The following is a 288358-nucleotide window of genomic DNA, read 5'->3' on the forward strand; positions in this document are numbered from 1 at the left end:
ACTCTGCAGGATCACCGGACCTTATCTATCCCCTAAATCCGGACGGATCTGCAATAATTACCCTAAATTCAGAGACTTTAATTTCATTCAAGGTCCGCAACAATTGTCAGTCATTGAGATATATAGAGACTGTTTGCCTGAGACTGTTATTGTTCATTGGATGTACCGCAATCATCTAAGTAAAGTTCTTCAAGTTAAAGTTCAACTACTTTGTGGATCTTCAGTCATTTTATTACATGCACCTATCGTTACTGGGAAGGGCGGCGATAGGCCGGAGAATTACCTCAGCATACTAGCCCTCATAGATAGATAGATATGAGATAGATAGATATGAGATAGATAGATAGATAGACATGATATGAGATAGATATGAGATAGATAGATATGAGATTGATAGATAGATATGAGATAGATAGATATGAGATAGATAGACATGAGATAGATAGATAGATAGATAGATAGATATGAGATAGATATGGGATAGATAGATAGACATGAGATAGATATGAGATAGATAGATATGAGATAGATATGGGATAGATAGATACGACCTGCAGTTAATCCCAGCGTCTAAGTGAGTAGGGGCCCGAGTAGGGGGAGATAGATAAATATATAGATAGAAGGCTGGGTTCACGTCACGTTTTTCCCCATATGGGACCGCATACGGCTAAGGGAGCTAAAAACTTGCACTCCCGTATCCCTGCCGTATACCGCCCGTATGTAATTCATTTCAATGAGCTGACCGAAGTGAACCGGTCGGCTCATTTTTCCCCGTATGTGGTTTTCTACCGGACCTAAAACCGTGGTTGACTACAGTTTTAGGTCAGGTAGAAAAAAGCATATGGTGAAAAATGAGCCGACCAGTTCACTTCGGTTAGCTCATTGAAATTAATTATATGCGGGCGGCATACGGCAGGGATACGGGAGCGCACGTTTTTAGCTCTCCCAGCCGTATGCGCTCCCGTATAGGGAAAAAAGTGATGTGAACCCAGCCTTAGAAAGATAGATAAATAATTAGTTAAATAGATATGAGATAGATAGATAGATAGATAGATATGAGAGACAGACAGACAGATAGATATATAGATAAAGGTCTCTGACTGTGTGGGCATGCTGTGAGTTGTAGTTTTACACAGGCTGGAGGCACCCTGGTTGAAAAACAATGAGATGGAGGTAAATGGACACTATCTCATTGTTTCTTAATCAGTTTCCCTCAGCTGTTGCAAAACTACAACTGCCAGCATGCCCAGTCAGCTAAAGGCATGCTGGGAGTTGTAGTTCTACAGTTTTGCAACAGCTGGAGGCACCCCGGTAGAGAAACAATAAGATGGAGGTAAATCAACACTATCTCATTGTTTCTTAACCAGGGTTCCTCAGCTGTTGCATGAGATAGTGTATTTTTTTTCTCCCACTCATCCCAACCTGCACCCCCAACACCCCTCCCCAGAAAGTTACTTAACTTTGATGAATGGGACCCAGCTGCAGGCATTGAAAGTCTTCCTCTTCCAAGATATGAGCTGTGGTGGGGTCTGTGGTGGGGTAAGGGGAAACACAAACCATGTGCTCCTGCCCCACCAATAGTGCGCCCCCTGCGTTGATTTTACAGGGCCCGCATGCGTAGATGTACAGAAGAAATGTCGCTGGTAGCAACAGGCCCTCTCTATGGCTCAGGCAGCGCCCGGACAGGAGTCTGCTCCTGGGCTGCTTTACCAGCGGTCTCCTGCTTCAGTGCTTGGCTGCTGCAGGGGGTGCAGCTGGGGTCCGGGCCCTCTGTCAGCCCGGGCCCCTTACTGCTGTACTGGCTGTACCCCCCTTGATGGCTGCCCTGCTCCCAGCATGCGCGAACAGCAAACAGCTTATCCGCCCCAATTCCGCTTCCTCTTTTGAGGATTTTATGCTGAATTGGTGTGGAATCCAAGTGAAAATTCTGCAGAAGTGTGAATAGGAGTGTGGATTGCTTATCAACCATAAGGTGATTTTAGTACGTACCTGGCAGACAGTAATGGACATGCTTAGGAAGGATCTGCGCTTGTTTTGAGGCTAAATGGCTATGTTGTGAGATCACCATAACACTGTGGCTAGTTTTTGTGAACTGATATTTCCTGTTTGACTTTTCTTTTTTTGACTACAAATCTGACAATTCCATTTTCCTCTCTCCCACACATCAGCCATCCCACCCATAAACATAAATGAGCTGCATCCATTCAAAAACACCTGTGGTTTTTCAATCAGGGTGCCTCCAGCTGTTGCATTAGTTGCAGATTGGTCCCTCCGCCAATTGAAGCAGACAGGCTCCCTGTCATCAGCTGACTAGGATTGTGGAGGAAAAAAGGAGGCCCTTAGGTCCGGCACTGCTTGGTCCACAGAGGTTCAGTGGAAGTCGTGGTGAAGGTTAAAAAGTAGTTTATTTAAAATTAATAAATAAAACTATTTTCCAAATGCATGCAAGCAATGACGCGTTTCGGGATTAGCATATCCCTTCTTCAGATTGCAAATGTATAGAAGATGATAAACATGAACCTTTAAATAAGCAGTGAAAAAAGCGCCAAATCAATGTTCAAGGTTAGGGGGCGTATGTTCACCCCGGAACTGAATCGGGAAACATTACCATTACAGAGCGTATAACGCATTAAAATACATTAGAGTACAAAGAAACTATAAATATGCAGATTATGACAAAGGGTGTATATACACATATGTGCTAAAATATATGCTAAAATATGCTTCTTGGAGTGTATGTAGCATCTGTCTTGTTGGGAAATGGTCCTGAAAAGAGGCTTGAGGCGCAGGGCAGTGTATCCCATAGGGAGGCTTGGATTGCGTCAAACAGATACGGTATCAGATTTTGTCAGTGTAAGATTTAAATAAATGGATGAAAACTATGTTTAGTTAGAAAATAGTGATGAAAAAGGGCATGAATTCACGTGACAAGTTTAAAAACAAATCTATATTTAAAAGAGGGGTTTCTATTCTATTATTTGCCTAAAATACATAAGAATGCAACCAACCCCCCAGGACGCCCCATCATTTCAGGTGTAAATTCTCTTACCTCCAACCTTTCCCAGTATGTAGACATCCTATTACAGCCCCTTGTCACCACCTCACCTGCTTATCTCTGCGACACCGCCGACTTTATAAATTCCATAATCAATATCCCCTGGAAAGACTCCTATTGTTTTCTAACAATGGATATAACATCTTTGTACACAATAATAGATCACGACCAAGGCATACAGGCTGTATCTTTTTTCCTAGACTCAGATCCCACAATGCCAACTGTACAAAAATGTTTCATTTTAAATAGTATTAAATTCATACTTCATCACAATTACTTCTCATTTAATAACCGTATTTATAAACAGAAACAAGGCACAGCGATGGGCACGCGTTTCACACCCAGTCTGGCAAATCTTTTTATGAGTCATTTTGAACAGCAGTCTGTCTATACACACCCTTTATTCCATCATTGCATCATTTACAGAAGGTTCATTGATGATATATTCATCATCTGGGATACTGATCTTAACTCTCTAAACACATTTATTCTGGATCTGAACAATAACACTCGGAATCTCCATTTTACCCACAATATCTACCCTAATAACGCAGAATTCCTGGATGTCATTGTCTTTCATAACCCGGATAACTCCATCAATACCAAAACATACTTCAAATCAGTTGATAGCAACAGCTACTTGGATTACAGTAGTTCTCACTTTCACAAATGGTTAAATAATATCCCGTATGGTCAATACAAACGGATAAGGAGAAATTGTACACAACTGTCAGATTACACCTCGCAAAGCAAAATTCTAACCAAGAGATTTAAATCTAAAGGCTACCCAACATCTTTGATTTCAAATAGTTATCAAAAAGCAAGAGCTCTAGATCAACAGACCTGTCTACTACCTTCAGAAATAAAAAACACTTCCCGAGAAAACACCAGTTTCACCTGTAATTTCATCACTACCTTCACAAGTGATCACAAAAATATCAATAAGATTTAAAAAAAACATTGGAATACCCTCAAACTAGACCTGTATTTAAAGGATATCATTACACCCAACCCACACGTTACTTATCGGATAAACAAATCCCTAAAAAATATCTTAGCCCCCAGTCACCTAAAAAATCTGAAAATTACAACTTCTATATTCCCGTCTATGCCCCCGGTAACAGGTAGCTACCGTTGTAATACTGCAAGATGCAAATGCTGCCAATCTATCAACCATGCTAAAAAAAAACATTTAAATCCAATATAACCCAGGAGACATTCAACATTAAAACTTTCATGAATTGCAATACGTCATTCATTATCTACTTGTTGGAATGTTCCTGTTCCCTCCAATACATAGGACGCACCATTCAAGCTCTGCGCTGCCGACTAAATAAACATAGATCAAATGTAACAAATGGATACAGTCTCCACAGTGTGTCAAGGCATGCTGCGGTGGTGCATGACTGCGGCTTTTCAGATTTCCAGATTACACCAATAGAACACATTACAGAAGACACTAATCAAAGATTCACGAGTCTACGCCGCCGGGAAAATTACTGGATATTCCGCTTACAAACTTTACAACCGTCAGGTCTCAATGAGTATATTGAACATGTAACCTAAGTTGGAGGAAGACTACATTGTCTCTCTGAGCCTCTGTCATTATATTTATCTATTCTCCTTCCTCAATAGCTGTCATTATCCCGACCTACAATCCGATTGGTCAATCCCAACATACCACTCACCTTAATTCTACGTATCACACCTAATCCACTCCAGATTGGTCGCTATTCAGCAGGTGACCTCTGTGTATATCCCCGTCAAGAGCTTACGCTGTACTGCCAGCTGATTGGCTACTAATATTTAGCCACACCCTCCTTTCGCCTTATTGGCTGTTCACGCATCAAAACCCCTCTTTTAAATATAGATTTGTTTTTAAACTTGTCACGTGAATTCATGCCCTTTTTCATCACTATTTTCTAACTAAACATAGTTTTCATCCATTTATTTAAATCTTACACTGACAAAATCTGATACCGTATCTGTTTGACGCACTCCAAGCCTCCCTATGGTATACACTACTGTCACGATTCGGCTAGCTGGATGTGGATCCTCTGTGTCAGCGAGGGATTGGCGTGGACCGTGTCGGTGGACCGGTTCTAAGATGCTATTGGTATTCACCAGAGCCCGCCGCAAAGCGGGATGGTCTTGCTGCGGCGGTAGCAACCAGGTCGTATCCACCGGCAACGGCTCAACCTCGCTGACTGCTGAGAAGGCGTGGGACAGAAGGACTAGGCAGAGGCAAGGTCAGACGTAGCAGAAGGTCGGGGCAGGCGGCAAGGTTCGTAGTCAATGTGGATAGCAGAAGATCTGGAACACAGGCTTTGGACAACACTAATCGCTTTCACTGGCACAAGGCAACAAGATCCGGCAGGGAAGTGCAGGGGAAGTGAGGTAATATAGCCAGGGAGCAGGTGGAAGCTAATTAGGCTGATTGGGCCAGGCACCAATCATTGGTGCACTGGCCCTTTAAATCTTAGAGAGCTGGCGCGCGCGCCCTAAGGAGCGGAGCCGCGCGCGCCAGGACATGACAGCCGGGGGCCGGGGCAGGTGAGTGACTTGGGATGTGATACGCGAGGGGGCGCGTCCCGCTATGCGAATCGCATCCCCGCCGGCAGTGTCAGTGCAGCGCTCCCGGTCAGCGGGTCTGACCGGGGCGCTGCAGAGAGAGGAACGCCGCGAGCGCTCCGGGGAGGAGCAGGGACCCAGAGCGCTCGGCGTAACAGTACCCCCCCCTTAGGTCTCCCCCTTTTTTTGTCCGGCAATTGCTTCACGTGGGACGAGAACACTGGGAGCGATCGTAAGGTTTCTCCATCAAAGGCAGGCAGTTCAGCAAGAGTGGGAATGGGGAGGGAGGGCAGAGGGTGAAGCTTGGCACGGGGCAGAGTGTTACCAGGACGGGGACTATGAGGAGGCAAACCATAGTCCTGATAGGCTTTGGGGAGACCACGTGTAGGAGGAGGCACTGAGGTTTGCCTGACGGGACTGGGAGGAGACGTGAGGCATTTCTTGCGGCAAGCAGGGCCCCAATTCTTGATCTCCCCGGTGGTCCAGTCAAGGGTGGGAGAATGATGCTGGAGCCATGGCAGACCGAGGAGGACTTCAGAGGTACAGTTGGGAAGGACGAACAATTCAATCTTTTCGTGATGGGGTCCAATGCACATTAAGAGGGGTTCTGTGCGGTAACGCACAGTACAGTCCAACTTCACTCCGTTGACCAAAGAAATGTAGAGCAGCTTGACGAGACGGGTCACCGGGATGCAGAACTTATTCACCAAAGAGTCCAGAATAAAATTTCCAGAAGCACCAGAGTCCATGCAGGCCACGGCTGAGAGGGAGGAGTTGGCAGAAGGAGAAATCCGCACGGGCACAGTGAGACGTGGAGAAGCAGACTTCGTACCAAGGGACGCCACACCCACGTGAGCTGGGTGCGTGCGTGCGTTTCCCAGACGTGGAGGACGAATAGGGCAATCCACCAAGAAATGTTCGGTACTAGCGCAGTACAGACAAAGATTTTTTTCCCTACGGCGAGACCTCTCTTCCTGGGTAAGGTAAGACCAATCCACTTGCATAGCCTCCTCGGCGGGAGGCACAGGGGTAGATTGCAAAGGATACTGTGGGAGAGGTGCCCAGAGATCAAGGTCTTTTTCCTGGTGGAGTTCCTGGTGTCTCTCAGAAAAACGCATGTCAATGCGGGTGGCCAAATGGATAAGTTCTTGCAGGTTGGCAGGAATCTCTCGTGCGGCCAGCACATCCTTGATGTTACTGGATAGGCCTTTTTTAAAGGTCGCGCAGAGAGCCTCGTTATTCCAAGATAATTCGGAAGCAAGAGTACGAAATTGGATGGCGTACTCGCCTACTGAAGAATTACCCTGGACCAGGTTCAGCAGGGCAGTCTCGGAAGAAGAAGCTCGGGCTGGTTCCTCGAAGACACTACGGACTTCAGCGAAGAAGGACTGGACTGTGCCTGTGGCAGGATCATTACGGTCCCAGAGAGGTGTGGCCCAAGACAAGGCCTTTCCAGAAAGACTCACTACGAACGCCACCTTAGACCGTTCTGTGGGAAATTGGTCCGACAACATCTCCATTTGTAGGAAACATTGAGACAGAAAGCCACGGCAGAGTCTAGAGTCCCCATCAAATTTGTCCGGCAGGGACAAGCGGAGGCTAGGAGTGGCCAGTCGCTGCAGAGAAGGTGCAGGAGCTGGCGGAGGAGATGGTTGCTGCTGTAACAGTGGCAGAAGTTGCTGTAACGTGGCGGTCAACTGCGACAGCTGCTGTCCTTGTTGGGCAATTTGCTGCGATTGCTGAGCGACCACCGTGGATAGGTCAGCAAGACTTGGCAGCGGCACCTCAGCGGGATCCATGGCCGGATCTACTGTCACGATTCGGTTAGCTGGATGTGGATCCTCTGTGTCAGCGAGGGATTGGCGTGGACCGTGTCGGTGGACCGGTTCTAAGATGCTACTGGTATTCACCAGAGCCCGCCGCAAAGCGGGATGGTCTTGCTGCGGCGGTAGCAACCAGGTCGTATCCACCGGCAACGGCTCAACCTCGCTGACTGCTGAGAAGGCGTGGGACAGAAGGACTAGGCAGAGGTAAAATGAATAAAAGACGCCCAAAATTTGTAACGCAATTTCTCCTGAGTACAGAAATACCCAATATGTGGACGCAAAATGCTCTGCGGGCGCACAACATGACTCAGGAGTGAGAGTGCACTCTGAACATTTGAGGCCTAAATTGTTGATTTGCACAGGGGTGGCTGATTTTATAGCGGTTTTGACATAAACGCAAAAAAATAAATACCCACATGTGACCACATTTTGGAAACTACACCCCTGACGGAATGTAACAAGGGGTATAGTGAGCCTTAACACCCCACAGGTGTTTGACGACTTTTCGTTAAAGTTGGATGGGAAAATGAAAAAAAAAAAATTCTCTAAAATGCTGTAGTTCCCTATATTTTTCATTTTCACAAGGGAAAATGTGTAACCCCTTTTCTTCTGAGTAAGAACATACCCCATATGTGGATGTAAAGTGCACTACAGGCGAACTACAATGCTCAGAAGAGAAGGTGCGCCATTGGGCTTTTGGAGAGAAAATTTGTTCAGAATTAAGTTTACAAAGCCCCCATGGTGCCAGAACAATGGACCCCCCCCACATGTGACCCCATTTTGAAAACTCCACCCCTCACGGAATGTAATAAGGGGTACAGTGAGCATTTACATTTAAATTCTGTGAGGGGTGTAGTTTCCATAATGGGTTCACATGTGGGGTGGTCCACTGTTCTGGCACCATGTGTGCTTTGCAAACGCACATGGCCCCTGACTTCCATTCCAAACAAATTCTCTCTCCAAAAGCTCAATGGCCCTCCTTCTCTTCTGAGCATTGTAGTGCACCAGCAGAGCCCTTGATGTCCACACATGGGGTATTTCCATATTCAAAAGAAATGGGGTTACAAATGTTGGGGGGCATTTTCTCCTAATACCTCTTGTAAAAATGTAAAATTTTTTGGGGAAAAAACAGCATTTTAGAGAAAAAAAAACATTTCATTTACACATTCGACTTTAACGAAAAGTCGTCAAACACCTGTGGGGTGTTAACTGTACCACTTGTTACATTCCTTGAGGGGTGTAGTTTCCAAAATTGTATGCCGTGTGGGATTTTTTTATTTTTTTTTTTGCTGTTCTGGCACCATAGGGGCTTCCTAAATGTGACATGCCCCTCAAAAACTATTTCAACAAAATTCACTCTCTAAAATCCCATTGTAGCTCATTCCATTCTGAGCCCTCTACTGCGCTGGCAGAACACTTTACATCCACATATGAGGTATTTCCTTACTCGAGAGAAATTGGGTTACAAATTTTGGAGGATTTCTCTCCTTTTAAAAAAATGGCTCTACAAGAACATGCGAGTGTTAAAAATTAAGATTTTGAATTTTCTCCTTCACATTGCTGCTATTCTTGTGAAACACCTAAAGGGTTAACAAACTATCTGAATGTCATTTTGAAAACTTTTAGGGGTTCAGTTTCTATAATAGGGTCATTCGTGGGGTATTTCTCACAGAAAGGCCCCTTAAATCTGCTTCAAACTTAACTGGTCCCTGAAAAAATCTGACTGAATTTTTCCTGAAAATTTTGAAAATTGCTGCTATACTTTGAAGCCCTCTAATGTCTTCAAAAAGTAAAAACATGTCAACTTTATGATGCCAACATCAAGTAGACATATTGCATATGTGAATCAATATATAATTTATTTGGAATGTCTATTTTCCTTACAAGCAGAAAGTTTCAAAGTTAGAAAAAAATGCTAAATTTGCTACATTTTCATGACATTTTGGGATTTTTCACCAAGAGAGGATGCAAGTAATGACAACATTTTACCAGTATGTTAAAGGGGTACTCCGGTGGAAAACTTTTATTTTTAAATGAACTGGTGCCAGAAAGTTAAACAGATTTGTAAATTACTTCTATTAAAAAATGTCAATCCTTTTAGTTCTTTTTAGCAGCTGTATGGTACAGAGGACATTCTTTTCTTTTTGAATTTCTTTTTTGTGTTGTCCACAGTGCTCTCTGCTAATACCTCTGTCCTTGTCAGGAACTGTCCGAACCAGCATAGGTTTGCTATGGGAATTTTCACCTGCTCTGGACAGTTTCTGATACGGGCATCAGGTGTCATCAGAGAGCACTGTGGACAACACAAAAAAGAAATTTAAAAAAATAAAGATTTTCCTCTGTAGCAAACAGCTGCTAAAAAGTACTAAAAGGATTAAGATTTTTTAATAGAAGTCATTTGCAAATCTATCTAACTTTCTGGCACCAGTTCATAAAAAAAAAAAAAAAAGTTTTCCACCTGAGTACCCCTTTAAAGTAGAATATGGAATAAGGCTTGAATTCCACTGAAGATTTTTTTGCAAAAACGCAGAAAAAATGCCAATTTTCCCGCACTGCGTTTTTTCAGCGGAAAAACACAGTGTCCAGATGTTAGCTGCAAGTCGATGGTAAACTGCAAAATGCCGGATCCACTTGGCGTTTTTTTTAATCCTTATGGCATTTTTCAGCAACTTTGGACTCATAAGCTAGTTTTTCAAAATGCCCAACAAAACCTAGTTTGGCATTTTGTGCACAGAAATCGTGGCGTTTTCGTCCCATAGAAGTCTACGGGAGAGCAAAAACGCCAAGAAAAACGCCATGTTGGTTTTAACTTTGGCGTTTTTGATGGCGGTTTTTATTCTTTTTTGGACTTTAGCGATCCAAAAAAGTGATGGAGATACCTTTTTTTATAAAAATTTCGTAGGGTACCATTAAAAAAAATAATCAAAAAGATACAGTAGTGATGGAAAAAATTGTATTTTACTAAATCTATCTTTTTTTATAACAAAATTTTTATTAATTTTTAAACAGGGATCAATTTATGTGTGCTGGCAGGGTACTAAAAATGTAGCCGACAATAATAAATATGTAGTGTGTGTGTTTTTCATTTAAAAAAAATAAAATTTAATTTTTGTCGCTCGTGCGTTTTACTCTGCAATGCTGGACACAGTTCAGACTGGGGGGGGGGGGGGGGTACTTTAGGCATTCAGGCGTACACCAGTATTCTGTTCGTAGGATGCCAAAAGTTGTGGTAGAGTGTGTGATGCAGGGCAGATGGGATTACCCTAGGGTCAGATGGCATTAACCCCTTGTGTTCATGATGACAGGGCATGGTTTATCCTCAATACCACCCGAAAGTATACTGCTGAATCCTGGGCTAGGCATGGGGGCAATAATGACTCCGACGCCAATTTACGGAACAATGGTAGCTTTACTGAGTTAGGTGAAATAGTCTATACAGCTTAGCCAGGCCTAAGGAGGTGACCAGTGACTTCAGAGACCTTAGGGCTTGCTGGGACTTGCAGTGGACTGGGCCAAATTTGATGCAGGCCACGCTGACTGAAGACAGGATAAGGGGATAAGATGTCAGATCGCGGGGTCCCGCCGCTGGGAACCCCCGGGATCTCGGCTGCTGCACCCCACTGTCATTACTGCACAGAGCAAACGGTGACGTCACGGCTCTGCCCCCTCGTGATGTCACGGCCCGGCCCCCTGGTGACATCAAAGCCCACCCCCTCAATACAAGTCTATGGGAGGGGACGCCCCCTCCCATAGACTTGCATTAAGGGGGTGGGCCGTGACGTCACGAGGGGCGGGGCCATAATGTCACGATACTCCGGCCCCTGTATCGGCCATCATTACACACAGAGCGAGTTTGCTCTGTGCAGTAATGACAGCAGGGTGCTGTAGCCAAGATCCTGGCGGGACCTCCACGATCTGACATCTTATCCACAAGATGTCCTGGGGCGGAGTACCCCTCTAACTGGAAATCAAGAGAGCGTGCTAGCTCCTCCCAGGGTTTATATGGGGAGACTAGGAGGGGTCCCATAGGTCACTGTGGTGTCCCGGTACAGGACTTGGTCCTGTCCTTTTGTCTAAAGTCCCCTCAGCCAGAGCCCCTCCATGACAATAGGGCTCTCCTTTAGGGCTAACCCCTAGTCGCCTCATATAAATGGTATTTAATGTATTTATATGTATATTTAATATGTTATATAGGAATACCTCTGTATAGGACCTTAGTTGTCATGTGCCTTCACTCCTTGGGGACGGAGCCCATTATAACCCTAAGGACGGGAGCATTTTTTTCAATTCTGACCACTGTCACTTTAAGTATTAATAACTCTGGGATGCTTTTAATTTTCATTCTGATTCCGAGACTGTTTTTTCATGACATATTCTACTTTGTGTTAGTGGTAAATTTTTGTCGATACTTGCATCATTTCTTTGTGAAAAATTCCAAAATTTGATGAAAAAATAGAAAATTTTGCATTTTTCTAACTTTGAAGCTCTCTGCTTGTAAGGAAAATGAATATTCCAAATAAATTATATACTAATTCACAAATACAATATGTCTACTTTATGTTTCCATCATAAAGTTTACATGTTTTTACTTTTGGAAGACATCAGAGGGCTTCAAAGTTCAGAAGCAATTTTCCAATTTTTCACAAAATGTTCAAAATCAGAATTTTTCAGGGACCAGTTCCCTTTTGAAGTGGATTTGAAGGGCCTTATATTAGAAATACCCCACAAATGACCCATTATAAAAACTGCACCCCTCAAAGTATTCAAAATGACATTCAGTCAGCATTTTAACCCTTTAGGTGTTTCACAGGAATAGCAGCAAAGTGAAGGAGAAAATTTGAAATCTTCATTTTTTACACTCGCATGTTCTTGTAGACCCAGTTTTTGAAATTTTACAAGGGGTAATAGGAGAAAAAGCCCCCCAAAATTTGTAACCTAATTTCTCTCGAGTAAGGAAATACCTCATATGTCTATGTCAAGTGTTCAGCGGGCGCAGTAGAGGGCTCAGAAGGGAAGGAGCGACAATGGGATTTTGGAGAGTGAATTTTGCTGAAATGGTTTTTGGGGGCATGTCACATTTAGGAAGCCCCTGTGGTGCCAGAACAGCAGAAAACCCCACATGGCATACCATTTTGGAAACTACACCCCTCAATGCACGTAACAAGGGGTCCAGTGAGCATTAACACCCCACAGGTGTTTGACGACTTTTCCTTAAATTCGGATGTGTAAATGAAAAAAAAAATTTCACTAAAGGGCAGTTTTTCCCCCCAAATTTAACATTTCTGCAAAGGGTAATGGGAGAAAAATCCCCCCAAAATTTGTAACGCAATTTCTCCCGAGTACGGAGATACCCCATGTGTGGCCCAAAACTGTTGCCTTGAAATACGACAGGGCTCTGAAGTGAGAGAGCGCCATGCGCATTTGAGGCCTAAATTAGGAATTTGCAATACGGGTGGACCCGGTTACAAGGACGGGACTTGTCTCCACCAAAACCCTAAAGCAGTGTTTCCCAAACAGGGTGCCTCCAGCTGTTTCAAGACTCCCAGCCTGCCAGGACAGTCTATGGCTGTCCAGCAACACTGGGAGTTGTGGTTTTGCAACAGCTGGAGGCGCCGTTTAGGAAACACTGCCGTATGAGACGTTTTTCATTTTTATTGGGGGGGGGGGGGGTGGCGATGTGTAAGGGGGTGTATGTGTAGTGTTTTACTTTTTATTATTTGTTAGTGTAGTGTAGTGTTTTTAGGGTACATTCACACAGGCAGGGGTTCACAGTAAGTTTCCTTGAAGGAAACCCACTGTAAACCCGCCCATGTGAATGTACCCTGTACATTTACATGGGGGGTGGGGGCGCCCCAAACCTTCAGCTGTGGCAAAATGACAACTCCCAGACAGACCGTACATGCTGGGAGTTGTAGTTTTACAACAGCTGTAGGCACACTGGTGGGGAACCAGTGAGTTAGAAAACAGACTCTAGCTCAGTGATTCCAACCCATGTGCCTCCAGCCGTTGCAAGACTACAACTCCCAGAATGTACGGTCTGTCAGTGCACTCTGGGAGTTGTAGTTTTGCAACAGCTGGAGGCACACGGGTTGGAATCACTGAGTTAGGAAACAGACTTTAGCTCAGTGTTTTCCAACCAGTGTGCCTACAGCTGTTTTAAAACTACAATTCCCAGCACGGCCAGACAGTCAGGGCATGCTAGGAGTTGTAGTTATGCAACAACTGGGGAAGAACAGTTTGGAGACCGCTAAGTAGTGGTCTCCAAACTGTAGCCCTCCAGATGTTGCAAAACTACAACTCCAACCATGCCTAGACTGTCCAGGCATGCTGGGAGTTGTAGTTCTGCAACATCTGAAGGGCCAGATATTGCAGAACTACACGCCCAGCATCCCTGGCTGTTTGGCCATGCTGGGAATTGTAGTTTTGCAACATCTGGAGGGCTACAGTTTGGAGACCACCATATAGTGGTCTCCAAACTGTGCCACTTCAGATGTTGCAAAACTACAACTCCCAGCATGCCCAGACAGTCAGTGCATGCTGAAAGTTGTAGTTTTGCAACATCTGGAGGACCACAGTTTAGAGACCACTACACAGTGGTCTCCAAACTGTGACCCTCCAGATGTTGCAAAACTACAACTCCCAGCATGCCCAGACAGCCTTTGGCTGTCTGGGCATGCTGGGAGTTGTAGTTTTGCAGCTTTTAGAAGGCCACAGTGAAGATCACTTATCGCGATTTTCACTGCAGCCTTCTCCGCCGCACTTTCCGGACGCCGCTCCTCCTGCTACAGCCGCTGGTTCCCGATGCCGCCTCCGCTCGCCACCCGTGTTCCCCCCGCTCTGCACCGACTTCGATCGGTGGGCAGAGCGGGGGGAAATGAACTCTAACCCCCCGCCCCCCTCCTGCCATTGGTGGTCAGTCTGACCGACCAATGGCAGGGGATAGGAGGGGGTGGCAATACTGCCACCTCGCTCCTATGCTTTAGGCTGGTCGGAGCTGTCTCTGACAGCTCCGATCACGCTTATTTTGCTGGGAGATTGGGTCACCAGTGACCTGATTTGCCCGGATCGCGGCAAATCGCAAGTCTGAATTGACCTGTGATTTGCTGCGATCGCCGACATCGGGGGGTCTCAGGACCCCCCTAGGCATTGCCACGGGATGCCTGCTGATAGATATCAGCATGCATCCCGGTCCGATCACCGCCCGGCAAGCGGCAGTGATCGGAAATACGGAGGGCGTATGGATACTTCCTCAGTCCTTAAGTGACGGGACACGAGGGCGTATGCATACGCCCTCCGTCCCCAAGGAGTTAAATTAATTGTATTATGGTTTAAGGACCTTTGGGTCATGTGATACCCAGAGTTCACTGGGTCAGGAATGACAGGTTATCCTGACCAATGAGTTTTGTCCCACCCCCTTAATATATAAGGGGCTGCTGCCACTAGATTTGCTCTCTTTGCACTCTCTTAGTTCCGGATTATCAGAGAAGCACATCTCAGCACAAATCATCAATTCAAGCTATGGCAAAAGCCTAAGAATCCGCAGCCACTAAACGTGAGTTATTCAAAGCTCAAATCACTGAATTCTGTGTGACTACTAGAAGCTCAAATCTCCTAAAAATAGTAGCACAGTGGCTAGCAAACAAAGCCCATTGATCCCGGAGTCCCAGCAAACCTGTGAGGAACCTGTACCACGGTTCTCTCTCTCAAAGACTGTTCTGTTACATGCCGTTGTCAGGATCCGGATAGGTATGCAGCGAGGACACTGGTGGTGGATCCTCTGTGTCAGTGGGGTGATGACGTGGGCCGTACCAGCGGAACGGAGTCTAAGGGGTTACTGGTTTTCACCAGAGCCCGCCGCAAAGCGGGATGGACTTGCAGCGGCAGGTAACCCCCAGGTTGTTCCGCTCGATAGCAACTCAACCCCAGCTGACAGCTGAGACAGGCGCGGTACAGAAGGACAAGGCAAGAGCAAGGTCGGACGTAGCAGAAGGTCAGGGCAGGCAGCAAGGGTCGTAGTCAGGGGCAACAGCAGAAGGTCTGGAACACAGGCTTGGGAACACAGAAAACGCTTTCACTGGGCACTAGGCAACAAGATTCGGCGACGTCAGGAAGGGGAGGTGGGTTTTTATAAGGAGGGCACAGGTGCAGGTACTGATTGGGCCAGGCACCAATCAATGGCGCACTGGCCCTTTAAATCTCAGAGAGCCGGCGCGCGCGCGCCCTAGGGAGCGGGGCCGCGCACGCCGGGACTGAGCAGACGGAGGACGGGGCAGGTGAGGAAATTGGGATGCGAGCCGCGGGCGGGCGTGTCCCGCTACACAGGTCGCATGCCCGCCGGTGACACTAGTGCAGCGCTCCCGCTCAGCGGGTCTGACCGGGGCGCTGCACGGAGGTGAACGCCGCGAGCGCTCCGGGGAGGAGCAGGGACCCGGAGCGCTCGGCGTAACAGTACCCCCCCCCCCTTTGGTCTCCCCCTCTTTTTGGAGCCTAGGAACCTGTGGATGAGCTCCTTGTCGAGGATATTATCCTCGGGTTCCCAAGATCTCTCTTCAGGGCCACAATTCTCCCAGTCTACGAGAATTTTTTTTTTTTTTACCTCTGACTACCTTGGAGGCGAGGATTTCCTTTACAGTGAAGACATCAGAGGAGCCAGAGACAGGAGCAGGAGCGGTGACCTTGGGGGAAAAGCGGTTAAGAACGAGAGGTTTGAGAAGTGAAACATGAAAGGAGTTAGGGATACGAAGAGAAGGAGGGAGAAGAAGTTTGTAGGAGACAGGATTGATTTGACTCTTGATTTTAAATGGTCCAAGGTAACGTGGGCCCAGCTTGTAGCTGGGAACGCGAAAGCGGATATACTTGGCAGAGAGCCACACTTTGTCCACAGGAGCGAAGACAGGAGGAGTTCTTCTCTTCTTATCAGCATGTCTCTTCATAAGAGACTAGGCCAGTAGGAGCGACTTTTGAGTCTCCTTCCAGATAACAGAGAAGTCCCGGGTAACTTCATCTACAGCAGGCAGTCCAGAAGAAGTGGGAATGGGGAGGGGGGGCAGAGGGTGACGGCCGTACACCACAAAGAACGGGGATTTGGCAGAGGATTCCGAATTTTTGAAATTGTACGAGAATTCAGCCCAGGGTAGAAGGTCGACCCAATCGTCTTGGCGGGAGGAGACAAAATGTTGCAAATAGTCACCAAGAATCTGGTTTACTCTTTCCACTTGTCCATTGGATTGGGGGTGATAGGAGGACAAGAAATTTTATTTGATTTTTAATTGGTTACAGAGAGCTCTCCAAAATTTTGACACAAATTGAACGCCTGTATCCGAGACGATATGCGTGGGTAGCCCGTGAAGGTGAAAAATATGCAGAAAAAAATTGCTTCGCCAATTGTGGCGCAGAAGGAAGACCTGGAAGTGGAATGAAGTGTGCCATTTTGGAGAAACGATCAACGACCACCCAGATGACGGTGTTGCCATGGGATAAAGGCAGATCCGTAAAATCCATGGCAATTTGGGACCATGGCTGCTCGGGAACGGGTAAAGGAAGGAGGAGTCCAGCAGGCTTCTGGCGAGGGGTTTTATCCCGGGCGCAAACAGTACAGGCTCGAATGAAATCAGTGACGTCACCCTCTAGCGTAGGCCACCAATACAAACGAGAAATAAGCTGGATGGACTTCTTAATGCCAGCATGGCCAGCAAGGTGAGAGGAATGTCCCCATTTGAGGATCTTGAGGCGCTGGCGTGGAGGGACACAGGTCTTTCCAGGAGGAGTTTTTCCTAGTGAAGCTGGAGCAGAGGAGACCAGGCACTCAGGAGGTACGATATGCTGCAGAGGGACTTCAGATTCGGTGGCATCAGAGGAACGTGAAAGGGCGTCAGCCCTGACGTTTTTGTCTGCAGGACGAAATTGTATCTCGAAGTTAAAGCGGGCAAAAAACAACGACCATCTAGCCTGGCGAGTATTCAGACGCTGAGCAGACTGGAGGTACGAGAGATTCTTGTGGTCAGTGTAAATGACAATGGGGTGTTTGGAACCCTCCAATAGATGCCTCCATTCTTCGAGTGCTAACTTGATGGCTAGAAGTTCACGATCTCCAATGGAATAATTTTTTATAATCTGCCGGAGAGAAAGTTTTAGAGAAGAAACCACAAGTAATGTTACGTCCGGTAGAGACAGGCGGAGGCTGGGAGCGGCCACTCGCTGCAGAGGAGATGCAGGAGCTGGCGGAGGAGATGATTGCTGAAGCTGTGGCAGAAGTTGTTGCAGCATGACGGTCAGTTGGGTCAGCTGCTGTCCTTGTTGCGCGATCTGTTGGGATTGCTGGGCAACCACCGTGGTAAGGTCAGCGACACTAGGCAGCGGGACCTCAGCAGGATCCATGGCCGGATCTACTGTCAGGATCCGGATAGGTATGCAGCGAGGACACTGGTGGTGGATCCTCTGTGTCAGTGGGGTGATGACGTGGGCCGTACCAGGGGAACGGAGTCTAAGGGGTTACTGGTTTTCACCAGAGCCCGCCGCAAAGCGGGATGGACTTGCGGACTTGCAGCGGCAGGTAACCCCCAGGTCGTTCTGCCCGATAGCGACTCAACCCCAGCTGACAGCTGAGACAGGCGCGGTACAGAAGGACAAGGCAAGAGCAAGGTCGGATGTAGCAGAAGGTCATGGCAGGCAGCAAGGGTCGTAGTCAGGGGCAACAGCAGAAGGTCTGGAACACAGGCTTGGGAACACAGAAAACGCTTTCACTGGGCACTAGGCAACAAGATCCGGCAGGGGAAGTGGGAAGTGGGTTTTTATAAGGAGGGCACAGGAGCAGGTACTGATTGGGCCAGGCGCCAATCAATGGCGCACTGGCCCTTTAAATCTCAGAGAGCCGGCGCGCGCGCCCTAGGGAGTGGGGCCGCGCGTGCCGGGACTGAGCAGACGGAGGACGGGGCAGGTGAGGAGATTGGAATGCGACCGGGTCGCATCCCCGCCGGTGACACTAGTGCAGCGCTCCCGGTCAGCGGGTCTGACCGGGGCGCTGCACGGAGGTGAACGCCGCGAGCGTGGGGCTGGGACCCGGAGCGCTCGGCATAACAGCCGTTGCATAAAATATACAGTAAAGTTACTTCAAGTTTACTTCATTAAATCTGCTGTGGACATTCCGTTATTTCTCCCTGCCGTTTGTGGGACGGTTGGCGGTAGGACCATTAAATTGAGGAAACCGCACCCTAGCGTCACGTCATTTATGGGTTAACACCTATATACCCTACACTATCATCGCAACACCCCAGTCACCATTGCTCTTCCTCCTGCTCACCACATCACCCTAAGGTCACATGGTCACTGATACCTCACTAGGATACAATCACATGACACTGGTTAATCACATGTCAACAGTTCTTAAAGCGTACCTGTCAGATAACCCAAAAAAACAAAACTGTTATAATTTGCTCAGTATCTCATCCTGATGATGTATATATCATTTTTATGTATCTATGACTTATAGTTGTTACGCCGAGCGCTCCGGGTCCCCGCTCCTCCCCGGAGCGCTCGCAACATCCTCGCTACTGCAGCGCCCCGGTCAGATCTACTGACCGGGTGCGCTGCGATACCGCCCCCAGCCGGGATGCGATTCGCGATGCGGGTGGCGCCCGCTCGCGATGCGCACCCCGGCTCCCGTACCTGACTCGCTCTCCGTCGGTCCTGTCCCGGCGCGCGCGGCCCCGCTCCCTAGGGCGCGCGCGCGCCGGGTCTCTGCGATTTAAAGGGCCACTGCGCCACTGATTGGCGCAGTTGGTCTAATTAGTGTGTTCACCTGTGCACTCCCTATGTATACCTCACTTCCCCTGCACTCCCTCGCCGGATCTTGTTGCCTTTGTGCCAGTGAAAGCGTTTCCCTGTGTGTTCCTAGCCTGTGTTCCAGACCTCCTGCCGTTGCCCCTGACTACGATCCTTGCTGCCTGCCCCGACCTTCTGCTACGTCCGACCTTGCTCTTGTCTACTCCCTTGTACCGCGCCTATCTTCAGCAGTCAGAGAGGTTGAGCCGTTGCTAGTAGATACGACCTGGTTACTACCGCCGCTGCAAGACCATCCCGCTTTGCGGCGGGCTCTGGTGAATACCAGTAGTAACTTAGAACCGGTCCACTAGCACGGTCCACGCCAATCCCTCTCTGGCACAGAGGATCCACCTCCTGCCAGCCGAACCGTGACAGTAGATCCGGCCATGGATCCCGCTGAAGTTCCACTGCCAGTTGTCGCCGACCTCACCACGGTGGTCGCCCAGCAGTCGCAACAGATAGCGCAACAAGGCCACCAGCTGTCTCAACTGACCGTGATGCTACAGCAGCTACTACCACAGCTTCAGCAATCATCTCCTCCGCCAGCTCCTGCACCTCCTCCGCAGCGAGTGGCCGCTTCCGGCCTACGACTATCCTTGCCGGATAAATTTGATGGGGACTCTAAGTTTTGCCGTGGCTTTCTTTCGCAATGTTCCCTGCACTTGGAGATGATGTCGGACCAGTTTCCTACTGAAAGGTCTAAGGTGGCTTTCGTAGTCAGCCTTCTGTCTGGGAAAGCTCTGTCATGGGCCACACCGCTCTGGGACCGCAATGACCCCGTCACTGCCTCTGTACACTCCTTCTTCTCGGAAATTCGAAGTGTCTTTGAGGAACCTGCCCGAGCCTCTTCTGCTGAGACTGCCCTGCTGAACCTGGTCCAGGGTAATTCTTCTGTTGGCGAGTACGCCATCCAATTCCGTACTCTTGCTTCCGAATTATCCTGGAATAATGAGGCCCTCTGCGCGACCTTTAAAAAAGGCCTATCCAGCAACATTAAAGATGTTCTGGCCGCACGAGAAATTCCTGCTAACCTGCATGAACTCATTCATCTAGCCACTCGCATTGACATGCGTTTTTCCGAAAGGCGTCAGGAGCTCCGCCAGGATATGGACTTTGTTCGCACGAGGCGTTTTTTCTCCCCGGCTCCTCTCTCCTCTGGTCCTCTGCAATCCGTTCCTGTGCCTCCCGCCGTGGAGGCTATGCAAGTTGACCGGTCTCGCTTGACACCTGAAGAGAGGACACGACGCCGCATGGAGAATCTTTGCCTGTACTGTGCCGGTACCGAACACTTCCTGAAGGATTGTCCTATCCGTCCTCCCCGCCTGGAAAGACGTACGCTGACTCCGCACAAAGGTGAGACAGTTCTTGATGTCAACTCTGCTTCTCCACGCCTTACTGTGCCTGTGCGGATATCTGCCTCTACCTTCTCCTTCTCTACTATGGCCTTCTTGGATTCTGGATCTGCAGGAAATTTTATTTTGGCCTCTCTCATCAACAGGTTCAACATCCCGGTGACCAGTCTCGCCAGACCCCTCTACATCAATTGTGTTAACAATGAAAGATTGGACTGTACCGTGCGTTACCGCACGGAGCCCCTCCTAATGTGCATCGGACCTCATCACGAAAAAATTGAGTTTTTGGTCCTCTCCAATTGCACTTCCGAAATTCTCCTTGGACTACCGTGGCTTCAACGCCATTCCCCAACCCTTGATTGGTCCACAGGAGAGATCAAGAGCTGGGGTACTTCTTGTTTCAAGGACTGTCTTAAACCGGTTCCCAGTACTCCCTGCCGTGACCCTGTGGGTCCCCCTGTAACCGGTCTCCCTAAGGCTTATATGGACTATGCTGACGTATTTTGCAAAAAACAAGTTGAGACTCTACCTCCTCACAGGCCTTATGACTGTCCTATTGACCTCCTCCTGGGCACTACTCCACCCCGGGGCAGAATTTATCCTCTGTCCGCCCCAGAGACTCTTGCTATGTCTGAATACATCCAGGAAAATTTATAAAAGGGGTTTATCCGCAAATCCTCCTCTCCTGCCGGAGCTGGATTTTTCTTTGTGTCCAAAAAAGATGGCTCCCTACGTCCTTGCATTGATTACCGCGGACTTAATAAAATCACGGTAAAGAACCGCTACCCCCTACCTCTTATCTCAGAACTCTTTGATCGCCTTCAAGGTGCCCACATCTTTACCAAACTGGACTTAAGAGGTGCTTATAATCTCATCCGCATCAGGGAGGGGGACGAATGGAAAACTGCATTTAACACCAGAGATGGACACTTTGAGTATCTAGTCATGCCCTTTGGCCTGTGCAACGCCCCTGCCGTCTTCCAAGACTTTGTTAATGACATTTTTCGTGATCTCTTATATTCCTGTGTTGTTGTGTATCTGGACGATATTCTGATTTTTTCTGCCAACTTAGAAGAACATCGCCAGCATGTCCGCATGGTTCTTCAGAGACTTCGAGACAATCAACTTTATGCCAAAATGGAGAAATGTCTGTTTGAATGTCAATCTCTTCCTTTCCTAGGATACTTGGTCTCTGGCCAGGGACTACAAATGGACCCAGATAAACTCTCTGCCGTCTTAGATTGGCCACGCCCCTCCGGACTCCGTGCTATCCAACGTTTTTTGGGGTTCGCCAATTATTACAGACAATTTATTCCACATTTTTCCACTATTGTGGCTCCTATCGTGGCTTTAACCAAGAAGAATGCCAATCCTAAATCCTGGTCTCCCCAAGCGGAAGACGCATTTAAACGGCTCAAGTCTGCCTTTTCTTCTGCTCTCGTGCTCTCCAGACCTGACCCATCTAAACCCTTCCTATTGGAGGTTGATGCCTCCTCAGTGGGAGCTGGAGCGGTCCTTCTACAAAAAAATTCTTCCGGGCATGCTGTTACTTGTGGTTTTTTTTCTAGGACCTTCTCTCCGGCGGAGAGGAACTACTCCATCGGGGATCGAGAACTACTGGCCATTAAATTGGCACTTGAGGAATGGAGGCATCTGCTGGAGGGATCAAAATTTCCAGTTATCATTTACACCGATCACAAGAATCTCTCCTATCTCCAGTCTGCCCAACGGCTGAATCCTCGCCAGGCCAGGTGGTCGTTGTTCTTTGCCCGTTTTAACTTTGAAATTCATTTTCGCCCTGCCGACAAGAACATTAGGGCCGATGCTCTCTCTCGTTCCTCGGATGCCTCGGAAGTAGAGGTCTCTCCGCAACACATCATTCCTCCTGACTGTCTGATCTCCACTTCTCCAGTCTCCATCAGGCAAACTCCTCCAGGGAAGACCTTCGTTTCTCCACGCCAACGTCTCGGGATTCTCAAATGGGGTCACTCCTCCCACCTCGCAGGCCATGCGGGCATCAAAAAGTCCTTGCAACTCATCTCTCGTTTCTATTGGTGGCCGACTCTGGAGACGGATGTTGTTGATTTTGTGCGGGCCTGTACTGTCTGTGCCCGGGATAAGACTCCTCGCCAGAAGCCTGCTGGTCTCCTTCATCCTCTGCCTGTCCCCGAACAGCCTTGGTCTCTGATTGGTATGGACTTTATTACAGACTTACCCCCATCCCGTGGCAACACTGTTGTTTGGGTGGTCGTTGATCGATTTTCCAAGATGGCACATTTTATTCCTCTTCCTGGTCTTCCTTCAGTGCCTCAGTTGGCAAAACAATTTTTTGTACACATTTTTCGTCTTCACGGTTTGCCCACGCAGATCGTCTCGGATAGAGGCGTCCAATTCGTGTCAAAATTCTGGAGGGCTCTCTGTAAACAACTCAAGATTAAATTAAACTTCTCTTCTGCTTATCATCCTCAATCCAATGGGCAAGTAGAAAGAATTAACCAGGTCCTGGGTGACTATTTACGGCATTTTGTTTCCTCCCGCCAGGATGACTGGGCAGATCTTCTACCATGGGCCGAATTCTCGTACAACTTCAGAGTCTCTGAATCTTCTGCTAAATCCCCATTTTTCGTGGTGTACGGCCGTCACCCTCTTCCCCCCCTCCCTACTCCCTTGCCCTCTGGTTTGCCCGCTGTGGATGAAGTGACTCGTGATCTTTCCACCATATGGAAAGAGACCCAAAATTCTCTTTTACAGGCTTCATCTCGCATGAAAAAGTTTGCCGATAAGAAAAGAAGAGCTTCCCCCATTTTTGCTCCCGGAGACAAGGTATGGCTCTCCGCTAAATATGTCCGCTTCCGTGTCCCCAGTTACAAACTGGGACCACGCTATCTTGGTCCTTTCAAAATCTTGTGCCAAATTAATCCTGTCTCTTACAAACTTCTTCTTCCTCCTTCTCTTCGTATTCCCAATGCCTTTCATGTCTCTCTCCTTAAACCACTCATCATCAACCGTTTCTCTCCTAAACTTGTTTCTCCCACTCCTGTTTCCGGTTCTTCTGACATCTTCTCCGTGAAGGAGATACTGGCCTCCAAGACGGTCAGAGGGAAAAAGATTTTTTTGGTTGATTGGGAGGGCTGTGGTCCTGAAGAGAGATCCTGGGAACCTGAGGACAACATCCTAGACAAAAGTCTGGTCCTCAGGTTCTCAGGCTCCAAGAAGAGGGGGAGACCCAAGGGGGGGGTACTGTTACGCCGAGCGCTCCGGGTCCCCGCTCCTCCCTGGAGCGCTCGCAACATCCTCGCTACTGCAGCACCCCGGTCAGATCTACTGACCGGGTGCGCTGCGATACCGCCCCCAGCCGGGATGCGATTCGCGATGCGGGTGGCGCCCGCTCGCGATGCGCACCCCGGCTCCCGTACCTGACTCGCTCTCCGTCGGTCCTGTCCCGGCGCGCGCGGCCCCGCTCCCTAGGGCGCGCGCGCGCCGGGTCTCTGCGATTTAAAGGGCCACTGCGCCACTGATTGGCGCAGTTGGTCTAATTAGTGTGTTCACCTGTGCACTCCCTATGTATACCTCACTTCCCCTGCACTCCCTCGCCGGATCTTGTTGCCATTGTGCCAGTGAAAGCGTTTCCCTGTGTGTTCCTAGCCTGTGTTCCAGACCTCCTGCCGTTGCCCCTGACTACGATCCTTGCTGCCTGCCCCGACCTTCTGCTACGTCCGACCTTGCTCTTGTCTACTCCCTTGTACCGCGCCTATCTTCAGCAGTCAGAGAGGTTGAGCTGTTGCTAGTAGATACGACCTGGTTACTACCGCCGCTGCAAGACCATCCCGCTTTGCGGCGGGCTCTGGTGAATACCAGTAGTAACTTAGAACCGGTCCACTAGCACGGTCCACGCCAATCCCTCTCTGGCACAGAGGATCCACCTCCTGCCAGCCGAACCGTGACAATAGTTCTTTCAGAATTAACTTTATTTCTGAATTACCTTTATGTTGTCGACCAGAAGCAGGGGGGCGGGTCCCTTTCTGAGCATCTGTAACCCTTTCCTTTCTGGTTTTAGTCTATATACACACTGTGTGCTTACAGCTTTTGCAAAACTACAGCTCCCAGCATGCCCACACATCCTTTTAGTTGTAGTTTTGCAACAGCTGGAGGCATATGATTGGTAAAACTCAGATTTACAGCAGTATTGCTGCAGGCTGTGTTCCTCCTACCGTTGCAAAACTACAACTCCCAGCATGCCCACACATCATTTGGCTGTGCAGGCATGCTGGGAGTTGTAGTTTTGCAACAGCTGGAGGCATATGATTGTACTCCCCCTGTATTACATACACACACACACACACTGACTTAATTTATTCATACACATGCACATTACCTAGAAAACAAAGATAGATTTACACACCTACATATCCACACACACATATATACATGCAGGGACACTTACTTAAAAAAAAAATCCTCTGTTCAGTCCCCATCTTCATTCACCAGCTTCTTTCATCATCTGCTCACAGGCAGCAGTGTACTCCCAACCCTTCCCCCTTCTCGTCACACGAGGAGACTGTGAAGTAAACACAAACAGTAAAGAAGCCAATCACAGCAGCTTTATATCTGCTGACCTCAATCATGAAGTGGATCCATGACGTAGGTGATGACGAGTGGACACAGCCAGGCTGGTATGTAACCCAGGAGGCAGGGAGGCAGTTTTTGACTGGCTTTTTCAGTATGAAATACTGAAAAAAAATTGGTTTTGCATGCTTTACCACATATCAAAAGTTTTTATATCTGACAGTGCCCATTTAAAGACATAACACTTTTATATACAATACCAATACACAGCATAAAGATAACTATACAAGGGGAATGTTACGCCGAGCGCTCCGGGTCCCTGCTCCTCCCCGAAGCGCTCGCGGCGTTTCTCTCCCTGCAGCGCCCCGGTCAGACCCGCTGACCGGGAGCGCTGCACTGACATGGCCGGCGGGGATGCGATTTGCATAGCGGGACGCGCCCGCTCGCGAATCGCATCCCAGGTCACTTACCTGTCCCGGTCCCCGGCTCTGGCGCGCGCGGCTCCGCTCTCTAGGGCGCGCGCGCGCCAGCGCTCTGAGATTTAAAGGGCCAGTGCACCAATGATGGTGCCTGGCCCAATCACCTTGATTAGCTTGCACCTGTTCCTTGCCCTACTTATACCTCACTTCCCCTGCACTCCCCTGCCAGATCTTGTTGCCTTAGTGCCTTGAGAAAGCTATTACTGTGTTTACCCATACTGTGTTCCTGACCTCCTGCTATTGCTATATTGACTACGAACCTTGCCGCCTGCCCCGACCTTCTGCTACGTCTGACCTTGTCTCTGCCTAGTCCTTCTGTCCCACGCCTTCTCAGCAGTCAGCGAGGTTGAGCCGTTGCTAGTGGATACGACCTGGTTGCTATCGCCGTAGCAAGACCATCCCGCTTTGCGGCGGGCTCTGGTGAATACCAGTAGCATCTTAGAACCGGTCCACCGGCACGGTCCACGCCAATCCCTCGCTGACACAGAGGATCCACAACCAGCTAGCCGAATCGTGACAGTAGATCCGGCCATGGATCCCGCTGACGTGCCGCTGCCAAGTATAGCTGATATATCCACGCTGGTCGCCCAGCAATCCCGACTGATCGCCCAACAAGAAAACCAGTTGTCGTACTTGACCACCATGACACAGCAACTTCAGTCACAGCTTCAGCAACTTCAGCCACAGCTACAGCAACTTCAGTCACAGCTACAGCAGCTGCAACAGCAACAACCATCTCCTCCGCCGGCTCCTGCACCTCCTCCGCAGCGAGCGGCCGCTCCTAACCTCCGCTTGTCCCTGCTGGACAAATTTGATGGGGACTCTAGACTCTGCCGTGGTTTTCTGTCACAATGTTCCCTACATTTGGAGATGTTGTCGGACCAATTTCCTACAGAACGGTCGAAGGTGGCTTTCGTGGTCAGTCTCCTGTCTGGGAAGGCTTTGTCTTGGGCCACACCGCTCTGGGACTGTGATGACCCTGTCACCGCCTCTGTACACTCCTTCTTCTCTGAGGTTCGCAGTGTCTTCGAGGAACCAGCCCGAGCTTCTTCTGCCGAGACTGCCCTGCTCAACCTGGTCCAGGGTAATTCTTCAGTAGGCGAGTATGCCATCCGATTTCGTACTCTCGCTTCCGAATTATCTTGGAACAACGAGGCTCTCTGCGCGACCTTTAAAAAAGGCCTATCCAGTAACATCAAAGATGTTCTGGCCGCACGAGAGATTCCTGCCAACCTGCATGAACTTATCCATTTGGCCACCTGCATTGACATGCGTTTTTCGGAAAGACACCAGGAACTCCGCCAGGAAAAAGACCTTAATCCCTGGGCACCTCTCTCTCGGTATCCCTTGCAATCTACCCCTGTGCCTCCCGCCGAGGAGCCTATGCAAGTAGATCGGTCTCGCCTGACTATTGAAGAGAGGTCTCGCCGTAGGGCTAAAAATCTATGTCTGTACTGCGCTAGTACCGAACATTTCTTGGTGAATTGCCCTATTCGTCCTCCACGTCTGGAAAATGCACGCACGCAACCTGCTCATGTGGGCCTGGCGTCTCTGGGTACAGAGTCTGCTTCTCCATCTCTCTCTGTGCCCGTACGGATTTCTCCTTCTGCCAACTCCTCCTTCTCTGCTGTGGCCGTCTTGGACTCTGGTTCTTCTGGAAATTTTATTCTGGCTTCTTTGCTTGATACGTACTGCATCCCGGTGACCCGTCTCATCAAGCCGCTCTATATTTCTTCGGTCAACGGGGTCAAGCTGCACTGCACTGTGCGTTATCGCACAGTGCCCCTGCTTATGAACATTGGACCGCATCTCGAGGAAATTGAATTTTTGGTTTTGCCCGGATGTACCTCTGAAATCCTCCTCGGTCTGCCATGGCTCCAGCACCATTCTCCCACCCTTGACTGGACCACCGGGGAGATCAAGAATTGGGGTCCTGCTTGCCGCAAGGAGTGCCTCACGTCTGCTCCCAGCCCCGTCTGTCGGTCCTCAGTGTCTCCTCCTGTGCCTGGTCTCCCCAAGGCCTATCAGGACTGTGCCGTGCCCCCTCATAGTCCCCGTCCTGGTGACACTCTGCCCCGTGTCAAGCCTCACCCTCTGCCCCCCCTCCCCATTCCCACTCCTTCTGGACTGTCTGCCATGCATGGGCATACCCAGGACTTCACTGTCCCCCGGAGGGAGACTCTACAGTCGCTCCCGATGTCCTCGTCCTCTGTGGAGCGACATCCCGACAAAAAGAGGGGGAGACCTCTTCCCCGAAGCGCTCGCGGCGTTTCTCTCCCTGCAGCGCCCCGGTCAGACCCGCTGACCGGGAGCGCTGCACTGACATGGCCGGCGGGGATGCGATTCGCATAGCGGGACGCGCCCGCCCGCGAATCGCATCCCAGGTCACTTACCTGTCCCGGTCCCCGGCTGTCATGCTCTGGCGCGCGCGGCTCCGCTCTCTAGGGCGCGCGCGCGCCAGCGCTCTGAGGTTTAAAGGGCCAGTGCACCAATGATGGTGCCTGGCCCAATCACCTTGATTAGCTTGCACCTGTTCCTTGCCCTACTTATACCTCACTTCCCCTGCACTCCCCTGCCGGATCTTGTTGCCTTAGTGCCTTGAGAAAGCTATTACTGTGTTTACCCATACTGTGTTCCTGACCTCCTGCTATTGCTATATTGACTACGAACCTTGCCGCCTGCCCCGACCTTCTGCTACGTCTGACCTTGCCTCTGCCTAGTCCTTCTGTCCCACGCCTTCTCAGCAGTGAGCGAGGTTGAGCCGTTGCTAGTGGATACGATCTGGTTGCTATCGCCGAAGCAAGACCATCCCGCTTTAGCATCTTAGAACCGGTCCACCGGCACGGTCCACGCCAATCCCTCGCTGACACAGAGGATCCACAACCAGCTAGCCAAATTGTGACAGGGAACAGGTGCAGGGGGCCACCACACTCTCATAGACTTTACATTCACCCTGGACCAGTCAGTCATCCGTTACTGAATAAAAGGAAAACAAATCCCCTATACCCGGATTTTTAATATTTCCAAGTCATTAAAATACTCTTCTGCTGATCTCTACCTGGGGAAGTTGTGTGACAACCAATATGGCCCTTGGCAGCTGTCTCCTAGTTTTCCAAGACTCCTGCACACAAATGAATTATATTGTATTAATTATGATTTGTCAGGAGTTTGGGAAAGCTGGGTGACAAGTGATAAATGACCTATTGGTAGCTGCACATCTTTGCCTTTTTTCACATTGTGCTACTTGAGCAATTTACCATGTGTGCCAGGAAAACTCCCAGTGCATGCATCACGTAAATCTCTAGGTTAACATTCCCCAGACCAAGGCCAAAGAGTGTCCCTTTCTATTTTAATTTGTCCCCCTTCTCATTAGACTTAGATTTAACAAATCTAATTTTATACTTGCTCATCCCCAGAAGTACCATACCCTCTTGAATTGTGTCTTCCCTGCAGTCCCTGGTAATGTCACCTGGTACCGCAGGCCATACATACATACTTCTCTGCTATTTCAGCATAGCAGACCTGTTTCCCTCTGCAGTGAGACAAGCATGCCCTGATTTTACTGCTTAAAGGGGTACTCCAGCACTAAGACATCTTATCCCCTATCCGTGATCGTGATTCATCAGACACGGAGGCTGTTGATCCTGTGGATAGGGGATAAAATGTCTTAGGGCTGGAGTATCCATTTAAGCTGGTGATAATGTGTTCTGAAGTGCTGGACCACTGAAAAAGACAGGCTGCTCACTGCGTAAGGTAAGCTCCATAGACTTTCTATAGAGCTCACCTCCTGCAATGAGAAGAGAGACAGAGAGAAAGAAGCTTTGAGCTGAGTGCTTCTCCTCACTCCTTTTAGTTATTAGTGCGAGTTTCAGCACCCAGTGCCAGACTGATCAAAACTTTTGTCATGCCTCGATAACATGTCAGAAGTTTATTTTTTTTATGACATTGACACTTTAAAAGCTTTCAACTTTAAATAAAGCAAAAGCTAATTGTTGTCTACCAAACAAAAGCTATGATACAGTGCAACATAGGTACTGGTAGGGGGCGGACGGCCCACAGGCTAAGGCTATATGGAGCCCAAAAATCCTGATGGTGCCTCTGCCTTCTTCCACTTACATGTAAACGTGTCCTGATGATATTCTTGTGGCATATGAAAAAGTGATTGACAGGGTGATGAGCCAATGTCCCTTTGCCTTTGCTCTGTCAAACTTAAAACTGAGTGCTGCATTTAACTATAAGTGTACCATAAGTCAGTATTTCCCAACCAGGGTGCCTCCAGCTGTTGCAAAACTACAACTGTCCGGGCATGCTGGGAGTTTTGCGACAGCTTGAGGCACCCTGGTTGGGAAATACTGACTTATGGTACACTTATAGTTAAATGCAGCACTCAGTTTTAAGTTTGACAGAGCAAAGGCAAAGGGACATTGGCTCATCACCCTGTCAATCACTTTTTCATATGCACGCTGCCAAAAAAGGGGCAGATATATTCCTCTGTGCTCCAGCATATATGAGTGATGTCATTGTGCACCTGCAGAATGGAGGAGGAAGAGGAGAGGCCATGCAGTGGACGGCACATAGATGGTTTTCTTTTCTAAAGAAGAAGTCGAGTGGTAACAAATATATCCCCTACCCCTGTATGTGAGATACAACCACTGGGACCCCCCCCCCCCCTTACAGGGGCATCTATCTATAGAGACACCTACCTACAGGGGGGAAACAACCAACTCGGGGCACCTACTAAATGGGACAAACTACCTGAGGAAACCTGTCTACCTTTCTGGAGTCCCCTTACTACCTAATAAGGGGGTGGGGTGACCTATCTACTCTTCTCAATCCTACTTATCTACTCATAGTTTGGGGCACTATAGGTGCTGTAAAAGTGCGGAGCCTAAAATGTTTATCTGGTTTTGTAGAGATGAGCTGTGGCTGGAAGAAATCATCATAATACTGGAGAAGAAAAAGTAAAGTAAACGACTCCAATTAAGACATCACCTGTGAGTAATCAGATGTAACTGCACTGTAATCACTTATATTGTCTAGTAATGATAGCGGTTGTTGTCAGTCTGTCACCTGAGTATTAGAGGTCCTCCTAAACTCAGTTAACAGCCTGTCAACATTATTCCTGTTAAAGAGATATGGTGACTTGGGATGAGGGGTGAACTTGGGTGTTTCAGGGTAGTGTTGCTGGGTATAGGATTAACCCTTGATTGTCGTGATGCCAGGGTGCGGGTTTCCTCAATATATATAAATGTCCTACCGCCACCCGTCCCAGGAACGATAGGGAGGAATAAAGGCTTGTCCACAGCCGGAATTGTATTGAACTAGAAACAACTTTACTGCAGCTTTTATGCAGGATGCAATTAACAAACGTCTTTACAATAGGACCAGAATTTAGGCTCCTCACAGGTTGGCTGGGACCTTGTAGGGAATAAGCTTTGAATCCTTGTTTTACGCTGTTCCACTGAATTTAGGGGTATGTTTTAGGTCCAGTGGTCTTGTAGGATTTTAGGATGGAGTTGGATAAACTTTCGGTCCAGTATGCAGCTGAAATTGGTAGGCTTCAGGCCTAATTTGCTTGTAGAATTACACAGAGCTCCGCTTGCTGTCATATCCTGGAGGAAAGAGAGCGATCATTGGATACAGCATCCTTATATCTCAAGGGGCAGGTTCAAAGCTTATTGGTTCCCCAAACCTGTCAGTCCTAGTACAAAGGATTGTGGATATAACATGCGACCTAGTCACATGACCCGAAGATCCTTAACCTCAAATATAACACAAATATCACTGATCACGTGACCTAAGGTCCTGTACATTACTTACACTACATTATACCATATTAAATATATACAATTTTAAGAATACTATGAGGCGACTAGGGGTTATCCCATCAGGAGAGCCCTATCAGCACGAGGAACTCTGACTATGGGGACTTACAACAAAAGGTACGGGACCGAGTCCAGTACCGGGACACCACAGAGATATTCCCACAATTTGAAATGGTCCCCTATTCCCACGGTTCCCTATTCCCCTATGGCCATGGTGCCACACCTTGCCCACTGTGCCACACTTTGTATGCCCCTCTTTACTCTCAGCAATAGTTGGAAGGTATGCCTACTTTTTTTTTCTTGTACTATACATACATTATACATAGTGATAATTTTCTTCTCAAATAGGTTTCACTGTACAAAAAGGCTGTCAGAGTACCTGCCATCAAATCATATTTTCTAAACTAACTCAGATTATATTCTCTAACTACTCCTAACACCGCTCCTGCCCTTAAAAATGTTTTCCCAACTTTAAAAAGCTCTGTATCATACCTTTCTCCTTGCTCCCATTGGGGGAGAATTATCAAAACCAGTGTAGAGGAAGAGTGGTGCAGTTGCCCATGGCAACCAATCAGATTGCTTCTTTCATTTTCCATAGGTCTCTTTAAAAATAAAAGAAGCAATCTGATTGGTCGCCATGGGCAACTACACCACTCTTCCTCTGCACAATTTTTGATAAATCTCCCCCACTGTGTGAGCTCCCGGCAGGAGAAAGTGAGCTTTCCCCAGCAGGTGGGACGTCACTGAAGCCTGTGAGAGCTGTGCCTCACCATGCCCGGCACCCACTTCCTGAGTTTGGTCTCCTGCCAGGCCGGAAGGAGACCAAACTAACTGTTTGACTTGTGGCAGGGAACTAAACAGAGCCACCTAGCGGCTGTTTTTTCAATCACATTAAAAACATATAAAGGTTAAGAATTTTGACAGCAAGTAAATAGCAAAGTGTCTTAATAAGTTTAGTTTGGTGACAGGTACAAACAAACTTTAACTCACCTTCCTGCGTTCCCCCGTAGCGCCGCTACAGTTGTTTGGTCCTCCGGTCCGGTCTTCATCTTCTCTGTGTACGGATCATCACACTGCACTCAGCCTATCACCGGTTGGAGAGATGTCCTACCTCAGCCGATGATAGGCTGACCGCAGTGAGATGATCCGTGCACATGGAAGAAGATAGAAGACCGGACCGGAGGACCGAACCGCTGTAGCGGCGCTACAGGGGAAAGGAGGAAGGCGAGTCAAAGTTTGTTTTCTTTTTTTTTTTTTGGGCAGCCGAGGCACAACGGACTCAAGATACTTTTCTGTAGACTACTCCTTTAAAGGGGTACTCCACTGGAAAACACTTTTCTTTTAATGAACTGGTGCAAGAAAGTTAAACAGATTTGTAAATTACTTCTATTAAAAAATATTAATCCTTCCATCATTTATCAGATGTTGTATGTTCCACAGGAAGTTCTTTTCACTTTGAATTTCCTTTGTGTCTTACCACAGTGCTCTCTGCTGACACCTCTGTCCATTTTAGTAACTGTCCAGAGTAGAAGCAAATCCCCATAGCAAACCTCTCCTGCTCTGGACAGTTCCTAAAATGTACAGAGGTGTCAGCAGAGAGCACTGTGGTCAGACAGAAAGGAAATTCAAAAAGAAAAGAACTTCCTTCGGAGCATATAGCAGCTGATAAGTACTGGAAGGATTTAGATTTTTAAATAGAAGTAATATACAAATCGGTATAACTTTCTGGCACCAGTTGATAAAAAAAAAAAAAAAAAAATTAAATGTTTTCCAGAGGAGTATTCCTTTAACCCCTTAAGGACTCAGCCCATTTTGGCCTTAAGGACTCAGACAATTTAATTTTTACGTTTTCATTTTTTCCTCCTCGCCTTCTAAAAATCATAACTCTTTTATATTTTCATCCACAGACTAGTATGAGGGCTTGTTTTTTGCGCGACCAGTTGTCCTTTGTAATGACATCACTCATTATATCATAAAATGTATGGCGCAACCAAAAAACACTATTTTTGTGGGGAAATTAAAACGAAAAACGCAATTTTGCTAATTTTGGAAGGTTTTGTTTTCACGCCGTACAATTTATGGTAAAAATGACGTGTGTTCTTTATTCTGAGGGTCAATACGATTGAAATGATACCCATTATTATATACTTTTATATTATTGTTGCGCTTAAAAAAAATCACAAACTTTTTAACCAAATTAGTACGTTTATAATCCCTTTATTTTGATGACCTATAACTTTTTTATTTTTCCGTATAAGGGGCAGTATGGGGGCTCATTTTTTGCGCCATGATCTGTACTTTTTTTTGATACCACATTTGTATATAAAAAACTTTTAATACATTTTTTATAATTTTTTTTTTAATAAAATGTATTAAAAAAGTAGGAATTTTGGACTTTTTAAATTTTTTTTCGTTCACGCCGTTTACCGTACGGGATCATTAACATTTTATTTTAATAGTTCGGACATTTACGCACGCGGCGATACCAAATATGTCTATAAAAAATGTTTTTTACGCTTTTTGGGGGTAAAATAGGAAAAAACGGACGTTTTACTTTTTTATTGGGGGAGGGGATTTTTCACTTTTTTTTTACTTTTACATTTTTTTACATTTTTTTTTACACTTGAATAGTCCCCATAGGGGACTATTCATAGCAATACCATGATTGCTAATACTGATCTGTTCTATGTATAGGACATAGAACAGATCAGTATTATCGGTCATCTCCTGCTCTGGTCTGCTCGATCACAGACCAGAGCAGGAGACGCCGGGAGCCGCACGGAGGAAGGTGAGGGGACCTCCGTGCGGCGTTATGAATGATCGGATCCCCGCAGCAGCGCTGCGGGCGATCCGATCGTTCATTTTAATCGCGAACTCCCGCAGATGCCGGGATCTGTATTGATCCCGGCACCTGAGGGGTTAATGGCGGACGCCCGCGAGATCGCGGGCGTCGGCCATTGCCGGCGGGTCCCTGGCTGCGATCAGCAGCCGGGATCAGCCGCGCATGACACGGGCATCGCTCCGATGCCCGCGGTTATGCTTAGGACGTAAATGTACGTCCTGGTGCGTTAAGTACCACCTCACCAGGACGTACATTTACGTCCTGCGTCCTTAAGGGGTTAAAGGGGTACTCCGGTGGAATTTTTTTTTTTAAATCAACTGGTGCCAGAAATTTAACCCCTTAAGGACCAGGCACGTTCTCATACGTCCCTGCACCCTGGGTCTTAAAGGGGTAGTCCAGTGGTGAAAAACTTATCCCCTATCCTAAGGATAGGGGATAAGTTTGAGATCGCAGGGGTCCGATCGCTGGGGCCTCCTGCGATCTCTCTGTACGGGGCCCCGGCTCTCCGCCGAGATAGCGGGTGTCGACCCCCGCACGAAGCGGCGGCCGACACGCCCCCTCAATACATCTCTATGGCAGAGCCGGAGATTGCCGAAGGCAGCGCTTCGGCTCTGCCATAGAGTTGTATTGAGGGGGCGTGTCGGCCGCCGCCTCGTGCGGAGGTCGACACGCCCCCTTCCAGCGGGCTGTCGGGGCTCCGTTCAGGAGATCGCAGGGGGCCCCAGCGGTCGGACCCCCCGCGATCTGCAACTTATCCCCTATCCTTATGATAGGGGATAAGTTGCTCACCACTGAATCACCACTGGACTACTCCTTTAAGGACCAGGCACGTACTCATACGTCCTGGCGAATTTCTCATCCCTCGAACCGCAAACCGGATGTCTGCTGAAATCTTTTGGCAGGCGTCCGAGGCAAACGGCGATCGCAGAAAATCGCATGTCAATTCAGACATGCGATTTTCTGCTATTCTGGGCTGATCGGGTCTCTGGTGACCCGATCACCTTGAAAAAAGTGATGATCTGACCTGTCAGTGACAGCCCAGATCATCTTGCAGGGTAGGAGTGAGGTCGCAGTGATGCGATCTCCTCCTATCCCCTGCCATTGGTCAGAACTGATTCTGACAAATGGCAGCGCAGGGCAGTGGGTTACCATGGCAACCCCCTGTTCTGACCACCCCTGGATGTTGAGGGGAACACGGGGAGAAGATGGAGGTAGGTACCTGGAGGAGAAGATGCCTGGGAACAGGTGATCATCGCTGGAGACTGCTGGATCCTGGCTCAGGTAGGGAAGCGTTGTAGGGGGGGGGGGGGGTGTTAATGAAAGTGAAAGTAAAATGATCTTTACTGTGGCAACCACTAGGAAGGCCAAACTGCAACTCCCAGCATGCCCAGACAGCCCAAGGTTGTCTGGGCATGTTGGGAGTTGTAGTTTTGCAACATCTGGAGGGTCACAGTTTGGGGACCACTGTTACAGTGGTGCCCAAAATGTACCCTCCAGATGTTGCCAAACTACAACTCTCAGCATGCCTAGACTGCCCAGGCATGCTGGGAGTTGTAGTTCTGTAACATCTGTCCCTTCAGATTTTGCAATTTTCATGACATTTTTGAAAATTGCTGCTCTACTTTGAAGCCCTCAAATTTTTTCAAAATGTAAAAATATGTCCATTTTATGATGCCAACATAAAGTAGACATATTATATTTGTGAATAAAAATAAAATTTATTTGGAATATCCATTTTCCTTACAAGCAGAGAGCTTCAAATTTAGAAAAATGCTAAATTTTCATGAAATCTTGGGATTTTTCACCAAAAAAGGATGCAAGTAACGACGAAAATTTACCACCAAAATAAAGTAGAATATGTCACGAAAAAACAATCTCAGAATCAGAATATTCAGTAAAAGCGTTTTAGAGTTATTAATTCTTAAAGTGACAGTGGTCAGATGTGCCAAAAAACGCTCTGGTCCTACAGTGAAAATTGGCTTGGTCCTTAACCCCTTAAGGACAATGGACGTACTCCTACGCCCCCGTTTCCGAGTCCTTAAGGACCGAGGACGTAGGAGTACGTCCTGTCCTTTCCCGGCCCCCTGCCGCTAGCCGGAGGGGAGCCAGTGCCCGATGCCTGCTGAAATCGTCATTTGCCCCCCCATGTCGGCGATGGCCGCAGATCGCTGGACAATTCAGTCCAGCGATCTGCGGCGATTCCGGGTCAATCGGGTCTCCAGTGACCCGGTGACCCGGAATTACTGGCTGATTGGGGCCGTCTCTGACGGCCCCGAACAGCCAGAGCCTGCAGGGGTGAGGTGGCACTGGTGCCACCTCACGATCGCCCTGATTCGTCGGCCGAATTACCGGCCGACCAATCAGGGCGCCTGCTGCGGGTGTCACTCCCGCACCCGCTCCGCCCCTCTTCCGGAGGACGTGAGCGGGTGCGGGACGTGCACCCCTGGTGCTGGGGACCCCGATCCCCGGCGTTAATGTTGGGATCGGGGCCCCAGGAGCGACGACGGCGGCGGCGGCGGGACTGACCTGTATGGCGATCAAGCAGCAGCAGGAGGTGAGTGACAGCCTCCTGCTGTTGCTTAGCAACAGCTCCCAGCATGCAAAAAGGGCATGCTGGGAGCTGTAGTTATGCAACAGGAGGAGGCAGACCACCACAACTCCCAGCATGCACTTATGGGCATGCTGGGACTTATGGTTTTACATCAGCTGGAGGCACATTCTTTCTATGGAAAAGTGTACCTTCAGCTGTTGTGTAACTACAACTCCCAGCTTGCACAATCAGCTAAAGTGCATGCTGGGAGTTGTAGTGGTGCATCTGCTGGTTGCATAACTACAACTCCCAGCATGCCCGTTGGCTGTCGGTGACTGCTGAGAGTTGTAGTTTTGCAACAGCTGAAGGCACACTGAGTTAAGTAGCAAACCAGTGTGTCTCCAGCTGTTGCATAACTACAATCCCCAGCATCCCCAGCCAAAGTAGTATGCCTCCGGCTGTTGCATAACTACAACACCCAGCATGCCCTTCCGCTGTCCGTACATGCTGGGGGTTGTAGCTTTTGAAACAGCTGAAGGCACACTGGTTGCAAAACACTGAGTTTGTTGTCAAACTCGGTGTTTCACAACCTGTGTGTCTCCAGCTGTTGCAAAACTACAACTCCCAGCATGCACTGATAGACCGTACATGCTGGGAGTTGTAGTTTTGCAACAGCTGGATGTTCCCCCCCCCCCCCCCCCCCCCCCCAATGTGAATGTACAGGGTACACTCACATGGGCGGAGGATTACAGTAAGTATCCGGCTGCAAGTTTGAGCTGAGGCAAATTTTCTGCCGCTGCTCAAACTGCCAGCGAGAAACTACTGTGAACCCCCCGCCCGTGCGACTGTACCCTAAAAACACTACACTACACTAACACACAATAAAATAAAAAGTAAAAAACACTACATATACACATACCCCTACACAGCCCCCCTCCCCTCCCCAATAAAAATGAAAAACGTCTGGTATGCCACTGTTTCCAAAACGGAGCCTCCAGCTGTTGCAAAACAACTACTCCCAGTATTACCAGATAGCCACTGACTGTCCAGGCATGCTGGGACTTTTACAGCAGCTGGAGGCACCCTATTTGGGAATCACTGGCGTAGAATACCCCTATGTCCACCCCTATGCAATCCCTAATTTAGGCCTCAAATGCGCATGGCGCTCTCACTTTGGAGCCCTGTCGTATTTCAAGGCAACAGTTTAGGGTCACATATGGGGTATCGCCGTACTCGGGAGAAATTGTGTTACAAATTATGGGGGGTATTTTCTGCTATTACCCTTTTTAAAAATCAAAAATTTTTGGGAAACCAACATTTTAGGTAAAAATTTTTTTTTTTTTTTTTTTACATATGCAAAAGTTGTGAATCACCTGTGGGGTATTAAGGTTCACATTACCCCTTGTTACGTTCCCCGAGGGGTCTAGTTTCCAAAATGGTATGCCATGTGTTTTTTTTTTTGCTGTCCTGGCACCATAGGGGCTTCCTAAATGCAGCATGCCCCCAGAGCAAAATTTGCTTTCAAAAAGCCAAATGTGACTCCTTCTCTTCTGAGACCTGTAGTGCGCCAGCAGAGCACTTCTCACCCCCATATGGGGTGTTTTCTGAATCGGGAGAAATTGGGCTTCAAATTTTGGGGGGTATTTTCTGCTATTACCCTTTTTAAAAATGTAAAAATTTTGGAAACCAAGCATTTTAGGTAAAATTTTTTATTTTTTTTTAACATATGCAAAAGTCGTGAAACACCTGTAGGGTATTAAGGTTCACTTTACCCCTTTTTACGTTCCTCGAGGGGTCTGGTTTCCAAAATGGTATGCCATGTGGTTTTTTTTTGCGATTCTGGCACCATAGGGGTTTCCTAAATGCGGCATGCCCCCAGAGCAAAATTTGCTTTCAAAAAGCCAAATGTGACTCCTTCTCTTCTGAGACCTGTAGTGCGCCAGCAGAGCACTTATCACCCCCATATGGGGTGTTTTCTGAATCGGGAGAAATTGGGCTTCAAATTTTGGGGGGTATTTTCTGCTATTATCCTTTTTAAAAAATGTAACATTTTTGGGAAACCAAGCATTTTAGGTAAAACATTTTTTTTTTTTTTTTACATATGCAAAAGTCGTGAATCACTTGTGGGGTATTAAGGTTTACTTTACCCCTTGTTACGTTCCCTGAGGGGTCTAGTTTCCAAAATGGTATGCCATGTGTTTTTTTTTTGCTGTCCTGGCACCATAGGGGCTTCCTAAAGGTGACATGCCCCCCAAAAACCATTTGACGCTCCTTCCCTTCTGAGCCCTCTACTGCGCCCGCCGAACAATTAACATAGACATATGAGGTATGTGCTTACTCGAGAGAAATTGGGTTTCAAATACAAGTAAAAATTTTCTCCTTTTTACCCCTTGCAAAAATTCAAAAATTTGGTCTACAAGAACATGCGAGTGTAAAAAATGAAGATTGTGAATTTTCTCCTTCACTTTTCTGCTATTCCTGTGAAACACCTAAAGGGTTAATACACTTATTGAATGTCATTTTGAATACTTTGGGGGGTGTAGTTTTTATAATGGGGTCATTTATGGGGTATTTCTAATATGAAGACCCTTCAAATCCACTTCAAACCTGAACTGGTCCATGAAAAATAGCGAGTTTGAAAATTTTGTGAAAAATTTCCAAATTGCTGCTGAACTTTGAAGCCCTCTGGTGTCTTCCAAAAGTAAAAACTCATCAATTTTATGATGCAAACATAAAGTAGACATATTGTATATGTGAACCCAAAAATGTTTTATTTTGAATATCCATTTTCCTTACAAGCAGAGAGCTTCAAAGTTAGAAAAATTCAAAATTTTCATTTTTTTCATCAAATTTTGGGATTTTTCACCAAGAAAGGATGCAAGTTACCATAAAATTTTACCACTAAGTTAAAGTAGAATATGTCACAAAAAAACAATCTCGGAATCACAATGATAACTAAAAGCATTCCAGAGTTATTAATGTTTAAAGTGACAGTGGTCAGAATTGCAAAAAACGCTCCGGTCCTTAAGGTATAAAATGGCCTGGTCCTTAAGGGGTTAAAGGGGTAGTCCAGTGGTGAAAAACTTATCCCTTATCCTAAGGATAGGGGATAAGTTTGAGATCGCGGGGGGTCCGACCGCTGGGGCCCCCTGCGATCTCTCTGTACGGGGCCCCGGCTCTCCGCCGAGATAGCGGGTGTCGACCCCCGCACGAGGCGGCGGCCGACACGCCCCCTCAATACATCTCTATGGCAGAGCAGAAGATTGCCGAAGGCAGCGCTTCGGCTCTGCCATAGAGTTGTATTGAGGGGGCGTGTCGGCTGCCGCCTCGTGCGGAGGTCGACACGCCCCCTTCCCGCGGGCTGTCGGGGCTCCGTACAGGAGATCGCAGGGGGCCCCAGCGGTCGGACCCCCCGCGATCTGCAACTTATCCCCTATCCTTAGGATAGGGGATAAGTTGCTCACCACTGAATCACCACTGGACTACTCCTTTAAGGGGTTAAACAGATTTGTAAATTACTTAAATGTAAAAATCTTAATCCTTCCTATACTTATCAGCTGCTGTATACTACAGAGGAAGTTGTGTAGTTCTTTCCAGTCTGACCACAGTGCTCTCTGCTGACACCTCTGTCCATGTCAGGAACTGTCCAGAGCAGGATAGGTTTGCTATGGGGATGTGCTCCTACTCTGGACAGTTCCTGACATGGACAGAGGTGTCAGCAGAGAGCACTGTGGTCAGACAGAAAGGGGGGGGGGGGAAACATCCTCTGTAGTATACAGCAGATGAAAAGTACTGGAAGGATTAAGATTTTTAAATAGTAGTAATTTACACATCTGTTTAACTTTCTGGCACCAGTTGATTTAAAAAAAAAAAAAAAAAGAAAAGTTTTCCACCGGAGTCCCCCTTTAACCCCTTAAGGACGCAGGACGTAAATGTACGTCCTGGTGAGGTGGTACTTAACGCACCAGGACGTACATTTACGTCCTAAGCATAACCGCGGGCATCGGAGCGATGCCCGTGTCATGCGCGGCTGATCCCGGCTGCTGATCGCAGCCAGGGACCCGCCGGCAATGGCCGACGCCCGCGATCTCGCGGGCGTCCGCCATTAACCCCTCAGGTGCCGGGATCAATACAGATCCCGGCATCTGCGGCAGTTCGCGATTAAAATGAACGATCGGATCGCCCGCAGCGCTGCTGCGGGGATCCGATCATTCATAACGCCGCACGGAGGTCCCCTCTCCTTCCTCCGTGCGGCTCCCGGCGTCTCCTGCTCTGGTCTGTGATCGAGCAGACCAGAGCAGAAGATGACCGATAATACTGATCTGTTCTATGTCCTATACATAGAACAGATCAGTATTAGCAATCATGGTATTGCTATGAATAGTCCCCTATGGGGACTATTCAAGTGTAAAAAAAAATGTAAAAAAATGTAAAAGTAAAAGTAAAAAAAAAAAGAAAAATCCCCTCCCCCAATAAAAAAGTAAAACGTCCGTTTTTTCCTATTTTACCCCCAAAAAGCGTAAAAAACATTTTTTATAGACATATTTGGTATCGCCGCGTGCGTAAATGTCCGAACTATTAAAATAAAATGTTAATGATCCCGTACGGTGAACGGCGTGAACGAAAAAAAATTAAAAAAGTCCAAAATTCCTACTTTTTTAATTCATTTTATTAAAAAAAAAATTATAAAAAATGTATTAAAAGTTTTTTATATACAAATGTGGTATCAAAAAAAAGTACAGATCATGGCGCAAAAAATGAGCCCCCATACCGCCGCTTATACGGAAAAATAAAAAAGTTATAGGTCATCAAAATAAAGGGATTATAAACGTACTAATTTGGTTAAAAAGTTTGTGATTTTTTTTAAGCGCAACAATAATATAAAAGTATATAATAATGGGTATCATTTTAATCGTATTGACCCTCAGAATAAAGAACACACGTCATTTTTACCATAAATTGTACGGCGTGAAAACAAAACCTTCCAAAATTAGCAAAATTGCGTTTTTCGTTTTAATTTCCCCACAAAAATAGTGTTTTTTGGTTGCGCCATACATTTTATGATATAATGAGTGATGTCATTACAAAGGACAACTGGTCGCGCAAAAAACAAGTCCTCATACTAGTCTGTGGATGAAAATATAAAAGAGTTATGATTTTTAGAAGGCGAGGAGGAAAAAATGAAAACGTAAAAATTAAATTGTCTGAGTCCTTAAGGCCAAAATGGGCTGAGTCCTTAAGGGGTTAAGTGTGTGTGAAGTAAAAAAGGTGTGGGGGAGGGTTAAAACATAGCATCCATTCATATTGCAGCTCTCATTTTGTCATGTAGTTTTTGATAACAGAGTTGTAATCTGATTGGTCACTATTAGTAATGCCCTTTCCCTTGTAAGAATTGTGATTACAGGTTTATGTATAATTACAGCCGCCATCATCTCGTAGACTTCGATTGACATATTGCTATAATTGGTCTGCAGAAAAATGGCTACTAGAAAGCTACACATCATATAGGGAGCCGGGCGCACGGAAGTGACGTCATATTGCCGGAAACGCAGAATTTGGACGTGAGTCGGGGGAGTACAGGGCGCAGGCGCGGAGTCACAGCTGTGGGGCCGCTCGGCGGGTTGTCTCTCTGGTAGGTTAGGGGTACATTCTCGGTTGAACCTGTTATGAGGTGAATGGTGTTTGTTGTATTCGGGTGAGAGCGGAGCCGAGGAGGATGTGTCGGGTGCAGTGGGCGTTATGCCCGGTAGTAGATATAAGATTATATGGCGGGTGTCAGCAGCTTCCTATAGACATGCACATAGCTGGTGTTATCTGTGCTGTCCTCTATCCCCATTATACAGTTCTCATTGGGAGGCTTGGAGCAGGGTATGTGATACATGAGTCATCTCTGAGGGTCCAGCCTGGGGAGAATGGGGTCTTATGTGAATGATGTGCTAGTCTGCTTGTGTGCTGCAGCTATCTTTTATAGTCTACTGCAGTGGTCTTCAACCTGTGGACCTGTTATGAGGTGAATGGTGTTTGTTGTATTCGGGTGAGAGCGGAGCCGAGGAGGATGTGTCGGGTGCAGTGGGCGTTATGCCCGGTAGTAGATATAAGATTATATGGCGGGTGTCAGCAGCTTCCTATAGACATGCACATAGCTGGTGTTATCTGCGCTGTCCTCTATCCCCATTATACAGTTCTCATTGGGAGGCTTGGAGCAGGGTATGTGATACATGAGTGATCTCTGAGGGTCCAGCCTGGGGAGAATGGGGTCTTATGTGAATGATGTGCTAGTCTGCTTGTGTGCTGCAGCTATCTTTTATAGTCTACTGCAGTGGTCTTCAACCTGTGGACCTGTTATGAGGTGAATGGTGTTTGTTGTATTCGGGTGAGAGCGGAGCCGAGGAGGATGTGTCGGGTGCAGTGGGCGTTATGCCCGGTAGTAGATATAAGATTATATGGCGGGTGTCAGCAGCTTCCTATAGACATGCACATAGCTGGTGTTATCTGCGCTGTCCTCTATCCCCATTATACAGTTCTCATTGGGAGGCTTGGAGCAGGGTATGTGATACATGAGTGATCTCTGAGGGTCCAGCCTGGGGAGAATGGGGTCTTATGTGAATGATGTGCTAGTCTGCTTGTGTGCTGCAGCTATCTTTTATAGTCTACTGCAGTGGTCTTCAACCTGTGGACCTGTAGTTTCAAAGCTACAACTCCCAGCATGCCCGGACAGCCGATGGCTGTCCGGGCATGCAGGGAGTTGTAGTTTTGCAACATCTGGAGGTCCGCAGGTTGAAGACCACTGGTCTACTGGACTGAGCGGGGTTGGGGGGCACCTGTGACAATTGTCATGCTGTCTGAACTAGGGATCGACCGATTATCGGTATGGCCGATAATCACGATTTTGGCCATTATCTGTATCGGCAGTTACCTTGCCGATAATGCGCCCCCCCCCCCCCCCCCGACCGACCCACCGCACCGCGTCGCACCCCCCACCGCATTGCCCCCATAGCCTCCCCCATCCCTGGTTTTATGATTACCTGTTCCCGGATCCCACGCTACTTCTTGCTCCTGCTGCGTCCTGCGTTACGCTGTGCGCAATGACAAGTGACGTGCGCGACGTGACGTCACCTTCAGTGCGCACAGTGACAATTCAGGAGGACGCCACCGGAGCCAGATGTGGAGTGGACCCCGGGAACAGGTAATTATAAAACGGGGGATGGGGGAGGCAATGGGGGTCGGTCACAGTGCGGCGGGTTGGGGGGGCGGTCATGGGTGCGGTGGCGGTGATAGGTCTCAGGGCCCCGGACAGGCAGGGGGAGAGAAGCGGGTGGCGGCGGCGGCCTATAGCACCGCAAAAGCCACTGCAGTGGATTGATTTAAAGCGCCCGCTTTAAATCAGTGATCTGCAGCGGTGTCGCGGGGGGATAAATAGCCGATAACTTATACCGGAATATTGGTATAAGTTATCGGCCCTAACCTCCACCGATTATCGGTATCGGCCCTAAAAAAACGATATTGGTCGATCCCTAGTCTGAACATCTCCCTGCCTCACCAGCTTTGATAGATTCTTCCTGTTTGCATAGAGAAAGAGATTCATCATCAATCAGTGCAGGTGAGGCGATAGCCACGGTGGCCGCACTGATCAACTATGGATCAGGATCTCTGAAAGTGATGACAAGTTCCTTTTTAAAAGCATTACTGTCATCTGTAAAAGCTTTTGAAATGTCAGACGTATGTCAAAAGTTTTATTCAGCCAGGGTCTGGGTGTTCAGAACTTCACCGTTTGCTTAATGGTCTATTCACACGTACAGTATTCTGTGCAGATTTGATGCGCAGGAGTTTCTGCTTCAGATTTCAATGTAAACTGATTAGACACTGCTTGGAATCCTGCGCTTCAAATCCGCGCAGAATACTGTACGTGTGAATAGACCCTAAAGGAGAAGGAACCGATGAGCACATCTCTTCCTGTCCTGCTGAAAGTCTTTAGCACGTCTATGGGGCCTTTAGCACTTCTATGCAGACTGTCTCCCACGATGAGATAGAGATCTCTTAGTTGAGAACTAATCTGTCTGTTCTAGCTATCTGAGGGGTCTCAACACTTCTCAAAAGTTTTGATCAATTGGGGAAATGTCTGACATTTCCATAGTTTGTACAGATGGTTGTAATACTTTAAATGTGCCAACATAGCTGAGTTTTGTATAAGTTTAGATCCATAGCTGTTTTGCAATGTAAATGGTCATTTTTTCCTAGTTATAAAAAGTTTGTAAGTAGGGAATATATAGTTTTAATATTGGGTTATAGTTGATTTTTTTTTTTTGATCATCTAAATTTAATGGCATGTGGGATCATATTTGTTACTATTGAACAGTTTCTTATTTTTACTGTATTATTTTTCCTTTCCAGATAGAAAATATACTCCTCCTATACTAAGCAGAATTCAGATCAGAATTTGTTCATCTGGGTTTGGTGAAGAATGGCAGCAGATAAAGCAGGGGGTAAGTTGGTGCTCTTTTAAAGTGTACTTGTCATATCACCAATAAAATGGTTCTGTGTTACTTATTAGTTTTCATGTGTCTGCCTTCTGTATTTGGATCACACATTCCTCTGTTCTGCTGCCCACTCATTCTGACATCCACTTCTTGGGAAGGGGCTTGTCTGAGGCAAGCACTGAGCTTGTACTCACTGACCAGGCATTCACTTCCTCCTTGAGTGTGCAGTGCTGAGTCTCTTCATCCAATCATCCTCCTCTCTATTTTCAGACAGGAGTCTGATAGGACAGGAGTGAGCACAGAGGTGTGCTAGTCCCACCCTCACTTGTTGGACTTTGTTCATGTCTGTGCTTTAGCTTGGGCCAAGATGATGATGCTGCTGCCGAAGAGGACCATGTTTCTGGATTGTATGGGTACCTCTAGTGGTCTTTTTATATAAGCCATGATTTCTATATAAAGGAGAGCTTTTTTAATGAAATGTATTTGGTTAATGTTTTGCCAAGATGTACAACTCATACATTTTTTTGGATTCTGACAGTGCCCATTTAGGGTGTATTCCCATGTACCGTATCCTGCAAATATTTAATGCTGCAGATTTCAGCACTTTAGATTTCTGCAGCTTCAAATGTGTGAATAGTTGTCTTAAGAGGACCAACAGGAGTTCACATAGCATTTTATAAAAAGTCCTGAGCCTGTTCTCTTCTGTCAAGTTGCAGATGACAAAAACACTAAGAAACCAGTTGTCACTGAAACTTCTTTAGGTGTCACTTAACCCCTTAAGGACACATGACGTACTGGAACGTCATGTGTCCACTCCCGATCTATAACGCCGTGGGTCGGGCCCGGCCTCTAACAACGTCCGGGACCCGTGGCTAATAGCGCGCGGCATTGATCGCGGTGCCGCGCGCTATTAACCCTTTAGACGTGGCGTTCAAAGTTTAAAGTGAAAGTGTAACCATGCCGGTTAGCTCAGTGGGCTGTTCGGGATAGCCGCGGTGAAATCGCGGCATCCCGAACAGATTACAGGACAGCAGGAGGGTCCCTACCTGCCTCCTCGCTGTCCAATCACCGAATGACTGCTCAGTGCCTGAGATCCAGGCATGAGCAGTCAAGCATCAGAATCATCGATCACTGGTTTCCTATGAGAAACTAGTGATCAATGTAAAAGATCAGTGTGTGCAGTGTTATAGGTCCCTATGGGACCTATAACACTGCCAAAAAAAAATGAGAAAAAACAAAGTGAATAAAGATAATTTAACCCCTTCCCTATTAAAAGTTTGAATCACCCCCCCTTTTCCCATAAAAAAAAAAACTGTGTAAATAAACATATATGGTATCGCCGCGTGCGGAAATGTCCGAATTATAAAAATATATTGTTAATTAAACCGCACGGTCAATGGCGTACGCGCAAAAAAATTCCAAAGTCCAAAATAGTGCATTTTTGCCCACTTTTTATATCATGAAAAAATTATCAATAAGTCCTATCAATGCAAAAATGGTACCGTTAAAAACTTCAGATCACGGCGCAAAAAATGAGCCCTCATACTGCCCCATACGCGGGAAAAATAAAAAAATTTTAGGGTTCAGAAGATGACAATTTTAAACGTATTCATTTTCCTGCTTGAAGTTATGATTTTTTCCAGAAGTACGACAAAATCAAACCTATATAAGTAGGGTATCATTTTAACCGTATGGACCTACAGAATAAAAATAAGGTGTCATTTTTACCGAAAAATGTACTACGTAGAAACGGAAGCCCCCAAAAGTTACAAAACGGCATTTTTTTTTTTTCAATTTTGTCTCACAGTGATTTTTTTTTCCGTTTCACTGTAGATTTTTGGGCAAAATGACTAATGTCATTACAAAGTAGAATTGGTAGCGCAAAAAATATGCAATCATATGGATTTTTAGGTGCAAAATTGAGTTATGATTTTTTAAAGGCAAGGAGCAAAAAACGAAAATGCAAAAAACGGAAAACCCCCCAGTCCTTTAAGGGGTTAAAGGGGTATTCCAGGCAAATACTTCTTATCCCCTATGCAAAGGATAGGGGGATAAGATGTCTCATCGGGGGGGGGGGGGGGGGGGGGGAGGCGCTTCTGCTGGGACCCCCACATTCTATGCAGGGCTGCTTCTCCAGTCTCGAAATCTTCTGTTTTTCCGGGACCGGAGATGTGACTCCATTCCCCTCCATTAATTTCCGAGACTGGAGAAGCAGCCCTGCATAGAATTCAGGTGCTGCATGGATGTCACTGGGAGTCCCAGCGGCAGGCCCTCCGCGATCAGACATCTTATCCCCTATCTTTTGGATAGGGGATATGATGTATTTGGCCGGAATACCCCTTTAATTATTATTAAAAACATTTTTTTTTAAAGCCATTCGGTTAGGTACGGGCACTGTGTAGCCAGATAAAAACCCAGTTTATGGAATGGATTTTATTCCATTCTATGCGGGGCTGCTTATTTGTTTACTTTTTTTTCCCTAATCTATGATTTACTTGATGTTTTTTTTTTTTTGTGGGACAATGTTAAAGTAATGTCCATAATGTTAACTTTTTTCCTGGTAGAAACTGAAAAATATGCTTGCCATGGTTGTAACTAGGTGTTTTTTTTTTTATCCTCTTTAGAACAGGGCACAGAAAAAAATGAGGCTTCTGCCAACTGTTCAGGCATCTCTGATCAAGAAAAAGAGCTGTCCAGGTGTTCTTTCCAGGCATTCATGGTAATGTGTTTCTTGTGTTTCTGTTGAATGCGAGCTGCATTTATTAGTTATTTTAGTGCATGGGCTTCTTAAAGAAAATCTGTCATCATTATAACCCACACTTACCTGTCATACAGGCTTGTAATGCGGGTCATACTGATCAAAATGATACTAACGGCGCCCTGACACGTCCAGCTGTTTCTCCGTAATTGCTCATTTTCTGTATATTCAAATCAGGCCCTTGGGGCATGGGCGGAGCTACAACCCGAGCTCTGGGCACTCTGATGTAATCTTCAGCGGGCAGGCGCTCTGCCTGGCTCATGCATGTCCATAATCCACCTCCCTGCTAGTGTGACAGTGTTACTGTACAGCACATGCGCTGCTTCCTGGGTACACCCGAAAGTGGCAAATGCAAAGTACAGTTACAGGGCCACGCTAGCAGGGGAGGGGGATTTATAAATATGCATGAGCCGTTGAAGATTACATCAGTGCCCGGAGCTCGGGTTGTAGCTCTGCCCTGTAGAAACTACAGATTTGCATGGTCTGCATGGCAGCCAGAGTGGACATGTTGGAGTTTGCTCCCATACCACTTCATGTGCTCCTGGTCACAGCTCTGTCATCATGCCTGCTACTAGCTACCTGGTGGGCTTGCTGGACTCCTTCCTTATTTTGGAATGAATACTGCTGGGATCTGCTTATTGAACTGCTCTGCCTACCTGCAGCCTGTGCCAAGGAACGGAGTGCCTGTCCTGAGGACGACATGCTCATTGTGCCCAGTGATCCATCTTGTTACTGATTTTGGTTCTTTGTCTGGCTTGCTTATTAACTGGGATGAATCAGTTATCTCTTCTTTTTATGATTTGTGCTATCCCCTTACGGTTCAAGAAAAAATGGGACTGATATGGGTGGCTTGTTCTTAAATAACTGGGAAACCCTTTGCAAGGCTATCTGGTTGTAGCAACTGTTCAAACTTCATAAAGTGTATAGAACCTTGTCTTACTACATAGGCTTGGCTTGTGCTTCAGTTGGGGGGGGGGGGGGTGATGCTACTCTACTGCATATGGTCTGGAATTGCCCTCTTCTCTTTTCCTTTTGGTGGGAAGATGTGCAGAATCTATGACATGAATTTACCTTTCATCTAAATGCTGTATCTTGGGCCTTACAAGTAGTAGCGAGGAACCAGTTGAACTCGAGGTAGGAGTCCTAAGACTCCTGTATTTGGTGAGGAAACAGATTGCTCAGTTCTTGCTCTTTTCCACTCCCATTAATGAATTCTTTACCTATGTATTGCTTGTCGTTCCCCTTGAAAGGGGGTTTGCATAAAGTCTCATAAATTAACCTCTGTATGGCACCCATGGTATAAAGAATGCTGCATGGGAGGATCCGTCACAAGGTGTGCTATTTCTCTAACTTAACCTGAGCTGCTGTTGGGGGGGATCTCTCAGCTACAGTTGTTTCTTCTTTCCGGACAGAACTTCTTTCAAAGTCTCCTTCTTCTTATGGACTGAGTAGAGCTGATATAGGGTATCATTTTATTGTGTGCCTTTCTACTTGTTTGGGAAGTACATGTATTGTCTACTGGCGTTTTTACTTTTTCTGCTTGGCAGGTAGATTTGTGAGTTTTAGGTAGTAGGTTACTGTTTTTCCGATAACTACTCTAGGCCCTCTGTAGATCCCATGGGCTCTTTATACGTCACAGTCATGAATGATTTTGCCTGTGTATAAAATATGTGGGGTTATCTTTTTTGGTTTTTATTCTTTTGTAAAGGACTATTATAATTTTTATTTTTGCATACCAGGCAGGAAACTATGAAGCTTGTCTTCAGCATCTTGGTGAACTAAAAGAAATTAACAAGGATGATTACAAAATAATGCTGAATATGGCAGTCACTGAGTTTTATAAAAATAACCAGACTACAACAGACAACTTTAAACAGACACTAAACCAGCTAAGAAATGAGGTAAGCTTTTCCTTGTTATGCGAAGTACGTGCCTATTATTTCAGATTTTACTTTCTCTCAAAATGTTAATTTTATGATTGGTTCCATTACATACATAGAAGGGACTTTAGTTCAGTGTAAAGTAAACATTAAAAAGGACCTGTGGACTTTCCAGGCCTGTCTAAGTTAAAAAAAATAAATAAATTAAAAAAAAAACTTTCCCTATTTTTGGAGCAACTTTGTACTGGTCATGTATGAATTATTAGACACTTGGGTGTTTCTATTCCCTTTAGAAAATATTGAAGGAATGTCATAACTTAATTAAAAATAAATGATTAAGTGCTCTATAATTGTTACTTTACAAGGAATGCAAGTTATTATCGAAAAATGGTGAGCGAACAGGTGTTTTTCCAGGGGAGCTTAGGTGAGCATATGAGGTTGGGAGTTTGAGATCCTCTTTAGGGCAGCCTGCTTCCAGGAATCTCACATTATTGCTATCATGCATTTTTTATATTTGCCGATGTTGGCTTATAGGAACTAAAGCGTTCACAAACTCCTACATAACTTTATACTTAATTCACCTGGTCCAGAATCTGTACTCTGGTCTGCCCTGGTCCCTCTTGCCCTGATGATGCGCTCTGCTGATAAACAAATGGCGCCCATAGGGGTGAGTAAACAGAAGGACCAGCGATGGATCTTGCAAGGTTTGACCTATTTTGTTGTTTTACACAGCACAGTAAAGCATACCTGTCAGATCCCACAAAGAAATGTTACTCAGTACCTAATCCTGACCATCTACATCAAATTTTTATTCCTCTATCACCTATATTTATTATAAATATACCCCTTTTCATTAGCTCAGTGGTAGAAATTCTCAGGGGAAGGGAGGAAGCAGGTCCCTCCCTTGTGGTGGTAGGTGATTGGTGTTTATGCTCATGCAGCCTTGTCCATAACTGATGGACAAGCCTGATGCTGCTGCAGGACTGGTTAGTGTCCCAGTAGGTATGAGGACCCCTAGTGGTGGGATTTTAATAGACTTTCTTTTTTTTTTTTTTTTTTTTTATATTCAAAATTATTTACAAATGGTCTTCTTTCATTTTCGTTAAAAATATAGTTTTTGGATCTGACACTGCCCATTTAAGTTTATAATAAAAATAAATCGTCCCTTCTAAAGCAGAATTCTCTAATATTCTCAGTGCTGATTGCTAAGTCGTTGTTGTAAACTTTACATATAGGTCCATTCAGCTGTGGATGAGATGGACAGCTTAGATGATGTAGAAAACAGCATGCTTTATTACAACCAGGCTGTCATCCTGTATTATCTACGTCAGCACATGGAAGCCATTGCCATTGGAGAAAAACTTTATCAGTTCATTGAGCCCTTCGGTAAGTGCACCACTCCAGTAGACACCTTCCATTAAAGTTTGTAGATTGTTTATAGATTTGCTCCTTTCTTTTGTTGGTGTTTTATGTTCTAATGATCTTTTAAATGGTGATAAAAACGAATACTAAATTATTTCTATAAGGCTGGTTCGCACAGTTTATTCAGTTTATGGTATGAGGAGAGAATGTAAATTCTCCAGAAAATCTCACCTGTTTAACCCAACAAGGAGTGCAGCCCCTGATGTGAAGATCAGATGGGAGAGGTAGGCCCCAATCACATGGATGGAAAAATTCCGGTTGGACATTCTACAGGCAGCATTGTTATTGCTGATAACACGTTTCAAAGGCTTATTCAAATGAACACCTGTAACTTTAAAAGTAGTAATAAATGCTTAATGGCCACTGTCAGATGATAAAAAAAAAAAAAAAAAAAAAAAAAAAAAGTTGTACATCTTGGCAAAACAGTAACCTTTCTAATATCTCTAGTACTCCTCAATGTTCTCTCCTGTCCTATCAGACAATAGAGAACACAGAGGAGTGCTGGCCCACTCACTTACTGGACTGTGCCCGTGCCTGTGCTTCAGCTTGGACAAAGCCATCATTTTATAATCAATGATTTCTATAAATAGTAAATAACATTTTCTATGAAGTATATAAGAAAGGTTAATGTTTAGCTAAGATGTACAACATATAACATTTTTTTTTAATCTGACAGTGGCCAATTAAATAAATACTGTAGAAAAAACAAAATTACTACTTTTAAAGTTACTGAAAGGTTTGAATAAACCTTTGAAACTTATCAACAATAACAATGCTGCCTGTAGAATGTCCAAGTGGCATTTTTCTACCTCTCCCATCTGATCTTTACATCAGGAGCGGCACTTCTTGTTAAAACAGATGGGATTTTCTGGAGAACTTTCTCTTCTCATATAGTCTGACATTTTCCTGTATAAGTACAGTAAAGAAGGCGGCCTTGGCCTTCTACTCATCCTCCTCCACCTGGCCTTCTTAAAGTCTGTTTTTGTAGCCATCCTAGTTGAACGCTTATAGGAAAAATGAAAACCTATTATGCTGTGATCACTGTTACCAAGATGCTCCCTCCACCTCTACGCCGATACTATGTCTAGCCTATTGTTTAGTAGAAGGTCCAGAAGTGACCCCCCCCCTCCTTTGTTGGGTCCTTCACTAGTTGGAAAGGGTGACTGTCCTTTATTGCCAAAATGTTACTTGGCATGACCTGCATAATAATGACTTCACTCTTATTTGCTGTCCATCTACTTGTCTTTTTAGCAGGTTTTCTGTTGCTTCCATTATACTGGGTGACTTATAACAAACCCACTTGGTAATTTATTGTTTTTGTTTTCTTCCGCCTCTAGAGACTCCACATAATTTATTTTCCTCCATGTCTTCGTGCAGAATGGGCCTAAAACAGGATTTTACTTATAAACAAATCCCTCCCCATGACCCTGTAAATTAACTGCAGTCATACTAGATCCTACTTTCATTCCTACAGTTTTCCTGAATAAAGGTGTAATTTCGCTCTATTAATGTAATCACTTAATATATGATTGTTACATACACACATAAGTTGCAACACCTTGGTGCGTTATTTTTTTTTTTGTATTTTTTGTATTTTTTTTTGGTCAATGTATGAGTTTATTTTTATTATGTCTGTTTTTTTCATCTTTTTAACCACTAATATGACCACAAAAAATGCCCAGAATGGTGCCAAAGCTCTAAGGGATAATGGCCTAGATTTATCAAACTGTGTGAGAGAAAAAATTGAGTAATTTTCTCACAGCAACCAATCACAGCTCAGCTTTCACTTTACCAGAGCTCGTTAGCTGAGCGGTGATTGGTTGCTGTGGAAAATCTCTCCACTTTTTTTTTTCTCTCCCTTTGAACAATCCCAGACCCCCCCCCCCCCCCCATATGCACCATGGAAACAAGGTGAAGACTCAAACTAATTTAAAGGAATGGCATCCAGTCAGCACTTTTTCTATACTGTAATCGCAGGCAGTACCTATTAAGTATTTTTAAATAGAGGTTATGTACAAATCTGTATAACTTTCTACTTTCTAAAGTCAGTTGATCTGAAAACACTACCCCCCCCCCCCCTCATGGTGTATAGTCAAGCTTCTTTATTTAGAAAACTTTGTTTTTTCCTCGTCTTTTTTTTTTTTTTAGAAGAGAAATTTGCACATGCTGTGTGCTTTCTTCTGGTTGACATATACCTTCTAACTTATCAAACTGAGAAAGCCTTACATCTTTTGGTGGTTCTAGAAAAAATGATCCTGCAAGGCAGCAACAATAATAAAAATGGTAAAAACAATGAGGTAAGTCATTAAGGATATAAAATTCTGCACAATCATATAATAGGTGGGGGTATAACGTGTTGTGTTTTTTATTTGCTTTTGTTTTTTTTTTGTAGACCAACAATAATAGCAATAACAAAGAAGCCCTAAACACAAAGACTGAAGGAGGTGTTCAGTTAGAAGCTGCAAAGTCCAAAATTCATCAGGTATAAACTGTCCCCCTTCTTTAAATGAACCACAACCCTGTGGTCAAATCACAAAATGTGACATTGGGTGTGCAACAATTGGGGTCGCTGCAGGCATTGTCTGAACAGTAGCTGAGGCTGGACGCTGCTGCAGCTACTGGTTTACTGAGCAGGCTGTGTATGGGCTAATACCAAACGCAAAAAAGCATTGTGCAGCAGGACCAGCTCCAGAATAACTGCAGTGGCATATGGAGCAAAAAAAGTATATATATTTTTTTCCGTATATGCAAAACAAGTTTTATTAACCCCTTAAGGACTCAGCGTTTTTCAGTAATTGCCTTTGTTTTTTCTTCCTTTTTAAAAAGCATAACCCTTTCAATTTTCTACAAAAAATCTTATAATGGCTTATTTTTTGCGCCACCAATTCTACTTTCTAATGACATCAGTCATTTTACCCAACAATCAACGGCGAAACCAAAAAATAAATCATTGTGCGTCAAAAATGAAAAAATGCCATTTTGTAAATTTTGGGGGCATCCTTTTCTACGCAGTGCATTTTTCAGTAAAATTGACACCTTTATTCTGTAGGTCCATACGATTAATATGATACCCTACTTATATAGGTTTGACTTTTGTCTTCTGGAAAAAATCATAACTACATGCACGACAATTAATACCTTTACAAATGTGGTGGTGAGGCGATCCAATGCTGAGGTAGCCTGAGGGCTTACCTCTCCTTCCATGCCGGTTGCTGTACTGTGAACGATAAAGCCTGTCAGGACCAGGCTTTATTAATCGAGTGCAGGGCACACAGATCAATGTGGTTCTATGAAACCACATTGATCTGTATGAGGAATCTAATGATTCCTCCTAAAAGTCCCCTAAGGAGACTAAAAATGTGTTTAAAAAAAAGTTGAATAAAAAGTAAAAAAAAAAAAAAACTCACATTAACCCCTTCCTTATTAAAAGTTTAAATCGCCCTCCTTTTCCCAAATTCCATATAACAAAATATTTAACCATAATAAAAATAAACATGTCGTATAGCGCGTGCGTAAATGTCAAAACTAAAAAAATATATCGTTAATTGAACCGCATGGTCAATGGCATACGCGGAAAAAAATCTCAAGTCCAAAATAGCATATTTTTTGTCACTTTTTAGATCATGAAAAAATTAAGAGCGATTTTAAAGTCTGATTAATGCAAAAATGGTACCGCTAAAAGCTTCAGATCACGGTGCAAAAAATGAGCCCTGTACACAGAAAAATAAAGTTATAGGGATCAGAAGATGACCATTTTAAACGTATAAATTTTCCTGCATGTAGTTATGATTTTTTTTTCCAGACGGAAGACAAAATCAAACCTATATAAGTTGGGTATCATTTTAATCGTATGGACCTACAGAATAAAGAATGTAATTTTTTACAGAAAAATTTGCTGCGTAGAAACGGAAGCCCCCAAAATGTACAAAGTGGTTTTTTTTCTTCAATTATGTTGCACAATGAATTTATTTATTTTTTGTTTCGCCGTAGATTTTTGGGTAAAATTACTGATGTCATTACAAAGTAGAATTGGTGGCACAAAATATATGCAATCGTATGGATTTTTAGGTGCAAAATTGAAAGGGTTATAATTTTTAAAAGGTAAGGAGGAAAAATGAGTGCAAAAAACGGAAAAAACACTCGGTCCTTAAGGGGTTAATGGGAAAAGGGGGGTGATTCAGACTTTCATTAGGGAAGGGGTTAAATCCCATTTATTAACACTTTATTTTCCCTTTTTTTTTTTTTTTGCAATGTTATAGGGGACTATAACATTGCACACACTGATTTCCTACACTGATCACGTGTGACCCCGCATTATATCGCGGGAGCCGGCACAGGACGTAAATATATGTCCTGCATCATTAAGGAGTTAAACAAGACGGATGGAAAAAGGATTTTTATTATATTTTTTTTTTGTGTGCCAAAAGTAAAATGGATAGTAGAAGTGTCTCGGGTTGGTTGACTATTTCAACTCTCAAAATGGCTTCAATTTGAGTCACCACTGAGGTCCAGAAGAAATGGAGGGGAGGGCATGTCCACTTTATGTGGGACATACCGTATTTTTCGCCGTATAAGACGCACTTTTTCTTCCCCAAAACTGGGGGGCAAAAGTTGGTGCGTCTTATACGGCGAATACCTGCGGCCATCAACGGCCGGGACCCACGTGTAATACAGGACATCACCGTATTAACCCTTCAGACGCGGCGATCAAACTGACTGCCGCGTCTGAAGCAAGAATAACACTAACCTGGCTGTTCAGTCGGGTTGTTCGGGACCGCCGCGGTGAAATTGCAGTGTCCCGAACAGCTTACAGGACACCGGGAGGGAACTTGCCTGCCTCCTCGGTGTCTGCTCCATGCCGGGATCCCCTGCATGGCCGGCGCGCTCCTTCGACGTTATCACGTCGTCGCGCACGCCGTCCCGTCATCCAATAGAAGCGGTGTGCGTAGCGACGTGATGATGGCGACGAAGAGCGTGGATCCTGGGGAAGAAGACGTCTAGAGCCTCGGGGACACCACGGGGACGCGGCAACAGCGATGGAGCGACATCCAGGGCAGCAGGGTGCGTCTTATATGCCGGTGCGTCCTATAGGGCGAAAAATACGGTAGTTCCCCATGTCTCCCTCCAATGCCAGTACAGATCAGGTGCAGAAGGGTTCATCTTAAGGTATAGCCCCCCCCCCCCCCGGCTGAGCAAAGTCAGAATAGCTGTAAGGCTAGGTTTCTACACAAGTCTTTTTTGGCAAAAACAGCCACTGCAGTCAGAAGTGGATCCAGTAGGAATGAAAAGTTATTTTATATTTTCCACTCCTTTTAGAATACACGTCTGGCTTTGGCTTGCAAACTGCAGTGGCAGTTTAAAAAAAAAAAAAAAAAGCCAGAAAAAAAACCTGTGTGGAAACCTAGCCTAACTTTCATAACATGAACATATAAGCTGTTATTTAACAGAAAAGACTGGTCACTGCTTTTACGGTATATTGTTTTTAAAAATTATTCGTTCTGTTCTTTCAGCACAAAGTAAGGGCATACATTCAAATGAAGTCTTTGAAAGCTTGCAAAAGGGAGATAAAGTCTGTCATGAACACGTCTGGAAATGTAAGTATACTCCATGGTAGCAATGTCCACTTCATGGTATTAAAAGTAAAGTAAGTGAATGTGATCCAGTGCCCTGGAAAATGGGTTAAAAGATAAACTGATGGGGGATTTTTCACAACTTTGCCCTCTTGAAAGTCTATATAAAAAAGAAACCCTTTAACTTGCCTCTGGTGTGCTGCTTCTATCCCCGGCTGCACTCTTCTGCTCAGAAATTGTGATGCCTGTGCCTGGAGTGTCACACTGCCCTTCAGCCATTTACTGGCAATGTCCCTACTTGCTAACTAAAAGTTTTTGTTAAACTTTCAAGTGGGCAAAGTTGTGGGGAAAAACCTTCCCATTGGATAACCCCTTTAACCCCTTAAGGACCGGAGGTTTTTCCGTTTTTGCATTTTCGTTTTTTGCTCCTTGCCTTTAAAAAATCATAACTCTTTCAAATTTACACCTAAAAATCCATATGATGGCTTATTTTTTGCGCCACCAATTCTACTTTGTAATGACGTCAGTCATTTTGCCCAAAAATCTATGGTGAAGCGGGAAAAAAAAACATTGTGCGACAAAATTAAAAAAAAAACGCTGTTTTGTAACTTTTGGGGGCTTCCATTTCTACGTAGTACATTTTTCAGTAAAAATGACACCTGATATGTATTCTGTAGGTCCATACGATTAAAATGATACCCTACTTATATAGGTTTGATTTTGTCGGACTTCTGGAAAAAATCATAACTACATGCAGGAAAATTAATACGTTTAAAATTGTCATCTTCTGACCCCTATAACTTTTTTATTTTTCCGTGTATGGGGCGGTATGAGGGCTCATTTTTTGCGCCGTGATCTGAAGTTTTTAACGGTACCATTTTTGCATTGATAGGACTTATTGATCGCTTTTTATTCATTTTTTCATGATATAAAAAGTGACCAAAAATGCACTATTTTGGACTTTGGAATTTTTTTGCGCGCACGCCATTGACCGTGCGGTTTAATTAACGATATATTTTTATAATTCGGACATTTCCGCACGCGGCGATACCATTTATGTTTATTTTTATTTTTATTTACACTGTGTTTTTTCTTTTATGGGAAAAGGGGGGTGATTCAAACTTTTAATAGGGAAGGGGTTAAATGATGTTTATTCACTTTTTTTTTGCACTTTTTTTTTGCAGTGTTATAGCTCCCATAGGGACCTATAACACTGCACACACTGATCTTTTACATTGATCACTGGTTTCTCATAAGAAACCAGTGATCGATGATTCTGCCGCATGACTGCTCATGCCTGGATCTCAGGCACTGAGCAGTCATTCGGCGATCGGACAGCGAGGAGGCAGGTAGGGGCCCTCCCGCTGTCCTGTCAGCTGTTCGGGATGCCGCGATTTCACCGCGGCTATCCCGAACAGCCCACTGAGCTAGCCGGCATGCTTTCGGTTTCACTTTAGACGCGGCGTTCAACTTTGAACGCCGCGTCTAAAGGGTTAATAGCGCGCGGCACAGCGATCAATGCCGCGCGCTATTAGCCACGGGTCCCGGCCGTTGTTAGAGGCCGGGCCCGACCCGCTATGACGCGGGGCCACGCCGTGGCCCCGCGTTATAGATCGGGAGTGGACACATGACGTTCCAGTACGTCATGTGTCCTTAAGGGGTTAACCTCCTGAGCGGTAATCCCGAGCGTGACTCGGGGTTAATTTTCCCTGCCAGGATCGGTAACCCCGAGTCACGCTCGGGGTAGAATTGCAGAGTTCCCGGCCGGGCTGCACGATATATCGCAAAAGCAATGCGATATAGCGATGCGGCCCCCGGGAAAACATGCGATTATCTGCTCTGGTCGGCTCCCGTTGCGGGGGCCGGCCAGAGCAGGTAAAGAAAAATACTAAAAGTCAGTGTTTCCCTACCAGGGGGCCTCCAGCTGTTGCAAAACTACAACTCTCAGCATGCCCGAACAGCCAAAGGCTGTCCGGGCATGCTGGAAGTAGTAGTTTCACAACAGCTGGAGGCACCCTGTTAGAAAAACACTGAGCTAAATGTAAAAGGAAAAAGTAGTAAAATAAAAAAAACTTTTGCTCACCTAGTCCCTGAAGATGTCGTTCCCCTCCGTGCGCTCTGGTCCCTGCTCTATTCATCTTACAGGACCTTTCACTTTTCAGCCAATCACAGGCCACAGTGGTGTAAAGCCAGTGATTGAAGGTGACATGGGGGGGGAAGAATGTGACAAGGGGGGGGGGGGGAATGTGACAAGGGGAGGGGGAATGTGACAGGGGAGGGGGGGGATGTGACAGGGGGAGGGGAATGTAACATGAAGAGGGAGAATGTGACAAGGGGGGAAGAATGTGACAAGGAGGGGGGAGAATGTGACGGGGGGATGTGACAAGGGAGGGGGAATGTGATGGGGGAGATGTGAAATGGGCGGTGGGGAGATGTGAAATTCAGTGCAAAAAATTGTACCGCTTTTGGTACAAATTTCCAGAAAGAATCATACCGCCAGGGAGGTTAAAGTACCTGTCATGAAAGAAACTTTTGATATGTTGTCCACTAATGTATTCCAAATAACTTTGTAATTGCATGTGTTTAACCCCTTAAGGATGCAGGGTTTTTCTGTTTTTTGTATTTTCATTTTTTCCTCATCATTCTAAAAATCATAACGCTTTAAATTTTGCACATAAAATTTTTCACTGTGTTAAAGTAGAATATGTCACAAAAAAACAATCTCTGGATCAAAACAATCGGTAAAAGCATCCCAGAGTTAATGCTTAACCCCTTAACAACCAAGGACATATATTTACGTCCTTGACCGGCACCCGCGATATAACGCGGGGTCACGCGGTGATCCCACATCATATCGGGTCAGTCCCGGCATGTCGGGACCTGAGGCTAATAGCGCGCGGCAGCGATCACGGTGCCGCACGCTATTAACCCTTTAGACGCGGCGTTCAAAGCTGAAGCTTTAAAGTGAAAGCTGCACGGCTGCTCAGTTGGGCTGATCGGGACCACCGCAGTGAAAATGCGGTGTCCCGATCAGCTAGGACACAAGCGGAGGTCCTCATACCTCCGGCGTGTCCCTTCGGCGATTGATTTGCTCCAAGCCTGAGATGCAGGCTTGAGAAATCGACCGCCGATAACACTGATCAATTCAAAGCTATGGCTTTGCAGTGAACGGGGTATAAGATCAGTGTGCTCCCTATGGGAGCTATAACATTGCAAAAATAAGTGTAAAAAAAAAAAAAAAGTTAATAAATGTCATTTAACCTTTTCCCTAATAAAAGTTTGAATCACCCCCCTTTTCCCATAAAAAAAATTTAAATAAAAATAAATCTAAACATATGTGGTATCGCTGCGTGCATAAATGTCCGAACTATAAAAATATATCCTTAATTAGACCGCACTGTCAATGGCGTATGCGCAATAAACTTCTGAAGTCCAAAATAACGTACAGTATTTTTGGTCACTTTTTATATCTTGAAAAAATGAATAAAACGATCAAAAAGTCCGATCAATCCAAAAAATGGTACAGCTAAAAACTTCAGATCACGGCGCAAATAATTAGCCCTCATTCCGCCCCATAAGCGGTAAAATAAAAGTTATACGTGTCAGAAGATGACAATTTTAAACGTATACATTTTTCTGCATGTAGTTATGATTTTTTACAGAAGTACGACAAAATCAAACCTACATAATTAGTAGGGATGTAAGAAAAAAATCGATTTGTACGATTAGCGCGATTTTTTCACTTGGCGATACTGAATTGATTCAAAATATTTTTTAATCGATTGTTTTAGGGATGTGGAATTTGTATCTCCAGACGCCCGGAACAGCATGTCCCGGGCATCAGGAGATAAAAGTTTGACATTTGTGGAGCCGGGCAGGCCGGATCTCAAGCGGCGGCGCTCTGGGTGTATTAAAGGAGTAGTCCGGCGCGCACTTTTCTCATTTTATCCCGTCCTGGCTGCAAAATAAAAGAAAACACACTTTCTCTTACCTGCCAACGAGCCCCTGTAGCTCCGGTACACTCCGGTACAGGTGTTCGGTCCCCGGGCTGTATTCTTCTTACTTCCTGTTAGCCCGGCACGTCACACGGAGCTTCAGCCTATCACCGGCCGCAGCGATGTCCCGCCTCTGCTGGTGATAGGCTGAAGATCCGTGTGACATGCCGGGCTAACAGGAAGTAAGAAGAATACAGCCCGAGGACCGAACACCTGTACCGGAGCTACGGGGGCTCGTTGGCAGGTAAGAGAAAGTGTGTTTTCTTTTATTTTGCAGCCCGGACGGGATAAAATGAGAAAAGTGCGTGTTGGACTACTAGATCGCCACTGTCAAAGCTGACAGCGGCGTCTAAAGGGATCTGTGAATGCTCCCTGGTGGGCGATATATCGCGATGTATCGTCGCCTAGACGGTATCGCGATATATCGGGATATATCGAATCGCCACACTGGTATCGCGATTCGAATCGTATCGCCAAATTCTTGGCGATTCACAACCCTAATAATTAGGGTATCATTTTAATCATATGGACCGACATAATAAAGAGAAGGTGTAATTTTTACTGAAAAATGTACTGCGTAGAAATGGAAGCCCACAAAATTTACAAAATGGCATTTTTCTTCAATTTCGTTGCACAATGATTTTTTGGGCCGTAGAATTTTGGGTAAAATGACTGATGTCACTTCAAAGTAGAATTGGTGGTGCAAAAAATAAGCCATCATATGGATTTTTAGGTGCAAAATTTTAAGGGTTATGATTTTTAAAAGGTGAGGAGGAAAAATGAAAGTGCAATAACTGAAAAACCCGTGGTCCTTAAGGGGTTAAAATGACAGTGGTCAGAATTGCAAAAAAGGGCTCATTCCGTAAGGTGAAAAAGGGCTCAGTCCTTAAGGGGTTAACAAAATAATTTTATTTATTTATTTTTTTTCCTTCTTCTCCTATACCTGGATAACCTTTTTAACCCCAAAAACCCTCATCCCCCCCTCTTCATCATTCCCTACTGTTGCTGCTGTTGATTCTTGAGAGTTATCTGGGAGCCATACTTATGTGAGAAATGGGGGAGATGATGGTACAAGTACTGATGCAAATGTCCAGTATCGGCACAAATACCAATCACAAATTTTTATTATTAATTAAAAACCTGGATGTGTGTTTTGTCCCCCACAAACACACTCAGACACACACACTTTTTCTTACAAGGTCAATCATTTTAAATGCTTTTATTTAGCAGCTTGTTCTGAATGTATTTATTTGATCTTATTTATAGTCTGCCCCCTCACTGTTCTTAAAAAGTAATTTTGAGTACCTCCGAGGCAACTATCGGAAAGCTGTGAAATTACTGAACTCTTCCAATATCTCTGAACATCCAGGATTCATGAAGACCGGTAAGTTTTTCTGACTACATTAGTCCTCATTATAATAATTGTCTTTCTTGCACTAGGCAATTAATTAAAGCTCTGCTTTCATTTTTGGAGGTCAGTTTTGTAAGTCACGCTGTGATTGGTTGCAATGGGATAGGTTTTCTTTTAGACAGTACCTAATTATGGCTAACTTAAAGTGGCATTCACATCCTAAGCATAAGCATTTGACTTATCCACTGTATACGCTAGAAATGCTTGATAGATGTAGGTCCCACCTTTGAGAACCTCACCTATTGTAAGAAGAAAGTTTTAGTTACCACAGTTGCTTCTTTCTCCCTAATTCTCATCACAAATGATGTAGACACATTCCTGCAAGTTGACTTTTTTAATTATATTTTTTATTTTACATCAGTAACAAATATGCATATACAATATAAAACAATCTACTTTTCTCGAGCGCTTCATTGGGGGACACAGGACCATGGGTATATGCTGCTTGCCACTAGGAGGCTGACAAAAGAAACAAAAAAAACAAAAGAAGGCTGGCTCCTCCCGGCAGGATATACCCGCCTCCTGGCTCTGAGCAACTCCGTTTTAGCTTAGTGTCAGAGGAAGCAGTTTCAGGGTCTAATTAGATCTTCTCTCCCTTTTTAATTTTATCTAGCGTGCGTGGGGTGACAGGAGCGTGCGGCTGACTGCCCCCCCCATATGCGAGCTAGGGGCACGGTGCATTGATGGATGGGGTGGCACTAGCTGGTCAAAGGCAGGTGGCACTAGCTGGTCAAAGACTTCAGAGGTAAGTATGGAGGTCCCCTTTTTGGTAAGTATATCCCCCCCCCTCCTCCCTCCTTATCTTTACTTGGCAGGGCAAGGGGTCTCTAAGGGTCTTTTCCCATGGCCAGGGGTTAATGGGGTTGCTGGGGTCAATGGTCAGTCAGGGGTTAATAGCGGGAAGTTGCCTGTGACTTCGGGAGTTAACACTCCCCTATCTTCCACAAGCTAGAGATGCCTGGGGCCCTTTTCACTTCCCCTCCGCTGCGGCCATGTTATTTACACTATAGTACTCACGGCCGCAGCTTCTCTCTATGGGGGCCGCCTCCTGACAAGGAACTGCGGGCAGCGTGTGCCTTCAGCGTGCGCTGCTCTTACCTCCCTGCTTTCTCTCTGCAGTGTCCCTGGCTCGGGCGGCGCAGGCACACGCCACCCGGCCTTTGTGTGGGCAGTCTTTGTCTTCAGCAGGTCCGGAGCTGCGGGCATGTTGCTAATTTAGCCCACGGCTCCGCCCACTTCCTGGAGCAGCGCGGCATTCTCCCTGGCCCTCCTCCTGATCCTCCAGCCAGTCTTCTCACAGCGCGCGCTCCGTCCTCCTATCTCCTGTGAGCGCGCGCGATGGAGCCGTACTTCTGGGTCCCCATATGATGTGTCTTTGCGTGCTCAGTGGGGCTCAGTGGCTCCTCCCCTCTCCCTCTCACCTCAGCGTGGACGTGCCTTGCTCCTGATCTGCTCAGCTGCTCGTCTCCTCTCCCTGCTGGCCCACTGCGGTTCCTCCAACTGTTTCCAGGACCCACTCCGGACACAGTACCCTGGGTGAGCTCGCTCCTTGTCTGTACTGTCTCTGGTTGTCTGACTTATTAGTGCTTTCCTAATGTCCTCCGGAATCGAAAACTGGGAGGCCGACTTCTTAAGTCGCGCCACCACGGATCCGGGCGAATGGTCCCTCCACCCGGAGGTCTTCGATCAGATCTGTCGCCGGTGGGGAACGTCGGACGTGGATCTGTTAACGTCCCTCACTTCGTGTCCAGGTCTCGAGATCCCCTGGGACTTGCAGTGGACGCCCTGGTGGTCCCCTGGACCCCTTTCGCCCTCCCCTACCTCTTTCCACCTCTTCCGCTTCTTCCCCAGGTCGTCCGGAAGCTCAAGGCAGAGGGGGTCTCAGCAATTCTAGTGGCTCTGGACTGGCCCTGTCGCGTGTGGTACGCAGACGTGGTCAGCCTCATGGCAGACGTTCTCTTCAGTCTTCCAGACTGTCCTGACCTTCTCTTCCAAGGGCCCCTCTGCCACCCCAATTCACTTCCGCTGCCTTTGACAGCGTGGCAGTTGAAACCGCGGTTTTGAGGGCTCGGGGGTTTTCCTCCCGAGTTATCCAGACTATGCTCGGTGCCCGTAAGCCCTCGTCCGCCAGGATTTACCATTGTACCTGGCTGGCGTATTTCCGCTGGTGTGAGGCCTGTTCACTTTCTCCCACCTCCTTCTCTCTGCCGAATCTCCTGTCCTTCTTACAATCGGGACTGGAGACACACCTTTTTGGTCGGTTTTCCCTTTTCTGGGTGTTGTGTTCGACTTTTTTTTTTTCTGGGTTGGCTCTCCTTCTGCTTTGGGACTAAAACTGAGTTGCTCAGAGCCAGTAGGCGGGTATATCCTGCTGGGAAGAGCCAGCCTTCTTTTGTTATTTGTCTAGTGGCAAGCAGCATATACCCATGGTCCTGTGTCCCCCAATAGAAGTTCCGAGAGAGAGAATTTACTGTAAGTCCAAAATTCTACTTTTTATCCATGAAACCTCTCTAAACCACCCTCACCCCCTGTGTGCTAAAAAAAAAATTAAAAATCCATATTGTGGTAATTGATCATTTTGTTGACCATAAACCCCAGAATTTTTCATAAAGGTTTATTATTTTCTTTGATCTTCCTACTCTAAATTTCTAATACTTTTTTAATTCTATTGGCTGAGGTCAATCATTGTTTTACATTAGGAGCTCTTGGATCAAACCAGAGTAGTAAAATCAACTGCTTTTCAAGAATGACCAACCAAGTTATTTAGAAGGCCCCAATCATTTACTTCTCCCAAAATTGCCAATCTTATTGTCAATTTTATACTTGTTTGGAATTTACTTTTTAATACCTCTTGCCAAAAATCCACGCTTTCTCAATCTGCTCCATTGGGGGACACAGACCGTGGTATATGCTGCTGTCACTAGGAGGCTTGACACTATGTTAAAGGGGTATACCAGGCCAAAACTTTTTTTCATATATCAACTGGCTCCGGAAAGTTAAACAGATTTGTAAATGACTTCTATTAAAAAATCTTAATCCTTCCAATAGTTATTAGCTTCTGAAGTTGAGTTTTCTGTCTAACTGCTCTCTGATGACTGAGCTGTGCAGTTCCTATGGGGATATTCTCCCATCATGCACAGCTCCCGGGACGTGACCTCATCATTGAGCAGTTAGACAGAAAACTTCAGAATTTAATAACTATTGGAAGGATTAAGATTTTTTTAATAGAAGTAATTTACAAATCTGTTTAACTTTTCGGAGCCAGTTGATATATATAAAAAAAAGGTTTTGCCTGTAATACCCCTTTAATAAGAAAGTCTACCCCTCCCAGCAGGGTATACCCGCCTACAGGCACCTGGGCTAACCAGTTTTAGCTTAGTGTCTGTATGAGGCAGATGCTGGTCTGGAGTTCAGTTAGTGAAGCTTAGTTAGAATTTCTCTCCCTTTTTTTTCTTTTTTAGGTGGTTCTCAGGACTCGGTGTTCAGTTTTCCCATTTGCGAAGAAGGGGCACAGACATCGAGTCATGTACTGTCAACCCCTTCTCGCCAACGGTAAGTGACTGGGGTTGTACCTCTTGGGTCCGGGTCACCCTAACTGCCTGCTCGTCTCGCTGTCTTAGCCCGGCATGCAGGTGACTAAATGCTGACTGAAGACTTCATTAGGTAAGTTTCTGCAGACAAGATGAGTATTCTCCCCTTTTTCCTTGCAGGTATCCCAGATTGTGCACCTCTGGAGTCCCCCTAATTGGAGCCCACTTCTTTATTCCCTTGGATACTGCCTGCTCGCTATCCTGACATTTGGGGGGTGTTTTCTGTGGTGTGGACTGTTTGCGGGGCTTAGCTCTGCCCACTCTCGGCTAACGGGATTTGCAACCTAAGCGCCGATGCTCGTGAATACAGGCTGATTCTTTCCACCAAGCAGCGCAATGCGCGCACGGCAGGCCCTGTTTAAGCCAATTAGAGGCAACTTGTCTCTGGGCTGCCCCTCTTTCATTGCCCAGTTTCTCCTCTCCCTCATGGTTCTCCTCTCTGCAGCAGACGGGAGTTCACCTCACAGCTGTTGCGTCTATGCAGGGGGACACAGATTATGGGTGAGACTGTTCCAACTTATTTTTCTGCATAATTGTGTCTGAACCCAGAACTGTTCCTCCCTCTAGTCAGGTGCCAGGGGCTTTGGTCACTTATTATACCTGTGTGGGTTGCAAATCTAAAATCCCAAGTTCGGCTGAACCTACTTGTCCTGCCTGCCCCACTACAACCCCCCAACCCTCTTGGTATAGATACCCAGGAACCTCCACCAGACCCCGTGGGCTCTGCTCCCCCTCTGGAATGGGTGTCTTCCCTCTCCCAAGCTCTTTCTGACTTGGCAGGGGTCTCCCGCTCTGTGATGACTGCGTTGGAGGAGTCCTCCTTTCGCCAACCCTCTAGGGAGACTTGCTCACCCTCTCCACATTTTAGGCGCTCTCGCAAGCGTCATAAGGGTCAGTCCTCCGACTCCTCCCCAGAGTCCACTAGCAGGCATCGGCGCTCTCCTCGAAGATATCGCCCCTCTGCTCCTGCTCTCCGTCAGCGCCCCCCCTTCCTGGGGCCATTCTCCTTGTCGCAGCTCTCTGTCTCGAGATCTGCATACCAGGTCAGCTTCGCCTTCATCCAAGACTGCCTCCACCAGCTCCCTCTCTCCTCGGGACCTGGAAGATGAGGCTTTAGGTTTTGCCTCTGACTCAGAAGACTGAACTGATAAGGCCAGCAAGGTGGACATCTTGGTCTCGGCCGTGCGGGGCACCTTTCACCTACAGGACCCAGGAACTTTGGACGCAGTTCCAGAAGTTTCCTTTCATTGCTCTCGTCCCGCACCTAAGGCTTTCAGCTCTCATGCTGAATTAGACGCATTGCTGGAGAATGCCTGGAAACATCATGACAAGTGTTTCCAGGGCACTAAGAAGATTCAGACTCCGTTCCCCTTTGCCAAGGACCTCGTTGCAAAATTAACATCTCCACCAACTGTGGATCCACCTGTCTTCCGCCTGTCAAAGGCAACTACTCTGCCCCTGGCAGACGCTGCTTCCTTCAAAGACCCGTCGGACAAACGAATTGAAAATCTGGCAAAATTTGCATTTGAAGCGTCAGGATCTTCCTTACTTTCTGCCTTTGCTTCTGCCTGGGTGTCGAAGGCCGTTACAATCTGGGCTTCTCAACTCCGCCAAGGCATTCTATCTGGGTCTCCTGCTGAGGACCTGACTGATTTGGCCCTCCAGCTCTCTAATGCTGGAGACTATTTGTGCTCTGCTTCGATGCAGTCCGTCCGTTTGTATGGCCTTCACCACAGGTAATCTAGTAGCTCTTCGTCGTTCCATGTGGCCCAAGGCATGGGACGCTGATGCCGCTTCTAAGAAGTTTTTTTACAGAACTTCCTTTTACGGGTTCTAGACTGTTCGGTAGGCGCCTGGATGAGATTATCTCAGAGGCGACGGGAGGCAAGAGTTCCTTATTGCCTCAGAATAAATCTCGCACCACTAGCTTCCGTCGAAAGTAGACCTCCTTTCGTACGTATGCCTCCAATAAAGGTTCCAAACACAGGACAAGAGGACTCCTTCCTTCAAGGCCTGTCCCTGCTGGAAGTTGGATAACCATTTCTGGCCAAAGCAGGCACCTGTAAACCTACCTCCGCCTAAAGGGACGCCCCCACCTGTGGATTTTTCTCGTGTGGGAGGGCGCCTTTTACTCTTCCGAGACATCTGGATTGTGTCAGGTGCAGGACTCCTGGGTCCAAGATGTCATTTCCAACGGCAACCGGATCGAGTTTGCTTCCTTTCCAAAGGATCGCTTTGTTTGGGCCCAGTTCAATTATCGTCCTCTTCAACTGTCTCTCTCCTGTCCCGGTGGGACAGGTCTCCATTGTCCCTCGATCGCAGGATCATTATTCCACCCAAGTCTCGCCAGTACCTTCTCTGGTGGCTTCAAACACCTCTTTGTTTGGGGCGGTCCTTTCTGCCACTTCGCTGGCAGGTCGTGACGACTGATGCCAGTCTCAGAGGTTGGGGGGGGAGTTTTATGGGATCGGACAGTCCAGGGCCTCTGAAGCCCTTCTCCACATCAACATCTTGGAATTGAGGGCAGTCTATCTTTGTCTGCGCCATTGGGAGTGCCTTCTTCTGGGCCTTCCTGTTTGTGTCGGACAACTACACGGCGGTGGCATATATCGCCAGGGAGGCACGTGCAGCTCTGAGGTGATGGCTGAGGTCTCAAAGATTCTTCTTTGGGCAGAACTCAGGGTTCCGTCCAGCTCGGCGATTCACATACCGGGAGTAGACAGTTGGGAAGCAGACATTCTCAGTCAATCCTTGGCCGAACACGGCGATTGGTCCCTTCATCCAGAGATATTCGCGATCTGCAACCTCTGGGGCACTCCGGACGTATACCTGTTCGTGTCTTGCCACAACCGGAAAGTTCCTTACTTTGTGTTGAAGTCCCGGGATCCCCTGGCCCTAGCCACGGACGCCCTGGTGGTCACCTGGTCCAACTTTGGCCTCCCCTATCTCTTCCCTCCTCTTCCCTCCTCTTCCCCTTCTTCCCAGGGTACTGAGGAAACTTAAAGCAGAAGGCGTCCTGCCATTCTCGTGGCCCCAGACTGGCCCAGACGGGCATGGTACGTGGACGTGGTTTGTCTAGTGGACGACTTTCCACTGCGCCTCCCTCTCCGTCCGGACCTTCTTTCTCAGGGTTCTCTTTGCCACCCCAATTTACAGTCGCTGCATTTGACGGTGCGGCGGTTGAGACCGCGGTTTTAAGAGCCAGAGGATTCTCTGCCCAAGTTGTTCGCACTATGATCAGGGCAAGTAAGACCTGTAATGCGAAGATTTACCACCGTACTTGGTGGTCTTATTTTGGTTGGTGTGAGTCTCACTCCTTTTCTCCAGTCGTGTTTTCTCTCCCGCGACTTCTTTCCTTTTTACAGTCTAGGTTGGAACAACATTTGGCCCTTAGTTCCCTTAAAGGACACATTTCGGCTCTTTCCGTTCTTTTTCAAGTCCTCTGGCATCTGATCCTCATATCCGGAACCTTCCTCCAGGGGGTAGCTTACGTGGCTCCGCCTTACAGATCACCCACTCCTCCTTGGGATCTGAACTAGGTTCTTGGTGCCCTACAGGGCACCCCTTTTGAACCTCTCCTTTCCCCTTTGTCTCCTTTCCTGGAAAGTGACCTTCCTTATTACGGTCACTTCCATTAGGAGGGTTTAGGAGCTGTCGGCTCTCTCCTGCCGTTCTCCCTACCTGATCATCCACCAGGACAAAGTTGTTTTTTGTCCGGTGCCATCCTTTTTGCCTAAGGTTGTTTCTGCCTTTCATCGCAATGAGGACATTGTCCTCCCTTCTTTTTGTCTGGCTCCTCATCCTAGAGAACGCTTGCTCCACACGCTGGATGTGGTTCGGCCTGTTCGGACCTACCTCTCAGTTACTTCCTCTTTTCGGCAGAGTGACTACCTCTTTATTCTCACAGAGGGTCATCATAAGGGACTACCTGCTTCGAAGGACAACATTTCTTGGTGGATCCCGTTTGCAGTTTCGGAAGCTTACCGCTGCAAGGGAAAGACCTCACCCTTCAGGGTCATGGCTCATTCCACTCGCTCTGTCTGGGCCTCCTGGGCTCTCTGTAACAAGGCTTCGGCCTCGCAAGTTTGTAAGGCGGCCACCTGGTCTTCTTTGCGTACTTTTACAAAATTCTACCAGGTTCATACCTTTGCATCTGCTGATGCTAGTCTGGGTCGCAAGGTGTTGCAGGCGGCAGTGGTCCAGCCTTCCACCTGGCTGGGTCTCTTTGCCCACCCTAGGGACTGCTTTGGTATGTCCAACGGTCTGTGTCCCCCAAAGGAGATTTTTATGCTTACCGTAAAATCTTTCTCAGGGGATCCATTGGGGGACACAGCACCCACCCTTTTCTTCTGGTGATTCCTGGTTTTTTGGTTACCTGTCCGAGGGTGTTTTCAGTTAATTTTTATTCTGCGGTTTCCTTGGACAGTTTTTTTTTATTTTTTTTTATTTATTTATTTTTTGTCTTCTGTCCTTTCGGTTCTCTCCTACTGCTCTGGGACTAAAACTGGTTAGCTCAGGTGCCTGTAGGCGGGTATACCCTGCTGGGAGGGGCCCACTTTCTTATTACCATAGTGTCAGGCCTCCTAGTGACAGCAGCATATACCACGGTCTGTGACCCCCAATGGATCCTCCGAGAGAGAGATTTTACGGTAAGCATAAAAATCTCCTTTTCTTGCACCTCCAGTGGTCATCCACATATAGTTAAATTTTATCACTAGTTCCATTCAGCCTAAACACCTGTATCTCCCCTAGACCTTCTAATTTCTTTTGCCAGTGCTTCTGTTTATAACACAAACAATTACTGGGAAAGAGGAGAACCCTGCCAGGTGCCCCTAGATAAAGGAAAAGGGGACATACAACCTACCGTTGATAACAATACTTGCATTTGGGTTTTTATACAAAAGTTGTATCCGTTTGACAACCCCCCCCAAATGTCTCCAAAATTTTTGCAAAGTGATTTATAACATTTGGAGCTGATCTCTAGAACCAATTTAGGAGGTATCCAGATCTGTTAGTTTACTTTCAAATTAAGTCAATCTTTTATTAACTTAAAATGCCATATAGGCTTTTCTACACCCTAAGGCTAAGTTTCCAATTGTTTTTTTTTTTTTTCTGGCAGTTTTTGGAAAACTGCCACTGCAGTCAGAAGTGGATCCATAAGGGAAAAGTGAAAGTCCTTCTATTATATGTCCTATTCCTTTTGAATACATTTCTGGCTTTGGCACAAAAACTGCAGTGGCAGATCTCCAAAAACTGCCAGAAAAAAACCAAGTGGAAACTTAGCCCAAGAGCTATTTTCATGATCCTAGGCTGGATCCCTTTCAAGGGCAATTAATTCATGTGCATTTCTTGCCTTGTAGGGTCAAGTTATCACCATAGACCCGCAATTGGTACCCAAAAGGCCCCCAGTCTTTGACACAAAAGCAAACTTTTTTTTTTTATGTGTGTAAGAGCAATTTTCAAGAAATAAATAATCTTTATTAAGAGATATAGGTATGTAGGTGTATGTACTATTTGCTTCCCTGACCATATTTATGGACATTTATCAACGGGTTTAGTCAGGTTTTCTTTACTATAATTGTCGCAAAATTGTCGCAACTGCGACTACACGCTTTTTCATGCGACATTTTGACTGGAAAGCGAGAAAAGCAAGTTTTCCTAAAATTTACTATGTAGTAATAATTTTTAAAATGGACTACGGCTAGTCAGGTATTTATTAACTGCGACAGTCGCAACTGCGCAAAAAAAGTCGCAACAGCGTTAAAAATTTACTAAATTTACTCCAGCTCAAACATGGAGCAGAAAAAGCTACTACCAAAGTAAAAAAGGAAAAATTGCTTACGTGAAAGAAAATTATCAACAGGCTGAAAGCAGTTGATAAATACGTCACACATAAGCAAAAAAAAGGTAAGGGAAAAATTACTAAAAAAAGGAATACATAAGCAAACATTGATAAATGTCCCTCATTGTGATTACTGATTCTGTGTAACAGCATAGTTAGGAAGAAGACAGCAGTGTTTGATCATTTTGTTTCTTTCGTTGTTTCTATTACCTTTCTGTGAGGATCAATATCAACTTATCTTCTAGAGTAATGCTAGAGTAATTCCTCAACAAATACCTTTTAGCTATTTACTTTGTTAAAAGCAACATTTCCACATTGATTTCCATTCTTTGCTCACAGAAGAATAACTCTGCAAATTCCAGTGCTTCCGGAGGTCCCTGCAGCTGTGTGCTGCTTCTGTGCTGTGAATAAAACGTCTGAAAGAATTTTAGTATCAGGCTCAAAAAATATGGGAATCATATACTTACAAATTTCTTATTACATAGCCAGGCTTAATAAAAAAATGAAAGTAAATATCAATAGAAATCATTTGTATACGCGTCTTGTTCTAGGAGTATGCGGTACTAATCCTAAACCTTATTTGTATGGCAATAAAATGTTGGTGTGTAATTAGCCCAAGTTAATTGCTGGATAATTTCATAAGCCAATTTTTAGCCCAACAGTAACCATAAATAGTGCCAACTAATGTTTTACTTGAAAAGTCACACCCTTAGGCCATATTCACACTCAAAGATGTGTGGATTCCACACCTAAAATCCTGACTGTTTTCTCTATTGTTTCATCAGAAATAGTATTTTCCCTGCACAGCTCCACTTTAGACAAACTGTTGTGTTGAAACTATGCATGGGGTAGTACAATCCAAGCCTCCTTGGATTTCTACCATGCGCATTCTGTGCTAAGACCTCTTTAGGGAAATGATTTTTGCTCTTACTCAGTCAAGTTGCCACCAATTTTCGCTTTATTATGTGCCTTAGAGTTCTGCTGTAGCTTAAAGGGGTACACCAGTGAAATAACCCCATAGCCCATCCTTTCCCTCTCATCCCTCCTATGATAAGTCATATTCTTTTTAGAGCTGAGAACTGGGAGGTGTGTGCAGCCTCAGCCAGTCAGAAACTGAATCTCTCTGTTGCTCAGTGCAGGAGGGTGGAGGCTTGCAGAGCAGAGCTGCAACGATTGTTGGGAGATGTAAGCAAGGGGAAAGAAAAATGGCAAAGAATATAATATTTCCATAAAAGACAACGGGGCACAGGAGCCATGCATATCGTAGTGTAGTGGCTTTGAAGTTTTTAAAAAAAAATTTCTATCTATATAATTTTCCCTGGAGTACCCCATTAATTTGACAATCCATGGCAACCCATTGCCTACTATCAGTTGCAAGACATAGTTACATAGTATGGTTGAAAAAAGACATACGTCCATCAAGTCCAACCAGGGAATTGAAGTGAAGGGTGTAAGGGGATAAGGGAAAGGGATGTAGTTTTATAATTCTGCATAAGCATTAATGTTATTTTGTTCCAGGAATGTATCTAACCCTGTTTTAAAACTGTTAATTCCTGCTGTGACCAGTTCCTGAGGTAGACCGTTCCATAAATTCAGTCCTCACGGTAAAGAAGGCGTGTCGCCCCTTTAGACTAAACCTTTTCTTCTCCAGACGGAGGAAGTGCCCCCTCGGTCTTTGGGGGGGTTTAACCTGGAACAGTTTTTCTCCATATTTTTTGTATGGGCCATTTATATACTTATGTTTATCATATCCCCCCCTTAAACGTCTCTTCTCAAGACTAAACAATTTTAACTCCTTTAATCGCTCCTCATAGCTAAGATGTTCCATGCCCCATATTAGTTTAGTCGGGTGTCTGCACCCTTTCCAACTCCGCAGTGTCCCTTTTATGAACAGGTGAGGCCGTACCAATGCTTTATAAAGGGGGAGTATTATGTCCCTGTCCCTTGAATCCATGCCTCTTTTTATACATGACAATATCCTGCCGGCTTTGGACGCAGCAGCCTGACATTGAATGCTATTCTGTAGTCTGTGATCTACAAGTACACCCAGATCCTTCTCTACCAGTGACTCTGCCCCAATATCGCGCACACCCCTACCCTTTAATTCCCTGGTTGAACTTGATGGACATATGTCTTTTTTCGACCGTACTAACTATGTAACTATGTAACTATGACTCTGCCAGTTTAATCCCACCTAAGACATACGATGCATGCATGTTATTAGTACCCAGATGCATAACTTTACATTTATCCACATTGAACCTCATTTGCCAAGTGGATGCCCAGACACTTAGTCTATCCAAGTCATCTTGTAACCTATACACATCCTGTATAGACTGTACCGTGCTACAAAGTTTGGTGTCATCTGCAAAGATAGAAACAGAGCTGTTAATACCATCCTCTATATCATTGATAAATAAATTAAACAGCGGTCCCAGTACTGAACCTTGGGGTACACCGCTAATTACCGGGGACCAATCAGAGTACGAATCATTGACCACCACTCTCTGGGTACGATCCATGAGCCAGTGTTCAATCCAGTTACAAACTAAAGTTTCCAAGCCCAAAGACCTTAACTTACCTGTCAGACGTCTATGAGGGACAGTATCAAACGTTTTGGCAAAATCCAGAAACACTATATACACAGCCATTCCTCTGTCAAGGCTTCTACTCACCTCTTCATAAAAGCAAATTAGATTGGTTTGACAACTTCTATCCTTAGTAAACCCATGCTGGCTATCACTTATAATACTATTATCCCCTATGTATTCCTGTATGTAATCCCTTATAAGTCCTTCAAACAATTTACCCACAATGCACGTTAGACTTACCGGTCTATAATTGCCTGGCGAAGACCTAGAGCCCTTCTTGAAGATTGGTACCACATTAGCCTTGCGCCAGTCCCTTGGCACAATACCAGACACCAGAGAATTTCTAAATATCATGAACAAGGGTACAGATATTACTGAACTTGCCTCTCTAAGAACACTTGGGTGTAGTCCATCCGGCCCTGGAGATTTGCTCACATTTAGTTTACTTAACTTACCTTATACCATCTCTACATTAAGCCAGTTCAGTACATTACATGATGTGTTACCAGCACTGACCTGGCCAATGTCGGCTCCTTTTTCCACAGTGTATACAGAACTAAAGAACCCATTCAGTAGCTCCGCCTTCTCTTGATCGCCCGTGACAACCTCCCCATTATCATTATTAAGGGGTCCTACATGCTCTGTCCTTTTTTTTTTGTATTTATATATATCAAAAAATATTTAGGATTAGTTTTGCTTTCTTTGGCCACCTGTCAATCATTTTGAATTTTTGCTGTTTTTATTACATTTTTAGATTCATAGGGTTTCTCTCATGTAATTTCCAGAAAAACAATTAATTTTTTACAATATTTATGTACCTTCTGTTGGAGGCAACCATTCATAAGTGCTGCGTTCATTATGCAGAAATGTCTCCATATATTGTAGTAAACCAGGTTGGGATGAAGTTATTACTGTATACTGATTTCCATCACACTGTATTAGTATGTGCCGTTGCAATACTCATTTTGAGTATTTCTGTTTTTAGGGGAATGTGTTCGCTGCATGTTTTGGAACAACCTTGGGTGCATTCATTTTGCTATGGGAAAGCACAATTTAGGACTTTTCTACTTCAAAAAAGCCATCCAGGAAAATGATAATGCTTGTGCACAGTTAACATCAACCACAGATCAAGGTAATCTTTCATGTTGTCTACGTGTAACATTTTTGCAGGTATATATCTGTGTTCTCATTAGGCTTTACTATATTTACCTGGTATAGTGAGGAAAAAGGGTGTGTGTATATGTATGTTTAGAGGGGTGTGGAAATTTTTAAAGAAAAACTGCTTGTCCACAGGACTAAAACAAAGTAAAATCTACTTGTACCTCATGACGATCCACTTGTCCTGGCCAATTTTCGCTTTTACCCTCTCGTTTTTTCATCCTTGCCCTATAATAGCCGTAACGAACTACCGTATATACTCGAGTATAAGCCGAGTTTATAACCCCCCTCGGCTTATACTCTCCACCCGCAGTGGTCTTCAACCTGCGGACCTCCAGAGGTTTCAAAACTACAACTCCCAGCAAGCCCGGGCAGCCATCGGCTGTCCGGGGTTGCTGGGAGTTGGTTTTGAAACCTCCGGAGGTCCGCAGGTTGAAGACCACTGCGGCCTTCGACATCATCCAGCCCCCTCTCACCCCCTTTAGTTCTGTACAGTACTCACCTCCACTCGGCGCTGGTCCAGTGCTGGAGGACTGTCCGGAGAGGAGGTGGTCCAGTGGGATAGTGGTTCCGGGCTGCTATCTTCACCGGGGAGGCCTCTTCTAAGCGCTTCGGGCCCGGCCCCAGAATAGTCACGTTGCCTTGACAACGACGCAGAGGTACGTTCATTGCCAACGTTGTCAAGGCAACGCCTCTATTCTGGGCCTGAAGCGCGGAGAAGAGGCGCCCCCGGTGAAGATAGCAGCCCGGAACCACTATCCCACTGTACCACCTCCTCTCCGGACAGTCCTGCAGCACCGGACCAGCGCCGAGCAGAGGTGAGTACTGTACAGAACTAAAGGGGGGTGAGAGGGGGCTGGATGATGTCGAAGGCCGCAGTGGTCTTCAACCTGTGGACCTCCGGAGGTTTCAAAACTACAACTCCCAGCAAGCCCGGACAGCCGATGGCTGCCCGGGCTTGCTGGGAGTGGTAGTTTTGAAACCTCTGGAGGTCCGCAGGTTGAAGACCACTGAGGGCGGATGATGACAAGAGGATGATGAAGGGGGGGTGTGGGATGATGACAAGAGGATGATGAAGGGGGGGTGTGGGATGATAAGGGGATGATGACAAGGGGATGATGACAAGGGGATGATGAAGGGGGGATGTGTGGGATGATGACAAGGGGATGATGACAGGTGATGATGATGAGGGTCTGGATGATGACAGGCGGTGATGATGATGAGGATGTTAATGACGGGTCTGGATGATGACAGGGGGGGATGATGTATTTCCCACCCTAGGCTTATACTCGAGTCAATAACTTTCCCTGGGATTTTGGGTTGAAATTAGGGGTCTCGGCTTATACTCGGTTCGGCTTATACTCGAGTATATACGGTACTATAATAAAAAAAAAAATCCCCATAACATTTGTTCCGAAACAAAAACATAAAAAATGAAGTGAAATTGAAAGAGTAAAAGATCATTTTGCACATTTGTTGGTTTTCTTTTCTATGCCATTTACCTTGTGGTCAAGCTAACATGTTATTTTGATACTTTAGGTCACCTGATTACAGCAATACAAGATTTGTGTAGTTTCTGTCATGTATTACTAATTAAAAAAAAAAAAATTCTTAACTTTTTAAAAATAGTTATTGCCATTTTTTGACCCCTATAGCTTTCAACTATTTTTTTTTTTACATACGAGGCTGTATGAGGGCAAATTTTTGTGCCATAATCCGTTTTTTTGTATCGGTACCATTTTGGTATTGATCTGACTTTTTAAACGCTATTAATTTTTTTTTAATGGGATATTATAAAAATTGCAATTCTGTGGCTTGGTATTCTTTATTTTTTTTTTTACATTTACTGTACGGGATGCATAATGTTGTTTTAATAGTTGGGGCAATTACGCACACAGTGATACCAAATATGTTTTATTTTTATTATGTTTACATATTTTTATATAGGAAAAGGGGGTGATTTGAACTTTAAATATGGAAGGGGTTAATGTGTGTCTTTTAAACTTTTATGAAAACATTTTTTTTACACTCTTAGTCCATTAGGGGACTTTTAGGAATAATCATAAGATTCCCCATACAGATCAATAGAGTTCTGCTGAACTCCATTGATCTGTGTGCTCTGCAATCCATTGATAGAGCTTGACTGGGCTAGGCTCTATCAATGACAGAAAAACAGACACCAAGGAAGCAGAGGTAAGCCCTCTGGCTACCTCTATAGTGGCTCACCCCCCCCCCCCCCCCTCTCCAATCGTGCTGCGGGGATGGGGTGGCAATCTAGCCCACCAGGAAGCATTCACATCTCCCTTTTAGACGCTGCTGTTAACTTTTACAGCAGTGATGTAAAGGGTTAATAGCCAGCCGCAGCGATTGCCGCATGCTGGCTATTAACGGCGGCCCCCAGCTACTGAAAACACCCTTCTGAGCGCCGCCGTGCTTGTCAGGAGCTTTCAGGTCTGGCCCTGCTTGCCCGAAGAAGGGCTAAGGAACTGAAAAGTTAACCTGTCTGGAACTCAATGTCCCGGAGTAGGGCGATAGGAATTGTGTGTGTATATAGTATATATATATATATATATATATATATATATATATATATATATATATATATATATATATATATATATATATATATATATATATATATATATATTATATATTATATATATATATTATATATTATATATTATATATATATAACTCTAAAAGGGATAAGTATTTTCCTCAGGGAGAGGCACCGCTTCTGGTGTAAAACGGAGATTCAAAAAGGCCATTAGCACTCCGCGGGCTTTCTGGGTAAGAAGTATGCAAAGTTTCTCATCACACCACCATATAAGGTAGCGTGCCCTCTGATTTATGCCAAGTCAGAGTTCTCCACAGAAGGGAAGTGGACCCATCTGCAGACAGCTGTTAGGGGTGCTTGCCCCTCGTCAGTACAGAGCACTGTGTTCTGGCTTAAGTGGTGCCTCTCCCTCAGAAAATACTTGTCCCTTTTAGCTAGTCGCTACAGGTCTCTCGTCCTCAGCCAAGCCAGAACACCCTGCTCTGTACTGACGAGGAGCAAGCATCCCTAACAGCTGTCTGCAGATGGGTCCTCTTCCCTTCTGGGCAGAATTCTGACTTGGCATAAATCAGAGGGCACGCTACCTTATATGGTGGTGTGATGAGAAACTTTGCATAATATAAATATATATAATTATATGTATAAATTATTATAATTTTTTTATGCAGTTAATTGCTGTAAATAACTAGTCAATGAAAATTACATACAGGACACAGATAACTTTTAATGGAGTAGTACGGCCTAGACTTTTTTTTTATTCTGTCCTACCCGGGCTGCAAAAAAGGCATAACAAACTTTCACTTACCTCCATATGTTGCCCCGGTGCTCCACAACAGCTGATCGGTCGGCCGGGCTGTTTACTTCCTTTAGCCCGGTACATCACACGGCGCTTCAGCCTATCGCCGGCCGCAGCGATGTCCCGCCATGGCCAGTGATAGGCTGAAGCGCCGTGTGACGTATCGGGCTAAAGGAAGTAGTAAGTAAACGGCCAACAGATCAGCTGTTGTGGAGCTCCGGGGCAACATATGGAGGTAAGTGAAAGTTTGTTTTGTCTTTTTTTGCAGTCCAGGCAGGACGGAATAGAAAAAGTCTGCACCGGACATCTCCTTTAAATCTAAATCTTAAAGGGGTTTATCCTTTTTGCATGAGTTACTGATTGCATGAGGTCTGAACTCTGGGGAACCCCCCCCCCCGCAATCTCCTGGATCAGCGTCCCGTCACTTCTGTACAGCAAGAGCGTGTCTCCAAGGGTTGGGGCCAAAGCCTGCTAGGGAGAAGTTGTGGACCCTGCATATGAATACTTTTCTTATGTCTTTTAAGCTTCTGCTGTCCTATCTAGTGGCAAGAAAATCGTGACCTGTCTACATAAGTTTGTCATATATGTAGCTATTTCTCTTGTTTTGTTTTACAGGGAAGAAATTTTCGGGCAGACCGATGTGTACGCTGTTGACGAACAAGCGTTATGAGCTGCTGTACAACTGTGGCATTCAGCTTCTGCACATTGGGAGACCGTTGGCAGCTTTTGAATGTTTGATAGAAGCCGTTCAAGTGTACCACTCCAACCCCCGACTCTGGCTGAGATTAGCAGAGTGCTGCATAGCTGCTAACAAAGGGGTAAGTAAACAAGGTGTTTTTGTTTTTTTTTGTTCTGTTTTTTTTTTTTAAGCTAAGGCTCCTTTCACACTGAGCATTCATCCGTTATTAAATATCTGCTTTCTGTATAAAAACGGATATATAATAATGGATTAAATAACGGGTGGTAATGGCTGAATAATGTCCATCAAAACAACGGGCATATTTATCCGTTAAGACCCGTTATAACATCCCCCATGTATGGCCGTTTTAACACCTCTGCCTACAGACTCCCACAGCCGGGACTACTACTACTCCCATCATGGAACAGACTTGTTTCCATGATGGGAGTAGTAGTTCCCCGGCTGTATGAGTCTGCTGGTGGCTGGGGAGGCTACATTAGTGTTTGTACTACAACCCCCATCATGGAACATACTCTTTTCCATGATGGGAGTTGTAGTAAAGGGGCTGAGGGATTGATCTCACCGGGTCTCACTTCTGAGACCCAATGCGATTAGAAGTTATTTAACAGGGGAGCGGGCGGCATGCTACGCTCCCCTGCGATGTACGATGTATTTAATTTCATAGTTAAATTCTCCTCCGGGAGCCCTGAATGGCTGGTACTGAGGAGCCATTCAGGGCTCCCGGCAAGGTTTTTAAATAGAAGCGCTGCGGTGAGGAAGGATATATAGAATAACTATCGTAACCCCTGGCAGCGCTATGAATGACAAGTATTCTACAGCAGTGCATCTGGCCGGCACGATGCTCTGCTGAAAGAATAGTTTTCATAGCGCTGCGATGGCATATGATTATATAAGCGCTGTGGGCACCAGACATTTGGCTATATGTCTGACCCCTGCAGAGCGTCTATATGCAGATGCCGCTACAGCGCTATGAATGACAAATATTCTTTCAGCAGTACATCACACCGGCCAGATGTGCTGCTGTAGAATACTTTTCATTCATAGCGCTACCATGTCTAAATGCGCTGCAGGGGGCAAGATATATAGAAGCGCTGTGGGGCCCAGATATATTAACCCCCTAGTGATTCTGTATATATTTTCCCATCTTTTCCCATTTTATTTGAAAACCCTGCTGGGAGCCCTGGATGGCTCCTCAGTATTCAGGGCTCCCGGCAGGGAGTTTAAAAATAAAAGTAAATACATGGTACATCGCAGGGGAGTGGAGCATGCTGCCCGCTACCCTGTTTAATAACTTCTAATGCTATCGGGTCTCAGAAGTGATGCCCGGTGCGATCAATCACTTAGTCCCTGTACTACAACCCCCATCATGGAACAACCACTAATGTTGCCTCCCCAGCCACCGGCAGACTCCCGCAGCCGGGGAACTACTACCCCCATCATTGAAACAAGTCAGTTCCATGATGGGAGTAGTAGTAGTCCCTCGGATAATCAAAAAAATCCCATAGACATAATGGGATTTTATAACGGACGTTTAACATCCGTTTTTAAAGCTTTTCTAATGGACATTTATGACGTTTCTTTTAACTGATGAATTTTATAGTGTGAAAAGGGCCTAACACTTCCTTTCATATTTATCTTGGTTGGTTGTTCAGAATACCTTTTGCCATTTAACCCCTTAAGGACCATGGGTTTTTCTGTTTTTGCACTTTAGTTTTTTCCTCCTCACCTTTTAAAAATCATAACCCTTTCAATTTAGCACCTAAAAATCCATGATTGCTTATTTTTTGCGCCACCAATTCTACTTTGCAGTGACATCAGTCATTTTACCCAAAAATCTATGGCGAAACAGAAAAAAAAATCATTGTGCGGCGAAATTGAAGAAAAAAACTCAATTTTGTAACTTTTGCGGGCTTCCGTTTCTACGCAGTACATTTTTCGGTAAAAATGACACCTTTTCTTTATTCTGTAAGTACATACGATTAAAATGATACCCTACTTATATAGGTTTGATTTTGTTTTCTGCATGTTAACTACATGCAAAAAAATGTATACGTTTAAAATTGTCATCTTCTGACCCCTATAACTTTTTTATTTTTCCGCATGAGGTATGAGGGCTAATTTTTGCGCCGTGATCGGAAGTTTTTAGAGGTACCATTTTTGTATTGATCGGACTTTTTGAGCGCTTTTTTATTCATTTTTTCATTATATAAAAAGCGTCCAAAAATACATTATTTTGGACATTGGAATTTTTTTGCGCCTACGCCATTGACCGTGCTGTTTAATTAATGATATATTTTTATAGTTTGAACATTTACTCACGCGACGATACCACATATGTTTATATTTTTATTTACATGGTGGGTTTTTTATGGGAAAAGGGGGGTGATTTGAACTTTTATTAAGGAAAGGGTTAAATCACATTTATTTAAAAAAAAAAAAATGTTTTACACTTTTTATTTTTGCAGTGTTATAGCTCCCATAGGGACCTATAACACTGCACACACTGATTGCCAGCACTGTTCACTGCAAAGCCATAGCTTTGCAATGATCAGTGTTATTGGCGGTCGATTGCTCAAGCCTGAATCTCAGGCTTACAGCAATCAATCGCCGAGGGGACACGCCGGAGGCAGGTAAGTGGACCTCCGCTCGTCTCCCAGCTGATCGGGACACTGCTTTTTCACTGCGGTGGTCCCGATCAGCATCTAAAGGGTTAATAGCGTGCGGCACCGCGATCACTGCCGCGTGCTATTAGCCCCGGGTCCCGGCATCAGATACATGCCAAGACCGACCCGATATGACGCGGGGTCACCGCGTGACCCCGCGTTATATCGCAGGAGCCAGCCAAGGACTTAAATATACGTCCTTGGTCGTTAAAGTCCAAAAATGCTGTTTTTTTTTTTTTTGTCACATATTATTCCCAAAAAATTAATACAAAATGATATAAAAGTTTTATATATGCAAATGTGCTATCAATAAAAAGTACAGATGACGGCGCCAAAAATGAGCCCTCATACCGCCCTATATACGGAAAAATGAAAAAGTTATAGGTGGTCAAAATAGGGGGATTTTTAGATTACTGATTTTGTACAAAAAGTTGGAGATTTTTTTTTTTTTTTTAAGCAGTACAAAAATATAAAAGTAGCTAGCCATGGGTATCATTTTAATAGTATTGACCTACAGAATAAAGAATACGTTGTTTTTTACCGTAAATTGTACAGTGTGAAAACGAACCCCTCAAAAATGTGCAGAATTGTGGTTTTCATAAAAATTTCCTCCCTAAAAAAATATATGAAGTGAATTTGAGGGGTCTTCATATTAGAAATACCCCATAAATTACCCCATTATAAAAACTACACCCCCAAAGTATTTAAAATTACAATCAGAAAGTGTGTTAACCCTATAGGTGTTTCATAGGAATAGCAGCAAAATGAAGGAGAAAATTCTAAATCTTCATTTATTTTTTTTACACTCGCATGTTCTTGTAGACTCAATTTTTGAAATTTTACAAGGGGTAAAGGAGAAAATTACCCCCAAAATGTGTAACCCAATTTCTCTTGAGTAAGGAAATACCTCATATGGGGATGTACTCTGTGGGTGCACTACAAGGCTCAGAAGGGAAGGAGCGACAATGGGATTTTGGAGTGTGAGTTTTTCTGAAATGGTTTTTGGGGGGCATGTCACATTTAGGAAATCCCTATGGTGCCAGAACAGCAAAAAAAAATGGCATACTATTTGGGAAACTACACCCCTCAAGGAACGTAACAAGGGGTCCAGTGAGCTTTAACACCCCACAGGTGTTTGACGACTTTTCGTTAAAGTCGGATGTGTAAATGACTTTTTTTTTTTTTCACTAAAATGCTGGTTTTCTCCCAAATTTTACATTTTTGCAAGGGGTTATAGGAGAAAATGGCACCCAAAATTTGTAACCCAATCTCTTCTGAGTATGGAAATACCCCATGTGTGGACATCAAGTGCACTGCTGGTGCACTACAATGCTCAGAATAGGAGGAGTCACATTTGGCTTTTTGAAAGCAAATTTTACTGAAATTTTTTTGGGGGGCATGTCGTATTTAGGAGGCCCCTATGGTGCCAGAACAGCAAAAAACCCACATGGCATACTATTTTGGAAACTACACCCCTCAAGGAACCTAACAAGGGGTACAATGAGCCTTAACACCCCACAGGTGTTTGACAAATTTCCGCTAAAGTTGGACGTGAAAATGAAAAATTAGATTTTTTTTCACAAAAATGCTGGTTACCCCAAATTTTTCATTTTCACAAGGGGTAATAGGAGAAAAAGCCTCCCAAAATGTGTAACCCCATTTCTTCTGAGTATGGAAATACCCCTTATGTGGATGTAAATTGCTGTGCGGGCGAACTAAATACTCAGAAGAGAAGGAGCGCAATTGAGCGTTTGGTGAGAGAATTTGGTTGGAATAGAAGTCGGGGGCCATGTGCGTTTACAAAGCCCCCCGTGGTGCCAGAACAGTTGACCCCCCCACATGTAACCCCATTTTGGAAACTACACCCCTCACAGAATTTAATAAGGGGTGCAGTGAGTATTTACACCCCACTGGCGTTTGACAGATCTTTGGAACAGTGGGCTGTGCAATTGAAAAATGTAATTTCTCATTTTCACGGACCACTGTTCCAAAAATCTGTCAGACACCTGTTGGGCGTAAATACTCATTGTACCCCTAATTACATTACGGGAGGGGTGTAGTTTCCAAAATGGGGTCACGTGGGGGGGGGTGTCCACTGTTCTGGCACTATGGGGGCTTTGTAAACACACATGGCCTTCAATTTCGGACACATTCTCTCTCCAAAATCCCAGTGGCGCTCCTTCTCTTCTGAGCATTGTAGTGCGCCAGCAGAGCACTTTACATCCCCATATGGGGTATGTTCTCAAATTTTGGGAGGCTTTTCTTTCCTATTCTCCCTTGTGAAAATGAAAAATGTAGGGTAACACCAGCATTTTAGTGGACATTTTTTATTTTTTTTCATTTTCACATCCAACTTTAACGAAAATTTGTTGAACACCTGTAGGGTGTTAAGGCTCACTATACCCCTTGTTACGTTCCGTGAGGGGTGTAGTTTCCAAAATGGGGTCACACGTGGGAATTTATTGTTTTGCGTTTGTCAGAACCGCTGTAAAATCTGCCACCCATGTGAAAATCACCAATTTAGACCTCAAATGTACATAGTGCGCTCCCAATCCTGAGCCACGTTGTGTGTCCGCGGAACATTTTACACCCACATATGGGGGATTTCCGTATTCAGGGGAAATTGCGTTACAAATTTTGGGGGTCTGTTTTTCCTTTTACCGCTTGTGAAAATGAAAAGTATGGGGCAACACCAGCATGTTCGTGTAAAAAAAAACAAAAACATTTTTACACTAACAGGCTGGTGTAGCCACCAACTTTACCTTTTCATAAGGGGGAAAAGGAGAAAAAGCCTCCCAGAATTTGTAATGCAATTTCTCCCGAGTACGGAGATACCCCATATGTGGTCCTAAACTGTTTCCTTGAAATACGTCAGGGCTCCAAAGCGATAGCGCGCCATTCGCATTTGAGGCCTAAATTGGGGGTTTGAATCTGCCACAAAAATACCCCATGGCAGTGTTTCCCAAACAGGGTGTCTCCAGCTGTTGCAAAACTCCCAGCATGCCTGGACAGTCAGTAGCTGTCCGGCAATACTGGGAGTTGTTGTTTTTCAACAGCTGGAGGCTTTGTTTCGGAAACAGTGCCGTACAAGATGTTTTTTATTTTTTTTTTATGGGGGGGGGTGCTGTGTAGCGGTATGTGTATATGTAGTGTTTTTTACTTTTTTATTTTGTGTAATGTACAATCGGCATGCATTGACAGTTGATGGGCATGCTGAGAGTTGTAGTTTTGCAGCAGCTGGAGGAACACTGCTGCAACTCCCAGCATGCCCTTTGGTAGTCTTCATAGAAAAAAAAATGTGCCTCCAGCTGTTTCATAACTACAACCCCAAGCATGCACAGACTACCATGGGGCATGCTGGGAGTTGTAGCAGTGTGCCTCCAGCTGTTGCAAAACTACAACTCCCAGCATGCCCTTTGGCTATGCATGCTGCGAGTTGTTGCTAAGCAATAGTAGGAGGTGAACAGGCCTCGCCTCCTGTTATATTCTGCCGCCGGGACCGCCGTGCTGTATCCTGCAGCCGGTTACGATCCTGCTGCTCCTGTCTCCGCCACTGCACACGAGGGGACCCCTGCCCGACCAGGGGAAGGAAGGTAGACCCCCGCTGGCGCCGATCTCCGCTCCATTCGCCATCCCAGGCAGGTCCGTGATTGGTCGGTCGGTCGTTCAGACCGATCAATCACGTGATCGTGAGGCAGCACCGGTGCCCCCTCACTCCTGCTGGGTAAGGGTGAATGGGGCTGTCTCGGACAGCCCCATTCACTCTTTTTTTTTTTTTACTTTTTTTTTTTTTTTACCGAGTCACCTGAGACCCGATTGACCTGGAATAGCGGCAAATCGTCGGTCTGAATTGACGCTTGATTTGCCGCGATCGCAGACATGGGGGGGGGGGTCTCGGGACCTCCCTGGGCGATTTGCTGGGATGGCTGCTGATAGATATCAGCAGTCATCCCATTCCGATCACCGCCTCCAGAGATGCGGTGGTCAAGGAAAACTGCGCAGCGCCATACATTTACGGTGGTCGTCCTTAAGGGGTTCCAGTGGAAAACTTTTTATTTTATTTTTTTTAAATCAATTGGTGCTATAACGTTAAACAGATTTGTAAATTACTTCTATTAAAAAATCTTTACCCTTACAGTACTTATTAGCACCTGTATGCTACAGAGGAAATTATTTTTCTTTTTGAATTTCTTTTTTTGTCATATCCACAGTGCTCTCTGCTGACACCTGATGCCCGTATCGGGAGCTATCCAGAGCAGGAGAAAATCCCCATTGCAAACCTATGCTGCTCTGAACAGTTCCTGACACGGACAGAGGTGTCAGCAGAGAGCACTGTGGACAATACAAAAAAGAAATTCAAAAATAAAATAATTTCCTCTGTAGCATACAGCTGCTAATAAGTACTGAAAGGATTGAGATTTTTAAATAGAAGTCATTTACAAATCTGTTTCTTTCTGGCACCTGTTCATTAAAAAAAAAAAAAAGTTTTCCACCGGAGTACCCCTTTAACTGTCTGGGCAGGATGGGAGTTGTAGTTTTGAAACTGCTTGAGAACTCCTATTTTCTTTTTAAGTTACAGATAAAACAATTGAAGATACAGATTATGTTGGAGAATTGGAGAAAACATTTTTGATTTCTTTCTAATATAAAATGGTTACTGAGTGGTCTGGGGGAAATAAATAAATATTATTATGATTATTTTTAGCTTAAAGCCATGTGATAGACTGCATTTGTTACTAAGCCAGGGCTTAGCATTTGCCCATAAATCAACTGGCACTAACCCCTTATTACCCCAGTTACCATCGGCACCAGGGTATTGTTGGTCTGTCAAAAATGATGGTTGGAGACTGGCAGTAGCAAGCTGGAAGTATTAGACTGGGGAGGGCCAAAATAAATGGTGCTTCCCACACTGATGGTACCACACTGTTTGTTTTATTTTTTTGTCTGTTTAAACGATCAAGGAACCTCCTATTTTCAAGCAGTAGCAGTGTGGTACCATCAAGGTGGCAAGTGCTGTTTATTTTATCCCTCCCCAGCCTAATACTACCAGCTTGCAACCACCCCTGTCTTGAACTATAATTTTTGACCATCCAGAACTGTCAGTACTCGGATTGCCGGTGGGCAACAGGAGTGCTCCTATCACACTGTATATGAAAACATTTTTTTTTTTTTATAAGGGTCAAAATGGAATACTTATATTGTTCACATTTTTTTGTAATACCATAATAGACAAGCATGCAGATATTGGTATTGTTTTGATTGTATTGTACTATAGAATAAAGTTTTACTTTAAAGTGTACAGTGTAAACGTCCAGTCTGCGACTGACTCAATGACTGACAGTACCTGTATTACTGTGCATGCACAGACTGCTGCCAATCACAGAATGGGATCAGTCACTGGACTTCTCCATCTAGAATTAGCAGGGATATCACTGACAAGTTATACTGAATCAGCTCCTAAACCTGGTGCTGGCAGATTGATTCATCAATGTGACAAACTTCTCTATTCATATACACTGCTCAAAAAAAATAATGGGAACACTAAGATAACACATCCTAGATCTGAATGAATGAATTAAATACTTTCGTCTTTATTAAATACTTTATTAAATACTTTTGTTGAATGTGCTGATAACAAAATCACACAAAAATTATCAATGGAAATCAAATTTATCAACTCAAAATCAAAGTGGAAAACCACACTACAGGTTGATCCACCTTTGATGTAATGTCCTTAAAACAAGTCAAAATGAGGCTCAGTAGTGTGTGTGGCCTCCGCCTGCCCGTATCACCTCCCTACAACGCCTGAGCATTCTCCTAATGAGTTGGCGGATGGTCTCCTGAGAAATGTCCTCACAGTCCTGGTCTAAAGCATCCGCTAACTCCTGGACTGTCTGTGGTGCAATGTGTCGTTGGTGGATGGAGCAAGACATGATGTCCCAGATGTGCTCAATCGGATTCAGGCCTGGGAAAAAGGCGGGCCAGTCCATAGCATCAATGCCTTTCTCTTGCAGGAACTGCTGACACACTCCAGCCACATGAGGTCTAGCATTGTCTTGCATTAGGAGGAACCCAGGGCCAACCGCACCAGCATATAGTCTCACAAGGGGTCTGAGGATCTCGTCTCGGTACCTAATGGCAGTCAGGCTACCTCTGGCAAGCACATGGAGAGCTCTGCGGCCCCCCAAAGAAATGCCACCCCACACAATTACTGACCCACTGCCAAACTGGTCATGCTGAAGGATGTTGCAGGCAGCAGAACGTTCTCCATGGTGTCTCCAGACTCTGTCACATGTGCTCAGTGTGAACCTGCTTTCATCTGTGAAGAGCACAGGGAGCCAGTGGCGAATTTGCCAATCTTGGTGTTCTCTGGCAAATGCCAAACGTCCTGCACAGTGTTGGGCTGTAAGCACAACCCCCCCTTGTGGAAGTTGGCCCCTCATGGAGTCTGTTTCTGACCGTTTGAGTGGACACATTTGTGGCCTTCTGGAGGTCATTTTGCAGGGCTTTGGCAGTGCCTGTCCTGCTCCTCCTTGCACAAAGGTGAAGGTAGTGGTCCTGCTGCTGGGTTGTTGCCCTCCTAAGGCCTCCATGTCTACTTGTGTACTGGCCTGTCTCCTGGTAGTGCCTCCATGCTCTGGACACTATGCTGACACACAGCAAACCTTCTTGCCACAGCTTGCATTGATGTGCCATCCTGGATGAGCTGCACTATCGTAGACTCCGTCTACCACTACAGTGAAAGCACCGCCAGCATTCAAAAGTGACCAAAACATCAGTCAGGAAGCATAGGAATTGAGAAGTGGTCTGTGGTCAGCACCTGAAGAACCACTCCTTTATTGGGGGTGTCCGGCTATTTGCCTATAATTTCCACCTGTTGTCTGTTCCGTTTGCACAACAGCATGTGAAATTGATTGTCAATCAGTGTTGCTTCCTGAGTGGACAGTGTGATTTCACAGAAGTGTGATTGATTTGGAGTAACATTGTGTTGTTTAACCCCTTAAGGACAAGGCCAATTTTCACTGTAGGACCAGAGCGTTTTTTGCACATCTGACCACTTTCTCTTTAAGCATTAATAACTCTGGGATGCTTTTACCTTTCATTCTGATTCTGAGATTATTTTTTGTTACATATTCTACTTTGTTAGTGGTAAAATGTTGTCGATACTTGCATCATTTCTTGGTTAAACATTCCAAAACTTGATGAAAAAATTGAAAATTTAGCTTTTTCTAACTTTTAAGCTTTCTGCTTGTAAGGAACATAGACATTCCAAATAAATTATATTCTTATTCACATATACAATATGTCTACTTTATGTTTGTATCATAAAGTTGACATGTTTTTACTTTTGGAAGACATTAGAGGGCTTCAAAGTTCAGCAGCAATTTTCCAATTTTTCACAATTTTCTAAATCTGAATTTTTCATGGACCAGTTCAGGTTAGAAGTAGATTTGAAGGGCCTTCCTATTAGAAATACCCATGAATTACCCCCATTATAAAAACTGCACCCTCATATTATTCAAAATGACATTCAGTAAGTGTGTTAACCCTTTAGGTGTTTCCCAAGAATAACAGCAAAATAAAGGTGAAAATTCTAAATCTTCATTTTTTACACTCGCATATTCTTGTAGACCCAGTTTTTGAATTTTTACAAGAGGTAAAAGGAGACAAATCCTCTCAAAATTTGTAACCCAATTTCTCTCGAGTAAGGAAATACATCATATGTGTATGTCAAGTATTCGGCGAGCGCTGTAAAGGGCTCAGTAGGGAAGGAGTGACAATGGGATTTTGGAGAGTGAATTTTTCTGAAATGGTTTTTGGGGGGCATGTCACATTTAGGAAGCCCCTATGCAGGGCCGGACTGGGGATAAAAAACAGCCCTGGAAAAATTGTCATACCAGCCCCACAGCATTGCGTCACTGTAGCAGTCACTGGCTGCAGGGAAGGGACAGGGAAGCCTGGCATTTGATTTGCCATGCCTCTATAAGAGAACTATGTTGTGGGTGCGCCCTGAAGTCAAAGGGGTGCAGCCTCAACATACAAGATAGTAATGTGGTATTAAAGGTGTACTCCGGCGCTTAGACATCTTATCCCCCATACAAAGGATAGGGGATAAGATGCCTGATCGCCGGGGTCCCGCCGCTGGGGACCCCTGTGATCTTGCACGCAGCACCCCAGTTATAATCCGTCCCAGGAGCATGTTCGCTCTGGGTCTGATTACCGGCGACCACGGGGCCGGCGGCGTGTGACGTCACGCCTCCGCCCCTGTGTGATGTCACGCTCCGCCCATCAATGCAAGCCTATCACGCCCCCTCCCATAGGCTTGCATTGAGGGGGCGGGGCGTGATGTCACATGGGGCGGAGCCTTGATGTCACAACACTCTGGCCCCGTGATCGACAGTAATCAGACCCGTAGCGAACACGCTCCGGGGACTGATTTTTAATGGGGTGCGGCGTGCAAGATCACAGGGGTCCCCAGCGGCGGGACCTCCGTGATCAAGCATGTCTAAGCGCCGGAGTACCCCTTTAACTCTATGTAAAATCCACTTGGGAAAAACAGTAAAAATAAATAAATAAAAGCAACCCTCTCTTTTTTGCACTTGAGCTACCGCCAGAATCACGGAACTCAGTTCCCAGTGTCCAGCACTACTAGGTCAGGTTATGTGATCTCACACAGTTACTCATTCAATTACGGGCCGAAGCAATGTCCAGCCTCAGGCGCTGATTGGATGGCTGGCCATGTCATGTCACATAACCGAAAGTGGCAGATACCAGAAACAGAATTCCGTCATTTCAGTGGCAGTGTGAAAGCAAGGAATTTTAGAAAGGGTTTTTGTTTTTTTTACTGTTCCCCCTTCCGTAGTAGATATTACATAGGGTTAAAATACCGTGGGAAGCATAACACTGGTGCAGGCATTGCGATTCCGGGACACAAATTACACAGAGACATAGTTTGAAAATGCTACAAGAATACAGGTAAATAGTCACAGGGGCAGGTCCTGGCGGTTGTTCCCTGCCCAGCCGGCTTGATTGACAGGTCTCACTTGTCTCTAGCAGTGTATACGGAGACCCTGGAAGACAGTGGTCAGCACTACAAAGTCCAACACTACATCTTTTCCCGACTTTGCAGGTTAGAAACTAAGATTACTTTGAACGACCGAGTGTCTTAGTGTAATTCACAGTGACCTGGGATCGTGATGCCTGCTGTTTGGGCAACATAAAACTGATAACAGGTTCCCCTTAACTGTAGTTAAATATAAAAAATATAGTTATTTAGAAATAATGAATAAACAACTTAAATTGCAAAAAAAAAAAAAAAACAACCAACCAAAGTGCCCCTCCCTTACAAAGTAGTAAGGTCTCCTCTTCCCATAACCTGCCCCCTACCCCACATTACAGGTCCCCCCCGTCTCCAGCCCCCAACATCACAGGTCCCCAGGTCTCCAGCCCCCAACATTGCAGGTCCCCCCCCCCCCGTCTCCAGCCCCCAACATCAAAGGCATCCCCTCTTTAGCCCCCAACATCACAGGTATCCCCTTTCCAGCTCCCCATATCACAGGTCCCACATAACTGGTCTCCCCTCTCCACCAGCACCCACAAACATTACAGCCCCCACATCACAGGTCCCCCCTTTGCAGACCCCCAACATCACAGTCCCCCCCCCTTTGCAACCCTTCACATCACAGGTCCCCCTTTTGCAGCCCCTCACATCACGGGGCCCCCTTTTGCAGCCCCTCACATCACAGGTCCTCCTTTGCAGCCACTATCATCACAGGTCCCCCACCCCCATTTGCAGCCCCCCACATCACAGGTCCCCTTCTGCAGTGCCCCCCCACACACACATCAAAGGTCCCCCTCTTACCAAACCCCCCCCCCCACACACACACACCACAGAACAGGGCTCCCACCCTTTCCCTTACACAGTAATAACATTCGGTTCCCTTTCCTCTCACCAGTATTGTAGATCTTCCCCCGAGCAGCTGCAGTCACTGTGGGGACAGGAGGAGGGGCCAGGAGAAGTGAGGAGGCAGAGAGTAGAAGGGAGTGTACAGTCTGTACAGCTCCCAGTACAGACTCTGTAGCCTTAGACCTCCGGACCTCCGCTCACTGTGTCAGCTGTCAGGAGCCTCAGACCTGTGTGTGATGCTGCAGCTGCGGAGCAAACAGGTCCTGACACTGCTGACAGACTGACACAGTGACTTGTCGGGACTCAGGCAGCCTGCGCTCCAGCCACTGCCGGCCCACAGGGCTGTGGCCTACCGGGAATATTCCCGCTATCCCGGTAAGCCAGTCCGGCCCTGCCCCTATGGTGCCAGAACAGCAGAAAAACCCCCACATGGCATACCATTTTGGAAACTACACCCCCCAAGGCACGTAACAAGGGGTCCATTGAGCCTTAACACCCCACAGTTGTTTGACGACTTATCGTTAAAGTCGGATGTGTAAATGAAGAAAAAATTTTCCCCAAAGTTCCCATTTTTATAAAGGGTAATGGGATAAACTGCCCCCCAAAATTTGTAACCCCATGTTGGGACGTTAAATGCTCTGCTGGCGAACTACAATGCTCAGAAGAGGAGTCACATTTGGCTTTTTGAAAGCAAATTTAGCTGAAATGGTTTTTGGGGGGCATGTCGCATTTAGGAAGCCCTTATGGTGCCAGAACAGCAAAAAAAAAAAAAAAATGGCATACTATTTTGGAAACTACACCCCTCAAGGAACGTAACAAGGGGTACAGTGACCCTTAACACCTCACAGGTATTTTACGACTTTTTGTTAAATTTGGATGTGTAAATGAAAAAAAAAAAATTCCACAAATGTAAAATTTTTACAAGGGGTAATAGAAGAAATGGGGTTACAAATTTTGGGGGCAATTTTCTCCTGAGTATGGAAATACCCCATGTGTGCATGTCAAGTACTCTGCTGACGCACTACAATGCTCAGAAGAGGAGGAGCACCGAATGGAAGTCAGGGGCCACGTGCGTTTACAAAGGCCCCCCCCCCACCCCACATGTGACCCCATTTTGGAAACTATACCCCTCACATAATTTAATAAGGGGTGCAGTGAGTATTTACACTCCACTGGCGTTTGACAGATCTTTGGAACAGTGGGCTGAGCAAATTAAAAATTACATTTTTCATTTTCACGGCCCACTGTTCCAAAAATCTGTCAGACACCTTTACACCCCACAGATGTTTGACGACTTTTCGTAAAACATTTTTTAAACTCGTTTTATTGAAGTTGGAATAAATACAAAGCAGCTCCATGCAAAATAATCAGATGACAGGATAACAGTAGCTGAAAATTAGTCATTACAATAGAATAGTGATGATACATCAGTCATTATAGAGCAACTGAGGTCAATGAATGCTTGACCCTAAAACAATAACAGAACAGAACACATTCCCACTAGGTGAAGAACGACCTTGCCGAGACACCCCAGCAAGTAAAAAAAGGGAAAGTGCTGCCTTCCGACAACAGAGCCACAAAGATACAGAAAGAGAAGGTTAGGGGGAAAAGGGAAGAGAGATACCACAAAAAAAAGACAAGGGTGTAGAATCAGAAGGGAGACCCCAAGGCACCAGAGGACATCAGGGAGGTGAATGCTGAGGGAGAATACCTGGTAAGCGGGGACGCACACCAAACACCCCACACCTTTTGGAATTTGTCCGGGCATTTCCTATTTTTAAACACCAATTGTTCATATGGGAGAATGGCATTGACTAATTTCTACCATTGCGTGAGAGAGGGCGGGCGGGGATGTATCCAGCGCAGAGCAATAGCTTTCCTAGCCATGAATAAGCCTGATGTTGCCAAGACTCTTCGGGTAATAAAGCAAAGAGGCATATCAGGGGGTCTAGCGGGATAGGAATAGAAATTAGTGAAGATAGGAAATCAGTAATGGCTTGCCAGTAAGTCTGAAGGAATGGACATTGCCATATCATATGCCAGAAATCGGCTCTAGGGGAATGATATCTGTGGCAGGCATCGGAAGGCACCCGCCCCATCCGAAAGAGCCTCACCGGAGTGAGATAGCAATGATGGATAATATATAGCTGAATTAATTTGTTGTTAGCCACCGGAGAGACCGTTAAAAGGGAGGACAGAATCTCCGACCAATCTTCTGAACTGAGAGAGGGGACGTGTGCCATCCAATAAGCCTCTGCCGAGTCGTCCATGTTAGCAAGTTTCGACCTAGTAAGATGGGTGTACTGAATAGAGATTAAGCCTCGCAGTCCTTGGGAACATAAGATCCCTATAAATGGGTAAGCAGAAATAGGGGTTCTTGGGGAGGGAAATTGAGCAGTCAAAGCGTGGCAGAGCTGAAGGTATCTAGAAAATGCCATTCAGGAGACCCCAAAGTCAGTCTGAACTTGTGTGAAAGATTTCAATACGTCATCTTGAAACATGTCTCCCAATTGGGCAACCCCATGAGCCAGCCAGAAAGGGGGATCTAAATCGTCCGTAAGGTGCAGGAAGTGACCGACTGCGATTGGCGCCATATCTGGCGCAATATCTGTAGAACCAGTTTGTGAAGGTGGAGGAGGTTATGGACTCGAGGGGGGGGGGACCACTCAAGAAATACACGCAGAGAAGTTAGATCCAGAAAAAAGGCTAAGTGATTCTCAGCATTCGGCAGGGGATCTGAGGAGACCCAATGTCGAAGGTACCGGAGCTGACCCGCCAGATAGTACAGTTTAAAATCCGGGAGTGCGCCCCCCCCAGGTCTTTGGGGCGTTGCAAGGTGGAGAGTTTGTTTGGATCTTCTAGGTCCCCAGATAAATGTAGGGAGGAGGGAGTCCAGGGATTTAAATAAAGACATCGGGACTGGATTAGAGGAATGTTCCAGAAGATAAAGAAGTTTGGGCAAAACTATAATTTTAACCAGATTAATCCTACCAGGGACTGTCAAGGGAAGGGCCCCCCACACTCGAAATTTAGCCTTAACATAGGGTAGGAGAGGTAGCACGTTAGATTGAAGATCTAGGGAGGAGTCCCTATGAATGACAATACCCACATATTTATAGTGGGAAACGGCAAAGCCACAGAGAGTAGAGGGTCCAGGTCGCAGCTGCAGAGGCAAATAGACGGATTTTGCCCAATTAATTCGTAGACTTAAAAATTCCCCAAATCTTTCAAAGATGGAAATAGCACGAGGGAGTGTCTCAAGGGGTCGGGACATAAATAGAATCAGGTCCTCTATATATAGACAGAGACGGTCTTCCCTCCCGCCAATATTAATACCTGAGTATATGGGGTCCTGCCTAAGGAGAAGGGCCAGGGGCTCCACCACCACCGCGAAAAGGAGCGGCGACAGAGGGCATCCCTGGTGCGTTCCCCTGCCCAATGTAAATACAGCATTAACAACTACTCGGGCCTGGGGGGGAAGAATACAGAATAGAGAATAAAGACCCATTTAATAAAACTGGGACCAAAGCCAGAGCGAGCAAAAACCTCCCTAAGAGCCCCATTCTACAGAACCAAAAGCCTTGGCCGCGTCAAGGGAGGCCAAGGCCCAACTTGGACTGCGACCTGAACCCTCCTGATATTGTCGGAAGTGGACTTGCTGGGCATAAAGCCCGATTGGTCTGCATGAATAATAGAGAGGATGGCCTTATTTAAACGATTAGCACCACTTTCGTAAGTATTTTATGATCAACATTAACCAAGGATATGGGTCTGTAGGAGCTACATTCCAGAGGGTCCTTATCTGGTTTAAAGGAGTACTCCGGCGCGCGCTTTTTTCCTTTTATCCCGTCCGGGCTGCAAAATAAAAGAAAACACACTTTCTCTTACCTGCCAACGAGCCCCCGGAGCTCCGGTACAGGTGTTCGGTCCCCGGGCTGTATTCTTCTTACTTCCTGTTAGCCCGGCACGTCACACGGAGCTTCAGCCTATTACCGGCCGCAGCGATGTCCCGCCTCGGCCGATGATGGGCTGAAGCTCCGTGTGACGTGCCGGGCTAACAGGAAGTAAGAAGAATACAGCCCGGGGACCGAACACCTGTACCGGAGCTCCGGGGGCTCGTTGGCAGATAAGAGAAAGTGTGTTTTCTTTTATTTTGCAGCCCGGACGGGATAAAAGGAAAAAAGTGCGTGCCGGAGTACTCCTTTAAGGAGAAGGACTATATTAGCGTCATCCATGGTAGGCAGGATGCAGCCGGCCACAAAAGATGCATCATACATAGACTTCAAAGGACCCCGTAGGAGGTCAGCATACCGTACATAAACTTCCACAGGAAGGCCATCAGGGCCAGGCGCCTGGCATGTCTTGCATTTCTGAAAGGGCCTCGGAGATCTCCTCCACCGTAAGTCCAACAGGGAGACAGTCTCGGGAAAGCACAGGAAACTGAATGGAATCCAGGTAAGCGGATAGATCCCCATCAGAGTAGTACGTCTGGGAAGAATAAAGGGAAGTATAAAATTGAGCAAAATGCTGAGCAATAAGCACGTTGTCTACCACTATTTGACCAGTCTCCGAGGCTTTCCTACGAATTGGAGGTGTGGCCTGGTTTTGTTTGACCAAGTGCGCTAACAATTTACTAGACTGGTTGCCATGCTCAAAATTTGCTTAGAAAATAACTATTTACAGTTCATTTTTTCATTAAGGAGAAGCATGTACTGTCTACCAGTGGTAAGCCAGGCATGGTTATTAGATTCAGTCGGATCGGCAACATAGGCAGCCTCCAGATCTAGGCAAGTGCGGGCCAGCTCTGTCTCCCTAATAAACGACTCCCTCTTGATGTAAGAAATAGTAGATTTCAAGCAACCTCTCAGATAAGCCCATATGGTGTCCCATACAAGAATAGCATCACCAGAAGGTCGGTTGACCTGAAGGAATGTTTGGATTTGGTTGTGGATCCGATCATGAGGGCCAATCAGCTTCAGCCAGAAAGGGTGCACCTTCCATCTCCAAACATAGGACTCTTGAGACAGCGAAAGCTCCAACAACAAAGGGGAGTGATCAAAGATTGTGCGGGCCCCAAAAGATGTTAGACACCAGGGAGAAAAAAAAGGGGATAACAACAAATTAGATCAATGCGAGATAGAGCATTACACCCAATAGAATAACACAAGAACAATCTTAGACGGGGGAATTTACATCTAAAAATATCTAGCCAACCCACTTCAGACAGAAAAGAGGATGAGGCGTCTGAGACAGTGGAGGTGGCACATGAAAACGGTCTAGGTCAGGGTCCAGGGCCCCAAATAGATCACTCTAGCGTGGGGGGGAACTTCGCTGCAAAGGTAACTGAGATGTAGCACCTCCAGTGTGGCCGCATGGGGATTGTTAATACCTAGTAAGACAAAAGGAGTGTTGTTAATAAAAGTATGAACAAATTACATAGCGACCCAGAGAGTCCACACGTAATTGATCCACCTCCCACCTCAATGACCTGTGAACAAGCAAGGAAACCCCCCTTGAGTAGGTGGAATTTCATGCATGACTATCCCATTGAACCCACGGATTTCTAAACACCCCCAGATTAGCAGGCATCATGTGGGTCTCTTGGAAACATTCAATGTGTGGATTATATCTACGAACATGAGAAAGAAACAGCGCCCTCTTTTTAGAGGAGCCCATCCCCCTAATGTTCCACGACAAAAAACGTAGATCAGCCATCGAAAAAAAGGGTTGCAGAAGTCTCAGGAGTCTGAGCATATACCAGGGAAGCAGCAGTCACTGGGTCATTTATCAGCAAAGCGTCCCGGTCAAAGGGGAAGGCACATGAAACGGGAATCACTGGGGAATGTGAAAAAACAGGTAAACTAAAAACTAAACAGAAACGTCCATAGTCAAAAACCAGGAGGTGAGATAGGACCATTGCAGCTCTAGGCCATATGGGGAGCCCGTGCAAAGGTAGTGGGGAGATGCCCCACTATGGGCCCATTTGAAAAAATTGTCAGGAGCAAAACTTCCAGGGTCGGGGGCACACAGCCCCAGGATAACTGGCTTCCCAGGGGGTAGGCTAGGGAAGAGCAATGGGTAAAGGAGGGGGGGGGGGGAATGTGAAAGGAGGGAGGGAAGGGGATACTCATCAGGAGCAGAGTCATGCGGCCATGAAGGGCAGGACAGGCAACATCCGCAGGAGAGTTCAGCGATGAGGGGATCCTATGATGTTGCACCCAATCAGCAGCTTCTCCGGGTTCACTGAAGAAAATGGTGTGTTCTCCGTCAACCACTCGAAGTCTGGCTGGGTAAACCATGGAATAGGCAATTCCCAGGTCTTGCAGATTTCTCTTAACTTCCACAAAAGTAGCTCTACGATGTTTTAGATCTTCAGAGAAGTCTGGGAATATGTAGACTTTGGCATTGTCGTAAAGGAGGTCAGGGGCCCTCCGAGCCAAACGAAGGACGAGGTCTCGATCATTGCAGTTCAAGATGCGGGCCAGCAAGGGCCGTGGAGGGGCCCCAGGAGGAGGCTGTTTTGCAGGGACGCGATGCGCCCGCTCCTCTGTAAAGGCAATAGAAAATGGGGCATCAGAGAAGGAGTCCTTAAGCCACTGTTCCACAAAGGGTCCCGGGAGCAAACCCCTCCGATCTCTCAGGCATGCCGATTTATACGTATGTTATTCCTTCTCAGTCTATTTTCTAGGTCATCAGCCTTTTGCCTACTGAGCTCCAGCTGAGAGGTGAGGTCAGATATGGAGGCTGGGACAAGAGCAATAGTGTCCTCAATGGCCGAGATCCTTTCCTTTGTGTGAGTGTCCCTCTCCCTCAGCGCCTTCATGTCTTGCCTTAGTAACCCAACATCCACCTTTACCTCCTCTATCTTGCCGGTGAGGGTGGTCTGGCAGGCGGTCATAGCAGCAAGCAACTGTGCAGAAACATCGCTGAGACTCTGTTCAATGACCCGTCTCACCTGCATCTCGTGCGGCCGGGTCCCGGTAAAACTTTTAGCTTCTCCGCAGGCGCACCGCCCTTGTTGCAGTTTGGATCATGTTTGGGCGGCATCCCCTGGATATGAGAGCAGGTCTGGTTCGAGGGGGATTGTAGTCCAGGATACAATCAGGTTTGAGGACCGTCATAGCGGTAGCTCGCACAGTGACAGGTGAGCTGCTGTTACCGTGAATGGTGGTCAGCATAAGGACATCTGACCAACAGCAGATTTTCACAAGTAACGGCCCTACTCATCCCTAGGGATTGGTGGGAGATTTGTCGGGAGGCCTCTTTGATTTTTCTGCACAGTGCCACAAGCGGCAGTGGATCTGGCAGAAAGGGTCTTGAAAAGAGGGATGCGTGTATAAAAGTTATACACGTAGGGGTGGTAACCTTTATCCAGCAGTAAGTACATCAGTTCCCAAACAATTTTCAATGTGGGAATCCTTCCCTTCATACACTCTTAATCTGTAAATATACCCTGAGGTGCTCTCACAGAGCTTGTATACTTTCAAGCCATACCTTGCCCTTTTACTGGGAATGTACTGGCAAAAATGGAGTCTACCTTTTGAAACTAGTAAGGGACTCGTCAATGGCCACCTGCTTTTGGGGGACATAGGCCTCTGCAAATTTATTACTGAAATTATGTAAGTCCGGCCTAATTTTGAAAAGGCGGTCATATGTGGGATCATTTTGGGATGGGCACGTTGCATTATCAACATAATGCAAACATTTGAGGACAGCCTCAAAGTGTGCCCGTGACATGGCCATACTGTAGATTGGGGTGTTATACAGAACATTCCCACTCCAGTATTGCCTAATGGTCGGCTTTTTGATTAGGCCCAAAATGTCCTCATCTCGGCTGCATTGATGGGGGTCCATCTATGGGGCCTAGCCGAAAAAGATTTGGGGTGCTGGGCCATAAACTGTTCATACAAGTTTCTTTGAGCCACCATCAAATTGACAAAGTCCTCACTGACAAAAAATGTAAAAAAGTTCATTTCAGTGAGGCCTGTGGTGTTGATTTGGATTCCTGGTCGGTCAGCAAACCCAGGAATCAGTGGCGCATAATTGTCCGGAACTGGGGTCCAGATGGATCACCTATAGAGGGGACAGGGAACATTGTTTGGGGGACAGGGCTTACTAGTTTGGGGGGCTCTACTGACTATGCCCTGTGGCAGACACGCTGCCACTTTCTAGGGGGCTCCTAAGCAGTAGATGATGAGGAAGAGGAAAAAAGGAGGAAGCTGGGATCTTCCTCTTCCCCATAACTGACTGATTCGGTATCGGAGGCAAGCATGGCGTATGCCTCCTCTACCGAAAACATTCTGCTGCCCATTTCATTTTTTGTGGGGGATGTAAGGATGGGGACAGGGGTTGTAAGTGTCTGTAAGTGTAGTGTTTTACGTACTTGTGAGAAGTGTAGTGTAGTGATTTTTGTAACTGTAAAAAGCATAAACGCTTAACATAAAAGCGCAAGGGGTACGGTCCGACCACACATTACAGAACATCGACTGATGGCACGGACCGCAAACACCCTGTCCAAAAAAAAAACAACCGACCAAGCACAGCGCTTGAAGGAGTGGCAACCCTGCCACCTCCCTCCTTCACTGCATGATGATTGGTGCGTTCTCAGACAGCACCATTTATCATTTATTCTGGCGTCACTGGGGGGCCAAAAACAAGCGGAATTGCTGTGATTAGACTGCAAGAAGTTCAGCCCAATCGCAGCGATCGCCATTACAGGAGGGGGTTAAATCCCCCTTGGGCAATGTGGAAAGGTGGCTGCTGTTAGCGGGAGACGTGGTGAAAAACAGACAGGACGTAAATGTATGTCCTGGTGCGGAAAGAACTGCCGCACCAGGACGTACATTTACGTCCGTAGTCGTTAAGGGGTTAAACATGTCCTTAATGTTATATTAGCCACTTGACCTCTGTCAAGCTGGTGAACGAAATTTTAATGACAAAAATGAAGAATGGAATAGTCATAACTACACAATTCCATATTCCTGTAAAAGACAGATGCCATAATAATCTATGGGTGATAGAGGCTATAGTGAATGCCATACAGTTGCATTTGTTTAGCATATACATGGAGACATTTTCATGGTGTTTACACCAGAGGCAAAGAAAATGACATTGGAACAGTGTGTAATGTGTGATTTAATGCTGTAGGATGATTATATTTTTTACTGTACGTTGTGATCAATAGAACCATTATCTGTTATTTTTTTTTCTTTTAGACACCTGAACAGGAAACGAAAGGTCTTCCAAGCAAGAAAGGCATAGTACAGTCTGTAGTGGGCCAGGGTTACCATCGAAAAATAGTCCTTGCTTCACAATCCGTTCAGAATCTCTTATATAAGTAAGAATTTTTTCCCCCTAGTTTATAAGTTAAACCTTTTATTACTTATTCTTTTAAATAAAACATAAGTTGTAGTGATTTCTGAGTAGTTATAAAATGTAAAAGAAACAATCTTAGGATATTGTGTTTTATTGTTGTTGATTTGTTTCACACACTTTAGAGAACATGGGAAAGAGATCCTCACGAAATAGTTCTGACTACACTAAAACAAATACTAATCCAACCAGTCTGTGTGGCGGTCATTTTCAACATGATGAAATGACATAAGTGTTCTGGCCACATTAGCAATAACCTAACATAGCACCACCATGGGTTTATACAGAATTGGTCCTGTCAGACTAATTTTGATCAGCTTCTATGAGGAGCTCTGTTATAGATCGGAGTGAAGCTTCGAATGTTGTATATCTGAACTTTGCTATTATATTCTTTAATATTTGAAGACTCTATTATGACTGGTGCTTGGCTAATGTACCAATATATAAAAAGGGGTCAAAAAGGGATCCTGGAAACTATAGGCCTGTAATATCTGTTGTGGGTAAGATTTTCTCTGAGATGCTATTCTGTAATATCTTAACAAAAATAACCTTATAACACAGCACCTACATGGGTTTATGAAGGGTCAATCCTGTCAGACGTATCTCATCAGTTTCTATGAGGAAGTCAGTTATAGATTGGATCAGGGTGAAGCTGTGGATGTTATATATCTGCACTTTTCTAAGGCATTTGATACTGTGCCCCACGAAAGGTTAGTACATAAAATGAGGATGCTGGAACTAGGGGCGGATATATGTAAATGGCTTAGCAACTGGCTCAGTGATAGGAAGCAGAGGGTGGGGATCAATGGAACTTACTCTGGTTGGGTGACAGTTACTAGTGGGGGGTACCACAGGGGTCAGTTCTTGGTCCACTTCTTTTCAGTATGTTTATTAATGACCTTGTGGAGGCATTACAGAGTAGAATTTCAATATTTGCAAATGACCCTAAACTGGGTACAGTGATCACCACAGAGGAGTATAACATATAATAGAGGGATCTGGGGAATCTGTAGACTTGGGCACAGATTTGCCAAATTAAGTTTAATGGCCAAAAAACATGTACAATTATCTGCTAAATAATAATAAAACCTGAAGAAAAACTTCTACTGAAAAGGACTTTGAGGGTGGTGGGGGGGACTGGTGGACAGTAAACTCAAATTTAGTAAGCATTGCCAGGCAGCTGCTGTCATGGGATGTAAATATAAATCACTAGTCAGACCACATATGGAGTATTGTGCTAAATTTTGGCACCTTTATATAAGCAGGACATGGCTGAACTGGAGAGGGTGCAGAGGAGGGCGACCAAGGTAAATAATGGTATGGGAGGATTACAGGACCATGACAGGTTATCAAGCTTGGGGTTATTTAGTTTGGAGAAAATACATTTTGGGGGTGATTTGATCAGAATGTAAAAATATATGAACGGACAATACAGAGAGCTTTAAAGTGATCTTGTTATACCTCGGCTGGTAACCATGACAAGAGGGATCCTCTACATCTTGAGGAAAGACTGTTTCACCATCACAGGGAGAGATTCTTTTCTGTAAGAGCAGTGAGACTATGAAACTCACTGCCACATAATGTCGTGATGTCCGACTCAAACAAGTTGTGACTTTCAAAGCAATGCAAGAGCAATAAATATTTATTAAAAAAATGTTTTAATTTAAGGGTGAAACCCAACTTTAAATGGGCACTGTCAGATACTAAATCTTTACATTTTGTACATCTTGGCAAAACATTAACCTTTCGATTATACTTCATAAGGAGTTCTAGCCCTCCCTCCATTAAGTGAGGATGGGTTAGTACTCCTCTGTGCGCTCTCTCCTGTCTGAGAGCACTCCTCTGTGCTCTCTCCTGTCCTACCAGGCAGGAGAGAGCACAGAAGAGTGTTAGCCCACCCTCACTTACTGGACTGACTTCAACTTGGATAAACCCATGATTTCTGTAAAAAGGAAATACACTTTTTTTTTATTATACTTTATAAGAAAACTTTGTTTTGCCAAAATGTACTACTAGTAAGTTTTTGTATCAGCCCATTTAATTTCAATATTCTTTCTTTTAAATTATAGGTAATGTTTTCTGACTAGACCAGTTTAAAGGGAACATGTCACTGGTTTAGTCCCACTCTAACCAACACAAACAAGTTTTACTTCCAAGATAAAGTTCCCTGACTTGATTCTGGGAAAGTTGAGAGCAAGAGAGAGAAAAAGCTTTTTTAAATCGCCCACGCTGTATCTAAATCAGGACCAAGTAGTCCCTGGGGCAACTAGTCACTGCACCCTGTGCTGTAAGCAAACACGTTTTCCCATAATCATACTTAACGAGAGGAGTTATCTATACTTCTAGGTCTGCACAAGACTTGCCCGACATGGCAAACAAGCATAATTATGCCTAAATAGATGTGAATATAGGCCGAATAGGTGCATTAACAGCCTGGGCTCTGTGACTAGTTCTGAATTCCGGTCCTGATTTACATAAAATGGGGGAGATTTTTAAAGCTGCTTTTCTCCACTTTACCAGAATAAAGCCAGGATATGAAAACATGATCGGGAACATGCCTTTTGGAGTAAAGTGTGTCGACTGATGACTTTTTCCAAACTATTTCTCAAAGTGGACCAATTAATGTTGTATATAAGAAAATTGAAAATCTTTCATGCTAAATATTGCTACAAACCTAATAAAAATGTATTTGTTAAAATTTATGTATTTTTTTTCTTCTATATGTCAGTGATGGGGAATCTTCTGCCATTCCAGTAGCCAGTATGGAGTTTGCAGCTATTTGCTTAAGAAATGCTTTGCTTTTGTTGCCTGAGGACCAGCAGGATGGTAGTAAAGAAAATGGGGCAAAGAATAGCAGTCAGATAGGCAATCAAGACTCCAGTGGGGAGAGCTCTGAGGCATGCAGGTAAGTAGTTTGAACATTTGTCTTTAGGCAGTCTTAAAGGGGTACTCTGGCCCTAAGACAGCTTATCCCCTATCCAAAGGATAGGGGATAAAATGTCTGACCGCAGGGGTCCTGCCGCTGGGGACCCCCGCAATCTTGCATTCGGCAACCCCCTCTTTGAGCTGCACGCCGTGCTGCCAGCTCACAAACTGTCGAGTGCCGACCCCGCTATGCAAGTCTGTGAGGGGGCGTGATTTTGTTTGATTTTGTTTATGATCTTTCCCTAACAGTTGGTTTACAAAATAGTTTTCATAGACAAATTTAACATGTGATAACAGCTGGTGACTTGAAGGGCTACTCCAGGGGAGTATACATGTAAATAAATCACTACACTACGTGGATATGTTCCCTGTTTCTAATCCTGCCTGATATGCATGGTTCCTGTGGCCCCTGTAGTCTTCTGCTTGATATTCTTTACCATCCTTGCCCCATAGATACATTTCCCAGGAATCATTGCAGCTCTACTCTGCCTTTCAGCTCACTGAGAAAAGTACATTCTGGATGGTCACATTTATTTTAATTTTATTAGCAAGTAAAAGATTTTTTAGTAGGATCTCCAGTACCATCACCAATGAACACAGTCTTCCTTCATTCTGCTAATCTTGGGAGGTCCCAGAATTTGTATTATCAACAAACACAAATTTACAGTCTATCTTGACAGTAGGCCATTATTGTCGCCTGGAAATCCTCAAAGTGTTATCCGAAGGTTACATGTTAGGGGAGAGAGGAGAACTAGTTGATCAGCGGCAGAACGCACACTGGACCGTTCACCTCCACTTTTTGAATTAGTGGGGGTACCAGAGGACTGAACCCCTACTGATTGTTATCCTCTATTCACAAGATGGGAAATAACTAGCTAATCTTGGGATAACTTCTTTTAAATAGCAAACTGTAAACCCATAAGAAACCCTAAAAGCCTTGCATTCTGTGTTTCAGCAATAAAAACCACGAAAGTGATAAATTTCTTCCTGCTCCACCTTCCTCACCACTGAAACGGCAGGAACTTGAAAATCTAAGGTATTAAATTCTAATTTTGATTAATTCCACCTATGTAAATTAACTAAAAAAATTATCTTTTTTCTGATCTTATAGCGATGTTCCAGGAATTTCTGTAAAGGGAAAATCTGTTCTGTTGGACTTAGTGGGATTGCTCCTGCTACAAATGCATAGATATCTGCAAGCCCCATACAGAATAATGGGACAATTACAGAAATTTCTACCACAATTGTGCCATATGTGAATAGCTACCTTTTGGACGAAGGCTAAGGTTAAAAAGAGATCTGCAGGGATTCTTCAGTAAAATTCTCTTGTTACATGTGAACTTTTGCAGCAGATTTATTGCATACTTCATCCCTATACATTGAACGTATAAAAACAATAATGAAAATGCACAGAATAACTGCAGCATAAAATTCTGAACCGCTTTTTTTTTTTTTTATCCTGCCCTTTTACTTCTATAGTACTGGTATTTGTTGTGGATGTGTGGTGTAGAGTTCACAATCCAAATGTGCTTAATCTCATTTTAGTCAGTGCCATTTAATTTTAGGAATAGTTTTTGAATTTATTTGGCTGCAAACACAGATCATGGTTCCAGAGACAAAGATGTTGTCAGAATAAGCTAAAGGTTTCAATCAATTGTTAAATGACATAACCATACAACTAAAATTCAAGTAGAGTTTGTTTCTATGTAAATGAAACTTTCTCACTAATATACATTTAATTACTCAACCTTTTTCAAGTACTTTTCTTGCTGTCCGCAAAGGGTTATGAGCCTGTTGTCATATGATTTGTCACTGTTAAGCTTAGAGTACATTGTCAGTGATATATTGTACATAGCAAATCAATTGTTGCTATTGTACATAAAAACATTTTGAAAATGGTAATTGAAAGACAGTAAAGCAGGTCCACTCTGCATTTTTTTCAGGTGTATTTTGATGCAGAATACTTTAGTATTCTGCAACAACATGCAGGTGTTTTTTACCTACAAATGGCGTCCCATTAATTCTCTTTTGGAATAATGCTATCTCTTGCATGTGGTTTAAGAACATTTTCAGTATGTGTTAAAAGAAATACCCCTCTAATGCTTTCATTGAAATCATTGAGAGCTCTAAAATGCCACTTTTACCACTTATAAAATACTCCTTTTAATTATTATTATTAAAGGTTAAAAAAGGCTTGCAAATAAAGTTGTGTTACAAAAGTGTTTCTGCCTTTGGAAATATGTATTTTTCTGCTTCTATGTTATACATAGAAGAATGATAATGATAGGCATGGGGGAATCAGACGGGGAAATGTTGTGGCACGGGCTGATAAAGGGGAAGTAATGATGTGGCACTGTGGGGTCAGACTGAGGAACAGGGGGAAGGATGTGGCAAATTGGGAGTGGGGTGCAGAGCTTCCAAGTCATTCATAAAAAAAAAATAAAAGGAAAATCTGAGTTAAAAAAAAAAAATTAAGATGAGGGTGCATGTTAAACGCCAATAAATATGGTATACAGTTATGTAAATTACTTCTATTTAAAAAATCTTAAGCCTTCCAGTACTTAGCTGCTGTATGCTCCAACAGAAGTTGTGTAGTTCTCTACAGTCTGACCACATTGCTCCTGACACTGACAGAGTTGACAGCACTTTAATCACACTAGAAGAAACCTACACAACTTCCTCTGGCATATACAGAAGCTTATAAGTACTGGAAGGCTCAAGATTTTTCCTTTATAAATTTACACATCTGTGTAACTTTCTGGCACCAGTTGATTGGAAAACATTTTTTCCCCCCTCCAGAGTACCCCTTTTAACCCCCTTAATGACATTGGACGTAAATGTGCTTCCTGGTACTTAACGCACCAGGACATACATTTACGTATAGTACATGATGGGAGCACCAAAGAGGTGCTTGCATCATGCACGATGGGTCCCTGTCGTATTTCAAGGAAACAGTTTAGGGCCACATATGGGGTATTTCCGTACTCGGGAGAAATTGCACTACAAATTTGGGGGGCTTTTTATCCTTTTACCCCGTTATGAAAAGGAAAAGTTGGGGTCTATACCAGCCTGTTATAATAAATTTTTTTATTTTTTACACTAACATGCTGGTGTTGCCCCATACTTTTTATTTTCACAAGCAGTAAAAGGAAAAAAGACCTCCAAATTTGTAACACAATTTCTCCTGAGTACGGAAATACCCCGTAAAATGTTCTACGGACGCACAAAAAGGCTCGGGAGTGAGAGTGCACTATGTACATTTGAGGTCTAAATAGGTGATTTGCACAGGGGTGGCTGATTTTACAGCGGTTCTGACATAAACGCAAAAAAAAAATACCCACATGTGACCCCATTTTGGAAACTACACCCCTCACGGAATGTAATAAGGGGTACAGTGAGCATTTACGCCCCACAGGTGTCCGACAGATTTTTGGAACAGTGATCCGTGAAAATTAAAAATTTAATTTTCCATTTGCACAGCCCACTGTTCCAAAGATCTGTCAAACGCCAGTGGGGTGTAAATGCTCACTGCACCACTTATTAAATTCTGTGAGGGGTGTAGTTTCCAAAATAGGGTCACATGTGGGGGGGTCCACTGTTCTGGCACCATGGGGCTTTGTAAATGCACATGGCCCCTGACTACCGTTCCAAACAAATTGTCTTTCCAAAAGCTCAATGGCGCTCTTCCTCTTCTGAGCATTGTAGTTCGCCCGTAGTGCACTTCAGGCCAACTTATGGGTTACCTCCATGGGGTTACAAATTTTGGGGGGTATTTTCTGCTATTAACCCTTGCAAAAATGTGAAATTTGGGAGGAAACACACATTTTAGTGAAAAAAAAATATTTTTTTACATATGCAAAAGTCGTGAAACACCTGTGGGGTATTAAGGCTCACTTAATTCCTTGTTACGTTCCTCAAGGGGTCTAGTTTCCAAAATGGTATGGCATATGTGTGTTTTTTTTTTTTATTTTTTATTTTTTATTTTTTTTTTTTGCTGTTCTGGCACCATAGGGGCTTTCTAAATGCAACATGCCCCACAAAAACCATTTCTGAAAAACGTACTCTCCAAAATCCCCTTGTCGCTCCTTTGCTTCTGAGCCCTCTACTGCGCCCGCCGAACAATTTACATAGACATATGAGGTATGTCCTTACTCGAGAGAAATTGGGCTACAAATATAAGTATAAATTTTCTCCTTTTATCCCTTGTAAAAATTAAAAAATTGGGTTTACAAGAACATGCGAGTGTAAAAAAATGAAGATTGAGAATTTTCTCCTTCACTTTGCTGCTATTCCTGTGAAACACCTAAAGGGTTAAAATGCTGACTGAATGTCATTTTGAATACTTTGGGGGGTGCAGTTTTTATAATGGGGTCATTTGTGGGGTATTTCTAATATGAAGACCCTTCAAATCCACTTCAAACCTGAACTGGTCCCTGAAAAATAGGGAGTTTGAAAATTTTGTGAAAAATTGGAAAATTGCTGCTGAACTTTGAAGCCCTCTGATGTCTTCCAAAAGTAAAAACGCGTCAATTTTATGATTCAAACATAAAGTAGACATATTGGAAATGTGAATAGAAAATTTTTTTTTTTTTTGGGAATATCCATTTTCCTTACAAGCAGAGAGCTTCAAAGTTAGACAAATGCTAAATTTTCAAATTTTTCATCAAATTTTGGGATTTTTCACCAAGAAAGGATGCAAGATACCACAAAATTTTACCACTATATTAAAGTAGAATATGTCACAAAAAAAGAATCTCGGAATCAGAATGATGACTAAAAGCATTCCAGAGTTATTAATGTTTAAAGTGACAGTGGTCAGATGTGCAAAAAACGCTCTGGTCCTAAGGTGTAAAATGGCCTGGTCCTTAAGGGGTTAAACAGATTTGTAAATCACTTCTATTAAAAAAATCTTAATCCTTCCAGTACTTTTTAAGGGCTGTATACTAAAGAGAAATGCAAAAAAGAAATTCATTTCCTGTGATGTCCTTACCACAGTGCTCTCTGCTGTCCATTTTAGGAACTGTCCAGAGCAGCATATGTTTGCTATGGGGATTTTCTTCTGTTCTTGACAGTTCCTAAAATGGACAGCAGAGGTCAGCAGAGAGCACTGTGGTCAGGACATCACAGGAAATGAATTTCTTTTTTTGTATTTCTCTAGCATACAGCCCCTAAAAAGTACTGGAATGATTAAGATTTGTTTTAATAGAAGTGATTTACAAATCTGTTTAAACTTTCTGGCACCGTTTCCACGGGAATACCCTTTTAAGGGGTTAAGCCGAAGTGACTTTGTGCACTGCTGTACTGCTGTCCAGTGTGCATGAGGATTTTTTTCACCATGGATCTCACTTTACAGTTATCAAGTCTTTGAAACTCCGCTTACTTTAGTTAATACAAGTTTAATGACAATTGCATAGTTTGTTAGGATAATTTTACCGTGATAATATTAATAGTAGAACACCTAAAGAGTAACAAACCCAAATATCAATTAAATGGTTTTGTTCAACGTCAACCAGTTGTCACCTCATGTATTTCTGTACTTTCCAGTAGCGTAGCTGTTAAGACTACAATTGTCACATCGGGTTACATTCACACTGTGCTATTCTTGTGGTCCTATATTTGCGAGTACAAAATGTTTTAAAAAGCTTTCAGTCCCTTCTTTTTTTTTTAAGTTGTGGCCTTAAAGGAGTACTCTAGTGCAGAGTATTCCTGCTCTGTCCTGCCGGGGCTGCAAAATGAATGAAAATGAATCATCACTCACCTCATGGGTTCCCACGGAGCGCCACTACAGCTGATCGGTCCTCTAGTCCATCTCCTTCATACTTCCTGGTGTAATGAAGCGTCACATGGCGCTCAGTCTATCGCCGGCCGACGCGATGTTCTGCCTCGGCCGGGGATAGGCTGAGCGCCATGTGACTCTTCGTTACACCCGGAAGTATGAAGGAGATGGACCGGAGGACCGGTCAGCTGTAGTGGTGCTCCGCAGGAACCCAGGGAGGTGAGAGATGGTTCATTTTCATTTATTTTGCAGCCCAGACAGGACGGAGCAGGAATACTCTGCACTAGAGTACTCCTTTAACCCCTTGACAACATGGTACAGGCCACAGTCTGGCTGTTTAAAGCTGGGCACGCAGCCAGAACATACTGCTAATGTTGGACACTGGCAAAATCCTTTATCATTAACCTCTTTTAGATGCCACAATCAAAGTTGATTTTGGCATCTACATTATTAAAATCTAGCTTTCAGCTTGCTGAGTGGGGTGATCTGAACCTCTAGATTGGTCAGGGTTGATGGAAAGCGATGTGGAGAAAAGTACAGAGATATTCTTACTAAAAACCTCATCCAGAGAGCTCTGGACCTCAGACTGGGTTTAAGTTTCACCTGCCAACAAGACATGAAGCACACAGCCAAAACATGGAGTGGCTCAGGGACAGCCCGAGCCCTGGTTCGAACCCAGTTGAATGTCTCATGAACACGTGTAATTGCCTGCCAACAAATAGTCCCCATCTAACTAGACAGAGCTTGGGAGGATGTATGGAGAAGAATGGCAGAAAATCATTAAATCCATTCCCAGAAAGGTGAGGGCTGTAATTACTGCCAAAGGTGCCAAGTACTAAGTAAAAGGTCTGAAAATGTCAATGCTACAGTTTTTTCCTTATTTAATAAAGTTGCAAATATTTGTTTTTAAATTGTTTACATTCTCATAATGGGGGTATTAAGTGCATATTGATTGGGGTGAACCTTTAACATTATTTTGCAGCTTTGGGTTAAGGGTCTGAATACTTTCTAAATGCACGTTATTTGTATCATAGAAAGGTCCCTGCTCATAGCCATACAGAATACGTGACGTGCTTGTAACAGCGCTGTAGCAGTGAGATTTGTTTTTAGTAGAGGCTACTTCATATGCACATTAAGATGCCTTAGATTTAGCGGTGTGTTCCTCCGACCTCTATCAATGTATCATTACAGTATGATGCCTGTGGATTTGTCTGTTAATCATTCGTACCTTTGTGTCTGTACTGTGCAGCCAGTAGCTGTGGGGGCCCTAGTGTAGGGGCAAGGAAATATTCCCACATGGACTGTCCCCGCCTCAGTAGCTGCCAGAGCTGTTCCATTTCTCTTGGGCAACGGTTCAATAAGTCTTTGCATCACCTGGCTGCACTTTGAGATTCCATACGTTTTAAAGTGTGAGAACAAGCAAGTCTTGTTTGAATAGGTCATGACCAAGTGATCTGATCATGGCAGCCATGGGGCGATGAAGGGGGGAATACAAGTCTATTTTGTTTGCAAGTGGAAGTTCAGTGTAATCCCTTTCTTGCCTGGGAGGCCTGTAGTGCGCAGCAGATTTAAGCAGTAAGCTGTAGGCTTCTGTTGGGGAAATTGCACTTTTAAGAATAGAAATTCTCTTCCATGGTTTTGAGGAGAGCACACTGCTTTGTCTGGAAGTCCAAATCTACTTACAAAACCTTTGCATATCCAGATGTTTTAAATCCAGGAAGCCAATTTAAAAAATATGTAAAGTCATGTTTTCATCTATAAAGCATACTTCATGTTAAGTTAAATCTGTCAGATGGTTACATATACTATGACAACAACACTAGGTAGGGGTTAAAAGTCCCTTCACTGTCCTACCTTTTTAGATCTGTAAACCTCTCATTGTGTGCGGGGCATTTATTGATATATGGAAATCAACAATAGTGGGGCCGATCACCTTGAGCATCCAGCACTTCATCCCCTATAGGTGCTTGTCTCTTCCACCTACATTTGTGATTGACAGCCTGTGTTGTCCAGAATTTATTTTTTTCCTATAATGTAGGTCGCTCTGGTAACGACTCTTCCGCCTGGGCCTTCCTGCATTTTGTATGTGTTACACATTGACTTTAATGGGATCTTTATAAATCTGTAGGCAGTGTTCTCCCCCTTGTGGCTGCTGGAAACAGCCAGAGTTGTAACTACAGCTTTGTGAAGAGAAGCATAGGATTGATAGCTTTTATTATAAATGTCAGCAGCACAAGTTCTTCCAACAGGGAATTTTCCAAACCTCTTATCCTAAGCTTGTTCAGTGTTATTTCATCCCTCCCAGGCATTTGCCAAGCAGCAGCCTGGGTGTCATTCATACTTCATTGCTCAGATCTTCCAATACTGCTTTGGTTTAGGGTGATCTTGTAGTTATTGATCTCGGAGTAAATATCAAGGTCTTGGTGACAACCACACAAATGTTGTAAGGAATATAACCTGTATGTAACCCCAGACCTATTCATGAGAACAGTGTTGTGGTCTCAATGTGAGAAGTTGTGGATCCTGGCTACTGTGTGATCATGGGTGTGTTTTGCTCTGTCTCCCGGACCACAGTCTAATGTAATCTAGCAGCACTACGTAAAACACCCTGTATTTTCTCTCCGGCATGTCAGCAGGAGTAGAGCTGCTGAACACTGGAAGTGTTTTCCCTTTTTGATGCCTCAAGTGGAATTTATTTCTTCTTTTCTGATCCTTCCTGCAGTAATTCTTCTTACCCTCTGTAGATTAAGAAAATAGGATAGTCAGTAGAAATCTACATGAACAACCTCTTTAAATTCAGATTCAAATCAGTAGTTACAATACATTTTCCAACTAGTCACGGGCTTTTTATTTACCCTCCTCCCTAGCATGTTCCCGGAAGCAGCATTGCTCCCTTTTTCCTCTAACATGGAATTAAATTTATTTGCATCATCAAACACATGCCGTCTCTGCTGTATGCTTTCCCTTTCCTCACTGGCTCATAAATTTTCAGTGACTGGCATTTCCCAGCATTTTCCACATGGGTAGTTCTAATTTAAAACTCCAGTTTACATGTAATAAACTTCAATTTTATTCGGTGATGCAAACCTTCTGGTTTATGCCCTTCACTCTTCCCCACTATTTCTGCTTGTTTTGTTCTAGTTGGGAAACTTCTTATACCAAATGTTGTCAGCTATGGTTAAAGCGTGATTAAAAGAATGGTTCTGATTTTAACATTCTTATTGTTAAAATATCAACCAGATTTTCATACAGCCCCAACCTTGTTACATGCACATACTGTCTAGTCTAAGGTTATGCTGTGTAAGAATTTATCGTATGTTCGCTCAAACAGATTTTGCTGCAGATTTTCTGCAGAGGATTTTGCTACCCATTGACGAGAGGGAGAGTTGTTGTGGGTGATGATCATAAAAATGCCATAGTCTAGTAAAGGCTTCTGTATATGTATCTGTCTTATATATACACCACCATACAACTGTAAATGCTAACAAGCAACCGAGCTATGCATTACGTAGTTAGGAATGTGTTCTTTTTATAGGGGGGCTAGTTATGATTTTTTATTTTTAGGTAGAGATGACATTCCAAAACCATTAATGTTTATCACCAGTGAGTGTCTTTACTCACACACTCACACTTTAGTCTGTGTTGGGAACTGTCCAGTGCAAAGCCCCTAGAACAAACCTCTTCTGCTATAGACTGTTTCTGACATGGAGAGAAGTGGCAGCAGAGAGCATCAGATTGAAAAGAACAAGTTCAAAGCAATAAGGAGGTTTGCCCTTTTTTCTTTAAGAGGTAATTTACAAATCTTTGTCATCAGTCTGGAATGCCCATTATAATGGTGTAAATTATGTCTGGGTAATAGGTTCTAAGACACTTATTTAGACAAGATTTAATAAAAATTGAAATTGTTGGCATTTCAAGTGTATGTGATTGTATAGGGAAATCTATGTATAGGGCTGTAATCCCCTGTTCTGTTATGTGGTGGTGTTTTTTTTTTTTTTTTTAAACTTGGTCATCTAAAATAAAGGGGCTTTTGAACTTCATTCAGTTAATGTGTCCGAGACCCAGCGGGAGTGAGGTTGCACGGGTGCCGCCTCACGATCAGGTTACTGATTGGTCGGAACGACCGACCAATCACGAACCTGCTGGGAGGTGATCGGGATGGCGATCGGGGCGGAGATCGGTGCCGGCGGGGGTCTCATACCTTGCCCTGGTCCAGCGGGGGTCTCATACCTTGCCCTGGTCCGGCGGGGGTCCCCTCAGTATCAGTGCCGGCGACAGGAGCAGCAGGATACAGCAGGAGGTGAGGCCTGTTCACCTCCTACTGTTGCTTAGCAACAACTCCCAGCATGCAGAGCCAAAAGGCATGCTGGGAGTTGTAGTTTTGCAACAGCTGGCGTTCCAACTACAACTCCCAGCATGCCCTTTGGTAGTCTGTGCATGCTGGGGGGTTGTAGTTTTGCAACAACTGGAGGCACATTTTTTCTATGAAAAAGCGTGCATTCACTGTTGCATAACTACAACTCCCAGCATGCACAGACTACCAAAGGGCATGCTGGGAGTTGTAGCAGTGTGCCTCCAGCTGTTGCAAAACTACAACTCTCAGCATGCCCTTTGACTGTCAATTCATGCTGATTGTTGCAGTTTTGCAACAGCTGGAAACACATTGTTTGTGAAACCAAGTTTGTTACCTAACTCAGTGTTTTGCAACCAGTTTTCCTCCAGCTGTTGCAAAAATACAACTCCCAGCATGCACTGAGAGACTGTACATGCTGGGAGTTGTAGTTTTGCAACAGCTGGAGGTTCAGATCCCCAATTTAGGCTTCAAATGTTCGTGGCGCTCTCTTGCTTCGGAGCCCTATCGTATTTCAAGGAGTTTAACAGTTTAGGGCCACATATGGGGTATCTCCGTACTCGTGAGAAATTGTTACAATTTTTTTTTGGGGGGGGCTTTTTCTCCTTTTACCCCTTCTGAAAAAATACATTTTTACACTAATATGCTGGTGTTCCCCCATACTTTAAATTTTCACAGGCGGTAAAAGAAAAAAAAAAGACCCCCAAAATTTGTAACGCATTTTCTCCTGAAAACGGAAATACCCCATATGTGGGCATAAAATGTTCTGCGGACGCACAATAAGGCTCAGGAGTGAGAGATCACTATGTACATCTGAGGTCTAAATTTGGTGATTTGCACAGGGGTGGCTGATTTTACAGCGGTTCTGACATAAACGCAAAACAATAAATACCCACATGTGACCACATTTTGGAAACTACACCCCTCACAGAATGTAACAAGGGGTATAGTGAGCCTTAACACCCCACAGGTGTATGACAAATTTTCGTTAAAGTTGGATGTGAAAATAAGAAAAAAAATATTTTTTATTAATATTAAAATGCTGGCGTTACCCTACATTTTTCATTTTCACAAGGGAGTATAGGAAAAAAGCCTCCCAAAATTTGTAGCCCCATTTCTTCTGAGTAAGAACATACCCCATATGTGGATGTAAAGTGCTCTGCGGGTGCACTACAATGCTCAGAAGAGGAGGGCCATTGGGATTTTTGAGAGAGAATGTGTCTGAAATTGAAGGCCATGTGTGTTTACAAAGCCCCCATAGTGCCAGAACAGTGGACCCCCCCCCCACATGTGACCCCATTTTGGAAACTACACCCCTCATTTAATGTAATTAGGGGTACAGTGAGCATTTACACCCCACAGGTGTCTGACAGATTTTTGGAACAGTGGTCCATGAAAGTGAAAAATTAAATTTTCCGTTTACACAGCCCACTGTTCCAAAGATCTGTCAAACGCCAGTGGGGTGTAAATGTTCACTGCACCCCTTATTCAATTCTGTGGGGGGTGTAGTTTTCAAAATGGGGTCACATGGGGGGGGTCCACTGTTCAGGCACCACGGGGGGGCATTGTAAACGCACATGGCCCCGGACTCCTATTCCAACCAAATTCTCTCACCAAACGCCCAATGTCGCTCCTTCTCTTCTGAGCATTGTAGTTCGCCCACAGAGCACTTTACATCCACATATGGGGTATTTCCATATTCAGAAGAAATGGGGTTACACATTTTTGGAGGCTTTTTCTCCAATTACCCCTTGTGAAAATAAAAAATTTGGGGTAACATCAGCATTTTAGTGAAAAGAAATCTAATTTTTCATTTTCCTGTCCAACTTTAGCGGAAATTTGTTAAACACCTGTGGGGTGTTAAGACTCATTGTACCCCTTGTTACATTCCTTGAGGGGTGTAGTTTCCAAAATAGTATGCCATGTGGGTTTTTTCGCTGTTCTGGCACCATAGGGGCTTCTTAAATGCGACATGCCCCCCAAAAACCATTTCAGCAAAATATGCTTTCCAAAAGCCAAATGTGACTTCTTCTCTTCTGAGCATTGTAGTACGCCAGCAGAGCACTTGACGTCCACACATGGGGTATTTCCATACTCAGAAGAGATGGGGTTACAAATGTTGGGTGGCATTTTCTCCTATAACCCCTTGCAAAAATTTAAAATTTGGGGGAAGCCAGCATTTTAGTGAAAAAAAATAAAAAAAAATTATTTACACACCCGACTTTAACGAAAAGTCATCAAACACCTGTGGGGTGTTAAGGCTCACTGGACCCCTTGTTACATTCCCTGAGGGGTATAGTTTCCAAAATAGTATGCCATGTTTTTTTTTTTTTTTTTTTTTTTGCTGTTCTGGCACCATAGGGGCTTCCTAAATGGGACATGCCCCCCAAAAACCATTTCAGGAAAAAACTTACTCTCCAAAATCCCATTGTCTCTCCTTCCCTTCTGAGACTTGTAGTGCACCCACAGAGCACTTGACATCCACCTAAGAGGTATTTCCTTACTTGAGAAAAATTGGGTTACAAATTTTGGGGGGCTTTTTCTCCTTTTTATCCCTTGTAAAATTTCAAAAACTGGGTCTACAAGAACATGCGAGTGTAAAAAATTAAGATTTAGAATTTTCTCCATTTTGCTGCTATTCCTATCAAACACCTAAAGGGTTAAACTTTTCAAGATGGGTGGTGACCAAGTCGACCATTTTGAATCCAACTTTTGTTTTTTCAATAGGAAGAGGGTCATGTGACACATCAAACTTATTGGGAATTTCGCAAGAAAAACTATGATGTGCTTGGTTTTAACATAATTTTATTCTTTCATGTGTTATTTACAAGTTTCTGACCACTTATAAAATGTGTTCAATGTGCTGCCCATTGTGTTGGATTGTCAATGCAACCCTCTTCTCCCACTCTTCACACACTGAGAGCAACACCGCAGGAGAAATGCTAGCACAGGCTTCCAGTATCCGTAGTTTCAGGCGCTGCACATCTCGTATCTTCACAGCATAGACAATTGCCTTCAGATGACCCCAAAGATAAGTCTAAGGGGGTCAGATGGGGAGACCCACGACGACCAATCCACTTTCCAGGAAACTTCATCACCATAATGTCGTAGTGCACCATCTTGCTGGAAAAACTCAGGGAACGTGCCAGCTTCAGTGCATAAAGAGGGAAACGCATCATCATGTAGCAATTTCGCATATCCAGTGGCCTTGAGGTTGCCATTGATGAAGAATGGCCCCACTATCTTTGTACCCCATATATCACACCATAACATCATTTTTTGTGTTCCAACAGTCTTGGATCTATCCAATGTGGGTTAGTGTCAGACCAATAGCGGTGGTTTTGTTTGTTAACTTCACCATTCATATAAAAGTTTGCCTCATCACTGAACAAAATCTTCTGCGTAAACTGAGGGTCCTGTTCCAATTTTTGTTTTGCCCATTCTGCAGCACCTGAAACTACGGATACTGGAAGCCTGTGCTAGCATTTCTCCTGCGGTGTTGCTATCAGTGTGTGAAGAGTGGGAGAAGAGGGTTGCATTGACAATCCAACACTATGGACAGCACATTGATCACATTTTATAAGTGGTCAGAAACTTGTAAATAACTCATGAAAGAATAAAATTACGTTAAAACCAAGTACATCATTGTTTTTCTTGTGAAATTCCCAATAAGTTTGATGTGTCACATGACTCTCTTCCTATTGAAAAAACAAAAGTTGGATTCAAAATGGCCGACTTAAAAATGGCCGCTATGGTCACCACCCATCTTGAAACGTTTCCCCCCCTCACATATACTAATGTGCCACAAACAGGAAGTTAATATCACCAACCATTCCCATTTTATTAAGGTGTATCCATATAAATGACCCACCCTGTATGGCTATTTTTATAAAGCTTTTGTGCTAGCCTCTGTGACTTAAATATTATTCACCTATATTTTTTATGAGAAGTTTCTTTTTCAGGACTGGTAATAAAAAGAACGAAGTCGCAGGCAGTTAAGGAAGAGCAAGGTTTAGGATTAAGCAATTTGTCAATGTTGCTTGTGCTTGGGCTTTTTCTGCTCCAGAAATCTGTCAAACTTGGTTAGGCAAACACTTAACTGATCTGACATTTCATCCTGGAAATGCTGTTACTTAGAATTAACACCAATATCCCTCAGACACGTGTCTTCATTCTCCCAGAAGGCGTTGTCTGTATATCTGTGTGGTCTGAGAAGAGCATATCAAACCAAATATTTTTAGAGCATTGTGTGGTTTAAACAATGTGTGGTAAAACTTGATTTTGACCAGAAAGTTTTTTTTATACTTGTTATATAGTTACCAGAGCTATATTGTATACTTTTTGGATTATACGATCTCTTATCAGTATCATGACTGACTGACTGAATGAATATTTGAATTAGAAAGTGATAGGGTCTATTTTGTAGGGGCCACATTGTTATTTTTAAAGAATGCTGTTATTTACAATGGTGTATGATTCTGGTATTGGTAAGAAGTGTGTACAGGATAACTCTACATCTGTAGTATTAACCTGCAGTTGTGTTGTATAGTAAGCAGGTAGTGTTGCCGCAATCTTTTCCTTCACAGCTCCTGGCAGAACTGGAATGAACTTGCTTCATTACTGAAAAGCTTTTGTGTGTGTTTTCAGATTGGATTTGACATCTGGGAAGAGACACAACCCTACTTGCACGAATGGGCTTCAGGACCTGTTTTAGAGCATAATTAAAGTGTGTGTGCCTCCTGGGAATAGAGGAATAAAGACGCCCCAGGCTTTGCCATGAAATATATGACTTACTGCTAGACCAAGAGTGGGCTTGACAGTTACCAGAAGGTTGCAGCTGTAATAGCCCACCTACCTTCAGGAGAGTCATGTTCTGTGTTCTCACGACTCTCCTGGTCCGCTCCACATGAAGCCTACAAAACCTGATCCCTTCAGCTTCCTAAAAGTCACCTCCACAGCCTCATATTTCAATGTGAAGCCTTAATTCTTTTCTTGCTATAAAGAGAAGTGCCTACTCGGAGGGAATAAAAAAATCAACTTGCGTAGTTGTATGCCCAACTTTTTTTTTTTTTTTTTTAAACCTATAAAGTAGAAACTTGCATCTACACATAAGGGGCTTTCACCCATTGAAAAACATCCTGGTAATTCATGCAATTGGTATTTTCATTTTTTTTTATTTGCTTAAATGTATAAGCATGGTATGTTACTTCTGGTCGGCAAAAAGAAATACCAAGGATGGCTCTTTAAGGTGTAACTTCTTTCTAATATCATTACATTCAAACCTGGTAAAGGATAACGGCCCAGATTTATCAAACTGTGTGGTTGATAAAATCTGGGCCATTAATGAAAATCCCTCAATTTTTCTCTCTTAATCACAGCTCAGGTAAAGTGAAAGCTGAGATGTGATTGGTCGCTGTGGAAAAATCGCTCTATTTTTTTTCTCTAACACGGTTTGATAAATCTGGGCCAATGTTTGAAAAGGAATAAGATATTCACAAGAGTGGTCTGGTGCCTCTATGCATGAACACACACTTCTCACATCCACTGTACTGTTGTACTGAAAATCTGAAGAATTGTGCAACGCTTGGATTTACATTAATTGACAATTTAAAAACCTGGCCAAACAGAATACTTTCTAAGTATAGGTTCACACATGCAGATTTTCTGCAGCTTATTTTCCCATTAATTCCCATTGATCAGAAAATCAGATGCAGAAAATCTATGGCAAAATATAGATGTGTGAACGTATCCTAAGGGTACATTCACCCATACAGGATCTGCTGCAGATATCAATATGACAAAATTACTGAACGCAGTAGCAAATCCTGTAAGTGTGAATGTACCACAGAAGATAAGGTGGTCTTACATTAAAAATCCCTACCAATCAGGCATGGACGAAGTATTTAATCTGTTCAGAAGCCATTAGAATACACATTTTCTAATTTTCCTTTCCTTAAAAGAAATTCTGAAAACCGCATAGATGACCTGTTACATATGTAAATGTTGCACTATAGTCTTTGTGCTCTTTTAAATTTTCACTACTTCACCTATGTTCACTATGACTATATTTTAACTAATTTGATGTTCCAAATGGGCTTAGCAATTGTCAATGCGAGACAAAATATTGAAATATTGTCTTTTTTTGTTATGAAGTTAAGCCTTTTTGACCAACCTTGAAAAGATTTGAGATGCTTTTTTGCCATATTTTAATAATTTCATTTTATCGTTTGTTTTCATCAGGTGCATGAAGGAAAAATGCTTTTTGGGTGTGATTTAGCACTCTAAATAAAAAGGCCTCACATAAAATAGAATCAGCATTTTAAATTAATCACAGTCCTTCAATTAGTACTGGGTGCAGTAAATGAAGGGCTGGCTGTTGGCGAGTCCAGTGCAGAAGTCACTGGCTTAACTTAATATGCTCATATCCTGTTGTGTGATTGTTTGAAGGAGGTAAATGTGTGGCTCGGATTTCCGTGCAGGAATGTTTTCTGTGTGATCCAGGAAGAGGACGTGGTAAATCTCAGGTCTTATCACCTTGGGCTCTGCACAAGGCATTTGTTTCTCACATGTTCCTAAGTCAGCAGTGTGCTTACAAAACAATTTATTTATTAGGTGCCAACATACGCCACAGCAGAGCATTGTGGGAGCAACAGACAAGCATGCAGAGTGTATGAATGTACAATGTGGAGTTTTTGCGGTGGGAATGAAAAATAAATGCACATAGAAGTAGCATTTTATGTTAGAGGGAAGTGTAATCATGTACATAGGTTGTTAGTGGTGACTAATCTTCCACAAAATATGTAGGGTTTCCAGCTTACTGGTGGACCTTTCAAATGTTTAGTTTCCTTTGGGAAGGGAGGATGCTCGAGTTGGTTACACCTCGGCTTCCTGCATCACAGTGGGAGACCACAAATTGACATTAGTTATAATTGGTAGTGAGTTACTAAACTATCAATGAATGTGTCGCTGGATTTCCAATATTACTTCTTCATATGTATGAGACTCTATTTACCTCCTGCTATAAACATATGACTGTTTTGTAATATGAACAATCTTGGGTTCTACTGATCTGCCTTCGCTAGATTATGGCATTCTCCTACATCCACCATGTCCTCCCCACAAACAATTGCTTCATCTCCAAAAAATATAATATATATATAATGTTATACAATCAGCAGGGTTGTGAGTCAGTGCTGTTTTTATTGTATTAAAGGGTTACTCCGCTCCCCAGCGTCCGGAACATTGAGTTCCTGAATGCTGTTTGCGGGCTTCCGTGTTCACGCCCGCCCCCTTTTGACGTCACACCCCGTCATGTGACATCACATCCCGCTCCCTCAGTGCAAATCTATTGGAGGGGGCATGATTGCCGTCGCACCCCTTCCCATAGACTTTCATTGAGGGGGCAGGCCGTGACGTCACAAGGGGGCAGACATGAGCAAGGAAGCCCGCACACAGCGTTGAGGAACTCAATGTTCCGGACGCTGGGGAGTGGAGTAACCCTTTAAGCTAAGTGGCTTTAGGATGGGTTTAGACACAAGTGTGCACATCTATAACACATACAGAAAACTTTTCCAAAAACAAATACGGGTTCACCTGGTTAAAAACAATTAATAACAGACCTAATTTCTTTCAAAGATCGCTCCCTGTCTGTCTCCACTTGGGTGTGGTATTACAACTTGGCTACATTCACTTCAATGGAATTGAGCTACAGAACCACACCCAAACGGGAGGCAGACAGACGGAGCGGTCTTTGGAAGAAAATCTGTTTCGATTCCTGGATAACCCCTTTACTGTTATATTGTAATGGATTGGACATTTCTGCATGTAGCGATACCAAATATATGTAATTTTTTTGTTTTGATTTCTTTAAAACAATGGGAAAAGGTTTTAAATTTTTAAGGCCCTCTAGGGGATTGTTTGATTGCTTATATAGATCAACAGACTGATCTGTTAAATCACTGAGCATAAGACTTTTCCAAGCAGATTCATCATGGTGGACCCAGAGGACTTTTGGTAGGTTTCAGAGCTACCAATCAGGTGTAATATCCATTTATTTGTTTTTGTATTTTTCTGTTTGTGTGTATTCACACACTTGTTTGTTCAGAGCAGTTTGCTATTCTACCTGGGGAATAGTTTAATGTTCTGAACGAATGAGAACTGGGGTTGAGTTATTTAGCCAGAGTTCTCCTGCATTCTGGTGCTGGTTATGAAGTGCAATACTATGATGTCTGTTAGTTTAATGCCACTATGTCTGTCTGTGCAATATTCTGTCTATGTCTACTTGAGAATTTACCTTGTATTTATCTTGTCTTTTTATCTGGGTTTTTAGCCATGGTTATATAGCATGCTCCTTGTATTTTAGTCTGTTACATTAGACCGGTTTTAGAATTGTTTGTTCGTTCTGCTCTGTGTTCACACTCTGTCTGAGTCTAGCTGGTACCCTGAGCTCTGTATGTTATATTCTTCGGTATTCTGGAGTCTATTCAGACTCATCTGGTTCTGGTCTAGTGTTTCATGTATTATATTTCCGTTTCCTACTGGGTCAGCATTTTGTCCACACGGTGAAGTGTGTCCACTGGCCAGTAGCCTATTTGGCTTTATTATTAATGGCTACTCCTATAGTGGAGTGGGGAGTCCAGTTTGTATGTTCTGTCTCTGTGTGAACAGTCCTATATTTATATCCTGTTTGGTTGATCTGATCTTTGTCCTTTGTACTTGTACCTGTTTGTGAACCATGTTTTATGTTACCTGTTCAGTTTAGGGTTTTGGCTCTCAGTTCTTCTGTTTATCCCCTTCATCTCCTGGATTCTGCTGTATACTTATATCATGCCTAGTCTTGTTCATTTTATCATGTTTGCTGTTTATCTGATATCCGGTTTATGAACTGTTTGTTACTTCACTATATTCTGCTATGTTTGCCTGTTTATATTTTGCCCAGTTACTATTTGTATTCTGTCTGATATATCTGGTTGTCTTTCAGTTTTCGGTTTCTGTTCTGGTCTGTGACAGACTATGTATATTATGTGTTTTTGTGCCACTGTACTTTAGCGCAGGAAGGGACCGGCGCCCAGTTTTCAATCCATAGTTTGGGATGGATGGGCAAGTACGCAGGGAGAGATGTTTTAGTCAGTTTAGGGCTCACTCTCACCCCCCCCCCAGTTATTCCATGACATCCGGGCTCTGGAATGACTGGCACCTGTCAGACAAGCATCTTATACGTTCCCCTCAACATACTTTAATCTATTACCACTCCTGGTTTCTGACATATTTGTACATAATAATAACAATTTATAATAAAGTTATACACAGATTAGTCCACAGTATTGTAGTGCTAAAATGGCCTGAGAGACCCTAAAATGTCTAAGTGAAAACTTAAAGCTAGATGCACTTTTTGTTTCTCATGGGAAAATTTTCTGTGGGAAGAGAAAAGTAAACTTTATGTGGTCTTGTTAACTTGAACAACTTGTGTGATTCTGGTTAGTCATACTAAAACCTGAACGCCTTTTTGTTTTATTCCCACATGTTCAATAAATCAAAACCGCTCATGTGAATGAGCTGCTAGTTATTGCCTAGCATGTGTTAATTCTTTTTATTTTATTTGTTTTTTAAATATCAAGTTCATTAAAGCCTGCAGCATCTAAAACAACCCAGCTTTACTTACTGCAGCAAAAGAATGTAACCAGCAATCACACATGACTATTGAACACTGTGATCACTCTTTAGTTACTGATCCTTTGCTTTACATTCTGCAACTCTTTTAGTCAGGTAATGATATCTTGTTACTGTCTGGTAGAAGGTTTGTTCTTCAGGACTTAAAGCGTACCTATCACAGTGCCAAAAAAGTGATATGTTACTCAGTACCTAATCCTGATCATGTGCACACAATTTGTATGTGTCTAGGACCTATATAACGCTAACAAATAGCATTTATATGTTGCTCACCTGCTTATTCCTCTTGCCTTATAAAGGGGGCGTGTCTGTCTCTCTCCCTCACTGTGGATGACTCATCTTTTCTGAGTCTGGGAGCAGCCTGGCAATCTGCAAATCATTGCACAGCAGTTTTTATGCATACATTTTGTATATGTTCCTAGTAAAGCTGGATGCTAATCAACATAGCTCTCATTATGTGTGTAATTCAGCTTTCGCAGACTCCTGAATGTCAGATCAGCATTTTTGTCATCCAGGAGTCAGAGAAAGCTTTGGCTGTTCAAGCATGCTGGGAGTTGTAGTTTTGCAAGAGTTGGAGCTGCAGTGTTTGTAAATCACTGTGTTAGAGCAGTGTTACCTTTTACCTGTTGCAAAACTACAACTCCCAGAACATGCCCACACATCCTTTTTATGTAGTTTTGCAAGAGCTGGAGGCACACAGCTAGAGAATACACAGCTCTAAAACAAAGTTTTACAAAGATTGTATCCCCAGCTGTTGCAAAACTTCAACTCCCATCATGGGAGTTGTAGCTTAGGAACATCTGAAGGCTGTAGTGGTACAATGGTGATCTCCTATACAGAATACCAACACACTTTACGGCCGGTATCATGTATGCTGCAAAATACAGATTAGTCTGTCTGCATAAAGATAGATGACCCCCCTAGTGGCGGCTATTTTCATAAAAAATTTTTTGTATATTGAAAAAAGTCATCTTATCAGTAGTACTACAAAATATAAAACGTTTTTCATAATGACGGTGCCTCTTTAAAGCTGACCGCCTACAATGCATTGTGTTTATAAATAAATGCCCTTTTTTTAAAAACTGCCCACACCTTTAAAATCTTGTGGTCATTTCTAAAAATTGATGTAATTCACTCCTCTGGCCCCGATAAGCCGATCCATACCTACAGCACATCGTTATAATACATGCCCTTCTTACGGATTCAGGGATCTGTCAGATGGAAATAAAACGCCTCATAACTCTGGAACTAAGTGGGGGGAAACAACATAAAGTATGTGTTCATTCCTTCCAAACAATATCTACATACCACACTACATAGCATTTTTAGAAATAACTACATGTTCCCTATAAATGGTACCGGTCATTTGTATAAATTTTTTTTACGGTATATTAGATTAGCCTATTTAAAATACCTTTCTAATATACTAAAGAAAATGTTGTAACTTTGTGCTAAATTAACCCCTAAAAGTTTGGCCCCCAGGGTTCCTCATTCTGGTTCTGATTGCAGTCCTACTTGCAAATTGTCTCCTGCAGCAGCCTGGCAGAGACAAAAGTCAGGAAATGCAGGTGGGACCTCAGCTTAGCACAGTGTATAGAGTCGAAAATTTCAGCCATCTTTTTACCTTTGAGCTGAGCTAGACTGTAGAGTCATGATGCCTTCAGTGCATAGTGCTGAATATTTCACCTCCATTTTAAAGCTGCTGGGCAGAGCTGTCACTTTAGAGTTCAAAGCTAAGAGCTGAGCCAGAGTGAGGGAGGAAGCTTTCCCCAGCAGAGCTTCAAATTACCTCATGCCTGCTGGGCAACGCCTCTTTCCAGTACGTGGAGCTCTGTTAGACTGAGCAGAAAATACAGAACAATATCAAGGTAGAAAACTATGAAATAAAAATAAAAGCAGCGGCTGGTTTCTCATGATGGGAGAAGTGAACTGGGAGATTATAACATTTTTCAAGCACATGACAGGTACTTTTTAAATTTGGAGATTAAATCCTTGAATTAGGGGCCGTAAATTAATGCTCCCTTCTGCAAATTTCTCTGTGCTGTGAGTCAGAGCTTCCCATCAAGTGCAACAACCTTTGTCCTAGCGTATAATATTTTTTAGCAGAGTGTAACAGGGAAGACTGTAACCCATTCCAGGATTTAGGCACTGAATTTGAAATGAAAGTAATTGAGACAAACGACTACAGTGCAGCACAATAGTTATTTGTCTGAAGAACATTACAGGTAGGCTTTTTGGACAAGATAAGTGCACATTTGACCATTACTTTTTGTGTTTGTTTTTTCCTTTTGCATACTAGACATCTGCTATTTCTACTACCAACACCACTATGCAATCTCATCTTTGTAAGAATATTTAAACTGTTAAATTTATGCCAATACACAACAGCAAGTATGAACAAACAGCAACATTGTTAGGCCATTTCCAGCAGCTTGTAATACAATTGCGTTTGAGCCCATATCTTAGCCTGACTGCAGCCGCCCCTGTGCAAATCACCAATTTAGACCTCAAATGTACATGGTGCGCTCACTCCAGAGCCCTGTTGTGTGCCCTCAGAGCATTTTACTTTCACATATGGGGTATTTCCGTACTCAGGAGAAATTGCGTTAAATATTTTGGAGGGTCTTTTTTCCTTTTACTGCTTGGGAAAATTAAAAGTATGGGGCAACACCAGCATGTTAGTGTAAAAAAATAATTTTTCTTTAAACTAACATGCTAGTGTAGACCCCAACTTTACCTTTTCTTAAGGAGAAAAAGCCCCCCCCCCAAAAAAATTTGTAACACAATTCCTCCTGAGTACGGTAATACCCCATATGTGGCCCTAAACTGTTGCCTTGAAATACGACAGGGCTCCAAAGCGAGAGAGCCCCATGCGCATTTGAGGCCTAAATTGGGGATTTGCATCCGCCACAAAAATACCATACGGCAGTGCTTCCCAAACAGGGTGTCTCCAGTTGTTGCAAAACTCCCAGCATGTCTTGACAGTCAGTGGCTGTCCGGCAATACTGGGAGTTGTTGTCTTTCAACAGCTGGAGTCTTCGTTTTGGAAACCGTTCCATACAAGACATACTTTATTTTTTTTATTGGGGGGGGGGGGGGGAGAGACTGTGTTGGGGTATGTGTATATGTAGTGTTTTTTACCTTTTTATTTTGTGTAGTGTTTTTAGGGTACATTCACACGCGTGGGGGGTTTACAGTGAGTTTCTCGCTAGGAGTTTGAGCTGCCGTGGAAAGTTTGCCGCATCTCAAAATTGCAACAGAAAACTCTGTGTAAACCCGCCCGTGTGAATGTACCCTGTACATTCACATGGATGGATGGGTGGAGAATGGCAAACCTCCAGCTGTTGAAAACTACAACTCCCAGCATGCAATGACAGACCATACATTCTGGGAGTTGTAGTTATGCAACAGCTGGAGGCACACTGGTTGTGAAACACTGAGTTAGGACACAACCTCATCGGTCCACAGAACTTGTTTCCAAAATGCATCAGGCTTGTCTATTGTTCATTTGCAAAGTTCAAATGCTGATTTTTGTGGGGAGGATTTAGAAGAGGTTTTCTTCTGATGACTTTTCCATGAAGACCATATCTGTACAAGTATCTCTTTATTGTGGAATAGTGTACCACAACTCCAGTGTCTGCCAGATCTTTCTGGAGGGATTGTGCAGTCAAACGTGGGTTTTGAATAGTTTTTCTCACAATCCTGCGAGCTGTTCTGTCTGATATTTTTCTTGGTCTGCCAGATCTTGCTTTAACTTCCACTGTTCCTGATGACTGCCATTTCTTAATTACATTCCGAACAGAGGATGTTGACATCTGAAAACATTTTGCTATCTTCTCATAGCCTTCTCCAGCTTTGTGAGGGTCAACTATTTTCAGTTTCAGATTTCTAGACAACTGCTTAAAAGAACCCATGGTGCTGATTGTTTGGGCAAGGTCAGATGAGTCTGGGCATTTTAAAACCTTTTGAGATTGACATCACCTGGTCTTCCCAGATGATGATTGAGAACAAACCATGACACTGGCAGGTCTCAGCTTTGCAAAGGGGGCAGTGCATGCTATAAATTCTGCAGGGTGCCCAAACTTTTGCAGATACCATTTTTTTGTTTTCTGTTATTTTGAAAGTGTAAATGATGGAAATAAAATCTAACTTTTGTTGACATATTATAAGAATGTCTTATCTGTAATTTGATGCTTTTTGGAGATTTCTCAATCTCTTCTTGGCTTCTGTATGCACATTAATAAAAATTTTTAACTGGGTTGCCCAAACTTTTGATCCCCACTGTAAAAGCATTCCGGAGTTAAGGACCAGAGCGTTTTTTGCAAATCTGACCACTGTCACTTTAAGCATTTGGGTGCGTTTACACTGAGTAATTCAAGAGGAATTTACTTGAATAATTCCTCTTGAATTCTCGGCTCCAAATTAATTCACAATTAATTCCGCTGTCCTGTTCACACTGCGGAAATTCTGCTAGCGGAATTCAGATGCTGAATTCCATTCTGCTTGAAGAAAAAGCATGTTCATTCTTCAACCTGTACACCTGCTCTGATCTGTCGGGTTTTCCTCAGCTCAAATCCACCACATTGTGTGTGTAAACCTTAGTAAATATGTTGTTGTTGTCCAGGTAACTATGTCATCCAGTGTGAAGTTGTCTCTCCATATCTCATGTCAGATCAGACAGGAGAGTACTTGTGGACAACCCCTTTTAAAGCTTCCTTTACTTTGTAAAGGAATACATCCTCTTTAGATCTCCCCACAGATGAGCGTATTTCCAGCGCATTTTGTGGTCTGTATTACGGATGTAAGTACCAGTCTGACCACAAGTCTTATGATCTGACCTGACTACTATCAGTTCAGGGCATCAGACCTTTGACCCGGCAGGGACAACAAAATGTGCTTGAAATAAGCTTGTTTTTTGGGGAGCCTAAGGAGAAGATATGTTCTAACAGTCATTTAGTTTTAGGTAATATTGCAAACATACATACATTTTTACTTGCTTGTGCAATCATTTCTTAACCTCTTTCTCAACCATTTGTTTTGTGGAATGCTTATTTCAGTTGACTTTTTAGAGTGTTTTTTTTTTTTTCCCTCCACAGGTGTTCTGTACTTGCCTGTAGTTCCTATGTTGCTTTGGCTTTAGGTGATAACCTTATGTCCCTAAACCATGCAGAAAAACTCCTTCAGCAGCCCAGATTGTCTGGATCTTTAAAGTAAGTGTGCGCCCTGTGATCTTTTGAAGCATTTTTCTTTTTAAAATTTACATACTGTACCTTCCTAATAACCCAAAGTGTACATACACTGCTCAAAAAAATAAAGGGAACAAACACTAAGAGAACACATCCCAGATCTGAATGAATGAAGTAATCGTATGAAATACTTTTGTCTTTACATAGTTGAATGTGCTGACAACAAAATCACACAAAAATAATCAATGGAAATCAAATATATCAACCCATGGAGGTCTGGATATGGAGTCACACTCAACATCAAAGTGGAAAACCACACTGCAGGCTGATCTAACTTTGATGTAATGTCCTTAAAACAAGTCAAAATGAGGCTCAGTAGTGTGTGTGGACTCCACGTGCCTGTATGACCTCCCTACAATGCCTGGGCATGCTCCTGATGAGGTGGTGGATGGTCTCCTGAGGGATGTCCTCCCAGACCTGGACTAAAGCATCCGCCAACTCCTGGACAATCTGTGGTGCAACGTGGCGTTGGTGGATGATCTCCCAGATGTGCTCAATCGAATTCAGGTCTGGGGGAACAGGCAGGCCAGTGCATAGCATCAATGCCTTTCTCTTGCAGGAACTGCTGACACACTCCAGCCACATGAGGTCTATTATTGTCTTGCATTAGGTGGAACCCAGGGCCAACCGCACCAGCATATGGTCTCACAAGGGGTCTGAGGATCTCATCTCAGTACCTAATGGCAGTCAGACTACCTCTGGCAAGCACATGGAGGGCTGTGCGGCCCCCCAAAGAAATTACACCCCGCACCATTACTGACCCACAGCCAAAACCGGTCATGCTAGAAGATGTTGCAGGCAGCAGAATGTTCTCCACGGCATCTTTAGACTCTGTCACGTGCTCAGTGTGAACCTGCTATCATCTGTGAAGAGCAGAGGGAGCCAGTGGCGAATTTGTCAATCTAGGTGTTCTCTGGCAAATGCCAAACGTCGTGCACGGTGTTAAGCTGTAAGCACAACCCCCACCTGTGGACATCGGGCCCTCATACCACCCTCATGGAGTCTGTTTCTGACCATTTGAGTGGACACATGCACATTTGTGGCCTGCTGGAGGTCATTTTGCAGCACTCTGGCAGTGCTCCTTCTGCGCTTCCTTGCACAAAGGCAGAGGTAATGGTCCTGCTGCTAGGTTGTTGCCCTCCTACTTCCTCTTCCTCGTCTCCTGATATACTGGCCTGTCTTCTGGTAGCACCTCCATGCTCTGGACACTATGCTGACAGGCACATCAAACCTGCTTGCCACAGCTCGCATTGATATGACTCTGTGACTAAGCGTGAAAGCTTGAAACGCGTCAGGGTTTTTATCATGTAAATGCAAGTTTCACAATAAAGAAATACCCTGCTTTTCACTTCAACCTGTATGCTGGACGTTCTTCTTGTATATTGCTCTGCATTGAAGCTGGAGGCAAGACTGGCGGGTCCGGGCATAGGTGTGAAGCCTGATCAGGGTGAGCTGTCACTACGGTTTTCAGCTCGCGTTTATGTGCCATTCTGGATGAGCTGCTTACTACGGAATCCCAATGGGCAAATCAGGCAGAAGTTTTCCTTGCTTACAACAATGATCCCTTACTTTGTCATGCTGTATACTGTTCATCAGCCATGCAATAAGATTTCCCTTTGTAATATGCAGCACAGCTAAAGGAGGAGGCTATAGCTGATTGTAACAGGTTAATCTGCTAGAGAAGGATACAGCTACATGTAAGGGGTTAGAGTATTTTTTTCCTTTTTTAAAGATAATTTTTTAGCATATTTTAATTTCAATTTATATAATTTCATACCCTATTTTGTAGACCCTATTCTGTACCTTACCATGCAGTGAAAAGTATAGATATTCAACCAAATAGTCAAACCCCTATATTTCAGGAATGGGTGGGTACAGCAAAAAAAAAAAAATAGAGAGATTTTTTTTTTTTTTTTAAACAGGTTTTAGCACTGTCATGTTTTTACTAGCCTCCTCCTTCAGTGCAGTTATACACAGGAATATTTTCATTGCGCAGATATCCCTTCTGTTTACATGCAGTGCACATAGAGTTGTACCCCACACACATGCATCGGACTGCTTTTTTTTCGTAAAAATATAGGAGAATAGTCAATAGGAAAATGCAAAATGTTTTTTCACTCCTCTTTGGCGTTTTCCTGTTCCTTGGTAGTTTTTCAAAATCGCAGCATGTTGAGACTATGGTGTTTCCCCCCCCCCCCCCCTGAAATCGTGGCATTTTTCTCCCATAGAAGTCAGGTGGTTTTTATTCTTTTTTTGGACTTTTTTTTTTTTAGCCATCCAAAAAAGTGATGGAAATACCTTTTTTTTAATATTAAATTTAATAGGGAATAATTAAAAAATATTACTGCTATTCCTGTGAAACACTTAAAGGATTAACAAACTTTCTGAATGTAATTTTGAATACTTTGAGGGGTGCAGTTTTCATAATGGGGTCCATCATAGGGGATTTCCAACATAAAGACCCTCAAATTAACTTCTAAAGTAACTGGTCCCTGAAAAAGTCAGATTTTGAAATTTTCGTGAAAAATCGCAAAATTGCTGTTATACTTTGAAGCCCTCTGATGTCTTCAAAAAGTTAAAACATGTCAACTTTATGATGCAAACATAAAGTTAACATATTGTATATGTGAATCAATATGTAATTTATTTGACATGTCCCTTTTTCCTTACAGGCAAAAAGCCACAAATTTAGAAAAATGCTAAATATTCAAATTTTTCCTGACATTTTTGAATTTTTCACCAATAAATGATGCAAGTTTCAACGAAAATTTACCACGAACATAAAGTAGAATATGTCACAAAAAAACAATCTCGGAATCAAATTTTATAAGTAAAAGCATCCCAGAGTTATTAATGCATAAAGCGATAGGTCAGATTTGAAAAATAAATGCTCCCGTCCAGAGGGTCATAATGGTCTCCGTCCCCAAGGGGTTAAATAATACTTGCATTCTCCGTGAGAAAAATTTTGAGCATGTGCTTTCATAACTTGCATTGTGCCATTCCTTTGTTATTCATTCTAGAAATGTATAATTAGACAATTGGGTGTTACCATTCCCCTCCTTTTTTTTCTCCCCATCCATTTGTTCATAGATTTCTAGCAAGAACAGCAAAGAGACTTAATTGTACAGTTAAAGAAAATACAGTAAAAGATGAAATATGCATATGTGTCTCACACTATACATTTTGAACTTAACTACCTGGCTTCTACCTACTAATGAAAGCATTAACATGGAGTACATCCCCTTTTGAAACGCAAACAAAAACACAAACTACATAGTTATAGTGTACATGCAGGTAACAAGCTGTGACGAAGATTATTTTAAAGCATATCCCTGTTTATAGAGCCTAAGGTTATAGGCCAATATTCCCCAATTAATATACTTATGATATTAAAACATATAGGGGTGTGTATAAAGATGAAGGGAAGGGAATAAAAGATGATCCTCAGACCAGATACTTAAATTCAGACCCAAATAAGATGCCAAAATAAATTCAAGAGCCCAACCAGATAGACTTAACCTTTTTAGTGACTACTAAATAATACTCCTTTTATATGGGAGCTTTCACTGCATACAGAGAAAGCTGAGGAACCAATTCCATATGTGGCAGGTGCGGAGTGTATAGTACAGCTGACACTCTCCTTTAACTGCGGGGATCAGCCTTCAGTCCAATCCTGAGACACTGCAGTAATTAGTACCTGTGGCAGGTAAAGGGCAATTTTGACAGGTAGCACCCCTGTCAGGGTCCCAATCTGCACCCCTTAGTATCGGTTACTAAGGCAGTTGGAACCATCTGCCATAGACAGGCTGTAAAGTGGTCCCTCAACATACGATGATAATTCGTTCCAAACGAGCCATCGTTTGTCGAATCCATCGTATGTTGAGGGATTCGTGCAATGTAAAGTATAGGAAGCTGTACTCACCTGTCCCCGCCGCTCGAGATGGTGTCCCCGGGCCTCCGCTGGGCTCTCCGCTGTCTTCTCCGGTCCTCCGCTGTCTTCTCCGGTCCTCCGCTGTCTTCTCCGGTCCTCCGCTGTCTTCTCCGGTCCTCCGCTGTCTTCTCGGGTCCTCCGCTGTCTTCTCGGGTCCTCCGCTGTCTTCTCGGGTCCTCCGCTGTCTTCTCGGGTCCTCCGCTGTCTTCTCGGGTCCTCCGCTGTCTTCTCGGGTCCTCCGCTGTCTTCTCGGGTCCTCCGCTGTCTTCTCCGGTCCTCTGCTGTCTTCTCCGGTCCTCTGCTTTCTTCCGCAAGGCCTTACTGGGCCTGCTTAGCGACGTCATTACACCGCTGCGTACGCCATTCCTATTGGATGACGTGCGCAGCAGCGTATTGACGTCATCGGAGAGGGCCGAGAAGACACCGGAAGACCAGTGCTGGACCCGGAGGGCACCCCGGAGCATCGTGGAGGGGTAAGTAGTACTTACCGCACCACACAGGGAACATTAAGCTGCTATCCGGCAGCAGCTTAAGCATTTGGCGCTGCCGGATAGCACTTAATGCGATGGCCCCGACATAAAAAAGCATCGTATGTCGATTTCTCTGATGCCTCTGAGAAGCCATCGTATGTCGATTTCATCATATGTCTGAGCCATCGTAGGTCGGGGGGGGTCACTGTACTAGTAAAGTGCTGATCTCAAATTTCAACACGTGTCCATTGGTGTGTGTAACGGCAACACGGCATTGGTGTATGTAAGCAAGCAAATGATTGCTAATTAAAAGTTAAATGTTATTCTAATCGCCACTCCCTTTTTCCATTTGTTTAAAAATAACATGTTTAATATTGCTGCAAGCGGCATTGTCGCAAAGGTTTAATGTTATTTATTCAGTGAATGGCATAAACAAAAGTAAATAAAAAAAAAAGTTTTAATCAAATTAGCATGATCAAAAAGACACAGTACAGATAAAAACTAAACAAACACACACACAAAAAATTAGCCCTCACACAGTCTCCTAGAGACTGTGTGAGGGCTAATCTTCCACCCCTCATTCAGACTGATTTCTTTCTGCCTTCCTATTTCTCAAAGGTCCATCGCCTCCTAGTTGGCAAAAAAAAAAGTTTAGCTGCAATTTACAAAGTCATGTTTTACTGTGATTTTGCTCAACTAGTGTCAAGTAACGGAAATGTCAAGTAACGGAAGCTATTATTTTAAAAAAGGCCTTGCATGCAAGAGAGGTGAGTTACTGAAATAGTTAAAGAAATCACAGGGATGGGTGTGTAAAGAGCTGGCTTAGCGTGTCCCTTAAGGGTCCATTCACACGAACAGGATTCTGCACAGATTTGATGCGCAGGATTTCAAGCTGTGTTCAGTCATTCAGTTTACATTGAAAACTGCAGCAGAAAATCCTGCGCATCAAATCTGCACAGAATACTGTACGTGTGAATAAAGTGTAAAGTTATGAACCATAACAGCTCCATTGGGGGACACAGTCTTTGGGTATATGCTGTTGTTGCTAGGAGACTTGACACTATGGAAACCAAAAAGGTCTGCTCCTCCCAGCAGGATATACCCGCCTACAGAGCCCTGAGGTAATCAGTTTTTAGCTTAGTGTCTGCAGGAGACAGATGCTGGTCCGGGGTTTGCCAGACCTGGTCAAACATTTTTTTATTTTCCAGATTAGGGACAGATCCTGTTTTTAGGTGGGGACTCAGGAACATAGCGTTCACTGTTGCATCGTGGATGTACTGTCAACCCCCTCTCACGAACGGTCAGCACCTGGGGTTTTACCTCATGGGTCCGGGTCCCCCACTTTTCCCTGCTCATGTCGCTGTTACAGCCCGGCATGATGCAGGTGACTAAAAGCTGACTGAAGACTTCATTGGGTAAGTTCTTCTGAATGAGGTGAGTATTTTCCCCCACTTTTCTTACAGGTTTTAGGGACTTTCAACCTCTGGAGACCCCCTGTTTTGGGCACACTCCTTTATTATTGCCTAAGGATGTGGGGACCTTTTTCAATGAGGTGGGTCTTTTAACCCACCTTTTTTCTTACTGTCCCGAGGTCCTACCACAGGAACTGGTCTGGGGCCAAGGGTTTTTTGTCAGTGGTGTAGGACAACGCTTAAAGGGGTTGTGCGCTGCCCTGCAGTTCGGAGCTCCGCTCACAGCGTCCAGAAGTTCATTACTCCGAACGTTGTGTGCGGGCTTCCGTGTTCGCAGCCGCCGGGCATGACGTCTCGCCCGCCCCCTTCGTGATGTCACGCCCCCTTCCCATAGACTTTGGTAGAGGGGGCGGGCGAGACATCAGGAAGGGGCGGGGCGTGACGTCACGCCCGGCGGCTGCGAACACGGAAGCCCGCACACAGCGTTCGGAGTAATGAACTTCCGGACGCTGTGAGCGGAGGTCCGAACTGCAGGGCAGTGCACAACCCCTTTAAACACTTGCAGTTCTTTTTCCTCAGCAGCCGTGGCTGCCGACTTCTCCCTTCCCCGCTCTCACATATGCATCGGCTTCGGCTCCGGCCGCATCATGTGTCAATGCGTCCAGAGCACAGTTTCTCCTCACTTTTGTTTACCCGCTCTCTTCCCCTTGTGCTCGCATTTGCGAGGGGGGTTCAGAGCGGGCACCATTATCACCGGTCATGTTATTATCTTTGCGCCGGGCGTTTGCGGTCTCTCTCTCTCTTTCTCTGGTAAGCGCCTAGATGAAATTATCTCAGAGGTGACCGGGGGTAAAAGTTCCTTCCTACCTCAGAATAAGGCTCGCAGGACTGCTTCCCGTCGCAAGTCAATCTCCTTTCGGATCTTTGGTGCCAATATGGGGGCAAGGCAGGTGCCTTTGCGGGACAAGAAGGCTCCTTCCTTCCAAAACTGTCCCTCCTCGAAATTGGACAGCCGTTTTGCAGCCAAAACGGGCACCCACAAACCTACTTATACCTGAAGGGACGCCCCCATCCGCACATTTTTCTCGAGTGGGAGGTCGTCTGTTACTCTTCCTGGATGTCTGGGCCGCACGTGTTCAATCCAATGGTTACCGGATCGAGCTTGCCTCCCTTCCAAGGGATCGCTTTTTTCGGTCCCTGGTCCCCCTCTCTAGTGAAGACTTTTCGAGGCACACTACAGTCCCTTCTCATCCAGGGAGTAATTGTCCTGGTTCCGCCCTGGGAGCGTTTTCGAGGTTTTTACTCCAACCTCTTTGTGGTCTCCAAGAAAGGGGTTCTGTACGACCAATCTTGGATCTGAAGCGCCCCAACTGGCATCTTCTCCTTCGCCATTTCTACATGGGGCCTCTCCGTTCGGTCGTGGCGACCATGGATCGAGGGGAGTTTCTTTCTTCAGTGGACATCAGGGATGCCTACCTCCACATTCCGATTTTCCCAGGACACCAGCGGTACCTCCGCTTTGCTATCCCAGCAGGCCATTTTCAGTTTGTTGCTCTCCCCTTTGGCCTGGCCACTGCTCCGAGGGTCTTGACCAAGGTCCTGGCGCTGGTGATTGGCCTTCTACGGACCAGAGGTGTCTCAGTGATTCCTTACTTGGACAAGCTCCTGATCAAGGCTCCGACCAGGGCCGACAATCTACAGGGTGGGCCATACACCTTCATAAAATGGGAATCGTTGTTGATATTAACTTCCTGTTTGTGGCACATTAGTATATGTGAGGGGGAAACTTTTCAAGATGGGTGGTTACCATGGCGGCCATTTTGAATCCAACTTTTGTTTTTTCAATAGGAAGAGTGTCATGTGACACATAAAACTTATTGGAAATTTCACAAGCAAAACAATGATGTGCATGGTTTTAACGTAACTTTATTCTTTTGTGAGTTATTTACGAGTTTCTGACCACTTATAAAATGTGTTCAATGTGCTGCCCATTGTGTTTGATTGTCAATGCAACCCTCTTCTCCCACTCTTCACACACTGATAGCAACACCGCAGGAGAAATGCTAGCACAGGCTTCCAGTATCTGTAGTTTCAGGTGCTGCAGAATGGGCAAAACAAAAATTGGAACAGGACCCTTAGTTTACGCAGAAGATTTTGTTCAGTGATGAGGCAAACTTTTATGTGAATAGTGAAGTTAAACAAACAAAACCACCGCTATTGGTCTGACACTAACCCACATTGGATAGATCCCTCCGAGACTGTTGGAACACAAAAATGATGGTATGGTGTGGTATATGGGGTACAATGATTGTGGGGCCATTCTTCATCAATGGCAACCTCAAGGCCACTGGATATGTGAAATTGCTACATGATTATGTGTTTCCCTCTTTATGCACTGAAGCTGGCATGTTCCCTGAGTTTTTCCAGCAAAATGGTGAACCACCACATTATGGGTGTCAGGTCCGAGCATTCCTAGATGATCAGTTTCCTGGAAAGTGGATTGGTCATCGTGGGCCAGTTGAATGGCCCCCAAGGTCTCCAGATCTGACCCCCTTAGACTTTATCTTTGGGGTCATCTGAAAGCAATTGTCTATGCTGTGAAGATACGAGATGTGCAGCACCTGAAACTACGGATACTGGAAGCTAGCATTTCTCCTGCGGTGTTGCTATCAGAGTGTGAAGAGTGGGAGAAAAGGGTGGCATTGACAATCCAACACAATGGGCAGCACATTGAACACATTTTATAAGTGGTCAGAAACTTGTAAATAACTCATGAAAGAATAAAGTTACGTTAACACCAAGCACAACATTGTTTTTCTTGTGAACTTCCCAATAAGTTTGATGTGTCACATGACCCTCTTCCTATTGAAAAAACAAAAGTTGGATTCAAAATGGCCAACTTCAAAATGGCTGCCATGGTCACCACCCATCTTGAAAAGTTCCCCCCTCACATTTACTAATGTGCCACAAACAGGAAGTTAATATCACCAACCATTTCCATTTTATTAAGGTGTATCCATATAAATGTCCCTCCCTGTAGAGTCTCACCCTTCAGGCCTTGTCTCGTTTCAGCTGGATGGTCAATCTGGACAAGTCAAACCTCTCTCCCTCCCAGTCTGATATTTCTGGGACACCAGTTTGACATGACTTCTGCCTGGATTCGGCTACCGCCAGACAAGTGGCTGACTCTCCTGTCGGGGGTTCGGACACTTCGATACCCCACCCTGGTTTCCAATTGCTTTTGCATGGATGTCCTGGGTCGGATTGTCGCCGCCATGTAGGCCGTTCCATTCGCTCAATTTAATTTCCGACCCCTTCAACTGGCGTTTCTATCCCGGTGGGACAGGTCTTTCTTGTCTCTCGATCGCAGGATTGTCCTTCCTCGGAAGTATCGCCGGTCCCTTCTGTGGTGGCTTCGCTCCCCCCTACTTCTTCAGGGGACCCCCGAGCTCTGGCCGTGGATACTATGGTGATTCTTTGGTCGGGCTTCACCCTACCCTATCTGTTCCCTCCTCTTCCTCTCCTTCCCAGGGTCCTGAGGAAGCTCAAAGCAGAAGGTGTCTCCGCCATTCTCGTTGCTCCGGACTGGCCTCGGAGGGCGTGGTACACCGATGTCGTCTGGCTTCTGGACGACGTTCCTACACCTTCCGCTTCGTCCAGACCTCTCTCCGGTTCCCCTGTGCCACCCCAATTTACTGTCGCTGCATTTGATGGCGTGGCGGTTGAGACCGCGGTTCTAAGGGCCCAAGGTTTCTCAACCCAGGTGATTAGCACCATGCTCAGGGTGCGCAAGCCCTCCTCCATGAAGATTTACCACCGTACCTGACGGTCTTATTTTTGTTGATGTGAATCTGTATTTTTCTTCAGTTGTGTTCTACCTGCACTGACTCCTTTCCTTTTTGCAGTCAGGGCTGGAACAACGATTCCCTCTCAGCTCCCTGAAGGGTCAGGTTTCGGTCCTTTCTATTCTCTTCCAACGCCCTCTGGTATCCGATTCTCATGTTTGGACTTTTCTTCAGGGAGTGGCCCACATTGCAATTCCATTGCGTTCCTTATTGCAATTACCTCTATTAGATGGGTTTCAGAGTTGGCGGCTCTCTCCTGACGCTCTCCCTTTCTAATCATCCTCCAGGACAAGGTTGTTTTTCGTCCAGTTCCATCTTTTTTACCCAAGGTGGTTAGTCTTCCACCTCAATGAGGACATAGTCCTCCCATCCTTTTGCCCCGCTCCATCTCATCCCAAGGAGCGTTTGCTCCATAAACTGGATGTGGTGCAGGCTGTACGAACCTACCTCTCTCACGTCTTCCTTTCCTCAATGTGACTCCTTTTTTGTTCTTACGGATGGTCGCCGTAAAGGTCAACCTGCTTCAAAGGACACCATTTCACGGTGGATCAGGTCTGCCATTTCGGAAGTTTACCGTTGTAAAGGAAAGCACCCTCCCTTCCAGGTTTCAGCTCATTCCACGCGTTCTGTCGGAGCTTCGTGGGCTCTCCGTAACAGGGCTTAGGCCTCACACGTCTTTAAGGCTGCTACCTGGTCGTCCTTGCACACTTTTACAACATGCTACCAGGTTCATACTTTTGCATCCGCTGATGCTGGTCTGGGCCGTAAGGTGTTGCATGCGGCGGTGGTCCAGCCTGCCCTTTAACTGTATTCTTTTGCCCATCCTAAGGATGGCTTTGGTACGTCCCAAGGTCTGTGTCCCCCAATGGAGCCGATAGAGAAAAGGAGATTTTTTGTTCTTGCCATAAAATCCTTTTCTCGGAGGATCCATTGGGGGACATAGCTCCCGCCCTTTCTTTTTGTGTTCCTGGTTTGGTTACCTGTCAGAGGGTGCGTTCAGTTATTTTTTGTTCTGTGGTTACCTCAGACTGGTCTTGGTTTTCTGCCTTTCGGTGCTCTCCTACTGCTCTCGGATTAAACTGATTACCTCAGGCTCTGTAAGCAGGTATATCCTGCTGGGAGGAGCCGACTTTTTGGTTTCCATACTGTCAAGTCTCCTAGCAACAACAGCATATACCCAAGGTCTGTGTCCCCCAATGGATCCTCCGAGAAAAGGATTTTACGGTAAGAACGAAAAATCTCCTTATTCGGCCACCACTAACCAATGCTCACAGAGACGGCTGCTTTGGGCAGAAAAATACATGAACACTAATTTCCAAACAGCCCTGTTCACTGATGAGTGCAGTGCAACCCTGGATGGTCCAGCTCAATGGATGGTTGGTGGATGGCCACGCTGTTCCAACAAGGCTGCGATGTCAGCAAGCCGTGGTGTAGTCATTTTTTGGGACGGAATCATGGAAAGAGAGCTGGTCGGCCCCTTTAGGGTCCCGAAGGAGTAAAGATGACCTCTGCAGAGGATGTGGAGTTTCTGACTTACCACTTTCTTCCTTGGTACAGAAGGAAGAACTATGCTTTCCGTAATAAAATTATCTTTATGCATGACAATGCACCATCTCATGCTGCAAAGAATACCTCTGCATCAATGGCTGAAATGGGGATAAAAGGAGAGAAAGTCATGGTATGGCCTCCATCCTCCCCTGACCTACATTCTATTGAGAACCTTTGGAGCATCCTCAAGCAAAAGATCTATGATGGTGTTAGGCAGTTTACATCCAAACAGCAGCTCTGGAAGGCTATTCTGACATCTTGCAAACAAATTCAAGCAGAAACTGTCCAAAAACTCACAAGTTCAGTGGATGAAAGACTTGTAAAGCTGCTATCAAATAAGGAGTCCTATGTTAAAATGTAACGGGATCTGTTAAAATGTTTAAAAAGTTTAAAATGTTGTTAAGTTTCATTGAAATAGCTTTTGATTTCAGTATATATGCTGCAAACACAACAAATGACAATTTTCAGTTCTTTACAACCTATAAAGTGTTTTGAAACTTACTGTGCGTAATGATTTGGAACAGTGCATTGTAAGTTTGTTAAAATAAAAATACTGTTATTAGGTTTGTTTAATAAAATTTGAATTGTACTCTTAATAGTTGATAACATAAGAATTATGCTGACTGTTATTTACATTAGTTATTTAGGTAAATTAGAAAAATATAATTTACATGATTTGGAACAGGGCGTATGTGGTGATTTTGTGATAAATTTGTGGTGCACAAAACAAACCCTCATATGGGTCTGTAGGTGGAAAATTGAAAGTGTTATGGCTATTAGGTGAGGAGAAAAAAAAAGCTCCTTTAATGTTTCATTTGGGATTAAGTTATAAGAAGGGAAGAGCCAGATGATATAAAAATTAAAGATAAATCCAGGCGTGGTGGATTTGTATTGCAAATTCTATTTGGGACAAAGTACAAAATCTGCAGCTTGCTTAGAATTGTGCTGAAAGCTAGCATTTTCACAGCAGATTCCCCTTTTTTTATTTATTGTGGATCTGCAGGTTATTCACTTCAGAATCCACAGTGGATATTAGCCACTGTTTCTAGATGTTTACCCCTAGGGTCAGACAACAGATTTTTCTTCAGAAGAGGTAACAAATGTAAAAAAGAATCTGCTACAGAAATTAAAGGTAGACTCTTACATTAATGCCACAGTTTACAGTGCTTAATGGGGCAGATCTGCATGTGGTTACCCTTCATAGTATGTTTGTCCTGCACAGCATATTTGATAACCACACTATATTATCTATGTCATGGATTCCCATTGAAAACTATGCCATGTGAACACAACAGTTAATCTTTCTACGTCTTAAGAATAAATACAGACAGCTCCTTTTATATTAGAACTATTGCTCTTATAGGCACCTTAGTATACTTTGAAAGTAGTAGCAGTCAGAGTTCTGTGGAAAATATTACATAAAAAATGTAAAACTTGTAAAACCCTTGACTTACCGTATATACTCGAGTATAGGCCGAGTTTTTCAGCACGATTTTTCGTGCTGAAAACACCCCCCTCGGCTTATACTCGAGTGAACTCCCCCACCCGCAGTGGTCTTCAACCTGCGGACCTCCAGAGGTTTCAAAACTACAACTCCCAGCAAGCCCGGGCAGCCATCGGCTGTCCGGGCTTGCTGGGAGTTGTAGTTTTGAAACCTCCGGAGGTCCGCAGGTTGAAGACCACTGCGGCCTTCAACATCATCCAGCCCCCTCTCACCCCCCTTTAGTTCTGAGTACTCACCTCCGCTCGGCGCTGGTCCGGTCCTGCAGGGCTGTCCGGTGAGGAGGTGGTCCGGTGAGGAGGTGGTCCGGGCTGCTATCTTCACCGGGGAGGCCTCTTCTAAGCGCTTCGGGCCCGGCCTCAGAATAGTCACGTTGCCTTGACAACGACGCAGATACGTCGTTGTCAAGGCAACGGCTCTATTCCGGGCCGGAAGCGCGGAGAAGAGGCGCCCCCGGTGAAGATAGCAGCCCGGACCACCTCCTCACCGGACCACCTCCTTACCGGACAGCCCTGCAGGACCGGACCAGCGCCGAGCGGAGGTGAGTACTCAGAACTAAAGGGGGTGAGAGGGGGCTGGATGATGTTGAAGGCCGCAGTGGTCTTCAACCTGCGGACCTCCGGAGGTTTCAAAACTACAACTCCCAGCAAGCCCGGACAGCCGATGGCTGCCCGGGCTTGCTGGGAGTTGTAGTTTTGAAACCTCTGGAGGTCCGCATGTTGAAGGCCGCAGTGGTCTTCAACCTGCGGACCTCCGGAGGTTTCAAAACTACAACTCCCAGCAAGCCCGGACAGCCGATGGCTGCCCGGGCTTGCTGGGAGTTGTAGTTTTGAAACCTCTGGAGGTCCGCAGGTTGAAGGCCGCAGTGGTCTTCAACCTGCGGACCTCCGGAGGTTTCAAAACTACAACTCCCAGCAAGCCCGGACAGCCGATGGCTGCCCGGGCTTGCTGGGAGTTGTAGTTTTGAAACCTCTGGAGGTCCGCAGGTTGAAGACCACTGAGGGCGAATGATGAGAAGAGGATGATGAAGGGGGGGGGGTGTGGGGATGATGAAGGGGGGTGGGGATGATTACAAGGGGATGATGAAGGGGGGATGTGTGGGATGATAAGGGGATGTGTGGGATGATGACAAGGGGATGATGAAGGGGGGATGTGTGGGATGATGACAAGGGGATGATGAAGGGGGGATGTGTGGGATGATGACAAGGGGATGATGAAGGGGGGATGTGTGGGATAAGGGGATGTGTGGGATGATGACAAGGGGATGATGAAGGGGGGATGTGTGGGATAAGGGGATGTGTGGGATGATGACAAGGGGATGATGAAGGGGGGATGTGTGGGATGATGACAAGGGGATGATGAAGGGGGGATGTGTGGGATGATAAGGGGATGTGTGGGATGATGACAAGGGGATGATGAAGGGGGGATGTGTGGGATGATGACAAGGGGATGATGAAGGGGGGATGTGTGGGATGATAAGGGGATGATGAGGATGTTAATGACGGGTCTGGATGATGACAGGGGGGGATGAGGTATTTCCCACCCTAGGCTTATACTCGAGTCAATAACTTTTCCTGGGATTTTGGGTTGAAATTAGGGGTCTCGGCTTATACTCGGGTCGGCTTATACTCGAGTATATACGGTAGTCTAATGCAAACCTCCCATGTGAAACCTGAGAGAAGAATCTTTAGATGTGATAATCATATGTCCTAACCAGAAGCCATATGGTGAATGAACTTTTGAATGGATGGCTTACAGAGCATGCTAGACACATACCCAGCTCAATTTTTTTTTTTTTTTTTTAAGTAGGCAAAGCTGCCTCACTACTAGTGTCAAAACCTTGAATTTTACTATGATTGTATGGAGGAGGAGAATTGTGGATGAGACATTCCAAAAATGTAATTCTATGGATACATTGAATGTTCTATTTATGCCTGATAGAAATATATCATTTCAACACTAAAGGAGTTAACCCCTTAAAGACGCAGCCCTTTTTCGCAATTCTGACCACCGTCACTTAAAGCATTAATAACTCTGGGATGCTTTTACCGATTATTCTAATTCTGAGATTGTTTTTTCGTGACATATTCAACTTTATTTAAGTGGTAAATTTTCGTCGTAACTTGCATCCTTTTTTGGTGAAAAATCCCAAAATTTCATGAAAATTTAGAAAATTTGGCATTTTTCTAACTTTGAAGTTATATTGATTCACAAATACAATATGTCTACTTTATGTTGGCATCATAAAATGGACATATTTTTACTTTTTGAAAAAATTAGAGGGCTTCTTCAAAGTATAGCAGCAATTTTCAAAATTTTCATGAAAATTGCAAAATCTGAAGTGACAGATGTTACAGAACTACAACTCCCAGCATGCCTGGGCAGTCTAGGCATGCTGAGAGTTGTAGTTTGGCAACATCTGGAGGGCTACCGTTTGGGCACCACTGTAATAGTAGTCTCCAAACTGTGACCCTCCAGATGTTGCAAAACTACAACTCCCAGCATGCCCAGACAGCCTTTGGCAGAAGGGCAGCAGTAAAGATCGCTGGTCCCCACGCATCTTCTCCTCCAGGTACCGGCCTCCATCTTCTCCCCCCCCCCCCCGTTCTGCCCGACATCCAGGGGTGGGCAGAGCGGTGGGTTTCCATGGCAACCCCCTGTTGTGCGCTGCCATTGGTCAGAATTCATTTCTGACCAATGGCAGGGGATAGGAGGAGATCTCAGCACTGCGACCTCTCTCCTATCCCTCAGGATGATCGGGGCTGTCACTGACCGCTCCGATCATCCCTATTTTCCGGGCGATCGGGTCACCAGAGACCCGATCAGCCCGGAATAGCAGAAAATCGCATGTCTGAATTAACAGCAGGCATCCCGGTCTGGTCCCAAACCAGCTAGCAGCGGGGACCGGAATTCCCACGGGAGTTTGCATACACCCTACATCCTTAAGGACTCTGGATGCAGGGTGTATGCATACACCCCACGTCCTGAACAGGTTAAAGGCCAACACACTGGAAATATTTGCTGCATACAGTTGGGCAAAAAAGGATTTTGTCAGCCACCAATTGTGCAAGTTTTCCCACTTAAAAAGATGAGAGGCCTGTAATTTTCATCATAGGTATACCTCAACTATGAGAGACCTAATGAGGAAAAAAATCCATAAAATCAGTCTGATTTTTTTAAAAAAATTATTTGCAAATTATGGTGGAAAAGAAGTATTTGCCAAGAAAAGGTACCGGTATATAAAGTATTGAGATGAACTTTTGTTAATGACCAATGAGGTCAAACGTTTTCTGTTAGCCTTCACAAGGTTTTCACTGTTGCTGGTATTTTGGCCCATTCCTCCATGCAGATCTCCCCTAGAGCAGTGATGTTTTGGGGCTGTTGCTGGGTAACATGGACTTTCAACTCCCTCCAAAGAATTTCTATGGGGTTGAGAGCTGTAGACTGGCTAGGCAACTCCAGGACCTTGAAATGCTTCTTACGAAGCCACTACTTTGTTTCCCGGGTGGTGTGTTTGGGATCATTGTCATGCTGAAAGAGCCAGCCAAGTTTCATCTTCAATGCCCTTGCTGATGGAAGGAGGTTTTCACTCAAAATCTTACGATATATGGCCATATTCATTCTTTCCTTTACACGGATCAATCGTCCTAATCCCTTAGCAGAAAAACAGCCCCAAAGCATGTTTCCACCCTCATGCTTCACAGTAGGTATGGTGTTCTGTGGATGCAACTCAGCATTCTTGGTCCTCCAAATAAGACGAGTTGAGTTTTTACAAAAAAGTTCTACTTTGGTTTTATCTGACTATATGACATTCTCCCAATACTCTTCTGGATCATCCAAATGGGCTCTAGCAAACTTCAGAAGGGCCCAGACATGTACTGGCTTAAGCAGGGGGACACATCTGGTACTGCATGATTTGAGTCCCTGGGGGCGTAGGGTGTTACTGATGGTAGCCTTTGATACTTTGGTCCAAGCTCTCTGCAGGTCATTCACTAGGTCCCCCTGTGTGGTTCTGGGATTTTTGATCACCGTACTTGTGATCATTTTGACACCACAGGGTGAGATCTTGCGTGGAGCCCCAGATCGAGGGAGATTATCAATGGTCTTGTATGTCTTCCATTTTCTAATAATTGCTCCCACAGTTGATTTCTTCACATCAAGCTGCTTGCCTATTGCAGATTCAGTCTTCCCAGCCTCGTTTTTTTTTTTCATTTTTTTTTTTTCATTGTGTCCTTCGACAGCTCTGTGATCATGGCCATAGTGGAGTTTGGAGTGTGACTGTTTGATGTTGTGAACAGGTGTCTTTTATACTGATAAGTTCAAACAGGTGCCATTTATACAGGTTAAAGAAGAACTTACAGGTCTGTGAGAGCCAGAAATCTTGCTTGTTTGTAGGTGACCAAATACTTATTTTTAACCATAATTTGCAAATAAATTCGTTAAAAATCAGACAGTGATTTTATCGATTTTTTTTTTCTTCTTCTCATTAAATCTCTCACAGTTGAGGTTTACCTATGATGAAAATTATAGGCCTCTCTCCTCTTTTTAAGTGCACAATTGGTGGCTGACTAAATACTTTTTTGCCCCACTGTACATAATAAGATTGTAAAGTTTTGTTACTAGTTTTAGTGCCAGTCTGATATTTATTCTTTGTTTTACCACTTTTCATGGCAGGTTCTTGGGGCATTTGTATGCCGCTGAAGCACTTATCTCTCTGGACAGGATCTCTGATGCTATCACTCATTTGAACCCGGAGAATGTCACAGATGTGTCCCTTGGGATTTCTTCGAATGAACAGGAGCAAGGTTAATGAAACCACACTTGACTAAAATAATGCTTTTATGTGCATCTCTGATGGAGGCAGTAATGCACACATGTGCTCATGTACACATACATTTCCAAGCCCACTGCTTCATAATTTATTTGCACAGTATGTTCAGACAGGCCGTGAATACTTAATGCAGTGACTCATTTATTTGTGGCATAACCTTTTCCATGGCTCTGCAGAGTAATTAGCCCCTTTGCATGACATAGAAGCATAAAGTACAATATCATACTATACTGCGGAGGAAGCATAACCCACAGCGGCTGCTAACTTTACCTATGATTATCATTTACTCAACAGCAACAATTTTAAAGAGGTTTTATTCTCCTACTTTATGGGTAGCCAGAGCTCTTAGCTTTTAATTTTAATTTTATTTTATTTTTTTTAACCGTCAAAAATATTTTAATCGGACAAGAAAACTGTAAGAGTTCTTGAGAATTAATTAAAAGCATCATTGTCCTCTTTTCTCTGAGTAAACTGTATTTTAAGCATTGACAAGTTTAAATGGGGTTTCCAAGATTTTTTGTGTGTGCTAAAGTCTAGAATCCGCCTTAAAAAAATAAGTGAACTTTAAATCCACTGTCACTCCATGATGCTTGTGCATGTTACCAGGGAGAGAATTCCTCATTACAGCCAGCCATCACTCATTACTCTGACATACTGAGTACCTAGTTATGGTGGAAGGGAGCTCCTTCCCGCTGGGCTTCATTTGCAGGTCTCTATCTGTATATATAGAGTCAAGTGGTGCAGGTAGAAGCCAGCTGGGACTGCTCCCAATAATTTGGAGCCACTTTCTTCGCTTTTTTTAAATTTATGATTTCTCTGAACTCCTAACAAGAGCTGTTGTGCTGCCCATAACATTAAATGTAATCTGAGTTTTAATACTACCTGGATTTTGATAGTTTTCTTTGTGTGATGTTTCCTCAGGGTACTCCAGTTTTTTTTTCTGTGCTCTAGTAAACAAGTTTCATAAAAGCCAGTGAAAATTTAGTGTAGCATGATGCAGAAATGCTTTGTGTATTCACTGTACATATCTATAGTGTTTTAGGTGTAAATTATGGGCAGCAAATTAGTAACATTTTGTACCTTCAAAATATGACATGGGTTATTTCCAAACATGCCTTTCAATGACTCAATAAAAACAGTTTTTTGTTTTTTATAAATAGTTGGTTATAATGCCCAACTTCTTACTGGACCCTTACAAAATGTTTTGTTTCATCTGCAGCATCTGATAAAGGAGAAAATGAACCTATGGAATCTGGTAAGAATTTTTGGTTAGATTTACTAAACTTATTCACTAATATGTGGACAATGGCATAGTCTGTTCGAGTAAATACCAACAATTTGGGAATTCAAAAGGTATACAGGTATATGAATATAGAAAGAAAGAAAATCCATTAACACACTGACAAATGCATGAAACATTTAATCACTATAGAATGACCCATGAGGTCAAAATTGAAAAGATGGTCTCTTTAGAATGTGTAAGAATCACTTACTGAAAAATAAAACTGAATAATTATAACCATCTAGTCTTATGAAGATGGAGCTTGTGCGCAGTCCTCTATTGAAGACTGAGGGAGTTACAGGAGATATTATATTGTGTGCAGCAGGCCGAATGTAATAAACTTGTCTGTGCGTTCTTGAAGGAAACGGAGCTGATAAATAATTAAAAAAGAATCTCTGGTCTTTGGAAACATCATTTGTACAGTTTTTTTTTTATCCCTTCTACCATGTAACAAGAATGGACTGACTCTTGTAATGTGTGCTTATGCCAAGTATACTTGTTATGCTGACTGAACAGCATGATGGCTTAGTGGTGTGCGCTCTTGGGTTTACATGTGAACAAGAATATCATATGAATTGAGTTTGTATGTGTGTTTCTAAAATGGGTAAATTGGGGACAGTAGCTGGTTTGAATTGCTACAATGTTAGTACAGTGCTGTGGAATATGTCAGTGCTATCTAACTCGCCACCAATCTTTGTAACCTTTATTCTATACTGATCAATATATTGCATTTCTTTGTTTTAGTGGGAAAGCAAATGCCCCAGTGCTATCCAAGTTCAGTCACTTCCGCTAGAACCATGATGCTGTTTAACCTCGGCAGTGCTTACTGTTTACGTAGTGAATATGATAAAGCGAGAAAATGTCTTCACCAGGTAATACATTTTACTGATAAATAGTAAATGTGGTCTGTACTGTGGCTATTAAAGAATCTCCTTTATGTTGTTAAATTATAGATCTTTTTCATACTGTAAAGAAACTGTACACAAAGTAATGGTGTATGGATTACTGTAGACTTTAGGAGCCAGTTATACCATTATAGCCATCAGCACAGTTTATTTTTTAATTTAAAAAGTTGTTTTTTTTAGGACAGAATAATGAAAATAATTAAAACATCAGGGAGAAATATGTATGCGAGCAAACTAATATCATGTCAATACCAATTGTATAATGAGCAATAAGGGGGGAAAAAAAACAACAAACACATGCGATAGGCTGGCCACATGGTAAGGCACAAATGGAAAGCAAACAAGTGGCTAGGCCACTCCAAAAGATTATCATTAAATATCCATGTAAAAAATAAAATGACCATACAGGAAAAGGACACAACCAAGCAAAAAGAATAATCATGAAGACCATAAGATGGAAAAAGAGTAAGGGAGAACTGGAAGGGAAAGCAAGCAGAAAGAGAGAGAGAGAGAGAGAGAGACCATGAAGAACCCTGTCACATGGGCTGGTGCTAAAAGGAAATGGGAAAAGAGTGCCAAGTGGCTTGTGATGACCTCCATAAAACCCAAAAAGACAAAGGGATGAGAAAGTAAAAAAAATATCAAGTCAATTAGACTTTTGCCCTCCTCAGAGCTATAAGACAGCCAGGGTGCCAGGTAGTGCTATGGCAATCCACGTTATTGGGGCTGACCGAAAGCAAGTCATTGGAATTTGATTCGTGGATCGCCCTCCAATTCCACTGAGTGGTGCCATGAGTGTCACAAAGCTCCCCTAATGCTTTATATGTCATGATCAATGATCACAGCATTAATGCTTCACATCAGTACCGTTGCTGAAGTCTGCCATTAGCGGCAGGTCTGTGACTGCTGAGCGCACCCCAGGACCCGCAATTCCATGCACGGACTCCTGCGCTTGATTCCTAAACCGTACAAGCATCAGGACGTAAATGTACTTCCTGGTGCGCAAAGTACCAGGCAGCCAGGGAATACATTTACACCCTGTGTCCTCTAGGGGTTAAAGACACAACCCCATCTCCAACTTCCATATCAGCAGATGTTTAATCCTCCTCATCACTATTCAAATTCAACATTTAACAGTAACTCAACTTCTGGCGCTAAATGAAAAGGTCACTTGGGAAGATAGTCAAAATCATTAACCCCTTAACGACCAAGGACGGAAATGTACGCCCTGGAGCGATGATCGGGTCATGTGCAGCACGTCTCGGCTGCTAATAGCAGCCAGTGACCCACCGGTAATGGCAGACATCTGCCCATAACCTCTCAGATGCTGTGATCAATACAGATCACGGCATCTGCGGCAGCCCGGCTACATTTTATGCTGATCTGATCGCCAGCTGACGGAGGTCCCCTCACCTGCCTCCACCGCCATCCCGGCTTCTTCTGCTCTGGTCTGAGATCGAGCAGACCAGAGCAGAAGATCGCCGACAACACTGATCCGTGCTATGCATAGCACTGAACAGTATTGGCAATCAAATGATTGCTATAAATAGTCCCCTATGTGGACATAAAAAGTGTAAAAAAAAATTTTTTAAAAATCCCCTCTCCCAATAAATATGTAAAATGCCCCTTTTCCCAATTTTATCCCCAAATAGTGTAAACTAAAAACACACATTTGATATCGCTGTGTGCATAAATATCTGAACTATGAAAATATAATGTTAATGATCCTGTACAGTGAACGTAAAAAAAAAAATTGTGCTTTTGTCACATTTTATTAAAATATTTTTTTAATAAAAGTTTTATGTACATAAATGTGATATCAATAAGATCACAGTGCAAAAAATGAACCCTCATACCGCCGCTTATACGGAAAAATGAAAAAGTTATAGGTCGTCAAAATAGAGGGATTTTAAACGTACTAATTTGGTTAAAAAGTTTGCTATATTTTTTTAAGCACAACAATAATAGAAAAGTATGTCATCATAGGTATCATTTTAATCTTATTGACCCACAGAATAAGGAACACGTCATTTTTACCATAAATTGTACGTTGTGAAAACGAAGCCTTCCAAAACTTGCAAAAAATGCAGTTTTCTTTTTAATATTCCTACACAAATAGTATTTTTTTTTCTTTTGGTTGCGCCATACATTTTAAGGTAAAATGAGTGATGTCATTACAAAGGACAACTGGTTGTGCAAAAAAAACAAGCCCTCATAGTTAGGATTTTTAGAAGGCGCAAAGGAAAAAATTCAAATGCTAAAATAAAATTGGTCTGGTCCTTAAGGTCAAAATGTCCTTGGTTCATAACCCCTTAACGACCAAGGACGTATATTTACGTCCTTGGCCGGCTCCCGCGATATAACGCGGTGACCCCGCGTCATATCGGGTCGGTCCCGGCATGTATCTGATGCCGGGACCCGGGGCTAATAGCGCGCGGCAGCGATCGTGGTGCCGCACGCTTTTAACCCTTTAGACGCGGCGTTCAAAGTTGAACGCCGCGTCTAAAACGAAAGTGAAAGCTGCCCGGCTGCTCAGCGGGGCTGATCGGGACTACCGCAGTGAAAATGCGGTCTCCCGATCAGCTGGGACAAGAGCGGAGGTCCTCTTACCTGCCTCCGGCGTGTCCCCTCGGCGATTGATTGTTCCAAGTCTGAGATTCAGACGACCGCCGATAACGATGATCATTGCAAAGCTATGGCTTTGCAGTGAACAGTGCTGGCAATCAGTGTGTGCAGTGTTATAGGTCCCTATGGGAGCTATAACACTGCAAAAAAAAAAAGGGTAAAAAAAAGTTAATGAATGTGATTTAACCCTTTCCTTAATAAAAGTTCAAATCACCCCCCTTTTTCCATAAAAAAAAAAAACATGTAAATAAATATAAACATATGTGGTATCGCCGCGTGTGTAAATGTCCGAACTATAAAAATATATCATTAATTAAACCGCACGGTCAATGGCGTACGCGCAAAAAAATTCCAAAATAACGTATTTTTGGTAGCTTTTTATATCATGAATAAAAAACGATCAAAAAGTCCAATCAATACAAAAATGGTACATCTAAAAACTGCGGAAAAATAAAAAAGTTTTATATTGGTCAGAAGATGACAATTTTAAACGTTTAAATTTTTCTGCATGTAGTTATGATTTTTTACAGAAGTACAACAAAATCAAACCTATATAAGTAGGGTATCATTTTAATCGTATGGACCTACAGAATAAAGATAAGGTGTCATTTTTACCGAAAAGGTACTGGATAGAAACGGAAGCCCCCAAAAGTTACAAAATGGCGTTTTTTCTTCAATTTCGTTGCACAATGATCTTTTTTTCCATTTCGCTGTAGATTTTTGGGTAAAATGACTGATGTCACTGCAAAGTAGAATTGATGGCGCAAAAAATAAGCCATCAAATGGATTTTTAGGTGCAAAATTGAAAGGGTTATGATTTTTAAAATGTGAGGAGGAAAAAACGAAAGTGCAAAAATGGAAAAACCTGTGGTCCTTAAGGGTTTAAAGGGTTAAATCCCTTCCTTCCGATAAGGCCCCAGGCTCGGATAGGTTTGCAAATTCAGATCAGAAAACCTTCTTTAGTGACAATTAGTCTCCTTACCATTACACCATGGGGGCACATTTCCAAATGAAAGCTTGTAAGCATAGTTACTCTCCCCAGACCTGGCAAAAAAAACAGAACAACCCCAGGACTTTTACCAATGGTCCTCTTTTGGATTAATTACTTCTTACCAATCGATTAGGCAGGTGTGTCTATTTTTTTTTAGTTTTTAAAATCTCTGGAGCTGCTGGCTCAGGCTCTATTTCTAAAAATTTTGGAATTCATATAGGTGATAAAACTCGCGTAATTTCACTTTATGCAGGCAACGTAATCCTTTCCCTGACTGAGCCACTACACACCATGGCTGCCCTCATGGAGCCAACCCAAAAAATAAAAGTGCATTTTTATTAAAAAGCTTAGTGTACGCTGATCACATACTTAATTACAATATCTTTATACTCTTCCATTCCTGAGATATGTGGGTTTATAGTTTGTCTATAAAAATAAGGGGAGGTGGTAAGAACAATAAATTAGTTAGGGTTTTGTTACAAGTCACCAAGTGTAATAGAAGCATTTGAAAACCTACTAAGTCAAAGGGCTGGGACAGCAAAGAAGGGTGAAGTCATTATTATGGGGGACTTTAAAGGGGAAGTCCAGTACTTTAAATTTTACCCTTCCACAGAATAGGGGATAAATGCATGAAGCGGTGATCAACACGCCCCTTCCATGTATATGGATCAGCACAAGCTCTTTTTATCTCTGGCTCTCCTTTAGAAATACATGAAGGGGGCTTGTCGACCAAGCAAGAGAAAAGCATGTGTTCCAGAAACAAAGCTTCGGAACATCGGGCCGCAGAAGATCATGGGGGTCCCAGTGGTCAGACTCCTTGCGATCAGACAATTATCCCCTATCCCAACGCGTTTCGAGAGGGCATTCCTCTCCTTCAGGGACCTGACATAGGAATCCCCTCTCAAAACGCGTTGTCCTGAGCACCCAGCTATCTGTGTAACTGCTATTACCTATGTATAATCTATACTTTGGTGAATAAAACGTTATCACAGCATAATCTGTGAGAACTGCTTTCTGTGCCCTGGTGAAGCGCCGAACCGCAAGTTTGACTTGGGACCATTCCCACCAGGGATACTCGCAAACCTGCCTCCAGCTAATAGATAAAGATTGCCATAAAAAGTAACAAGAACCCAAAAATGTTCATGACCTACATTAATATTAGAAAAACTTAAAACTGAAAATGTTGGACCCCAAGAGGTAATATGGGTATAATGATGGACAAGGCTAAGGAAAAGGCCAATCTACTAAATGCCGCCTTCTTTAATGTTTGTAAAAAAAAAAAAAAAAAATAAGCTGATGACATGAGAAGTGATAAATCTCACCAGTTTAACCCAACTAGAAATGTAGCGCTACCTTAACATGTAAACACACAAACCATGAGACCCAGATATGCCCCAAATAAGATTATCAAGCTTGGGGTTATTTCATTTTGAGAAAAGACATCTTTGAGGCGATTTGATAACAATGTACAAATACGTAACAAATACAAGTAGATAGTTCTATAATCTAGGTAAAAAAAAAAAATCTGCAACATATTTCTAGAAAAATATACTATTACAAGTTATGGATACTAAAGATATGAGAAAAGCACATTGATCCAGGGATTTATTCTGATCCTATTAGAGTTGGGTCACACATACTCAGTTTAACTGCAGTCTCCTGAAAGTAATTGCAGTTGGTCTCCCCTGCACATGCAAGAAAGAGGGATTGGGGAAAATATATGCTCTGTTTTTTGGCAACAGCATGGTCACAGTTTAGATCATAAAGTGATCAGATCCATGGGGGAGAAGAACAGTAGAGGGATGTACCAACTTTGCTTTGTGGGACAACCCCTTAAATTTTAATAATGGGAGTAAATATCAGGACATATGCAGAATTTATATGGTATGGATGCCCCTCACAAGTGCCTGTACAAATTAAATTTAAAAGTAGTTGTGCTTTAATTATGAATAATTTTTTACTGAAATCACAAATTTGAAGTCTCTTAGGTAGACTCTGTAAGTCTTATATCTCTACAGAACACAGTCAATCCAGTTATCTTCATCTTGTGTGCACATAGTAATAAACCAGGAAGGATATATGGGATTGTATAATGGTTTTCTACTAGCCTTTTAGAAAAGGCAAAATGTGTTAACTTGAACCCACTAGTGTTGGCAATTAGAGAGAGATGAGCGAAGTTACAGTACTTTGATTCTGCATGAACCTCGCAGCTCGGCGGTTGCTGACTTTAGCTTGCATAAATTAATTCAGCTTTCAGGTGCTCCGGTGGGCTGGAAAAGGTGGATACAGTCCTAGGAGAGTCTCCTAGAACTGTATCCACCTTTACCAGCCCACCGGAGCACCTGATAGCTGAATTAATTTATGCAGGCTAAAGTCAGCAACCGCCGAGCTGCGAGGTTCGTGCAGAATCAAAGTACTGTAACTTCGCTCATCTCTATTGGCAATACTACAAAGCTTGGGTAATGTACCGGACCACACCATGGACCATGGCTTCTTGCCTTCCATGTTTCTGAATTGATTATTATGAACATAGGTTGAGCCCTTGGATGGAAAGAGAGATTCAGGTTCATGATTTATTGTCAGTGGGCCATCTTCAACGATTTCAATCCCTTAGAATCACTTACTCTTTTCCATTAGAGAGTATTTTATAAATTCAAATCAGACCTTTCTCTCCAGAACTTTTTTACATTCTTGTCCAGCGATATGAAAGGCCATAAACCGTTATATGGCTCTTTACATAATTTGGATTCCTTCAATAAATTAAATAAACCTTACATAGAGAGTTTACATGTGCTGCACATGTAGAGTCATCTGTAAAACTATGCCAAGATGATATTATGCTGTGGACGTGTGAGCCTGCAGCTCTCCTCCTTAGCACGCTCCCAGTACCTATTTCAGGTCTAGGGATTCAATACCTTAACAGACCCAGGAGGCTCAGGTGACCCTTTTAGCTAAAGAAGGAAAAAATCTTGAGGAGTGCGGCAGTTATTGGCCGATCTCCCTTCTAAATCTAGACCTTAAAATTTGGGCAAAAATGCTCTTTACACGTAAGAAGAAATTTCTTCCACATTTAATAGGAGGTGAGCAGTCTGGATTTGTACCTGGAAGAGAGGGACTGCTAACTGGCATCCATGAAGCTCATGTGAGTAAACAACCCGTTGTCCTTTTTGGTGTTGACGCCGAGAAGGCGTTTGATAGGGTTAGCTGGCCCTTCATGAGATCAGTATTACTGAAGTTTCACTTCCCTGCTGCTTTTGTCGATGCCATTTTCTCACTGTATTCTAGTCCCTCGGCAGCATTACTAGTGATTGAGGTAGTTTCCCCACCATTTCTCATCAGCAACGGTACACGGCAGGGCTGCCCTTTGTCACCAATACTCTTTGTTTTGGTGATGGAAACCTTGCTCCAGAAAGTACGCCAAATGGCCAGGATTAACCCCTTAAGCACCAAGCCCATTTTGACCTTAAGGACCAGGCCAATTTTATTTGTGCATTTTTGTTTTTTTCTCCTCTTCTTCTAAAAATCATAACTCTTTTTTTTTTTTTTTTTTATATTTTCATCCACAGACTAGTATGAGGGCTTGTTTTTTGCGTGACCAGTTGTCCGTTGTAATGCCATCACTCACTTTACCATAAAATGTATGGCGCAACCAAAAAAACACTATTTCTTTAAAAAGAAAACCGCAATTTTGCAAATTCTGGAAGGTTTCGTTTTCACGCTGTACAATTTACGGTAAAAATGACATATTTTCTTTATTCTGTGGGTCAGTACAATTAAAATGATACCCATGATTATATACTTTTCTATTGTTGTGCTTAAAAAAAAAATCGCAAACTTAAAAAAAAAATCTAATTAGTATGTTTAAAATCCTTATATTTTGATGACCAATAACTATTTCACTTTTCCGTATATAAGCGGCGGTATAAGGGCTAATTTTTTGCGCCATGACCTGTACCTTTTATTGATACCACATATGTTTATAAAACTTTTATGAATTTTTTTTTTTTAAAGAAAATTTGACAAGCAGTAATTTTGCGCTTTTTTTATTTTTACGTTCGCGCCATTCACCGTATGGGATCAATAACATTATATTTTAATAGTTCGGACATTTACGCACGTGGCAATACAGAATATGTATTATTTTTTTTACACTTTATAGGGTAAAAATGGGGAAAAAAGGACATTTTTTTTTTTTTATTGGGGGAGGGGATTGTTCACATTTTTTTTAACTTTCATTTTTACACTTTATTAGTCCCCATAGGGAACTATCTATAGCAATCGTTTGATTGCTAATACTGTTCAGTGCTATACATAGGGCACAGCACTGATCAGTATTATCGGTGATGGTCTGCTCGATCTCAGACCAGAGCAGAAGACCCCGGGAGACGGTGGGAGCAAGGTGAGGGGACCTTCAGCAGCCATGCTGTATGATCGGATCGCCGCGGCATCTCTGTGGGCGATCCGATCATCCATTTAAAGTACCGCACTGCCGCAGATGCCATGATTACGGCATCTGAGGGGGTAATGGCGGACATCCGTGCGGTCGCGGATGTCCGCCATTACCAGCGGGTCCCTGGCTGCTGATAGCAGCCGGGACCTGCCGCGCATGACACGAGTATCAGTCCAGTGCTCGCAGTCCTGTCTGCGTGTAAATGTACGTCATGGTGCGTTAAGTACCACGTCACCATGACGTACATTTACGTGCATTGTCGTTAAGGGGTTAAAGGCCAACCCTTGTCTTTGAAGACTATCTCCTCTTCCTATTAAGCGATCCAATAGAGAGCCTGCCCTTTTTTTTATTCATCAACTGGCTCCAGAAAGTTAAACAGATTTTTAAATTACTTCTATTAACAAATCTTAATCCTTTCAGTATTTATGAGACAGAAAAGAACAACCTTTACTTTAGAAGCTAAGTGTTCTCTGATGACACGTGTCTCGGGAACCGCCCAGTTTAGAAGAGGTTTGCTATCAGGATTTGCTTCTAATCTGGGCGGTTCCCGAGGCACGTGTCATCAGAGAGCACTTAGAAAAGAACAACCTTAACTTTAGAAGCTCATAAGTACTGAAAGGATTAAGATTTTTTTAATAGAAGTAATTTGCAAATCTGTTTTACTTTCTGGAGCCATTTGAAATATATAAAAAAAAAAAAGTTTTTTCCTGGATAACCCCTTTAACCCCTTAAGGACTCAGCCCATTTTGGCCTTAAGGACTCAGACAATTAAATTTTTACGTTTTCATTTTTTCCTCCTCGCCTTCTAAAAATCATAACTCTTTTATATTTTCATCCACAGACTAGTATGAGGGCTTGTTTTTTGCGTGACCAGTTGTCCTTTGTAATGACATCACTCATTATATCATAAAATGTATGGCGCAACCAAAAAACACTATTTTTGTGGGGAAATTAAAACGAAAAACGCAATTTTGCTAATTTTGGAAGGTTTCGTTTTCACGCCGTACAATTTATGGTAAAAATGACGTGTGTTCTTTATTCTGAGGGTCAATACGATTAAAATGATACCCATTATTACATACTTTTCTATTATTGTTGTGCTTAAAAAAAATCACAAACTTTTTAACCAAATTAGTACATTTATAATCCCTTTATTTTGATGACCTCTAACTTTTTTATTTTTCCGTATAAGCGGCGGTATGGGGGCTCATTTTTTGCGCCATGATCTGTACTTTTTTTTTATACCACATTTGCATATAAAAAACTTTTAATACATTTTTTATAATTTTTTTTTAAATAAAATTTATTAAAAAAGTAGGAATTTTGGACATTTTTTTTTTTTTTTTTCGTTCACGCCGTTCACCGTACGGGATCATTAACATTTTATTTTAATAGTTCGGACATTTACGCATGCGGCGATACCAAATATGTCTATAAAAAATGTTTTTTAAGCTTTTTGGGGGTAAAATAGGAAAAAACTGACGTTTAACTTTTTTTATTGGGGGAGGGGATTTTTCACTTTTTTTTTACTTTTACATTTTTTTACATTTTTTTTTACACTTGAATAGTCCCCATAGGGGACTATTCATAGCAATACCATGATTGCTAATACTGATCTGTTCTATGTATAGGACATAGAACAGATCAGTATTATCGGTCATCTTCTGCTCTGGTCTGCTCGATCACAGACCAGAGCAGGAGACGCCGGGAGCCGGACGGAGGAAGGAGAGAGGACCTCCGTGCGGCGTTATGAATGATCGGATCCCCGCAGCAGTGCTGCGGGCGATCCGATCATTCATTTAAATCGCGCACTGCCGCAGATGCCGGGATCTGTGTTGATCCCGGCACCTGAGGGGTTAATGGCGGGCGTCGGCCATTGCCGGCGGGTCCCTGGCTGCGATCAGCAGCCGGAATCAGCCACGCATGACACGGGCATCGCTCCAATGCCCGGGGTTATGCACAGGACGTAAATGTACGTCCTGGTGCGTTAAGTACCACCTCGCCAGGACGTACATTTACGTCCTGCGTCCTTAAGGGGTTAAAGTACCTTGGGGTTAACACACCTAATTCCATTCCTAAAGTATATGATGCGAATTTCAAACCTTTATTAAGACATAAAGCAGATACTAACAGACTGAGCTCCCTCTGATCTCCTGGTTTGGAAGGAAGAATGTGGGCAACTGTTATGTGCTTCCAAAGATCCTATATAAGATGTGGATGCTCCCCATAGCACTCCCACTAACATATCTGGAGGACAAGTAGGCCTAGGCTAGCCCATAACCTATTGGCTTAGACACTCACTGGAGGGGGAGGGGGATAGGTCTCCCTGATGGGAGAAACATATATAATGCCATTCATCTACAAAGATAGCTGGATCTGACGGGACGCCTAGCCCCACCTGATGGTACCGCACAAGTCACAAAAGGTACACAACCTGGGAGCTCTTTAAGAGACATTTGGTTGCCACCGCGCACAAGATGATATAGGCCGGATTCTAAGCACCTTTTATTTCAGGGCATCCTTCCTACCTGGATGGAGCTCTCCCCTTTCCTTGCCCCTTCTGTCTCCCCTCTTCTCCATGTTAACTTGATACCTGCAGCTGTGGGCAGTTTTTCTCCCACTTTTCAGATGATGTGGGATAGATTGTGGAATTTCACTGTAGCCGAACTAATTAAGGATGGAGTGACGCCAACATCGGAGACATTAAAGACTTTGATTTACATGCACAAAATAGAATCTTTGCAGGGGTAGCACTTTGTTCACTGCGGTTCAGTGTTCCGGGATACATACGTTCTGCTACGGAAACTGACAAATTTTGAAGAAATTATTGTCACCACACAGCCTAAACAGCAGAAACTATTTTCTTGTCTCTCATTTGTTACTTCTGTTCACAGACAAACTCCACCACACTACATAGCCTTGTGGGCAAAGGAGTTAGGTAGACCCTTCTCCGATGCTGACATTCCATTAATACGACATTCACATGGGTTCTCACGTTGTGTTGGACTTCAGGAATTACATTATAAGGTGGTCTCACGCTGGTATAAAACTCCAGAGTTTCTGTACACGCACAAATTGTCTCCATTGAACCTTTGTTGGAGATGTGCAGCACATGTGGGTACTCTCCTGCATATCTGGTGGACATTCCCTATTATAGCTTCCTTTTGGAAGGAAGTTAGTACTACGATTGACTCTATAATGAAAAAGAGGATTGTTCTTGTTCCGGAAGCAGTGTTGCTTGGTCTCCCATCCTCGGGATACTCTGAGTAAACAGTCTCTGGTTGCCCATTGATTGGCAGCTGCAAAAACCTTATTTCCCTCTTGGAGGGAATGGCTTTCTAGAGTTCACCAGGTATGCAGATTTGAGGAGATGTCTCAAAGGGCAATGAGATCTCATGACAAGTTTAAAGAAATATGGCGACCTTGGTTGACGTACTCACTCAGGGGCAAATAGTACGTCGACCTTATAGTATATTTAATAAATGAGTGTCTTATACTCCCTTCACCCCCACCCCCCCCTTATCCCCCTAACTCCTGATTCGCATTTGTTTTGCTGTATCTATGCAGATAATTATCAAATATCTGTCCCATTTGTAATACCTGTATGATACCTACCTCCGTTAGCAGCAGGCTGTGACTGCCTAAAAAATGATATGCCCCTTAGAGAATGGCTGTTGCGTATTCTAGGTCTATCAATAAATGCTGGAGAAATTGTGCTCATTGTTCCATATTCTCTGGTCGTGCCCACAGGTACAACCTTGTTGCAGGGATGTGGAAATCCTATAGCCCGACGCCCGGGGCAAGTAGTTTTGGGCGCCGGGCAGGTGAATTGTTCATAGATTTAGCCCTGTATCGGGCTAGCAGGGAGAGACAGACTTCCCCCTTATTTTTCTTTAATGTCGGTGTGAGGCGCAGGAGACGATGGAAGGCTACACCTCACTCCGGCCTCAGAGTGTATGGAGGGGGCGGCGGCCTCCAGCTGACTGCAGAGCTCCCTTATCTCTCCTCCCAGAGGATGGAGGACACAGCTCAGAAGACACAGCAGGGTGAGAGAAAGGATGTAGACAGCTCCGTGCACAGCTCCATCCCCCGCACTCAGCTCTACCCCTCCCCCCCTGCTCTGTCTCCACAGGGCCTAATCCACCACGGGGAGGTTGCTAGTTTGCACGGGAAAACACAGAGCAGGGGAGGTGAGGGGGAGGACGGAAATATCACCTCACACCGGCCGGGACTACAGCTCTGATGTCCACTCATGGCGGCTCAGGTGAGGAGACCAAGAATACAGGCGGCGGCAGGAAGGGTGGTTGTATATGTATGGTGTGAGTGTATGTGTGATGTGTGTATGTAATATATGATGGGGGGGCAGCGGCAGGTGTTTGTATGATGTGTGCATATGTATGGTGTATATCAGTGTTTCCCAACCAGGGTGCCTCCAGCTGTTGCAAAACTACAACTCCCAGCATGCCTTGGGCATGCTGGGAGTTGTAGTTTTGCAATAGCTGGAGGCACCCTGGTTGGGAAACACTGGTGGATATGTATGGTGTGAGTGTATGTGTGTATGATGTCTATGTGTGATGTGTATGTAATGTATGATGTGTGTATGATGTCTAAGTGTGATGTGTATGTATGTGATGTATGATGTGGGGGGGCAGCGGTGGGTGTATGTATGATGTGTGTATATGTATGGTGTATATGTATGGTGTGAGTGTATGTGTGTATGTAATGTATGATGTGGGGGGGGCAGTGGCGGGGGGTGTATGTATGATATGGGGACAGTGGCTGATGCATGTATGATATGTGTATGCATGAATGTTTTGTATAGGAGCGGACTGTCACGTCGGGCATTAGGGCAGTTGTGCCATCTAATTTTATTTATTTTTAGTGGCACCCGCACTAAATTGCACCCCCAGAATCCCGCCCCCTTCATACTCGCCCACCAACCAAGAGCCCCACGGATGCACACAAACACGCCCGAACCAAAACTACAACTCCCAGCATGTTGAACCATAACCTAAACTGTAGAACTATAAAGTGCAACATGCTGGGAGTTGTAGTTTTGGTTCGGGTCAGCTGCAGAGCTATAGGCTGCATCAGGGCATGCTGGGTGTTGTAGTTACTAACTGCAATTCCCAGTATTCCTTGACACATCCTATGGCTCTGCAGCTGACACAAACCAAAACTACAACTCCCAGCATGTTACACAATAACCTTAACTGTCCTACTATACAGTTCAACATGCTGCAACACCCACAGAACCATAGGCTGTATCAGGGCATGCTGGGTGTTGTAGTTATCTAGTAACTAAATGCAACTTCCAGCATTTTCTGACACAAAATGCAGCACACAAACTGGAGAAGCAGAACCCCCCCCCCCCCCCAGTAACACAAGTCCCTATTGAGACTGAAAAATAGTGATTAAAATATTTTAAAAAGTGCGTATATATGTGAATAAGCCCCTTTCCTAATAAGTTTCCAATTTTCTTTAAAGAAAAATAATGTACAAAAATAAACATAAGTGGTATCGCTGCATGTGGAAATATCCAGACTATTAAATTATAATGTTAATTAAACCGTACGGTGAACGGTGTAAATGTAAATAATAGTCCAGAATTGCTAATTTTTGGTCACTTCATATGAGAAATTTTTTATAAGGTGATCAAAAAGTTACATCTAGACTTTTCTGGGTTTGTCTCAGGCGTAAGAGGAGCTACAGCTCTCCCTCCGCTAATACCCTGTCATGCTGCGATCACCTATTAAACCATTAGATCACCGCTGTCAGCAGTGTCTAAAGGGATCTTATATCTATCCCTGGTGGTCTAGTGGGGGGGGGGGGGGTAGGATCAGACTATTTTGGTTGAAATTATTTCATCAACCAGGACAAGTGGATTTTCTTGAGTGACAAGTAGATTGTGTTCCGCTTTAGTCCCTTGGACAAGTAGTTTTTTTTTTAATTTCCACACCCCTGTTGTTGTATTTATCACAGTCCTTCCCACAAGTCATATTTGGATGCCACATTGTGTGCTGTTGTTTGTTGGGACTGAGAGGGTCCCCTTTCAAATTCAGAGATTTAGCATGTTTAGATACTGGAAGTCACCTGCAGTCCTTCCTAGCCAAGAAGTGAATTCCGCCATAAATTCCATTCATATGTAAAAATATACAGCATATATGAGAAATTTCCCATTTAAATGGCACCTTTTGGACAACTTCATAGTGACTGCTAAAAACCTCTATAGTTATCTCTACCCTCAGCAGGCTTTGTAACCATAAGTTACTGTACATGTTTGATAAGCTCATAGGTGTGGTGCACCTTATTCAGTACCACATTGATACTGTTAGACCACTTGTTGTGCATTGTTTTACATGTACCTGACAATTGTGTACCATCTGTTATTGAAACTGTACATGTGCGTCTGTAATATAAAAAGGTTCTTTTATGCCATGTTTTTAATAGGTTTTCCAAATAATCCCAAGTGCTGAGGGCTAAAACACCTTGCCCTCCTATCCCAGTGCCTGCTTGATTGATAAACAGTGCTTGGCTTCTAGTGCTGAGCCCTGTTTCCTGTGCTGTGTATACAAATGGAGCTCATGCACACTGCCTTGCTTTCAGTTGACTGTCAATCTGGGAGGGGGAAGTGAAGAGGCATTTCAGCCTTTTTGATACTTGCCAACAGAAAATAAAAACTTTTTTCTTTGTTATGTACGAACAGACATATATATATATATATATATATATATATATATATATATATATATATATATATATATATATGAAAGGTACCATGTGTCTCCTTGTCTTAAATGGGCACTCTCATTAAAACAAATTTTTGCTATTGCACTCCTTATGGTAAACAAAAAAATCATTCTAATGTACTTTGCTTAAAAAATGAAGTTTTCTATGTTTTATTTGTGTTCAAAAAAGCTGCCACTAGGTGTCCCCCCCTACTTGTCCAGAGCACATTTCCCCCCATCTCCTGCATAGACTTTGGACTCCTGCTGGCCTGGCAGAAGTCCAAAACAGGAAATGCTGAGGGGGGGGGGGGTGCAGCCTTATCCAATCATAGCTCATCTCAGACACTGAACTGCTATGGGCTGTGTGTAGCAGAGTGAGGGAGGAAGTTCTCCCCTGTATGGCTTCAGATGAAGTCACGTCTCAGTCTCATAGTGTTCTATCTTGATATTGCTCTGTATTTTCTGCTCAGTTTCACAGAATGGGAGGGGGGGGAGTGCCCCTTCCCATTCTGTGAAACTGAGCAGAAAATACAGAGCAATATCAAGATAGAAAACTAACAAATAATAAAAAATAAAGGCAGGGGGTGGTTTATCATGATGGGGCAGTGAACTAGGAGGATTATAAAATTTAAAAAGATCATGAGAGGTACTCTTTAACAGCTATCTGACAGTGTCAGCAGTTCGGGATTGTGAATTGCAGCTTACAGATTCTCTTTTAAAGTGCATTGGAATCCATTGTATGTTTTCTCTTATGTGCCTTGTAATTATACATGCAAATTAAAGATCAGCATTTAATAAAGTATAACTGCACATACTCCTGATTTATCTGCCCTCTGTACACTGGTTACACAAGAGGAGTTGTGTTTTGTGTGTGCTATAGTGGTGGCTGATTATTTCACCCATCCAAGGCTAAGTGCTGGGAAGGAATAATGAAGACAGTATCTGATGGTGTTTAGCCCACAGGGAGTCATCATAGCAATTAGAACTAAAAGTAGTAGTATTACATTTCAAGATGAGCCTTGCCTGGGATCATCTTTCAGCCGTACATGAATTATAAGAAAGTAAGCTCACTAGATACATCCAATAAATGCTTTGATGTTTTTCTTACCATGACTTTTTTCCATTTTCAAGGCTGCATCCATGATCCATCCCAAAGAAATACCACCAGAGGCTATACTGCTGGCAGTCTATCTAGAACTACAGAATGGTAACTTTATATATTTTTTAAAAATTGTAATTCCATTAATCAAGCATTCTGTATTCTTAAAGTGTACCTGTCACTAGCAAAAACGTTTTATATAATGTAGAAAATAACATGTATATGACACGCCCCCGGCTCACACAGCAGGATGATTGACATGCCAGGAGCCTGCACAGAGCCCCGCTTGTACCACCCACACTTACTGTATTTAGTCTCCTCACAGACATACCCAGGAAATAGCTGCAGGGACATTTTTTCACCCAAAAAATGTAATACAAATATACATATAAGGGTAATATCTACATTGTATGAAATGTTTTTGCTAACGACAGGTGCACTTTTTAGTGAAAACGAGTTTCCACCACAGAACTGCTAAGGGTATGTTCACACGTAAATTATTTTCTGTGTGTTTTATGGCTATGACGAATATTTTCATAATGTATTAGTTGGCTAGTTCGATTAATAGACTGATCAGATAAAAATAACCACAGTGGCGAAGATAATTTGTGCATTAGATTAGAAGGGAGTTAATGAGGGGAGGGGATCGGACTGGAGATCTTTTGTGTGTTTTAGGTAAGGGATGCATTTTGTGTTGAGAGTTTGGATGCTGGATGCTGAGCTTTGCTGAGAGATTTTTATTACATTTAAATACAAATAAGAATAATTTTAAATATAACTTTCTTTTTTTTCTTTATTTTTCCTTTAAAGGGCTATACCCTCTCCCTGTTTCTTACCTGTGGCTAGATAGGAGGGGCAGCACATTTCCTGGTAGCACATCCTACATGCAGCCCATTTAGAGAAGAGAAGGCCGGCACACATAATCTTCTGCTTCCTGCATGTTCTCTCTGCAGCTATTGCGAATCTGCCCTTTAGCCTAGAGCTTGACAACCGGGGACTCAAGATAGCTGCAGAAAGGAGTTGCAGGAAGCAGAAGATGGTGTGTGGCACCACCTCTTCACCAAACAGGCTGAGGACCAAAGTTGCATATATACATAGGGAGAGATATTTCAAAACCTATGTAGAGAAAAAGGGGTGTAGTTGCCTATGGCAAACTGTCAGATTGCTGAAGCACCACTTTTCCTCTATACTGGTTTTGAGAAGTCTCCCCCATAGTGATAATAGCTAAGTGTATGTGAAATTGGCTGACCAACTAATTGACCAACCGATTAATCGATTGTGAAAATAGTTGACAACTATTTTCATAATCGATTAGTTGCCAATTAACCCCTTAAGAACGCAGGCCTTTTTTTGCAAATCTGACCACTGTCACTTTAAGAGTTAATAACTCTGGGATGCTTTTACTTTTCATTCTGATTCAGAGATTTTTTCATGACATATTCTACTTCATGTTAGTGATAAAATTTTGTCGATACTTGCATCATTTCTTGGTGAAAATTCCAAAATTTGATGAAAAATTTGATAATTTTCCTTTTTTTTTTACTTTGAAACTCTCTGCTTATAAGGAAAATGGACATCCCAAATAAATATATATTGATTCACATATACAATATGTCTACTTTATGTTGGCATCATAAAGTTGACATGTTTTTACTTTTGGAAGACATCAGAGGGCTTCAAAGTATAGCAGCAATTTTTCACAAAATTTTCAAAATCTGAATTTTTCAGGGACCAGTCCTGTTTTGAAGTGGATTTGAGGGGCCTTCATATTAGAAATACCCCACAAATGACCCCATTATAAAAGCTGCACCCCTCAAAGTATTCAAAATGACATTCAGTAAGTGTGTTAACCCTTTAGGAGTTTCATAGGAATAGCAGCAAAGTGAAGGAGAAAATTCAAAATCTTCATTTTTTTACACTCGCATGTTCTTGTAGACCCAGGGGTAAAAGGAGAAAAATCTCCCTAAAATTTGTAACCCAATTTCTCTAGAGTAAGGAAATATCTCATATGTGGATGTGAAGTGCTCTGTGGGCACACTAGAGGGCTCAGAAGGGAAGGAGTGACAGTGAGATTTTGGAGAGTGAGTTTTTCTGAAATGGTTTTGGGGGGGGAATGTCACATTTAGGAAGCCCCTATGGTGCCAGAACAGCAAGAAAAACCCCACTTGGCATACAGTTTTGGAAACTACACCCCTCAGGGAATGTAACAAGGGGTCCAGTAAGCCTTAACACCCCACAGGTGTTTGACGACTTTTCGTTAAAGTTGGACGTGTAAATTAATAATTTTTTTTTCTTTAAAATGCTGTTTTAATAGGAGAAAATGTCCCCAAAATTTGTAACCCCATCCCTTCTGAGTATGGAAATACCCCATGTGTGGACATCAAGTGCACTGCGGGCACACTACAATGCTCAGAAGAGAAGGAGTCACATTTGGCTTTTGGAAAGCAAATTTTGCTTAAATGGTTTTTGGGGGCATGTCACATTTAGGAAGCCCCTATGTTGCCAGAACAGCAAAAAAAAACACATGGCATACTATTTTGGAAACTACACCCCTCAAGGAACGTAACTAGGGGTACAGTGAGCCTTAACACCCCAGAGGTGTTTGACGACTTTTAGTTAAATTTGGATGTGTAAATTAAATGGGGGTTTTTTTCACTAAAATGCAGTTTTTCCCCCCAAATTTTACATTTCTACAAGGGTAATAGAAGAAATGGGATTACAAATTTAGGGGGGCATTTTCTCCTGAGTATGGAAATACCCCATGTGTGGACGTAAAGTGCTCTACTGGCACACTACAATGCTCAGAAGAGAAGGAGCGCCATTGAGATTATGGAGAGAGAATTTGGTTGGAATAGAAGTCGGGGGCCTTGTGCATTTACAAAGCCCCCCGTGGTGCCAGAACAGTGGACCCCACCACATGTGGCCCCATTTTGGAAACTACACCCCCCGCAGAATTTAATAAGGGGTGCAGTGAGCATTTACGCCCCACAGGTGTCTGACAGATTTTTAGAACAGTGGTCCGACACCTGTGGGGCGTAAATGCTCACTGCACCCCTTAATACATTCCGTGAAGGGTGTAGTTTCCAAAATGGGGTCACATTGTTCTGGCACTATGGGGGCTTTGTAAACGCATGTGGCCTTTAATTCCGGACAAATTTTCTCTTCAAAATCCCAATGGCGCTCCCTCTCTTCAGAGCATTGTAGTTCGCCCGCAGAACACATTTTAGTAAAAAAAAAATTTTTTTTTTCATTTTCCCATCCAACTTTAACGAAAATTCTTCAAACACCTGTGGGGTGTTAAGGCACCTTGTTACGTTCCGTGAGGGGTGTAGTTTCCAAAATTGGGTCACATGTGGGTATTTTTTTGCGTTTGTCAGAACCGCTGTAAAATCAGCCACCCCTGTGCAAATCACCAATTTAGGCCTCAAATGTATATGGTGCACTCTCACTCCTGAGCCTTGTTGTATAGAGAATTTTACGCCCACATATGGGGTATTTCCGTACTCAGGAGAAATTGCGTTACAAATTTTGGGGGTCTTTTTTTCCTTTTTACCTCTTGTGAAAATAAAAAGTAACCTGCATGCTAGTGTTAAAAAAAAAAAAAAAAAATGTTTACACTAACTGGTTGATGTAGACCCCAACTTTTCCTTTTCATAATGGGTAAAAGGAGAAAAGGCCCCCCAAAATTTGTAACTCAATTTCTCTCAAGTACAGAAATACCCCATATGTGGCCCTAAACTGTTTCCTTGAAATTCACTTCGGAGCCCTGTTGTGAGTGCGCCATGCGCATTTGAGGACTAAAATAGGGATTGCATCGGGGTGGACATAGGGATATTCTACACCAGTGATTCCCCGACAGGGTGCCTCCAGCTGTTGCTAAACTCCCAGCAGGCCCGGACAGTCAGTGGCTGTCCGGAAATGCTGGGAGTTGTTGTTTTGCAACAGCTGGAGGCTCCGTTTTGGAAACACTGCCGTACGATGTTTTATTTTTATTGGGAGGGGGGGGCAGTGTAAGGGGGTGTATATGTAGTGTTTTACCCTTTATTATGTGTTAGTGTAGTGTTTTTTTGGTACATTCGCACTGGCGCAGGTTTACAGTGAGTTTCCCACAAGAAGTTTGCACTGCGGCAGAAAATTTGCCGCAGCTCAAACATGAAGCAGGAAACTTACTGAAAACCTGCCCGTGTGAATGTACCCTGTACATTCACATGGGGGGGGGGGGGGGGGGGGGCAAACCTCCAGCTGTTGCAAAACTACTTTTTTGCAACAGCTGGGGGCACACTGGTTGGAAAACCTTCAGTTAGGTTCTGTTACCTAACTCAGTATTTTCCAACCAGGGTGCCTCCAGCTGTTGCAAAACTACAACTCCCAGCATGTACTGATTGCCAAAGAGCATGCTGGGAAATGTAGTTGCATACCTCCAGCTGTTGCATAACTATAACTCCCAACATGCCGAGACAGCTGTTTGCTGTTTGGGCATGCTGGGATTTGCAGTTTTGCAACCTCTGGAGGGCTACAGTTTAGAGACCACTGCACAGTGATCTCAAAACTGTGGCCCTCCAGATGTTGCAAAACTACAAATCCCAGCATGCCCAAGCAGCGAACTGCTGTGTGGGAATACTGGGACTGTGTGTGCGTGCTGGGTAGTTTTGCAAGATCTGGAGGGCCACAGTTTGGAGATCACTGTGCAGTGGTGTCTAAACTGGAGCCCTCCAGATGATGAAAAACTGCAAATCCCAGCATGCCCAGACGACTGTCTGGGCATGCTGGGAGTAGTTTTGCAACATCTGGGGGGGGGGGGGGGGGCTACAGTTTGGAGACCACTGTATAGGGGGGGCAGGTCTCAGGACCCACCTGGGCATATGCACGGGATGCCTGCTGATAGATATCAACAGTCATCCCGGTCCTGTCCCCGACCTACTAGCGGCAGGGACCAGAATTCCCCCTGGCGTATCCATACGCCCTCCATCCTTAAGGACTCGGGATGCAGGGCGTATGCATACGCCCTTCGTCCTGAAGAGGTTAATCAATTAGTTGTTTCAGCACTAGTGGGTTTCCCGCAGCTAAATTTCACCCGCAGATTTCCGCAGCTAAAAATCCGCAAGCGGATTATGTTGCTACCCATTGAAGACACTGTTAGCGGTATGACTGTAGAGCTGGGCAGTATGAACTAATATGTGTTTCACAGTATTTTTGTAACTTGTGTGGCGGTTCCACGGTATATAATGGTATTCCCCCCCCCATAATTAATTGGTGGGGGGGAGGGTAGCGGCAGAACAGCGCTCTCGGGTCATATATTAGTTCCCCGATGTGGGGACAGCGCAGCGCTGGGTTGATAATTCATTCCCGAGGGGAGGGGCCCAACCGGTATTGTGGTATGGGAAAAATTCATATTGTGCAGGACTAAAATTTGGGTATTCGGTATGAACCTGTATACCGCCCAGCACTACATGACTGTGCTGACAAGTTATTGCTATCAGACGGACATCACTAAGTGTAAACAAAGGATGCTGTTCATAGACTGTCTGGCAGTGCTATTTTAATATATATCTGGTGGCAGTAACAGTGACTAAGATGGTAGTGCCAGAATGTAATTTATTTTTTTCCATACTGTCTAAGAACTAGGGAGATTGTGCTCATGACCGCACCCCTGGAGTAAGTGAGGGATGATGTCATGAGCTTCTGGAAAACAGGTTATCGGTAAGTAAGCCATCTATCGCACACTGGGAGAGTGAACACTGTGTAGTGTATGATGCCAACATTTGTCTGTCTTGGGATTTGATAAGAGAATTCAGAAACATTGGGTACTTTATACTGCTGAAAGCTTGGGAAACACTGAGCCAGGCAATAAAAAATAGAGAAAAAATATAGAATTTTAGTTTCAGTTGACTGAATTGGACTTTTGAAACATGCTTACCACTCCTGTGTCTCTTCTAGGCAATACTCAGCTGGCATTGCAGATAATCAAAAGAAACCAACTTCTGCCATCTGTTAAAATGATGTCTGAACTGCGAAAGAAGCCATTATTCCAGCCCATCCATCAGCCAATGCAACCAATTCAGATGCCTGCATTTACCACCATTCAAAGGAAATGATGTATGCCTTTCATAGGACTGTCAAATGCTCATCAATAAATGGCTTATTGGACTTTTTCTGGCATATCTTGGCATTATTTTTAGCAACAAGAATTGAGCGCAAAGGATTTGATCCTTTTGAGCCAAAAAGTTCCTTAATCTACAATGTTTTTCCATGTTTAATGAATATTCTCATCGTGGCAATAAAAACCTTGCACAAGATGTATTCACAAGGAAAGTGGTTTCTAGGAGCTAAACATAAGACCAGAATATCTTTACCTGTAAATGCTGTGACTAGGAATGGGTAAATTCATTAAACTCAATTTAGTACGGTCCAGGCTCCAGGGCATTTAAAATGGTGGATCCACATGTGAGGGCATGGGGCAAAGGCAATCATAACTTTCAATTTTGCACCTAAAAATCCATGTGATGGCTTATTTTTTGCTCCACCAATTCTACTTTGTAATGACATAAGTCATTTTACCCAAAAATCTATGGCGAAATGGGGAAAAAAATCATTGTACAACAAAATTGAAGAAAAAAACACCATTTTGTAACTTTTGGGGGCTTCCGTTTCTACACAGTACATTTTTCGGTTAAATTGACACCTTCTCTTTATTCTGTAAGTCCATACGATTAATATGATACCCTACTTATATAGGTTTGATTTTGTCGTACTTCTGAAACAAATCATAACTTAAAAATCATAGCGTATAGGGCGGTATGAGGATTCCTTTTGCATCTTGATCTGAAGTTTTTAACGGTACCATTTTTTGTATTGATCAGACTTTTTGATAGCTTTTTGTTCAATTTTTCATGATATAAAAAGTGGCCAAAAATGCGCTATTTTGGACTTTGGAATTTTTTTGCGTGTACGCAATTGACCCTACGGTTAAATTAACAATATATTTTTATAATTCGGACATTTCCGCATGCGGCAATACCACATGTTTAATTTTATTTTTATTTACACAGGTTTTTTTTTATGGGAAAAGGGGGGGGGGGGTGATACAAACTTTTATTAGGGAAGGGGTTAAATGATCTTTATTCACTTTTTTTTATTTTTTTTTTTTATTTTTTATTTTTGCAATGTTATAGCCCCTATATAATTGGCAACCATCTTGCGGCCAATCACTTCAGCCTTTTATTGCAGAGAGAGGGACAGAGCTCTTTTTCAGCTTACAAAAGTCACACAAAAAGCATTAGCACCTAAGCAGATTTTTGTGCGACTTATGGCTGTAAGCAAAAAGCTACAAAGGAGCCTACGCAAGTAAATTTTATTTTTCACTTTGCAGTGATCAGGGATTTATAAAGTGTGAAAGTCGCACAAAAAGTCGCAAGCCCTCCAAAACTGCATAAATGTAAGCCAGCCTCGAGCTGGCTTACAAAACTGCTTTGGGGAGCAGATTTTTATGATATAATACCTGTACAAAGGAGCCTCACTCTGCAGCCGCCGGGGCTCCGTCTGATTCTATCCCCACTACCCTAACATAATGACGGGGACACTGCTTTACATCCCCCCGCTTGCCCACACTGCACATCTCCCATCTGTCTGCTATCTGTTGCAGGACTACAACACCCAGCATGTTCTTACAGTGAGGGCATGCTGGGAGTTGTAGTCTTGTAGCAGCGGGAGATGTACATGGTGGGTGGGAGCCAAGGGGGGGGGGGGGGGGGCATGTAAAGCAGTGTCCCCATCCCCCGTCATTAAGTTAGGGTGGCGGGGTTAGAATCAGATGGAGCCCGGCGGCTGCAGAGTGATGCCAGCCTGGGCTCCTTTTAACATTCCTCGGCGCCACAGAGTTTCTATATCCCCTACTGTAATTTCATATTTCCTGCTGGGTCCCATAATTGGCCGGGACCGAGCAGCCAATCACGGGACCCAGCGGGAAATTTGCTCTTACAGTAGGGACTAAACTCCGTTATGTTATGTCTGAGTTGAAATAACTCTGCAGACTCCCGCAGCTGGGTGGGGAGATGTTTAGGAGCCATCCCTCAGCACTGCGGTACACGCTGAGGGATGGCTCCTTACCACGGCGCCGCAGACTTTACTGTAATTTCAAATTTCCCTGGGACTGCATCTATGACCAGCTTTTTTTTTTTTTTTTACATTTTTTTTTTTATTTACTTGACAGGCTTAGTGGAAACTGTCTAATAGACTGAATCCATAACTATGCCTGGGCTTAGCGTTAGCCCCAAAAACAGCTAGCGCTAACCCCCGTTTGTTAGCCTGGTACCAACAGGCCTGGAGTGTCCTAAATGGCGCTCCTGGGCCTAGGCGGTAACAGGCTGGCGTTATTTAGGCTGGGGAGGGCCAGTAACAATGGTCCTTGCCCACCCTGGTAACATCAGCCTGTTGCTGCTTGGTTGGTATTTGGTTGAAAATAAAAAAATTGGGGGAATCCTATGTTTTTTGTATTTTTTTATTAATTTATGCAAAAAAATTTAAAAAAAAAAGCATAAACTTCCCCCTATTTTTATTCTTCGTCAAATACCAACCATGCAACAACATCTCAAGTTACCAGGGTGGGTGAGGAACCTTGTTACTGGCCCTTCCCTGCCTAAACGCCAGTCTGTTACTGCCTAGGCCCAGGAGCACGATTTTGACGCTCCAGACCTGTTGGTACCCCTCCTCCTGGCACCCCTGTGGCGGTGAGTACCGGGGTGATAATTGGGGGTTTGCGGCAGCTGTTTTTGTGGCTAACACTAACCCTGGCTTAGTAATGGACTCCGTCTATAAGACAGCTTCCACTACTAAGCATGTCAAGTAAACAAAAATGAACGCAACAGGTTTTTTACATTTTTTACCACTTTTTTTTTTTTCTTAAGCACATTTCTAGCACACATTTTTTTTTTCAAAGCTGCACATTGGTGTTCTGAAGTTATTTATTGTTTTTTGCTTAGGTGTGCTAAAAAAAATGGCATTCAAGTGATTTATTGGTTTTTGCTTATGTATGCCAAATTTATAACCCCCCCCCCCCTCCCATGATAGTAAACTGTCATACATAAGAAAAACTAAAGCAAAAAAAGCCTACAGAACTCGCTTACCAAAGCAACAGTGATAAATGTCCCCGATTGTCCTCTAGTAAGTGTAACCTGTGCGTACATATAAGTGTCTCGGCCAGCAACCCATCCTCATAATCATAAATGACTGTTGACTGGGGATGTCAGATGTCGGTGGGTTCCTCAGAAACAACCCTCAGTTGGCATGGCCCGGGAGCAGTCTCTGTCCTCCCATTGCCTCTGTCCTACCAGTATGCTGTTCCCTCCCCTAAAGAAGTATCTTATGCTGTGGGTTCAACTCCACTATTTAGTGAGGACAATCTACTAGAGGACAGTCAGCAGCTACTGCCCAGCCAAGAAGTGGAGGAGACTTCTGCCGCTTCCTCCGCTAGGTGGGCAAGTAGTGATGAGGAGAGTGATGTGGCAGGTGGAGTTGCGAGTGTTCAGGCTCCTGCAGCAGACACTGTTGGGGAACCTGAGGAGGACATTAGTGTTGTGCAGACACAACTTGATGATGATGATGCCAATCGCACTTGGGAGCTAGGTGCAGAAGGGGCTTCATCATCGTCAGGAGAAGGTTGCCTTTGAGGCAGCAGCTGAGCCAGCAAGGTGGTAGCATGGCCAGTTTTTCTAGTCATCTGACAGAGGAGGAGCAACGAGAGGGTTATGAGGAAGGCGAGACAGAGGACCCAGATACACAGAGGCAGTATGTAGTGGAGATTGAGGCAGGGGGACCCTTCGAGTCACTTGCACAAATGGCATGATGTATGTTCACTTGCTTGTGTAGTGACCGCCAAATTGTCACCATTTGGCAGCAGGATGACTTCTGGCTCTTTACCTTATTGGATCCTCGCTACCGGCACAAAATTGGGGCCTTTTTTTACACCCACCGAGAGGGAGGACAAACTGAATCTACTACAGAGACATCCTACGTAGTCAGTTGGCCGATGCCTGTCTGCACCATCATCCATCTTCTTGCAGGTATGACTCGGGGGAGGGGGGGGGGTAAATCAAACAAAAGGAAAGGTGTGCAAAAAACACCATGTGCCACCTACACCACCAAGTATTGATGTGATGCAAAGACCTCTAAAAGGTGGAAGGGAACTATGTATGGGCCATTGTAACCAGTGGGGGTAAAAACTTCCCCTGCAAGGCCCTACTCTCGCATTATTAATTCCCTTCTTGGCAAGTGTTACTCGCCCTAAAAAGGGCGGCCCCACGCAGGAACCTCTCCCTACAAACACTGCCATTAACCAAGGTTTTTAGGTGGAAAAAGTTTCCTGTATGGGGCTGCCCTTTTTAGGGCGAGTAACACTTGTTTTTTAACCCCCACCAGTTACAATGGATCATATGTTGTTCCCTTCCACCTTTTAGAGGTATTTGCATAACATCAATACTTGGTGGTGTAGGTGGCACATAGTGTTTTTTGCACACCTTTCCTTTTGTTTGATTAAAAAAAATATATATTTTGGGTCCATACACTTTATCCCAAGAATATTATTAAAAGTTAAGCATTACTAGAGATGAGCGAACTTACAGTAAATTCGATTCGTCACGAACTTCTCGGCTCGGCAGTTGATGACTTTTCCTGCGTAAATTAGTTCAGCCTTCAGGTGCTCCGGTGGGCTGGAAAAGGTGGATACATTCCTAGGAAAGAGTCTCCTAGGACTGTATCCACCTTTTCCAGCCCACCGGAGCACCGGAAAGCTGAACTAACTTATGCAGGAAAAGTCATCAACTGCCGAGCCGAGAAGTTTGTGACGAATCGAATTTACTGTAAGTTCGCTCCTCTCTAAGTATTACGTAAACCATATCATCAACACTTGTGCACACTAACCCCTTTTACAAAATAGTTTTCTTCTGCCTACCTGCCTCAGCTACTATTCTGATCCTGCCGCCTGCCTGATGCCACACATCGGTGCCAAGTTCTCCTTTTTTCACCCACCTTTGTCACCGGATACTGGTATTGCCACCCACCATTGCCACCGGGTCACTTTCAGGACTCTTGATGCTGCTGCTGGCACCTCAAGGCTGTCTCATTCTGCCACCATATGTTCTCATGCTCCTGCCAGCTCCAGGCTGTGTCATTCAGCCACTATGTTGTCTCCTCATGCTTCCGACCACCTGGCTGTCATTCAACCACTATATGTTCTACACCCCTATTGAGGCTCTCTGTAGGACAGAAGTAGCCATTTTTAATAGCGATTGGCCACGTATAAATTCGAACCGAAATACATTTTTTTGGGAAAATTCTGCGAATCGGCCAAATCGAATTTTTAAAAAATTCGCTCATCTCTAGTTGTGACAAGTAAATTAGTGTTTTTTTTTTTTTTTTAAAAGACTTTTCTTTTATTGAAAGGAAATCTAGTACCAGTACAAGCCAAACAGCATATTCATAGAAATGTCAGGAACGGGCACGCAGGCCTTCCGGCAGTAGCGAGTAACGACAAGCGTACACGTAAAGTCGGGTAGCCCGGTAAAACTGCAAAGTATCTTATTGGAGTGAATAGAGACAGTAGAAGTTACATAGTCTAAATGCAATAGTCCAGTAGAGGTGGAGACGGTCAGTAATTGACCGAATCTGTCTGGCTGGTGGATAGAGTCCCGAAATTAGATTAAACCAAAAATAACCATAGCCAGCCCTATGGGCCAACACATATGCATATCCTGTACTAATTACATATAGATGTCACCAACGAACAGGGGGATACAGACAAGACCAACAAACAGGACAAACAAACAAGCAGCCACCGTCCAGAGTCCATCGTAAAGGTGCTCTCCAATCAACTTGTCATAGGGCGGAAGCAAGAAATTCAGTGTTAATCAGCAGAAGAGCTGTATAAAGAATCAGGGAACCTTCAGTGCTCCGAGAGAGCCCACCAAAGCTGTCATAGTGTACCATTGTGTGGATACAAAGGCTCAAACTATAGATACAAGTTCAGAGGAGGTATAGTATCTAGTCAAGAACATTTTCCACTTATTAAAGAGCCTCTTTGCCATTGTTTCCTTGTGATGCAGTGATTCCCTTCTTTCTAGGGTAAACAAGTAGATGTGCAGTATTGGGGGGGGATGTGAGAGCCACTTGCGCAATAGGTGTAGCTTGGCAAGGATAATAACAGTGTGTGTTATCGGAGATAAATGCATATATGAATAACATTCCCTTGATCCGGTGACTCCAATATGGAAGAGTACCTCATAAGGGCCTAGATAGATTCATGCAAACATATTGCAGTAAGTACATAAAAACAGAGAGATCAGTCCTCAGTGTTTCACCCACTTCTGTGAGTGTGTGATGGATATCTGGTATAAATGATAAAGCCAGTATCAATTTATGTAATATTTAATATAGGATATTAAAATAGTAATATAAAATTTCTCTAAAAGTTGCGCCTCCACAGGGCCCTTGCGGTAAATAGGCTCACTTAAGAGAATATGTTAATACAATTCTTTATCAAAATAAAAATCAAATATATTGCTGCGGTTGATTTGGACTACAGATCACATTTTAGCCACGCTGGACGTCAGCTCACTTTATACTATAATTGAACACAATCATGGTTTAGCAGCTGTTAGAATTCTTTTGGAAAAGGGTGAGATTTTGGAAGAACAAATCATTCATTTTGGATTCTATTGAATTTATTTTGACACATAATTATTTTTACTTTAATCATGAATATTATTTACAGCAAAAGGGTACGGCCATGGGTACCAGGTTCGCGCCGAGTTAGGCCAATTTATTTATGGCAGCTTGGGAGGCAGTTACCATCTCTCCCATCCTCGGCGCGAACCTGGTACTATGGCAACGTTATATAGATGATATTATTTTAATTTGGAAGGGCCCCAAGGTGGACCTCGATACCTTCATCAGTGGTCTCAACTCCAACGAATATAATCTTAAATTCACATCTACTGTCAGCCAAGTAAAAATCGAGTTTTTAGATATTGAGATATTTCCTGTATTAAATCGCCTTAACTGAAAAACCTACAGCTAAAAATAGCTTAATTAAATTTAGTAGCTGTCACTTACCTCGGTGGTTGATTAATGTTCCCACTGGACAATTTAGAGGGTTAAAGCGTAATTGTACGGAGGAAGTCCAATTCCAACAGGAGGCTGAGACACTAACAGCACAATTCTTAGAGAAAGAATACCCTCTAGAGACAATCAAAAAATCATTAGAATATGTTAGTAGGATGGACAGAAACACCTTTTTTGAACCCAGAGAAAATAAAATTAAAATGGAGGGACAACAGACAAAAATTATATAACCTTTCAATAAAGAATACAAACAGGTTGAAAAGATTTTTTCTAGACACTGGCATCTAATCAAGCAGGATAAATTAATAGGGAATACACTACCAGACAGACCTTTGATAGTATACACTAAAGCCCCAAATCTTGGTATAGCGGTAGCATCTACAGTGAAAAAACAAAAGGGAGAACTGTTTCATCTACCTGGCTAACCACAAAAGGTTTCTGCCGTTGTGGCTCGTGTCCCAACTGTTTGATCACGAGGGGACACAAGAAAACAACGGAAGTTAAATCGACCTCTGGCTCGTTTAAATGGGAAATTAATGAGCTTATAACATGCAATTCAAAGGGGGTCATTTATGTACTGGAATGTGGGTGTAAGAGACAATATGTGGGAAGAATGTAACGATTATTGAAAGTAAGAATAGCGGAACACATAAATAATATAAAAAAAAGGGTTTCTGAAACACCCTTTATCCTTACACTTCACACAGGTACATAATAAAGACCCGTCTAGTCTGAAATTTGTTGGTATTCAGACTGTGAAGGAAGATTGGCGGGGTGGGAGCTATCTGTCGAGGATAGAAACACAGAAGATCTATGAATTTGAAAGTCTGGAACCGAAGGGGTTAAATGCAAGTCTAGAAATATTTGGGTTTCTATAGAGGGATGGGTCTCCCATTGAGGATTCGCCCTGTTATGATACATCGGGACGTCCCCTCAATGCGATTCCTATCCTAGACCATCCTTCTTTCATATATATTTTATTTTATTCTATATTTTTCATTTTTATTTTCCATTTTCATTTTTATTTTCATTCTTACTTTTATTTGCATTTTTATATTTTGATTTGTTATTTTTGTCTCTATGCACTCATTCATATTTTTTCTCTCTGACAATACTGCATAATTAGATTATTTGATAAATATATTCAAAACCATTAACCTGTATTCACACGGTGCTATTGGACTCTTGGTTAATGGATTCCTGTTTCCCATTTTAGACATTGGACCATATAGATCCCGACCATATTTTCGTAGGATCAGCAAAACCACACAGATGTATTAATTATCTATCTATATATATATATATATATATATATATATATATATATATATATATATATATATATATATATATATATAAAACTCAACATATGTGTGTATGTATGTGTGTATGTTCCACAAAAACTTTCAAACGGCTAAAGATATTAACATGAAACTTGGCACACATGTTACTTATATGTCAACAACAAACATAGGATAGGTGATTTAACCCTTACTCACCCCCATTTGCCAGGGGCGGGGCTTATGTTTAAAGTCCCATGCAAGTCAATGGGAAATATATGTCACCGCATAACTTCCAAACGGCTGGAGATATTTCAATAATACTTGGTCACATGTTACTTATATGTCCACTTAAAATATAGGATAGTTAATTTAACCCTTAACTACCCCTATTTGTGAGGGTCGGGGTTTTGTTTAAAGTCCCATGCAAATCAATGGGAAATGTATGTTCCCATATAATTTCTGTAGGGCTGGAGATATTTCAATACCTGGTCACATGTTACGGGTCGGGATAGGAGGTTGAGATAGGAGGACGGGATAGGAGGTCAAGATAGGAGGTCGAGATATGAGGACGGGAAAGGAGGTTGAGATAGGAGGTCGAGATAGGAGGACGGGAAAGGAGGACGGGATAGGAGGATGGGATAGGAGGTCGGGATAGGAGGTCGAGATAGGAGGACTGGATAGGAGGTCGGATGTGGGGTTGGGATATGACAACAATATATGAGGACTGCATATGAAGTCAAAAGCTTCCTCCTTTATTTATTTTCCTCCCCAACAAGGATTAGGAAGGAAAAACCGGGCAATGCTGGGTACTCAGCTAGTATATGTATAAAAAAGCCAGGGTTATAGTGCAAGGCATTCAGTTCTTTGTATGCACCACTGAGGAAGGGGTCAGGACATTATCCATAGATACCCCAAAATGCGTTTGGTATTGCTACAAGTTCACATCTGATGCAGTTCACCTGTGTTTGCATTTTCTTTTATTGTTATTTTTATTTTTGCCATATAAAGAGACCAGATCGGAACTATTGTCCGTCCATATCTACTATTGTCTGGGACATTGAATAATCAAGGACTATAATCAAGGACTATAACTTTCATTATTAGAAGGATTATAATTACCAGCAGACCTTTTTGTGATCCATCAGCAGCCAACTGTGATCCTATGATCCTGCGATCCAGTGCCAGATACTGGACTTAACAGCTACGTCCTCCTGGCCACTCTGCAACCTCCCATCCGAAGCCAGGGCAAACTCCAACTTGCGGGACATACCAGGATCGAGTGCACCTGAGGTCAGCTGACCGATTTCATCACACGCCGCTACCTCTACACGCCGCTTACATCGGGCGGTATCCATCTTCACACCGAAGCGAGCATTGTCACCATCTGTTGGCAGCGGTATCAGACTGTGAGAAGAGGCTTGACTTCATTACTGGTTGTCGCCACCTCCAGTCGAAAAGTCACCATCCCGTGGAGTTTTAACATCAAGACCCTGTGAACATCTGACCAAAGGGCGGTGAGTGGCACAGTGTGCCAAATTTCTTCTAAACAGGATTCTCAACTTAAAGATACAGTGTCTGCTGGGATTAATATATTGCACCAAAAACGGACATATCATTTATTTACAGGATTGTAAACAATAGGAATCAATACAATTGGATTTTGCATTTCATTATTTTTTCAGGACTTTATTTTCACAGGACATCTCAATACAAGACTTACATTTTTTTGGCAATATTATTATCCTTCATAGGTTTATTTTTATGTATTTTCTTTGCAGTTTTTTTTTTTTTAACTTTGATTTTTATTGAGCATATTTTGAAAATGACATACTCGCAGCACTACTCGCAGGTGGATTTCGTATACATGCTATTTTTCCACTGCATAACAAGAAAAAACATCAATTTCAAAATAAAACAAATGGTTAATAACTTGTACACTGAGTTACTGTAGGTATTTTGGATCATTTCATTTGAGTTTGAGCACCCTGCAAGGGGCGTTGCGTAAATATCAGGGTTGGGGGGGGGGGTAACTTAAAGCTCCAATAGAGCTAAACCAAGGGTTCTACTAACATTGATTGGAAGGATTAGTGTATGGGACTAATGGAGATATAGGGCGGGGGAGTGGGGGGGGCGAGGTGGAGGAGGGGCAACGGGGGGGGTTGGGCGAGGTGGAGGAGGGGCGGGGGAGTGGGGGGGGGGGCCGAGGTGGAGGAGGGGAGGGGGGAAAAGGAGTGAGAGCAAGATATGGTGGGGGGAGGGGGTGGAGAGGAGGTTAGAGGCAAGAAAAGCAAAAAAGGGGGGGGAACGATGGGAAAAGAGAGAAAGAAGGAAATAGAGTGAGAAATAAGGAAGAGATCTATGGAAAGTAGATAGGAGAAGTCTCTGTCGCCAGATCTCCCTCACGAACCATGGGTCTTTTTAGAGAAAGGGGAGTCTAGCCATGGTTGCCAGAGCTTCAGAAAAGCATCATGAACCCTATTTACTCTGCTGGTCATCTCTCCAAATCGACATATCTTTTTCGCACCATTCCAAGAGTGAGGGAGAGGACGTCTGCAACCACTTCAGGGGGATTAAGGATCTGGCCACTGCAAGGAGGTGGGAGACCAGAAGGTCAGTTGTGGGTATGTATGATACAGAGGGGCAGCCCAAGAGGAGAGCCTCTGCAGAGAAAGAAATAGTCTTCCCCATTATCGAGTCAATGGCAGATTCCACTTCACTCCAAAACGGGGATATCTGGGGACACTGCCACCAAATGTGTGCGTGAGTACTAACGTGAGCCTGGCAACGCCAACACAAGTCCGTCGCGGCCAGTCCATGGGCGTATAAAAACTCAGGAACCTTGTACCACCTTGATAAAATCTTATAATGGGTATCCTGCAGGCGTTCGCACCTGGAATATCCATGGGATGAGGCCAGAATGCGATCCACCTCCACATCTGAAAAGGTTCGGCCTAGCTCTCTCTCCTATGAGTTAAGGTAACCAGGTTTGCTACTCGGGCGCGCACGCGTACAGGTGCCCACCGATGTAGAAAAGGTCCAAGACTTGTCCTCCAAAGAGGCTAACGATTGTTCAAAATCTGTGAAGTCTCTAAATGGGTAGAATTTCTCTAGAAACGCTGAGCAACAACTGCGTATGTGTCTGATATGAAGGAAGGAGAGAGTCACCTCTGGCACGAACGCTTTCAAGTCTGACTCCGCCTGAACCCCACCTCCATGGAGGAACTGCGAGATAGGTATATGCGACAGTTTTAGCCACATGAGCTCAAAAGTAGGTGACTCCATACCTACGACCACAGGTATGAGATGAGAAGGCAGTAAGGGAGAAATGGAGGGAGACAGCATTATACTACAACGTTTAATCAAAGCGGTGGGGATCCAAAGATCCCTAAGCATGTCTCCACTGTATATAGTATGCGCCCACTGCGTTATATCGGAGGCATAGGATGAGCGGGTGAGGGCCACCCAGCGCTTGAGTTGAATTGCTCTGTACAATTCGCGTACGTCGAGTAGGCCAATGCCTCCCCTGGTTTTGGTCCGTGTGAGGAGGGTGTGAGGCAAGCGCGGGCGTTTTTGCTTCCAGACATATCTAGAGAACATTGTATGGAGGCAAAAAATTTGTTGGGTAGAGCAATTGGTAACATTTTGGAATATATAAGTGAGTTTTGGTAATACGTAACTCTGTAGAACATTACGTCTACCTAACCAAGATATCAAGGGGATGTCGTATTCCTCCAAGACAGCAGCAATAGTGGTCAGAAGCGGTTTGAAATTTGCCTGGGATAATGTGTCTATGGACTTCGTTATGTGGACACCTAAATATTTGAGGTGTGATGTGGCCCACTTAAATTGAGACATTGCCTTCAGTTTGACAGTGGTCGTGGGAGGGAGGCAGACTGGCAAGAGCTCTGACTTTGTGACATTTACCTTAAAATTTGAGACCACCCCGAAATCCTCAAAAAGTTGGACCAAGCCAGGCAAGTCTCCCAATGGATCCGTCAGGAGGAAAAGAAGGTCATCCGCAAAAGCCAGTGCCCTCAACTCCCCCCGAGGGGTCCCAAAACCTTTAATTAAACCCGACTGGCGGACCCTCTGTAGCAGTGTCTCCATAACCAGGATGAATAATGTGGGGGAGAGGGGGGAGCCTTGTCTGGTTCCATTGTAAATCTGGAAAGACGGTGAAATCGAATCATTTATCAGGAGGGAGGCCGAGGGCAAGGTGTAAAGGGACACAATGGCGGTTATGAAGGGGTCAGGGAAGCAAAACTTTTTTAGGGTGGCTACTATGTCTGACAGCTGACTCTGTCGAAAGCCTTCTCGGCGTCGACTCCCAACAGAGCCAGTGGCTTATGTGTAAGATTCACGTGAGAGATTGCCAAAAGTAGCCTGGAGGTGTTGGTACAGCCCTCTCGTCATAAGGACATAAGCTTGCCACCCTTGTTACCATGGGCGTAGAGCCGATGTCTGAAGTGTAGATATGCCTTTGAAGGCTTAAGGTTAAGGTGGTTCAGTCATTTCTGCCTCAGTACAGTAAGCTCATTTTGTGACTCCACTGAACGAGAGGATTTGTGTGTTTTTTTCAGTGTCGCAATTCGGCTTAGGAGGGAGTATATCTCTTGCTGATTCAGTTTTTTCAGCTTGGATCCCCAAGAGATAAAAATGCCTCGAATGTACGCTTTATGGGCCTCCCAAATCACTGGTACAGAGGGTCCCGACTGTGTGTTTAACTCAAAATAGGAGGTGAGGTGGGATGCAATGTCAGTCACCGCTTGGTTGTTTTCTAGAATGTGTTCATTGAGACGCCAGCACGACTGCCGGTTGGAATACTCAGACAGAAGGAGAGAGACATAGACAGGAGCGTGATCAGAGATAGATATAACATCGATAACTGTGGTCAAAAGGCTTGGCAGGAGGGAAGACTGAACAAAAATGTAGTCCAACCTCTGATAGGAGTTGTAAGCTGCAGAGTAGTGCGAGTAGTCCTTGACGGTGGGGTCTGTGAGGGACAAATCAGAGAGTTTAGCTCGCAGGCAGGCTAGAGCACGATGAGATATGCAGGGTTTAGTAGCAGATGTGTCTAGAAGTGGGTTTAGGGTGACATTTATGTCTCCTCCCAGGATCACAGGGCCATCCGCAAACAGTTTTAAGTCGTCCAGCACCTTCAACAGCCATGGGATCTGAGCATGATTTGGCGCATAAATGTTCGCCAAGGTGTGCTTCGAGTTGTTTATCAGGACTCTGAGAAACAAAACTCTACCCTCCAAGTCTGAGTGCTGTTGGAGGACTTTGACTGGGATTGATTGATTGTAGGGCAATAGAGACACCTTTGGAGGCTGAAGTTTCATGGCAAGAGTGGAACCAGTGAGTGAAATGTCTAGTGGGCAATTTGGGAATTTTCTCTTTTTTAAAGTGGGTTTCTTGTAGGAATAATACAGTAGCGTTAAGTTTTTTCAACATGATGCCTCTTGTTGGGAGTCAGCATCCCTCTCACATTAAAAGACGCACAGGTCAGATTACGCATAAATAGGACAGTGTGGGACACCCCTCAACAGCTATATAGGTCACACCGAAGTACAATTGAGACAATATCAACAGATGGAGGTATTAGTCCGAGATGCAAAGGCACAAAAGGGATGGCACTAAGAGATTGGTGGCAACAGAGAAAGGTAAGAAGGAGGAGTGGAGAGAAGAGGGGACAGGAGAGAGGTGGGGGAGTATGAGAAGGTGGAAGTGGTGAGGAGATAAAGTGGGAGAGTACTGTATTTCCAGAAACCTCAGGAAGAAATGATTATAGTAGGAGAGGGAGGTGGAGTGAGAGCCAAGGTGAACGGCTAAGGGAATTACCGGACATGTAGGCACAATGATCACATGTAAATAACCATGCATAATAACAAGAGCAGGATTGTATATATAGCCTCTCCTATCTAAAACAAAAACCTTTTTTTTTATTTTCATTTTCTACATAGTCCGCTGTAGAGAGGTCGTTGTCATCCACAGCCAGTTCAAATGAATTAACTAACTAGAATACCGCAGAGAGTCCTAGGTTTAGTGAGATAAAACCTGTAATGATAAAGTTTAATGTCCGTTGAAGTTAAATGGTTCCAGTAAGTCCTCCGCTGTATCCTCTGAACTAGTGGCCGATCACAGTAAAAGGTATGTGTGGTGAGAGACTTTCTATGGAAAAAAGTGAGGGGGGGGGGTGAGGGGGACAAAGGGAACCTAGCATACGTAAAAATATGCCTGCAAAAAAGGGGGGAAGGGGGGAAGGGGGGGGTTACTAATCAAGTGGGGCAATGCAAAACAGGTAAGTATAATCCTCCCAGGACTCAGTCCTCCTCTCAGCTCTCGAGTTGTAAAATAAAGGCGACACCGTCACTTAGGCCACAAAGATAGCAAGTTTTAACTTCCACTAGGTGGCCCAAATGTGTAACAACTAGGAGGGTAGCAGTTAGAAAACAGAACCGCAACTATCGGTTCAACGTTCAGGGATTTCCGGTGTGAGAACAGCCGACATCATGTAAGCTGAACAAACAGTATAAAACAAGTACTTAGCTCAGCGGTCCGGCGGTAAAGCTTTTACCGGCGTCTTCTTGAGCTTCGAGGTCCGGGATCGGGTGACTTGTTTCCACTCCTCTATGCGGGGAAGTTGAGGCAATGTATGCGCTCTATAACTATTTTCGCGGCTCGGTCCGGACCTAGCAGGCCCTCGAAGCTCTCGTGTGCGATTTTAGGCAGGGTATCGTTCGCCCACGTCTCCGGTAAGCCTTTAAAGCGGACATTCTTTCGTCTACTGCGGTTTTCTTGGTCCTCAATCGGGGTGAGTGCATTGTTGATATGGGTTCGAGTGCCCCCGTTTTAGTTTCGAGTGCAGCTGAATGTGAAGCAATCTCAGCGCAGGTATTTTCCAGCGCTTCTGTGTGAAATCCAATTGTCTGCACCTCTGCCTTGATTTCAGCCAAATCTGCTCTCACCGGCTTCAAAGCTTGAGTCAAAGCTTTCTTCATGAAGGACTTCAGAAAAGCCGGGGTGAGTGTTGAGGCTCCCACTCCTTCAGACTTGCTATCTTGCTCCTCGTCTTCAGAGTTGTAGCGTGAAGAGGGGTCCGGCGCCATCTTGGGCGGCCTGGTCGGGGAGCGTTCTGCTTTCTTAGCAAAGAATTTAGAGACGTCAGCCTGGTTCTTTTGGGCTTTAGGCATGCCAGGTGGGTCACTGGGCTGAAAGCGACCAATTTTTACCATCACCAGCTATATTGAAGCGGATTAAGTGGTGCTATGACGCAGCCTGGCAGGAGAGCACAAGCAATTCCAGTCTGCAGCCAGACTCCGCCCCCCCCTTCTTTGCAGGTTTTTGTATATGATTTTTATATTTATTTAATAACTTGTCCACAGGGTGAACCGCAGCAATATATTTGATTTTTATTTTGATAAAGAATTGTATTAACATATTCTCTTAAGTGAGCCTATTTACCGCAAGGGCCCTGCGGAGGCGCAACTTTTAGAGAAATTTTATATTACTATTTTAATATCGGATATTAAATATTACATAAATTGCAACTGGCTTTTTCATTTATACCAGATATCCATCACACACATAGAAGTGGGTGAGACACTGAGGACTGATCTCTGTTTTTATGTACTTTTCCATTATATTCCTTGAGTGAAGGAATTCAGTTAACCTCGTGTCCCTTCAGTGTGAGCTCCACATACCCCCTTTTTTCATCTCATATTGCAGTAAGTATTTGCGATACCAGCTTCCAATAATCCTGTATGTGTGGGCACAACCATATACAATGATATGTCAGCATTTGGTAGCTTTCATTTCGGGCAGTGATTAAGTCTCGAAAGATTACTTATGGACGGTGGAATAGTGAATGTATATATAGCCGAGTGTATCAACTTAAGTTGGGTCTCTCTCCATCTTTCATTATGGAGATGTGTCCGGAAATCTGTCCACCCCGTCAGTACGTGTTCAGTAACATTGGGATCATGTAGGATCTACTTTCTTTGATGGGGGCAAGATATACCATTTGCGTAGTCTAGTATATAAATCTGAAATAGATCTATCAGTTGTGGAGTTGAGAATGGAATCAAAGTCAGTGAGGTTTGCTTCCTTTCTGAAGTATTTGAGTTTAGATCTGCAGTAGGAGCGTAAATTAGGATTTTATATAGTGCATAAATGTAATGACAGCCACATTAAAATTGGTGAAGAAAATATTTCATGCCCAGGAATGGCAAAGGGGCAATCTGCAGTTAAATGTCTGTCACGTGTTTTCTCTGAAGATTCAGATACCATATGCCTAAATACAGTAATTGCTTGAGTTTGTGATCTCCAGTGGGAACAAGGACTGATGTGAATAGTAACAAGCATGATACGTAAGCAAGATGAGAATTAAAGTGTTGCATGACTAGTTTTTCCACCATGCTTTCCATAATATTAAAGGCTATGGACATCTCTGCACTGACAATTTCTTTTATTATATTATGATAAATATATAATATACATATATAATCTTTTTAGATCCTGATCCCTGGCTAGCACTAAATGCACACCCCAGCTATGGATTATGCATGCACTTCATAGTAACACAGCCCACAGTACAATTACCCCTGTCCATCTTGGATTACCAAAAGTCCCTACTGAGCCCTTTAACTCAGCAACAGTAGGGCCAATCTCCATTCTATAGAAAGGTCAGCAACCCCTTTAAAAGGATGTCATTATTTAACCCCTTAAGGAGACAGCCCATTTTGGGCTTAAAGGGGGGGCTCTGGTACTAAACAACTTATTCCCCCATACATGCACATTTGTTTTGCAGCACCATTTGTTTTATTCCAGCACAGCTGCAGTTGTGAGTTTAATGGATTGTGTCAAAAAGAACTAAAGTCCTGAGTCAGCTGACCTTCTGTAAACTACAGGATGACATCACCTATTATATCGCTCCTCCTAAGCCACAAACCCCATCCTCTCCCCACCCAAATCTGTACACTGCTCCTTTCTCTGTGGTATCTGGATATATAGTACATATACACATGATGCTCGCCATTAACCCTTCAGATGCCATGATCAATACTGATCACCGTATGTGAAGTATTATTGAGGCTTAGTTAGATTCATTAGGCCACCCGTGGCATAATCGCAGGGGTCCAATGAGTCAAGAGGCAGGCTGGAGGTCTCCTTACCTGCCTCATGCTATGATCATCTTCTGAAGAAAAGAAAAAATATACATATACACATACCCCTACACAGCCCCCCTCCCCCAATAAGAACGTCTGTTTCCAAAACGGAGCCTCCAGCTGTTGAAATACAACAACTCCCAGTATTGCCGGACAGCCGTTGACTGTCCAAGCATGCTGGGAGTTTTGCAACAGCTGGAGGCCCCCTGTTTGTGAATCACTGGCGTAGAATACCCCTATGTCCACCCCTATGCAAATCCCTAATTTAGGCCTCAAATGCGCACGGCGCTCTCACTTTGGAGCCCTGTCGTATTTCAGTGCAACAGTTTAGGGCCACATATGGGGTATCGCCGTACTCAGGAGAAATTGCGTTACAAGGTTTGGGGGGCTTTTTCTTCTTTAACCCTTCATGAAAAGGAAAAGTTGGGGTCTACACCAGAATGTTAGTGTAAAAAAATTACATTTTTTACACTAACATGCTGGTGTTGCCCTATACTTTACATTTTCACAAGAGGTAAAAGGGAAAAAAGCCCCCCAACATTTGTAACGCAATTTCTCCCGACTACAGAGATACCCCATATGTGAGTGCAAAGTGCTCTGGGGGCGCACAACAAGGCCCAGAAGGGAGAGCGCACCATGTACATTTAAGGTGATTTGCACAGTGGTGGCTGATTGTTACAGCGGTTTTGACAAACGCAAAAAAAACAAAACCCCACATGTGACCCCATTTCGGAAACGACACCCCTCACGGAATGTAATGAGGGGTGCAGTGAGAATTTACCCCCCACAGGTGTCTGACAGATCATTGGAACAGTGGGCTGTACAAGTTTTCATTTTCACGGACCACTGTTCCAAAGATCCGTCAGACACCCCTTGTTACGTTCCTCAAGGGGTCTTGTTTCCAAAATGGTATGCCATGTGTTTTTTTTTTTTTTTTGCTGTTCTGGCACCTTAGGGGCTTCCTAAATGCGACATGCTCCCCGAGCAAAATTTGCTCTCAAAAAGCCAAATATGACTCCTTCTCTTCTGAGCATTGTAGTTCGCCCATAGTGCACTTCAGGTCAACTTATGGGGTACCTCCATACTCAGAAGAGATGGGATTCCAAATTTTGGGGGGTATTTTCTGCTATTAACCCTTGGAAAAATTTGAAATTTGGGGGGAAACACACATTTTAGTGAAATTATTATTTTTTTTTTTTACATATGCAAAAGTCGTGAAACACCTGTGGGGTAATAAGGCTCACTTTATTCCTTATTACATTCCTCAAGGGGTCTAGTTTCCAAAATAGTATGCCATGTGTTTTTTTTTTTTTTTGCTGCTTTGGCACCATAGGGGCTTCCTAAATGCGACATGCTCCCCGAGCAAAATTTGCTCTCAAAAAGCCAAATATGACTCCTTCTCTTCTGAGCATTGTAGTTTGCCCATAGTGCACTTCAAGTCAACTTATGGGGTACCTCCATACTCAGAAGAGAAGGGGTTACAAATATTGGGGGGTATTTCCTGCTATTAACCCTTGGAAAAATGTGAAATTTGGGGGGGAAACACACATTTTAGTGAAAATTTTTTTTTTTTTTTTACATATGCAAAAGTCGTGAAACACCTGTGGGGTATTAAGGCTCACTTTATTCCTTGTTATGTTCCTCAAGGGGTCTAGTTTCCAAAATTGTATGCCATGTGAGGGTTTTTTGCTGTTCTGGCACCATAGGGGCTTCCTAAATGCAACATGCCCCCCAAAAACCATTTCAGAAAAACGTACTCTCCAAAATCCCCTTATCGCTCTTTCCCTTCTGAGCCCTCTACTGCGCCCGCCGAACACTTAACATAGACATATGAGGTATGTGCTTACTCGAGAGAAATCAGGCTACAAATATAAGTATGCATTTTCTCCTTTTACCCCTTGTAAAAATTTAAAAATTGGGTCTACAAGAACATGCGAGATTGTGAATTTTCTCCTTCACTTTGCTTCTATTCCTGTGAAACACCTAAAGGGTTAAAATGATGACAATGTCATTTTGAATACTTTGGGGGGTGCAGTTTTTATAATGGGGTCTTTTGTGGGGTATTTCTAATATGAAGACCCTTCAAATCCACTTCAAACCTGAACTGGTCCCTGAAAAATAGTGAGTTTGAAAATTTTGTGAAAAATTGGAAAATTGCTGCTGAACTTTGAAGCCCTCTGGTGTCTTCCAAAAGTAAAAACTCGTCACTTTTATGATGCAGACATAAAAGTAGACATATTGTATATGTGAATCAAAAATGTTTTTATTTGTAATATACATTTTCCTTACAAGCAGAGAGCTTCAAAGTTAGAAAAATGCAAAATTTTCAAATTTTTCATCAAATTTTAGGATTTTTCACAAGGAAAGGATGCAAGTTACCACAAAAATTTACCACCATGTTAAAGTAGAATATGTCACGAAAAAACAATCTCTGAATCAGAATGATAACTAAAAGCATTCCAGAGTTATTAATGTTTAAAGTGACAGTGGTCAGATGTGCAAAAACGCTCTGGTCCTTAAGGCCAAAATGGGCTTGGTCCTGAAGGGGTTAAAAGGAGTACTCTGTCCCTAGGGTGGGAGGGTGTCTGGCTGCTAGGACCCCCAGCGATCTCCAGGCCGGCACTGTAGCGTTCGGAACATGGAAGCTTGGGGCCTCCATGTTTGTGATGTCACGTCATGCCCTCTATTCATGTCTATGAATTCAGAATAAAGATAATGGCCCTCATTTACTATTCTAAACCCGACCTCTTTTGTCTGGGTTTTTTGTGGCATCTTTGTCTGCGCCATGTCGCAGACATCGTGTGCCAGTCTGCGACACGATGCGACATTTTTTCCCAACGGACCCGATGTGGATTCTCCCAAACCCGAAAAAGGGGCGTAACCCGACATTTCTGAGCTTTCCCACATATTTATAAAGGTTTCCAACCCGAATTTGTTGAATTGTTGTGGATTTTTTCCCGACAGCTCAGAGGAGTTGGAAACCAAAACCAACAAAACCCACGTGCAACAAACAGGATGCGACATAATAATAAATACCAGGGTAAGAAAGCAACATAGACTTACAACCCGATTTTCTTAGTAAATGAGGGCCAATGTCATTTTTTTTTTTTACACAAAAGTGCACTGTGTAGAAACAGAAGCCCTGGAAAGTTTTAAATAATGGTAGGTTTTTGTCAATTTTGCCTTTTTTCCCACCATAAATTTGGAGGTAAAATAAGTAATGTCTTTACAAAATACATTTGTTGGTGGAAAAAAAAAACAAGCCTCATATGGAAAGTGGAATATTAAGTGTTATGATTATTAGGCTTTGTTCACACAAAGCGGACAGCGGGAATTTAGCAGTTTTGCAGATTGGGTGTGGAATGTGCATGGAATTTGTGATGAATTCATGCAGACTTTCTTGTGCTCACACACAGATTCGGGACTGAATTCAGAGTCCCAGTGACGTCATTGGGCTCAAAACTATTCACAAGTTCAGACAGAATTTCTCTGCAAGTTTTTTGTAGAATTTCCGCAGAGGAAATTATGTAGCGGAAAATCTTGCACCATACATCTTATGTTTAAATGAAATGTGTCATTACAAAGTACAATTGGTACAAAAGCCCTTAAAGATCTGGAGTAGGAGAAATAAGTGTTATGGCTCTTAAAAATCGAGAAGGGAAAAATGAAAATGCAGCAATAAAGCTGGCTTAAAGGGGTACTCCGGTGAAAACCTTTTTCCTTTTAAATCAACTGGTGGCAGAAAGTTAAACATATTTGTAAATTACTTCTATTAAAAAAATCTTAATCCTTCCAGTACTTATTAGCTGCTGAATGCTACAGAGGAAATTACTTTCTTTTTGGAACACTGATGACATCACAAGCCCAGTGCTCTCTGCTGACATCTCTGTCCATTTTAGCAACCATGCATAGCAGATGTATGCTAAGGGCAGCATGGTGGCTCAGTGGTTAGCACTGCTACCTTGCAGTGCTGGGGACTTGGGTTCAAATCATAATAACGTCAGCAGAGAGAACTGTGCTTGTGATGTCATCAGAGAGCATTCCAAATAGAAAAGAATTTCCTCTGTAGTATTCAGCAGCTAATAAGTACTGGAAGGATTAAGTTTTTTTAATAGAAGTAATTTACAAATATGTTTAACTTTCTGCCACCAGTTGATTTAAAAGAAAAAAGGTTTTCACCAGAGTACCCCTTTAAGGAGTTAAAGTTAAATGTTAGGGTGGTTTCACACCACGTTTTGTACTTACAGTTCCCGTATACGGCTGGGAGGAGGGGGCGGGGCTTAATTGCGGCGCCTGCACTCAGCCGTATAAGGGAACTGTATTTAATGCATGTCTATGAGCCGACCAGAGTGAACTGCAGCCTCTGGTCGGCTGCGTTTTCGGCCGTATGCGGTTTCCTGACGACCCCGTTTTTGCCTGCGGTCGGGAAACCGCATACAGACGAAAACGCAGCCGACGGCTGCGGTTCACTCCGTTCGGCTCATAGACATGCATTAAATATGGTTCCCCTATACGGCTGAGTGCGGGCGCCGCGATTAAGCCCCGCCCCCTCCTCCCAGCCGTATACGAGAACCGTAAGTACAAAACGTGGTGTGAAACCACCCTTATGGCTCTTAAAAATCGAGAAGGGAAAAATTAAAATGCAGAAATAAAGCTGGCTTAAGGAGTTAAATGTTACTGTATGCAAGATGGCCATTGATTGCTCCACAGAAGAATACGGTCAGATAAAGAGGGTTAAAAACTTCTGAGTGCTTGATTGGTTCATGACAATTGTATTCCTTTTATACATAAGTTGCACATCTGCTGGGTCTCCTCCTATAAGCGAAGTACGATAGTAGAGTTTCATGAATTTATTTATATAATATTGCAGTACGACTGGTTATACGGATTTTATCTTCGTGAGGTATAGTAATGAAATGATTAAAGGCCATAACACAGATGGCTCGTGGCCCTCAGCTTCCATCAATCAGCCCTTTGGTAGACCTTCTCTGGTGAAGGTTCTTTTGACGTGTTCTCTAGCTCCAGTAATCTGTTGAATGCATTAAGTCCTTCCTGTGGAGGATAAATGTGTGCTCCCACTCATTTATTGTGCCTGTTTTCCTGCATCAAGATAATTCAGCTGTAGTATCTGATTGTGTGGTCCCTGCTCTTGAGAAGTGAATGGCTATGTTCTGTGCGTCACTCTCCATCCCCTCTCAGGAACGCAGAGCATTCACATGCAAACATGTTAATATTACTCCTTGCTTTTCCACCTCCTGCAGGCAATGCTTTGTGTGGCTGTGCACAAGAGAGAACAAAAACAACTGCAGGGCCTATAGGCTTCACAGAGTCCAACAGAGAAAGCTATGAAGAATGCCAGTGACTGCTCACTAGTACACAGTGCATTCTGAGCGCATGTTAAAGAGAACATTTATGATCCACAAAAATGCTTTGTTATGGAAACTGTTGAAAACCAATAAGTCTATATGGAATTCACCAGACCTTATAAAGGACTCATGTGCCTGGGTTTGATTTTTTTCACAAGGGAAAGATTCATTCTTGAAATTCTGGGGGGAGCTGTACCACTACATGCAAAAACCCCCTTTAAGAACATATGTAAAACCAACAAATTATAGTGTCAAGTTTTAAGTTTTACAAGCAATCTCCTTACCCTTCTCTTTATGATATACTCTCAGGATCCAGGAAGATAAATTGAGTTGCTCAGTCATGTCCACACAACATAGAGTAGTTTATTTTCATTTGCGTGAAGCTAAAATGTTTAGCTATTAAACGTATGCATTGTGGCATCTGTGATTTGTGCATATGCTACGATGTAACAAGAAATTTCTTTTACCTTTTGACCTCAATTTTAAATGAAAGGCCTGGCTTGTTATCTCTGTCCTAGTTCACCCCAAAATTTGCTCAATTCAGTTGAGTCAAGTTCTTCTGCACCAAAACTTACCCCAAGCTTCCTTTGTGCACTTGGCAGTCATGCTGGAAGAACAACTACGGAACCTAGGCATACAATTATCAAAAATCTCCTGGTATACTAAAACATTATTTCTCTTTATTGCAAATAAGGGCCCTAGGCTAAAACCTGCACCTCAACCTCACAGCACCATCCCTTCTTCAATCATCACAATTGGCATAATTATAAAACAAAAAAAAGAGAAACAGCTCTACTTCTCAGCATCAATTCAAAAACTAACAGGTTGTTTATATACATTTTGAGATATATATATATATATAAAAAAAAAAAAAAAAGGTACACGCCCACTCACATCATCACCTATTCAAAGTAAGTCCCTAACGAACACTGGCACACTGGCAAACACCAAGCCCACAGAGGAAAATTACCCAGTGGACAGGCAGCCCCACTCCTGACTGACCAAGCCCCTGGCTCCGGGCCACTGCACCCTACAGACAAAGCATCACACCAGTGTGAACACCTACCATGTGCTCCCTTACCAGAGGGCTGGAAGAATGCTAGGAGAAAACCCATATGCAGTCTAATTAAAAATGCCTGGGCCGAAAGGGTGGAGTGCTAGCTATGAAAGAGGGGAGGAGACTAAAGTTTATGCTGAGAAGCAAGTAGATCAAAATACAAATTGTGGCTGTATTACTGTTTCTGTATTTTGTTTTACAATTGTAGTCTCTCCCTTCTTCCATGGCAAGCACTCCACCCATTCGGCCCAGGCGTTTTAATTTGCAGGAGACTGCATATGGGTTTCCACATAGCATTTTTACAGCCCTCTGGCAGGAAGCAAATGGTAGGTGTTCACACCGTTGTGGTGCTCTGCAGCAGTCATTGTTGCTGTGGTGCTTTGTCTGTGGAGTGGCCCGGAGTCAGGGGCTTGGACGGGTAGCAGTGGGGCTGACTGGCCACTGGGTCATTCCCCCTGTGCGCATGGTGTCCTGGTGGGGGGTGGTCGCCACCCACCGCAACGCCAGTGTTAGGTTAGGGACCAACTCTGAATAGATGGCCTTGACATGGTGAGTGGACTTGTACTTTTTGATCAAAATGTATACTAACAACCTGTTATTGAATTTAGGATGAGAAGCAAGTAGATCAAAATACCGATTATGGATGTGCAGCTGTGTTACTGTTTCTCTACTTTTGTTTTACAACAGGTGGCATAAGTGCATTCACCAAAACCATATTTACCATCATATTGCCAAATAGAGTCAATCACTACACACTGCCTCAGTGTGAGAATGCTATACACCACTCCATCTGACGTTTGGCATTGTGATTGGTGATTTACGGCATCAAAACCTGTGCAGAGGGAAAGTTGACCAGTTGCCCATAGCAATCAGATTGCTTTTTTTTTTGAATAGGCCTCTGAGAAATGAAAAAAAAAAAAAAAAGCGATCTGATTGGTTGCTATGGGCAACTATTCGACTTTTCCTCTGCACACGTTTTGATAATTCTCTCCCATATACTTTTAAGGTATTGAGTCAGTAAAGTGTTGGCGATTTCTATGCACCACAGTTGGAGAATTTCAGAGTATTCTATTACCATGCTACACTTGATTTAATTGAGTACAAACATTTATGAAAGAACAGGTTGTTTTAAAAAGCAGACTGCATTGGTAGGGGTGGATTATTATACCTGACCTGAAGTCAATGATTTTTTTCCCCCTCTCTCTACTTAAGATATCTAAAATTTTAAAGGTATAATGGAAAGGTGGAATAGTGCTCAGTAGAAACTGAACCATATGGAACCATATGTAAGATTCAGGCTGCTTATATAAAAAGTAATGACAGATTTACTTTTAACAAGGAGATATATTCATTCTAATGTCTATTAAAGCAGGTTGTGTAAAGCCTTGAATGTTATTTCATACAACTATGTTCACAGATGGTTCCAGTCCTAATTTTGGATCAAAATACCAGTAGAGAAAAACTATAATGTAAAGAGTTGCACCTATTTCTGTGTGGATTCCACTCCTGGTTTTGGCTAATACATAGCATAATACTGACCAAAATACTAAACCTATGTGCACAAGTAGTATTAAAAATGGATTCTCAAAGTAGATAGTCACATTATCAACTTTTCCCCTATCTTCCAATGACTTGAATATGTATAAAGGAAAAAAGAAAGATGGAAGGAGGAAAACGTTCAGAGACCCTGCTCAGGAGTCCACAATAATAGAGAAACCACTGTAAGGTTAAGTTTCCACTTAGTTTTCCAAAAACTGCCAGAAAAAAAGTCCGTCACTGCAGTATTTGAGCCAAAGTTAGAAGTGGATCCATAAGGGAGGAGAAGTGTAAGTCCTTCCTTTATATGTCCTATTCCTTTTGAATACACTTCTGGCTTTGGCTCAAAAACTGAGGTGGTAGTTTTCCAAAAACTGAAAACTTAGCCTAAGATGGTTGCTCGCCTTGTACATGAAAATGTGCCCTTATTGAAGAGGTATCAAATGAGGTGGAAAAGCTGCTCAGCCCATGGGTTGCAGGAGAGGACCTGTCCTATAGAATGTAGGTAAAGAAAAGACCCTTCTGATGTCAGGCACTGCTTATACCAATGAAAATAGATTCAAAGTCAGGAGTAGAGTCACTATGGATTTGAACATTACTCCTGACTTAGAATCCATTTTCATTAGGATAAGCAGCGCCTAACATCACCTCTGTACTAATGACTTGAATAGACAGCTATTTTTTTTTTTATAATGCCAATATTTGTAAAAGCACCAATACAATGCAGTTATGGCAAACTTTTTGGTCTTTGTACAGTATGAGCAAATTATGGATTATGTGCATAGTTTTCAAATGACGTGATTTAAAATTTTTTTTTTTTTTACAAAAGAATTGCAGTAAACCATTAAAAAAAAAAAAAAAAAAAAAAAACACCAGACACATACATGGATGACTAACATTTATTTAAGCAAACAAAAAAACTGCATAGGAACAATTTAAGGTCCACAGAGAGTGACTATTTAAAGGCTCGCAGTAGCTGACATTTCATCTCTTTGCTACATCTCTCATAGCCTTCTCTATGGACCATGGAGGACAGTACATTCAGCAATTTCCATTAGAACATAGTTTAACATTTCCCATTTGGGACAGAAGCATACATTCAGTCATGCTCTTCCTACATACAGTGTGGGAGTTCTGTGCAAACAGTTTGATTGTGGGGCTACCACTCTTGGAATGCAGTGGTGCCAGTAGTGCATTGCTTTGCAAAGTATTACTGGCTCAGTGTCATCGTCAAGTGGCAGACCCAAAAACAATGAAAAACATTCAATACAGTTCTCAAACGTATCAAGGTGCAGCAGATCCAAGACCGCAAAGCAACATGAGATTGCTTAGAATCATTTTTGTAACACCCCCCCCTACTGGGATTCAGTCTGTGCTTTACAAACACCCACAAAGTAAAACAAAAAATACATTTGACAATAAAAACTACAAAATTAACAAAAAAAAGTGGCTGTCTTGTTGTAGTATGTTTCTAACAAGGACACATAATACACCATTAAAAAGGGGGAGGTATCACATGGCGCACTTAATTGGTACACCTCTATCCCACAGTTTCTGTTGGCCAGCTAATCAATATATACAGCCATTAGTCCTTTCCAACAATCGCTAACCCATAAAAGTGTACCTTAATTGGTCTTTAAGAACATTCTAGATTATCTTTTTCCTAAAATTGCAAACAAATTAATGTACAAACAAATGAATGTACAAATTCGTAGCATGCAATTCCAACCATACAGAAAGCAATACTTCTCCAAATAGATACTTCCACTTTAACTTTGAGGAGGCAGCACCTAGGGACCAATCATCAGTTCATATATATATATATATTTTTTACTATAATCAAGAAATTCTGCTCCTTCAATTCAATAAAACAATCAAGAGTACCGCAAAATCAATATAAATTAGCTCCAGTTAACGGTACCTATGTCTCAGAGCCGCCATGATCTTATTAAAAACCAATTATCATGTAAATAGTTGAGGTCACTAGAGATCTGACAAGCATCTATGGCAACTGTGAGGGTGCTTGTCCTAAGAAATAGTGTCCAACATTAGAGCATGACCAAGCACATCACACAATACAGAAGTTACGAAAAAGTTAAGGGTATGATGCAGCAGTGTTTTATACACATAGAAGAGGCAGCTGTATGCTACCAAAATAGACAAAAATAGCAAACATTTTCACAGGAGCACACTGATAAGATTAGCCTCAACCTACAAAATTCTGGTTTAGACCTGAAACGAGACTGTGGGGCATTTGCTAAGAGTGTTACCTAGCAATGCAGTGTCTCGTCTATCTTGAGAATGGGTTCCTGTAAAGGTGACAAAGAAAACAGTAGAATGTTATACGACTTCATACTTTCATAAGAAGTTAGACAAATATTATTTGAGGTATATAGTTGGTTTGTTTCAGGTCTGCTGCCACATTACATGGCAATAGCCAGTAGGAATGATTGGGAGATACTGAGCAGACAGACAGAAGCACTCAGGGCATATGTTGGAAAATCCTCTTTGTGCAAATGCGAGTGGTTGCTGATGTTACCATTTTTGTTAGTTTTTTGGCTATGTGGTTTATCCTATAGTAGCCTAGACAAGTCAGAGTAGACCCTGTGGTCATACATCTCCAATCACAACATGACAGCAGGCACTCGGGAGATATGAGAGAATGGTGTGGCGCTCTACTCTTAGGTTATGTTCACACAGGAGAATGTCCACACAGAAAATTTCCACGCTGACATTCCCCCAACAGCGGAGCGCTAGAAGAGCATGCGGGCACTAGGAACACTCGGAAATGCGTACTCAGATGGCAATGCATTTCCGTGCGGACTACACAGAAAGAATAGACCTGCCTATTCTATCTGCGGACTCCAGAAACGGGATTTCCACAGCAGAAACATCTGCTGTGGAAATTCCACCATGTGCACAGCGCAGCAGAATCCCATTGATATCAATAACGTGGTGGATTTGGATTTTTGGAAAACCTGACAGCTCAGAGCAGTTGAAAAACAAAAATTTAGGAAAAGCGCTAACTTAGTAAATACTATGAAAAAAATAACTGTCTGGAGAAAAAAAAAAAACACTCCATTCTTGTTTTAATGGGTGGAAGCTAATCCTGCTCTATTTGTACTAAAGCATAAAGATAAAGACAGACAATGGAGGCAAGGTCATTTATGAATAAGAGGGAAAAAACTCCTCATGATCATATGTCAAGAATAACTTTAAAAATGTCTTAACTCCAAAAACTCGTAAAACCTTCTAAAATATGCTGACCAGACTCCCCCAAAAAAAAAAAATGCCCAACAGGCAGGAAACTTTAACTGGATTGTTTTTGACTATTTGTTAGGTTTGTAACGCCATCAGCTAAGGAAAAAAAAATAATACATTAATTTAAGAGAAAAATACATTGCTCAAAACAGACTGGGAAAAGAAGAACTCCAGCTCAAACGAGTAGACCGACAGAGGGAAGAAATTCTACTATGACGACACTTTACAGTCATTTAACACTTCTGACTATTTCCATGCTTCTGTTAGGAAGAAAAGTATTCAGTCAATAGGTAGAAATCTTTTTGTTTTTGTCTCCTCTGAGTTTGCAGCAAGATAAGTACAATCAGTAAGGACAGGTGAAACCATTTTTTTTACTACCTTTTACAATAATATTTTTCTTATTTTAGAACCAATTTCAGTACAGAAGACGAGACAAGGCTTTTCCGGATAGGCCACAAAAATCAAAATTAAAGGGGTACTCCGTTGCTCAGCGTTTGGAACAAACTGTTCTGGATGCTGTAGCCGGTGCCAGGAGCTTGTGGCATCATAGCCCCGCCCCCTCATTATGTCACACCCCGCCCCCACAATGCAAGTCTATGGGAGGTGGTGTGATGTCATGATGGGGCAGGGCTATGACGTCACGAGCTCCCGACACCAGCTCAAGCGTTCGGAACAGTTTGTTCCAAATGCTGAGCAGCGGAGTACCCCTTTAAAGCTGGTTTCACACATTTAAGTTGACCAAACATCTAATGTGTATGGTTGACTACCATTTCTCCCCCTACAGTAGTGTTTCCCAAGACCAATCCTCAAGTACTCCCCCAACAGGTCATGTTTTCAGGATTCCTTTAGTCTCCCACAGGTGATAAATATGGTCAGTGCATCAAGCATCAGCGCAAGTGTTCTCTGTATGGGATATCCTAAATCATGACCTTTTGGTGGTACTTGAGGATTGTGCTTGGGAGACAGAGCCCTACAGCAATGGATATCAATATGCTCAATATTTTTTCCCCCCCTCTCAGATAATCCACTGCCATTTTTCACCGTTCTCCATTAAGAATTTTTTTAAAAATTATATTATATATATATATATATATATATATATATATATATATATATATAATATTTTTTTTTCACCCATATAAAAACTGGCACTTAATGTATTGCCTAAGAGTTACAACTAAAGAAAGTCACACACTGACTATTCCTATCAAATATGTAAGCATGTAGAGATCGCCCTCCTCCCCCAAAGGAAAGGGGTATAAACCAAGTCTGTAATGCGTAAATTATCTGATATAGGAACAAACATTTGCTGCTGGAGAAAAGTCAGGGGACCCCCATCTCCATTACATATTTGAAAGGTTTAGCTAACTTTTATTACATTTGTGTAGCCAGTTTAAAGGGGTAGTCTACACCTAGACATCTTATCCCCTATCCAAAGGACTTGCAGTAAAGATAAGATTCGACAATAAATTTATAATACTGGACTAAGCTATTAATGTAAATTGTTTTGCATAATGTGTGACCACAACCAAGGATGTCTATAAAGTTAAGCACCTATATTCCTGAGTACCTATCAACAATTTGGTCTTATTTACAGAAAGTGTTTGAAAAAAAAAAAAAAAAAAGAAAGACTATGCATATCTACGCAACAGAACAATGGAAAGGTCCAACAAATCAAAAACATAATAATGTCTCTTGGTTATTACTATGGATGAAGAATAGATTTCCATATGCAACCACCAAAAATGTAACATATAAACAGTTAATTATTTGAGGTAGATTCCTTAAAGTGGTACTCCACTGGAACTTTTTTTTTAATCAACTGTTGCCAGAAAGTTTAAACAGATTTGTAAATTACTTCTATTAAAAAAATCTTAATCCTTCCTTAGTACTTATCAGCTGCTGCTGCACTATAGAGGAAGTTCTTTCGGCATGACCACAGTGCTCTTGTGGACACCTCTGTCCATGTCAGGAACTGTCCAAAGTAGGAGCAAATCCCCATAGAAAACCTATCTTGCTCTGGACAGTTACTGACATGGACAGATGTGTCAGCAGAGAGCGCTGTGGTCAGGCAGAAATAGATTAAAAAAAGAAAATTACTTCATGTGGATCATACAGTAGCTGATAAGTACTGAAAGGATTAAGATCTTTTAATAGAATTTACAAATTTGTTTAAAATGGTTATTAAAATGGTTTTCACAGTATAAAATAAAACAAACAAAACAAAAAACACTGCAGTGTGCGCACTGCAAAGTGTGAAAACATGCTAAGAGGTGTAAGTTTGTCATTATAATTTTCCATCCAATGATCAAGTGGTTATAAAGCAGAGCTAGCAATATGGGAACCAGTATCAGTCATTTGGCACCTCCTACAACATTTTTAATACTTTGGCATAACAACTGTATATTTTAAAGAAGATTTAAAAAAAATAAAATAAAAAATTATAATAATACATTCACACTTAGGCTTGTTCATACAAGCCTAAGTTCATACAGCTAAACTGAGCGTGGCAAACGTAAAATAAAAATGACCTCAACTAGGAACCAAACGCTAAGTTCACACAGTAATGTATTCTCTAACATTTTTGTCACTGAAGAAGTATTTACAGTGGAAAAACTAGGAATTTACCATTCAGATATTGTTGCATTGGTTTGTATATATGTGTTGCAGGTCAGTTTTTTAAAGCGGCATGCTCTAGGCGTGGAGATTGTATGTTCTGTGGTTTAAACAAAGCCTTTGGTAAACCGGAATATTTACCACTAAATCCTCTAGAACCTCTTCTCAAACAGTATTAACCAGTAACAAGTGTATAATCTATGGAAGAAGGTGTAAGAAATACTAAACTGCAATATTTAAAGTCAGTTAAAAACTCACCTTTTAGTAAGAGGTCAAGGTAAACCCAGTTTACAATAAATTCCTGGCATACATACAATCACGCTGTCTATGAAACAATAAAACCAGATTCTTCTGCAATCAATAATCCATGCAGAATGGCAACAGTTTTACAGGAACGTCAAACAAAAAGCACCATAAGCGGTGCGACTCAGCAACATCAATTTAACAGGAGATTAATGGAATAGTTTCTATCCATGTATTTTCCTGATGAGAAGAGCACTTAAAAAAAAAAAAAAAATTGACATCAAGGCAAATTAAAAAAAGATATAATAAAAATCTTTGGTTTTTATATTTCATTGTAAAATTGTAATCACATTCACATTTATAAAAAGGGAAGATTTGGGTAGAAAAATAATTAGAATTACATACATACATTCAATGTCCTAGAGGCATAGGTCATATTTTAAGCATTACACTTAGATTAAGCATAAGAAACACATTCCACTGTGATTAAAAAGGTGCAGTCCTATGGAGATCACTAAAACAATCCTAAAATCTCAAAATCAGATTTAAACTTTCTGTATATTTTATACTTTTTTTTTATGTTTGTACGTTTAAAGATTGCAAATCATTATGGTGCACATTACCTAGAATTCTAGCTTTCCAGAAGCAAACTATTAAATCTACTTAGTGTTAATTTCCCCACGGCAGGAACTATTTTTGATGGACCTAACTTTTTGTATTATGGATAATAGACCTTCACTCTTCTGTCTGAGGTTTGCTTTACAACAGGACCCATGGACCACAGACATGGCCTGTACCGCTAAGATGAATAAGAGACACTACTTGGTATTCTCTGTGACCTTTTCAATGATCATTTTACAGGGAGGGGTGATCTCTGTTGTGAATGCTGGTTGATCCAGTGTTCTCCACCTTTTATTGTACTCCTGCCTGATGAGAAAAAAAGGCATTGCTGAGAATGATCTGTAAAGAACAGAAAGTCTCTGTTTGATGAAACATTCCCTTCAAAGTCTTAAAAGGAGAACTCCAGAATAGAAAAATTGTCCTCCATACTGCTGGCAGTATAAAAAATAAATAGATACATACCTTCCTTCGCTCCCCCAGTGCTTCCGGTAACCCACTCCAGTCTCCGCCGCGATCCTCTTCCTGGTTGCCGAGTCATATTGCACATTGCCGGTAGTCTGTGAGTCATACTGCACTCAATTGCCGGTCGCAGCAAAGTCCCGACTCAGCCGGTGATAGGCTGAGCGGCAGTGTGACGTTTTCAGCCCCGTCACCTGCTGCCGGGGGCCGAAAATGTCCCACTGCCGCTCAGCCTATCGCCCGCCGAGTTGGGACTTCGCTGCGGCCGGTGATTGGCTGAGTGCAGTATGACTCGCTGACTACCGGCAACCAGGAAGTTGCAGCGGAGACTGGAGTGGGTTACCGGAGGCACCAGGGGAACGAAGGAAGGTATGTATCTTTTTTTTTTTTTTTTTTTTTACTGCCAGCAGTATGGAGGACAATGTTTCTATTCTGGAGTTCTCCTTTAAGGGTCCAGAAGCACAGGGTTCTGTAGTGTGGTTTCTGGAGACAGAATGCTTCTTGGTGTGAATGACTTAGTAATACAGTTAATGTATTGGTATATGCCACTGTCCATGTATCTTGGTATAAACCTTGAGGCACAATGCAGTACACAGAGCATTATATGGGCATCATACTGTTATGCACTGAGTCCCCCCCCAAACTGTCTGCTATGCTAACCTTTTAATTGCTTACAAATCCATTACAAGAAAAAGTAAACTGCAAAGCACAAATTAAATAATTGTATTTATAGTAGTATTATAATAGTATTGTAGTTATGCAAATAACTGGCACCACGTTTAAAAAAATAAAATAAAAAAATCTTAGCTAGAATGGTGAAAATTGGAAAACCCCATAGGACTCCTCCACTGTTTTCATATCTAATTTACATAGACTTTCCTCAAATTTGAAGCCATTTAAAATACTGATGGAACCACATATACTGTAACTGTCACAATCATTTCAGATGGTCAGTGTATAAGAGAATAGACAAGCATTTATCCTTCTAACTTTAAAAACTATTTTACTACCTTATAGGGATAAAAATGTTGATGGCCATAAATATTACTTGGAAAAAAAAAAACTATTTACACCATTTGGTGGTTAGCTAAGAATTAAGGTTATAAAATCGACACAATCGTGTATAATTTACATACTGGACTCTATAAACACCAGGAAGCCCAGGAACTAAGACTAGATTAGTATTGGTGAAGCAAATTTCAACTGTACATTCGTCAAACTACAATTACTTGCACTTTTCACAGGCAGTGCAGTTAAAGCGGACAAGACTGCCAGCCATGCCTGAGCTACTGTGTTCAAATTATTACTCTACCTACACATATTAATCTCTAGTTATACAAGTTGAAAAGTCAGATATAAACACCTCATAAGAGGGCATGCGTCAAACTCAACTGGCATCAGAGCAATAAGTGCAGCCAGAGTATTAATTGGAGTGAGGTATGTAAATCTTTATCCTAAAAGCAGAACCACTGTTTTACAGATCATGTTTAATCCAGCCTTCTTTTCGGCTTAATATAAAAAACAAAAAGTGCAAATCAAGGAGAAATAAAATTGTTCATATTCACATAAATATAACTTTGACTTGCAGATATGTTAAATGGATTGTTCAATAATCGAAACAGAGCTTATTCCTTTAAAAGACAGCTCCCAGGCATTACAACTTTGCTCCATTTACATTGGAACTAAGCTGCAGAACCACACCCAACCTGGAGACAGACAGGGAGCGGCTTTTGAAAGAAATAAGCTCTGTTTTTTGAATCCTGGATAACCTTTTTAAAGTTAACAAAAAAATATTTAAAAAAATAAAAAAAAAAAATCGGACAAACTTTCTTTGCAAATCAAGAAAAACTTCAATCTTTGGTTGAGCATTTACTTAGCCTTAATGTAAAGCTTAATTTATCAGTTGGGGTCTGAACACTTCCCAGAACATTTCAAAAGCTTTTATGATGACAGGCACACTTTAAAAAGGTTTTTTTAAAAAATTTTGCCGTTAGATGTTGAGGGGAGAAGTGTTACTTTTAGGGTATTTTTTCACAAAGCCAATGATTTTTTTTTTTTTTTTTGGAACACCATATGAACTAAAATTTGTATATGCTAAAAACTAAATCCAATGTAATTGGAGTAGCATCTTATTGTTCTGCAAGTTACTTTAAATTTATAAAAAATAAAAAAAAACACATCTACCTAGCCACAATAAGACTTGAATTGCAGATAAGGACACAAGCTAGCAAGACAAGACACATCTTAACTATGGTCTCACAATGAAAAGAAAAATTATGTGATATCAAAATAAAAGCAGTAGATTAGTCTTCACAAATTGTAACAATAGTAATTTGCACAACAAGTATATTACTGATCTTTACAGCACCACCTCTGCAGAAAATCATCATCATACGGGTTTTGGTGTCACTTGCTGGAAGGAATCCAAAATTGGTGCTTTCCTGTGATCATCTCAAACCACATTCATCACTTGTTTGACCCAAAGCATATTATAATACATCCTGAAGTTCTGCCCGAATGTAACCCATAAAACTCTTATGTTGTTTGAACAAGAAAATAACTTTACCTTTACATGTTTTGCTTCATCTCTCACAATATTCACCCCCAGGGTATTCAAGAGGAACATGTAAAAACATTGTTGCAATTTTTAAAACACACACAGACAAACATATAGACAAACCTCTATGACTGGAATTTGTAAGAACACCGACTTGTGAACAAGCAAATGATCAATACATCCAGTATAAACTAAGCATCACAACATACTAACAAAAAGAACGTAAACAATATATAAAATAAAATATTGTCTTCTGAGGTATGTGATATTTGATCAGGAGAATATAAACGCAAAAAAAAACAAAACAAAAAAAACACAATACCTTGTAAAATTTGCATACTGAGGTATTTCTCATTTTGAAACTTAGTACTGAGGTAATACAAGGTGTCCTCTGTTGCAGCAGCACAGGAAAAAGAGGAATTCAAAATTTGGTTAAAGAGGACAAGTGTTTTCAACAAAAATGTCTATGTTGATTTTCCTGGTATCAATTAAAGTTTATAGCCCTTTTTGGCTTTTTTCAGAAGAGTTTTTTTTTATTTTTTTAAATACATTCTCTTAGCAGGTGCAGTCTGTTTTGTTTCATTCATTTGAAGTGAGGTATGTTGATAATATTTTGTGCAGGATCAGAAAAAAAAATAAAAATCAAAGTAATACTCTGTTTGAGGATCTGAGGTAGATTTTTCTTCCCAATATTGTTTTATTCACAGGCTCTTTTGCAGTTACAGTTTATGTTTAAAAAGAAGAAGAAAAAATGAGGTAGGTGCTCAGTCTTGATGTACATTATACTTCTTGATAACATTTCCCTGAGAATTTTGTGTTGAAAACGGATTAAAAAGCTAGAATCCTGTTGTTACCAAAATCCACCACAACAATTGTGCCATCAGGTGTGACAGCTATACCAGAGGGGCGATCCATCTGGCCAAAGCCACTTCCTTGAGTGCCAAACTTGCACAAGAAGCTTCCATTTGGCTCAAAAATTTGTACTCTGTGGTTTCTGGAGTCTGCCACAATAATGCGTCCTTCTTGATCGACTGCAACACCCTGAGGTCGCAGAAACTGCCCATTTCCTGTACCCTCAGTGCCCAAGAAATGTGCCGACTGACAGTCTGGCTTGATTATCAACAGCCGGTGGTTGTTGAAGTCAGTCACCACAAGATAGCCATCCTGACTAAATGCCACTCCACGTGGGGAGTCAAAGTGCTTCCAGAGAGCACCTTCAAAACCATACTTATTAAGAAATGTCCCATCTGGACCAAATAACTGAACACGATGGTTCCGGGTATCAGACACTAGGATCTTTCCTTCTGAATTCATAGCAACATCCCAAGGATAATTAAATTGCCCATTTTTGGTCCCTTTCTCTCCAAATTTCAATAGGAATTGGCCCTCAAAGGTGAAGACCTGAACACGATGGTTGTCTTTATCAGCTACCACAATCCTACGGGAACTATCACAAGCGACTCCAGCAGGACGATCAAACTGGCCAGGCCTTGAACCCAAGCTTCCAAACTTGTGATGAAATGTTCCACATGGCTTAAAGATTTGAATGCGGTTGTTGCTCCGATCAGCCACAATTATATATCCTTCTCTGTCCACACAGACACCCCAAGGACGACAAAGCTTTCCATCAGTATCGCCTTCTCCTCCAAAAGAAAGGGAAGGTAGACCAATGCCTAAGTAGCATCGACCTGATTTCACATGGACTTTAAAAGGGCTGTTCTCAATGTGTTGATTGCACACCATCACAGAAATAAGGTGTTCTCCCTCAAGCGGAGGTCTATAACTAACCAAATATGTGCCATTCATCTGATCCGTAACCTCAGCTGCGAACAGATTTCCATCAGGACCCATCACTAGAACAGTAATAAGATCACCACCTGACAAACGTGCTTCGCCATCATGGTCATAACCAATGACTGTGAAAGAGGCAACTTTGCCTTGAAGAGCCCGTTTCAAGCCTTCTCCTGTGGCTTTTGTTAGGGCTGCAAATGCTCCACTACTTACAAGACCCATAGATTTAATTGCAAGATACAGGGCCTGATCCGGGGGAGTAAACATAATTCTGTCATCTTCCTGAAGTTGTAATAAGCCTCTAGCATTTTTTATATCTTGCACCTGGGCTAAGACACGGTCCCGAGCTATCAGAATATCCATTGTACAACCTTCTTCTAAGACCTGCTGAACTGCATTGATTGTGCTGTCCAATTTGTTGAGAGCCTGGTGGAGTTTGTCAACCTGGTGGTACAGAGACTTTGCTTTCACCTGGCGTATTTTTTCAACCTATAAAAGAGACGTGCCTGTTAGAAAAACATGCAAGAAATAATAGATTTTCTTAAAATGTACAGATAATTTAAAACAGAACATTGTGTTGTCCCTAGTAAGGAAGTATTTAAGGGGAACTGTCAGCTCCTCCATACATCACGGGCACCAGGGTGCAGTAAATGGCTTTATTGGGAGCTTGGACATTAATTACTACTATGAACTTGGTTTGGTTCCTTTTAGAGATGAGAGAACTTCCAGTAAATTCGATTCGTCACGAACTTCTCAGCTCGGCAGTTGATGACTTTTCCTGCATAAATTAGTTCAGCTTTCCGGTGCTCCGGTGGGCTGGAAAAGGTGGATACAGTCTTAGGAAAGTCTCCTAGGACTGTATCCACCTTTTCCAGCCCACGGGAGCACCGGAAAGCTGAACTTATTTATGCAGGAAAAGTCAGCAACCGCCGAGCCGAGAAGTTTGTGACGAATCGAATTTACTGTAAGTTCGCTCATCTCTAGTTCCTTTGTATCTTGTATGGGTCATTATTTAAAATTGTTTTGTTTGGTTCATATTTTATTCCCGTCTGTCCCCTAAAGTTTCTGACACCAACCAGGTGAGACGCAATGGAACTTAGGCGTTTCCTATATCATGTCTATAGGCATGATATGTGATTGGTGTACCTTAGCCTATCTAAATTTGGTCCACTATTGTTATCTGGGTAATTTGTTCTTCTGTCCAAGACAGTGTGCATCAGGCATCAGTGACTGAGTTATATTACTGACATATTGATTTCTTTATGAGTTCTGTGATTGAACTGTAAGCTCTATAAATCATGCTCACAGCCATATGCCATGGGCAGATAAAACAAATGATACCGGTCTCTTAGCTTATGGCTGTTTGACACTTGGGTTTGAAAGGAAAACCCTATTTTATATCTTTGCAAAGATATTGGGCTAAGCTGCAGCATCAGGGACGTGGAAATCCTATCGCCCGGAACATGTAGTTCCGGGCAGGTGAATTTTTCATAGCTTTAGCCCTTTATCAGGCAAGTAGGGCCTGACCGATTTCCCACTTTTTTTTTTTTTAATAATACCAGTACTGCATATCACACCGGCGCTCATGACGTGAGCCTGCTCCATACTTGGCAGGCCCGGGCTGATTTCAGTAGCCGGGGGCCCCTGCCATGGCCGGCTATTAACCCTTTATGTGCTATTAAGCCTTTAGGTGTCTGAAGGGATCTTTTAATCATTCCTGGTGGTCTAGCGGCGTGGAGATCACCTGTGGAGGTAGCCGGAGGGCTTACCTCTCCATTCATGGCTGCCCCCATAGATCTGCATTTGATTGAGCCTGCCTTGAGCAGGCTCAACCAAAGGAACACAGATCAATGCAGTTCAATAGAACTGCATTGTTCTGTATGAGGAATCTATGATTCCTCCTAATAAAGTGTATTTAAAAAAGAAAGTTTAATAAAAGTTTAAAAAACACCCATTAACTTCCATATTAAAAGTTCATATCACCCACCTTTTTCATATAAAAATATGTACATTTACGTCCTAAACATAACCGTGAGCATCGGAGCGATGCTCGGATCATGCGCGGCAGGGCCCGGCTGCTGATCGCAGCCAGGGACCCGCCGGTAATGGCAGACATCCGCGATCCCGCGGATGTCCGCGATTAACCCCTCAGATGCAGTGATCAATATAGATGACGGCATCTGCAGCATCGCGGTCACTAAAATGGATGATCCGATCGCCCGTAGCACTGCCGCGGCAATCCGATCATCCAGCACGGCAGACGGAGGTCCCCTCACCTGCCTCCCTGGCGTCTTCTGCTCGGATCTGCCTTCCCGCAGACCAGAGCAGAAGATGACCAATAACACTGATCAGTGCTATGTTCTATACATAGCACTGAACAGTATTAGCAATCGAATGCTTGCTATAAATAGTCCCCTATGGGGACTATTAAAGTGTCAAAATAAAAGTAAAAAAAAAGTAGTAAAGTAAAAAAGAAAAATGTGAAAAAAAACCTCCCCCAATAAAAATGTAAATTGTCCCATTTTCCCTATTTCACCCCCCAAAAATATTTAAAAAATATTTTATATACATATTTGGTATCGCCGCGTGCGTAAATATCTGAACTATTAAAATAAAATGTTAATGATACCGTACGGTGAACGTAAAAAAAAAAAAAAGTCCAAAATAGCTGCTTTTTTTTTTAATAACATTTTATTCCCATTTATTACATTTTATAACATTTATTCATTTTATTTTTATAAAAATTGGATTATAAGTTTTATATAGCAAATATGGTATCAATAAAAAGTACAGATCACGGCGCAAAAAATGAGCCCCATACCGCAGCTTATACGGAAAAATGAAAAAGTTATAGGTCTTCAAAATAGGGGGATTTTAAACGTACTAATTTGGTTAAAAAGTTTGCGATTTGTTTTTAAGTGCAACAGTAATAGAAAAGTATGTTATCATGGGTATCATTTTAATCGCATTGACCCAAAGAATAAACACCACGTCATTTTTACTGTACATTGCACGTCGTGAAAAGGAAACCTTCCACAATAAGCAAAATTGCGGTTTTCTTTTTAATTTCCCCACACATAGTATTTTTTTGGTTGCGCCATACATTTTATGGTATGGCCCTCATACTAATCTGTGGATGAAAATATAAAAGAGTTATGATTTTTTGAAGGCGAGGAAGAAAAAACGAAAAACATAAAAATAAAATTGTCTGAGTCCTTAAGGACCAAATGGGTCGAGTCAATTTTTTCCTCCTCACCTTCAAAAAAATCATAACTCTCTTATATTTTCATGCACAGACTAATATGAGGGCTTGTTTTTGCGCGACCAGTTGTCTGTTGTAATGCCATCACTCACTTTACCATAAAAATGTATGACGCAACCCAAAAAAAAATAAAAAATACTATTTGTGTGGGGAAATTAAAAAAAGAACCGCAATTTAGCAAATTTTGGAAGGTTTCGTTTTCACGCCGTACAATTTACGGTAAAATTGACGTGTTCTTTATTCTTTGGGTGAATACGATTAAATGATACCCATGATATACTTTTCTATTACTGTTGCGCTTAAAAATCGCAAAACTGTTTAACCAAATTAGTGCGTTTAAAATCCCCCTATTTTGAAGACCCATAACTTTAAAATGTTTCCGTATAAGCGGCGGTATGAGGGCTCGTTATTTGCAACGTGATCTGTACTTTTCATTGATACCATATTTGCTTATATAAAACTTAATCCACATTTTATTATTTTTTTTTTTTTGGAATAAAATGTTATTAAAAAAAAAAAAAGCAGCTTTTTGGACTTTTTTTTACATTCACGCCGTTCACCGTGCGGTATCATTAACATTTTATTTTAATAGATGGGATATTTATGCACATGGCGATACCAAATATGTATATACATTTTTTTTTTTTTTTTTTTTTACACACTTTTTAGGGGTGAAATAGGGAAAATGGAACAATTTACGTTTTTATTGGGGGAGGGGGTTTTTCAAATTTTTTTTACTTTAGTTTTTTACACTTTAAACCCTTAAGGACACAGCTCATTTTCACCTTTTCTGCAAATCTGACCACTGTCACTTTAAGCATTAATAACTCTGGGATGCTTTTACCTTTCATTCTGATTCAGAGATTGTTTTTTCGTGACATAGTCTACTTTGTGTTAGTGGTAAAATTTCTTCAATACTTGCATAATTTCTTGGTGAAAATTTCATGAAAAATTTGAACATTATGCTTTTTTTTTTACTTTGAAACTCTCTGATAAGCAAAATGGATATTCCAAATAAATTAGATATTGATTCACATATACAATGTGTCTACTTTGTGTTTACATAATAAAGTTGACATGTTTTTACTTTTGGAAGACAGAGGGCTTCAAAGTTCAGCAGCAATTTTCATATTTTTCACAAAATTTTAAAAATCTGAATTTTTCAGGCACCAGTTCAGTTTTGAAGTGGATTTGAGGGGCCTTCATATTAGAAATACCCCATAAATGACCCCATTATAAAAACTGCATCCCTCAAAGTATTCAATATGACATTCAGTAAGTGTGTTAACCCTTTAGGTGTTTCACAGGAATAGCAGCAAAGTGAAGGAAAATCTTAATTTTTTTCCACTCGCATGTTCTTGTAGACCCAGTTTTTGAATTTTTACAATGGGTAAAATATGTGTATGTCAAGTGTTCTGTGGGTGCAATAGAGGGCTCAGAAGGGAAGGAGCAACAATAGTATTTTGGAGAGTGAATTTTTCTGAAATGGTTTTTGGGGGGCATGTCACATTTAGGAAGCCACTATGGTGCCAGAACAGCAAGAAACCCCCCACATGGCATACTATTTTGGAAACTACACCCCTCAGGGAACATAACAAGTGGTCCATTGAGCCTTAACACCCCACAGGTGTTTGACGACTTTTCGTTAAAGTTGGACATGTAAATGAATTTTTTTTTCACTATAATGCCGTTTTTTCCCCAAATTTTACATTTTTAGTAATAGGAGAAAATGTCCCCCAAAATTTGTAAACCCATTTCTTCTGAGTATGGAAATACCCCTTGTGTGCCTGTCTGGGCATGCCGGGAGTTGTAGTTTTGCAACATCTGGAGCATCACTCACCGGCCAGTCAAATCCCTCCGCAGCCTGTAGGATCCGCCACCGGGTAAGCAAGGACTTCTTATTCCCTCTGTGCCCCACTCTCCCCGGACTTCTACACGTGGGCGCAGGTCCGGCAGCGGCGATGGCGGGGGCACTTACCCCCGCCGCTGACGGACCTCCGGATCACCGCTGCCGGACCCCCGGATCGCCACGCACCCCCTGCCGCCCCTGCACACCCGATCGCTGATCGGGTTAATCAATTGGGGTCCATGGGTGTCAGGCGGGATTGGTCTCCTGCCGGACACCCCGGCTAATTAACCCGATCAGCGCCGTGGGAGCAAGCACTTAATGAATGGCGCCTTTATACGGCGGAATGCGCAAAGGTATCGCGTTATCCGCCGTATAAATGCGGCGTTCAGAGCGACGGGGGTTAAGCAGAACTTCTCACCTGCCGGAGACAACCGGAGGTGAAAAGTCCAGCCCCCAGGATGCAGCAGCAGCTGCAAATATGTGAACGACTGGTATACCTGTCGCTCTGCGCGAACGCACTTCAGCAGCTGACGGGTATACCAGTCATTCTGCGTTAAGGGGTTAATAGTCCCCATAAGGGACTATTTATAGCAATCATTCGATTGCTAATACTGTTCAGTGCTATGCATAGGACATAGCACTGATCAGTATTATCAGTCATCTTCTGCTCTGGTCTGCTCGATTGCAGATCAGAGCAGAAGATCCGTGGAAGGCAGCGGAGGCAGCTGAGGGGACCTCCGGCTGCCATGCTGGATGATCGGATCGCCACGGAAGCGCTGCGGGCGATCATCCATTCAAAGTACCGCGATGCTGCAGATGCCGTGATCTGTATTGAGCACAGCATCTGAGGGGTTAATGGTGGACATCCGCGCAATCGCGGATGTCCGCCATTACGGGCGGGTCACTGACTGCTATCAGCAGCTGGGACCTGCCACGCATTGCTCCGATGCTCGCGGTTATGCATAGGACGTAAATGTACATCCTGGTGCGTTAAGTACCAGCTCACCAGGACGTACATTTACGTCCTGCGTCGTTAAGGGTTTAAACTGTCTAATAATCTTGACTATTTAAAGTATTTCCCCAAAAAAGTACTGCTGTAACAGCAATAAATGCAGGTCTAGCGTTTTTTTTTCTTCTTTTCCCTCCCTCCTCGTCTTTTAACCCCTTAATGACGCCGGACATAAATGTACGTCCTGGCAAGCTGGTACTTAACGCAACAGGGCGTACATTTATGTCCTATGCATAACCACAAGCATTAGAGCGATGCTCGGGTCATGCGCGGCAGCTCCCGGCTGCCGATAGCAGGCAAGGACCCGCTGGTAATGGCGGACATCCGCGATCGTGCCGGTGTCCGCCATTAACCCCTCAGATGCCGTGATCAATACAGATCACGGCATCTGCAGCATCGTGGTCACAAAAATGGATGATCGGATCGCCCGTAGCGCTGCTGCGGCAATCCGATCATCCAGAACAGCAGACGGAGGTCCCCTCACCTGCCTCCGCTGCCTACCAAAGGTCTTCTGCTCTGGTCTGCGATCGAGCAGACTAGAGCAGAAGATGACCGATAATACTAATCAGTGCTATGTCCTATGCATAGCACTGAACAGTATTAGCAATCAAATGATTGCTATAAATAGTCCCCTATGGGGACTATTAAAGTGTAAAAATAAAAGTTAAAAAAAAATGTAAGTTTCCCTATTTCACCCCCAAAAAGTGTAAAAAAAAAAATGTTGTATACATTTGGTATCACCGCATGTATAAATATCCAAACTATTAAAATTAAATGTTAATGATACCGTACGGTGAACGGCGTGAACGTAAAAAAATTTTTAATTTTTTTTTAAAGTCCCAAATAGCTGCTTTTTTATAACATTTTATTCCAAAAAAATTACTAAACGTATTTAAAGTTTTATATAAGCAAATATGGTATCAATAAAAAGTACAGCACATGGCACCAAAAATGAGCCCTCATACCGCCGATTATACAGAAAAATGAAAAAAAAAAAAAAAAAGTTATAGGTCTTCAGAATAGGCGGATTTTAAACGTACTAATTTGGTTAAAAAGTTAGAGATTTTTTATAAGCGCAGCAGTAATAGAAAAGTATGTTATCATGGGTATCATTTTAATTGTATTGACCCCAAGAATAAAGAACACGTAATTTTTACCGTAAATTGTACGGCGTGAAAAAGAAACCTTCCAAAATTTGCTACATTACAGTTTTCTTTTTAATTTCCCCACATAAATAGTATTTTTTTGTTGCGCCATACATTTTATGGTAAAGTGAGTGATGGCATTACAATGGACAACTGGTCACGCAAAAAACAAGCCCTCATACTAGTCTGTGGGTGAAAATATAGAAGAGTAATGGTTTTTTTGAAGGCGAGGAGGAAAAAACAAAAACATAAAAAGGCCTTAAGCCCCAAATGGGCGGAGTCCTTAAGGGGTTAAAATCCATAACTTCAGATTTTCCATCAAATTTCTATCTGTAGGTCTAGCTGGTTGCAGAGCTAATTGTACTTTGTAATTACATCAGTCATTTTACCACATAATACATGGTGAAGGCAAAAAAATATAAAAAATTTTGAGGGGGAGACAGTACGCCATTGTGCAACTTAAGCAAATTCATACGTAGAGTATCCTGCGCATATTTAATGCACAGATTTTGAACCTGCAGATTTTTAGTTCAACGTAAACTAAATGACTGAACAGCACATGAAATCTGCAGGTTCAAAATCAGTGGATCAGATATTCGCAGGATACTGTACGTGTGAATAGATCCTTAGAAGGATAAGTTTCTACGCAATGCACTTTTTGGTAAAAATTACATTTATCCTGTAGATCCATATGATTACAACAATACCCAATTTATATAGGTTACATTTTATTTTTACTAATTAAAAAAAAAATATGTAATTTACTTTTTGTAAGAAAATGTATTTCGTCTACTAAAGCTTCATCTACTAAACTGCATAAGAAAAACCCACACAAAAAATTGGGATAGAAGATCATTGGTGAGATTGAAACTAAATTGTTACTCACCTTCCAAAGCAGCTCACATTCCCTCTCCTCCAGTGCCTTCTTGTGTCTGGATGTGACTGCTTTGATCTCTGACTGAGCTACTTTGGCTTTCATCTCAACTTGCTCTGCCAGTGCTTGGGCCTGCTCAAGAGTCAGCTGCAAGATGAAATAAGAAACCATGTTTACAATTAAAAAATGCATCCGTTACATGCTTCATATCTCTCCTAATGTCACACACAATGGTAGAAGCGCAGAGGTCAGTGTATGTGCAGGACTGCCTCCAATGTATTACAACCCAGTAACTTAAAGTAGCAGTCTCAAGTCTGCCAGTAACTGCTAAATGCGAAAGTGATTGGGGGGGGGGATTAAAATTTAGCAATGAGCTTGTCTGTTGTGCTTGTCCTCTGCTTCTGTCTTCTTCCTACTTCTAGCGCAGGACCTGCCCACTCAGCCACAGTGTTGTTCCACCTTGGCCAGTGATTGGCAGAGCAAGCAGGTCCTGGTCCTATATGAAAAAAAGCCCCATGGGAAAAAAAACTTTCCCTTTTTAAAGAAATGCACATAAACAATGTGATCACAATTCTAGATACTCATGTATTTTGCATAAATCATATTTAAAATTACTACATCCATGATGGGTCTAAATTTAACAATATAAAAAACTGATAAAAGAAACTGGTTTATCTGAGATAGGAAAATACCGCAAATTGGTTTAATCACCCCCACCATTGAAAGACCATTTAAATTTGCTACATACTACTCCCCACCCATCCCTTCTGAGCAACAATGCTTGAAAGGTTACAGAGAAAACTGACTGGGTGGTTGAAGCTGTGACCCCCAGATTGGCAGAGCAGTAATAACAGCTCAGTGCTCCAATGAGGATCACTTCAACTGGAAGTAACAGAAGGAGATCTTAAAGACGTGTTTATGGCAGGGCTGGAAGCCACAGATCTCCAAAAGCTCTTTGTTGTACAGGAAGCAAAGCTGACATACATTAATAAACATCAGATTTCTTCTTCAAATGTGCCTCATTGTGAGAAATAAAACCCATAAAAAAAAAAAAAAAAAATTATAACTTAAATCATGTGAAAGTAAATATAAAAAAAAAAAAAAGAAAAAAAAAAAAAAGGATTTAAAAAAGTGTAAGCTTTCTAAACTTTTGCCACAGATACTTTGTATAATGCAAAACATAAAGCACTGGTGTACAGAATAAATTTGGCCATATGCAGTGGAGCTGATCAGTAGGTATCCTTTTTAGATTGGACTGATTTTTAGTTTGTGTGGATCAGGTATAGGTTTAGAGGGTCATTTTTCAAGGCTCCAATGAGCCCATTGAAAAAAGCGGGAGGCTGCTGAACTGGAATTTCCAAGAAGAAATTTTTCAGCTAAATTCTGTCTGAAAATTCCGCTGTATGACCCTAAGGGTACATGCAATAGACACTAAGGGTACGTGCATATTAGGTAAGCCACGGTCTACATGTGGTGCAGCCCTAAAGCGCCTTATAATTTCAATGGGAGCTTCAGAGCTTTACTACACAGAATTAGGGGCATAGGGGGAGATTTATTATTGAGTTCACCCCTTTTTCTTGTGTCTTTTGTGCGTCTTTTGATAGAGCAAAAAAAAAATACTCTTTTTTGTATTGTGGAATGCATTTTACAGTGGATACCAATTTATCATGTGCATTTTTTTAGCGCAAATACATTTTTTTTAACACAAAAATACATCAAAAAGGACACTTAGTAAAGTGTTCTACCGAGACAGCCAGGGGATGCAGGGGCCGTTCCTCAACACTGCTAAACTACAACTACTCCCATCATGGGACAGTCTGTTTTGGGACAGTAAGGACTACTACTCCCATCATGGACAGACTCTACCCATGATGAGAGTTATAGTTCAGGGGCTGAGGAGCAGATTGCATCAGGTCATTTTCCATTGACCCGATGCTATCCGCATTTATTATCTGAAAGCCGGGGCACATGCGGCTCCCGGCGGGGAATACTGTATACGCTAGGGATGTAAGAAAAAAATCGATTCCCGCGATTATCGCGATTTTTCACTTGCCGATACTGAATCATTCAAAAATATTTTGAATCGATTCAGTATCGGCAAGTGAAAAATCGCTTTAGTGATGTGGAATTTGTATCTCCTGATGCACAGAAAGCATGTCCGGGCATCAGGAGATACAAGTTGCACATTTTGTCAGCCGGATGTGATGCGGCGGCGGCGCTCTGGATGAATGGAGCGGGCTCCGACTCGTGCCCGCTCCATACTCTGCGGCCCCCAGGCTGATTTCAGTATCCGGGGGCCGCTGATGCATCACCGCCGCTAGTATCCAGCATGCGGTGCTCTGCAGTGTGTATGGAGGGGGCTCCCGACTCGTGCCCGCTCCATACTCTGCAGCCCCCGGCTGTTCTCAGTAGCCGGGGGCCGCCGCTAATAGCCAGCATGCAGCGATCGCCGCGGCTGGCTATTAACCCTTTAGATCGCCGCTGTCAAAGCTGACAGCGGCGTCTAAAGGGAGATGTGTATGCTCTCCGTGGCTCTGTCATTGATAGATCCTGGCTGGACCAGGCTCTATCAATGGATCGCAGATGAATGGAGTTCAATAGAATCTATTCATCTGTCTGAGGAATCTAATGATTCCTAAAAGACTAATAAAGTGTACAAAAAATAAATAAAATAAAAATAAAGTTTTAATAAAAGCATAAAAGACATTGTTTTTTAAACAGAATCGGGATATATCGCGATGTATCGTCACCTAGACGGTATCGCGATATATCGGGATATATCGAATCGCCACACTGGTATCGCGATTCGAATCGAATCGCCAAATTCTTGGCGATTCACACCCCTAGATACGCTGTCAATTCATAATCCCCACCACCGGGAGCTCTGATAGGTGAAAAGCTATTCACCAATCCGAGCTCCTGTCTCCCGGCGGCAGGGATTATGAATTATGAGAGCTGTATACAGGAGCTGGCGGGGAGCGCAGTAGAGCCGCATGTGCCACCAGCTTGTACAGTTAATTGCAGCGGGTCTCTGGAGAATGACGGAGTCTGTCCATGATGGGATTAGTAGTCCTAAAAGTCCCGCAGCCAGGGGTGGGATGTGCAAGTGCCATCCCTCAGCGCTGCGGTACTACAACTACTCCCATCATGGGACAGACTCTGCCCCATGATGGGAGTAGTAGTCCAAGGGCAGAGGGACAGATCATATGGGGGTCTCACTCCTCAGACCCCCTGCGACCTTTACTGCTCCACCTCCTAGTGATGACGTCATTAGGGAGCAGAGCTACACAGTCCAGGCCCGACTGTTCTCATTCTGCATTTTGCATAATGGGAACAGAGCCATTCTGGCAGTGTGTTTCCAACCACGGAGACTCCAGCTGTTGCTTAACTACAGCCCCCATGATGGGAGCTGTAGTTTAGCAACAATTGGAGGATCCCTGTTTAGGAACACGCTGCATTATGTGTGCTCTCCCCAGGGGAGAGCGCAAAAAATTTACTAACCCATATTTCTTATTTTTCTTTTCTTCTCATTTCAGATACGTGAATGCGGGGGACTACATCAGATTCGGTGGACTGCAACAATGATCAGCCTTTTTTTTTATTTCAATAAAGTGGTTAACGAGGGCTGTGGGGGAGTGATTTTTTTAAATAAAAAAAAGGTTTTCAATGTTTCGTGATTTTTATAATTGAATTTTCAGGCTTAGTAGTGGAAGCTGTCTTATAGACTGAATCCATTACTAAGCTAGGGCTTAGAGTTAGCCCCAAAATCAGCTAGCACTAACCTCCAATTATTACCCCGGTACCCACCGCCACAGGGGTGCCGGGAAGAGTCGGTACCAACAGGCCCAGAGCATCAAAAATGGCACTCCTGAGCCTAGGCGTTAACAGGTTGGGGTTATTTAGGCTGGGGAGGGCCAAGTCCTCACCCACACTGGTTATGTCAGGCTGTTGCTGCTTGGTTGGTATCTGGCTGATCGTGAAAATAGGGGGAACCCTATGCTTTTTTTTATTATTATTATTATTATTATTATAAATAAACGTGTGTGGTTCCATTTTTTTCAGTATCAGCCAGATACCAACCAAGCAGAAACAGCCTGACGTTACTAGGGTGGGTGAGGACCATTGTTATTGGCCCTCCCCAGCCTAAATAATGTCAGCCTGTTACTGCCTAGGCCCAGGATCAGCATTTTTTTTTTTACGCTCCGGGCCTGTTGGTACAGACTCTTCCCGGCACCCCTGTGGTGGTGGGTACCGGGGTAATAATTGGAAGTTAGCGTTAGCTGATTTTGGGGCTAACGCTAAGCCCCAGCTTAGTAATGGATTACGTCTATAAGACAGCTTCCACTACTAAGCCTGAAAATTCAATTATAAAAAACACTAAATCCCTGTGTCCACTGTTCCTGTGAGGTGCAGCTCAGGTGTACAAATAGAACTGTGTGGAGATTTAGAACTTTGCACAACATTTATCATGTGCCTTGCACGAGTATGGTAAGTTTGGTGCAGTAACTTCTACCTACACCAACATTGAAAAATTTCCCCCATAGCACTTGTATTGCACAGTTTAACATTGCCTATTGAATCAGCTTTTTTAAAGTGATACTATGTGGTTTTTAACACAGCAATCAGCACTTTCACTATGAAAAAAAAGAAATTAGCCATGTGAACATGCCCTTACAGCTTCTTTGCATACACTTTAGTCAAATCAGTTGAAGATTTGTTCCAAATTTATATATTTCCAAGTTGTGAGACATAAGTGTAATAAACATAGAACAGATAATTATTATAAATGTGCCATATATGCTTGTGCAATTTTCTTTACTCACTATCCATACAATACTTTCCCCATTAGATACTTTCTGGAGACAAGTTGGCCATCTCTCTAATAGACTACATGAGGTGTTACAAGAAGTGGAATGTAGGGATAGCAGAATTTTAATACAATTTCAAACTGTTGCCCATTCTTGATGGCTTTGTCTCATCTTATCTGATGGTGACTCTTTTCTATGTGACATGGAACAGGCCAGAGCTCAATGAATGTATCTGCCACAGGAAGACAGAACAGTTTTTGTGTGCCCTAATGACCCTTCTGTGCAACCAGCTCTCTGACCCTTTGATGTTGGGAGATAACAGAATTACTTCCTCTGTGTTCTGCTAATGAGCCCCCTCCCCTGCAACAGCCCCCACTAAAGTTTAAAAAAGGCCCTATCCAGTATTCAGTATAGGAAGCCTACAGGGAGGCAGAGGTGGAAGGTGCCAAATTACCTCATTTACAGCATCCTTTTCAAATTCATGTTTACTCTAAATGGATTTTCTTTCAGCCCCAGGAAAGAAAGAAAGAAGAAAAAAAAAAACACATTGTAGGTCTAACAGTGGCCTTTATCTCTGCTGTGTACGCTAATGGAAATGGCCAGCAAAGCTCACAGATGGCCTGAACTCTTTCACTGTACACTTGGGATAAGAAGACTGTCCGGATAATCCAAGGGTGTAACTTTCAATTTTATATATCTATAGACCATTTATCACCTTATTTAAGTGGAAGACTGCCTTGCTAGAATAGACCTTTTGTTAATAGAATTAGTTTGCTTATTCATTCAAATCCATAAAAAAATTGCAATGATTGGGAAGACTTGTGGTTGGATTTATTAAGTAGTGTAATGTGACATAGGAAATTTCTGTTGGAAAGGTTCAATTTAAGAGCATCTTTCACAAACAGAGTTCCAATAGAATAAGGCATTGTATTTAGCTCAGCCTTACAAACAAAAAAATATTAAAAGATATTTTTTTAGGATTTAAATATGGTTAGCCTATTCTTGGGATGTATCTCAGACCAGTGAGGGGCCCAACATTTGGCAAACTCTTTGATAAGATGACTGAAAATGGGCACGGTGCTGGCGCAAACATTGTAGCCTTAGTTTTGCAGCAATAACTAGTGTTGCAGGTCATCTGATTCAAATGAATTGATCTGATTGTTAAATCCATTATAATTGTCTTGAGGACAGGACAAACATTTATATTCCCCCACCCATAAATAAAAAATAAAAAAAAATAAAAAAAGTTTTACTCATGTTACTATGGCCTTGTTTAGGGCTAATATAGTAAGGGGTAGACAGCCAGGACAACAAAACACTCCAGAAATGATCTTTAATGTCCCAAAGCAGAATTAAATATTTCAGGGAAATCGGAAGAAAAACACATTCTCTGAAAGTTTTGTGGGAAAATCTTCCAATAAGATAACATGCCTCCCACTAGAATGTCTGCATATACTTCGTTGTGGTCATTCCCAGACAATATTGGCTGGGCTGTTTTACAGGTTTTTCTCATTTGTAGTGCTAAAGTACTTAGTCACAGTCACGTACACATATGGTTCATCACAAGTAGAAGGGGGAAAAAAAAATAAAAAAAAAATTATTGAATGTGAATTCACGATTAGAAAATATAAAAAAAAAGTCAGGTTAGCAGATCACACTCTTGCTGCTGTGGGTTGTGCTGCAAAGGGTTTTTCTGTTTTTTGCACTTTCATCCTTTCCTCCTCACCTTTTAAAATCATAACCCTGTCAATTTTGCAACTAAAAATCCATATTATGGCTTATTTTTTGCGCCACCAATTCTGCTTTGCAGTCATTTTACCCAAAAATCTACGGCAAAACAGAAAAAAAAAAATCATTGTGTCACGAAATTGAAGAAAAAACACAATTTTGTTACATTTTGGGGGCTTTTTGGTAAAAATGACACCTGATCTTTAATCTGTAGGTCCATCCGATTAAAATGATACCCTACTTATGTAGGTTTGATTCGTACTTCTGGAAAGAATCATAACTACATGCAGGAAAATGTATATGTTTAAAATTGTCATCTTCTGACCCCTATAACTTTTTTTATTTTACCGCATATGGGGCGGTATGAGGGCTCATTTTTGCGCCATGATCTGAAATTTTAATCGGTACCATTTTGTATCGATTGGACTTTTTGATCCCTTTTTATTCATTTTTTCATGATATAAATTTTTTAGCGCATACGCCATTGACCGTGCGGTTTAATTAAGGATATATTTTTATAGTTCGGACATTTACACACGTGGCAATAACACGTTTATATTTTTATGGGAAAAGGGGTGATTTGGACTTTTATTAGGGAAAGGGTTAAATCACATTAACTTTTTCTACACTTTTTTTTTGCAGTGTTATAGCCCCCATAGGGGGCTATAACACTGCACACACTGACCTTTTACACTGATCACTGCAAAGTCATAGCTTTGCATTGATCAGTTATCGGCAGTCGATTGCTCAAGCCTGCATATCAGGCTTGGAGCAATCAATCGCCGAAAGGGATGCGCCGGAATAAGGTAAGAGGACCTCCGCTCGCGACCTAGCTGATCGGGACACCGCATTTTCACTGCCGTGGTCCAGATCAGCCCCACTGAGCAGCCGGGAAGCTTTTACTTTTGTTTTAGATGCGGCGTTCAACTTTGAACGCTGCGTCTACAGGGTTAATAGCGCGCGGCACCACAATCGCTGCCACGCGCTATTAGCCCCAGGTCTCGGCTTCAGTTACATGCCAGGACTGACCAGATATGACACGGAGTAACCGCGTGACCCCGCGTTATATTGCGGGAGCCGGCCAAGGACGTAAATATACGTCCTTGGTCATTAAGAGGTTAATTACCCCATAATTACTTGTACTATGCACATAACTATATGTAAGCTAATGTTCTCATTTAGGGCAGAAGAGTTACTTACAGGAACATCTGTTGTAAGGTGTTTTGTTATTGGAGACACAATGAAGCATAGTTCTGAAAATAAAACCTGCTTACCTGAATAGCTTTGCGGCCTTGCTGAGCATCTGCCAACAGCTGGATAGTAAGTGCCCTTGAGTCCTGAAGAGCATCTTGGAGATAGACAAAGCTGTGCCCAACATGACGTGCCATAGTGCACTCACGACAGATAGGCGTAGAGCAAGTATCACAGTAGAAATGTAGGACCTAGTTTAGAGGGAGGAAAAAAAAAAAAAAAACAAGACAGTTAATTATAGTTACAAACACCAAAAGCTTAGTTCCTTTACTTTGGCTAGAATGAATAAAGCTGGACATAGACAATACATGAGTGATCATTCTACAGCCTTATGTGCATTAGACCTGCATGGATGGGGTATCTTGCACTAAACTAATTCATGTCATACTATTGCATGTGTCTGATTAATAAATTGTCAATTCCACTAAGTACACAGAAGCTAAAACTATATTCTATAGGTTGTCACAAGTGAATTTTTCCCAGCAGCTTATCCTGCATCCTATATGCATTCATTAGGTATAAATTCAGATACTACAATTTAAGCAAATTGTACTAATCTAAAGCATTTTATAATGATAAAGTCATTAGGATGTAACAGCGGAGGTTCCAGTTTGCGACCTCCATCAATCAGACAGATTTTAGAGTGGCTACAGACAGTAGCTACAGTTCTAGCATATCACGTGAGTGGTATTATGATTCCACTAAGATTTCAGGTAAAAAAAAAAAAAAATAGGCACTGGCCAGTTTCCTCCAAACAGCCCACTACTTACAAAAAGGGAGAGACTTGGGGCTATATATAGAATCTAACACAGAGAGTCAACTCATTAGTAACAAACATAAAATAGGCCCTAAGACAAGTAAACATGAAAAATCCTCTTCCCCCTGTTTGTAACTATGACCCAACATAGGAATTATCCTTATGAGTGGTTGTTGAGTGATCTCTTTTCATCAGTTGGCCAGGCAAACAAATAAAATAAAATCTGTACACCTCTGGTGTGATCCCTAGCCGGTACCATTACGCTAGTGTCCAGTGCTAAACACTTCCTAGTGACGTAGCCACTCTGCCAATCCCTATCACTGGTAGCTGCAGCCAGACTGAACGACCATTTCCTTGTGTTGAGACAAATCAAGTAGTGATCGGCAGGGCGAATTTTTTGGTTTTGTCAGAACAGCAGCGTCTGTTTATTGAGGCAGGAAGGTACAGGCATTTTTTCTTTTTATTAATATAGCCTGTCAACTTTTAGATGTAAAGGTGTATCACTTGAGAACCACTTTTAAATGCAACTGTCATGAGGAATTAACACCTGAAACTATGCCCAGTATGGAAAAGCTGTTTGGTTGTGTAATGCAGCTATACCTTTGGCTGCTTAATTTGTGTCTTTATGGTGCTAAAAAACAAAACCCTTACCTGGAGTTGGATATGCATTGCCAGGGGTCCGCAATGTCTCAGGGCCACCACACCTCTCTTGTACTTTAGCTTTGGCCCGCTGTATGACTGACACACAAGTCCTCAGCACATGCATCGCCAACTCTTCTGCAGCATGTGGAGAGATGTGTCAGCAGACGCTCGCTCCTGATGCCTCCCTGGCACGCAATGGCCTGGAGGCAATGCTGAACCCTGGCCACACCTATACAACTCTTGCTGACTTTTTAGCACCATAAGAGTAGGTTCACACTTGTGTATTTTTGCTGCAGATCTGCTGCTGCAGATTCTGCTGCTTATTGACTCAAATGGGTAGCAAAATCTGCAGCAGAAAAAAAACGCATGTGTGAACACACCCTTAAAAAGGAAGGGGGAGGAATTCTAGTGACAGTTGCACTTTATACAGTTTAACATAAGCATCCATTCGCAATCTCACTCTGATCTCATATAGAAAAGTTGAGGTAGTTATAGATTGTAAGCCCTTGTGGGTAGGGCCCTCTCCCCCTCTATATCAGTCTGCATAAGGCAAAAAGCAACAGACTTATGGGGGGGGGGGGGGGGGGGGAATGATAGAATGAGAAATACTGATTTGAGTTTCCTTAATTTGCTTCAAGCAGATAAGTAAAACCACCATGTCACCAAACAGGAAAGGCACTGAAGAAGCAAGGAAATTCCTGGGTGGCACAAGCCCTTACTACTTTCTTGTCCATCTGCTCCCTCAGGAGGGGGGAGCTGATGGATATGTCCCCAGGAAACATGTGGCAATCAATCACCATGTGATGAATGGTCACTAGAGTTAAGCCCTGACCTGACGCTGTGACCTCTCTTGCATCACTAAAGTGTTTTAATCCAGCCCTCCTTCCAGCATTAGCCAGATAGCCATAGGCTAAAAAAGGAAAAAAGAAGCCAAAGGGTATCAAATATTGGCTTCTCAAGTGGACAGCAACAAAAGAGCAACACTTGGCACAAGACAGTCTAAAATAAAGGCACATATGCCCAGTAGTTACTTGCACTCTGTCAGTTCAGGAAATGTAATCAAATAGCACAAATTTAAAACGGCCTCTCACTTTCTGTAGATACAAAATCATAGAATGTTGCAGAATTTTGTAATACAAAATACAATACTGTTAGTCCAATAAAGTATGCAAAACTTGTTTTTGCAACATTCTATGATTTTGCATCTGCATCACTTGTAGTGGCTACTCCAAAATACTGTTCTCTGTAAAGATAGATTTTATAATTCAATACACATTATATGCTTCAGTGTCTGACAATTTGTAGCATTTATTTTTATAGAACTGCACTTAAATCACGCTATCACACCCCCTCCCGTAGGCTTGCATTGAGGGGCGGAGCGCGACGTCACACGCCGCCGGCCCTGTAGTCGCCCGTAATCAGACCCAGAGCGAACACGCTCCGGGGGCTGATTACAAACGGGGTGCCGGGTACATGATCACGGGCATCCCCAGCTGCGGGACTACCGCGATCAGGCATCTTATCCCCTATCCTTTGGATATGGGATAAAATGTGTAAGCACCGGAGAACCCCTTTAATCACATGAAACACACACAGTACCACTGGGCTATACAAGTTACACTATGTACACACAAAGTTTGTAGTATTTTTTCAGCATAGAACCAGGAGATATGTCTGTTGGCTACACTGTACACTTGTTTCACCGGTGTAAACTCAGAAGAAATGCGAATATAGCCTTAGGGTAAGGTCACAGATGCCATATTTGCTGCTGCATATTTTCCTACCCATTGAAGTCAATGGGTAGCAAAATCAGCTGAGTCTTTGGGGTTTACAGAGGCTTTATTTTTTTTATATGTTGCTGGGTCTGCAGGTAAAATCAAAGAAACCTACTTATCTGGCCCACTTTGACCCCCCCCATTCCCTCCACAACACTTATCCAGTCCCTGTCTGCATGGCACATCACAGGAACCATTAGGAATTCGGGGGCTTGGGAGAACTGCAGCAGCAGAAAAGCAGGATAGGAAAGTTTACTTTGTTTTTTTTTTCTCTGCAGTCATAACAAGTCTTGGGCTCCACCTTTTTCAATTACTGAGTTCAGATGTTTAACTCCGTCCCATAGTGCCACATGTATATAAAATCAAGCCCCTACCAATGCAGTCTGCCTTTCTAAATTGATCAATGATTTCAAGTGTAACACTGTAGTAGTAAGTCTCCATAAAAATTTCTTTCCTCTTAAATCTTCCACGATCAACTGTAAATAGGATCATTGAAGAATAAAAGCATTTAGGAATTCCAGCAACTCAGCCATGAATTGGAGACCATGAACAATTACAGTGTGGGATCACTGACTATGGAGGGGCAGAGTTTATAAAAGTCACCAATACTCAGTTGACTAACTGCAGATTTCAAAACCTCCTCATCTGGCATTAAAATTAGTAAAAAAAAAAAAGAAATTGTGCCCCAGGAGCTTACGGCATTGGTGTCTATGGCCGAGCAGCTGCATGCAAGCCTTACGTCACCAGGCATAATGTCAAGCATTAGATGAGGTGGTGTAGAGCACATCGCCACTGGCCACTGGAGCAGTACAAACATGGTCTGAATCGGTCAGTTTGATGGATAAGTTTGGGTTTTGTAAATGCCAGGAGAATGTTCCCTCCCAGACTGTACCGTGCCAACTTTAAAGTATGGTGGAGTAGGGATAATGCTATGGGGTTAGCCTAGGCCTCTTAGTTCTACTGAAGGAAAAATAAAAAAATCTTACTGCTTTGGAATATCAAGAATCTTTGGACAACTGTATGCTTCCATCTTTGTGGGAACAATTTGGCCCTTTTACCTAGTCCACAAAGCAAGGTCCATAAATAAAAATCTAATAGGGGATGTGCAGCCGATGACTGATTGTAGGAAAGGGCCGCACAAACAATCCAGCCCAGCCACGTGAATGATCAAGAGATGTCAAGGTTCTGCATATGAACGCAGATCACCAAGTTAGTCTATAAATGCTGCTCATCTTCAGAAATCATTGTCAACTCAAGGAAATTACTATGAAGTCATTTAGGTGCTGCTTGATATAAATTTTGTGGCAAATTTAAAAATGTGTGTTTTATCACCATTACAGCAATACAAAAAGTGCTCTAAGGTGTGACTGCTGCAACTAAAAGGCAACATGTAACCAGACAACTAGTGTGTGCCTGCACATCACATGTAAAAATATTAACAAATGAAACACAAATCAAAATAATTTCAAATAAATAACAGATATTAGCATTCTGAAGCCATTCTGTAATCCTGTAATCCTTGGCATCCGTATGGCACAAGGCAGCTAAACTCTTTAAAGTATTTTCTCCAAATAAACATTTATGAAGGGTTTTTATTCACCGTAGGGATTTCCCCATCATCTGTCACTTTTTTGACAACAGCATTACTGGTCTTTCAGGAAAATAAATAAAAAAATAAAAGCACACAGGGTCAGATAGAGATTGACATGAGTAGGAAGGTCAAAGGTTATAGTAGTTTGAAATCATCAATAGGCCCAGCTGCCGCAAAAAAACAAGAAACCAACCTGATTGTATAAGGAGAGGCTTCTTTATATGGCGCACACTTCTGGCTAATGCTGCAGGGGTAAACTTTAGGTCATTTGTAATTAAACTAAAAAAAGCAGACCTGCACCCACAGAAAATGAAAAAAATAAATAAAATATATATTTATATATATATATTTAGGTTTTATAAAATCAGTCTGTGGCACAGTAATCATTTAACCAAATCAAAAAACAGCTCCTCAAGGCCGATCAGTCCATTCTCTGACATAAAATACAATGTTCTAAATTAACAGAAACTTGTTATAACCTTATTTAAGTCATTCATGTCAAAATAGAAGTTTCCAGTCTGTTTAATGGGGAGGCACTATTGACGGAGGGCACTATTCTCCAAGTTGAACACTGTTGTCATTTAGAAAGACCAAATTAATCATTTAGCAATTTGCTATAATAATATACTGTGGATAGAGGAGATGAAAAGGGAATGTTTGGCTATAATTCTATAAGAGAATATCCGAGCAATTGTCTGTGGCCCAATGCTTAAATGTAGCAATACCAAAATCTTTAATCATTTTTTTTTTTAAGAATAAATAATACGTTTTACTAGGGATCGACTGATACCTATTTTTTAGGGCCGATACCGATGCTCTGTGGAGGTTAGGGCCGATAGCAGCTATTTAGCCACCCCCCTCCCTATTCCTCCCCCCCCCCCCCCCCGCGACAGATATTTGATTTAAAGCGGGCGCTTTAAATCAATGAACTGCAGCGGCTTTTGCGGTGCCAGAGACAACCGCCGCCACCCACTTCTCTCCCCCTGCCTGTCCTGGGGTCCTCCTGAGTCCTATCACTGCCACTGCACCCCCCACCGCACCGCCCCGGCCAGAGACCACCGCAGCCACTGCCCCATTGCCTCCCCCATTCCCAGTTTTATAATTACTTGTTCCCAGACGTCACTCGTCATTGCGCAGCGTACCACAGGATGCCGCAGGAGCCAGAAGTAGCCCGTGCCCCGGGAACAGGTAATTCTAAAACTGGGGATGGGGAGGCAATGGGGCAGTGGTGGTCTCTGGTCGGGGCGGTGCAGCACGGTGGGGTGGGATGCGGCATTATCGGATTATTGGCAAGGTAATTGCAGATACCGATAGCGTCCAAAATCGGGAATATCAGCCAAACCGATAATCGGTCGATCCCTACATTTTACATTTTGAAATGGCAAACTAAAAGACTCTCAAAAGTTGAAAAAGTTATATAAGGAAGAGAGGGATCAAAGTAGTCCCTCTGAGCTGAGCAGAGGAGCCCGCAAAAAACGTAATGCATAGAGTTTTAAACACTTTAGTCTTTTCAAACAATGGAAATTTATATATTCTATATATATCTCTATCTATATATCTATCTCAAAAAGGAATCTCACCGCAGCACACAAGATTTAAAAGTGAAAAAAAAGTATTGTGTTTAATTTCATAGCAAAAAAAGTGTTTTCACAGCAAGCGGCATTTCGACTAGACTCCCCTAGTCATTATCAAGCAGATAATGATTAGGGGAGCCTAGTCTTCGTATTGATTAAACACCACCACCACCAAAAGGAAAGGAACTTTTATGACAAGTGGAAAGTGCTTCATTTGTATTTTTTTTTTTTACACAGTGGGATGACACATTAAGAGATGATGTGCCAATAAGATTAATGGTTGCCAGGCTCCAGGGTGTCATCACGTGCCTTGCAGCTGGAAGGCTACACGAGTCGTAGTGGTACAAAGGGCCTCATTGTCTTATTATAAAAAGTAGCAAGTGTCTTAAGAAACAAACATGAATCTTGGAACGCAAACAGGATGAGGCCTCCCAAAAGTTTTCTTTTCAAATAATTGCCTGGACAACTGGTTTAAAGGAAGGAGAGAGAATCTTTATAAATTCCAGTATGGTTAATAAGCAGCACAATGGGGCCATGCCTGGTAAACTCTGCTTTCACAGTACATATACATCTCAACATGCACCACTTGTTCTAATCTTAAAATTACACTTTACACATATGTACATACATGTACTTTAAATACAAAAGACAAAAGCATAGGATAAATAAAACTAAAAAAAAAAAAAAAATATATAAAAGATCTAAAAATTCACTAACTTTTTTTAGCATTATTGTATATTTACATAAAATGTCTATCTTTAGAAACATACTGGTCCAATATTACAAGAACTTTACACTAGATGCGCTAAAAAGTCTAAAATAGGTTAACCTAACTCATCTGAAGTGTGTAGCATATTCACTATAAGACATTGTAAGTGTTTGTACACATGCCATTGACTTTTGGGAAACTGCTCCGGAGCTATTAACTTAAGACACCTATAGCCATGAAAAGGTTAAAAGAACAAGTTTCTAGGAAAAAAAAAAAAAATCCACTGTTAGACTAGTCTTTGGGTTAAAAGAATTTCTTGTTACGATTCTAAGCTTCCCATGACATCCCCTTGTCTGCATATTTAAGTTCTGGGCTAACAAATCCCCATTTGTTCCTGTATACGCTTCATTTATACTTGCGCTCCAGAATCCAGTCCTCTTCTCTCTTCTGAAAACAATCGCCATTCCTTTGAAGGATCCCAATGGCTTCAGTGCTAAAAACATTTCCCTCTTCGGTGTGCTAATTTAATGCACAAAGCAGCAATTGACCGAGAATAAGAAATCACTTTTTTTCAAGTAAAATCTGAGATCTCATAACACTTGCCAAAATACCAATATGTCAAAGTGATTCCTCTAAATAATTTATTAATTCACATTTAGTTATAGATTAATTCTTAAAAACTGGTCTTTAAAATTAAAATACCTCAAGGGTCTATTCACACACACACATACAGTATCCTGCACATATTTGTAGCTGCAGATTTCACTGCAAATCTGCAGCTTCAAATATGGAGAGGATACTGTATGTGTGAATACACAGAAGCATGTTTCCAATACATATACATACCAATACCAAGGCACATATGTACAGCAACCAACAACTGCTTGGGAAAGTCTATTATCGCACCACCAACAGATAATGTATATGGTAGCAAAAAAGAGGTATAGGATATAAAAAAAAAACAAAAAAAAAAAAAAACTGATACAGTACACACTTATTTCATGACCCGGCAAATTTTGATTTCTGGCTCATGTTTTCCTTATCAGACAAGTTTTAAATGGGCACTGTCAGATACGAAAACATTTGATATGTTTGATTTTGCGGAATTTTAAATTTAAATTTTTTTATTTTGCCTACATAAAATTTCTTTCTTTCTTTGTAATACATTGTATGATGAAATAGTGTGCCAATGACACTTAAAGCGTATCCGTCAGATCCAACAAAAACATTTTTTTAAATATCACTCAGTACCTAATCCTTACCATGTACATCGATAACTCCCATCTTGTCCTCCCAGACAGTAGCGGGACACAAGCTGACAGTGGGAGGATTTTTCCTCCAGCCGTGAGCCCTGCGCTCACAGCTGTCAATCAAGGAAGTGTGTCCATGACGTAGGTGATGACGCATGGACACAGCAGGACTAGTATGTGTCCAAGCAGGCGGGGGGGGGGGGGGGGGGGGGGCAGTTGTTTGACTGGCTTTTTCAGTATGAAATAAAAGCAATTTCAAAACCTATTCAAAACCAGTGAAGTTAAATTGAAATAGTAAAGGATAGTTTCGCAAATTTGGTGGTTTTCTACGCCATTTACCTTGTGGTTGAGCTAACATGTTGTTTTGATACTTTAGGCAGGCTTCATTACAGCAATACCAGTTTCCATCATGTTTTACTAATTAAAAAAATAAATATTTAGAACTTTTTCGAATTTTTTAATTGCCATTTTTTGACGCCTGTCGCAATTTTTTCTCTCTCAGCATACCAGGCTGTATGAGTGCTTTTTACCTTGTGTCTTTTAAACTTTTATTAAAACTTAATTTTTTTATTTTATTTGTTTATTTATTTTTATACTTTATCTATCGAACTCCATTGATCTGTGTGCTCTGCAATCCATTGATGGAGCCTAGTCCAGCCAGGCTCTATCAATGACAGAGCCACGGGACAGCAGAACAGAGGTAAGTCCTCCTGCTACCTCTATAGTGTATTGTCTCCTCGCGATTACGCTGCGGGGGGGGGGGGGGGGGGGGGGGGGATGTCGATCCACCCCACTAGCCCACCAGGGAGCATTCACACGTCCCTTTAGAAGCCGCTGTCAGCTTTGACAGCAGATATCTAAAGGGTTAATACCCAGCCGCGGCGATCACCGCATGCTGGCTATTAGCGGCGGCCTCCGGCTACTGAGAACAGCCAGGGGCTGCAGAGTATGGAGCGGTACAAGTCAGGAGCCCGCTCTATACACTCCTCTGAGCACCATCGTGCTTGTCAGGTCTGGCTCTGCTTGTCCAAAGCCGGGCTAAGGGCCGGAAAAGTTCACCTGCCCGGCACCCGGGACGGTAGGAATTCCACATCCCTGGGTCAATATGATTTTAATAATTAATACCAAACTGGGATAAAACTTTTGAGCTTCATAGTTAAAAATAAAAAATATTCATTACACATACGGAGCAGTGTTAAAGTTTTTTGTTTTTTTTTTGCGCCATGACCTGTTTGTCTGGCTATTTGATTACTTTTAATGACATTTTTTCTGGGACGTGATGTGACCAAAAATCAGCAATTTTGGCGTTAGGAATTTTTTTGCGTTTACAGCGTCAAACACTCAGGATCAGGAATGTAATAGTCCACACAATAACACACACTGCGATACCAAATACAGTGGTACCCCGACATACGATCGTTTCAACATACAATGGCCTCTCAGATTCTTCTGTGTGTCGGCACCATCGCAAAAAAAAAAATCATCTTATTCCCTAAACAAAGGATAGGGGATAAGATGTCTGATTGCGGTGCTCCCGCCACTGAGGACGCCCCACATTCTGTCATTGCACACCCACCCTTGAGAGCTCTCCGCAGCCCTGGAGGCTCCGAGTGTGTAGAGTGACTACCATGGGGCCGCCACGCCCCCTCCCATAGACTTGCACTGAGGGGGCGGGGTATGACCTCACACAGGGGCGGAGTCGTGAGGTCATGATATTCCGGCCCAGTGGTCGTCACGCTACACACTTGGAGCCTCCAGCGCAGCGCAGAGCTTACAAAGGTGGGTGCACAATGACAGATTGCGGGGGTCCCCAGCATAGGTAATAAGATGTATTAGGGCTGGAGTACCCCTTTAATAGCTTTTCTGCAGAAATTAACCTGATGGACTAAACCTTCACTTCCCAAACACATTTTTGAGCTTTGGATGCCTATGACAATTTTGCTAGTTCACCAGCTAGATAGATAGATAGATAACCAAAGAATAAGTTGGCCAGCACTATTGATTCCAAACTATTGTATAGACCTGGCTTACAGGTGCAGGCTGCTGGGCTAAATATACAGAAACAGGAGAATACAGCAGCACACTGCTAGCACAAAGATATAGATAAAACAAACATGAGTATATAGATAGAACATGAAAAGCTATACAGCTGTAGTGCAATAAATGAAAATATGAAACTATGAAATTATGAGGTACTTAGCTTGCAAATTTGGCGGCCAAATAGCATGGACCGTCCCACCACGGTAAGGTGACCTCATTCTGGGACAGACCCTACACTATGAATATGCCTCTGTGTGAACAGCTCAACAGGCATTGAAAGGTCTGAAACATCCAAGGCACATTATATACACCTAATAGAGGTGGGTGGGGTGCAAGAGCCAACATGGAGGTAGCCACTCCCCCATGTGTGTAATACAACCAAAGAATAAGTTGGCCAGCACTATTGATTCCAAACTATTGTATAGACCTGGCTTACAGGTGCAGGCTGCTGGGCTAAATATACAGCAATAGGAGAATAAAGAAGCACACTGCTAGCACAAAGCTGTAATATATATATATATATATATATATATATATATATATATATATACACATACATATACACACACACACACACACAGCTTTGAGCTGTTCACACAGAGACATATTCATAGTTTAGGGTCCGTCCCAGAGTGAGGTAACCTTACCGTGGTGGGACGGTCCATGCTATTTGGCCGCCAAATTTGCAAGCTAAGTACCTCATAATTTCATATTTTCATTTATTGCACTACAGCTATATAGCTTTTCATGTTCTATATACTCATGTTTTATCTATATCTTTGTGCTAGCAGTGTGCTGCTGTATTCCCCTGTTGCAGTTAGATAGATATAGTATAGTACAAAATAAATTAATTAATAGTGCAATCTGCCCACCAAGAGGACAAACTACCACAAGAGGACATAGATTTAAATTAGAGGGGCAAAGGTTTATGCAGTAATATCAGCAAGTATTACTTTAGCGAGATAGTAGTGGATACATGGAATAACCTTCCTGCAGAAGTGGTAGCTGCAAATACAGTGAAGGAGTTTAAGCATGTATGGGATAGGCATATAAGATAGGGCCAGGGACTAGTTGATATTCAGAAAATTTGGCATAATGGTTTACATCTGACAAATTCTATCGCAGCAGGCCCCCTGCGATCAGACACCTTATCCCCTATCCTTTGGATAGAGGATAAGATATTTTTGCCCAGAATATCACTTTAAAGACAACCAGACAACAACTATGTCACCATGCTGCAAGGGAGGACTACAGTACCCAGAAAGATCAGAATTAGGGTTATTTAGTTTAGAAAAAAGAAGGCTTAGGGGCGACCTAATAACTATGTATAAATATATCAGGGGGCAGTACAGAGATCTCTCACATGATCTATTTATACCCAGGACCGTATCTATAACAAGGGGGCATCCTCTACGTTTAGCGGAAAGAAGGTTTCTACACCAGCACAAATAGGGGTTCTTTACTGTAAGAGCAGTGAGACTGTGGAAATCTCTGCCTGAGGAGGTGTTCATGGTTAACTCGGTAAAAGAATTTAAAAAGGGGTCTGGATGCACTTTTGGAGAGAAATAGCATTGCTGGTTATGGATTCTAGATTTATAGTGACAGAACGTGGATCCAGGGATTTATTCTGATGCCATATTTTGAGTCGGGAAGGAATTTTTACCTCTAGCATGAGGTTTTTTTTGCATTCCTCTGGATCAACTCAGTAGGGACTCATTAGGGTTATAGGTTGAACTTTATGGACTCTGGTCTTTTTTAACCCTATGTTACCAAAATATTTGTGATTTCACAGAATTAATGCTACTCCTTTGTTTTGTCAGAAAAGCGCCTTCAGGTGTCTGGTATTCACTTATCTTTTGTTATAAATAACAACATGCTTAGTCAACCTTCTATAGTTAAGAGGGAAAAAAAATACAACAAAAATTGGCCTTATGGAAACGGCAGGATTGACGATGTTGGACATTGGACCTGATGTTGGATCAGGTATGAAAGTAACTAAGTGCCGTCACGCTCAATCCCATGCACTTGCATTGAGGGAGCGGAGTGTGATGTCACAAGGGGGCGGAGTAGTGACATCACAATACTCTGGCACCAGGGTCGTGAGTCTTCAGACAGAGCAATCATCTCTTTGTGCAGCTGAGACAGGAGGGTGCTGTACAAGAGATTACGGGGGTCCCAAGCGGCAGGACCCCCGCGATCAGACATCTTATCCCCTATCCTTTGCATAGGGGATAAGATGTCTTAGGGCCGGAGTACCTCTTTAAGTAGTGTGAATGGTTTCAAACACACTTAAAAAGGTCTATTGAAAACTCATGAAGGCGGCTTTGTAGCAAATGTTTGTCTACTTGACAGTGGTATAATGCGGGGTGGGGGGACACGGGTCTGAGAAAATAATTTTCAAATTTTTTGCCCCTAAAGACAAAGTGAATGGCAATGCATACAATGTACAAAGCGCCAACTGTACTGTAATACAGTGGTGCGGGGTTTCTGATGCGGGTGACACACTGATGTCGCTTCATAGTGCACCACCTGCAGGAGAAGTCCGGCACTGCTCCATGTGACAGAGCAAGGGACAGAGTAGGAAGAGGGCCCAGCCTCAGAAGAGGAGCAGAGAAAAGAGAATGATTTTTATTTATTACTAGCTGATCCTTGTGGGGGAGGAAAAGCAACATAGGAGGAAGTACTTGTCCTCATATCCCCTTCTTATATACTGTCCTCATATCCCGTCCTCATGTAGGGCTGAGTTGTGATGAAGAGATTGTATGCTGAAAATAAAAGGAGGCGTGGTTTTGTGGAAGTGGGCATGACTTGCAAGTCTGACCAATGCACAAAAAGGGTAGAAAATAAAGGGGTGTTGCCTAAATGGTGAGTGTGGCTTTGTGAGATGGGGTGTGGCCAGACTGACTCACTCACCAGGAGATGCAGAGCAGAGCTTCAAGTAAGGTACTGAAAGTCCTTACTTGCATAGGACTCAAGACAAAAACTTCTTTAAATAAGGGGCAAGGTTATGGTTAATTTAACTATCATTTTTAATTTGACATAAAAGGAACGTGTTCTTAGTTTCATCAAAATATCTCCAGCAGTTTGGAAGTTATGCTAGATCATACATTTCCCATAGACTTGCATGGGACTTTAAACAAAAACCCTGACCCTCGCAAATGGGGGTGTAAGGGTTAATTTATCTATCCTATGTTTGTAGTTGACATATAAGTAACGTGTGTACAAAGTTTCATCGAAATATCTTCATCCGTTTGGAAGTGATACTGGAACATACCCATACATCAGAGTTTTATACGTATAAATTAAAGGGGTTAACCAGGAAAAAACGTTTTTTTTTATATATCAACTGTCCCCAGAAAGTTAAATCTTAATCCTTTGAGTACTTATGAGCTGCTGACGTTGAGTTGTTCTTTTCTGTCTAAGTGCTGTCTGACGACACGTGTCTCGGGAACCGCCCAGTTTAGAAACAAATCCCCATAGCAAACCTATTCTACTCTGTGCAGTTCCCGAGACAAGCAGATGTCAGCAGAGAGCACTGTTGCCAGGCAGAAAAAACAACAACTTTAGCAGCTGATAATTATTGAAAGGATTAAAGATTTAATAGAAGTAATTTACAAATATGTTTAACTTTCTGGAGCCAATTTATAAAAAAAAAAAAAAAAAGATTTTTTTATGCTTACCGTAAAATCTTTCACGAAGGATCCATTGGGGGACACAGACCATGGGTGTATGCTGCTGTCTCTAGGAGGTGTGACACTATGGCAATAAAAAAAGTCGGCTCCTCCCAGCAGGATATACCCGCCTCCAGGCCCTGAGCTAATCAGTTTTAGTACCAGAGCAATAGGAGAAAACCGGCAGGTCAAGGAAAAAACAAACTGTTCGAGAACCAGAAGGAAAACATAACTGAATACACCCTCGGACAGAGAACCAAGAGAAACCCCAAAAAAGGGCGGGAGCTGTGTCCCCCAATGGATCCTTCGAGAAAGAGATTTTACGGCAAGCATAAAAAAAAAAAATCTCCTTTTCTCTATCGGCTCCATTGGGGGACACAGACCATGGGACGTACCAAAGCCGTCCCTTGGGCGAGTAAGGAATCAGACAGGTGGACGGTTGGACCACCGCCGCCTGCAACGTCCTACGGCCCAGAGTAGCATCTGGGATCTTCCCTTGCAGCGGTAAACGCTGAAATAGCTGACCGGATCCACCGAAAAATGGTGGCTGTAAAAGCAAGTTGTCCATTACGACGACCTTCCGGAAAAACAAAAAAAGGGAGTCACACTGCTGAAGGGAAAGAGAGACTGAGAGATACGTCCTAACAGCCCTCACTACAAGAGGTTGTGGAACAAACGCTTCCAGGGGACGAGAAAGGGCCGGACAAAAAGGACGGTAGGACGATCTCCCCATTGAGTGAAAACGTCAAAACCATCTCAGGTAAGAAAGACAGACCTGGACAGAAAACAACTTGTCCTGGTATACAACCAGGAAGGGAGACGGTAGGAGAGAGCTATACGCTCTGACACCTTCCAAACAGAGGTAAGAGCAATAAGGAATGCCACCTTCCGGGGAAAGAGGCGAAGAAAAAAAGTCCCCGAGAAGTACAAAAGGGGGCGCCTTGCAAGGCACCTAAGATCAAGAATAAGTCCCAAGGGAAGAAGGAGACTGAGAAGGAGGGACAGGTTGTGCCACTCCCCGAACCAGGTTCGGACATGATAATTGAACGCCAGAGGATGTTGAAAAAAAGAACAGAAAGGGACAAACATTTGACCCTTAAGGGAGCTAAAAGCCAACCCTTGGGCCAGCCCCGACTGAAAGGGAAAGGGGTCAGGAAAATAAAACCACGACCGGAGAAAAAGGCTGAGTTTCACACCAACGAAAAGAAGACCGCCAGGTACGGTGGTAAATCTTGTAGAGGAAGGCTTGTGAGCCCTCAGCATGGTGTGAACCACTTGGGTAGAGAAACCGCAGGTCCTTAGAACCGCAGCCTGAACCGTCATGCTGTCAAAGTCAGAGGTGGTAAATAGAGAAAGCGCCACGTTAAGTCGTTCAAGAACCTGACCACGACGACATACCACGCCCCTGAGGCCAGGCTGGGCCACGAGAATGGCAGGAATGCCCTACTGTGAATTTCCTGTGGACCCCTGAAAAGATAGTGTCATATACATGGCAAAATATATCCATATTGAAGGGTGATTGTTTTCATTTGTGATATATGTCCTGTAAAAAGTCCATTTGCATGTACAACTTGTAAATTCAATTACCCTTACCGGTGAGTTTAGCATTTCAACAATAAATAATTGTCTTTTGATCAGGGCACAATGGAGCCTACATGTCTATCCAGCCTGGGTATAGGTGTGACTAATCCTAGCAGGGGGTTCATTAACACAGCTGCTCTATGACAGGAAAGGTAACACCATTTTAGCCAGCAAGGCACCAGCCTGGGTGTCAATAGATGAAAGATGTATGAAGTTGAACCAATTGGAAAATCCTATATTTTTCAATATTAAATATGGGGGTTAGGGAAGTGCATCCCTGGCCCTATTATATATGGTTGGATTCTCCATCATATTACCTCTAAAATGAGTCCTCACATGACCCTTGTGTATTGATCCCTGCCCGAACTGTATGCACTGGGTAAATCATACACAATAAGGGGGATCATGTCAGGTACCCCTAGAAAGAGGATTTGATGGAGAACCCAAATATAAGAAAATGATGTGGGTGCCTGGCCCATGATAGAAGATAGAAGACATTTCCTATTCTTTGGGCATAAAAGGTATCATAAGGGAGTAGCAACATCTACCTCTCCTCCTTGTCCTGCCCAGGGGCTGAACATAGAGGTGTCTCCTGTCCATAGCAGGATATAAAACTGAAGACCTTGGGGGGACTAGGGGCGCTTGCATGGGGGACAAGATCTAATTTTGGATGCCAGACGCCATTTCCTACCAGACCCCATGGGATAGAACTCTGTACCTTTTTGTAAGTAAGGATTCTATGTTTTTCCCCATTTATTTTATTTTCTGTATGGTGAAACTTTGTCTTGTTAACATCTATTTTTACATATACTGTGAATATTTTTCTTTCATAATAAATCATTCATTTATTAAGTACCGCCTTATGTCTGGTAAAACGGACGTACATTGTCCTTGAAGAGATTGAAGTTATAGTCTTAAAATTTACTTACCTGTTCGGCTACATTATAGATTTGGATTAATCTTTTTCCTGTTTTTATATACTACTGGGGATAGTAGATTATATTTGGGAATTGTAGCATATCCAGATTGGATTGATAGCTTCCTGTCGGCTTGAAATTGACAGGTGGTGGCAGCGATACCTTTTAAATTGGGTGGTTTAAGAGGGATTTTTTTATCATTATTTTCAGTCTAGTGTAGACAAATAGTGATTTTATAGATAACCCTTCCACCTGCACGTCTCGGTTCGTGACAGAGAGGAAGGGGAGGAAACAGACATGTTAGGGTAAAGCCCGACCACTAAACAGATAAGGCAGGACAAAGCTCGACCAAGAGAGAGGAACGCTTTGGTTGTCGCGGGACAAGCAGAGGTCTACGCCAGGAGCGCCTCAGGGGTTGCAGATCACTGTAAACACCCCTGGCGGGGACCACTCGCCGTGGACGACTGAGGACCAGTCGAGAAGACCACATCTTAGGGACGGCCGGAATGAAAAAAGCAGATATGGCTGGAAACCTGAGTTCCGCCCAGAAGGGAATTTCCCAAGAAGCAAGCAGAGAAAAAAATTGCCCTAGGCCCCAACATGTTGAAGGGGAAAAGGGCTACTCAGGGAACCAAGGCCCCAGACCGGCCGGTCCCTGGCAGGGAAGGACAGGAAGGAGCACCCCTGAAAAAAAAAACAAAAAAACAGGGGGGAAACGAAGCCACCATAAGAGGGACCGACAAGACTGTCGAGAGAGAACGATCCTGCAGGCGAGAGACAATGGAGACCTGCCCCACCAGAACAAAATCACCAGATGGAGAGGTCGTTGATGAAACTGGGCAAATGGCATGGCCTCCACCGCCGCCACCAACAACCCAGGACATCCATACAAAAAGAGAATGGAAACTGGAGCAGGGTGCCGAAGTTATCGGACTCTTGATACGAGAGTCAGACAATTCTTCGGCGGAATCGAAAGCGGGCAAAGGCCGCGTCGAACTGGAGCCCCAGGAGAGCGGTTGGACTTGTCCCGAGTGACCATACAACCGAAGTGAGACAAGGTCTGGAGGTTGAGACTGAGACTCTCTAGGATCTGGGCCCTGGCTGGAGCTCTGATCAGGAGGTCGTCCAAGTAAGGAATCACGGAAACCCCCGTTGTCCGTAAAAGGGCCATCACAGGCGCCAGGACTTTGGTAAGTGTCCGCAGAGAGGTGGCCAGACTGAAATGGAGAGCCCCAATGGAAAATGACTGTCCGGAAATTCAAAGCGGAGGTACCGCTGATGACCGGGAAACCATGAGATATGGAGGCAGGCATTCTTGATTTCCGCCGAGGAAGAAAACCTCCCTTGAACCACGGATGCCAGCACCGAACTGAGAGACTCCATTCGGGATGAGAAAGCTGAAGATGCTGGCCGAGATACTCGAGAACCAAGAATGGGAGAACAAAAAAACGCCTTTCTTGGAGACCACAAAGAGGTTGGAATAAACCTCAAAACGTTCTCCAGAAGGAACCAGGACAATTACTCCCTCCAAGCATTGTAAGAATTGCGGCCCCTGAAAAAACAGTAGGTGACCAGGGCCGCTAGAAGGATCCCCGCGACCGTGAGTGGGCATGGCTAAAGCAAGACAAGGGCCCGCGGCCAGTGAAATAAAATTCTATAATGGATAAGGTGACAAACAGGACTTGAGTCTGTAACTTTAGGACTGTGTTATGAATAAAGCTGAAGAGCTCTGCAGCACAGAAGCAGGGCTCATAATAAAGAAACCCTGCGTGCTCTTAGAAAAAAAAAAAAAAAAAAAAAAAAAAAAAAACAGCCAGCTGCGGGTGGGCGGAGCCAAGTTCCGACCTCACTCGCGGTCGAAGTATATGTTCGGCTGATAATGGAGCCCGCTCCCAGCCCCGAGCGCATGTGCGCATGACAGGGGGGAGGGAGCGGGCGAGCTCCCCGCCAGCAGCAGTACGCTGCCCACAGGGACGCGATATGCGGCCAATAATGGCACCCGCTCCCAGCCCCCGAATGATGACAGGGGGAGGTAGCGGGCAAGCACCCCGCCAGCAGCCTCACGATGCCGACAGGGACATATGGCGGACGCGATATGCGGCCACTGGGCCGCGCGCCCGCAGAACATTACAGTGAAACACATTTCCTTCACAACTTGCAGACTGTTCCACACCACTGCTATAAAACGGGAGACATTCGTCCCCCACCCCAGAATAAAGGAACCCCATAAGAGGAGGAACAAGGTTCCTCAAGCCAGGCCCCATACAGACTACCAAGAGTGGGCCAAAATAGGGGGTCTCCAGAGGCTGAAAGTCCCTGCCTGGAAGAAAAAGGGGAAAAAATACTCACCTCAGTCAGAAGACTTACCTCATGAAGTCTTCCTATGAAGTCTTCACCCAGCTTTTATCACCTGCATCACGCCGGGCTACCATGTGCGAGCGAGGCGAGCAGGGAGATAGGGTGACCCGGACCCATGAGGTACAAACCAAGGCGCTGACCGTTGGCGAGAGGGGGTGAACAGCGCATATACGCAATGTCTGTGCCCCCTTACTCGCAATGGGGAAACAGTAAGCCGCAGTTCCTGAGTCCCCACCTCAAAACAGGAAAGAAAAGGGAGATAAAATCTAAACGTCCCTAACTTACAAAACAAAAATCATGAGACCAGGTCTGGAGAACTCCAGACCGTGTCTACCTCCTTAGACACTAAGCTTAAAACTGATTAGCTCAGGGCCTGGAGGCGGGTATATCCTGCTGGGAGGGGAGACTACTTTATTGCCATAGTGTCACACCTCCTAGAGACAGCAGCATACACCCATGTTCTGTGTCCCCCAATGGAGCCGATAGAGATTTTTTTTTTCCTGGAATACCCCTTTAATAGTCCTTTGTGTAGTGGTATTATCGTGGGGGGATGGCAACCCACACTACACCACTTCTGCTCGATACAGGTCACTGTTATGACATGGAAAATGTCCAATAGCTTATTCAAACAATTCATGAATGTCAAGTGATCACACATGATCATTTTGATTGAAACATGGAAAGATGTGACTGGTGGGGAAAATATGGAAATCTAAAAGGGGACAGTGACAACTGTTTATCACTGAAGTTTTTTTTTTTCTTCCATAAAAGATTTTAAAAAATGTATTTAAAAAAAAAGGCCACCTTTGAATACAATTTAGATTTCAAAGATATCCAGACTTGTGTACAGATTTAAAAGAGATATTCTTATTATCTCTATTAAGGTATCCCTTATTTACAGGATAGGGGATCAGCAATGTTTGAAAGCCCCATGGTGACTGAATAAATGTAGAATCATCCATTATAACTATTCTGTAACAATATTCCACAATGATATTGTAAGTTAACTACCCAGGCATATTGGTTAAATGTTGTCAAAACTGTCATATCTTATGAAGTTGCCCCTGAAAAGAAATAATTGGTCTTCCAAAAACTATTCTCAGACATTTTACCTACAAAAGTTAGCTGGTCTCTTCAATTTGTATTATTGTTTATTGGAGCAAACACTCTACCAATAAAATGGTTATCCTTGCCAAGACTGTAATAAAGGGAGCTACTGGAAAGCAATCACAGTGCCCTCTCTCAGAGGCGATAGCTGCGATAAACACTACATATGTATATTAAACAAAAAAAAAAAAAAATACACAGCTCTGGGAAAATGTAACTGATACAAAAAGTATCAGTTAGCAACCGTGGAATATGCCTGAGTTCAGTGTAAATGTATAATGTGCACCCTCCATATTTCATATGTATCCTAATTTAGACCTCTGCCCCATTTCTTGAATCGTGTCCAATGTACAAACCCCCTTTACATGAATACTGAGTATTAAGGATCTTCTAGTTACCATGGTCATTACTGCCTGTTTGTATAGACCAAGAGCCTGACTTACTATAATTTTGTAAAACCTTACCGTCATTAAAATTCTTTTTTTTTTGCATATGATAAAGCAGGTGAAATAAGATTTTTAATCTACTCCCTGTAAAAAGTAAATAAATAAAAAATGTCTTTGTCACTTTCATGGCCTTATAAATCTGGCCACTAGGGGTCTCCCTTCTGGTCCAGGCCGCATTCCGATTGCTCAAAAGCAGACTTTGGTCTACTGCTGGACTGGCAGGAGACCAAACTCAAGAAGTGCGGTCTGGCCATAGGCAGTGAATAGCACTCGCTCTGCAGAGAGCGAGCTATTTTTTGCATATCATACATATGCAAAAAATAATTTAATGACAGTGCCCATTTAAGGAAAAAAAAAAAATATAAAAACACTGCTGAACAAATAAAATGCTGGCCATGCGTGTGCATGTGGACTTCTAGTAGTCGAACGTCCACCAATCCACTGTGAATACCTATCCTGTAAATACCCTATTTTAGACAGCAGTCAGTTGTTACAATACAGGGTACGTAGATGTAATTCTAGGTATAGCCCACGGACATGAGTAGAGACATTTATGGAAAAGACCTTTTTCTTTTCTGACAACCTCTCCCCAATGTGTTAATTTTAGTCAACAACTCTAAGGCAGGGTTTCCAAAGGGTTTTTTGCCACTGCAGTTTTTGAGCAAAAGCCATTAATGGATCCAGCGGGAAGGAGAAGTAGAACTCATTCAGTAATATTTCCCATTCCTTCTTCACTTCTGGCTTTGGCTCAAAAACTGCAAAGACTGCTACACATCTCTCTTGGCACTGTCATTCTGGCTGGGCATGTGTGGTAAGACAAATTGATATGTCAGTGCATGCCTTGGGATTTTAGCAGGGCTCAATGATGTAATCCGGGCCCTGTCTGTCTAATCTACAAGAGGGCAGGAATTTAGCAAAGAGTTGCAGGCCTACAGCACAGTGAACCCTAAGCCACGCCTATTTGACAATTTTGACCTAAAAAAACATTGAGGTTTGTGAAAATAACAGTACACAATAAATATGTAGATTGGTATCTCATAATATTTTAATGTAGTCTATGCAACAGTGCCAGAGGTTCACCATCACCACCACCATTGGGGATGACAGATTCACTTTAATGTTTACATTATCTATAAAAAGATTTAATTCTCTCCCCTCCTATAGAAAAAATGTGGTTTTGATAATTTCTACCAAATGGGCATTAAATCATGTAAAACATTGAATTCTCCCAAATATTACCTAGAACAAGGTCATAAAAATAAAGCAAGTTGTTAGGCAGTTATATAAAACAGAATGAATGTAAGTTTACAGCTCCGTGTGACCTCAAAACAGAAAATGACACCACATTTATCCAATAGGACTGCGAGACTAAAAACCACTTCGGCAGAGAACATTGCCCTTCCAGCCGTGCAAATGGAATCCATTAGGCATCTAAATAGGAGGATTCCTGTCACATGACTGTTACTGACCAGACAGCTCACACGAAAAAAAAAAAATACTAAATAGGAAGAAAAAAATAAAAAATAAAAAAAAACACACACACATGACTCTAGGACCACATACATTGGCTTTTACTAACCAAAGGAATTCCTTTATGGTCTTATAAAAGGACATTGTAATGGTATACTCCAAGTTTAAAGACACTGATCAATGCAGCATGTTAGGTGAAGGATTTTTTTTTTGTGGGGGGGGGGGGGGGGGGGGGGGGGGAAGAGAAGAGATGTAGGTTAAATATAGAAGAAGAAAAAAATGGAAACCAGAGTAGTTAACTGTTAAGCTACCACTACAACATTAGGATACATCCCTCTTTTCAAAAGTACCTTCGCATAGCGGTATGGGCTCATTAGCAGTGCACAGATCTAATGGTACACCAAATGGGTTGTACTAACTTTTTAAGAATAGAAATGGCATATGATCCCTTTATAAATTAGATCTTCCTGGCATGGATCTTATGTGTAAGGTCATTTTGAAGGGGATGTCCGGTGAAGAACAAGAACACTCTTTTGTGCAGTAGTCTACACAGCTCTGTACAGGAGGAGAGCTGGGGCGCTGGGCAGGAGATTACAGGAAATCATATCGTCAGACCCTGCCCTCATCCCCCCCCCCCCAGTACCCCCAGCGATCTGACAATTATCCCCTATCCTTTGGGATGATTTCTTGTTAGACAACCTATTCAAATTAAGTTTGCAGACAAAAGTGTCTATTGACTAATATTCCCCAAATTTACAAATGCAGTATAGAAATACACACACACACACACACACACACACACACACACACACGGTATATACACACATACACATATATACACATACATATATACATAGATACACACAAACACACACTACCTGTAGTTTGGTATGTATCAACAGTTTTCATTGTGTAAAAAGCTAATGTTTAGAAAGTTTTTCAAATATTTCTAATTAAAGTAACCTTAAATCTAATTTATTTTGTTTCCTTTTAATGTAGTCCCATTTTATCTGGGCAGGGACCTATCTTATTTATTAAAAAGGAAAAAACTCCTTCACAACAGAGTGATGGCATCAAACTAACTTTAAAATGGGTCTACTCAACATACAAAGTACATAAGTGCTCAAAGTAAATATTTTCCAAATAAGGAAAGATCTCCTATGGCTAGACTGTTGACACTTCATATGGGTAGCATCATTATGCTATATCATAAACCACATGCTTACTCATAAACTAAGATGAGACGGTGACACACTTTGGAGAGTACAGGAAATCAGTCAGTTCTTTTCAACTCCATCTCCTCACCCTACCCCCTCCCAAGCAACTTCCAGGAATCCCAGGCATGAGTCATACTTAAAAGTCTCTCCAAAGCTGGGTGCCCAAGGCTCCTAAAATTAAAAACACTCAACCCTACTTTACCACTAGCCATCAGTCTACTCTAATACATTTTAAAAACATCTACACATTTTCTTCCAATAGCTCTCATCGCAAAATCGAGTCACTTTTCATAACATATGTAGCTGTCCATTTATGTCAACAGCTAGACTAGAGATCGTCACATCTAAGTTGGAGCTCCTTCACAGAATCTGTTCTCAGTGTGACTGGGCGGACAAAAATGCTGCAAGCAGCAATTTTGTGTAAGCTCCCATTCCCGGACAATAGACAAACCCCCATTAAAGTCAAAGGAATCTGTCTGTGTCCATTGTACAATGGACAACCTGGCTCAGTTTTCTGTTCCAAAAATGAGCCTCTGACCCAAATTCCAAGCTACAAGGTAACATAGCCTTGCCTATGAATGCCGCGTGAGTGCCCTGGTTACATGCTGCATACAAACAATCTTGCTCATGATGTAAGTGGCACAGCATGAGAGAAGCAATTATTTACAAGCATTTCTAAGATCATGACTAGTAAAAACAATATGACTACTATATATCCAGAACTAAATAGTAATTTTAAGGTCCAAATTTATAATTAGATTAGTTTATTTTATAGTCTAAACCGTCTGACCGCTGGGACTACCACAACCCCTCCACGGCACCCTGGCAGTCCCCAGGAAGGAGGCATGTCGCAGCCCGGCAATCCCCAGGAAGGTGTTCGGTATCTCCGGCTCTCCCATAGAGATACATAGAGGGGACGTGTCAGCCGCTGCTTTGTACAGGGAGCAAAAGGCTCCCTTCCTGGGGATTGCTGGGGAGTCATGCAGGAGATCGAGGGGGGTCCAACTGCTGGACATTTTGGATAGGGGTTAAGTGTTCCTGCACTGGAGTACTCCTTTAACCTTGTATCTATAGGAACACCAGACTGGTTATGCAATGGCTGTTGAGTTCGAGGCATGGATTAGGAGTCATATCTAGGTGGAGCTAGAAGAAATCTACCAACCCAAAATATTAATATTGTATTTATTAAATGCACAACTATGTAAATGTTTACTTCCATAGATGATAAAAGCGTAGGACATTTATGAAGTAGTCAGAATCTAAGCTGGAAGTGAAAACATTTAGAAGTTGGAAGTCAGACTTCCTGACTCCACAACCCTGCTTCTACCATCATAACATAAAGTAGATCCTTAAATTACTGTATAATAAAACTGATTCAACTTTAGTCACATTGGGGACAAGGCCCGTATTCTAAAATGCATTTTTTTTTTAATTTTTAAAGATAAAACAGGATTATCCACAAAGGAAGTAAGGGGTTAAATACCCTCCAAAGCATTATTGCTCCTTATCTGAAGCAGAAGGGGTACAAAAGAGGAGGTCAAAATGGGGCCGCAACATTAAGCTACAGGTTTTTAATTAAATCAATATTTAAAGGTCAGTGGGAGGAAAACACACTTAATTTTAAAAGGGGAAATAGCTGCCATTTTTTCTTCTTTGTAAAGCCACCCCTTATGTTATTTGTTAAAAAGCAAACCTAGGTGGAAGGGATAAAGTAACAAATGTATATACATGGATTTAAGGTTTAACATTTCAGTGAAAAATTGTACATTTCGTAGATTCCAAAAGCCAAGATTAAAAAAAAAAAAAAAAAAAAAGATTTTTTTTTTACAAAAACGCCTTAGTCTAATAAGCTTTTTAAAGGATTGTCTAAATATCAAAAGATTTTTAAAGAGTACCTGTCAACAAAAGAATTTTTGATATGTTTATTAGCCTCTAATGATCAACTTTTAAATTGCATTCCTGTATAAAAATAAATAAAATATAGAATGTTTATTTATACCTTTCTTATGTTTTCTATAAAATGACCACTAGTGGTCTTCCTACATGTCCCTGCTTCAAGTCAGAACTCTGTCAGTGCAGCCGGGACACTGACCGGCAGAGAGCTGCACTGTGCTTCTCAATCAGAAAGGCGGGAGCGAGCGCCGTGTCCACAGCATGTGCCGGCTGAATGTCAGTGTAGCATAGCGCTACACGGAAAAGGATTGGGGTCCTCTCCTCGCCTGCACTGATCCTGATCGAGGTCTTCAATATAAAAAGCGCAGAGCTTGTGTGGGCAGAAGCAGTCCCCCCCCCAGCAGGCTTCAGTGACATTGCACCTGCTGGGGCATGCCCACGTCCTCCTGCCATCAGCTCACTGTATGCGAGCAGAAAGACACGTATGATAGAGCTTTTTAAAGCTCTAAAAAAAAAAAAAAAAAAAAAAAAAAATTTAATGACAGGGGGTGGGGGAAGGGGGCGATAGGTGTAGTTGGGGTACATAGTGGGAGTTAGTTTAACTGGTTAACGACCAAGGACGTGTATACACGTCCTTATGCCCAACTCGAGCCCGCGTCATACCAGATGGCCCTCAGCTGATTCTTATAGCTGAGGGTCGGCGTTAACAGCAGACATTCGGCAATTGCCGTAGCCAGCTATTAACCCTTTAGATCACTGCTGTCAAAGCTGACAGTGGCGTCTACAGAACCCTGTAAACGCTCCCTTGTGGTCCAGTGGGTTGGATGGCCCCCTCACTTCTGAGGTAGCAGGAGGGCTTACCTCTCCTGTGTCAGCTGCTGCCCTGTAAATGAAAAAGCCTGGCAGGAACAGGCTTTAATCAATCGAGCGCAGAGCACACAGATCAATGTGGTTCTATGTAACCACATTGATCTCTATGTGGAATCAAATTTTTCCTCGTAAAGGTCCCCTGAAGGCACTAAAAGTGTTTAAAAAAAAAAAGTTAAACACACACACACACACACACACATTAAAGGGGTTATCCAGGAAAAAAAAAAAAAAACTTTGTAATATCTCTCAACTGGCTCCCGAAAGAAACAGATTTGTAAATTACTTCTATTAAAAAAATATTAATCCTTTCAGTACTTATGAGCTGCTGAAGTTGAGCTGAGCAATTTTATGTCTAAGTGCTCTCAGATGACACCTGTCTCGGGAACTGTCCAGAGTAAAAGCAAATCCCCATAGCAAACCTCTTCTACTGTGCAGTTCCTGAGACAAGCAGAGATGTCAGCAGAGAGCACTGTTGCCACACAGAAAAGAACAACTCAACTTCAGCAGTTGATAATTATTGGAAGGATTAAGATTTTTTTTATAGAAGTAATTTACAAATATGTTTAACTTTCTGCAGCCAATTCATTTCCCTGGTATATCCCTTTAACCCCTTCCTTATTAAAAGTTTAAAGGGGTATTCCAGGAATTTTTTTTATTTGACTATGCTACAGGGGCTGTAAAGTTAGTGTAGTTCATAATATAGTGTATTTACCTGTACGTGACTGTTTTCTCACAATTCTTATGTGATTTTCATCCCAATATTTATTTTTAACAGCATACAAAATGACTGCTGTCTCGGATTTTTCCCAGTTTGCAATGCGGTCGAGACCTGACTCACTAGTCAGCTGATGACAGGGAGCCTGTTTGCTTCAATGGGTGGAGAGAGCAATCTGCAAGTAATGCAACAGCTGGAAGCACCCTGAATGAAAACCACAGGTCTGCAGCTCATTTATGTTTCAATGGGTGGGGTAGCTGATGTGTGGGAAGGAGGAAAATGGTATCATGGGATTCGTAGGCAAACAAGAAAACTGAAAACAGGAAATACAAGTTAATAGAAAGCTAGCCACAGTGTTAAGGTAATCTCACAGTATAGCCCTTTAGCCCAAGACAAGCACAGATCCTTCCTAAGCATGTCCATTATTGTCTGCCAGGTACGTACTAAAATCACCTTATACACTAAGAAAACACTGGAGTAATTTTTTTCAAGAATGATAAAAATGATTTTATTGAATGAAGATAAAAAATGGTGGTAAGGGTAAAATTGTGTATTATTGGTCACTTTGTATGCCCTAAAAAAAAAAAAAAAAAAAAAAAAATAAAATGTATTTTAAAAAAATAATAAAAATCAAAGAGCCCCATGAAAACAATCATGGTACCGATAAAAACGTCAGATCACGGCGCAAAAAGTGAGCCTTCGTACCACCCCGTATACGGAAAAATAAAAAAAAGTTACAGGGGTCAGAAGAGGACAATTTTAAATTTTGCCCCACAAATATTTTTTTGCTGGGTTAGCCGTAAATTTTGTGGTAAATTGATGTCATTACTGAGTACAATTGGTGGCGCAAATAACTGAGCCCTCATATGAGTCTGTAGGTGCAAAATTGAAAGCGGTATGATTTTTAGAAGGTAATGAGAAAAAAGATCTAAGTGGAAAAACTGAAAAACGAACTATCCTATTCTGCAATACATGGAAAAATTAAACCTCTACTCCCCTCCAGCACTGCCTCCAATGCCCTGCTCCAGTCCCCGATGTGATCCGCTTCCTTGGCCCAGTAAGTCAAGCTGCAGCTAAGAAAGAGGATTGCATTGGGGGCTGAAGCAGTCCACTGGGGAATGGGTATAGTTCACAAAACTCCCCCTCCCGCCAGATAACCCCTTTAGGCCCCTTTTACACTACAGGTATCATCCTGTAAAAACCTCTGTCATTACTCCCGTCAAATAGTCCTGAAAATGGCGGTCAAAAAATCCCATTTATGTCAATGGGATTTTTTGACCATCCTTTTGAATCAGGTTTTGTACAGTTTTGTATTCAGTTATTTCATCAATTTTTTCATGACCAGTTATTGCTGAATAATGGATGTCAGATTGCAGGAACATAACTGTAGTGTGAAAGAGGCCTTAAAAAGGAACCAGTCACCATGAAATAACTCGTTATTGCTTAAAACTCCTGCTTATTCTAAAGGAGTCCAATGGGCATTGAACACCCACTGCACTCCTAAGCAGGCAAAGATCAGACATTGCAGCCAATAAATTATTAATCTGCTCAGCTGCTCCTGCGCTATAACACTACGATAATAGTTAATATGCATTTTCATGGTGACCATTTCCCTTTAAAGGTATAAAAGGTTAGTTCCATATGAATCTGCGTTGTGGGTAAGCCTGAGCACAAGCCTAAAAAGGAGTATCACGTTTGATTATCCATTTTAAATGTATCCTTTATCCACAGGATAAGGAGATACTGTATCAAACTGATCAGAGGGGATCTGACCGCTGGGCTCCCCACAGATTCTGACAATGGGGACAAAACTGGCCCCAAAATGAACAGAGTGCACTGTGTATGTCCGTGCTCTGTTTATTCCCTACAGGGGAGTTAAAAACCTGTGCAGAGAAAAAAATTGCTTCTGATCGCTTCTTTCATTTTTCAGAGGCCTTTTCAAAAATGAAAGAAGCAATCCGATTGGTTGCTATGGGCAACTCAGCAACTTTTCCTCTGGACAGGTTTTAACAAATCTTCCCCTATGAGACTACTGCAGAGTTCAGCAGCGAGTACGGTGGTTAGAATCCCACCGATCAGCTTGTTATTCAGTATCCTGTGAATAACTTTTTTCCAGATGGGAATACCTTTTTAAAGTATCTGTCATTGTTGAAAAGCACTGTCATTGTTGAAAACTTTTGCTATATTGCATAATATGCCATTTCATGCAATATACAACTGAAAAAAAAAAAAATTTAAGTTTTCACCCGAGATTAAAGGGGTACTCTGGTGAAAGCCTTTTTTCTTTTAAATCAACTGGTGGCAGAAAGTTAAACATATTTGTAAATGACTTCTATTAAAAAATCTTAATCCTTCCTGTACTTATTAGCTGCTGAATACTACAGAGGGAATTCTTTTCTGTTTGGAATGCTCTCTGACCCCAGTTCTCTCTGCTGATGTTATTATAATAATAACACTTTATTTATTGTTGTCCTTAGTGGGATTTGAACCCAAGTCCCCAACACTGCAAGGCAGCAGTGCTAACCACTGAGCCATGCTGCCCTTAGCCTGCATCTGCTCCTGCATCTGCTCCTGCATCTGCTCCTGCATCTGCTCCTGCATCTGCTCCTGCATCTGCTCCTGCATCTGCTCCTGCATCTGCTCCTGCATCTGCTCCTGCATCTGCTCCTGCATCTGCTCCTGCATCTGCTCCTGCATCTGCTCCTGCATCTGCTCCTGCATCGTTGCTAAAATGGACAGATATGTCAGCAGAGAGCACTGTGTTCGTGATGTGATCAGTGTTCCAAAAAGAAAGGAATTTCCTCTGTAGCATTCAGCAGCTAATAAGTACTGGAAGGATTACAATTTTTTAAAAGAAGTAATTTACAAATATGCTTAACTTTCTGCCACCAGTTGATTTAAAAGAAAAAAGGTTTTCACCGGAGTACCCCTTTAAAGCTCAAAATAGCCGCACTCTTTTAGCCAGACAGACTACTCAAGATTTTGCCACATCCTAGATACCGTCCGTAAAGCGTGCTGGTCTCCAGTATAGGAGATCCCTGCAGTATCATGTAGAGTGTATGCGCGGGCACTGCCTGTGAACGAGCACATGGAGTGTGCACACAGGTAGTGCCGAAAACACTCATGGGCCCCACTGGAGTTTTTGTCTAAATCTCCCCCCCGCCCCCCCCCCCCCTACCCTGCTGCCTCCGGGACACGCACCAAGGTTAGTTTCATAGTAATTCAGCCCTTGTAAAGCAGTGGGCGAGGCCTTACCTTTCACGCTTTTTGGCGCAGAGGAGTCTGCAGCCCAGCTCTGTGCTGTCTGTCCCTTGTGCTGCAGCAGCATAGAGCTCTGTACTAAAGGGCTGCATTGGGATTGTGCCCCTCCTATGTCTCCTCACCCTGCCATCACCGCCCCACCTTGCCATTTTGTGGAGCCCATGTAGCCAGCCCTGGAGGATTGTGACTGTACCTATCCTGCTCATGCTGCGGCCTGGATGGGTCTGTAAGTGTCTGCATCTCAGCAATCCTCCCAGCCAGGGCCTCTGCACATGGGGCTAAGTGCACTGCAGAGCATTGCACCATAGGGTCTTCCACAGACCCTAGGGTGCAATGCTCTGCAGTCTGCTCATACCCCCACCTGTATAAGAATTTACATACACATGTTTGGGTATAGCAGTGTGTGTATGTACATTCCTGCACAGGTGGGGGTATGTGAAGAGCATTGCACCCTAGTCTGTACTACTGACAAGGGTGCATACCCCTACCTGTATAGGAATGTACATACACCCAGAAAGGAAAGGGTTACAGAGTAGAGTGGAATGATTGGCTGGCTGCCCAGGCTCGCTCTGAGACTCAAAGCAGACGAGTCATCACTGTGAGGGAGGCAGACACGCCCCCTCCAGCCAGCAAGATGAAAAATGAACTCTGCAGCAGATAAATGCTTTTTTCTCTGGATATATAGGTCCTAGACACATAAAAATAATATGCACACGATCAGGATTAGGTATTGAGTAACCACTTTTTTCTTTTTTTGCACTAGGACAGGTACCCTTTAAGTAATATGATGCTTATGGGATTAAAGGGCATGTTTTCAATGATTGATATTTGTTCCATTAGCCATAGTAACATTAATGCCAGAAAATAGCATCAGAACAATTTTTCTTGTGTTATCCGAATCCACTTGTTGCACATAAGTATTTTGCAACTACAAACAAGCAAGAAGGTTGGTTGGATTAGGTGAAGATTATTCTATTGCAATTTACACAGATTTATAGATATCTGGTAGAGAGACCGCACTGGAATCCACGGGTGTGCACGTAATCATCCAGGAATGCCAGCCCGAAAAAACATACAATGAATGTAATAGATTACAGCACCAAAAGCCGGAGACTCAAAATCTTGATGGAGTGTGACTTTATTCGCTCCCCAAAGTGCAACATTTCGGCAACAAACTGTTGCTTGAAAAAGGCAGTTTGTTGCTGAAACGTTGTACTTTGCACTCCATCAAGATTTTGAGTCTCCGGCTTTTGGTGCTGTAATCTATTACATTCATCATTACACAGATATATGTTAGGCTCCAAAGTGTACATAAAATAAAGAAATATGTTTCTATCATCATCAACTACAAAAAGAAAGTTACTAAAATTCATTAAAAAAAATAATATTTATTTACCACAAGTATTGTGGGAAGAAAAGTAATAAAACCTTATACATATATTTTTTGTTAATTACCCAATTCTTAATCCTCACCAGATCCGCCAGGTTATACACTGTCTTGCGCATTCCATATTTGTCAATCTGTTAAAAAGGGACCCCCACCAAAAAGAGAAGAACATAAGTCAAAATTTTTAATGATTATATTCTATTCTTATGCACTAAGAAGTTTAAAAGGGGGGGGGGGGATGTATCTGGGAAATAAAATGTACCCAACTAAATTGCTTTAGAAATTTTTTTTAAAACTGCTTTAGGACACACATGGGAAAAAAATAAATTTTTCATTATGTCAGAGGTTTGTATCAGTGCGGGTCTGGGTGCGGAGATCCTCACCAACTACTAAAATGAATCTCTGCTCTTCACAGCTAAAGGGAGCAAGCAATGTAAGGAATCACAATGCAAGTCCATGGTACTTCCAGCTACCGCATTTACTGTCTGCTTCAGCTGTGCAGACCAGAGGTGATGGGGCACAGAGTGTGCGGCCAAGTACTTCTGCCCTTTAATTCTAGCAATTGTTTAGGTCTCTGCATCTGGACCTCCACTGGTACAAACGTTTGACATGTCAAACATTACTTTAAATAATAGGTACACTTTAAAGTCAAAATATTTAAAATGTATGCAATTTGGTAATAACAGCATTATGGAAGCTAGAATCAGTCCATTAATGTTACCGCTTGAAACTTAACATCCACCAATGTGATAACCACGTCAGTGCTGTATCTAATGACAACATTCTCCTATGCATGATTTACTGCAGTGGAAATGTGTTACAAAGAAGTCATTTAAAATGAATGGCCAAGCATGTCGACTGGGGCTTCCAGCAAAACTATAAAGCAACTCTGCACTGTCCTAGAGGAGGGGTCCTAAGCCTCAAAAGTATAGGGTGCTATGGAGAGGCCAAAATACAATTACCTTCCAGTGATACAGCTGACCTTTTCAAGTGTACGGTGTCCATTTTAGGACATAGTCAGTCCTCAGCCGTACCTCCATCCGGCAAAACAGCATCCCGCCTAACCCTCTTGGACCAATCTCTGTCAGGCGTCAGCCGCAACTGCCTCCTCCCTCCTTTGTCATCCTAAAGTCTCTCATCCAAAACTCAGTCATCCCTCAGAGGAAAAACCTTCCTGCCGTGTAGCAGAGCAGTCAGTGTTGGCTCTCTGCTATATGGATTCTGCTGTACACGCTATTCAATGTTGGCTCTGCTATACAGTGCTGTGCAGCTTCAGCTCTGCTATGCGGCAGGAAGTTGTGTCCTAAAATGGACACCGTACAAGTGAATTGTAGTAGTGTCCTGTGTTTTGGCACTATATAGACCAAATGGAAGTCTATTAAGAGAAACATTTATCAAAAGGCTAAGTGCCACCATGCTTTCCAGTCTAAATCCTTTCTCTTTTTTGGAATTTGTTCAGGGTTTTTAGAATTAAGACTGGCCTGACCGACTCATCCAATTTCAGGACTTTAAATATGTGACTTTTCCAACCTTTTTGGATCTGGGTCTGCCCACCTTGAATGCCATCATTAGCACGGTCTAATTCTTCATCAGACCTGAAATGAAGGCTCTCTTTGGTAGGGAAAGTGTTTTTTTTTTTATTATCACAATCAGGACACCATGTCTAAATAATCCTAATATGGAATAAGGTTTTCTGTACTGGAAGTTTAGACTGTCTTATTGCTTTATTGCTTGTCTAACTGTACTCTTTGGCCCTGGGACTGATTAACTGGTAGGTAAAAAATTCTGGAAAAAAAGACTCAATATCATCTTTCTGTATAAATATTGGGCTAAACATTAGAATTTTCCAAGTCTGGGAATTGATGGCATTTAGGAACTAAATTATAGCCTGTGATAGAGAGCAAAGCCAGATTAGTTTGTGGTGCCAGTAGCTGTTGTATATCCGGTGAGCCGACAGTTTCTTAGAATCACCTTTAGGGCCTATTCACACGTACAGTATTCTGCGCATATTTGATGCGCAGGAGATTTCAAGCTGTGTTCAGTTTACATTGAAATTTGCAGCAGAAAATCCTGCACATCAAATCTGCACAGAATACTGTATGTGTGAATATGAGCGCAGTTCTGAATGTAAGCTGTGCAAAGTTTGTCACGTCCTCTAATGCCCAATTTCCTGGGGGAGGGGGGGGGGGGGCTGCTCTGCCAGCAAACCCGACTGTCTCTATGGCGACCACTCTCTGACAAAACGGTTGACCTGGCGATACACTCATCGCCAGACATTCCCAATCCCCTTCTGTGTGTGGGGGACCTGGCATGGGAAACAATTGCTTCATATAGGGAATTTCTTAAAGGGGTACTCCGCCCCTAGACCTCTTATACCCTATCCATAGGATAGGGCATAAGATTCCTGATCGTAAGGGGCCCGCCCCTGGGGACCCCCACAACGTCTCCTGCAGCACCGTGTCATCTGCTGCACAGAGCGAACTTCACTTCGTGCCTGATAACGGGCGATACAAGGGCCAGAGTATTGTGACATCACGGCCCCGTCCCTCGTGACATCATGCCCTGCCCCCCCCAATAAAAGTCTATGGGAGGGGATGTGATGCCCAGCAGTGTCCCTGAAGAGGTGTAGGAGGATGAGGAAGGTCCTCTTGCTGCCATGGCGATTATGATGGGAAAACCCTGCCGAAGCCAACGTAGCTACAGGGAACTTATACTCCTCTAATTGCTGCCCGAAAAACACTGAGGTAAGCCCATGTACACTCACTCAGGTTTACCCCACATGACTACTGCTGCTCTAGAGGGCAGCAGGGTTCCTTTATTCAGTGGTCTACGGGGGTGCTGCCGCCATCCACCAACTATTGCTGGGTGGCTGCCCCTTCTGCAGAACAAAATGTACTGCTGCTGTGGTATACAAGTGAAATGCTGTGTCAGGAGAGGGACATTGCTGAACATATATAAAAGTTATTTGGTGAACAGACGTAAGTGAAGTAAGCACACTTTAGAAACAGACTACTCATATTTATACAAGCTACATGGGAATACGACATATTACAACATCTAATTACACCTGTAGATGGTATTGTGCAGCAGCAAAGGACCCACTTAACCTTGACCAAGCAGCCCCCCCAAATAGGTATAAATTGTCAATTTCCTTAATATTTGGAGCTCTCAAATCACAAGGGGGACATGCTGTAATACATGGTGATACCTTAAAGGGGTACTCCGGTGAAAACCTTTTTTCTTTTAAATCAACTGGTGGCAGAAAGTTAAGCATATTTGTAAATTACTTCTATTAAAAAATCTTAATCCTTCCAGTACTTATTAGCTGCTGAATGCTACAGAGGAAATTCCTTTCTTTTTGGAACACTGATGACCTCATGAGCACAGTGCTCTCTGCTGACATCTCTGTCCATTTTAGCAACCGTGCATAGCAAATGAATGCTAAGGGAAGCATGGTGGCTCAGTTGTTAGCACTGCTGCCTTGCAGTGCTGGGGACTTGGGTTCAAATCCCACTAAGGACAACAATAAATAAAGCGTTATTAAAATAATGTCAGCAGAGAACTGTGCTCGTGATGTCATAAGAGAGCATTCCAAAAAGAAAAGAATTTCCTCTATAGTATTCAGCAGCTAATAAATCCAGGAAGGATTAAGATTTTTTTAATAGAAGTAATTTACAAATATGTTTAACTTTCTGCCACCAGTTGATTTAAAAGAAAAAAGGTTTTCACCGGAGTACCCCTTTAAGTCATTGTTTCCTCACCCTGGTGCTGGAAGTTGTGGTTTTGAGGCACCTTGGTTGGGAAACACTGGTTTAAATACTGTAGTTTCACCACCTATGGGAAATACCTATTGGGGCCACTTGACCCTTCACCATCCCAATAGCACAACCCTACTACTATGACTAAACTTTACGGACATTTTTCTTTTTCAACCATACTAGCTATAATTTAAGAATAGTGTCCAGCTTGCTCTGACATTAACATAAATGCATGGCACACATTTGGCACGTAAACAGATTAGGACTATTTATGATATTTTCACATCACTAATGAGCCCCAGTTCTCAGACAAACACAGCAAATAATGAGAAAACCTGCGGAGCAAAACCCCCCAGAAAGGTTCTGCCATCCAATTAACTCTGCAAACAGGGGAGACCCTGAAAAAACAAGATAAGGATTTAATTGGATTCTATTCTACATTTCAAAGTTCCATCCAGACAAAAGATTCCCACCCGGGCAACCAGCGGCAATCGCAGGTAATTTAATAAAAACAAAAAAGGGCTTGGCTGTTCTTATTGCACATTTACATACACTAAACAATACCACATTTTCCCATCACTTGTCTTTCAAAGCAAACGGTGTTTTCATAGGTAATTCTGTGTGCCTTGCAATAATGTCCAGTCACCCTCTAGACTAAGCCTCGAAAATGGACTACTTGTAATTTACAGAAGCCCCCCACCCCAATAAAATAAATATATTTCAAAAGAAAAAAGGAGCACTTCACTAGCTGCCTAGGAATCTATATTTTGACATGTCCTAGTCTTGATTAGTCGGGGTGTGGGTGTTCAGACCACACACATGAATAAATAAGGGAGGAGACATGTCAAGCTGAGCACATCCCTTCTCTCTTCAGGAGTTAGAAAGTCTATGAAATGCGTCTCTGCTGAGATTCTGCTGCATTGTGCACATGGCAGAATTTGTGGCAGAAGTTCAAATTCCAGACTCCGCTGAAAGAATGAACATTCTTATTTTATTAGCGGAATCCTCTCAGAAATGCATGGCTGTCTATGAATAAGTTACATTTGCAAGCAGTCCTAGCCTGACACAAACCAAATGTCTGCTCAGAAAAATGTTGGCATCTGAATGAGCCCTCAACAATGCTGGAATTCTTACAGGTAAGAGTGTTCTACAGTTATTAGGAAATCACTACACTGCTCCAACCCTTTTAACATTTCATGACGTGTATACAGCAGATTTCAGTAGCTGGGGGACCGATGCAAATGGCCAGCAACGCTGCTGCCAGCTATTAGCCATTTGCAGCTGTCATTGGCAGATTGTGCTTCGGGGGTGATCTGCACTATCAAGATTGCAGGGTGATCCACTATCCTGGAAACTAGAGAGCTTACCTTAGCCTCTGAAGCCATTGATAGACCCCGTCTGGAGCAGGCTACACCAATAGAGAAAAGATATCAGCGCAGTGCAATCAGACCATTGCACACACCCCTACCCCCACCCCATAAACACAAGTGCTAGAATTTTGGCAATATGCTCACATCACGCCCTACGGAAAAAATTAAATAAAAAAGTACACTGCTCAAAATTAAGGGAACACACCACAAGGTTACGCCAAGTCAATCACACTTCTATGAAATCACACTGTCCACTCAGGAAGCAACACTGATTGACAATCAATTTCACATGCTGTTGTGCAAATGGAACAGACAACAGGTGGAAATTATAGGCAATTAGCAAGACACCCCAATAAAGGAGTGGTTCTGCAGGTGGTGACCACAGACCACTTCTCAATTCCTATGCTTCCTGGCTGATGTTTTGGTCACTTTTTGCTGGCAGGGCTTTCACTCTAGTGGTAGCATGAGACAGAGTCTACAACCCACACAAATGGCTCAGGTAGTGCAGCTCACCCAGGATGGCATCAATGCAAGCTGTGGAAATAAGGTTTTCTGTGTCTGTCAGCGTAGTGAAAAGAGCAGTACATCAGGAGACATGGAGGCGGCCATAGGAGGGCAACAACCCAGCAGCAAGACAGCTACCTCCACCTTTGTGCAAGCAGGAGCACTGCCAGAGCCCTGCAAAATGACCTCCAGCAGGCCACAAATGTGCATGTGTCCACTCAAATGGTCAGAAAGACTCCATGAGGGTGGTATGAGGGCCCAACATCCACAGGTGGGGGGTTGTGCCTACAGCTCAACACTGTGCAGGACATTTGGCATTTTCCAGAGAATACCAAGATTGGTAAATTGCCACTGCCGCCCTGTGCTCTTCACAGATGAAAGCAGGTCCACACTGAGCACATGACAGAGTCTGGAGACTCCATGGAGAACGTTCTGCTGCCTGTCACATCCTCCAGCATGACTGGCTTGACAGTGGGTCAGTAATGGTGTGGGGTGGCATTTCTTTGGGGGGGGGGGGGTGCACACAGCCCTCCATGTGCTTGCCAGTGGTAGCCTGATTGCCATTAGGTACCGAGAAGAGATCTTCAGACCCCTTGTGAGACTACAGGGATGTGGAAATCCTATCGCCCGACGCCCGAGACATGTAGTTCCGGGAGCCGGGCAAGTGGCTTCTGGCCCCCCACACTAAATTGCACCCCCAGAATCCCGCCCCCTTCATACTCACCCACCGACCAAGAGCCCCACGGATGCACGCAAAACACGCCCGAACCAAGACTACAACTTCCAGCATGTTGCACCATAACCTAAACCGTAAAACAATAAAGTGCAACATGCTGGGAGTTGTAGCTTTGGTTCGGGTCAGCTGCAGAGCCATAGGCTGTATCAGGACATGCTGGGTGTTGTAGTTATTAACTGCAATTCCCAGTATTCCTTGACACAGCCTATGGCTCTGCAGCCGACACGAACCAAAACTACAACTCCCAGCATGTTACACAATAACCTTAACTGTACTACTATACAGTGCAATATGCTGCAACACCCACAGAACCATAGACTATCAGGGCATGCTTGGAGTTGTAGTTATCTAGTAACTAAATGCAACTTCCAGCATTTTCTGACACATAAATCAGAGTAAATAAAATGCACCACACAAACTGGAGAATTTTTTTTTTTTTTAAATCGTAATAGTAACATGATGGAAGCTATGCAAATTTAGTTTCATAAGCATACCAACTTTAATAATCAAGAGACAGTGGTGTAAAAAAAAAAAAAAAAAAAAAAAAAAAAAAAAAAAAATCAAAATGCATGCCAAGTTGCATTTTTTTCTATTTCATGTCAACTCCCCCCCCCCCCCCCCCCCGCAGTTTGCAGCATCTCTTATGGAAAAAAAAAAATGAAGGACATAACAAATTAGAGCTGGACGGTATGACCAAAAATGTATATGATGGTATTTTTGTAAGTTATGGCGGTTCCATGGTATTTAACGGTATTTTCCACCCCCCCCAATCATGTGACCCGTGGGCGCTGCTTCTTAGGCTGCTTTCACACTATAAAGTTCACCCGTTAATAAACAGCCATTATAATGTATTGTTAACGGACGTTTAATAACCGGGGGAATTAACGGATGCTAACGGCTGAATAATGTCTGTCCAAATAACTGAATTGTTCATCCGTTAAGACCTGTTATAACATCCATCATGTACGGACGTTTTAACACCTCTGCCTACTGACTCCCACAGCCAGGACTACTACTACTACTCCCATCATGGAACATACTTGTTTCCATGATGGGAGTAGTAGTTGCCCAGCTGCGGGAGTCTGCTGGTGGCTGGGGAGGTTACATTAGTGTTTGTACTACTACCCCCATCATGGAACATAGTCTGTTCCATGATGGGGGTTGTAGTACAGGGGCTGAAGGATTGATCGCGCCGGGTCTCACTTCTGACAACCGATCCGATCAGAAGTTATTAAGCAGGGAGCGGGCGGCATGCTCAGCAACCCTGTGATGTACACAATGTATTTTTTACTTTCATTTTTAAATTCCCCGCTGGGAGCCCTGAATGGCAGGTACTGAGGAGCCATTCAGGGATCCCAGCGGGGATGTGAGGGAACATACGTATAACATATGTGAGGGAACATATGTATATTAAAAGTGTTGAAGGGGTGGGGTGGCATAGAGCGCTATATATCTAGCCCCCCAGCGCATTTATATGTATATATCTATACCCCCCTCCAGCACATTTGTCTTAATTTTCCATTGCAGCGCTATATGTGAATGGTATATGCGGTGTTCCGGTACCGTATTTCATACTGTCCCTTTGTAGAGGTCCCCATAGTCCGAGTCCCTAGGAACGTCGGGGTCCCTCTATAGTTATCCCCTTGTCACCCCTTAGTTGATTCATATTTACATAGAAATTCATATAAATATAAGTATAAATATGTATATATTTAAAAGCCTACCTGTTCAGCGTAGCAGGACCTGTAATTAGGTTCAGAACTCTATGGTTTTGCTAAAGGACCTTTGGTGGTTCTCATGACTGGTTCACATGGGTGAACACGTGTTATGGACCAATCCAAAACGGCCAGCCCCTGCCCATATAAGGGAGCTGCGCCATCTTGATCGCTCTCTTTGGTTGCCGATTCTGGAAGAGGTAGGACCTCTGCAGCTTACAAGACAATTTGCTAGGCCAAAGCCTTGCGGCCTCTGCCTCTAACATAGCGGATATACTAAGCAATTCCCCGCTACTCACCGCAAGATCACTGGACCTTAACGCACCCTTAAATCCAGTGGATCTATGCTACAAAATCTCTAAGAAGCTAAATTGAGCTTATCTGATACCAGCCAACTGTCAATCGCTGCTCAGCCATATCTGTAGAGACTCTGTTATCTGGACTGTTACTATTGCTGCATGTACAGAAATTCTTCAGTAAAAGTTCCTGCAAGTTTTCAGTTAACAGTGGTTGTGGACAATTCTTTATTTCTGCATCACCTATTGCTCTTGGGAAGGGTGGCAATAGGCCTATCAAGATTACAGTATTTAACCCTCACCCTGGCATCACAAGTGACAAGGGTTAACAGCGCCCTTTATTATCCTGAACAGCAACACCCTAACTACCCTACACCCCACAAGGCTTTATTCTCCCAACGCTACCACATATATTTATCAGAACGCATTCAGCAGCCGACGGCCAGATGATCCCGATAGATATACTATTCATTCATAGTGCCGGCGGATGCATATGTATATAGATGTGCGGGGGGGGGGGCAGACATATAGCGTTATCTGCCCCCCCCCCACAGCGCTTCTATATACATATGCAGCCACCGCTCTATGGATAAATAGTATATCTGTCAGCATCATTGGCCTGGCGGCTGCTGGATGTGCTGCTGACAGATACCACATATAGCGCTGCACAAATGGATATATAGCATTCTATGCCCCCCCCCCCTGCAGCGCTTTATATCTTGCCCCCCCCCTCCCACAACACTTAATATACATATGTCCCCTCACATTGTCCATTTTAAAAACCCTGCTGGGATCCCTGAATGGCTCCTCAGTACCGGCCATTCAGGGCTCCCAGCGGGGAATTTAAAAATGAAAGTAAAAAATACATTGTGTACATCGCAGGGTTGTGAAGCATGCCGGCCGATCCCCTGCTTAACTTCTGATCGCATCGGGTGTCAGAAGTGAGACCCGGTGTGATCAATCCCTCAGCCCGTGTACTACAACCCCCATCATGGAACAGACTCTGTTCTATGATGGGGGGGGGGTAGTAGTACCAACACTATTGTAACCTCCCCAGCCACCGGCAGACTCCTGCAGTGGGGAATTACTACTCCCATCATAGAAACAAGTATGTTCCATGATGGGAGTAGTGGTAGTCCTTCAGCACTGCAGGAGTCTGCTGATGTCACCTCTTCTGAGCATGCCAAGTAAAAATAACGTCTGTTATAATAACGGGCATTAAAGGGTGTATTTACTAACGTCGCTCGGCCATAGACTTCAATGTTAAAAATAGCGTCCATTAATTTACCCGTTTCCTGTGACGGGCGAAAAATTAGTGTATGTCCCGTTATTTCTCCCGTCACAACTAACGTCCGTTAATCATGGGCTATAACGGGTAAAAGAAAAAACCCATTGACTTGAATGGGGTTGTTTAACGGGCGATATTTTTCAAACGTACGTTTATTAACGGGTGAACTTCATAGTGTGAAAGCAGCCTTACATGACAGTGCGTACAGCCTATCACCGACCAAGGCGGGACATCGCTGCGGCCAGTGATAGGCCGACTGCTCTGTGACGTTCCCATCCCCAGCGTGAGGCTGTTACCGGAGCGACGACGGGGAACATAGAAAGGCGAGTTAAAAGGGGTACTCCGGTGGAAATTATTATTAATTATTATTATTATTATTATTATTATTATTTTTTTTTTTTTTTTAAGTGTGTATAATATAATATTAGACTGCTCACTATTGTGTGATCCTGAATAACTCATTGCGGACACGGAGCAGAGATACAAAACATACCCTGCAATGAAGAATTTTCTAGCTCAACATTCTAAGCTGTTCTCCCGCAAGTTTGTGTCTGTGGTTTCGTAAGATTAGTGGGAAGGTATCTGATCCAGTGAGAACTTCGACGGCAGGATTTATTTTACAGTTTAGAAATCATTTACCAGATCAAGCACATTAGCAAAGCACAGCTTATAGCAAGCTTAATAGGGATTTAAATAGAAAAGAAAAAAATTATATATGGCACACACACACATATTGCAGCTACACACAATTTAGTGTAAAGAAATCTTTAACACACATGGGGGAGGGGTGATGTATCAATGTTGGTGTGAGCAAACTTTCCAGTTTTTTGTGTGAGGTGCAGTGTGTGCCAAATGTATTAGATTTTGTTGCATGGCATTGGATAAATATGGTGCATAATATATATATATATATATATATATATATATATATATATATATATATATATATATATATATTCTCTAGTATATACTCGAGTATAAGCCGAGTTTTTCAGCATGATTTTTCATGCTGAAAACGCCCCCTCGGCTTATACGCGAGTGAACTCTCCGCCTGCCAATCCCTTCTCAGTGGTCTTCAACCTGTGGACCTCCAGATGTTGCAAAACTACAACTCTCCTCTTCTCCGGGCCAGCCCCGGCCTAGTGACGTTGCCTTGACGACGACGCACAGGGACGTCCATGCGCAGCAGACGTTCCTGCGCATGAACGTCCCTGTGCGTTGTTGTCAAGGCAACGTCACTAGTCCAGGGCCGGCCCTGAGCGGAGGGCCTCCCGGTGAAAATGGACAGCCCGGAACGACTAAGGCTGGGCTATGTTTTTGAAAATTTTGTACATTTTTAATGGGAGGGGTCTTGGGTGGGGACTTTAGGATGCAAATACGGATGTACAAAGTAAAAACCTTATACGTTTTCCCCGTATGGAACAGTTTTCCATTGACGTCCATGTTAAAAAAAAACAAAAAAAAAACGTATGCGGTTGCAGTATGGTTTTTAAACTGGAGACAAAATCGTGGTCAACCACGGTTTTGACGCCGGTTTAAAAACCGTACTGCAACCGCATACGTTTTTTTTTTTACTTTGTACATCCGTATTTGCATCCTAAAGTCCCCACCCAAGACCCCTCCCATTAAAAATGTACAACGTTTTCAAAAAACTTATGTTTTTTTTCCCTATAAAAACTGACGGAACTGTATGCACTTTTAAAAACAGTATACTGTTTACAAACGCATACGGTTTACTTTTTTGCCATACGGTTTTCTTTAGAAAAACGGATTGAAAACAGTATGGCAAAAACGTGATGTAAACCCAGCCTAACCCTCCCCACCGGACGGTCCCTGCAGCATAGATGGCCCGGACCAGCTCCCCCTTCCTTCCCACCGAGGGGAGGGGAGTAGAAAATTAAAGGGGGTCTGGATGACGACGAAGGCCGCAGTGGTCTTAAACTGGAGGTCCGCAGGTTGAAGACCACTGAGAAGGGATTGACAGGCGGTGATGATGAAGGGGGGGGATGATGACGAAGTGGGGGGGGGGGGGGTGATGTATTTCCCACCCTAGGCTTATAGTTGAGTCAATAACTTTTCCTGGGTTTTTGGGGTGGAATTAGGGGCCTCGGTTTATATTCGGGTCGGCTTATACTCGAGTATATACGATCGATCTAATCTATATATAGATCATTTTTATTTAATTTTGTTTAAACACCTTTCTATGGTCCCTCTGCTGCAACAAATGAACAATGGAGATTAAAAATAAAATGACACTTGGCACATATCTTGAGCACGCAAGATTTTAGATATGTTCAGTGACTATGTCAAGATTAGAGATTAGTGAATCTTGTGATACTTTCGTGTCCAATTTGGTGAATCTGATTGTCAGATTAAATATTTTATCACAATTCAGATGTGCCAGGCTAAAGTATGTACTGGAGCAGAGACATACTGCTTACAGGTGGTGCTCTACATAAGCATACAGAATCAGAAAAAAAACTAAAACCATGTACCATTGGAAGCAGGTTTCCCAGATTTACCAAAAACCTGTGCTAAGGAAAATTGCTGAGTTGCCCATAGTAACCAATCAGATCGCTTCTTTCATTCGGCAGAGGCCTTGTTAAAAAGGAAACAAGCAATATGATTGGTTGCAACTCAGCAACTTTTCATCTGGACAGGTTTTGAAAAATCTTCCCCATAGTCTTTACAAAAAGGAAAAACATTTTTTTTAAATATAAAAAATTATACATTTCTAAATAAAATAAGAAGCTCCGCCTCCGCAAAGCTCAACATCTAGCCATCCCCACATACTCTCTCTTAAACAATGGTCCAGATTTACTAAGAGTGGAGTGTCGTTTCTGACAGATATTTTTCCCAGTATTTACTAAAGGTAACAATTTATTTATTTAATTTATTTTTTTAACACCTGCTTTGAACTGTGGGGTTTTCCTTAGCTCAAAGCCACCACTTTTTTTGTGTGGAAACCTTAGTAAATGTTGGGGGCACACCCCTTTTCAGTGAAATGGAGAGTTGCTCGGGTTTTATTCATATTCTGGATGCAGACAATTTCTGGTGCACAACCCGACAAAACATGTCTGGTTTAAAAGGTAAAGAATTGCCAATGCATTCCTTACCTAAAAACACACAGGAGACTGTCAATCCGATCACCTCCCCTCAGTCACTCCCTACCTGATCTTACTCACAAGTTATCGTCTCTCCACTGTAATTTTTATGCAATTAGTCGATTAATCGAAATAAAATCGACCAACTACTTGATTACGAAAATAGTTCGTCACAGCCCTAACTGATAATACATTCAGATTGTGCAGCCCCACATCTATCATTGTTCATGTATATTCAATTTCAGATTGTGTCCCTCAGGTCCTTATATTAAAGCACCAAGCTCACTCTGCATTGCTCCGACAGCTGCAATAAAAATGTCTATATCGTACACAGACCTAGCATGCCTATATCCCTTTTCAATAACCAAAGTTCTTGTAAATACAAAATTTGTTTTTTCTCTAGGAGAAAAAAAAAAAGGTCTGCCATAAATGGTTTTACACAATGCCCCACCTGATTTATCTGTACGGGACACTTCATTCATCTGCATGGTTAATGGTTCACTTAAAACCACACCTTCATTGCATACAATGCTACTAGACTATTGCACAAGTCTCTTCATCCATAGATCTGTTTACAAGACTGTGGAACATGATGTGCAATGTGAAAAATTACACACCGGCAACTTATGTGCACGTGCAACAATACTAAAAAAAAAAAAATTATAATTGGCATGCACATGGCTTTACTTTCCTATATGGTTGGGTCCAGAAATCTCTCCTTTGTCACTTTCTTGTATATTAATAAAGGCTTTATAATATTCCTGTTTACCCTGAGCGTTCCCTTTTCCCTCCCTGTTCACCTATAGGGGGACAAGGATTAAAGCATCAAGATGCTAGGTGGTGCCCATCTACAAGTCACATTTATACATTTAAAAAAAGGAATGCAACACAAGAGTCCAGGAATGTGCACAACTGCCCTGGCCCTCAAGAGGTTAAAATCTTCACATCTTTGAAGTCCTGTTTAATTACCCCAAGGAAATAGAACCCTGAAGGAATTTATTGACTCTAGGACAATAGAGTTTGAGCTCATTACTCTAAATGCAGAGACGCTGCTCAGGGAATGTTTGGAAAACAGACACACTGGAGCCGACTATCACAACAATGAGGGCTATTCCTGGCTTTTAAGGCCTTGAAAGGGAACCCCCAACCTAGGATTGCCAGCATTAATTACCTTAGCCTTTCCAAAAATGTGATACCAGGTCTAACCAGGAAAAAAAAAAAAAAAAATTAGTTATATTGATTTATATTTGTACACACACCCCCTCCCCCCCAAACAAAATATCACCTTTTTCTAACCAACAGGTTTCCAACTGTAAAGAGTTTAGAAACTTACATAAACACTGGGAGAATATCTAAGCAAGTTAAGGTGAGTATGTCGGGGTAGCCTCACATGGGCCTAACAGCCTGACCCATGGGTCTCCTAACTTGGACAGTTGTATTATCATTGGAAATGCGGCTGGGCCAGGATTTGCTGCGAACGCAAAAATGTGGCCATATAGAAACCTGTCTATAGCTGGTCTGAGAGTGGATTGTAAGACTGAAGACAGGGACAGACAGTTCTGATATCCATATAGAGCTGTGAAATATGTTGGCGATATACAAGTAATAATATGTAATGGATCTATGAACATGTAAGTGGTATTAATGAGCATCAAACTATAATATCAAATATACCGTATATACTCGAGTATAAGCCGACCTGAATATATGCCAAGGCCCCCCAATTTCACCCCAAAAACCCAGGAAAAGTTATTGACTTGACTATAAGCCTAGGGTGGGAAATACATCATCCCCCTGGGATCATCCAGACCCCCGTCATTAACAACCTCATCACCCTGTCATCATCCCCCCCCCCCTTCATCATTACCCTGTCAACATCCCCGTCCGGGCATGCTGGGAGTTGTAGTTTTGAAACATCTGGAGGTCCACAGGTTGAAGACCACTGCGGCCGTCGACATCATCCAGACCCCCCCCCCCCCCCCCTTTCGTTTTGTACTCCCCTCCGCTCGGCGGGACGTTAGGGTGAGCTGGTCCGGGCCATCTTCACCGGGGTGGGCCTCTTCTCCACGCTTCGGGCCCATAATAGAGACGTTGCCTTGACGACGACGCACAGGGACGTTGCTCATGAACGTCCCTGTGCGTCGTCGTCAAGGCAGCGTCACTATTCCGGGGCCGGGCCCCAAGCGCGGACAAGAGGCCCCCCCCCCCCCGGTGAAGATGGACAGCCCGGAACGACTATCCCTCCCAACCGGACGGTCCCTGCAGCATAGATGGCCCAGACCAGCTCACCCTAACGTCCGGCCAAGCGGAGGAGAGTACAAAACGAAAGGGGGGGGTCTGGATGATGACAAAGGCCGCAATGGTCTTCAACCTGCGGACCTCCAGATGTTTCAAAACTACAACTCCCAGCATGTCCGGACAGCCGATGGCCGGGCTTGCTGGGAGTTGTAGTTTTGAAACATCTGGAAGTCCGCAGGTTGAAGACCACTGAGGGCGGAGAGTTCACTTGAGTATAAGCCGAGGGGGGTGTTTTCAGCACGAAAAATCATGCTGAAAAACTTGGCTTATACTAGCGTATATACGGTACCTATAAAGATGATACTGTGTGATTGTACTCTACTCCTGTATGTTCAGATTAAGCTTGCACTGCTTAACCCCTTAAAAGGACCAATCCCATTTTGACCTTAAGGACCAGGTCAATTTTATTTTTGAGTTTTCGTTTTTTCCTCCTCGTCTTCTAAAATCCATAACTCTTATATTTCCATCTACAGACCCAATTGTGTGACCAATTGCACTTTGTAATGAAACCTTTAATTTTACCCAAAAATGTATGGCGAACCCAAGTTATTTTTTTAGGGAGGAAATTTTTATGAAAACCACAATTTTGCATATTTTTGGAGGGTTTCGTTTTCACGCTGTACACTTTACGGTAAAAATGTTCTTTATTCTGTGGGTCAATACAATTAAAATAATACCCATGGCTAGGATACTTTTCTATTTTTGTACCGCTTAAAAAAAATCTTTTTGTACAAAATCACCCTATTTTGACCACCTATAAAACTTTTCATTTTTCCGTATATGGGGTGGTATGAGGTCATCTGTAACTTTTATTGATACCACGTGACCAAAAAAAAAAAAAAAAAAGCAGCATTGTTGGACTAATTTTTTACGCTTATGCCATTCACTGTACGGGATCATTAACATTATATTTTAATAGTTCGGACATTTAGAGAGACACACACGCAGCAAATATGTTTATAAAAAATGTTTATGCTTTTTGTGGGTAAAATGGGAAAAAAGGGACAATTTTCGTTTTTATTGGGGGAGGGGATTTCTCAACTTTTTTATTTTTTAAAACCACACATGTCCCCATAGGGGACTATCAATAGCAATCAGTTGATTGCTAATACTGTTCAGTGCCATGCATAGGACATAGCACTGATCAGTATTATCGGCTATCTTCTGCTCTAGTCTGCTCAATCTCAGACCAGAAGACCCGAGGAGACTGCTATAGGCAGGTGAGGGGACCTCCAGACGCCATAACAGACGATCAGATCTCCGCAGCAGCGCTGCGAGCAATCCAATCATTTTAACATGCGCATTGCCGCAGATGCCGTGATCTTTATTGATCACCGCATCTGAGGGGATAATGGCGGACATCCGAGGGATCGCGGATGTTGGCCATTAGCAGCTGGGACCTTCAGTATATGACACGAACACCGCTCTGCTGCTCGCAGTCCTACACAGGACATAAATGTACATCCTGGTGCGCTATGTACCTCCAAAACCAGGACGTACATTTACGTCCGTGGTCATTAAAAGGATTAAGAGGGGTGCTCCAGGGAAGTTAAAAATATAAATGCCACCACAATACCTGTTCTGTGTCCCCTGTAGTTATCCATGTGGTTTTGGCAGCTCCTTTGGTCCCTGATGTCTCCTAAATATTCTTTTTTTCTTGCTTGCAGCACAGACTACAGGGTGGGCAATTTATATGTTCCCGTTTGTGGCATATTAGTATATGTGAGGGGGGGAAACTTTTCAAGATGGGTGGTGACCATGGTGGCCATTTTGAAGTCGGCCATTTTTAATCCAACTTTTGTTTTTTCAATAGGAAGAGGGTCAAGTGACACATCAAACTTATTGGGAATTTCACAAGAAAAACAACGATGTGCTTTGTTTTAACATAACTATTCTTTCATGAGTTATTTACAAGTTTCTGACCACTTATAAAATGTGTTCAATATGCTGCCCATTGTGTTGGATTGTCAATGCAACCCTCTTCTCCCACTCTTCACACACTGATAGCAAGACCGCAGGAGAAATGCTAGCACAGGCTTCCAATATCCGTAGTTTCAGGTGCTGCACATCTCGTATCTTCACAGCATAGACAATTGCCTTCAGATGACCCCAAAGATAAGTCTAAGGGGGTCAGATCGGGAGATCTTGGGGGCCATTCATCTGGACCATGACGACCAATCCCCTTTCCAGGAAACTGTTCATCTAGGAATGCTCGGACCTGACACCCATAATGTGGTGGTTCACCATCTTGCTGGAAAAACTCAGGGAACATGCCAGCTTCAGTGCATAAAGAGGGAAACACATAATCATGTAGCAATTTCACATATCCAGTGGCCTTGAGGTTTCCATTATTGAAGAATGGCCCCACTATCTTTGTACCCCATATACCACACCATAACATCAATTTTTGTGTTCCAACAGTCTTGGAGGGATCTATCCAATGTGGATTAGTGTCAGACCAATAACGGTGGTTTTGTTAACTTCCCCATTCACATAAAAGTTTGCCTCATCACTGAACAAAATCTTCTGCGTAAACTGAGGGTCCTGTTCCAATTTTTGTTTTGCCCATTCTGCAGCACCTGAAACAATAGATACTGGAAGCCTGTGCTAGTATTTCTCCTGCGGTGTTGCTATCAGTGTGTGAAGAGTGGGAGAAGAGGGTTGCATTGACAATCCAACACAATGGGCAGCACATTGAACACATTTTATAAGTGGTCAGAAACTTGTAAATAACTCATGAAAGAATAAAGTTACGTTAAAACCAAGCACATCATTGTTTTTCTTGTGACATTCCCAATAAGTTTGATGTGTCACATGACCCTCTTCCTATTGAAAAAAAAAGTTGGATTCAAAATGGCCGACTTCAAAATGGCCACCACCCATCTTGAAAAGTTCCCCCCCCCCCCCCCCTCACATATACTAATGTGCAACAAACAGGAAGTTAATATCACCAAACCATTCCCATTTTATTAAGGTGTATCCATATAAATGGCCCACCCTGTACAACTCCCAGAAGTCCGTGCAGTTCTGTGTAATGGCTGCCAGCCAATTGCTTTAACTATCGGTGTGCATGCTTACACAGCAACACACACACACACACACTGTACAGGTCTTTTCCTCAGACTATCCTTCCTCCAGCAATAAATCCTGCTCTGCTCTAAACGGCAGCAGTCAGCGATCAGTGATTAGATTTACACAGGAAAAGAGCAGCGTGTGCTGTGGAGACTGAGAATCTTCACTGCGGGCACACAGGAAGGAAAGGTGTGGCTGTAAAGCCAGAGCCCTAGACCTGACAGAAATCATGTTGCTAGCTTCATTTAAAAGGAGTAGTCCAGTGGTGAGCAACTTATCCCCTATCCTAAAGGATAGGGGATAAGTTGCAGATCGCGGGGGGTCCGACCGCTGGGGCCCCCTGCGATCTCCTGTACGGAGCCCCGACAGCCCGCGGGAAGGGGACGTGTCGACCTCCGCACGAGGCGGCAGCAGACACGCCCCCTCAATACAACTCTATGGCAGAGCCGAAGCGCTGCCTTCGGCAATCTCCGGCTCTGCCATTGAGATGTATTGAGGAGGCGTGTCGTCCGCCGCCTCGTGCGGGGGTCGACACCCACTATCTGGCCGGAGAGCCGGGGCCCCTTACAGAGAGATCGCAGGGGGCCCCAGCGGTCAGACCCCCCGCAACCTCAAACTTATCCCCTATCCTTAGGATAGGGGATACGTTTTTCACCACTGGACTACCCCTTTAAAGGGGTTATTCAGGAATAAATGTTTTATCAACTGGCTCCAGAAAGTTAAACAGATTTGTAAATTACTTCTATAAAAAAATCTTAATCCTTTCTGTACTTATGAGCTGCTGAAATTGAGTTCTTTTCTGTCCAAGTGCTCTCTGATGACACTTGTCTCGGGAACTGTCCAGTTTAGAAGCAAATCCCCATAGCAAACCTCTTCTATTCTGTGAAGTTCCTAAGACAAGCAGAGATGTCAGCAGAGAGCACTGTTGCCAGGCAGAAAACAACTCAACTTCAGCAGCTGATAATTATTGAAAGGATAATATTTTTTTTTTTTTTTTTTTTTTTTTAACAGAAGTAATTTACAAATTGTTTCACTTTTTGGATCCAGTTGATATAAAAAAATAAAAAAAATATATATAAAAAAAAAGTTTTTTCCTGGAATACCCCTTTAAGTTGTGTCAGGTTCTTGATTTTACCGCAATTCACGCACCTGAAAGCCGCAGTTCAATCCCAGCCAGATGTCGCAACAAGGTGGTCTGTCTGTTGACAAACACTTTAAATGTAAAATAAAGAGGTTATAACTTCAAAGTCAGATAAGAAATCATGAAGTTTATCTACTTGACTGACACTAGAATCTGTGTGTGTGTGTATATATTTTATTTCTTCAACCACAAGACAGTCCTAAAGAAATGACAGCCGAGATCTGGGAAATGTGACACTGACTCATTACCACATGTCTGGTTTAATATTCTAGGTTTTTGGATGCACACATTTTATTGCGGTCTGAAATAACCATCTGTAGTGAGACTGCCAGTAACTCAGTCGGGGGAAGAATCCTCTATTCACTTCCATTCCTTTCACTCCTTCCTATTAACACAATCATGAGAGACACCTTCCAGATACTTATCTCTCTGCCCTGACCACAAAAAGAAGCATTGCAAGAATGATTTCAGAAGCTAGCAGTAAAATGGTACCTTTACAAGCTGTGATAATGTGGACGGTTTTGTGATTTCTCACTTCTACAAATAGGTAAACCAGTGCCCGAATGAGGATATCACAAACCAGTGAGGCATGTTGTTATGTCATCCTAAAGCTGGTCATGGACAGAAAATGGAGACAGGATGTCACATTGATGCCCGACTAATTACCTTAATGTTTTCAAGCATTAGAACCATTTACAATCATCTTTGTCAGATGCAAAAGTGTTTTCCTGTTTTTCATACACTTTTACAAAAATTTATCATGTAAAAGCCACAAATGACAGAACATTAATTGAGCTGAACTAAATTTACTTTTTATTAAAATCACTGGCAGAAAATGGTTGTCAGAGAACATGGCGAGCTGAACATGGCACAGAAGCTGTGGTTTTTCATTATATTGATTATACAACACACTTGGCCTTGTTAGGACAAATAGAGGATATGTTCCTTATGGAAACCTAGGAGATTTCCAGAGCTAGTTACAATACAGTATCAATAAAAACAAAAGAAACCATCTTTTTCTCTGCACAGGTTTTGACAAAGCGCTACAAATGAGTCTTATTTTCTTCATTATTCTCTAATTAAGCCTTTTCTTCTGTAACCAGAACACCCCTTTAATAACACTGAGCTGCCAGCATACAAACCGTATATCAACAACTTATAAAAAAAAAAAAAATAATAATTTACACCTAAAGTTAACTTGGGACACGACATTATAGTTCCACAAGTGTCAAACATTGTCAATATTAAAAAGAAAATCTGTCAACAGTATTACCAGCACTTACCGATTGTACAGGCTTGTAGTGCAGGTAATACTGAGGAAAATAATACCAATCCCTGACCCGTGCCTTCGATATTTTCCTTCTTATGCTAATATCGTGCACAGGTGGGGGTCCCAAGGGCCCCCTCCGTGCACAGTGACATCCTTCTTCAATATTCACAGAAAGCGCTCCTATGCTGCAGAGTGGAGCTCCATTCTGCAGAATAGGAGACTTAGCCGGGGAGGGGGGAATATTCCTCCTAAGAATATTAGGAGAAATGAAAGCATGGATCAGGGATCAGTAACTGGCATGTTCATCAGTATCACCCGCACAACAAGCCTGTACCAATAGGTTAGTGCAGGGGATCCTGAGATTCCCTTTAACCCAATGGGGTTTATCAAAAGTGTCAGAAAAAAATAAAAAATAAAACTTGTTGCTATGGACAGCAAGGCAGTTTTTGTAAATACACAATTTATAAATGGGCCCCTCTATCTTTTACATAGCATACATATACAGTACAGACCAAAACTTTGGACACACCTCATTCAAAGAGTTTTCCTTATATTCATGACTATGAAAATTGTAGATTCACATTGAAGGCATCAAAACTTGGAATTAACACATGTGGAATTATAGACAAAGTGTGAAACAACTGAAAATATGTCATTCTAGGTTCTTCAAAGTAGCCACCTTTTGCTTTGATTACTGCTTTGCACACTCTCGGCATTCTCTTGATGAGCTTCAAGAGGTAGTCACCTGAAATGGTCCTGAAGGAGTTCCCAGAGATGCTTAGCACTTGTTGGCCCTTTTTGCCTTCATTGGGTTCAGGTCTGGTGACTGGAGGCCAGGTCATCTGGCACAGCACCCCATCACTCTCCTGCTTGATCAAATAACCCTTACACAGCCTGGAGGTGTGTTTGGGGTCATTGTCCTGTTGAAAAATAAATGATGGTCCAACTAAACGCAAAAAGATGGATAGCATGGCGCTGCAACATGCTGTGGTAGCCATGCTGGTTCAGCATGCCTTCAATTTTGAGTAAAATCCCCAACAGTGTCACCAGCAAAGCACTCCTACACCATCACACCTCCTCCTCCATGCTTCACGGTGGGAATCAGGCATGTAGAGTCCATGTAGGTTGGAACCAAAGATCTCAAATTTGGACTGACCAAAGCACAGATCTCCACTGGTCTAATGTCCATTCCTTGTGTTCTTTAGCCCAAACAAGTCTCTTCTGCTTGTTGCCTGTCCTTAGCAGTGGTTTCCTAGCAGATATTCTACCATGAAGGCCTGATTCACACAGTCTCCCCTTAACAGTTGTTCTAGAGATGTGTCTGCTTCTAGAACTCTGTGTGGCATTGACCTGGTCTCTAATCTGAGCTGCTGTTAACCTGCGATTTCTGAGGCTGGTGGCTCAGATGAACTTATCCTCCGCAGCAGAGGTGACTCTTGGTCTTCCTTTCCTGGAGCGGTCCACATGTGAGCCAGTTTCTTTGTAGCTCTTGATGGTTTTTGTGATTGCACTTGGGGACACTTTCCACCTAGAATATGACATATTTTCAGTTTCCCACTTTTTTGTTATGTCTATAATTCCACGTGTTAATTTATAGTTTTGATGCCTTCAGTGTGAATCTACAATTTTCATAGTCATGACAATAAAGAAAAAAAACTCTTTGAATGAGAAGGTGTGTCCAAACTTTTGGTCTGTACTGTATATATACACACACACACACACACACGTTTTTCAGTAGCCTCATTTGTTCACTTTTTTTGGACAGATTTGAGCTGTAATTGCCTTCAGGAGATAAATCAGGTTACCTCTCCTATTTTCCAAAGAACCTCTGAAAAATGTAATTTGTTGCAAACACCTACATGCTTCCCTTGTATTCATTTTGATTAATTTCCACCAATTACCGCAACTTTCCCGAAAGGCATACAGCACAACCATCCCATAGATAAAATGCCCACATTGAAAACTATTTCTGTACGTGCTGTATAAATTCACGACATCAATGTCCAAAATGTCTCATCTATTGATTGTGTAAGTTTAAACTAATCTAAAAGACAAAAAATATGGATTCTATTTGATCATTTCAGAACCATAGAAGAAATTTTAGTCATTAATGGTTGACTTGCATAGATGTGTTTTGTAAGATCTATGGTTGGTGTTACAGATGGTTTAGATTATTCATTTTTTTCCTACAGTTGCCCTGAGCTATGTCACTGATATCACCGCACAATTAATATTTAAAACATGTTGTGCATGATGTAAGTAAAAGACAGATGAAACCAGCATAATGACAAACTTCTAACAGCAGTATATAGGTAAATGCACAATTTCTGCACTAAAAATCAGCAAATTTGCCTAAAAAGGAGCATCCCGAGAGAATTAGTTACTAGTACACAGTGGAAGTTTTCCTGACCAAGATTGACCAGCATTGCAGATTAAAAATAGAATATAAAATGTAGCAAATTTCCCCCATTGTAGTCAATATGGAAGGTAAAATCTACAATATTTCTGTATAAATGAATGCAGATTATCCGTGGGAAATAGCCGCAGAAAATCTGTCAAGTGTGCATTTACCATTAAACATGAGAAAAACCATGTTAAAAGCACAAATAAAAGGCAATCATATCAATCCCTGCTTCATCATAAAACAAATTTTAGAAAAAAAAAAATATAAAAACCACATACTAAAATAAAATTAGATATTTCACCCCCCCCCCCCTTCAGTAAGGTTTCATGTTTTTTTTTTGTTCTTGCTGTTTTTCTCCTCAGTGAAGACAAAATCTAATTTTAAACATATTACCTAGGTGTAATAATCCCTTTAGTCTGTGAATTATCTTTAACCCTTCAATTATAGTAATAAACAAAGTTACAAATGCACTTGTAACATGAAGCCATGACTTTAAGAGAAAGAAATTGTACACCTTTTTATAAATGAATTTTTAGAGACAGAATTATTTGTGCAACAACCAATACAGTAGATGAGAAAGATATTGCATTTATTTTTTTTAACATTCATCAATAAAACACTTTGTAAATAAAAGTAAATAAGCCTCCCTTACATATTTCAGGTAGTGTACAAATACATGTTAGATGCACGTCAGATACATGGTGTGAACAAAACCTAATCCTGTTATCATCAAGATGCAAATTCCAAGCATGGACTTGGATAATTGTGTCACTCCCATTCTGGACTGTAAGCTCTTCTGACAGAAGGCACTTTTTTTTTTTTTTTTTTTTTTTTTTAATATTTTCAGTGGATATTTGGTTAATATTAGGATTTGCCATTCTGAATGTTTACTGCTTCCCTTCATTGTAATGTGCTCTGACATAAGATGGTGCAAAGTTATAAACTAGTCTTTTGAAAGTAAATCGATGCAAATCCAAAAATGTTGCAGTATCTTGTAATACCTTTTTTTTATTGGACTAACAGAATTTTGTAGAGACAAGCTTTGGACTTGATAAAGGGAGGAATCCCGAAAGCTTGTCTCTACAAAATTCTGTTAGTCCAATAAAAAAAAAAGGTATTACAAGATACTGCAACATTTTTGGATTTGCATCTGCGTTACTGGACTAATATGGCTACTCAAATTTACTACATTATGAAAGTAAAAAGAGAAAGAATAGGTTAATATATATATGTTATAGTTTCAGATGCAGTTTTTATTTATTTATTTTTTTTTTATTTTTTTTTAAGAAAGACAAGTGGACTAAAATGGAATCAGAAATAAGACTTCTCCATCGACTGACTTTTTTGAAAAAAATTATAATAAAAAAAAATTAAATAAAAAACCTTAGCAAAAATAAAATTAAAATAAAATAAAAAAGATAAAAGCTTCAGTGAGTGTTCTGCAACCTGCTTATCCAGAACCAAAGTGTGTATGACTACTACAGGAATTCTATTTCAGATCAAAGGTTGGGCAGAAATGGCTAAAACATGTCAAATATTTAGACCAGTGACTGGTTTAGCAAGCAAAGTGGTCACATTGACGACCAGGCAAATTCCTGGGGCAATTCTACTCATAACTGAACAATTCACTTGTGAGACTTGTAAGGACACATTCACATGAGGCAGATTGGTCTACAACTGAAAAATAAACGAAAGCGACACACATGCAGCCAGAAAAAAGGGAAGTTGTGGCTAGAGATGAGCGAACTTACAGTAAATTCGATTCGTCACGAACTTCTCGGCTCGGCAGTTGACTTTTCCTGCATAAATTAGTTCAGCTTTCAGGTGCTCCGGTGGGCTGGAAAAGGTGGATACAGTCCTAGGAGACTCTTTCCTAGGACTGTATCCATCTTTTCCAGCCCACCGGAACTCCTGAAAGCTGAACTCATTTATGCAGGATAAGTCATCAACTGCCGAGCCGAGAAGTTCTTGACGAATCGAATTTACTGTAAGTTCGCTCATCTCTAGTTGTGGCAATAAATCACCCCATCACACCAGACTCTTCTGATATATGACAAATTCTGTTATATACACACACAGCAAAAAATAAAAAATAAATAAAATAAAAAACATTCATGCAACATATGTTACCCTAATTTGGCTGTCTATTGTGACAGTCTGCATACAACACTTCAGAATGTGTTTGTGGCAAGGAAATACACATAACAACACACACAACAAACCACACAAAACCAAGATCTACATAGCTCTAGCCATACAGATGTTTTTAAGGCTTCTAGAGCAGTGATCTTCAACCTGCGGACCTCCAGATGTTGCAAAACTACAACTCCCAGCATGCCCGGACAGCCAACGGCTGTCCGGGCATGCTGGGAGTTGTAGTTTTGCAACATCTGGAGGTCCGCAGGTTGAAGATCACTGCTCTAGAGACTGTGTCTCAATACAAATAGCATAAAGACCTCTCAAGACATGAAAAAAAAAAAAAATTATATATATATATATATTATATATATATATATATATATATAAAAATAAATAAAATAAAAAAGTACACCACACAGTACTGCATTTGTTGCTGTATATTGCCACTACTGTTTTTTAAATTCTCTTTTATAGTGTTCAAAAAAAATAAAACCTATAAAAAAAATAAAAAAATAAAAATCTGAATTGACGGAAAAACAAAAAATGGGAGTTTTTTTTTTTTTTTTTAATGTTATTGCAAAAAGGTCGAGGACATGCACTATTCCAAGATATTTCTGTCTGACGCTTATACAGTAATGGTCATCACATTAAAGGAAGTGACAAGAGTTTTGGGAAATGAGGGAACATCTATACTGTGCAATAACTTGGGTTGTGAAAAAAAAAAAAAAAAAAAAATATGATGTGCATGATGCAACCTAGTATTTCTAGCTCAAAAACAGCATGCACAGTATACTACAGATTTCAATGTAAACTAAATGCTTGACAACCGCTCCAAAATCTGCAGCATCTACTAAGCAAATACTGTACCTGTGAATAGACCCTAAATGGGTGGTCAGGATTTACAGTACAAAAAGCTAATCTTATAAGTGCCATCACCTTCCCACCTCAGCAGTATAGATTATGTATACAAAAATATATATGTACACACAAACACAGCTACAAAAAACACACAAAACAAATCGTAACAAACGATTTGCGATTATTCCCAATAAAAAAAAAAAAATACTCATTTCCTACATAGAACCTCACAGTAAGAGATGATGGATGTAACAATGATCGCAAGCTTGAAGAATTCGGATCCAAACTTTAAACCTGGTCTGTGGGAACCTTTAGATGGGCATTATTTATGGCGTGATGCTGTTAACCCTTCATATCCCAAATACAATTATAAACAAAAGTAAAGCAAAAAAAAAAAATTTATCTTATATTAATATATATTTATATATATATTTTTTTTTCATACACGTATGCACGCATGGCTATCCTGTTGAGTCATCTAATCCCCCCTAAACAAAATGGATCCATTGGTTTTCAATGGGGAATCAGTCACAGAAGTGTCCATATGACAAGTTTTCATCAGGACCGGTCCCCCCCCCCCCCACCCTTTTAATGTTACATAAACGGAGACTGTCATTTTTCTGACTACTGAGAAATCCGTTTTTAATTTATTTTTATTTTTTTTGTACAATGCAATTCTATGGCAACAGGATGCTGCATCCTGTTTGTCAACTGATTTTTTCTTAATATAATTTGTATGTTAGAAACACCTATTAAAACAAAAATAGAATAAACTGATACCATTTGTTAAAAAAAAAAAAAATTATTCTAACAAAAAAAATAAAATAAAATTAACACTATTTAAACAGAACAAAAACCAAAAATGCATTTCTACAAAATTTGATGTGAATCCAGCCTTAGGGTGCAGGCACACCACATTTTTGCAATATAGTTCCCGTATCAGGTTTTTGATGAAAAACGGATTCCTCAGAACCTGACAAAACGTGTGTACAAAATTTTCAACCCATATACAGTTTTAAAAAAGGATGTCCGGTTGCATTTGTTTTTTTTAAGAAAAAAAAATGCATACATTTTTTACTTTTCACTCCATTTTGAATAAAATTTCACTTGTTTGATTGAAATTCTAAGGAAAAAAAAAAAAACTGTGCAAAGTCAAAAACCGTATGAAACCGTACGCACACACAGTTCTGTACGGTTCCCATTGACTCTCATGTTAAAAACGTATACGGTTTAATACAGTTTTTCCCCCAGACCGAAAAAACTGGTAGACTACAGTTTTGGGTGCGGGTTAAAAAAAAAAAAATAATAAAAAAACAGACAAAACAGTATAGGATGCAAGACGGACTAAACCGGATGATGCGTTTGAAATACGGTTTACAATGTTAAGTCAATGCATACGGTTTTCTATACGGTTGAAACCGTATACAGGAACTGTATAGCAAAAACGTGGTGTGCATGCACCCCTAACAAGGTTGGCTTATTAGTAGAGATGAGCAAATTTACAGTAAATTCAATTCGTCACGAACTTCTCGGCTCGGCAGCTGATGACTTATCCTGCATAAATTAGTTCAGCTTTCCGGTGGGCTGGAAAAGGTGGATACAGTCCTAGGAAAGAGTCTCCTAGGACCGTATCCACCTTTTCCAGCCCACGGGAGCACCGGAAAGCTGAACTAATTTATGCAGGATAAGTCATCAACTGCCGAGCCGAGAAGTTTGTGACGAGTCAAATTTACTGTAAGTTCGCTCATCTCTAGTAGTAAGCACAAAAAGGAATATCATCATCCACACAATATACTAAAAATAACCTACAACAGACACACCCACTCCAGTGTATACAAACTGTAAATCCAACCAAGAGGGGTGGGGAATACTATCAAACATGCTTAATACATATGGAACCACAACACATGCGAAAGACAAGTTGGGTCTTTTTTTGGTTTTTGTTCCCAATTCATGTTGCAGATGTTACAGAATTCCCAACCAGAACACTTTTTCCCAGGCCACACACAAACAACCTTGACGCAACAATACGGAATAAATTACTCCATTATTAAAAAGGCTAAATAAAAGGGGGGAAACTGGCACTGTAACAAATGCAACTCAGCTGGAAGTTACACAAAAGGAGTACAACTACCTCCCTCTGTACAGGCCAGTGTTTTCCAACCAGGGTGCCTCCAGCTGTTGCAAAACTACAACTCCCAGTGTGCCCGGACAGCCAAAGGCTGTCCGGGCACGCTGGGAGTTGTAGTTTTGCAACAGCTGGAGGCACCCCGGTTGGGAAACACCGGTATAGGCAAATGACAAAAGTTTTATATGTGCTGCAAACCTGATTCGTTTTAACCTGAATCAAAAAGTAAAAAACTGAAAAAACACATCAAAGTCTGGAAACCGAAATTAGTAAAACTATCAATCCAACTTGGGGGTTAAGGTGGCAATAGATGGCATTATCATTTAGATCCTGACTGGTAATGACATGTGCAATCGTTATGTTACCAAAATCATCAGCTGCAATTAAATTGGAATTATTAGATTTGTTCCTAATGGAAAAACTAATTTTTTCTACTGGATGAGAGAAATGATTTATACATTTCTAGCAATACAGAATTAGTCCCAACAAATAGGACAGCACCCCTGGGTGCCACCTGTCACGTGGCATCAAAGCAAACAGGTTAGGTTAACCTTTTATTTGCCGGAAATGTTGTGAGAACATATAAGACAGTGAACTCCCACTTGGGAAAACTATTACAGTGTTTATTTTTTGTCTTTTATGTTAATGCTGCCCCGGCAGAGCCATAGGTCAGAGAAGTAATAGCGGGTACTCCGTGCCCATCTGTTATGTACGGCTGAGGTAAACCAAGCCATGCCCTGGCACACATTACACAGCCCGGTACTCACCTCCTCATCATGCTGCTGGCAGTAGGCGAGCCGTTCTGGGTACACGGGCAGGATGGAGAAGGCACTGCCCTGGAAGGGTGAAGAGGTAGACGAGGATGAGGTAGTGGCAGCGCTGGATGCCGCCGAGTTGCAGGGGGAGGCAGTGCCGCTGAGGCAGCCCGGTGCCCTGCTCCCTGGGCCGCTGAATCTCTCTATGAAGTGGTCCTTGGTGAGCCGCACTCTCTGGTGAGCCCGCAGGCAGTTGTCGCACAGGTTCTCCTGGCAGTCCAGGCAGTGGGAGCTGGCACCGTTGCCATCATCACACGACGAGCAGCGCGGTTCAGGCTGGCTGGGGGGTGCCCGGCGGAGAAGGCTGGAGGATGAGCACGAAGCGGAGCGGGGACGGGGCTGCTGTCGCCTGGCACCACTGCCACCTCCACGACTTCCATTACTGTGCGGCTCCTCAGCAGCGCCCACCACCGCGTCCAGTAAGTTACTGAGGTGCAGGAAAGTGGAGGAGGGCAGGGCATCCATGCCAGCCTCGGACATGAGCACCTTATGGTCACACACAGGGCAGTGTAGCTGCAGAGAGTCCCCGGGGCTCCTGTGCCCCTCTAGGCACTGCCTGCAGAAGGCATGGAGACAAGGCAAGACGTGCAGCCTGCGAGGAGCGGAGCCCAGGCTGCCGCCGCCGCCGCCACTACTGCTGCTGCTGGAGGCTTGGGAGGAGGAGGACGACGAGCTGGACGAGGAGATCGGGGCAGACGACACGCACATCTCCTTACACAGCGGGCACAGCTGGAAGTCCGACTCCGGGAATGAAGCCATTTACAGGGGGCGAGGGGTGCGATCAGCGGGCACGGAGAAGCGGCTCAGGCGCGCAGCATGCTACCGGCCGGGGCGTGGAGCCCAGCGGGAGCCCGGTACACAGCCCTCCTCCTCCCCGGCTCTGTTTACATGCACTGGGGGAGAGGGATCGATAAGTGACAGCCAGCGACTCAGTCCTGCGGGGCCACAACGACAAGTTTTCCACCAGAGCAGAGACGCTGCCAGACACACCCCCCTGTGCCAGGAACCGCTGCCTCCAGCTTCAATTATTCATCCCGTCCTGGACGGCATCACATCGCCTTTTCTGCACTCCATAGTCTACACGATAATCCTGAGTTCTGTCCGATCTGATCGCTTCTTCAATCCGATCGATGAGGTAGGAAATGAGGCTAGCGAGAGCTGCCCGGGGGTCCCCTCCATGTGTCGCGGTGTGCTCTGCCCGGGCAGGCGTCACATGTTGTCAGTGTGGAGTGGGCTTCCTGAGGGGGCGGGGGTCACCAGCGCTGGTCTAGCAGGGAACGTGCTCTCCGGAGCTCAGCATTCTGCGCTACTAACGCTTTAATGATCTGAAGAGCAGCAAGGACTTCCGCCAGAACACAGGGGGTGGGAGGAGGAGGAGGAGCAGGAGGAGCAGGAGGAGGAGGAGGAGGAGGAGGAGGAGGAGGAGGAGGAGGAGGAGAGCACCTCACACAACAACAGGAAACTCTGCTGCCATCTACACCACAAAGGGCTGGAGCTGCTGCCGTGCTTCATCACAACTTTAGGATTCTTCATGAGATACTTTCATTCCTTCTAATACATTAACAATACATAGAAGTCTGCCTGTTTTCCTCATAAATTCTTTATAGTGACTAAAAGGGATATTTATCAAAACCTGTGTAGAGGAAGAATGTTGCAGTTGCCCATAGCAACCAATCAGATCACTTATTTGATTTCTTAGAGGCCTTTAGAAAAAAAGCAATATGTTTGGTTGCTATGGGCAACTGTACGACTCTACCTGTACATAGGTTTTGATAAATCTCCCAGAACACTTATAGAATTCGATAAAGCCCTCACAGGTGTCCTCACTCATCTCTCCCAGAGTCCTGAAAAGCAAATTTTGAGAGGTATACACTATGGATAGGCGGGTGTGAGACATGTAATGATTCGGTTGTCACCCAGCCTATCCAAAAACTGATAGAATGAATGATTTCTACTTTTTTTTTCAGTTGCCTAAAGCTAGGCTTTCCCTTTTTTTTTCTTGGGTTTTTTTTTTTGCCAGCATTTTTGACCCCCTCAAAAAAAAAAAAAGTGATGTTTTTGCCTTTGTGTTGAAATTACCTTTTTAATCCTTTGGCAGTTTTTGTCCATCCCGTTTTTAAACTCTTCATTAAAAAAAGATGTAAAAAAAAGAAAACAAAAACACCAATGCAAAACTGACATTGCATTTTTAATAGTGTTTTTCTCTCCTATAGACCTACAGAAGAAACGTGTAGAGCGCAGATACGTGCAAAAGCCCGCATATAACAGGATACAGTGACGTATTTCAGGTGCTAGTATGCACTCTTCAGTGAGTGGAGATTCCATCTGGCAACCGCCGCCGAAAGTACTTCGGCGCTAGGGCCGTGGGGCACTGAGCCATCACCATTGATGGCTATGCAGTGCTCGCGGAATCCGCGCAAAGAATTAACATGTTCTTCCTTTGCGTGGAACAATTTCAGCGGCGTAATTGTCCACCGCTGAAATTCCGCAGTGTGAACGGGTCTCGCGGAGACCCATTCACAGTAATGCTAAGTTCACACCATGGAATTCTGTGGGAATTCCGTAGTGTGAACATACCCTTAGTCGTACAACTGGTGTTAACGGTGTTTTTCTCTCCTATAAACTTCTACAGAAAAAACGCCATAGTCTCAACATGCTGTGATTTAAAAAAAAAAAAACTGCCACTGAGCCAAAAAAACACCAATAAAAGCCAAAGACAAAAACGCCAGGTGGTTATGGCATTTCCTAAATTCTTATTGACTTGCAGCTAACATCTGGTTGTGTTGTTTTTTCACCTTTGTGATGTCCAAACATTTAAAAAAATAAATAAAGTGGAAACTTAGCCTAAGGAAAGGGTCACATGTAGCGCTTCCCTAGCTGGTTTCCCATTGGTGAAATTCACTTTCAGTGACTTCAAAGGATAGCAATATAACCCGCATACAGATTTACCGCTGTGTCAATTCCACTTGCAGAAGAAAACGCAATGATAATGTCAGCTGGGGGAAGCCCGCTGCGGATACGCTGCATGTAATCCTAGCCTCCTTAAAGGGGTACTCCCATGTCCCAGCGTTCTGAACATTTTGTGGATGGCCATGATCAGGACATCACACCCCCTCCATTCATGTCTATGGGAGGGGGCGTGACGCCCCCTCCCATAGACATGAACGGAGGGAGTGTGGCGTGACGTCACGAGGGGGCATGGCCATGACGTCATGATCACTGCCACCCGCTCCAAGCGTTCTGAACAGGGGAGTACCCCTTTAAGCTGTGTTCACACACAGTACCATCATTATACCTGCAAAAACAAGCAATCATTTCTTCTCCAATAATCTCTATTAAATAGTACAGTGGCCCACATTTATCAATTTACAGGAAACCAAAACTGTCTGGTTTTGCCTATAACAAGCTGCTCAGCTGTCATTTTACTACTAGGTGACATCATTCGGGTCATTAAAATGAATGGCATCAACTTCCCTCCGTTACCATACCATACCTTTAACAGACTTTATTTTTTAAAGATTTTTAACTGTAAAATGACTTCCATTTTTTTGCTTGCCTTTTGAGCTGTAAAATGGCCAAATACCAGGCATTTTTTGGTACAAAAGACTTCTAAAAAATGATGTGTGAACATGGCTTAAGAGTAAAATCCAGTGGCGTTGCTAGCATCGGTCATGTGGGGGTGCCATTCCCTGCAGAGATGAGACATGTTCGGAAGAAGTCTTTGGCTGTCTGAGTTAGATGGAGAAGAAAAGGGAAAGAGAACAGCTCCAAACAAAGACATCACCTATCAGTCACTGACTATAACTGCACTGTAATCTCTTATACATAGAGCCTATAAAGTACTAGTATCTACTGCTGTATGTGGTTATGGCGTGGAGGGATTGCTGTTAATGCAGGACTGTATTAGACAGTGCTAGGCTGTTATATATAAATGATTTCAGGCAAGTTTCATGATCATATAATATCCAGGGGGAGAAAATACTGATGTGTCTATTCTTGTGTTTGCCAAGTTGTTCTATATTGACACTGTTATATCTACAGTCATGGCCATAAATGTTGGCACCCCTGAAATTTGAAGGATGTATTTGAAGCAAA

The 288358-nt window shown here is 43.1% G+C and overlaps 2 protein-coding genes across 8 annotated transcripts; one reads left to right on the forward strand and one right to left on the reverse strand.

The window, feature by feature from the left end:
* The first annotated feature begins 42368 nt into the window (after positions 1-42368).
* Positions 42369-171831, forward strand: CNOT10 (CCR4-NOT transcription complex subunit 10). 5 transcript variants are annotated; one of them, XM_056520109.1, is made up of 20 exons: positions 42370-42498; positions 45258-45349; positions 47968-48062; positions 49841-50002; positions 51217-51367; positions 53552-53700; positions 53796-53885; positions 56914-56997; positions 62235-62352; positions 75388-75534; positions 79529-79731; positions 101399-101520; positions 104284-104460; positions 105436-105516; positions 129373-129486; positions 146904-147034; positions 148280-148315; positions 149087-149214; positions 165173-165248; positions 171078-171828. In XM_056520109.1, the coding sequence occupies exons 2-20, from the start codon at positions 45328-45330 to the stop codon at positions 171233-171235; spliced, it is 2244 nt and encodes a 747-aa protein (XP_056376084.1). In that variant the 5' UTR covers positions 42370-42498; positions 45258-45327; the 3' UTR covers positions 171236-171828. The 5 variants fall into 5 exon arrangements, with proteins under 5 accessions (XP_056376088.1, XP_056376084.1, XP_056376087.1 ...); XM_056520112.1 differs by having other exon boundaries at positions 42405-42427; XM_056520111.1 differs by lacking the exon at positions 42370-42498 and adding an exon at positions 42653-42734.
* A 32484-nt stretch (positions 171832-204315) lies between these two features.
* Positions 204316-285612, reverse strand: TRIM71 (tripartite motif containing 71). 3 transcript variants are annotated; one of them, XM_056520115.1, is made up of 5 exons: positions 284216-285612; positions 255454-255501; positions 224160-224327; positions 216362-216496; positions 204316-208699 (listed from the first exon to the last, which is right to left on the reverse strand). In XM_056520115.1, the coding sequence occupies exons 1-5, from the start codon at positions 285020-285022 to the stop codon at positions 207248-207250; spliced, it is 2610 nt and encodes an 869-aa protein (XP_056376090.1). In that variant the 5' UTR covers positions 285023-285612; the 3' UTR covers positions 204316-207247. The 3 variants fall into 3 exon arrangements, with proteins under 3 accessions (XP_056376090.1, XP_056376089.1, XP_056376092.1); XM_056520114.1 differs by having other exon boundaries at positions 255436-255501; XM_056520117.1 differs by lacking the exon at positions 255454-255501.
* Between the last annotated feature and the right edge of the window lie 2746 nt (positions 285613-288358).

This window comes from Hyla sarda, chromosome 5 (genome assembly GCF_029499605.1).
Source record: "Hyla sarda isolate aHylSar1 chromosome 5, aHylSar1.hap1, whole genome shotgun sequence".
Lineage (NCBI taxonomy): Eukaryota > Metazoa > Chordata > Amphibia > Anura > Hylidae > Hyla > Hyla sarda.

Coding starts and splice junctions, on each gene's coding strand:
- CNOT10 (XM_056520109.1), top strand. CDS start 45,328: ATGGCAGCAGATAAAGCAGGGG. Junction 75,535..79,528: donor AACATCAACCACAGATCAAG/GTAATCTTTCAT, acceptor TTTGTTTTACAG/GGAAGAAATTTTCGGGCAGA. Junction 165,249..171,077: donor CTATCTAGAACTACAGAATG/GTAACTTTATAT, acceptor TGTCTCTTCTAG/GCAATACTCAGCTGGCATTG.
- TRIM71 (XM_056520114.1), bottom strand. CDS start 285,022: ATGGCTTCATTCCCGGAGTCGGACTTCCAGCTGTGCCCGCTGTGTAAG. Junction 255,502..284,215: donor GCCAGCAGCATGATGAGGAG/GTGAGTACCGGG, acceptor CCTTTTTAACAG/ATTGACAAATATGGAATGCG. Junction 224,328..255,435: donor TGGTGAGGATTAAGAATTGG/GTAATTAACAAA, acceptor CCTCTAAACTAG/GTCCTACATTTCTACTGTGA.